We start from the raw sequence: 264,933 nt of genomic DNA, 5'->3' as shown, positions 1-264,933 counted from the left end.
GACGCTGCTGGGCTTTCTTTGCTATGGAGCTGGTGTTGAGGGACCAGGTGAGATTCTCCGCCAGGTGAACACCAAGAAATTTGGTGCTCTTAACCATCTCTACGGAGGAGTTGTCGATGTTCATTGGAGAGTGGTCGCTCCGTGTCTTCCTGAAGTCAACAACCATCTCTTTTGTTTTGTTTACATTCAGAGACATGTTGTTGGCTCTGCACCAGTCCATTAGCTGCTGCACCTCCTCTCTGTATGCTGACTCATCATTTTTGCTGATGAGACCCACCACTGTCATGTCATTGGCGAACTTGATGATGTGGTTCGAGCTGTGTGTTGCAGCACAGTCGTGGGTCAGCAGAGTGAACAGCAGTCGGATCCTTTCCCCATTACTAACCCATTGGGTATAAATGCAGACAGTTCAAAGAGTTAAATTGTACCACAGAGGCCAAATTCAAAAGGTTGAAGATTGTAGGACTGAAGGTGCTGTATTTAAATGCACTTAGTATTCGGAATAAGGTGGATGAACTCATGGCACATTTACAGATCGGTCGGTATGACGTTGTGGGCATCACTGAATTGTGGCAGAAAGAAGGTTATAGTTGGGAGCTTAAAATCAAAGGATATACTTTGTATTGAAAGGACAGGCAGGAAGTCATAGGCAGTGGTGCAGCTCTGTTGGTAAGAGATGGAATTACATCTTTAGGAAGAGATGACAGTGTCAGAGAATGTCGAATCTTTGTGGGTGGAGTTAAGAATCTGCAAGGGTAAAAAAACAATTATGGGAATCATGTATAGGCCTCCAAGCAGTAGCCAGGATGTGGGGTTGAGATTGCAAAGGGAGCTGGAAAGGGCATGTAATAAGGGTAATGTCACAATTGTAATAGGGCACTTCAATATGCAAGAGGATTGGGACAATCAGGTTGGTGTCGGATCACAAGAGACGGAAAATGTTGAATGCCTACAAGATGGCTTTTTAGAGCAGCTTGTGGTGGAGCCTACTCAGCGAAAGGCTGTGTTAGATAAGGTGTTGTGTAATAACTGAGATTTTATTAGGGAGCTGAAGGGAAAGGAACCCTTAGGAAACAGTGATCATAATATGAGTGAATTCTTACCACACTTTGAGAGGGAGAAGCATAAGTCAGAAGTGTCAGTATTACAATGGAATAAAGGGAATTACAGAGACATGAGAGAACTTGCCCGGGTGGATTGGAGGAGGATACTGGTGGGGATGACAACAGAGCAGAGATGGCTGAAGTTTCTGGGAATAGTTCACAAGGCACATGATTGACATGTCCCACAGAAGTTGTTTTCAAATGGCGGGGTAGGCAACCATGGCTGACAAGGGAAGTTAGGCACTGCATAAGAGCCAAGGAAATGACATAAGGTAGCAAGAGTGAGTGGAAAGCTGGATGATTAGGAAGCTTTTAAAATCCAACAAAAGGCAACTAAAATAGCCATAAGCAGGGAAAAGATAAAATATGAGGGCAGACTAGCCAATAATATAAACCAGAATATCTAAAGTTTTTACAAAGGTTCAAAGGTCAAATTTATTGTCAGAGAAATGTATACAATATACATCCTGAAATTCTTTTTCTTCGCAAACATCCATGAAATCAGAGGAATGTCCTAAAGAATGACCAACAGTTAAACATGAGAGCCCCAAAGTCCCTCCCCAGCTCCCCCCTCCCGCGCATAAGTGGCGGCGAGTAACAATCCCCCTCCCCCCACCAGCAAAAAAATGCGATTGGTACCATCACCGAGCACAAGCGTGTGCTAAGCAATAGCAAAGACATAGACCAAAGTTACCTCAAAAGCTTTGCATTTCATCCGAAATTCAACAAACCACAGGTTCTCTCTTTTCCTGACAAGGGAGAGGGAGGTGTCTCCCATTTTCACAGCGAGCGGGAGACATAACCACAACCCGCTGGTTTACGATGTTAAAAGTCCGTTTCATTGCTCTTTTTGAGTTCTGTGTCCGAAGATCACAAAGAGTGAAAGGGAGGTGAGAGTTGATATTGGACCACTGGAAAATGATGCTGGTGAGGTAGTAATGGGGGACAAAGAATTGGCAGATGAACTTAATGGGTACTTTGCATAAGTTTCACTGTGGAAGACACTACCGGTGTGTCAGAGGTCCATGAGTGTCAGGGAGCAGGAGTGAGAACCATTGTTATTACAAAAGAAAAAGTTCTGGGGAATCTCAAAGGTCTTAAGGTGGATAAGTCATCTGGACCAGATGGACTACATCTCAGAGTCCGGAAAGAGGTTGCTGAAGAGATAGCAGATTCACTTGATTCTGGCATGGTCTTGGAGGACTGGAAAATTGCAAATGTTACTCCACTCTTTAAGAAGGGAGGAAGGGAAAAGAAAGGACCTTATAAGCCAGTTTGCCTAATCTCAGTGGTTGGGAAAGTGTTGGAGTCTATTATTAAGGATGAGGTTTTGGGTACTTGGAAACTAATGACAAAATAAGTCAAAGTCAGCATAGGTTCTGTAAAAGGAAATTTTGCCCGACAAATCTGTTAGAGTTCTTCAAAGAATAACAAGCAGGGTGGACAAAGGAGAAGCAGTGGATGCTATTTACTTGGATTTTTCTGATGGCATTTAATAAGGTGCCACACTTGTGGCTGCTTAGCAAGATAAAATCCTTTGGCATTACAGGAAAGATACTGGCATGGATGGTGGAATGGCAGATAGGCAGGAGGCAGTGAGCAGGAAAAAAGGAGGCCTTTTCTAGTTGGCTGCCGGTGACTAGTGGTGTTCCTCAGGCATTGGGACCACAACATTGTTTGTCAACGATTTGGATAATGGAATTGATGGCTCTGTGGCAAAGTTTGCAGATGATATTAAGATAGGTGGAGGGGTAGGTAGTGCTGAGGAAGCAATGCAATTAGAACATTAGAAATAGGAGCAGGAGTAGGCCATCTAGCCCGTCGATTTGCTGCAGGACTTTGACAAATTGGCAAAAAATCAGCAGCTGAAATGCAGCGTTGGGAAATGTATGATAATGCATATAGGTAAAAGAAACAAAAGTGCAAACTATTATCTAAATGAAGAGAAAATTCAAACATCAGAGTTGCAAAGGGACTTCAAAGTCCTCATGCAAGACTCCCAGAATGTTAATTTACAGGTTGAGTCTGTGGTAAAGAAGGCAAATGCAATGTTTGCATTCATTTCAAGTGGAATAAAATATAACCAACAAGGAGATAATGCTAAGGCTTTATAAGACACTAGTCAGGCCGCACTTGGAGTATTGTCAATGGTTCTGGGCTGCATATCTCTGAAAGGATGTATTGTCATTGGAGAGAGCCTAGCGGAGGTTCATGAGGAAGATTCTGGGAATGAAGGGGTTACCATATGAGGAGCATTTGGCAGCTTTGGGACTGTTTTTTGGGACTGGAATTTAGAAGAATGCGTGGGGATCTCATTGAAACCTACAGAATGTTGAAAGGACTAGATAAGGCGGATGTGGAGAGGATGGTTCCTGTGGTGGGGGTATCCAGAACTAGAGGACACAGCTTCAGAATTGAGGGGCAACCCTTGAGAACGGAGGCAAGGAGCAATTGTTTTAGCCAGAGAGCCGTGAGTCTGTGGAATGCTCTGCCACAGACTGCGGTGGAGGCTCAGACCATGAGTATATATAAAGTGAAAATTGATTGTTTCCTGATCGGTCAGGCATCAAAGGATATGCAAGAAGGCAGGTGTGTGAGGTTGAGTGGGATCCAGGATCTGCTATGGTGGAATGGCAGAGCAGACTCGATGGACTCAATGGCCTCATTCTGCTTCTGTGTCTTATGGTCTTACGGTCTTATGTCACTAAGTGCAACTACATCTACATTATCATCCCTAACTGGCTATCTAAAAATTAAGCAGAGGTGGCAATAAAATATTCCAGAAATTTGATCACAAATCTTCTTGGATGCATTTGTCTTCTCCATTTCAACAGTCTTTAAAATGCAGCTTGCAAAGGTTTATTGCTTATGTAGGCTCCTTCTCTTCCTCATCCATGGAACTCAGATATGTAGTGTGCTAACAAATCCGGCCATCTCACAATGCCAGCTGGAAGTAAGCTCCTTGACATTAATCTGCCCCAAGTATTAGTTGTTAGTTAAACACAAAGAGCATACTGTCAACAGTCTGTGAAAAGCCGATGCTGCTGCTGTCCATATCGTGGAAGAGATTGTTCTGTGGATGTTCCACTCAATGTGCAGACAGTAAAGCAAATTCCTCCAAGCCCAACTTCCAGAGTAATTTCTTCCAAAGCAATCGCTTTCCCCGGTGATCATTCCCAGCTGATCGATTACTGAGGAACTTGCAACCTGTTCTCAGGGACAATTTTCCTTCCAGCAGGTCTGGCACTGAGAAACAACATTTAAAAGAAAGCAAACACGAGGAAATCTGCAGATGCTGGAATTTCAAGCAACACACATAAAAAATGCTGGTGGAATGCAGCAGGCCAGGCAGCATCTCTAGGAAGAGGTACAGTTGACGTTTCGGGCCGAGACCCTTCGTCAGGACTAACTGAAAGAAGAGACGAAGGGTCCCAGCCCGAAACGTCGACTGTACCTCTTTCTAGAGATGCTGCCTGGCCTGCTGCGTTCTCCAGCAATTTTTATGTGTGTTATTTAAAAGAGAGGCTGTTTCTGGTGGGTCAGGCCATTTTGAGAGAGGCTGGTGGAAGGGCTGAGCTCAGGGTCAGAATCAGGATTAATATCACTGCCAGATATCATGACATTTGTAGTTTTGCAGTAGCAATACATTGCAAAACATAATAATAAAAACTATAAGTATATATAAAAAAGAAAATTTAATAAATTAAGTAGTGCAAAAAGAGAGGGGAAGGTACTGAGATAGTGTTCATGGATTCATTGTCCATTCAGAATCTAATGGCGGAGGGGAAGAAGTTGTTTCTGAATCATGGAGTGTGTGCCTTCATACTCCTGTACCTCCTCCCTGATGGTAGCAATGAGAAGAGAGCGTGTCCTGGGTGATGGGGGTCCTTAATGATGAATGCTGCTCTTCTGAGGCACGGCCTTTTGAAGGTGTCCTTGATGCTGGGGAGGTTAGTGCTCACAATGGAGCTGCAAAGTTTACAACTTCCTGTAACTTCTTCTAATTCTGTACAGTGGCCCCTTCAAATCAAACAGTGATGCATCCAGTTAGAATGCTCTCCATGGTACATCTGTAGAAATTTATGAGTGTCTTCGCTGACATACAAATTGTCCTCAAACTCTAATGAAAGGATGCTGTCGTGCCTTCTTTGTAATTACATCAATATGTTGGGCCAAAGATAAATCTTCAGGGATGTTGACACACAGGAACTTGAAACTGCTCACCTTTTCTACCTCTGATCCCTCAACTTCCCCTTTCTGAAGTCCACAATCATTTCCTTGGACTTACTGACACTGAATGTAAGCTTGTTGCTGCAACATCACTCAACCAGCTGATCTGCCTCCTCGTCACCATCTGAAATTCTACCAACAATAGTTGTGTCATCCCCAAATTTATAGATGGCATTTGAACTTTGCCTAGCCACACGATAATGGAGGTAGAGATGGTAGAGCAGTGGGCTAAGCACACATTCTTGAGGTGTGCCAATGTTGACAGTCAGTAAGGAGGAGGTGTTATTACTGACCCACACAGACTGTGGTTTCCCAGTGAGGAACTCAAAAGTCCAATTGCAGAGAGAGATACAGAGGCGCAGGTTCTGGAGTTGATTAGAACTGAGGGTATGATAGTGTTGAAAGCTGAACTATAATTAATAAACAGCAGGCTGATGTAGGTGTTACTATTGTACAGATAATCCATGACTGTGTGGAGAACCAGTGAGATTGCATCCATAGTAGATCTATTGTGGCAACAGGCAAATTGTGGTGGGCCCAGATCCTTTCTTAGGCAATAGTTAATTCTAACCATGACCAACCTCCCAAAGCATTTTGTCCCAGTAGGTGTGGGTGTCACAGGGTGACAGTTGCTAAGGCAGCTCTCCCTGCTCTTCTCAGGCACTGGTGTAATTGTTGCCCTTTTGAAGCAGGTGGGAAGCTCTCACTGCAGCAGTGAGAGATTGAAGATGTCCTTGAACATTCCCGCCAGTTGGTTGGCCCAGGTTTTCAGAACCTCACCAGGAACACCATCAGAGCCCAACAGCATCTAAGGTTTCACCCTCTTGAAAGCCATTCTGACAGTGACCTCCTAGACAGAGATCACAGTATCACCAAATGTTGTACGGATATGCACAGGTGTAGTTTTATTCCCCATTTAAAGCTGCATAAAAGGTGATGAGCTCAGCTGGGAGTCTAGCATCACAGGCATTCATGATGTTAGGTTTCACTTTGTTGGAAGTAATGGCCTGGAATTACTGCGGGCGCTAACATACATCTGATTCTGTCTCGAACTTCAACCTGAATTGTTTCTTCACTCCTAAAATAGCTTTCCACGGGTCGTACCTGGACTTCTTGTATAGTTCTGGATCACCGGTCTTGAATGACACAAACCTAGCCCTCAGCCAACTACAAATGTTCTGGTTCATCCATGGCTTTTGGTTTGGGTATGTCTGGTATGTTTTCAAAAGCACAGACTCATTCATACAGGTTTTGATGATGTCGGTGACAATTGTGGCATATTCATTCAGACTCGAAGATGAATTCCTGAATATTGTCCAATCCACTGACTCAAAGCAGTCCTGTATGTGTTCCCCCACCTCCCTTGACCATATCTTCATGGTCCTCATCACTGGCCATGTGGCCTTTACTCTCTGCCTGTACGCTGGGAGTAGAAGTACAGCCAGATGATCGGACTTTCCAAAGTGCGCTGTAGGATGGCACGGTAAGCGTTGTTGATGGTGGCATAACGGTGGTCAAGTCTGCTCGTTCCTCTGGTTCCACAGGTGATACATTGATGGTAGTTGGTCAGAGGCTGCTTCAAGCTGGCCTGGTTGAAAACCCCCACAGTGATAGGGTGGGCATCAGGATGTGCTGTGGCATCAGGATGTGCTGTAGATGTAGGCCAGAGGTGATTTGTACACCACCACCAGAATGACGGTGGAAAACATGCTCATCGCATAAAATGGACAGCAGTCCCTGATGTCCCTCTGGTATTGCAATCTTGCTCTGAGGTCTGGAATTTTATTTTCCAGAGACTATGTTTGCCAGCAGGATAGTCAGGAGTGGGATCTAAGGGCTCTGCTTTTTGGTCATACTTGTAGCCCAGAAAGCCTTCCACACCTCTGATTTCTTAAAGAGGAACTGCACTCATGACCTGGGTCTGTCCTCCAGGGTCTGTCGATTTTGAGGATTGATAGATTTTTTTTGAACATCTTAAAGTGTTGTTGCTTAATGCCGTACCCGTGGCTGCAAATGGATTTCAGCTGTAGTGGTCCTAAACGATGATTCCCATCAGAGCTGCATGCTGAGAGTTGCCACTTTTTGCCACCATCTTGTAACAGCCGTCACCTTGGAGTCAGGTGACAATAAACCCAAACAGGAGCAGCGGTGAGACCCCCTTAGGAAAGCTGTAGTGAAGGTCAGAGGCTTCATGTTTTGTTGAGGTATGTAACGGGCTCTCTGGTGTGCTGAGCCCTTTGTGTTTGTCTCCTATTCACCAGCTTGCCCTGTTTGAGTTAGAGTATCAATAGATTTTGCAAATGTATTAAAATGTGCTCCTTACTGAATTACCCTTGGCTGGAATAGTTGATTTCAGCTGTAATAGCTCTAAACAGAATATTTGATGGATTTCCAGTGGAGAATGGGGAAAGGGGTTAAGGCATGTTTGGTGGTAGGATCCCATTGAAGTTGTGGAGAAGGAGTTGGATGCGGAGGCTCATTGGGTAGTAGGTGAGGACAAGAGGAACATGAGGAGGTATAGTATTTATGAGTATATTCGAAGCAAGAAAGTAGATAGGGAAAGAGTAGGTGCTCTCAGAGACATAGTGGCAATCTATGTGTGGAACCAGGAGACATGTCCAGTATCATAAAAGCCCAGTTCTCATCAGTATTCAACAGAAAGAGGGATGTGAAGGATGAGAGAATAGGGGAGGGGAGGGGATATTCTGGAGTAAGCCTGTGTCAGGAAGGAGGAAACGTTAAAAACATACACACACATTAAGGTGGGTAAATCCCCAAGGCCAGAGAGGATGTACCCCAGATGCAGTGGAAATAATAGAGGAGATTGCCTGAACTCTGATGGAGAGTTTTGCATCATTCTGAACCAAGACTGGAGGATGTGTAATGCTGATAGGGCAACAGGATAAGCCTGTAACCTATAGACCTATAAGCCTTATATCAATTGTAGCAACATTTTTGGAAAAATATTTAAAGTACAGAAATAGAAAGACAAGAAGTGAATAAGGAAGGTCAGGATAAAGTCATGTCTCACTAATCTGAATTTTAAGAGAATCTTAGATAGGTACATGGAGCTTAGAAAAATAGAGGGCTATGCAGTAGGGAAATTCTAGGCAGTTTCTAGAGTAGGTTACATGGTCGGCACAACTTTGTGGGCTAAATGGCCTGTAATGTGCTCTAAGTTTCTTTGTTCTGTGTATGTGAGGTGTGAGGTAATGAATTTTGGTGACAACTAAGAGGATATGTACAGTAAATAGCAGGGATCCCTCAAGGATGTTGACATACAGTACAGATGTAACGCACTGTAAGGTTTCACTGTTAATGTAATGGCTTCTCTGTAGTGTTCACTGCTGAGATAACAGTTTCTCTGCAGCAGCAATGTTTGGGTTATGGCTGGAGATAACAGGATGCATGTTAGCCAATAAGAGATTGTTGCTGTGTCTTGTGAATCTGGAAAGATTTTTTTTGCGGTCTTTTGTGGAGGAGAGATGAAGAGGGAAGACACGCGTGGAGAGGGCTGGTAGGCCACCGGACGGAGTGGACTGGGATCTGAGGGTCCGAAGGCTGGTAACACTCGGAGGGGACCAATGGTGGAAGAATGACTACTGAGTGAGCTCCAACGTGAACTGTTGACTTGAATTGGGCCCTTTTTAAAATTTTCAGTACTAACCCTACATTCAGATTAAGATTCGTAAAGCTCAATCATTTAATTGCATATGGTGTACTGTCTGATATTTTGCGTTGTGGGTTTGTAACCGGGGGTACATTACACAGCATCCACACAAACGTGATTTCCCAGTTTGGTGGGGCCGAAGGCTGATTCTCTAGACGAACACGAGTTGGACGAGCCTGAGGGTTACACAGATATAGGATGCAACTTCATAGATCACTGTCTCAGGTGGTTAGGGTAGTGAAGAAGACATTGTTTTCACTGGTTGGTGGATGCAATGTCATGTTGTAACTGTAAAACAACACTGGCCAGATAACCCTTGGAGTATTGCATAGAGTTGTGGTTGCAACTATACAGAAAGGATGTGGTACTAAACGGGTATGCAGAAGAGATTCATTGGTCTCTTGCTTGGAATGGAGTGTTTACCTATCGGGAGAGATTGGCATAGGCTGAGGTAGATCACAGCATGGCACACGAATGGCATAGCAGTTAACATAACGCCACCGCAGCACCAATGACCCAGGTTCAATTCTGCTGTGGTGTGCAAGGTTTTTATACCTTCTCCCTGTGACTGCTGGCTTTCCTTCGGGCACTCCCACATTCCACAGACATATAGGTTAGTCGGTTAATTGGTCTCATGGGTGAAATTGGGTGGCGGGGACTCGTTGGGCAGGAAGTGCATGTTACTTACTGTGCTCTATCTCTAAATATGGAAATAATGAAATTCCCCACACATCCCAGATATTTTCCCTTCTCCCTTCTCCCATCGGGCAGAAGCTACAGAAGTCTGAAAGCACATACCATTAAGCTGAAGGATGGCTTCTATCCCGCTGTTATCAGACTCTTGTACGATGAGATGGACTCTTGGCCTCACAATCTACTTCGTTATGATCTCGCACATCAGCATTTACCTGCACTGCACTTTTTTTGGAAGCTTTTACACTTTAAGCTACATTGTTATTGTTTTACCTTATTCTAGCTCAAAGTACTGTGTAATGATTTGATCTGTATAAACAATATGCAAGACAAGCTTTTCACTGTAACTTGGTACGTGTGACAATAATAAATTAATACCAATTCTAATGCCTTTTTCCTACTTCACTAACATATATTCCCTTATCCCCACTGCCACTCGAGATACACCACTTTCCAATCGCTGTTCAGTCTGAACAACTTTCATGAAGCCGTGACAGTGGAGGTACTTCCTCAGCACTCATCAGTGGGTGGCACTGGTAGCCCAGAAGCTAGTGGATTTGAAATCCTGTTAATTCATTTCTTTTCATGATTTCCAAGCCCTGCTGTAGAACTGGGCCCCTCTTTCTACCTCTGCCATTGATCCTGATGCTTAGCACCACCTCCGAGCATTTCACATTTCCCCTTCAGGATGTTCTGTAACTGCCCCATGTAAACTCTTATTCTAGTACAAAGAAGAAAATAAACCATCCTGGCATCTAAAATGAGAGTGTGGATACAGAAATGAGTAAACGTCAGCTGGAGAAGCCCCAGGACCACAGAGTCAGGGTTGTATGCTCAGGAACTGGCCCTTCGGCCCATCTTATACATGCCCAACTCTTTGCCCCACCAATCCCATCTGCCTGCATTAGGGCCATATCCTTCTGTGCCTTGCCTATCTGTGTCCATCCAAAGACCTCATAAATGTGGCAAATGCATCTGATTCCACCACGGTCTCTGATAGCATATTCCTGACGTCAGCCACTCTCTGTATACTGTATATATTAAAAATACTTGACCCTATGACCTTCCTTAAATCTATCTCTCACGTTCAAACTATGTCATCTACCATGGGAGAAAGATTCTAGTCATGTATTCTATCTCTTCTTATAATTTTCCACACATACTTCCATCATATCACTTCTTTGCCTCTTTTGTTCCAGGTCTTTCCATGACCAAAGTCGCCCAACCCAGGCAACATCCAGAGCTTCATTGGCTCCAACTGTCCTACCCAGACTATAGGATATTACACTTGAGTCTACGGAGCAGAGTGGTTGATCATTTCTAGAGTATCTGCTCTATCTCCCAGGTTCCCCTTTCCCTCTCACTCCCTCTCAGTCTCTTTGCATGACCTCCACCTTAACCTTGTCATCCACATTGCACCCATTTTGAAAAATATGCCAAGGTTCCTTGAGCCATTTAGCTTGTGTGTTTGTTCAGGACACAATTTCCTAGTTGGCTCAGGATATGCATTCAACAGGCAAACTTCTGGCTTACCCCTAAAATCACTTACAAAATGCTGGAGTGTCTTGGCCCGAAACATAGACTGTACTTTTTTCCACAGATGCTGCCTGGCCTGCTGAGTTCCTCCAGCATTTTGTGTGTGTTGTTTGGATTTCCAGCATCTGCAGATTTTCTCTTGTTTGTACCCCTATTATCAATTGTTCGGCTGTCTGAATGGTATCTAATATTGTTTTACCCATCAACTGGTGTTTGAGTCATTGTTGTGTTTAATAAGTCCTTTACAATGGAACCAAACACTGTGCCTCGCATCATTGATTATGTTCAAGATCAAATGGAGAAGAGGTTTACACATATATTTCCGATTTGTATGTTGTCATTTTTTTATTTCTACAGCACTTCATTAAATAAAGATCAGTTATGTGCTCTGGCAACAAAAGTGACAACAATTCTTTTATCCAAGGATGTATACTATGAAAGAATGAAGTTGGATTATTGCCTTTTAATGCAAATATTTAGTTTTACTGGTTATAAGCACACAGGCAGAACATCTGTAAAGCAAATCCAGAGCTGCACAGTGTTTCAAATTAAATTGCATCCTCCAGGGTAATATTTTGCAGTAAATTGCTACAGCTGAATTATACAATCATATATTTTAGCCAACAGAGTGGGGAGAGTTACCATCAGTGATTGCAATACTTGACTGCATAACTCCAAGAAAGCACAAAGCATATATGTCAGCACATAATATTAGATAATGTAGGTGTCCTTTGGAACATAATTGCTTCCAGTCAAATGTTACTTGTTCTGCTCAGTGATTTGACACATGGATGCAGATTTATATGAGGAGGAATCTATCTAGGGACATATTTATCAGCACCAGGCATTCATGCAACCTGCAGCTTATGGAAACTCATTAAGTGACTGAAGCTGTAAGTCTGCTGTTCAAAACAACCAAAGTCACAAAGGGAATACTGAAAATAGCTGACATAAGTTGGACTAAACATATTTTAAGGGTAATGCATTCTGCTGCTCTGTAATCAGAGATCTGGGTTTTCAAACATGATGCTAAGGTATTTGGCATATTAAGAACCAGCAAATATGATTTATAATTACAATAAACCTCTTGATAATTCTGCTTCAGAGAGACAATTATGTGTTTGCAGTTGTGGGAAACCGAAGACAAAATACAAAATGAAGACATTACAATATTACTTGCTGACAATGCCTCCTACCCCTGTAGTGTTTGCTGAATGAAAAACTTTACTTTGGGTGAGTAAATGGTAGTTTAAAGGCTCCATGATAAATGTTTACCATGCTGTTAATGATGATCTAAACAGCTCTCTCAATATAAAACCTCTAAGGTCAGCACCTACTAAGTTTTCACGTGAAAATGAATCAGGAACATTAACACATCTGTAGTTTATGTGTGTTACAAAAGAAGTTTTATAGCTACATAAGATGACTGCTGGACATTCTGCTAATCCAAGGAGATAAATTATCATAAGAAAAAGCATTGAATTTTCAATCATGGTTTGTTAATGGTCCTAGATTTGATTTCAGTAATACTTAAAGTAATAAGTTAGCAGTGGAACACTCACAATGCGCTGGAGGAACTCAGTAGGTCAGTCAGCATCAATTGAAAAGATTAGTCGATGTTTTGGGCCGAAACCCTTCGTCAGGACTGAAAGAAGAACTTTGGGGAGGGTTTGAAGAATGCTGGTAGTTGAAAAAACAGTAATTTTTAAGACAAAGGGGTGGGGGAGGGGAAGCAGGGAGGTGATTGGCAAGAGAACAATAGTAGAAGGAGGCGGAACTATGAGGGAGGTGATGCGAAATAGGGCTAGAGGAAGGGAGGGGGAGGGAATTACCGGAAGTTGGAGAATTCTATGTTCATTCCAAGGGGCTGGAGACTACCTGGACGGTATGTGAGGTGTTGCTCCTCCAACCTGAGTTTAGCCTCATCATGGCAGTAGAGGAGGCCATGTACGGACATATCTGAATGAGAGTGGGAAGCAGAGTTGAAGTGGGTGGGTACCGGGAGATCCTGTCTGTTGTGGCGGACGGAGCGGAGGTGCTCGACGAAGCGGTCCCCCAATCTGCGTCGGGTTTCACCGATGTACAGGAGGCCGCACCGGGAGCACCGGATGCAATAGATGACCCCAACAGACTCACAAGTGAAGTGTTGCCTCACATGGAAGGACTGTTTGGGGCCCTGAATGGTGGCAAGAGAGGAGGTGTAGGGACAGGTGTAGCACTTATGCTTACAGGGATAAGTGCCGGGTGGGAGATCCGTGGGGATGGATGTGCGGATAAGTGAGTCGCGGAGGGATCAATCCCTGTGGAAGGCGGAGAGGGGTGGAGAGGAAAAGATGTGCTGAGTGGTGGGGTCCTGTTGAAGGTGATGGAAGTTGCGGAGGATAATGTGTTGGATCCGGAGGCTGGTGGGGTGGTAGGTAAGACAAGGGGAACTCTGTCCCTGTTGTGGTGGCGGGAAGATGGGGTGAGGGCCAAAGTGCGGGAAATGGAGGAGATGCGGGTGAGGGCATCATTGATCACCGTAGAAGGGAAAACATGATCCTTAAAGAAAGAGGATATTTGAGATGTCCTGGGACAGAAAGCCTCATCCTGGGAGCAGATGCGGCGGAGACGGAGGAACTGGGAATAGGGAATGGCATTTTTGCATGCGGCGGGGTGGGAAGAGGTAGTTAGCAGTGCAAGGTTTAAAACGAGCTTGGATGCTTTTTGGCTTTTTCGCAATGTGTGGTAATAAGCACAGGAGCTCGTTCATCGATGACGCAGTGAGGTTTAAAAAGAGCTTGGGTAATTTTTGGCTTTACTTTGGTGGGTGACAATCAGCATGGAGCCAATAAAAGGAACGGAGCTGAAACTGATGGAGTGGGGTCATTGTTAGAGTGGTCCAGGTTTGGCTCAACGGGTTTGAGCAAGAGCAGGCTTGGGCAAGCATAGGTGAAGCTTCTAAGTAAGTAAGAAAGTTTCTAGTAAGTTATTCTTTCCCTCTGTACATAGGTAGTGCACTGAGAATGGATCCAGTCTGTTCCTTGTGCGAGGCGTGGCAAATCTGGGAGACCAGCAGTATTCTTGATAGTTATGTTTGCACTAAGTGCATCGAGCTGCAGCTCCTTAGAGAACATGTTAAGGAACTGGAGCTGCAGCTTGATGACCTTCAATGCATGCAGGAAAATGAGGAGGTGATATATGGGAGCTACAGGGGAGCAGTCACCCTAAATTACGGGAACACACACAAAAAATGCTGGTGAACGCAGCAGGCCAAGCAGCATCTATAGGAGGACGTACAGTCCTCTATTATGGGAGGCATGACTGTCAGGAGAGGGAAGGGGAATAGCCAGGAAGTGCAGAGTACCCCTTCAGAGAGTGGCTGTTCCCCTCAATACTAAGCATACCACTTTGGATACTGTTGGGGGTGGGGGGGATGACCTACCAGAGGGAAGCCACAGCGACCAGGTCTCTGGCACTGAGTTGGCATTGTGGCTCAGAAGAGGAGTGCAGAGTGTTAGGGATTCCACTAGAAGTGAGTGTTGTTGCTATTGGTAAGAACCTCCTTGGGAAGCTGAAAGGTCAGAAGGTAGATAAGTCACCTGGACTAGATGGACTACACCCCAGGGTTCTGAAAGAGGCAGCTGAAGAGATTGCGGATGCATTAGTGCTGTGGGGATTGATGTTGGGATCGCTTCTTTTCATGTTGTATGTCAATGATTTGGATGAAAAATTTAATAAGTTTGTGGCTGCAGAAGGACTTAGACAAATTGGGGGAATAAGCAAAGAAGTGGCAGATTGAATATATTGTCTGGACTTTGACAGATGGCATAATGGCATAGACTGGGGTAGAAATTCAAAACCCAGATGTGCAGACGGACTTGGAAGTCTTCGTGCAGGACTTTTGCGGTTTGAATCAGTGGTAAGGAAGGCAAATGCAATGTTAAGATTCATTTTGAGAGGACTAGAATACAAAAGCAAGGATGTAACGCTGAGGCTTTACAAGGCATTGGTCGGACCACACCTGGAGTATTGTGAACAGTTTTAGGTCCCTTATTAAAGAAAGGATGTGCAGTACTGGCACTGGAAAGAGTCCATAAGAGGTTCATTAGAATGATCCCAAGAATGATGGGGTTAACATATGAGAAGTGTTTGATGACTCTGGGTCTGGACTTACTGGAGTTTAGAAGAATGAGGGGGGAATCTCCTTGAAACCTATCAAATATTGAAAGGTCTGGATAAAGTGGATGTGGAGAGGATGTTTGCTATAGTGAGGGAGTCTAGGATCAGAGGGCACAGCCTCAGAATTGAGAAACGTCCATTTTGAACAGAAACGAGGAAGCATTTCTTTAGCCAGAGGGTGGTGAATCTGTGGAATTCATTGCCACAGATAGCTGTGCAGGCCAAGAAATTCTGTATATTTAAGGAAGAGATTGATAGGCTTGTGATTCATCAGGGCATCAAAGGTTACAGGGAGAAGGCAGGAGAACAGGGTTGAGGGGGATATTAAAACAGTCATGATGGAATGGTGGAGAAAACATGATGGGCAGAATGGCCTCATTCTGCTCCCAGGTCTTATGGTTTTATGGTCTAAAATTCCTGCTCAGACTGAATGAGTTTTACTTAGTGATACTTGTTAAAAATGACGAAGTGTTTATTTCAGTAATGTCTTTATAATAAGAGAAATAAAAAGTCAATGTTTCAATTTGCAAAAGCAGTGAAAAACCTGAAAAGGTTCAGTGCATTTGTACCTTCAGTTCCTCTGGTCAGTTTATTGGATTTCTACAATAGTGTTGTATAAAATTGTACCTTCCAGCTCAAAAGATAGAACAAATTGGATAAATTATATCATTTTCCCTGATTAAAAAGCAACTTTTTTATTACCCAAGTGGATCTTTAATTCAATAGATATTGATACATTTCCATCTTGTTAAGTAGCAACGTTTCAGTAAAGTAATATAATAAGATGCCATCAATGAGACTGGTCATCACATGGCTTAACAGCGGTGTCAACAGAGCTTTACCAAGAGGGAATTCTCGCAGGTCGGCAGCGGTTATTTTAAAAGGGAGCTTCGAGAGTGTTTGTCCATTGTAAGTGGCCTATCAGCGGCTATGACTGTGAGTTAAATAGCAGGGAAGGTTTGGGCATAAAAGGGAGACACTGCCTAGTGGAGCAGTCATCAAAAGAGCGGTCATCGATGGAGTGCTCTGAGGCAGAGTGGTAGGGCTTCGGCGATAACGGGTTGAAACGAGGTAAGTTACCTGTGAGGAATAGAAACAGGAAGTATGTCTGAGAGGCTGGTGGTCTGTACTGGGTGTCAGATATGGGAAGTCCGGGAGACTCCCAGCCTCCCGAACGGTCACGTCTGCACCAGGTGCGTCAAGCTGCAGCTCCTTAGGGACCGCGTTAGGGAACTGGAGATGCAGCTCGATGACCTTTGTCTGGTCAGGGAAAATGAGGAGGTGCTAGAGAGGAGCTATAGACAAGTAGTTTTCAAGGAGACTTGGGAGACAGGTAAGTGGGTAACAGTCAGGAGAGGGAAGGACAAGAGTCAGATCCTAGAGAATACCCCTGTTGCTGTCCCCTTATCAATAAGTACTCCTGCTTGAGTACTGTTGGGGGAGATGACCTACCTGGGGGAAGCAACAGTGGCCGTGCCTCTGGCACAGTGTCCGGCCCTGTGGCTCAGAAGGGTAGGGAAAGGAAGAGGATGGCAGCAGTGATAGGGACTCTATAATTAGAGGGTTAGACAGGCGATTCTGTGGACGCAGGAAAGAAATGTGGATGGCAGTTTGTCTCCCAGGTGACAGGGTCTGGGATGTTTCTGATCGCATCCATGATATCCTGAAGTAGGAAGAACAGCCAGAGGTCGTGGTATATATTGGTACCAATGACATAGATAGGAAAAGGGAGGAGGTCCTGAAAACAGGCTACAGAGAGTTAGGAAGGAAGTTGAGAAGCAGGACCTCAAAGGTAATAATCTCGGGATTACTGCCTGCGCCATGCGACAGTGAATATAGGAATAGAATGAGGTGGAGGATAAATGCGTGGCTGAGGGATTGGAGCAGGGGCAGGGATTCAGATTTCTGGATCATTGGGACCTCTTTTGTGACAGGCGTGACCTGTACAAAAAGGACAGGTTGCACTTGAATCCGAGGTGGACCAATATCCTGGCGGATATTGCTGATCAGAGATAGAGCCATGATTGCAGAAAAGGAGGAAGTCATGGAGGGATTGTCTACTGAGTCTCTGTGGGTGGAAGTTAGAAACAGGAAGGGGTCAATAACTCTACTGGGTGTTTTTTATAGACCACCCAATAGCAATAGGGACATTGAGGAGCAGATAGGGAAACAGATTCTGGAAAGGTGTAATAATAACAGGGTTGTTGTGGTGGGAGATTTTAATTTCCCAAATATTGTTTGGCATCTCCCTAGATCAAGGGGTTCAGATGGGTGGAATTTGTTAGGTATGTTCAGGAAAGTTTCCTGAAACAATATGTAGATAAGCCTACAAGAGGAGAGGCTGTACTTGATCTGGTATTGGGAAATGAACCTGGTGAAGCGAAAATATCTTTCAGTGGGAGAGAATTTTGGAGATAGTGATCACAATTCTATCTCCTTTACCATAGCATTGGAGAAGGATAGAACAGATAAGTTAGGAAAGAATTTCATTGGAGTAAGGGGAAATATGAAGCCATCAGGCAGGAACTTGGAAGCATAAATTGGGAACAGATGTTCTCAGGGTAATGTATGGCAGAAATGTGGCAAATGTTCAGGGGATATTTGTGTGGAGTTCTGCATAGGTACGTTCCAATGAGACAGGGAAAGGATGGTAGGTTACAGGAACCGTGGTGTACAAAGTCTGTTGAAAATCTAGTCAAGAAGAAAAGGAAAGCTTATGAAAAGTTCAAAAAACTAGGTAATGATAGAGATCTAGAAGGTTATAAGACTAGCAGGAAGGAGCTTAAGAATGAAATTAGGAGAACCAGAAGGGGCCATGAGAAGGCTTTGGTTAGCAGGATTAAAGAAAACCCCAAGGCATTCTACAAGTATGTGAAGAGCAAGAGGATAAGACATGAGAGAATAGGACCAATCAAGTGTGACAGTGGAAAAGTGTGTATGGAACTAGAGGAGATAGCTGAGGTAGTTAATGAATACTTCGCTTCAGTATTCACTACGGAAAAGGATCTTGGCGATTGTAGGGAGGACTTACAGTGGATTGAAAAGCTTGTGCATATAGACATTAAGAAAGAGGATATGCTGGAGCTTTTGGAAAACATCATATTGGATAAGTCTCCGGGACCGGTCGGGATGTACCCCAGGCTACTGTGGGAGGCAAGGGAGGAGACTACAGAGTCTCTGGCAATGATCTTTCAATCATCAATGGGGACAGGAGAGGTTCTGGAGGATTGGAGGTTTGCAGATGTTGTTCCCTTATTCAGGAAAGGGAGTAGAGATAGCCCAGGAAATTATAGACCAGTGAGTCTTACTTCAGTGGTTGGTAAGTTGATGGAAAAGATCCTGAGGCAGGATTTATGAACATTTGGAGAGGCATAATATTATTAGGAATAGTCATCATGGCTTTGTCAAAGGCAGGTCGTGCCTTACAAGCCTGATTGAATTTTTTGAGGATGTGACTAAACACATTAATGAAGGTAGAGCAGTAGATGTAGTGTATATGGATTTCAGCAAGGCATTTGATAAGGTACCCCATGCAAGGCTTATTGAGAAAGTAAGTAGGCATGGGATCCCAGGGGACCTTGCTTTGTGGATCCAGAATTGCCTTGCCCACAGAAGGCAAAGAGTGGTTGTAGATGGGTCATATTCTGCATGGAGGTCAGTTACCAGTGGTGTGTCTCAGTTATCTGTTCTGGGACCCCTTCTCTTCGTGATTTTTATGAATGACCTGGATGAGGAAGTGGAGGGATGGGTTAGCAAATTTGCTGATGGCACAAAGGTTGGGGGTGTTGTTGAGAGTGTGGAGGGTTGTCTGAGGTTACAGCGGAACATTGATAGGATGCAAAACTGGGCTGAGAAGTTGCAGATGGAGTTCAACCCAGATAAGTGTGAGGTGGTTCATTTTGGGAGGTCAAATATGTTGGCAGAATATAATATTAATGGTAAGACTCTTGGCAGTGTGGAGGATCAGACGGATCTTGGAGTCAGAGTTCATAGGACACTCAAAGTTACTATACAGGTCGACAGTGTGGTTAAGAAAGCATTTGATTCATTGGCCTTCATCAACCGTGGGACTGAGTTTAAGAGCTGAGAGGTAATGTTACAGCTATATAGGACCCCGGTCAGACCCCACTTGGAGTACTGCTCTCAGTTCTGATCTGATCACCTCACTACAGGAAGGATGTGGAAAGTATAGAAAGGGTGCAGAGGAGATTTACAAGGATGTTGCCTGGATTGGGGAGCATGCCTTACAAGAATAAGTTGAGTGACCTCGGCCTTTTCTCCCTGGAGCGACGGAGGATGAGAGGTGACCTGATAGAGGTGTATAAGATGATGGGAGGCATTGATCAAGTGGATAGTCAGAGGCTTTTTACCAGGGCTGAAAAGGGTATCACGAGAGGGCACAGTCCTGAGGTGCTCAGAAGTAGGTACAGAGGAGGCGTCGGGTTAAGTTTTTTCACGCAGAGAGTGGTGAGTGCGTGGAATGGGCTGCCGGTGATGGTGGTGGAGATGGATACAATAGGGTCTTTTAAGAGACTCCTGGACAGGTACATGGAGCTTAGAAAAATAGAGGGCTATGGGTAACCCTCGGTAATTTCTAAAGTAAGTACAGGCCCCGAAGGGCCTGTATTGTGCTGTAGTTTTTCTATGTTCTACATCAAGGTGCTGGCATCACTTTACAGACAGATACCCTCGAAATGTCTATTGTCACTTGTTTAATTTGTCAATTATATGAGGATCGAATACTTTAATGAATGGCTAAAAACTTCATAGAAATCATTCTTCATTCTGTATGTGCACACTTTTCATTTTTCCTCTGCTGCAGACTTACATTGCACTTATGTACTACGTTTTAGTTAGCTCTCTGAGTTTGTACAGATCCCTTTTATCTACGATCCTATTTACTTATAATGGAAGTACTCAAAAGGTAAGGATTTTTATTATTAGGGTTTTTTTGCTATTAAAGAGAATGTCAGGCAAAATGGATGGCTGCATTTAGACTACAGAGAACAAGAGCCTTGTCTAAGATAAGCCAATAAATTGCACGCTAATCACTGTAACTTGTTCCACATTTTTCTCCTTCAAGTAGAGCCGCAGATATTCGATCTAAGTCTCAACCATGAAAACATGAGATTATTTTATCAACAGCAATGCTAAAATACAATCTTAGGGACATGGAAGCAGTTAAAAGGAAAAGCTCTAATAGTGTCCAAATGTTATTTGACTGCTCCCATTGTTAACAAAGTCAATAGATTTTACTTTGAAAAATTACTCAACTTTCTGTTATCACTAATTACTGGCACACAGTTAGAGTAGTATAAATTGATACTACTTAGATTTATTTTGAGAATGTTGCATAAAATGAGTAAGGTATATTTCTGGCAGTTGATAATGTGAATTTATATACCTGCCCTTTAAAATAAGATATATTTACCCCTGTCAAATAATTTTAGACTTTTTATACATATATCAACCTTTAGTTACTAAATCAACATAATGGTCTATTTCTCTGTTGGTCACGTTAATATCAAGCCTCGACATCTGCTGTAGTTAACATTTACAAGTGTTTTCTCAGAGATTTAAATAATAATCACATGGCAATGTATTGAATATATATCTGTATCTCCAACTATGTCCATGAGCCAAATTCAAGCCAGTCTGTGACAGAAGGAGGTTTATTCCCAGTTCTGTCGCACACATACAGCACTTTATCTCCATTTTATTCATTGAGTTGGTGGCTGGCCATGCAATGGAATAGGCAGGAAAATAAGAAAATTCTGGCTCAAGTCTGTAAGGTTTAAGAAATTGCTGAATCCTGACGTATGGAAAAACATCCATTTTGTCAGAAATGTCAGATACTTATGTTTATTAGGTGCTCTTTCCTTCAATTCATTCCAGAGGCTGGGATTTTCTCTGCATAGATCTGTGGCTGTGATTTTGGCAGTTTCTAAGCAGAACAGATGTTAGTTAACGAGGATTCACATGAATCTGAACTAGATTTTTCGTAGTAAATAAGGTAATGGAGTAAACTGTACTCCCAAAATCTTGCTGTAATGATGCACTGTCACACTCCCTTTGAGCAGCATCTTCGTACTAATCTGTAAGCCACCTTCTGCAGCCACAGCTTCTGGACCATTTTCGAGTCTACTCTAGTTTGTTAACTTTCACAAACTAGATCTCCTGTTATAGGGCAAAAATTCCATCTGTGAAATTCCATTCCAATAATGTCAGTACACATGAAAGACAGTGTAAGGGGTTTCTTTTTTTAATGTTACTGCGTAGTCTAATTAAAATGGCTTCTTTGTTATGTTATAATTGAAAGGGCTTCTTTGTTATGTTAACTGCTGAGAAAGTCCTTCCCGCTAGTAGTTTGTTTTGGATTATCTATTGATAAGAGGACAAATGAACCAATTGTGATAGTTGGTATGCTTTGGTCTGTCTGTAAGATATTGTATGCGCGGGATTTTGGGGGAGAAGGTGGCAGAGAGAGAGACAGAGGATGGACCAGGTGCTGTGAGTCCGCTAACGGGGTCGGACCCTGAGCGGGGCGTTCAGCGAGGAGAGGAGACAGAGACGGACTCGTGTGAAGTGTCTGCTCAACCACCGTTGTTGGTCCCAGGTGGCCGGTCGAGGTGGTCCGAGGGGTCGCAGGGTGAAGAAGAAGGGTCTTGAGCTCCAACTGTTTGTGCACGAAGAGATTGAACTTTGATAAGTGTGGCGCCTTTTATTTTCCTTTTATATTTTATTCTCTATTAATTATATAGTTACAGTAATATCTATAAACCGTAAATCATTTAATCGTATCTGGTGTATTGTCTGTTATTTGGGCGGGGTGGGGTACATCACACAGCATCCACACAAGCGTATTACCCAGTTTGGCGGGGCCGAGGCTGTTTCCCTAGATGACAGCGAGCCGAGCGACCCTGAGGCTGGCTGGGGGGCTACAACAGTTATCCACTGAAGCTAAACGTAAACCAAAACAGTGAAAGTCTTTCTTCATGAACTGGATTACTCCCATTCTGAAAAGCATTAAGATATATTTGTTTAAAATGTCATAAATATGTGGTGGTAAGCCATATTATAATTGCTTTTGTTCTTGGTTTCTCAAAATAAATAATCATTCACCCACCATTAATCTTTTGTACAATGTAGCCTAGAAATTCTAACACATCCCTAATATGGTCACAGCTGCCACAGCCAAATCATTCTTGGGTCTGGTCTGCCTCGGAAAATAAGGAAAGTGTGTTGCATCTGTTTTGTGATCAGTAATGATTCATCAGGAATTAAGGCTGGGACTAGTCAAGGTTAAGGCAAAGATGAGACCTTTTGAGGCATAGGCAACCAGATAAGTGATTGTGGGAGGAAAGACCAGCTGCCTCCTAACCCTCTCATCACCTACATCTCTCATTGACTTAGTGTGGACCATCACCTTACAATGTCTTAGCCTCATTGTTGCAGGAGTTTGTTTTTACTTTGGTGCTGAATCCACTTTAGTTCCTCTCCTACCTCCCTATTTATTAATTGTATGTGTAGGCTGGTGTTGGCGTGTGGCCAAGTGGTTAAGTTGTCGGTCTAGTGATCTGAAGGTCGCTAGTTTGAGCCTCAGCTGAGGCAGTGTGTTGTGTCCTTGAGCAAGGCACTTCCACACATTGCTCTGCGATGACTCCGGTGCCAAGCTGTATCGGCCCTAGTGCCCTTCCCTTGGACAACATGGGTGGCATGAAGAGGGGAGATTTGCAGCATGGGCAACTGCCGGTCTTCCATACAACCTTGCCCAGGCCTGCACCCTGGAAACCTTCCAAGGCACAAATCCATGGTCTCACGAGACTAACGGATACCTGCCTATGTGTAGGCTGAGAGCCAACAAGTGGATTAGTGTTTGTATTCAATCTGTTCTCAATATCCTGGCTATTTGCATGTTTTATCAACCTGACACCCAATGCACAGCCTCCTTACCTTCCTCTGCCTTTTCATAGGAATTCTGGATTAGGTTATCCTACCATTTCACAGGAATTCTGGATTAGGTTATCCTATCATTTCACAGGAATTCTGGATTAGGTAATCCTACCATTTCACAGGAATTCTGGGTTAGGTTATCCCACCATTTCTCCTGCAGGGAAGCACTTGGACTGCACCTAAGCCATCTTCCCTGGCACTGTTTCCTAAATCTATCCCCAACTCTACCTGCTCCACTTTACTAACTGCAATACTTCCCACCTTCTCAAGGAAGTAAGGTACTGATTCCGCGATCTGTTGACATCTCTTGCCTCTTCTTTCCCTTTGGCGACTTACCTGACTATCAGGGTTTATTTCCCAGGGTGGAAATATCTCTGAAGGCATAATTTTAATGTGAGAGGACCAAGTTTAAAGGAGATTTACAAAGCAAGCCTTTTATAAAGAGAGTGATAGACTCCTGGAATATGCTATCAGGGGTGGTATTAGGAGCAAATATGATGATGACATTTATGAAGCAATCTGACAGGCACATGAACAGCAGGGAATGAAGGCAAAGAATTGAAAATACACGTGGACTAAGATGTTAACTGTCCTGTACTATCACCAGTGGGATCATCAGTTGATATAGACCATATGCAGGCAGGTATGCAGTTTAACTTGGCATCATGGCCACTAACGTAGTGTAAGGGTCTGAGCCTGTGTTGTACTATTCTATGCTGAAATCCACCACCTCCACTGCTTTTTACACTTCTTACCCCAGTCTCTAGCACAACAATGGAAGTCCCTTCGAATAGACACCCAAGGGTGGGAAACACTGTTCTTTCCCTGCAAACCTACTCACCTTTATCTTTCCCATTAAAGTGTAACCGATGTTGAAATGTAAGTATCACAGAGGCGAGAGAGGTCCAATGTCATTAAGTTAAGTAAGTTTTTTTTTGAAAAGAGAGTTTTTTTTTAAAGAGTTAAATATTCACAAGTTATCAGAAAATTCCCCTGTTGTTTTCTTCAAATAGTCTGGTAAGATTTCTTATAACAACCTGAAGGGTAATGCAAGATCGTCAGTTCTCTTGTTCAAAAAATGATGAATCCCAGCCTAACCCTCACACACCTCTGTTCTAAAGGGAAAACACATCTTTATTGAATGGATTAAATGTGGGGAAAAATGGATTTTGATCTCTACTTGTTGATGTCCATGAATTTAATATTCCACAACAAAAGCATTCATAGCAGATGATTTATGGCTGAAGAATGTCAGAATTTGTCATAAGGGGGTTGTGGACCCAAATGCAAGACACAGATATTGAAGTACTAGGAACAGGACTAGGTTTGAGTTAGGGATGGGACTGGACACAGACTAGGTGCTGGGACAGGAACACAGACTTGGGCTAGGAAAGTGGGACCAGGATGAGGAATTGGGAACTAGGAGCCTGGATTTGGACTCTGAGCCAGAGACTGGAGAAGGACCCAGAACCTGGGTCTTGACTCGGGCTTGGACCCCAGAACTAGGTGCGGTCATGGCGAGGCTAGGGTTCTTCGAAGCTTGGCTACAGGACTAGGCGAGGCTTGGGTTCTTCGAGGCTTAGCTACAGGATTAGGCGAGGCATGGGTTCTTCGAGGCTTAGCTACAGGACTAGGCGATGTGGGAACTCCAGCACCAGACGAGGGAAATCCAGCATAGGGCTGGGCGAAGCATATGAACAGGACGAGACACATGGACAGGATGAGACCACAAAGTCTTGACTTGGTCTTGGGAGACAGGAACCTCGGAGCCTTGGACTTGAAACTCAGGAACATGGAACACAGAGCTGGGACCCCTCCTTGGGAGCAGGACATAGGGCTGGGACTCATACACAGCACACAGAGCCAGGACCCCCTCCTTGGGAACAGGACCAAGGGCCGGAGCTCTTTCTATACACAGTACACTGAACACGAAGAGACAGTTCCCAACACAAGGTAGCGGCAAACAACTGGACCTACCTAGTGAAGGCGAGGACACAAAGAGACAGTTCTCAACACAAGGTAGCAGCAAACGGCCGGACCTACCGAGAAAAAGCTGAGGATAAAGACGGTTCCCAACTCAGGGTAGCGGCAAACGGCCGGACCTACCTAGTGAAGGAAGGGACATAAAGGGACAATTCCAAACGATGACAGACTGTTCCTTATCTTGACACAGCAAGGCCCCAGCGGTTGAACTTGACAGAGTTACAGGGAAGGGGGAAGGGGGAAGGGGGAAGGGGGAAGGGGGAAGGGGGAAGGGGGAAGGGGGAAGGGAACAGTCCAGCAAATGAAGCTGAACCCAAGAGCTATTTATGTAGCCAGCCCAAATGAGAGTCAGGTGCCTCAACTGAGGCACTTAACAGAACAAGGGAGAAAACAGGAAAACCTGGAACAAGGATCGATGGACCAGACCAGACCGTGAACCGGAATGCAGACTTTATGGAGCGGACCATGACAGAATTGGAGGAGAAAACTAGAAAGTTGGGACATAAACCTTGCTGAGAACAAAAGCCATGTCAGAAATTTCTGCCTTGAGAAGATGATGTCCTGCTTTCAACAGGAACATTTGGGGTGTTCATTTAGCTTAACCCCTTTCAAATACCACTGTTGTTGGCCAAATCAAAGGTGGTGACAAATTGTCATAGAGGAGTGAGATTGAAAGGAAAGGGTCAGTAACTTTAAACTCCTTGGTGTTATTGTATCAGAGGGTCTGTCCCGGGTCCAGCATGTAAGTGCCATTTCAGAGAAGGCACAACAGTACCTCTACTTTCTTAGATGTTTCCTCAGCATATACCTCACCAAGGATCTCACGTGGTCTGTACATACTGGCTGCGTGGTGAAAAAGGCACAACAGTGCCTCTTTCACCTCAGACGGCTGAAGAAGTTTGGTGTGTTCCCCCAAATTCTAAGGACTTTCTATAGCAGCACGATTGAGAGCACCCTGACTGGCTGCATCACTGCCTGGTATGGGAACTGTACTTCCCTCAATTGCAGGACTCTGCAGAGAGTGGTGCAGACAGCCCAGCACATCTGTAGTTATGAACTTCCCACTATTCAGGACACTTACAGGAGTGTAAAAAGGGTCCGAAGAATCATTGGAGACCGAGTCACCCCAACTACAAACTGTTCCAGCTGCTACCATCTAGGAAATAGTACTGCAGCATAAAAGCCAGGACTGACAGGCTCCGGACAGCTACTTCCACCAGATCTTCAGACTGTTTAATTCATGCTGACGTAACTGTATTTCAATGTTATATTGACTGTCCTGTTGTACATGATACATAACGTTTATTATAAATTACTATAATTGCACATTGCACTGTCATGTACCCTGTGACGGGAATAAAGAACTAGCAGAGATGGATAACACTTTGGAGTCCAGTATTGCTACAAACTAATAATATTTATTAGTAACTAGGCAATACAGTAATATAAATGTAGATAAATCAAACAGGTTAGCAATGATTATATATATAAGTAAGTATATCAGTAAGAGTGGAGATATATGTATGAAAAACCAAGCTTCTTTAAATCTAGGGGTAAAAAGATACAGTCTTACAATGATGAGTAAAGTTCAACTCAGTTCAGTTCAGTTCGTGGTATTGAGTTGAGTAGTGATGGAGAGAGAGAGGGAGAGATTTGAGTCTTCAGGTGAACTGACGCCATCGATCTTCTCGTTGTCCTTCGAAATCCTTTAAAAGCCACCAGCTGTGACTTTAGCAAAGGGGACCGGTTTTCTGTGGTGGAGCTATCCCCCAGGCAAGGGTGGACACATGGACAACTCCTCACCAGTCAACCCTTTTCCTCTTTCCACTGCAAGAGCGAATGATTAATCCACCTGATCGATCCTCCAAAACTCACTTTTTCTACGGGCACAACAATGCTCATTCAGTGTCCAGAACATGTGTCTGAGGTCTATCATCTGACCTCCTATTTTATCTTTCCGTGCTGAGCATCAACTGTCATTCAAATAACTCCCCCTTCCTCTCTCTGTGAAAGAAATGCAAGCAGGCAAAAGCCCTTGAAGAGGTATCAACAACCTGCTGAAAATCATAAAATTAATTGTCCATTTAATAATGCACTCGGTCACCATAGCAACTTACGAGCTGCTCAGTGCTGTCTCCAACTCAGCAGAAATCCAAAAGTTAACCAGTTCCTTAAAGTGACAGTCCAAACAGTTAGTCTTCCTCTCTCTCTCTCTCTTTTACAAACAAGATATCAGTGGTAAATACCTCTCTCTCTCTTTTCAAAAGCACAGTTAATAGGGGTAAATGAGCACAGTTCATAGGGGTAATTCAGGACCCCGTCACACTCCCCTTCCTCAGAGAAAAAAATTGACGAAGATGATTTTTTTTGTCTAAATGTAAATTACAGAGTTTGCAACAATACAGGTAAAATTATTAGATGACAGAGCAAAAATGTGTATAATTTCCAACTTAACATCTGGATAACTAATCAGCTATAATATGGTCAGTATCTTTCACATGTTTGATTTTTAAGTCACATTCTTGCAATATCAGACTCCAATATCAACAGATTATAACCCATGTAAACCACAAGTGGTCTCTGGGCAACAGAAAGATTTCGAGGCCTCTGCACATAGACCTCAAAATGTTGTAAGATCAGAATAAGTGCTAATAATTCCTGTTCAACAGTTGAATGATTTTTCTGGTGTACATTAAATTTCTTTGAGAAATAAGCTACTGGATGTTCAATGTCATTCATTCCCTTCCTGTGACAGTACTGCCCCAGCAACTTTGCCACTGGCGTCTGTTGCTATAGAAAATGGCTTGGAAAAATCAGGTGCGTTGAGCACAGGGTGATAATCAGGATGGTTTTCAAACGTTCAAATGCCTTCTGGCAAAGGTCATTTCATACAACTCTTTCAGCCTTTCCCAGGAGTTTTGTTAGGGGGACAGTGATGTCAGCAAAGTTCTTACATAACTTATAGTAATACATAACCATTCCTAAAAAACTTCTTAAAGCTTCCTTGCCGGTCAGAACAGGAACTTCAGCAATAGCTTGAACCTTGGCCTGTACAGGAGCCAGGTGGCCCTGGCCTAACACGTAGCCAAGATAAATAATGGTAGCATGACCAAACTCACTTTTAGCGAGGTTCACAGTAAGATTGGCCTTGGAATGTCTGTCAAACCGTTTTCCTACAGCTGCAATCTGCTCTTCCCACGTGTCATTCCAGACCACTAAATCATTGATATTAACCCCTGTGCTTTCTAAACCTCTAATCACAGAATCGATCGTTCTTTGAAATGTCCCTGGTACATCTTTCATCCCGAGGTGTAAAACATTGTACTCATACAGTCTAAACGGTGTCACAAATGCTGATATCTCTTTAGCCCTCTCTGTTAAAGGAACACCCTAGTATCCTTTTAACAAGTCAATCTTTATAAGGTATTTAGCCTTCCCCACTCAATCAATGCAGTCATCCATTCTCTTTCCTTGTTCTTTCCTGTTTCCAATTTCTTCTTCAACCACTTTATTTTCCTCAAAGTTCACCCTATGAAGATGCTGTTTCATAGGCTGGGCTGAATTGATAATGACGTGATGCACTGCACCTGTGCACCATTTCAAAATGCCCTTTACTTGTTTTTGTGGTTTTGGGTCCAACTGATGGACCTTATCAGTAATATTTTTCAAAACAACGGAATTCTGATATTTTGGTGAGACTAGATTCAGTGGGTAAACATGCTTTCCCACTCCATTATCAGATTCCACGACTCCATTTTGTTCCATAACAATTCTCCCAGCTGCAATTCTAGCAAACAAGTGTTTTATTTTGATTCAACCATTTTGTAAACTTTCCTATACAAGGATATAAAGCTTACTAAATCTTTCCCAGAATTTTAAAACATACTTAAACACACTGACACATTTTTCTAAATCATACCATAGTTCTCTGAGTAGGGTCAAGGTCCTTTTGGCCTGTAACTGAATACAGGTTCCAACAAACTACCCTCCAATGCCTTCTGAATCGAATCTCCAACAATAAATAAGAGGAGGGGAACCCCCTCATCCCAATTTTTCCCATTTCTCACACCATATACTTCAATTAAACTGTTCCAAGCCTCCCTTGGACTCTGTGTGATATCTAGATGATACCATGTGCTTAGCTTCCACTTCTCTAACTATCCCCTGGAATGTTCTCAAAGTAAAGTTACTACCCTGGTCAAATTGAATTTCTTTGAGCAGACCTACCAGTGTGTAAAACTTACTGAATGCTGTTACCACAGTCTTGGCCTCGGCGTTTTCAAAAGACACTGCTTCAGGGGACCTAGACACAGCACTCACAATTAATAACACATGCTGCAGTCTTTTGCAATGAGCCTACACAATCCACTATGACCCTAGAAAAAGATTCACTAAAAGCAGATATCGGTTTAAGTAGTGTTACCTGAATAAACTGATTAGATTTCCCCTCAACTTGACAAGTATGGCAAATCCTGTAAAAACTCACAACATCTTTTCTTAAACTAGGCCAGTAAAATTCCTTCATAATCCTATTCACTGCCTTTCTCACTCCACAAGGTCCACCTAAAGTCATAGTGTAAGCCATGTTTAAAATTTCACCCCTGTAAACTTTCAGAACCACCACGTGACTTGCAGACACTGTGGCTGGTCTCCACCTCCTCATCAACATCCCATCTTTAAGGTAATGTCCCACTGACTCTCACTGAACATCCTCTCCTGTGAGAGCTATCTCCCTTAAAGCCACCACTCCAGAATCTCGCTTCTGTTCCTCTATAAATTCCTTCCTCAATAAAGACAAACCTTTCTCATACACCTTATTCTCAACAGCAGTAATACCCTCTAAGTTCTGCTGAAATCTGGAATGTAGAAAAGTCTGTGTCACACCATCATAATTTAAACCTCTGGTTTTACTATCATAGGCCTCAACAGCAGCTCTGCTCATCAGCTGAATTGCTGAAACACTCTTATCTTGGAGAGGTGTCAACATGCCTCCATTGCTTACTAAACTCAGTACCATCATCAGGCTTATGAGAACCATGTATACATTATGGAAGAGACCAAACAATCCACCCATCTGGTTATGACATGCACTTCGACTTGCTTCCATAGCAACTTTCACCCCAAAACTATAACCATTCTTCTTCTTCTCCATAACATTACACTGAATAACATTATGACCTTGCAGATGCTCAAATGTCCAAACAAAATTCAACAGAGTAGCACATCCCTTCTCAGCAGGCCTTTGTCCTGCAAGCAGGTTCAAAGGTTGCGCAACCAATCCAGCCTTTTCCAGCACTTTATCCAAAAGTCCAGGAACAGCACTTTTGCCATTATTTTCATTAACACTGACCTCACCAATTTCCACTTCTTCACCAACCTTTAAAACACGGTCTAACACAAGTGACTGAGAATCCTCACATTCCACTGGTACCAAGGTTAACCCCTTATTCACTGAACCAAGATCATCTGACACACAAAAGCTGCATTCCTTTTCAACCAAGTCAGACACTTCAGACTTTAACTGAGCTTTAACACTAGGTTCAGAATCCTGTGAACTCACAGGTACTTCAACAACCTGAACACTTTCAATCGGAACAGCTGCCTCTTCTGGGCTGTCATCACTTGTCCCAGTTTCAAATTCGAGGTCACCCTGAACCTCCCAGCTATTCTCTGGCAACCTCTTTCCTGGAGTAAACTCAACCTCGTGGGTTAAAACTTCTTCGTCTGATTTCTTATCAGACCCCTGTAGGATAGCGGCATCCTCTGCATCTGGGTATGCCCTTACGTCATCAAGAACACAACTTTTAAATTCATCACACAAAACAAGCCCTTCCGAGCTGCAAAAATCATCAGGGTCTGACACTAAACCTCTTTGTTGCAACCTCTCTATCTTTTCCAGCTCGAACCGCCTCTGCTTGTCTGCCACGTGATCTTCATGTTGCCACTTCTTCCTCTCGAGCTGTCTCTGTCTTTCCGCCTCTTCCATCTGTCTTTCTGCCTCTTCTCTCTGTTTGCTGCCTTTCCAGCCACACGGACCCTCCTCTTTTCTGCTTCAACAGCTTCAAGCTGTTTTAATTTCAATTGCAATTTCAACTGAACCTCAGCCTCAGTAGGTTTCCTTCCAACAAACAACACTAACGCCTCCTCATCAAACGTTCCCTTATCTATGTAACGCTGGGCTATTATCATCTGCATCTGTGCTCTCCTCATTATAGTGGTCACCTTTAGTTTTAACTTTTGAGCAATTCCCAACAGCACAACCCTCGCAGCGTCATCCAACGCTTCCGGGGTTGGGTCCAACATAAACTCCTCAACACTAACATCCATTTCTGCTGTATTTCCACACAACCAAATCAAAAGGAATTTTCCCCAATCAATTCAAACCAGCCACCCGACCAATTTGTTCATATCGCGGATGCAGGCCCCAATTTTGTGAGGGACCTGGGACGGGAATAAAGAACCAGCAGAAATAGAAAACACTTTGGAGTCCAGTATTGCTACAAGCTAATAATATTTATTCGTAACTACGCAATACAGTAATATAAATGTAGATAAATCAAACAGGTTAGCAATGATTATATATGTAAGTAAGTATATCAGTAAGTGAGGAACTATATGTATGAAAAACTAAGCCTCTTTAAGTCTGGGGTAACAAGATACAGTCTTATGATGATGAGTAAAGTTCATCTCTGTTCAGTTCAGTTCATGGAATTGAGTTGAGTAGTGATGCAGAGAGAGAGAGGGAGAGATTTGAGTCTTTAGGTGAGCTGACGCCGTTGATCTTCTCGCTGTCCTTCGAAATCCTTTAAAAGTCACCGACTGTGACTTTAGCAAAGGGAACCGGTTTTCTGTGGTGGAGCTATCCCCCAGGCAAGGGTGTACACATAGACAACTCCTCACCAGTCAACCCTTTTCCTCTTTCCACTGCAAGAGCGACTGATCAATTCACCTGATCGATCCTCCAAAACCCACCTTTTCTGCGGGCACAGCAATGCTCATTCAGTGTCCAGAACATGTGTCTGAGGTCTATCATCTGACCTCCTATTTTATCTTCCCGTGCTGAGCATCAACTGTCATTCAAATAACTCCTCCTTCCTCTCTCTGTGAAAGAAATGCAAGCAGGCAAAAGTCCTTGAAGAAGTATCAACAACCTGCCGAAAATCATAACATCAATTGTCCATTTAATAACACCCTTGGTCACCATAGCAACTTACGAGCTGCTCAGTGCTGTCTCCAACTCAGCAGAAATCCAAAAGTTAACTAGTTCCTTAAAGTGACAGTTCAACAGTTAGTCTTCGTCTTGCTCTCTCTTTTACAAACAAGATATCAGTGTTAAATATCTCTCTCTCTCTCTTTTCAAAAGCACAGTTAATAGGGGTAATTCAGGACCCCGTCACAGAACATTTAGATGGAGACGTAACATAAAGATTTTTACTCCTCATGTATGAGATGTAAGTAATAAAGTCAATTCAATTCAGTTCAATTCAGATTCAACAAGCCATCTAAAACTTTGGCAAACATCTGTAGATGCTGGTCGAGAGAATCCAGACTGTTTGCATTATGGCCTGGAATGAAAACACCAATGCTCAAGAATGGAAAAGCCTACATAAAGTAGTGGATGCTGTCCAGTTCATCACAGGAAAAGCCCTCCCCACCACTGATCACATCTACATGAAGTGCTACCACAAGACAGTAGAATCTATCTTCAAAGACACCCATCATCCAGGCCATGCTCTCTTCTCAGTGCTACCATTGGGAAGAAGGTGCAGGAGCCTTAGGTCCCACACCACCAGGTTCAGAAACAGTTATTGCCCTTCAACCATCAGGCTTCTGAACCGACGTGGATAACTTCATCCACCTCAACACTGAACTGATTACATAACCTATGGATTCACTTTCAAGGAGTCTACAACCCATATTCTCAGTATTATCTATCTTTTTACTTATTTTTGTGCCTATTTATCTATCTGTTTATGTTGTTGGCTTATTTATTTATTGCATTTACACCATTTGCCCACTGGTTGTTTGTCACTCTGTGCTCGTGTGTAGTTCTTCATTGATTCTATAGTATTTCTTTGCTCTACTGTGAATCCCTGCAAGAAAATGAGTCTCAAAGAAGTTTATGGTGATATATATGTACTTCAATATTAAATTTACTTTGAACTTTATTTAATAGAAATTTTAACAATAGCAAAAGCAGGCCCAGAATAACTTATCTGTGCTTAACCATTATTACTTTTTACTATTAATAAGATATCAGAGTTTTTCTTTAACACTAATTTTAATGATATAGATATTGTCATAGGCATGCATGCACAGGGACATGACAAAACTAATGGTGCTAGTGCAAGCTGTGAGAAAGGAAACATAGCCTGAGGTAGTGTTAGGATTTTTCAGGAACCTGAAGGCACTGGCGAAGAAGCTGCTGTTAGACTTTGAGGTGTGGGTCTTCAGGCTGTTGTACCTCCTGCCTGATTGCAACATCAAGGCAAAGGCATGGCCAGGATAGTGGAGGGTTCCTTAATAATGGATTACAACTTCTGAGACATCACCTCATGGTGGGGAGGGTTGATATTATAATCTTGTGATCTGTAGTCTCTTGCATCCCTATGAAATGGAGTTTCCATTCCAACTGTCATGCAACCAGAGTGAGAGATATTTTGCAAAGTCTCTGAAAATGTCTACTTCTGCAGCTTATTTCTAAAACAAAAACTCAATATGAACATTCTCCAGAAACATACTTTCTCCTGACCTTTATTATCAAACTTTGTCATTTAATATTTAGATTTAGATTATGAGGACACTCAGTCCTCGTTTATTGTCATTTAGAAATGCATGCATGCATTAAGAAATGATACAATGTTCCTCCAGAGTGATATCACAAAAAAAACAAGACAAACCAAAGACTAACACTGACAAGACCACATAATTATAACGTATAGTTACAGCAGTGCAAAGCAATACCACAATTTGATAAAGAGCAGACCATGGGAACGGTAAAAAAAAGTCTCAAAGTTCCGATCGACTCCTGATAGTCCCCGATAGCAGGCGGCAGAAGGGAGAAACTCTCTCTGCCATAAACCTCCAGGCACCAACAACTGTCGATGCATTGGAAGCACCCGACCATAGCTGACTCTGAGTCCGTCCAAAAACTTCCAGCCTCCGACCAGCCCTTTAGACACTGAGCACCGAGAACCATCTCTGCCGAGCGCTTTGACCCCACCCTGGCCGCCGAGCAACAAGCAAAGCTGAGGATTCGGGGCCTTCCCCGCCGAAGATCCTGGATCACACAGTAACAGCGGCAGCGAAAAAGGCATTTCAGAAGCTTCTCCAGATGTCCCTCCGTTCTCTCACGTCTGTCTCTATCAAATCAGGATTGTGCGCGGCACCCTACTTGACAGATTACAGATATCATTCACTGGAGTGGCCGAGCAAGCTGTGTTGTGCCGCCATCTTCTCCTCCTTTTTATCCATTCATCACATTAATCATTTAGTATTAATTATTATTTAGTATTAGAGAGAGAAACTAAAGACAGATGTATCAGTATTACAGTGGAATAAAGGGAATTACAGAATCATGAGAGAGGAGCTGGTCAAAGTTGGAAGGGGACACCAGCGGGGATGATAGCAGAACAGCAATGGCTTGAGTTTCTGGGAGCAATTCAGAAGGCATAGGAAAGAAGAAGAAGTATCTAAAGACAGGGTGACACAACCATGACTAAAAAGTGAAATCTAAGTCAACATAAAAACAAAAAAGAGCAAGTATAATAGAGCAAGTATTAGTGGGAATTTAGAGAATTGGGAAACTTTTAAAACCCAACAGAAGGCAACTAGAAAAGCCATGGGGAGTGGGGGAAAGATGAAATATGAAGGTAAGCTAGCCAACAATATCAAAGAAGATGGCAAAAGTTTTTTTTCAGATATAGAAAGAGTAAAATAGAGGCAGAATTAGATATTGGACCACTGGAAATTAGTGCTACAGAGGTAGTAAGGGGGACAAGGAAGTGGCGGATGAACTGAGTAAGTATTTTGCATCAGTCTTCACTGGGGAAAACACCAGCAGTATACCGGAAGTTTGAGAATATCAGATGATAAAAGTGAGTGCAGTTGCTATTACTAGGGATAAGGTACTTGGGAAACTGAAAGATCTGATGGTAAATTAGTCACCTGGACTAGATGGACTACATCCCAGGGTTCTGAAAGAGGTGGCTGAAGAGATTGTGGAGGCAATCTTTCAGGAATCACTAGATTCAGAATGGTTCCAGAGGACTGAAAAATTGCAAATGTCATTCCATTCTTCAAAAAGGGAGGAAGGCAGAAGAAAGGAAATTATAGGCTACTTTGTCAAACCTCAGTGGTTGGGAGGATGTTGGAGTCGATTGTTAAGGATGTAGTTTTAGGGTAGGTGGAGGCACATGATAAAATAGGTCAATGTCAGCATGCTTTCCTTAAGGGAAAATCTTGCCTGACAAATCTGTTAGAATTATTTGAGGAAATTCTTTGAGTGTGATAGAACAAAGGGATCTGGAAATACAGATCCATAATTCATTGAAAGTGGTGTCACAGGTAGATAGGGTCATAAAGAAAGTTTTTGGCACATTGGCCTTTATAAATCAAGTATTGAGTTCAGGAGATGGGATGTTATGTTGAAATTGTATAAGATATTACTGAGGCTTAATTTGGAGTACTGTATGCAGTTTTGGTTACCTGCCTACAGGGAAGATGTAAGTAAGGTTGAAAGAGTACAGAGGAAATTTACAAGGGTGTTGCCGGGTCTGGAGGACCTGAGTTATAAGGAAAGACTGAATAGGTTAGGACTTTATTCCTTGGAATATAGAAGTTTGAGAGGAGATTTGAGAGGAGGTATACAACATTATGAGCGGTATAGATCGGGTAAATGCAAACAGGTGTTTCCATTGAGTTGGTGGGAGTACAGCTAGAGGTCATAGGTTAAGGATGAAAGGTGGTAAGTTTAAGGGGAACAAGAGGTGAAACTTTTTCACTCAGAGTGTCGTGAGAGTGTGGAATGAGATGTCAGCACAAGTGGTACATGCAAGGTGGATTTCAACAGTTAAGAGAAGTTTGGATAGGTACATTGATGTTAGGGATATGGAGGGCTGTGGTCCCATTGCAGTTCAATGGGAATAGGCAGTTAAAATGGTTTAGCATAGACTAGATGGGTCAAAGGACCTGTTTCTGTGCTGTACTTTTCTATGACTCTATAACACTATAAATAACAAGCAGGATAGACATTGGAGAATGGGTGGATGTTGTGTATTTGGATTTTCAGAAGGCCTTTGACAAATTGTTGCTCATGAGGTCACTTAACAAGATAAGAGCCCATGGTACTATAGGTAGGATGCTGGCATAGATAAGCATTAGCTGATTGGCAGCAGGAAAAGAGTGGGAATAAAGGGAGACTTTTCTGATTGGATGCCGGTGACTAGTGGTGTTCCACAGGGTTCAGTGATGGGACCACTCTGTTAATGTTGTATATCAATGATTTGGATCATTCACCCCTCCCCTCTGATTTCCCTCCTGCCAAGAGGAACAAGTGCCTCACCTGCCCTGACACCTCCTCCCTCACTACCATTCAGGCTCCAAACAGTCCTATCAGGTGAAGCGACACTTTACCTGTGAGTCTGTTGGGGTCATGTACTGTGTCCAGTGCTCTTTGTGTGGCCTCCTGTATATTCACCAAGCACCTACACTCCGTCCACCAGAAGATGTGGGATCTCCCAGTGGCCATCCATTTTAATTCCACTTTCCATTCCCATTCCGATTTTCCATGGTCTCCTCTACTGTCGTGATGAGGCCACACTCAGGTTGGAAGAAAAGCAACTTATATTCCATTTGGGCAGCCTCCAACCTGATGGCATGAACATAGATTTCTTGAATTTCTGGTAATGCCCCCTCCCCACCTCATTCACCATTCTCTCATCCTATCTCCTTGCCTGCCATCACCTCCCTCTGGTGCTCCACCCCCTTTTCATTCTTCCATGGCCTTCTGTCCTCTTCTATCAGACTCCCACTTCTCCAGCCTTGTAATCTTTCACCAATCAACTTCCCAGCTCTTTATTTCATCCATTCCCCATCTGGTTTCACCTATCACCTTGTCTTTCTCTCTCCCCTCCTCCCACCTTTTAACTCTACTCCTCAGTCCTGCCAAAGGGTCTTGGCCCGAAATGTCGGCTGTACTTTCTTCCATAGATGCTGCCTGGCTTGCTGAGTTCTTGCAGCATTTTGTGTGTGTTCCTTGGATGATGGAATTGATGCTGTATGGCCCGATTTGTGGATGATATGAACAAATATGGATAGAAGAGCAGGTAGCATTGAGGCAGCTAAGGTACTTGGACAGATGAGGAGAATGGTCAAAGAAGTGGAAGATGGCCGCTCTGGTAAATGCATGGTCATGCACTTTGGCGGAAGGAAGAAAAGCATAGACAATTTTCTAAACAGGGAGAAGATTCAAAAACCCGAGTTGCAAAGGGACTTGGGAGTCCTTGTGCAGGATTCCCTGAAGGTTAATTTGCAGGTTGAGTCTGTGGTGATGAATGCAAATGCAAGGTTAGCATTCATTTCCAGAGGACTAGAATTTCAAAGCATAGCTTCTTGATTAGTCAGGGTGTGAAAGGTTACAGGGAGCGATGGAGTTGAGCTGGAAATGGATCAGCCATGATGAAATGGCAGAGCAGACTCAAATGGCCTAATTCTGCTCCTATGTCTTATGGTCCTATCATCTAATTCTACGCAAACAGTTGAAATCAAACTTGCTTTATGAAGCTGTGTGAATTTGCTCTTGTCACTATTTGATAGATACAGTCTGTGTAAGACCTGAGGGATAAGTTTAAACCAGTGCCTCTCTTTACAGGGACAGTGGAGGAGATTCACTCCTATCTGCAAAATTTCCAAGACACAATGTCAGATTAATGTGATTTTCCTTTTCCAGGGCAGATGGACAGATCTGCTCTGCATTGGCTGGTAGAACCCTAATATCAATCATATGACATCGAGCTCTAATTCCTGCATCTTTTCGCTGTCAGTACTTGGAAACTTGCTGACAAAGCAACACAGCCGCCAGCCATCCCTAACATGGTGCCCTAAAAATTTAGATGAGTAAAACATTTTATTTCAGCACCAATTTTATCTCAACATCAGTGTTTTAGGTGTAAAATGCAACGTTTTATTTCAGCATCAATTTGATCTCAATATCAGTATTTCTTGGTGTAAAACGCAACTGTGAACATTTCTGGGGTGAATAAACCCAGTTGAAAAATGTAACAGGCTGTGATTCACCCTTGTGCACTTGATGAAATTTCCATCATAATTCCCAGTGAAGTACTCCCTTTGGAGTGAACCGGGACCGTGGTTCAGACTCATTCAGATGAGTTTATTGTCAGCTAACGCAGGTTGCAATGAAATGCATTTCCATGTGGAGCTGCCAGAGTAAACATTGTAATAATTAATACAAGAATAAATAGCGATGAGCACAAGCAGAGGTAATAGTGCAATCTAAAATAATGAAAAGAGAAATGCTGAGGTGTCAGTAATGGAACGTCTGAGAGAGGGAGTCCAAGAACGTGGCAGTGCCACTGGGAAGGAGATGTGAAAGAAGTGATCCGTTCAGGAGCCTGATATCCGTGGGGAAGCTTTTCCTCAGTTTTGTTATTTGGATGTTCAAGCTCCTGTATATTCTCCCTGAAGGTAGAAAGATAAGGAAATGGTCATGGATGGCCATGACATACAGATAAGTCACCTGGAATAGAAGGAGGTAGTGCAGCTTGTGGACAAGTGTTGTTACGTACCCCGTAACTGGGTTGCCAAACCAGCAGAAATGGATCACTCAGTTGGAGTCTGGATTACTGGAACTAAGAAAGTTTTATTAAAGAAATAAGCAACACAGTACTCTAATTAAAAGGATAATGAATGCAACAGTTCAGCAATGATAAACACACATGTACACAGAATTAGGATAACAGGATCAATCAAGCTCTATCGTCGTCTAGGGGTAAATGACCAGTTTCAAAGTGACGCAAAGTTCAGTTCAGTTCACAGTAATCACTGCCGTGGCGATGGACGGGGGGTGGGGGGAGGAGGCGAGAGAGAGCACAAGCAAATGAATATTCTTCCACACAGACCTTCGATATTCTTCGCAGTCAGCTTTTGGGCGAGGCCTTTGTAATGTCTTCTGAGGTCACCGACTGTGACCCCTCCGTTTTCAGATACGATCGCTCCTCTGCAGTGAACCTGGCACCCAGGCAAGGGCGGACACACACCAGGTTCCCGCCGATCGTACCTTTCCACCCTATGCGTCTCTGGCTTGGTACCGCGATTAGCCCTCCAAAACTCCCACCGACTTGTGGGAGGCGCACCGCTTCCAGGGTCTCGTTACCTTGTGGTGTTGTGTGTGTCCTGCCTTAGCGAACCTGTCCCTTTTTATTCCCCTGCTGGGGTATCGCCTGTCCATCACTTCAAACAGTTCAGGGTTCAAAGAGGAGCCGATCTTGACAGCTCTCAGACCGTGTCTCCTTCCGTTAAACTCTCCCGTCCCTTCATTAACATCTCCAAATGCTGCTCCATTGTTTTCCTTATCTCTCTTTCTCCTGAAGACAAGTGGCAGACCAACTGCTGATCCCCCTGGTGCCAGCACAGGACAGTTAACATCTTAGTCTATGTGTACTTTCGTCACAGTGTAAACATATTAACCTGTGTCTCAACATGGATCAGACTAAAGAGGTGATTGTGGATCTCAGAAAAGTTCAGGCTGACCACTCCCTACTGCACATCAACAACTTTTCTTTGGAGAGAGTCCGGAGCACCAAGTTTCTAAGTGTGCACATTACTGATGATCTCACCTAGTCCCTCAACACCACCTCTTTTGCCAAGCAAGCTCCACTTCCTGAGGAGACTGAGGCAAGCGTAGCTCTCCACCCCTGCCCCAATTCTCACCACGTTCTGCTGGAGTATCATTGAGAGTGTCCTGACCAGCTGCATCACTGTCTGGTATGGGTATTGCAATGCATCAGATCGCAAGACCCTACAATGGGTAGAGAGGAGTGCTGAAACTAACATCAGGGCCTCTCTCCTCTCCTCTCAAAAGTTAGTGAGGAGTTAGAGGATCGGGGGCTTTTAAAAACCAACAGAAGGCAACTGAAAAGATGAAATATAAAGGGAAGCTAGCCAATAATATCAAAGAGGACGCCAACATTTGTTTCAAACATATAAAGAGTAAAAGAGAGGCAAGAGTAGATATCCGACTGCTGGAGATTTAGTAATGGTTGACAAGGAAATGACGGATCAGCTGAATAAGGACAAACAAAAGAAAATCTGTAGATGCTGGAAATCTTGGAAAGGCTGAGGAACTCAGCAGGCCAAGCAGCATCTATGGAAAAGAGTGAACAGTTGGCGTTCCAAGCTGAGATCCTTCATCAGGACTGGGAAAAAGGATGAGAGGTCAGACCAAGAAGGTTGAGGGAGGCGAGGAAGAAGTACAAGGCGGTAGGTGATAGGTGAAACTGGGAGAGGAGGAGGGGGTGAAGTAAAATAGCCGGGAAGCTGATAGGTGAAAGAGATACAGGGCTGGAGGAGGGGAAATCTGATAGGAGAGGGTAGAAGACCAAGGAAGAAATGGAAGGGGGAGGTGATGTGCAGGTAAGGAGATGAGGTGAGAGAGGGAAACAGAAATGGGAATGGTAAAGGGAGGACAATTACCAGAAGTTCGAGAAATCCATGTTCCTGCCATCAGGTTGGAGGCTACCCTGACAGAATATGGGGTGTTACTCCTCCAGCCTGAGTGTGGCCTCATTGCAGCAGTAGAGGAGGCCGTGGACTGACATGTCAAAATAGGAATGGGAAGCAGAATTGAAGTGGGTGGCCACCAGGCTCTTTCTGGTGGGTGGCGCCTAGGTGCTTAGTGAAGCAATCTCCCAATCTACATTGTGTCTCCGTGAGGCCACATCGGGAGCACCGCATACAATAGATCACCTCCAACAGACTCACTGGGGAAGTGTCGCCTCACCTGTTTTGGGCCCTGAATGATAGTGAGGGTGGAACTGAATAATTATTTTGTGTCAGTCTTCACTGTGGAAGACACTAGCAATATGCCAGAAGTTCAAGAGTGTTAGGCATTGGAAGTGCGTGCAGTTGCTATTACTAGGGAGAAGGTGCCTGGGAGCTGAAAGATCTGAAGGTTGATAAGTCATTTGGACCAGATGAACTACATGCCAGGTCTGAAGAGATTGTTGGAGGCATTAGTAATGATCTTTCAAGAATCAAATGGGTCTGAAATGGTCCCAGAAGACTGGAAAATTGCACATGTCATCCACTCTTCATGAAGAGAGGGTATCACAGGCAAGGTATTAGTATGAATAGAGCATTGGCAGGAGATAAAGTGGGGCAATAAAGGGAGCCTTTTCTGATTGGCTGCCTGTGTTCTGCAGAGGCTGGTGTTGGGACCACTTCTTTTTACATTGTACGTTAATGACTTAGATGATGGAATTGATGGCTTTATGGTCAGGTTTGTGGATGGTTCAAAGAAAGGTGGTGAGCCAGGTAGTGTTGGGGAAACAGGGAGTCTGCAGAAGGACTTAGACAGATTAGGAGAATGGGCAAAGAAGTGGGAGATGGAAGACAGTGTTGGGAAGTGTATAGTCATGCACTTTGATAAAAGGATGAAAAACATAGACTATTTTCTAAACAGGGAGAAATTTTAAAAAGTCCTAGTCATAGAGGGCTTGAGAATCCTCATGCAGGATTCCCTAAAGGTTAACTTGCAGGCTGAGTTGGTGGTGAGGAAGTCAAATGCGATGTTAACATTCATTTCAACAGGACTAGAATATAAAAACAAAGATGTAACGCTGAGACTGTATAAGGCACTGGTGAGGTCTCACTTGGAGTCATGTGAGCAGAATAATTGTTGGTGCCAGATAGGGTGGTTTGTGTATCTTAGAAAAGAATCTCCTGGTATTTTTAGGCACAACAGTCTCTAAAAAACAAAATAAATGCTGTGAACGGCAGTTCCGTGGGCAAAAATGCCTTGTTGAGAGAGATCAGAGGAAAATGGCCCGACTGGTTGAAGCCACCAAGAAGGTGACATTGACTCATAATCACGCGTTAGAACAGTGGTGTGCAGAAGAGTAGCTCTGAATGCACAACACGTTGAACCTTGAAGTGGATGGGTTCTAGCAGCAGAAGACTGGTTTCACTCCTGTACCTAATAAAGTGGCCACTGAGTGTATATTAGGAGCGCTGCATATGCAGTACCTCCTGCATTGTTAAAGACCCCTCGCCATTCTTCCCACAATCGCTTTGACCTCCTGCCATCAATCAGAACTGCCAGGCTGGGTAATAGCTTCTTCTCCCAGGCTGTTAGACTTCTCAATACCCTACTGCCACCCAGCACAGATGTACACCCTGACTGAATGCCCTGCTGCCCGTCCCCACGCCCTAACTCACAGATCCACTCTCATCCTGTGCCGGTCACTTTTTATCTTTTATCGCCACTGTTTCACGTATTTATATGACTGCTAGTTTTATTATAATAGTGCCAGTAACTTTATACTGTCTTACATAAACTTCCACCTCACACTGTATGGCAGCTGGTTAATTTTCAGGCTATGCTACTCAAGAACTTGAGTTGAAACCATAAGTGCTATGTGTGACTATGTTTTACACCTTGACCTCAGCGGAGAGTTGTTTCATTTAGCTGTATACAAGTGTATGGTTGAATGCCAATAAACTCAAATTTGAACTCAAGTACCTTCCAACCTCCATAGTATCAGCTATTCTTATATGTTGATCTCCCCTCCAATCTCCAGCCCACCCCTAAAACTGTCAAGCTCAAATGGAGGCCTCTGACACAATCTCAATGCATGCCCTGCCTCAGACACACCACTGCAGACCTAATCTTCCTCACCTAACCAACCCAGGTTCCGGATTCACAATCAATGACCCCTCCTCTCCCTGTCCAGCTTCAAGCCCAAACAGCCTATCTTTGACCCCAAAAAATTGTCAAAAACCTATCCAAGACTGCAGCCTGGCTCCATTTTTCAGGCATTATTAAACCCTGGCAGCTACCACCACCTGTTACACCAATTAAGGTGCACAAAAACTCTCCCTTGGCATTGGAGCAGAACTATTCATTTCCTGCTGTACGGTTGCTTCCTTCCCTCACCTGTTTTTTATAAAATATGCCATTTTTAGGTAGCTCGGTATCCCATGGAAGGTCATATCACTCTGCAAGTTTGATGAAGTCTATGGCTTGCCTGTTGAAACTCAAAATGCTCCAGATTTCAGCGAGCTGCTGAGGTCAACCTTTCAGTCCTTGTTGCAGCTTCTCCAGCTGTATTTATTGCGTCAGCACATCATCAGAAAAGCAAACCTGCTCCTCAGCAGGTGCTCAGAGGCTCCTGACACCTGAAATCGTTTGCCTGCAGATGGCTTCCACCAATTCTCACTGAGGCTGCTGGAATAAGTGACAGATTTCAGCAGCAGGGAAGCCAGTCTTCACTTAGTGTATTGCTCCTGTTTTTACTCAATGAATTCAGTAATAAATGTTTAAAGTTTATTGCTCTAATTTGATGATAAGAGCAATAGAAAGGTTCAACATTTTCAGAATCAGAAACATTTACGGGTATGGGGAGAAGGTAGGGGAGTGGGGGTGACTGAAGAATTGGATCAGCCCATGATTGAATGGCGGAGCAGACTTGATGGGCCGAATAGTCTACTTCTGCTCCTATACCTTTTAGTCTTATGGATTCATTTTATAAAGTAAACAAGTTCCATTTTCAATCAGTTACACTGATCACTGAGCTAGTGCAAATAATAGTGTTGTCTGCCATTCATTAGCAGTTTGACCAGCCACTCTGATAATTCTGCTGAAATTCTTCGAGGAAGGAACAGACAAGATTGACAAAGGGGAGTGAATTCTTTTTCTGGATTAAGATGCTGGTGGATCTCAGTGACTTCTGGCAGGTGGCCAATGAAACAAGAAAAATATCTAAATACTTTGTTAATCACTCACTTTCTGGTAAATGATCATCACAAGCAATACTCTATAACTTCCCTTTGCACTTGGAGGCAACTCGATGTGGCAGAACTGAGGCTGCAGGCCTGTCGCCAAGAGTGAGGAAGACCTGAGGTAAGCACTGGGCTGAATCAGAAAGGTTGGGTACAGACCAAACTGAGGTGGCGGGCTCTGGGCCCCAGAGCCTATCGAAGTGACAGAACCCAATGTCTGGACGATGATTTAATTGGAAAGGTCAAGTTCAGGCCGATTCATGTTGGCGGGTTCCAGGCCCCAGAGCCTGTGAATATTTAAGCGATGATTTAGATGCCGGGCCAGATTGAAAAGGTCAGGGTGCTGGGGCCCAAGGCGAGGAATGGGCCAGTTCAGCTTGCTGCTCAGCTCTCTGCTGAACTAAGGGTCTGGGGATGGATTCTCTGAGAACTTCAGTTCAGAACGCTACTTGCTTGTGTTTATTGTTGGGTGTTTGACAGTCTTTTTTAATGGTTCCATTGGGTTTCTTTGTTTTGTGGCTGCCTGTAAGGAGACGAATCGCAAGGTTGTATATGGTATGCATACTTTGATAATAAATGTACTTTGAACTTTGAACTTGGATTTTCAGAAGACCTTTGACATGGTACTGCACATGAGGGTAAACAAAGGAATTATAGTATTAGAGGAAAGATACTAGCATGGACAGAAGACTGGCTAACTGGCAGGAGGTAAAGAATGGAAATAAAGGGTCAGCTGCCAGTGACTAGTGGTGTCTCACAGGGGTCGATGGTGGATCTGCTACTTTTCATGTAATGTGTTAATCATCTGGATGGTGGAATTGATGGCTTTGTGGCCATGTTTGTCGACAATACAAATGTAGGTGAAAGTGCAGGGGGTGTTGAGGAATCAATCTGGTGAAGCACCAGGTGCCATGACAGTGTAGCAGTTAGCACGATGCTATTACAGCTCAGGAATTCAGAGTTCAATTCTAGCATCATTCTGTAAGTGGTTTCTATGATCTCCCCGTGGAATGAGTGAGTTTTCCCCAAGTGCTACGGTTTCCTCCCACAGTCCAAAGATGTACTGGTTAGTAGGTTCATTGGTCTTGTCTCATGATTAGCTTAATTGGGTTTGTTGGGGGTTCCTGGGGCAACATGGCTCGAAGGGCCGAAGGGCCTATTCCGTGCTTTATTGCTAAATAAATAAATAATCTTCCCTGTACTGTCTCAATCCAACACATCCTTTCTTAAATTTGGAGATCAGAACTGTACGCAGTACTCCAGGTGTGATGTGGTTTTGAACAGATTAGGAGAATGGACAAAGAGGTGGCAGATGGAATACAACGTCGGGAAGTGTATGGTCATGCATATTGGTAGAAGGAATAGACTATTTTCTAAACAAGAAGTGAATTCAGGAATTGGAGGTGTAAAGGGACTTGGGAGTCCCTAAAGGTTAACTTGCAGGTTGAGTCGGTAGTTGGGAAGGCATGTACTTTTGGTTGGCTTCAGTCATCAAGAGCATTCTCTTGTTTTGGTGAGCCAGCACGAGATTTAAAAAGTGAGAGGGGCATTTCAGTGGGCTTCAGTCATTGTGATTTTTCAGACAATATGCAAAGAGCAATAAAAAAAGTTAGGTTTAAGTGGAGCAGCCATCAGTCAGGGTGGACTAGTGTTAGACTGGAGTTTGAGAGCCTTAGGCTCAAAGAGGTGGAGGCTCCAGGTATGTTTCTATTTCTTTCTTTGTCTATTAGTGTGTAGCTAGTGCAGTGACAATGGGTCCAGGGTTAGTGAAGTGTACTTTATGTCAGATGTGAAGATTCTTGGAGACCTCCAGTCTGTCTGATAACTAGATCTGTCATGGTCCTGACTGAACAGCGGCTGACATCCAAGTTTCCGCGCTCCAGCTCCCCGGAGTCTGGCTAGCTGCTACTGTCCCTTTAAGACTCAAACTGCTACTTATTGCCTGCCACATTCCTTCATGAGAAGTCTGGACTTAAAGGTCTGGTGCTGAGCACTCAGTGCTCAACTGTATGAGTTTTATTGTCTTTGTCTCTGAACTGTGTTGGCCTACCAGGGAGCAAGTTCCTGAAGCATGTTGTCATGTCTAGGCAGACATGATGACATGCTTCAGGAGATCCTCACCACTCTCCAGAAGCTTTCTGACCCTGGTAGGCAGGATGTGAGTTTGACCAAAGCTGCTGCCAGTTCTGGGTGGGTTCAAACTGAAGACTCTGCCAATACTTGTGATGGATCACTGCACGAACTGGCTCTCGAGCAGCATGACAGTAACCCCGAAATAAGCCAAAGATTTCTGGTATAATGCTCCTTGGCCTTCAAGTTACAGCCATCTGTGTTCCTGTTGGAACGTAGTAAGGTAGCCTATATCATTTCACTCCTACTAGAAGAGCCCTTGCCTGGGCCACTGTACTCAGAAGGATTCACCCGTCTGTGTCAGTGCAGACTTTGAGGAGGGTGTTCTGTCACCCTCCCCCCAGAGGACATGGGCCTGTGATGAAGCTCCTCAACTTGCTCCAGGAGAATTGATCTGTGGCCAATTATTCCATGGACTTTTGTACCTTGGCCACAGAGCAGATGGAATATGGAAGCACTAGCTACTCTATTCCATAAGGGATTGAGTGATGAGCCCCTGCAGTCTGAGACTTGGTGGAGAACCTAAAGTGTATTGTGAACCTGGTGATTTGACACTATAACCGATCAATGGAAAGGAGAAGGAGATTATTCTGAAGAGACTCCTCCCCCTGCCTATCTTTTATTCTCTCCTATACCTCGGGCTAGTTCTCCTCCTTGACTGCTGCTGATCCCAGGCTCCGAGGGGCTTCAGCAAATAGGCTGGATCAGGCTCTCTCAAGTTGAAAAGGCAGGAGAGGTGTTGCATTTACTGTGGAGAGGCTGGATGTCAACGAACCTCTTGATCCAAGCTGCCAGGAAATTCCCGGGAGCGTCCAGTGTAGGGATGGCTGTGACAGTTACTAGCCTCCCTCCTGATTCAGCTCCCTCCGGAGTGGTGCTTGCCATGGGGAGACCAAAAACATTCTGAAGACACCTTTATTTACTCGGATGCAGCAGGGAATTTTTGGATCTTGGTCTGGCCAAAAGATTGAAAATCCCCTTTTCCCATCTCAACCACCAGCTTGTTGCCGTAACACTAGATGGGAGACCTTAGGTGCTGGGGCAGGTCAAGCACCAAACCTCTCTGCTTAAGCTCAGATTGGTCACCATATGAAATCAATCCAGCTCCATCTCCTTTGCTCCCCGGAAGTACCACTTATTCTGACTGTCTTCTCTCAACCTGAGAGTCAATTGGACTACTGGCATCATTCTGCACAGGTCAAACTAGAGTCAAAGAAAATGCCTCCAAAAGTGGCCTGAGCTACCTCCTGAATTAGCCTCTGAGACAACCTCTGACATGCCTCCTGAATTACCCGCTGAACCTTCCACCTCCAACCCCAATGCACCTGATTTGTCACAAGTACCTCCAGAATTTTCAGAACTGCTGAAGGTCTTCAGCAAGTAAAAGGCCACCACTCTACCACCTCACCAGGATTATGACTACAACATCAGTCTGCTACCTGGAACTTGTCCTCCAAGTGGACAGCGTTAGTTTCTATCGGCCCCAGAGAGAAAATGTACAACATTGACTTCTGACTGTTGGCATTGGGTTGTGTTCACATTGTCTCAGGAACTTCTGATATTTACCACTTTTAAAATGTTTGCATCCTTTGCCTCAAGTCTCAGCTGTACACAGACCCGGTACAGAGGGCATGAGACATGACGTATGTTAATGTTGGTTCCAAACAGCTTCCTAAAGTACACAAAACATCTAAGGATGCTTCATCTCTGAATGTTTCCTGCCTTCCCATGAAATAATATTGACCTCCATTCCACATCCTCTCAAAAGGCACAGAGATGGTTAAATTCCCATCAACATAGAGGTATCACAGATGTTGACCTGCTTTCCATCTTTTGTTAAGAGAACTTATCTCTGGTAATACATATGCTTCTATATTTTCTATTTAAAATGCAGTATGACTTTTGACTAAGAACAATAAAAAAGCATTACTATTTATTACAAGTTCACTGTTCTTAAATATGCTATACCCTATGAAATAACAGACTCATTATGGCCTACCAAAACAATTTAGCCTCGTTAATAACTCTTAAATCAATCCAGAAGCATACTGGCACCTTTACCATCTCCTAATCATAGGCAAATGGTGCATGTCCTGGTCTCAAAAGATATCTACTCACTTCTGTATTGCAATATTCTCTATAATCACAACAGCCAAACCCCTACATTTCCTTCCCAACCTTTCTTGCACTCCTAGTATTTGGAAATATCCAGTATCTTTCATCAGGCAGAACTGTTTAAGCTTGTTCGCCTTGGCGTGTGTGTGATATATATATTGTACCCACCACATTCAACCATTTGAGAACATCAGGAGATTTTTATTGTACATTTGGCTGGCATTTAAAGTAAGTTGGCAACTATGATTATTTTTGCTTTTGATCCTAATGTTGCTGAGAATTGAACCCTGCGTCAGTTTGACTATGTGTGGTTTTAGCCTTCCTGGTGGCATCTTGTAAGCTACACAATGATGTCACCTTACCTCAGTTGATTTCTGGCTTTGAGAGTTGCGTCACCACCAGTCATCACACTTCTCACTTCTCCTCATTCTGCCACAGATTCTATGGAATGATGTTATACGAGCTCAAGACAGTGAAGTGGTAGACGTCAGAAGGTGCATCTGGGACAGCTGCTTCCTCAGCGCAGAGACCAATAAAGTGCTGACTGTGTGGAGTTTGCAGTCTCTCTGTAGCTGTGTTGTCTTCCTGCAGGTGCTCTAGTTTGTGTGGATTGGTAGGTTAATTGGTTGTCATCAATAACCCCTCGTGTGTTCGAGGGAAACTTGTGGAGAATGTGTGTAAATGGGTGCTTAGTGGTCAGTGCAGACATGATGCGAATATATTCTTGCAGTCATGTATATACTAAGATCTGGGGGTTTGAGAACATGAAACACAAACTGTAATTGTGCAAATGCGGAACAGTTAGTAAGCATGTAATTAGGAGGCCTTTCTTTAACAAAATAAACTTTTATTCACAATAAAAAAATTGCAAGAATAAACTGTTCTATGCCTTTCTAGTCTTTACATACACAGTCAATGCTTTCCATACTGTTCCAGCACGGCTGCCGCTTGTGGGGCACGCTGGGATTTTATATTAAATACTACAATGATGAGGGACTCCTCCCCCCACCTGGCCCCTCCAACTTCTCCAGTAACAGAATAATTCTGTACTGTGGTCCTTCCCCACCGAGCCTTTGCCTGGCTGCACCAAGCTTCAGCGTGTCCTTCAACAGGAACTCCTGCAGCCTGGAATGTGCCAGTCGGCAGCATTCCTCCACAGACATCTCGATGTGCTGGTAGACCGACAGGTTTCAGTCTGACCAAAGAGCAGCTTGATGATCTGCCAGCAGAACTTGATGTTTGTCTCCACGTGTGTTTCTGAGAGCAGCCCATAGATTAGGGTCCTCTGTCACACAGCTGCTCGGGATGGAATGGGACACAGGCCCTTTCATCTTCCTTCACGCCCTCTTTACAAACCCACAGCCTGCAAAGAGGCGAGCTACTGTCTCTTCCCCACTGCAGACATCCTGCAGGCACCACGCTCCTGGAGTGATGCTCTGGGTACACAGGAAGGACCTGACTGAGGTGGCCTGTCTCACTGCCAGCCAGATGAGATCTTGGTGCCTGTTGGTGAGGCATGGCGATGAGGCATGCTCCTAGATAATCTGGACAGTGTGCTCAGGAAACCACTCACTGTGTCTATCGAGTCCTTCGCCTGCAGCGTCTGCTGGATGTCCTATGCTGGCCACTGTCTGACGGCCCAGTGGACATAGCTGTTGAACCACAAGAAATGTTCCATGAAGGACATGTAGTGTGGCACCGTCCAGCTGACTGGGACTTTGCATGGCAATGGGGCCAGACCCATCCTTCACAACACTGGGGACACTAGAACCTTGGCACATGGTGGTACTTGGTACCCATGTACAGCCTGATGCAGCTATACACAAGGGTGGTTATCAGATGATGGCAACATTGGGTACATTATGGTTTTACCCCCATTGTCCAGGGCCTTGTGCAGTGTGACCTGTCTTACCTGCTCCATCTTGGATTCCCAGATGAACCTGAAGACAGTTCGGGTGATCCCCAAGCTGGAGGAGTGGGGATGGGCCACACCTGCACTATGAACAGCGGCCCTGAGAGTACCTCATACTTGGTGACCAGGTTCTTCCCAATTATCAACAGGGAACACCCTCCCCACAGTCCCAATTTCTGTTTTACTTTCCCAGTCAGTTCTTGTTGCATGCCTCAACCCCTATGAACCAGATCCCCAAAACTGTCATGTAATTGGACCTGATGGTGAAGGGGACTCTGAGTTGGTTGGGCTAGTTGCCAAAGAGCATGACCTTGCTCTTCGTGTGGTTAATCCTGGCCCCTGATACCAACTGATGCTGATCAATCTGTGAACTGACCTTGGATCTGAGCAGCAGATGGTGACGTTGTCCATGTACAGGGAAGTTTTCACTTTTCACCAGTATCATCACCCCTCTTATACTCTCAGCCTTCTTGATAGCTTTGGCAAAGGGCTCTATACAGGACACAAACAAGACAGTGGAGAGCGTGCAACCCTGCCTGACTCCAGACCTGATAGGGATGATATCTGTTTCCCCAATCATTTGGATTGCAGTACAGATGCCTGTGTAGAGCAGTTGGATCCAATTCCTGATCCCTTCCCAAAGCCCAAGTTGGAGAAAATGTCCATCACGTACGTGCATGATATCCTGTCGGAGGCTTTCTCCTGGTCCACGCTGACCAGGCAGGTGTCCACACTCCTGTCCTGCACATAGGTGATGGTGTCGTCTCAGCAGCACGAGGCTGTCAAAGACCCTCCTGCCAAGTACGACACAGGTTTGGTGCGGATGGATCACCTGTCCCAGAACAGTCTTGACCCATTTTGCAATGGCCTTGGACAGGACCTTATTGTTTACGTTCAATAGCAAAATGGGTCTTCAACTATGGATGTCATCCGTAGTGGAGAGTTGTCCTTTATGCCAAGGAGAATAGTGTACAAACTTACAGGATGCTGATGACCCTGCACTTGGAATACTCTGTACAGTTCTGGCACCCGCACTTAAGGAAGGATGTGTTGCACTGAGACAGTACAGTGGAGGCACAATAGATGCATTTCATCATGAAAGAGTTGACAAGCTGGGACACTGAAAATGAGGGGAGATTTTATTTAAACATAAGATTTTGAGGGGAATTTACAGGGAAAATATTAAGCCATTGTTTTCTCTGGTGGGCTATCTAGAACAAGGGGCGTTGTTTCAGAAGAAGGATCCTACCATTTCAAATGCAGACAAGGAGGAATTTGTGAATCTTTAGAATTCTTTAGACTGGAGGGATGCAGAGGTGGAGAAAATGATATTCAAGGCAGTTAAACCACAAGGAAGTCAAGCAGCATGGGGAGAGAGTGTGACAGTGTGCAGAGGCCATGATCTCATTGAATAGTGGAAACAGATTCCGTGGGCAATTAGCCTTCCCCGTTCTTGTTGCTCACTTACGGAGTACCAATTATCTGACTCTGCTTCAACCACTAAACCATCACTTCCACAAAGATCACAACATACAAGAGGATCTGAAACGGACATAGTTGTCTCAACCTTAATGTTTATGTAACTGTGACTGGCACAAAGTGATATTTTGCATTTGCACGTTAATGTGGCAACTGCATCAAGTTTCATAGGAGAAAGGGGCACTGCAGCTGTGGGAGAATTTGAATCAGAATCTGATTAAAGATAGTGAGCTTGAAGGGATTTAGGAACAAAAGAAACAAATCATAAAAAACTGTCCAGCTGACAGTGAACAACATTTAGTGTTCAAAAGTGCACAGCTCAACAGAAGCTGACCTTTCACTGTTACAACTCCAGCACGCCCAAAGCACCTTACAGTCAACCATGTTGAAATGAAAAATAACAATGCTGAAACAGTACCGACACACAACTTGACAAAAGCAGTGAACACACTTCATGGCTGGATGGGAGCAGAAGCATGTTTTCATTCTTCCTAATTTGAAATGAATTCTGCTGCACTGAATGCTTCTCTCCACTTTATTGATTTGTATTGTGGCTGTCAGAACTGTGAGCAACTGAGGAAACTTTCAAATCCTCTTTAAATTTTCTAATCAAACTGTTAGAACTGTGGGTCAACATCTCCAGTCCTGAAGGATTTTATCCTGAAGTGGCTAGTGAGAAAATTAACATAAAGGTGGAAAATGCTGGGAATTCTCAGCAAATTAGGGAAAACTGGGAATAAGGTTGCATCTGTGGGAAGAGAAACAGAAACACATTTGTGATATGACCTATTGAGTATTTCCAGAATTTCCTGTTTTTATTTTTGATTTCCAGCATCTGCAGATTTTTACGAGAAAATTAATGTTTTGGTATTAATTTTCCAAAATTACTTCAATTCAGCAGTAATGGTAACCCTTTGAAAGAAGGGAAACTGCAGGAAACTCTAGGTCAGTCTTCTTAATATCTGTTATTGGGAAGATAGTACTCAAATGGTGTAGCAGGGAACTTGGAAAATTCAAGGCAATCTGGCAAAGTTGGTGAGGTTTTGTGAAAGGGAGATCCTGTTTGACCAATTTATTTGATCTCTTTGGAAGGTGACTCATACTGTGCATACAGGGGAAGCAGTGGCTCCATATCTCTTTACCTGTTGGCTTAGCGTCCGCAGACCCCAGTACTCACTAGTTAAGCTTTGGGCCTCTTCTCAATTTTTCCACAGGTTTTGTGTTGAACCAAATTGGTTTGAAACTATGAGGGGTTTAGAAATTATAACCAGCAGCTGTGTAAGCAAAGATCCCTCTCTGTTAACAGAGATTACGTGCAATCTGTGCAAATTTAAAGCGTTCGAGTTCAAATTCAAGCTAATTATCATTCAACCAAAAATGAATACCCATGAATACAGCCAAATGAAACAGTGTTCTTCCAGGGCCATGGTGCAAAACACAGTACAGGCAGTCATACGCAGCACAAGGCACATATAAACTAGCAGTAAACATACAGTCAATTAATCCAGCCGCTGCAACAACCAGATTGCAGGGAACAACAACATCACTGAATCTTTAAATGGCAGCTGTGATTTTTGCAATCCATGGGAAGTCACTCATGGATAAGATCTCACAGCATAGATGATAAGCTGGTAAACAGGAGACAGAACTTACATGTTTGTTTTTGTTCTGAACGCGTATTGTATGGGTGTCCTAAAGGTATGGCTGCTAAACTTGTAAAGGGCACAGAAGGAAGTTACTAAGGGGAATGAGTGACAATATCTGGCAAATGAAGTAAAATGTTGGAACCTGTAAAATTGTCCATTTTGGCAGGAAAAATAATTATGTTATTGAAATGGGGATAGATTTCACATCCCTGCGATCTGGGTACCCTAGCGAATGAGCCATGAAAGACTAGTATACAGATAGAAGTAATTAAGAATGGGAATTAGATATTACTGTTTATTACAAGAAGAGTGGAAGACAAATGTGATGAGGTTTTTGCTTCAGTTATACAATGCATTGGTGAGACCACAAACAAGATGCTAGAAGAACCCAACTGTTGAGGATTAAGTTTCAGATTCAGATCCTTCATCTGAACTGATGAAAGGGTTTAACCAAAATGCTGACTGAAACTCTCCAGTTCCCTCTCAAGATGCCGTCTGACCCACTGAGTTCCTCCAGAATCTTACTTGTTGCTCTAGGTTCCAGCATGTGTGGTCTCCCATGTCTCCATTGGTGAACCCACATCTGGAGTTGATTTCTTTATTTAAGGAAGGTTTTAAACATACTATGAGCAGTTCAGGGAAGGTCCAGTAAACTGATGGATAGGTTGCCTTATGAGGAAATTTGGGTAGGCCAGGCTTGTCCATTCCTTTTTAACCTATCCTGGGATCACTGTGAAAAGCAGCAGATTGCTAATGGCGTGTAAATAATGTGAGGGCTCTCACACATGGAGCCACTCATACTGACAGCAGTGTGCATGAAGACTGACGTGGTTTTCTCCACACACCAATGATGGATTTGCCAGATGAGCTCTACTGTCAAATGTCTGGTGTGTGTATAGCTTATTGTGCAATAGGCATATTTGATTGAGATTGAAAATCTGGCTGAGTGGTGCCACACTCAAACCTCTCACTTAATGTCAGCAAGACCAAGAAGCTGATTATTGACTTCAAGAGGAGGAAACTGGGGGTTCATGAGCCAGTCCTCATCGGGGAATCAGATTCCTTAATGTTATCATTTCAGAGGACCTGTCCTGGGCTAGCGTGTAAGTGCAATTGTGACAAAAACATGGCAACATCTCTACTTCCTCAGAAGCTTGTGAAGATTTGGCATGGCATCTAAAACTTTGACAAACTTCTATAGATGTGTGGTGGGGAGCATATTGACTGGTTGCATCACAGCCTGGTATAGAAACATCAATGCTCTTGAATGGTAAATTCTACACAAAGTACTGGATATAGGCCAGTCCGTCATGGTGAAGTCCACCCCACCACTGAGCAGATCTACATGGAGAGATGTTGTCGGAAAGCAGCATCCATCAGCAATGATCCCCACCCCCCCCCCACCTCCCACTCCACCACCAAGCCTTCTCACTGCTGCAATCAGGAAGAAGGTACAGGAGCCTTAGGACCCTCACCAGCAGGTTCAGGGACAGATACTACCCCTCAACCATCAGGCTCTTGAACCAGCTTGGATAACTTCACTCACCCCATCAGTGAACTGTTTCCACAACCTATGGACTCACTTTCAAGGACTTCACCTCATTTTCTCAATATTTATTGCTTATTTATATGTTTATTATCATTTCTTCTTTTTGTCTTTGCAGTTTGTTGTCTCTTACACGTTGGTTGATTGTCCGTCCTGTTGTGTCTGGTCTTTCACTGATTCCAATAAGTTTCTTGGATTTACTGTGTATGCCTTCAATAAAATCTCAGGGTTGTGACACATATGTACTAACATAGTAAACTAACTTTGAACTTTATGACTTGGAAACCACCAATCAAACGCTGTCTGAGATTGCTGATTGCTGAATGTAGAAAGTATAACTACGGGAATGAGCTGAGACCAGAGCTAGAGAGCACTAGGTAGGAAATATGTTTTACTCACTCTCTGCCCTCCATATGCTGACAGAAGGATGAGGATAAACTAAGTTACGAATAAAGATTGAAATAAAATAACTTCGTATTTGCAATGTGATTGAGATGAGCAGAATTATCTCCAAGTGTAACTAAAACGAACTGACTGAATGATGGAAATGATGAAAACATTTCCGGAAAATATCAAAAGAGATGACAGGAGGAAATTGCCAAGTGGGAGAGGAACATTTCCAGTTTGACCAGGAGAGCAGGAAGACATGGTTAATAGGAAACCAAGCTTTGAATTTGAGCAGTTCTCACAGCCTCAGGGCTATCCAAAACTCGATGCAGTATCTCAGAATGTGGCTCTTGAAAACTGAGTGGGAGACAAAAATATTGTTCAATTCTCTGAGGTTACCTCTCTCACTCTTTGTTAATCCCACCTGAGAGAGAAAAAAAGGAATATTTATTTAGTGTCCAACCAAAAGATAGCACCTATGGTAACATGACCTTGGTACTTCCTAGGAGTCTCACCTTACAATCTTGTGCTCCGGTCTCTGGCTCATGGGTACATGAGCTGCCTGCTGAGATCTGACTGATATTGTCCTTTACTGTCTTTCAAATTAAAGGCATAATTTTTGGTGGAACTTTCTACCTTGTCACTGGATCTGAACCAAAGGTTTTATTGCTGCTGGGGTACTGAAGTTGACCGATAATATTAACACAGGTCTGATCATGCTGAGCTGTCTAGTGATTTCAGTAAGTCATAGAGGAAGTTTTCCAAATTAATAATTCATTATCTTTATAGCAACATTCCCTGGGATCATGTGGACTATGCATATCTCTTCAACTTCTACTTCCATCTCAGGGGAAAGATTAGTGACTCCTCTTCTTCCTTCCCATGCAGCCACAAGATTAGATTAGATTAGATTATGAGGACACTCAGTCCTCGTTTATTGTCATTTAGAAATGCATGCATGCATTAAGAAATAATACAATGTTCCTCCAGAGTGATATCACAAAAAAAAAGACAAACCAAAGACTAACACTGACAAGACCACATAATTATAACATATAGTTACAGCAGTGCAAAGCAATACCATAATTTGATAAAGAGCAGACCATGGGAACGGAAAAAAAAGTTTCAAAGTTCCGATCGACTCCCGATAGTCCCCGATGGCAGGTGGCAGAAGGGAGAAACTCTCTCTGCCATAAACCTCCAGGCACCAACAACTGCCAATGCATTGGAAGCACCCGACCACAGCTGACCCTGAGTCTGTCCGAAAACTTCGAGCCTCCAACCAGCCCTTCGACACCGAGCACCGAGAACCATCTCTGCCAAGCGCTTCGACCCCATCCCGGCCGCCAAGCAACAAGCAAAGCCAAGGACTCGGGGCCTTCTCCTCCGGAGATTCTGGATCACACAGTAGCAGCGGCAGCAAAAAAGGCATTTCAGAAGTTTCTCCAGATGTTCCTCCGTTCTCTCACATCTGTCTCCATCAATCAGGATTGTGCACGGCACCCTACTTGACAGATTACAGATATCATTCACTGGAGTGGCCGAGCAAGCTGCGTTGTGCCGCCATCTTCTCCTCCTCCAGCAAGAGATGCAATATTTATTCTTCTACCTCCTCCAGCAACCCAAACAGCCCATCCAGATAAAGTAGCAATTTCATTGTGCTTTTTCTAGTTTTGTGTACTGCATTTAGTGCTCTAATGTGGTTTCATCTTCACTGGAGAAAGTACCCTCCCTCAGCTGACATCATTCAGTTCCTCTTGGTTTCCATCCTATCATTGGCAATCTCTTTGTTCCGCAGTCCCTCCCCTTCTCTGCAACTTAAACCTTGCTCATTTCCTCACTTTTTCCTAATTCCGATGAAAGTCATTGACCTGGAATATCGACGCTGATTCTCTCTTTATAGATACTGCCTGATCCAAATGATTATGCAGTATGGAATAGAGATGGAAAAGGTCATCTGATCTTATTCTTCCAGAATACTAGTTACCATTATAAAGTTTTGAAAATAAGTCTTTGGGGGCCAGCTGGTGGCGCAATGACATTGGCGCTGGACCCGGGAGCGGAGGTTCCTGAGTTTGAAACTAGTCGGGTCCGCTCCCGAGTACGCTTTCCATCCATGCCAGGTTGAGTGTCGAGATCGCAACTCGACCTCGTAAAATAAAGGGAAAATACTGCGAAAATGTCTGTGTGAGGAGTGGCTCCCCACACAGTCTCCTCTCTCGCTCCGCGTCTTCTAAAAACCATGAAAAATCCATCATCACAGACGCACGCACGGACACACAGATCTGCACACACAGATGTGCACGCACGGACACGCAGACGCACACACAGATGTGCACGCACAGACTCACATGCCAAAACAAAAACAAACAAATGAGTCTTTGGCCCAGCTATCATAGCACCTCTCCCTAAACTTGCATAGAATTACCCTTGAGAGTGTAAGACAAATTTGATTGGAACCACACAAGAGCTGGATTTCTGATGACAGTGGTTTTCATTGATAGCATTTTGTTGTGTAATTGTATCTCCAATAGCTGTTGTTTCTTTAAGTGAAGTATTCCTCCATGAGGGAATCATGCTATAAGAATACATGTAGATGTCTCCAGCAGCTCAAATTCAGCCAAGATATTTCAATCAGCAAGCAATTCTCCCTGATTCAATCATCATTGATCCTTGTACATCATTGCTGGTGACCTGCAAAGTTTTGGCTCTGCAGCAGGGGTTGTGTTGCTTCCTCTATTTACTCCTCATCAACTTTGGTCTCCCAGACCCTTGATGCAGTTTTCAATAGATGAATGTTGCAGTGGGTCATTTACTTCCCTTCCTCAGTCAGCCTATTCCAGCTGGATCTTCACCTGTTATCAGTGTTGTTCTATTCAGTAGATCATCAGCTTCTTCTACATGGGTAGTATTGAACTCTAATATTATCATTGTCTCTACATCAAGATACCAAGTATGCATGTACTTAGGAGTTTGTTTACATTATTCAGTTCTTCATTCTTTACAGTTCCTGCCGAATTCCTGTTTTTGTGACAGCTTCCATACCTTTCCATTGGAATTTGGATACTGTGTGAATCCTGTATTATGAGTTCATTCACATGTGGCTGCATCTTGTTCAAATTTATCTACAACAAATTGTAGCTGTAGTCTACTACAACCCTGACTGGAATGACAAACTGGGCATTCAGCTTGTGAATGATCCAACCTACAGGAAATTAAATGAGGAACTGCCAGGTACTTTATGGCCTCCTGCTTGAAAAGTTCTGCTGCTTCATTTATCCATGACCTCTCAAGCTCTTCATTTTGAGGACCAGCCGTCTCCTGTTGCCATGCATCTATGGATCTCCACTCAGCGCACTATGTGAAGTTTGTCACATCTCCTTTCATTCCAATAAATGTTTTGCGAGGATCCATCAAGGAGCAACTCTCCCAGGTGTTGAGTGTGTGCATCCAGCATTCCTTCCCTCCTTGATTTTGGTTCCACAACTCTTCTGACCAGAAAAATAAGCCTTCAGAAGTGCAGAGTTCATCCCTTCTACAGAGGAAGAAGGTAGACCCATGTGGAAGCTGGCCATCCTTGCATATCAGCTGCATGTAGATTTTTCAGTATCGCACCAAGTGTATTGTTGCAGCTTCCTGTAGGCAGTCCCTTCAGCATATTCATTGTTCCAATTCTGTGTATCCATGCTCTGTCTTTCCTGGGAGCCATGTTGAAATCACAGATCAACATGGCTCTCATGTACTCTTACTGACTGGGTGGCAGACAACTCATGTATCATATGTCTCTAAGTGGGCTTAGTAACGATTCTTCACCACAATCATTTTAAGAGGTTTGCAATCCATAGTCTTTATCAATATGCATCAATACAAGAAAGGTTATTCTGCCATCTTGTGGTCCACATACCGTTTGAAATCTTCAGAGAATTGTTTGAATAATTAACATTCAATTTACCATGATAACAACTCTAAATTATAATGATTAAGTTCTGAAATATTCAATGAAGTTAGTTATTCATTTAAGATTTACAAAGAATTCAAATTCACAGTTTTCGGCCATAAAAGTAACCAACCATTAAAATGAATGGTCCAGCTCCTGGCCTTCATGTGTGGCTTAGCTACTAAGCCTGGTGGAATTCTTTCTACTGACCAGGGGCAAAGGTGGGTTACTGGCGCCTTAAGACCAAACCATTCTTCAGGCAGATGGGGCTGGTCAGGCATGGTTGGCACCCATCTAGGAGAAGGAAAACTCTGATTTCAAATGTCCGTTGACTTGCAGATATGCTGACTCGTGAGGAAGGCTTCAGGAGTAAACCCCAAGGAAAAGTCCGAGGCGGGAGTTCCTGAGTTCAACGTTGACTGGAAACTCCTGCGACACCACGGGTGCCAATCTGCATCGGTCTTTGCTCTTCCTTTGGATTCGTCAGCTGCGTGGAGAGGGGAGATAGTTACATATGTAATGGCTTGCTCTCCATATCATACTGCCCTGGCTTGCGTATCACATAGACAGCTGGGAGGGACACAACATCCATGGTCCACTCCCACCAATGGAGGGCCTCAAAAATAACACAAAGAAATAGCATTATGAACAGCATTTTTGGAGATTCCTTTCATGTTGTGAAAAGTGAATAACTTAATGGAACAAAACTATTTTCAGACAATGCACCAGTCGGAGTTGTAATGCTCAGTGGATTTGCAATATGCAGAAATTATACAATAGAAACCTCAGTCCAGACGTGAAGTAACATCCTTTCAGTTTAGTTGCTAAATATGCTTACACATATACTTCTCACAGTTGGGAGAATAAGGGCTGAAGATCCAGCAGTGAAGAGCATAGTAATAAATCACTCATGACAAGGATAATATTGACCGCAGAAGTAACAGCACTTCTCTGTTGTGGAAAACAAATGAAAGTCCAACAAGGATAGGCAACTAAATCTAAACTTAAAGGCATTTGGTTGAAAAGCAGCTTGCTAGCATTAGCACTATTGTTTGTACAGGGTTAAATGTAGTATTGGGTACACTATTTAAGACATACACTTTTGTGGGAGAAAGGCATTTTGAGATACTGCATCCTTTATGTCAGACTCTGTTGGTAAGTTTCAGTTTGGTCTGCATGGCCAGACTGAACAAGTGACTATAAACTGGTCATTTCTCAGGAGAATAAGCAAAAATAGAGAGATATCACATGATATTTTTCTTACCAACTCCAGAGAGACTGGTCAATGCTCAGGAGTAGTGTCCTTGTATACACTTTTAGCTGAAAAATGATATCAATTAATTTTGAGAAACAGATGAAGACCAATGATGAGCAACCTTAGAGCTCACATTTATTAGTTTGGGCTAATTTCCTGAAGTTTTCCAAGCTCTTTCTAATTATTCAGAATAATATCCATACCCAACATGGCTGCAGGAGGTTGGAGTCTGCAAAGGTAACAGAAGGCATAGGCAAAGCAGTAGGACGTTTGGTTCGGTGGATAAAGGGAGCATTATGACCTTCTGATAGAGTCTTAGATGTTAGCAGGGAATAATAAAATGCCAAGGAGTTACTTCAAGAAGTCCAGTTGCACATGGCCAGATAGGCAAGCCAAGTATGAAAATACAGTGGATTCTAGTTATTCGGAACAACAAATTGGGATCAATACATTTCGGCCAATTAAGCGATTGCCCCAAAGTTTCATGGAAATAGTTAAAAGGTATAAAAATTACAAACTACCATTTAACTGAGTAACAGCTTATGTATTTAAATGAAGTACAGAACAAATTAGAACACAACCAATGCTACTACAGCACTATAAGGCTCTGTTTTATTTCCTAATAGTTATCAATAGAGGAATTCATCTGCCGCTTTCTTATGATTGACTGTAAATGAACTAAATCAGTAACTTTATACAATGCTTTAGCTGATTGCATCCTAGAAAATTTCATTTCCATTGTAACATTCAAGATGACTGTAGATAACTTCAAATTCTTCATAATTTCTAACTTGCTATTATAGTGAAATCTTTCACTTTCACTCCCGGCTGTTTTTGGCATCTCCAAGCCCTAATGCTTGGAATTGCAGCGAGCAAAACTGTCTTAACTGCTTTGTTCTCGTCAACTATCAGTGACAAAAATCACTGCTTTTCAACACAAATATATGCAACTGACACTATTTAAAAACTGCTCTAAGCATGGTATTGCGTCTAATGGCCACACAAGTTCACGTAACTGACGCTTGTTAGAAACTGTTTGGCAGAAGTCTCCAAAGTGGCATTCTGTCTCAAATAAATGAATGGAATCCTGGCAAGTTCACGTAACTGACGCTTGTTAGAAACTGTTTGGCAGAAGTCTCCAAAGTGGCATTCTGTCTCAAATAAATGAATGGAATCCTGGCAAGTTCACGTAACTGACGCTTGTTAGAAACTGTTTGGCAGAAGTCTCCAAAGTGGCATTCTGTCTCAAATAAATGAGTGGAATCCTGGCTATTTTCTCAATTCAGTTTTTGATCTTTAAAAGTGGTCCCAAACTAAACAGCTGATTAACTGATGGATAATTAACTGGAATCCACTGTATTTAAGTTTCCTCTTGCTTCGAAACACATGATTGGGACTGGGTGCTAAAATTAGTTCGTTTATTTAGAGATACTGTACAGAATGCTAACAAACTCTTCCTAAAGCCTTTCAACCTTCAGATGTCCACGCTACAATTGGACAGATCTTACAACACCTACTCCAAGCAAATTATATTAGGACAGTATGGATGGAGTTCCAATAAAACTGTGCATTACATGATGTAATAGAACAATGAGAATTACTCATGTTTAACCTCCTTAAATGTTCACTTCTCATCAAAACTTTTGTTTCTCAAGGAACGATGGTTGGAGGGAATAAAACAATTGGACTCAATGGGCAACACAACCTGCCAATAATATCAAAGAGATTACCAAAAGTTAATTTTTCATAAAGAGTAAAAGAGTGGATATTGGACTGCTGGAAAACAAAGCTGGAGAGGTAGTAATGGGGGACAAGGAAATGGCATATGAGCTGAATAAGAATTGTGCATCAGTCTTCACTGTGGAAGAGACTAGCAATATGCTGCAAGTTTGAGAGTGTCAGGGCCAGAAGTGAGTGTCGTTGTTATTACTAGGGAGCAGGTGCTTGGGAAGCTGCAAGGTCTGAAAGTAGATAGGTCACCTGTATCAGGTGGAACTCACCCCAGGGTTCTGAAAGAGGTAGCTGAAGAGATTGTGGAGACATGAGTAATGCTCTTTCAAGTATCACTAGATTCTGAATGCAAATGTCACTCCACTCTTCAAGAAGGGGGGGAGGCAGAAGAAAAGGAAGATATAGGCCAGTTAGCCTGACCTCAGTGGTTGGGAAAGTATTGGAGTCGATTACTAAGGATGAGGTCTCAGGGTACTTGGAGGCACATAATAAAATAGTCATTGTTTCCTTAAGGGAAAATCTTGCCTGGCAAATCCTTCTTTGAGAAAATAACAAGCAGGATGGATAAAGAAGAATTAGTGGATATTGTGTACCTGAATTTTCAAATAGGCTTTGATAAGTTGCTGCATATGAGACAATGGTATTGGAAGAAGCATGTATAGAGCATTGGCAGGAGGCAAAGAGTGAGAATAAATGCAGCCCTTTCTGGCTGGCTGCCAGTGACTAGTGGTATTCCACAGGGGTCTGTGTTGGGTCTGTTTCTTTTTACGTTATATGTCAATGATATGGATGATGGAATTGAAAGTTTTGTTACAAAGTTTGCACACAAAATGAAGATAGGTGGAGGGGCAGATAGTTTTCAGGAAGCAGGGAAGTTGCAGAAAGACCTAGACAGATTAGGAGAATGGGCAAAGAAGTGGCAGATGGGATACAGTGTCGGGAAGTGTCTGGTCATGCACTTTGGTAGAAGGAATAAAAGCATTGACTATTTTCTAAATGGGAAGAAGATTCAAAAACCTGAGGTGCAAAGGGACTTGGGAGTCCTTGTGCAGGATTCCCTAATGGTTAACTTGCAGGTCGAGTCAGTGGTGAGGAAGGCAAATGCAATGTTGGCATACATTTCAAAAGGACTAGAATATAACAGGAAAGATATAATGCCAAGATTTTATAAGGCACTGGTGAGGCCTCACTTGGAGTATAGTGAGCAGTTTTGGGCCCTTTATCTAAGAAAGGATGTGCTGACATCGGAGAGGGTTCAGAGGAAACTTATGAGAATGATTCTGGAAATGAATGAGTTACCATGTGAAGAGCATTTGATTGCCCTGGGCCTGTACTCACTGGAATTTAGAAGAATGATGGGGGAAATCTCATTGAAACCTATCGAATGTTGAAAGGCCTCGAAAGAGTGGATGTGGAGGAGATGCTTTCTTTAGTGGTGAAGTCTAGGACCAAAGGACACAGCATCAGAACAGAGGGACATTCATTTAGAATGAAGATGAGGAGGAATTTCTTCAGCTGGAGGGTGCTGAATCTGTGGAATTCATTGCCACAGGCAGCTGTACAGGCCAGGTCATTGGATGTATATAAGGCTGAGGTTAATAGGTTCTTGATAAGTCAGGGCATGAAATGATATGGGGAAAAGGCAGGAAAGTGGGGTTGAGAGGGAAAATGGATTGACCATGTTGAAATGGCAGAGCAGACCTGATGGGCCGAACTCCTATCAGGGAGGAGTCTACGTAGTATCCATACCAGCACATTAAAACACAAAACAGTTACTTTAAACAAGCAGTAAGGCTGATCAAAACCTCCACCCACTAACCGCACCCCCCACACCCCCAACCACCACGACTTTAAATGGGGGACACCTCCCTCTTCCTTACTAGGGAGAGAGAGAACCTGTAGTTTGTCGAATGCCGGATGAATTGCGATAGTCTTTGGGGTAACTGCAAGGTCTGTGTCTTTGCTATCGCTTAGCTCATGCTTGTGCTCGGTAATTGGTGCGCTTTTTTTGCTGGGGGGAGGGGGAGGGGGGATTGTTGCTTGCTGCCGCCTACGTGGGGCGGGGGGAGGACTTTGGGGTTCTCATATTTAACTGTCATTCGTTCTTTGGGGCACTTCTCTGTTTTCGCGGATGTTTGCGAAGAAAAAACATTTCAGGATGTATATTGTATACATTTCTCTGACATTGAATTGGACCTTTGAACTGTTGAACCTTTATCATTTCCTGTCAATCACCTCATGTAGACACTCCTGTACCTAGTATCACTTTATGGAGTCCAATTAATCTATGTAAATAAGCTATTTTATGCATTAATATATATTGTGTTTTTCATTATTACAGTATTGTGTTCTTTAGCTGATTGTGTTTTCTTTTGTGCTGTATTGGATCCAGAGTAACAATTATTCATCTTTACAATTGTGTGCGTACTGGAAATTACATTAAACAATCTCAACTCCTGAATTTCAGTCTCTCATCTGCATGCTTCCCAGTCACTACTCTGATCCAATTCTTTATGAAAACTTCATTTGGAGGGAGTGATTTAACTTTTGCTGAACCATAACTTTATGTTTTATTTCTAAAAAATCCCAAAGGACAAAGGAGAGGTGAAGATCATAACACATGTTTGAGTGGCAGCTGATGGAGGGAAAGCAGCTGACCAAAAGCCTAAATCATATAATTCTTTGGTGAGAAGCTGTGATATCCAAACTACCTTGGGGGTGAGTTTAAAGGAAGAGATACTGCAGCATCATGCACTGAAAGTGCCTATAAAAAAAATGTTCTACAGCACTTAGTAAATATTATCAAATAAACTCATTTGAATACCCCACAAAATGCAGGAAACCTGCTCAGACCGCACACATATTTATACACAGTGGATTCCAATTAATTAGAACACATTGGGACCAGTACATTTTGGCCCAACTAAGCGGCTGCCCCAGTTAGCTGAAGTTTCATAGAAATAGTTAAAAAGGTGTAAAAAACACTAACTACAGTTATGTATTTAAATGAAATACAGAACATATTGGAACATTACCCAAACTAATACAGTACTATAAAACTGTGTATTAGTTCCTATCGATGGAGGAGTTCATCCAGCATATGCTGCCATGACTGTAAATGAAAAAAATCTGCCAGACACCAAGTGTAGATTGACTCGTACCAAGTACTTGACCAAGACTCGTACGGCCAGATTTGGGAACAGCTTCTTTCCAACTGTGATAAGACTGCTGAACAGATCCTGACCCAGATCTGGGCCGTACCCTCCAAATATTGGGACCTGCCTCTCGATTTTTTTGCACTATCTTACTTTCCCTTTTCTATTTTCTATTTATGATTTATAATTTAAATTTTTAATATTTACTATCGATTTGTACTCCAGGGAGCACGGAGCAGAATCAAATATCACTGTGATGATTGTAGGCTCTAGTATCAATTGTTTGGTGACAACAAAGCATGAAGTATAGATAATGGACTGTCTTCATAGAATGCTTTTGATGATTGCATCCTCCAAATCTTCATTTTCATTGTAACATTCAAGATGATCATCGATACCTTCAAATTCTTCTAAGTGCCTAACTTGTTGAAGTAGTGAAATCGTTTCACTTTCATTCCCAGCCGTTCCTGGCATCTCCAAGCCTGAATGCCTGTAACTGCAGTGAACAAGACAGTTCTGAAATTTCTTACTGCTTTCTTTCTCACCAAGTATCAGTGACAAAAATCAATGTTCTTTGAACACAAACACATGCAACGGATACTATTTAAAAACTGTTTACGTTAAGCACGGTGTAGTGTCTAATGGCCACACAAGTGCTCACGACTGACACAAGTTAGAAACTGTTTGGCAAGTATGCAGTCCCAATTAAGCAGAAATCTCTACTATTTTCTCAATTAATTTTTTATTTCTTTAAGGTTTGTCCCAAATAAATGGCTGTCTCAATTAACTGACAGACCAATTAACCAGAATCCACTAAATATCCAAACCATTATCCTCATGAATGGCTTGAGATTGTGCGAAAGGGTTCTGAGTACTCCCTGTATTGACTTTTCAAAATTGTACTGGGGAGAGCTGCTCTGCTCTGTAATTCTGCTGGGGGAAGCGATGAAGTTATTTGCCTTGGTGATCAATTCATCAGTCAACTGCTTAATTCACTAGCGAAGTATAGATTTGACTGATATCACTGATACTCCCTATGACAGTTAGCAATGAGCCAGACAAATAAAGGTTTAGAGATGTAGTGACCTTGGCACTGATTGGCTGTACTGATTCTGCAGTGGATGTTTGCTGAAGGCCAGGGTTTGGGAAATGATGCAACTTGCTCCTCTATGAAACTGAATCCACAAATACTGTTACTTCCTGTTTTTGCGAAGCTGATATGCCTCTTGTAAACATGGTATGATAGATATGAGCAGAATGCCATTGATTAAAAAAAACTTTCTTTCATCTCTTTCTTCTTCCTCAAAAAACAAAAAATGTGGCGGTTCTGCATTATTGAACCCAATTTCTAAAGCAGCTACTAGTCAAAATCTTGGTGCCACAGAGTGAGGCAGGCCTAAAGAAAACATCAAATCACTTGAAGTACATCTACATTCAGCAAAAAATCTGAGTAGGATGATCTTTCAATAGGCATTTTTCCTGTTATCCCAAGCTGCATAAAGAGTACAAAAGACAATTTCTGGTGTATTTAATTAACAAATTAAGATGAATAAAATTAACATTAGTTGTGTGCAATCCAAAACTAACATTTTTTCTATTGAAGTATTCACTTATTGTCTTGCTTCACTCTATCTCCCTTATTCATACCAGAATGTAAGAAAAAATCCTTAAAAATGTAGTGCATAATGCCACGTGCTTATTTTTGTATTATATAAACTTTTCAAATGAAAGATATTTTGGGGTATCTTGAGAGAGAAGCCGGCTGGTGGCATAGTGGCATCAGTGCTGGACTTTGGGGCAAGAGGTCCCGAGTTCAATTCCAGCCGGCACCCTTGCACGCTCTCCATCCGTGCTGGGTTAAGAGCTGGTGATCGCTTAAAAAAAACTCACCCGGCAGAAGGCAATGGCAAACCACTGCTGTAACTTGCCTCATACACAATTTCCCAGTACATCAGAGTGGCAAGGAAGGAAACCACCCACTAACTGGAAAATTCTGGATGCAACATACCTTACCTTGAGAGAGAACAGAAATGGTAAAAAAAAGTTGAGAGGATGGGAGAAAATAGCTCATCAAATTGCTTACTAAAAATGAGGTGAGAGAGTGTGGAAAAGAATGTCCTAGAAGGGGAATTACAGGCAGTGAGACCGGAAGACATTAAAAGTAAGAAGGATGAATGTAGGAGAGAAGGTGAGATATGAAGCTGAGGAACATGAGGGGGCATCAAACTGTCATAGGCTTCACACAGAAACAGGTCTTCAGCCCATCACGTCCAGGCCAACCTATTTACCCGTCCACACTAATCAGTAAATATATAGAGCACTACAGCACAGAAACAGGCCCTTTGGCCCATCTAGTTCATGCTGAATTATTAATCTGCCTAATCCCATCGAGCTGCACCCAGACTGTAGCCCTCCATGCCTTTCCCATACATTTACCTATTCAAATTTCTTTTGAATATTGAAATCAAACCTGCATCCACCACTACTTTACAACCCTATCTACATGCGACAGCACTTCCAATGAATTATGGATCTGTCCTACCACACTCCTTAGTACCCTACCACTCTCCATACAAGTTCTGCCCTGGTTGGTCATCCCAAAGTGCAACACCTCACACTTCTCTGCATTAAATTCAATCTGCCATTTGTCCATTTTTCCAGCTGGTCCACATCCTACTACAAGCTTTGATAGTCTTCCTCACTGTCCACTACATCCCCAAGCCTGGTGTCACCACAAATTTGCTGATCCAGTTAACCACATTATCATCCAGATTGTCGATATGGATGACAAACAGAGAGCCTAGCACTGATCCCTGCAGCACACCACCAGTCACAGGCCTCCAGGCAAAGTTCAAAGTAAATTTCTTATCAAAGTACATATTTGTCGCCATATATAACCTTGAGATTTGTGTTCCTGTGGGCAGTCACAGTGAATACAAAACCGTAATAGAATCATCGTAAGGCTGAACCAACTGGCCGTACAACCAGTGGGCAAAAGACAATGAACTGCGCAAACACAAAAAGAAAGAAATAATCATAATAATGAATGAATAGATAAGTACATAAATGAGCAATAAATATTGAGAACATGAGAGGAAGAGTCCTTGAAAGTGAGTCCATAGGTTGTGGGAACATTTCAATGATAGAGTAAGTAAAGTTGAGTAAAGTTATTCCCTTTGGTTCAAGGGCCTGATGATTGAGGGGTAATAATTGTTCCTGAACCTGGTGATGTGAGTCCTGAGGCTCCTGTATCTTCTTCCTGATGGCAGCAATGAGAAAAAGAGCATCACCTGGGTGGTGGGGGTCCCTAATATTGGATGCTGCTTTCCTGCAACAATGTTCTGTGTAGATATGCTCAATGGTGGGAAGGGCTTTACTGGTGATGGACTGAGCCATATCCACTACTTTTTGTATGATTTTCCGATCAAGGGCATTGGCATTTCCATACCAGGCTGTGGTGCAGCCAGTCAATATACTCTCCACCACACATATGATAGAAGTTTATCAAAGTTTGTTAGTCAGAGAGGCAACTATCTACCACTATTCTCTGGCTTCTCCCACAAAGTCAAAGTCTAATCCTATTTACTACCTCATCTTGAACACTAAGCGACTGAACCTAGTCAAAGGCCTTGCTAAGGTCTAGATAGACAACATCTACTGCCTTGCCTTCATCAACTTTCCTGGTAACTTCCTCTAAAAAACTCTATAACATTGGTTAGACATGACCTATCACACACAAAGCCACTTTGACTATTTAATCAGTCCCTGTCTATCCAAATATTATATATCCAGTCCTTTAGAATACCTTCCAATAACTTACCCACTGCTGACATCAGGCTCACAGACTTATAATTTTACAGATCATTCTTAGAGCCTCTCTTAAACGATGGAACAACATTAGCTATTCTCCAGTCCTCTGGCATATCACCCACGCTAAGGATGTTTAAATATCTCTGACAAGACCCCTACAATTTCTGCACTTGCCTTCCAGAGGATCTGAGGGAGTACATTGTCAAGCCCTGGGGATTTATCACTTTAATTTCCCACAAGGCAGCAAGCACCTCCTCCTCTGTAATCTTTATATGGCCCATGACCTCAGTGGTGTTTTGCCTCACTTCTATCGTCTCTGTGTTCATCTCCTGAGTAAATTCAAATGCAAAAAATCCATTTAAGATCTCCTTAATTTCTTTTGGCTCCATGCATAGATTACCACACTGGTCCAGAGGACCAATTTAGGCCCTTGCTATTACTTTGATCTTAACATATCTGTAGAAGCCCTTGAGATTCTCCTTCACCTTGTCTGCTAGAGCAACCTCATGTGTTCTTTTGGCCCTCCTGATTTCCTTAAGTGTTCTCTTGCATTTATTATACCCTTCCAGTACCTTATTAGTTCTCCTTCTTGACTATACTTGCCATGGACCCCCTTTTTCCTTGCTTAACCAGGGCCTCAATATCTCTCGAAAACTAAGTTTCCCTAAATCTGTTATGCTTGCCTTTTTACTCTGACAGGAACATACGAACTCTGTCCTCACAACTTTTTCTTTTGAAGGCCTCCCACTTACCAAGTACACCTTTGCCGGAAACCAATCTGTCCCAATACATTCTTGCCCGATCCTTTCTAATACCAGCAAAATTGGCCTTTTTCCAATTTAGAATCTCATCTCGAAAGCTAAACCTATCCTTCTCCTTAATTACCTTGAAACTAAAGGCATTATGACCACCAGATGCAAAGTGTTCCCTACACAATCTTCTGTCACCTGTCCTGCCTCATTCCCTAAGAGGAGATCCAGCATCGCATTCTCTCTAGCTGGGACCACTAGGTACTGGTTAAGGAAATTTTCCTGAACACATGTCACAAACTATTTAAAACTACCTACTCTCACTACCATGTTTCTTACAATAGTTTGCAAACTCTCTACAGGTTTGCTCCTCGAAGGTTAATATCCTTCAATTTCTTGTCTATTCAAAAGCCTGCCTAAATTTCCGTTAACAATGTGATTATATCTGACAGTGTATTCAAAATTTCAATCTCTCTTTGTGCAAAAACTATTCCCCTCAAATCTCCTTTAAAATCTCTTCCTCTTACCTTAAACACACACACACTTGTTTTTGATGTCACTAACATGACAGACAGATTCTACCTATCTCGCCTTTCTATGCCTCTTATAAAGTTATGTACCCCTGTCAGGTGACTCCTCAGCCCCTTTCAGTGCAGGGAAACCTCTCCCCAAGTCCTCCAATCCAGTCAGCATCCTGGAAATCCCCTCTGCACTCTCTCCAGTACAACCACATCTGACCTGTGGTGTGGTGACCAGAAATGCACGCAAAACTCCAAGAGCAGCTTAGTGAGTGATTTGCAAATTTGCACCATAGCATCCCAGTTTTTATATTCTATGCCCCAGCTTATGAAAGCAAAGATACCACATGCCTTTTTCACCACCTTTACTGCCAATTCCAGGGAACTATGGACTTGAACCCCAAGGTGTTCCTGTTCATCAACGTTCTTTTGTGTCCTATACTCACTGTATATATCCTAGGTCTATTTAACTTCCCAAAACGAATCACCACGCACTGGTTGGGATTAAATTTCACCTACCAACACTCTGCCCAATTTTTCATCTGACCTATATTCTGCAGTAGTTTTAGCCAACCATACTCACTTTCCATAACACCAACTATTTAAGTGTCATTGACTTGCAGTACTGACCTCTGCAGTACCTCACTAGTAACAGGCTTCCAATCAGAAAAACAGTCTTCTGTCACTGCTCCCTACCTCAGATCACCAAGCCAATTAGTCAGCTCACCTTGGATCATCGGTGCCATAATATTCTGGATCAGCCTCCTACTGGGGCCTGCTTAGTTGCCTTCTCAAAAAGTTCAACCAAATTAAGGAGGCAGGCTTTCCCCTGGACAACTCCAATCTGACTATCTCTAATCAGCCAGTGCCATATTGTAAATCATATCCCTTAGGATTTTCTCTTAAAATTTCCCTACCACTGATGTAAATTTCACTGGTGTACAGTTTTCTGGACTATCTCTGCTGCTATTAAATAAAGAAACAACATTAGCTCCAGTCTCCTGGTACTTCACCTGAGGCTAACAAAGATGTAAAAATCTCCATCAAGGCCTTAACAATATCCTCTGTTGCCTACCCCAGCAACCTGGGCTAGATCTCACTTGGTCCTGGGCATTTATCCGCCCTTATACGTCCCATTCCATTGAACAGCTCCTCTTCCTTAATATTGACCTGCACCAGCTTATCCATGAAATCACATCTCCCATGTCCCTCTCCTTGTTGAATCCAAATGAGGTATTATTTAGGCTCTCATCCACATCCTCTTCCCCCACACATAGATTAGCCCTTGGCACTTAGGAAACATATGGCTACCTTCTTGCTCTTGATACACATATACCATGTTTTAGGATTTTCCTTAATTGTATTTGCCAAGGATATTTTATGGCCCAATTTTTTCCTGCATTCTCTCCTACATACTGTTTTCCTCAATTCCAAATACCTATACCTGCTCTATGCCTTTTCTGATCAAACCCCAAAATCCTTTGCCATCCAAGGTTTCCTCATCTTGCCATCCTGGCCTTTTTTCTTACTGAAACATGCTGATCCCGAACTCTTGTTCCTCTTCTGAAAGATTGCCAATTGTCAGCTGTTACTTTACTATAAGCATCTCCTCTCAATCTACTTCCAATAAGTCCTGCCCTCTCTTACACAATTGAAATCAGCCTTCTCTCATTTCAAGAACTTGAACTGAGCGTTAGCCTCGTCCCTTTACCTTGAAACCTCACAAAGTAAACGTCACTTCTGTCACCTGCTTCATTTCACTTCTGAACATAAAAGTGAGTACTCTAGTACGACTCTCTAAAAATTGTCTCAAGAAACTCCATTGGACATAATTAACAAATTCCACTCTATCTTAGACAATACCAGGAAAGTTAAAATCCACCCTCCTGTTCCTGTAATTCCCACTGACTATTGAGAATATAACCCCTCTCTTATTCTTAGCTTCTACTCATATGGGCTGAGAGGATGATCGCTCCAGGATATCCTCTCGAGGAAATGCTATTATGTTCCCCTGACTCCCCCCCCCCGCCCCCCATCTATTGCACCTCCTCTGTCATGTCTGAAACTTCTGTAGTCTGGAACATACAGGGGCCAGTTCTGTACTTCCTTTCTGTGACTGTAATAACATCATAATTCCAAGTACATTGAAATTCAAATGAGCTCTGAAAGCTGGGTTACGAAGAAGTTTTGGATGCTCAGATAAATGGGTACACAGAAATCATCATTGGACAAAATATCATATGTGCTGTTTTAGAAAACGTCAAATTCCTCTAAAGTGGGGTTTTGGAAAGCCAACTGGGAAGATGGTTAACAGATTAAAGTCACAGGTCACAAAAGTGTGAATAAAGTTTTAGGTGGTGCTGGAATCCAAATAGGGATAGGAACAGGGCTACTGTTACCTTGGTGGTGAACGGGATATGGTTTGAAATTTATCTTGTTCAAAAGGGACAAGCACATCAACTAGTTCAGCTGGTGAAGCAGAAAATGATACTGAACTTTTGCCATAACCCAGGTTTGATCTTTCAAATGTGTAACTGAAGAAAAGTTGGCAAAAATTATAATGCATTCCCAATGATAATCTTGGGAAATAACAGCTCTCACAAAAATATAATTGCTAAAATGGAAGTTTGCTTTAAGTTTGGCTAAAAAATTTGCAAGATTGGAACCTGATCTCATAACCTGCAGATTTTTCCATTTTACAATGAGTTGAAATCCTCATCCAGTAATGGCAATTAGAAATTAGATTTTAAGAGCAAGAAAAAAATAAAAGATTTTCACTAATGCCTAGCATTTCTTACCTACTTGGGATATTTTATAATAATATTCTGAAAAATGGGAATCAAAATTTTCAAAATTTAAACAAATTTCTCTTAGTTGCAATATTAATATACAAACTAGAAACACATTTTCTAGATTCCAATTTTTTTGTTGGAATATCTAAAGATATAAATATTACTGTCTACAAAGCACTGCTTTACACTATACTCAGTTCAACTAAGATCATTATCATTAATCAGATATGACAGTTTCTGTTACAAAGATTACAATTATCTACATGCTCTAATGTCATGCTAGACCCACAGTGCTGGAAATACATTCAGCTAATTGCTGTTGTTTACTTTTGTCGCACAGGGTTCTGAAGCCACCAGCAAAAAAATTTTTATTTTCATCTTGTGTTGTGTGCACATGATGTCAATAGAATTGCCAATTTGTGAGTAGAGCAATACTGGAAAATAATTTAACCCATGACACTAGGTATGTGACCTGTGCATCCTTCAGACTTAATTGGATCTTTCTGACATTGCACAGTGATTTATTTCCTGTGTCCCATAGTTCAGCATCTGCAATTGTGAGCTCTGTATTGTTACAATGCTCAAGTTCTGCTGCCATGTCTTAGTTCACACAAATCTTTAGGCATTAGTAAAATGCAATCTTGTCTTTCATTGATATGGCTAGGAAATGTCCATCTATTCTTCTGTTGGACTGAAAATCTGTAATTTTATGTCTTAACTTTGGAGCACATTTGGAAGTATAAATTATGTAATATTGTAAGTATGATTTGCTTTGATTAATAATACTTCCAGTAGATAATTCTTGAAGAATCTTTTCTCAGTGAAACGGACTGCTGAAAAGAAAAATAGACTCCCATGCTGTAAAAAGACTAGATGGGATATAGTTTGTCAAATATGTTCAGGAAAGTTTTCTTCATCAGTATGTAGAAGTCCCAACGAGAGAGTGTGCGATGAGACAGGGCAGGTAACAGAAGTTTACATAGGGGAACACTTTGGATCTAGTGATCATAATGCCATAAGTTTCAAGGTAAATGTGGAAAAAGATAAGTCTGGTCTGTGGGTTGAGATTCTAAATTGGAGAAAGGCCAATTTTGATGGTATCAGGAAGGATCTGGCAAGTATGGATTGGAACAGACTGCTTTCTGGCAAAGGTATACTTGATAAAAGTGAAATTTTGAGAGTACAAAACTTGTATGTGCTTGTCAGAATAAAAGGCATAGATAACAGGTTTAGGGAACCTTGGTTTTCAAGAGATATTTAGGTCCTGGTGAAGGAAAAAAAAGGTGCAAAGTATTTATAGGCAGATAGAAATAAATGATGTGCTCATGGAGTATAAGAAATGCAAGAGAACACTTAAGAAAGAAATCAGGAGGGCTAAAAGATGGCATGAGGTTGCCTTAGCAGACAAGGTAAAATAAAATCCTGAGGGATTCTACAGATATGTTAAGCTTAAGGATTGCAAGGGAAAAAATTGGTCCTCTGGCAGATCAGAATGGTAATCCATGTGTGGAGCCAAAAGAGATGGGGGAGATCTTAAGTGGATTTTTTGAATCTGTATTTACTTGGTAGACTGACACAGTCTATAGAAACAGCAATGAGGTCATAGACCCTATACAGATTACTGAGGAGGAGGAGTTTACTCTCTTTAGGGTGAATAAATCCCCATGATCTGACAAGGTGTTCCCTCGAACACTGTGGGAGGCAAATACAGAAACTGCAGGGGCCCTAGCAGAACCAATTAAATCATCCTTAGTGACAGGAGAAGTACTGGAGGATTACAGGATAGCTAATGTTGTTCTGTTGTTTAAGAAAGGCTCTAAGATTAAATCAGGAAATTATCGGCCTGTGAGCCTGACATCACTTGTGAGAAAGTTATTGGGAAGTATTCTAAGGGACCGGATATATGAATATTTGGATTGACATGGACTGATTAGGGAAAGTCAGGTTATGTCTAACCAATGTTATAGATTTTTCAAGGAAGTTACTAGGAAAGTTGATGAAGTCAAGGCAATGGATGTTGTCTTCATAGACTTTAGTAAGGCATTTGATAAGGTCCTGCATGGGGGGTTGGTCAAGGAGGTTCAGTCACTCAGCATTCAAGATGAAGTTGTAACTTGGATTAGACATTGGATCGACATTGTGGAAGAAGCCAGAGAGTGGTAGTAGATGGTTGCCTCTCTGACTGAAGGCCTATGATTAGTGGAGTGCTGCAGGGGTCAGTGCTGGGTCCATTATTGTTTATCATCTATATCAATGATCTGGATGATAATGTGAATAACTGGATCAGCAAATTTGCAGATGACATCAAGATTGGTAGTGGACAGTGAGGAAGACTATCAGAGATGGCAGTGGGATTAGGATCAACTGGAAAAATGGACTGAAAAATGGCAGATAGAATTTAATGCAGACAAATACAAGGTGATACACCAGTAGGGCTAACTAGGGTAGGTCTTACACAGTGAATAATTGGGCACTGAGAAGTGTGGTGGATCAAAGGGATCTGAGAATACAGCTACATAATTCATTAAAAGTGGCATCACAGGTGGATAGGGTCATAAAGAAAGCTTTTGGCACACTGGCCTTCATAAATCAAAGTATTGAGTACAGGAGAGGGGATTTTTTGTTGAAGTTGTATAACACATTGATAAAGTCTATTTTGCAATATTGTGTGCAGTTTTGGTCACCTCCCTACAGGAAAGATATAAATAAGGTTGAAAGAGAACAGAGCTATTGCAGGGACTGAGGGATCTGAGTTATAAGGAAAGGTTGAATAGGTTAGGAGTGTATTCTTTAGAACATAGAAGGTTGAGAGTAGCTTTGATAGAGGTATACAAAGTTATGAGGGTTATGGAAAGGGTAAATACAAGCAGGCTTTTTCCAGTGAGGTTGGGTGGGGCTACAACTAGAAGTCATAGGTTAAGGGTGAAAGGTGAAATGCTTAAGGGAAACTTCTTCACTCAGAGGGTCGTGAGAGTCTGGAATGAGCAAGCTTGATTTCAATGTTTAAGAGAAGTTTGGTTAGGTACATAGATGGCAGGGGTATGGAGGACTAAGGTGTGGGTGCAGGTCCATGGGAGTAGGCAGTTTAAATGGTTTGGCATGGACTAGATGGGCTGAAGGACCAGTTTCTGAGCTGTACTTTTATATGATTCTATTATTCTGTTGAGAATTAGAAACCATTTCCTGTGCACTCACTGCCTTATCCTATCTAGGAATAAATCTCGGTTCACTTACAGTATATAAAAAGAGCTGGCCTGACCTGATCTAACTCAAGCCTGAGGATTTACAAACTTTCTCACACCAGATTTGAAAAACATGAGTACCCAGTCGCTGATTTACATGGCTAAAATATTGTTGGAAAATTCCTTCCAAGTGGAGCTTTGCGTTGTTCCATTTATGTATATGTTTTGTGAATCAATATCAATTTGCACAATGTGACAAACTGAAGACAAAGAGGCTATAAAATTATGCCAGGCAAGCAGGCCCATGTTCAGGTAACTTTAGAGGTTATAGGTTTAGGGTGAAAGGTGATGTATTGAAGGGGAACCAGAGGGGGAACTTCTTCACTCAGAGGGTGGTGCGAGTGTGGAATGAGCTGCCAGTAGAAGTGGTGGATGTGGGTTTGATTTCCACATTCCAGAGAAGTTTGGATAAGTACATGGGTGGCAGGAGTATGATTGATGCAACTGGGTAAAATCATGGACTGGCACAGATTGGATGGTCTAGAGGTCCTGCTTCTGTGCTGTTGTGCTCTATGACTCTCAGTCAGAGTGAGAGAATTAAAGTAACAAGCAATCTAAGTCATGATGGACTTGCACCTTTTCTGCCTTCATTGCACTTCCTCTGTAACAGTAATATTATTTTAGGAGGAGCAGACTTGATGGGCTGAATGGCCTAATTCTGCTCCTATGCCTATGGTCTTATTTTATTCGTCATTCTGCTTGTTTTCCCTTGTACTACCTCAATGCACTGATGTGATAAAATGGATGGCAAGCAAAAAAGTTCTTCACTGTACCTTGGTACATATGACAATAATAAATCAATTTACCAATCTGGATTTAGCTCTGTTGTTTAGCTCTGAAATCTCACTGTCAGCAGAGAATGGAATAAACTAAACTGGAAAAAAGTACAAATAAATCATTGCTTCATCTGGAAGTAATGTTTAGGGCCCTGGATAACAGTAGGTGTGACAACTGTGGTTGCATGTAAGTGAGTGGACTGGAATAATTAAGATGACCAAATGAGTCTCACTTTCTCTGTCCTATCACAAAACATTTTTTCTCTTGTCCTCTCTGACCTTTCTCTGCACCTTAAAACTGATTTTATTTGTAACTGTTCTCTCCTCTGATCATTGCTGACCAGCTACATATTTCCAGCAGTTTCTACGCCTCTATAGAAAGCTTAAAGGTGCTTTCGTATGAAAAATATAACTTGGATCTTTGGACCTCCTATTTTACCTCTCAATGTGTTTTTTTTAAAATGCAGTACAGTATCCTAACTTAATATGGGAGAAATTTGGAGCCAATTATTGGCAGCAGCGAAGTTTTTTTTAAAATCTGTTTATTGGGACTTTTTGCTGGGAATATTTATCCTGGACGTGGGAATGTTTGATATAGCCTCAAAATTTAAATAAAATATCATTGCAAATTAATGTGCCACAAAAGCTCAGCAGATTGGACATTTCAAATGGATGACTTTTCAACAGTTGAGAGAAGATAGAGAGAAAACATGTTGTGGAGAAGAGGGAATGGTGAGAGGACAAAGGGAATATCTGTGATGAGAACGAAGAGAGACTGAATCGTTACAGTGCAGGCAGACACAAGGCTACTAAGGTCTCTTAAATGCAGGTTATTTATCTGCAAGAAATGTCAATGCTAGGAGATGAATGAAAACAGGAGAGGGAAATAGTGTTGACTCCATAGCTTCCAGTTGTGGGTGGTCACTATCATGTGAAAAATTACAAACGTACATAGCAGCAGGTTCATGATGTTACATTACATCTTGTATGTTCCGTTGTCTGTGGAAAATAACAAGGAAGCATAACCAACACCAAGCATTTGCAACATGCTAAACTGCTTTAGCACTTGGGGCAGATTCATGGATCCTTAAAGATGAGCTCTACACAACCTCTATAAACAGTGGAGCCCAGTAATGATCAAAATTCCTTCACAATGCCTTCATTATACAGAATGTTATTCAGATTACATTTCCTCTATGAACTTCACATTCCTCCGAGTTAGGCCTTTTCTGCCTGCCGAGTTTCTTTCAGCCACCAAGACTTCAGCTGGCACTGGGATTACATACCTAAATATCTCCACATGCTTTTAAGACATTCGCTAAAAATCTCTTTCTTCAAAACTTCTAGCTAGCTATTGTAAAATCTCCTGACATAGCTTGGTGCTAAATTTTCTCTGACCGTTCTCCTGTAAGGGGACTTTATATTAAACAGCAGATTCCATTTAATTGGGACACACTGGGACCAGTACATTTTGGCCTAATGAAGCGATTTCATAGAAACAGTTAAAAAATGTGTAACAAAAGACAAACTACTGTTTAACTGAGTAACAAATTATGTATTTAAATGAAACACAGAACAAATTGGAACACTATCAATACTACTATAATACAAACGTACTATCAAACTACAAGCTCTTAATATTTATTGACAGAGGAATTCGTCCAGGTTATGCTGTAAATGAACAAAATCAGTGCAGACACCTAATGCAAATAATACAATGCTTTTGACAATTGCATCCTTCAAATCTTGATTTTCATTGTAACATTCAAGCTGATTACAACAGGAAATAGAACAGGCGTGTCAAAAGGGCAACATTATGGTAGTCATGGGAGATTTCTACATGCAGGTCGATTGGGAAAATCAGTTGGAAATGGATGTCAAGAGAGTGAGTTTATTAAATGCCTATGAGATGGCTTTTTAGAGCAGTTTGTTGTTGAACCTACTAGGGGATCTGCTATACTGGATTGAGTGTTATGTAATGAACCAGAGGTGACTGGGGAGCTTAAGGTAAAAGAATCCTTGGGAGGAAGTGACAACAATGATTGCGTTCAACTTGAAATTTGATAGGGAGAAAGTCTGACATAGCAGTATTTCAGTGGAGTAAAGGAAATTACAGTGGTATGAAAGAGGAGTTGGCCAAAGTAAATCAGAAGGAGATGCTGGCAGGGATGATAGTAGAGCAGCAATGGTGTGAGTTTCTCAGAAAAATGAAGAAGGTGCAGGATAGATGTATTCCAAAACCAAAGTAATATTCAAATGGCAAAATAGTACAACCATGGTTGACGAGGAAAGTCAAAGCTAATGTAAAAGCAAAAGAGAGGGCATGCAACAAAGCAAAAATTAGTGGGAAGACAGAGGATTGGAAAGCTTTTAAAAACCTACAGAGAGCAACTGAAAGAATCATTCAGAGGAAAAAGATGAAACAAGCAAACAATATCAAAGTAGATAAAAGGTTTTTCAAGTATGTAAAAAATAAAAAAGATGAGAGTGGATATAGGACCGCTATAAAATTGGGCCAGAGAAATAATAACAGGCAACACAGAGATGGCAGATAAACTAAATAGGTATTTTGCCTCAGTCTTCACTGTGGAAGACACTAGCAGTGTGCCAGGTGTTGAAGGGTGTGAGGGAAGAGAAGTGAGTGCAGTTACTATTACAAGGGAGAAGGTGCTCAAAAAGCTGAAAGACCTAAGGGTACACAAGTCACCCAGACCAGATGAACTGTATCCTAGGTTTCTGAAAAAGGTAGTGGTAGAGATTATGGATCTTTTATTAATCATTAGACTCGGACTTAGTGCCAGAGGACTGGAAAATTCCAAATGTTATTCCACTCTTTAAGAAAGGAGGCAGGCAGCAGAAAGTAAATTATAGACCAGTTAGCCTGACCTCAGTGGTTGAGAAGATGCTGGAGCCAATTGTTAAGGATGAGGTTATGGAGTACTTAGTGACACAGGACAAGATAGGACAAAGGCAGCATGGGAAGATCTTGCCTGATAAACCTGTTGGAATTCTTTGAGGGGGTTCCACGTAGGAAAGGTAAAGGGGATGCAGTGATATTGTACATTTGGATTTTCAGAAGGCCTTTGACAATGTGCCACACAAGAAGCTGAATTACCAAGTTAAGAGCCCATGTATTACAGGAAAGTTACTAACATAGTTAGAGCATTGACTGATTGGTAGGAGGCAGCCAGTGGGAATAAAAAGATCCTTTTCTGGTTGGTTGCTAGTGACTAGTCGTGTTCTGCAGGGGTCGGTGTTGGGACCACTTCTTTTTATGCTGTATATAAATGATTTAGATGATGGAATAGATGGCTTTGTTGCCAGGTTTGCAGATGATACAAAGATTGGTGGAGGGGCAGGTAGTGTTGAGGAAACAGGCAGGATACAGAAGGATTTAGACAGATTAGGAGAATGGGCAAGAGAGTGGCAAATGAAGTACAATGTTGGAAAATGCATGGTCATGCACTTTGGTAGTAGAAATACATGTGCAGACTATTTTCTACACAGGAAAAATTCCAAAAGTCTGAGATGCAAAGGGACTTGGGAGTCCTTGTGCAGAACAGGCTAAAGGTTAACATGTAGGTAGAGTCAATGTTAACTAGGGGCCATGCACAATCCTGTTTTGATGGAGACGGATGGGAGAAGCACGGAGGAACACCTGGAGAAACTTCTGAAATGCCCGCTTCGCTGCCGTTGCTACTGTGCGATCGAGAATCTCCGGAGGGGAAGGCCCCAAATCCTCGGCTTTGCCTATTGCCTGTTGCCAGGGCCGGGGTCGAAGCGCTTGGAAGAGATGGTGCTTGGTGCTCGGTGTTGGAGAGCTGGTCGGAGGCTTGGAGTTTTCAGATGTACTCGGAGTCGGACTGTGGTCGGATGCTTCCGGGATGCTGCATCGGCAAGTTTGCAGTGCTGGAGGTTCACCGTCTGCGTGAGATGATGGGACTTTCGAGAGACTTTGAGACTCTTTACTGTGCCCATGGTCTGTTCTTTATCAAATTACGGTATTGCTTTGCACTGTTGTAACTATATGTTATAATTATGTGGTTTTTGTCAGTTTTTCAGTCGGTTTGTCTTGAGTTTCTGTGATATCATTCTGGAGAAACATTGTACCATTTCTTAATGCATGCATTACTAAATGACAATAAAAGAGGACTGCGTGTCTTCATAATCTAATCTAATCTAATCTAATGGTGAGGAAGGCAAACGCAATACTAGCGCTCATTTCAAGAGGTCTAGAATACAAGAGCAGGGATGTGATGCTGAGACTTTATTACTCACTGGAGAGGCCTCACCTTGAGTATTGTGAACAGTTTTTGGGCTCCTTATCTAAAAGTTGTGTTGGCGTTGGAGAGGGTCCAGAGGTGGTTCACAATGGTGATTCCAGGAATGAAAGGGTTACTATACAAGGAACGTTTGGTGGCTCTGGGTCTGTACTCCCTGGAATTTAGAAGGATGACGGGGAATCTCATTGAAACCTTTTGAATGTTGAAGGGTCTAGACAGAACAGATGTGGAAAGGATGTTTCCCATGGTGGGGAAGTCAAGGACAAGAGGGCACAGCCTCAGGATAGAGGGGTGTCCATTTAAAACAGAGATGCGAAGATATTTCTTTAGCCAGAGGGTGGTGAATTTGTGGAATTTATTACCACAGGCAGCTGTGGAGGCCAGGTTGTTGGGTATATTTAAGGCCTGTGTTCTTGAGTAGACACGGCATCAGAAGTTTCAGGGAGAAAGCTGGGGAGTTGGGCTGAGCACAGCAGAAAGGGGATAAAAGGATCAACCATGATGGAATGGCAGAGCTGACTCGGGCCAAATTGCCTAATTCTGCTCCTACTTCTTATGGTCTTACGATTGTTGATACTCTCAAATTGTTTGTAGTTCCTAACTTGTTGCAGTAGTGAAATCAGCAGGTCAAGCAGCATCTATGGAAGTGAATAAACAGTTGACATTTCAGGATGGGTCCTTCAACATTGTTGAGGATCACTACCACCCATCCCACAATCTTGTTGACCCACAAACATCAGGCAGGTGGTACAGGAGCATCAGGACTAGGACTGCCAGACTGGGTCACAGTTTATTCCCTCAGGTTGTGAGACTAATGAATACCCTGTCATCACTGAGACCTGTTTACTGTACTGCTAACCTGTTCAAAATGAAGTGAAAATGGAGCCAGGTTCAAAATGAAGTGAAAATGGAGCCACAATGGTAGAGCTTGAAGAGCAACAGAGAGAACATTGAAATGAGTTAATAGTGTCCAGTAATGTATCAACTACAAAAGTATAAGTGAAAGTAACGCAGGAGTTGAGAAGGAGTTTATTGTTTGATGGTTTCAGATAGCTGCAGGAACATAGTCATCAAGAAAGTGTGATATGATGTATTGATGAATATATTATTATATATTGCAGTAACTATTGCAAGACAGGATGAGTGAAAGCTGAAGTGTAAAAAATCTACCTGATCAAGTGATCCACTGAACTTTCAGTGTATACTTCAAAGATGCATTGCAGTTGGTATTAAAGATATTGAGTGAATGCAGAGATCAATGGCTTTACAGCTGACTGAATTTACAAATTATCTGACTAGGTGATACTGTATTTTTCCCCTCTCTCTCCCCCTCCTTCTCTATTGAAGAAACAGTGTATAGTACACATACATTTAGAACTCTGTATCATGTGGTATGACTTGATACAGTATTGCACCATACATTACAATTAGTGGAGAGTTTACCACCTTCAATAAAGTGTACTCTGTTAATAGCTCTGTCTTCATTATTTGCTTTATAAAGGCTATGGATAATGTTGTACTTAAGTTGTCAAAGGCACAATGTAATTGCTTAGCTCTGCTTTTTTTTTCTAAAGTAGCAGGGCATGGTTTCAAAATTTCACTCCATTCTGTTAATAAAGAATTATTTATACATGGTAACCAAGGAATTACATTAATCATAAACCATATAAAAGTGGTATGAAGTCACACATTGGTCACATTTTATGCATGATGTATGCTTGTGTATTTCTTTTACAAAGTAATAGGCATTTTTAGACACTTTTGAGGCTTCTAAAGATTATTCATTTGTGACAACATTTTATATGCAATTTGTTTCATTCAATACAAGGCTGTCTACAGTTCCCTTTTTTAAAATGTGTGCTACATATATGTTTGCAAGTTCCCCATGACAGGGTGCTACATTTTTCTGCTCTGCACCTGCATATGCAAGTACATTCATAAACAAAACAAAATTAAATCTTATGCAGAGCAGTAAAAAAGCCAACCAACCATGAACCACAGGGGAACACAATGACAAGTGTTTAGCTGTAAACAAGCATTAAAGGGATTTAATTCTTTTGACAAGTGCTGGTGATGGCATCTCACACAGAGTTGGCATATGCAGAGATCTGAGAACACACAACACAGAGGTATATATTTTCAAATGTTGAAGCAAATGAGCTTCAACATTTTACAAAAGAACAAAACCTGCACATGATTACCTTCTTTCTCAAGATTTCTGACCCTAAATCCTACTGGTGCTGATAATGCATATCTAAGCATGATATTGATATAATGAAAATGGAGGTCACACCTTAGGATAAATGTTACAAAATTAATCATATATCAAATAAACATTACAAGCTACGGGGATGTAACATTACTCTGGTGTCTGAGATAAAATATAACATTTTAAACAAACTATTTTCCCAAAAAAGAAATAAAAGAAACATGTTCTTTGTTCAGTTGGGAAAAAAATGGAGCTCACTTTGGAGGATTTATACAGCATAATTGTAAATATTTTCCTAACAAATATCAAAGGAATTCATCTTAATTAATCTTAACATTTAAGCAGTAGCAAGCAGAAATAAATTGATGGTTCCTATCCCCCCAAAAAAGAGATTTACCTTTGCTTTTATTAAAACTGAAAGGAAGCTGACACCAGTTGAGCACCTCTTATCCGAAAAGCTGCAAATGTTTCAGATTTTGGATTTTTTAATATTTGCATCTATATAATGAAATACCCTGGGAATGGGACACAAATCTAAACAGGAAGTCCACTTAGATCACATATACAACTTATACACATTCCCTGAAGATAGTTCTATATAATACTTCTAATAACTTTGTGCATGAAACAATAATGTGTACATTGAACCACTGGAAAGGTAAGCTGTCACTACCTCAGTCACCCACTTGGACGTTGGGATTGCCACCATTCCCGGCCATGAATTCATGTGCTACCCGTAGGCAGTCTTTGTCTTACACTTGTTCATCACAAGCATGCATTCATGCAGCTGTTCAGCATGTTAGATTTTCATCAGCAACAACCTTGGCAAACTTACCAATAAATTTCTTTGCTGCTTTGTGATCAGCAGTCGCTTTATCACTACTACTTTTAAAAATTCAATGCCATTCCTTTACTTAAGTTTCTGAAACCAGCCTGCTGAATGTTCACAATTACCTTCAATTTTCAGTTCATTGTGATAGATCTTTACTTGTTTTATGATCAGCATACCGTTAAGCAACATACATTCACTCTGACGGTGATAAATCCATTCCTTCAATACACAACCGAAATCTTCATTTTTCACCTTATGCAGTATTTTTCTATTTTTCATTAATTTCTGTTCATTGCATACATGAGGTCACTTCTCAGAACTGTCTGTGGTGCACAGGGACTTGTGCATCGCTCGGGAACCTTCCCAGTGCCTTGTGTAATTTTCCATTTGTGACATGTCAGCGTTCAAAAACATTTTGGATTTTGAAACTTCAGATAAGGGGTGCTCCTCAACCTGTACTAATCAAATTGAACACAATCATCAGAAGAAAAATACATTAAGTCTAAAATAATATCAGCAGAATTTTTACCTCCATTCATTCATTTTAATGCTTTGTAGAACATTTAACTTTTCTCTGCCTTGTAGATTTAATCTATGAGATTTCCTTCTCCCTTTCTCAAATGGATATTTAAGGCTGACAGCTAGTGAAATCCTCAAAGTGTAGATGCACTTCATTTCTCAAACACTGTAATATATTTCTTCCTCTTTTACCTATGGCTTCCAGAGCTTATTTCAGAATGATTTACATGTCAATCCATAAAGGAAATGAATGAATGATTACTGCATCCTTATTCTTTTGTGGTTGTTATAAGTCATTTTTCTATTGGACACTGTCTTTAACACTGCCCAACTATTATCTTTCCCTATCAATTCCATCAGTCAATTGTTTAGCTCAGCTTGTATGCTTAACCACCAGAAGTAACTGTATACCAAATGGTGCACAACTCAAATCATGAAGAATATCTATTTCCTTCTTTACACATCCTTTAAAAATACATAAAATGGCCTGATTTTCAGAATCTAACATATGAACAGAAATGGGGCTGTCATCCTTTAGTCTTCCACAGACATAGGCAGGAAAAGGGATGAGGCCCTGAGGTGTGAATATAGGGAGCTAGGTCCGAAGCTGAAAAACAGAACCCCAAAGGCAGTAATCTCTGGATTGCTGCCTGTGCCAAGTGCCTGTGCCAGTCGTTACTCCTGTAGCCATTCCCCTTAATAACAAGTATACCACTTTGTAAACTGCTGGGGAGGATGACCGACCAAGGAGAGTCACAATGACCAGGTCTCTTGCACTGAGTGTGGCTCTGTGAGAAGAGAGGGATAAGGAGTGTGGTAGTAATAAGGGATCCAATAGTTAGAGGAGCTGTCAGGAGGTCCTGTGGATGTGAAATCATGTGAAAATAGTACGTTGCCTCCCGGGTGCCAAGTCTGGGATGTCCCACATCCAGTTGACAACATTTTCAGGGTGAGGGCAAGTAGTCAGAAATCATGGTACATGTTGGTACCAATGGCATAGGTAGGGAAAGGGATGGGGTCCTGAAAGAGAGAATATAGGGAGCTAGGGTAGTAGTCGCTGGATTGCTGCCTGTGCCAAGTGCCAGTGAGGGTAAGAATAGGATGATTAACTAGATACACAGTATGTGTGGCTGAGGAATTGGTTCAGGGGGCAGGATTTCAGCTTTGTCGATCATTGGAATCTCTTCTGGGAAAGGTATAACCTGTACAGAAAGGGCTTGTTACACCCAAACTTGAGGGGACCAAAGTCCCTGCAAGCAGATTTGCTAGAGCTGTTGGAGAGTGTTGAATCTTGTTTGGCAGAGTGATAGGTCAGAGGATCGGGCAGCTGGTGTATACTTATACTTTCTACTTTATACTGTACAGGGAGATGTTGCATATTGAGAGTCTGTGCGTGTCATGGTCCGGATCGGGGTCCCTTTAAAGTTAGCTTGTTTATGTTACGATCCGGACCGTTGATTCCCTGTTTTCCCGTGTCCCTCGACTTTGGTGATTAGAGGCAATTAACACTCGGCTGAATCGGTAGTTTGTAGTCTCCAGCTTTCAGCCATTTGGTGCGGGAGCGTCTGCAAAGTCTCGGCGTGCCAATGTCATCTGGCTGGAGCAAGCCTTGTCTCTGCCCAAAGCGAGTGCCGGTAATTTGCCTTTCCTCACCAGAGCAACCCTGTCCAGTTACCTCGCCAAAGTGAGCCTGCAAAGTTTCCTCATCAAGGTGGGTCAGTCAGTTAACCCGCTGGAGGGAATCAAGAACCACTGTCTTCTGTTCCCAGGCCGAGTCGAGAGCTCGGCACTACCCAGAGGTTCCAAGCACCACGTCCTGGCTCCGGCGGCATCCAAGTACCACGTCCACGTCCTGGCTCCGGTGGCGTTCATGTACCATGTCAAGTCCTGGCCCTGGCGGCTTCCAGTTCTGAGTCTAGTCCTGGCCCTGGCGGTCTGTGATTCCTGTCCTACCCCCTTGTCTGAATCCCTTCTCTGCCCCTCTCGCCTCTAGCCCTCGTCTGCAGCCCCCGCCTGCACTTCCGTCTAGTTCCATCACCGGAGCTAGATAGGTACTGTCTGGTGTTCATTCGTGTTGGTCTTATCTTGTCCCCGCCTCTGTGGGGTAAGTCTGGCCGCCTTGCCATTGCCCCGCGGGGAGTCATGTCTTGTCCTGTCCTCGCCTCCGTGGGGTAAGTCAGGCCACCTTGCCGTTGCCCCGCGGGGAGTCATGTCTTGTCTTGTCCTGTCCTCACCTCCGTGGGGTAAGTCAGGCTGTCTTGCCATTGCACCACGGGGAGTCGTGTCTTGTCTTGTCTTGTCCTTGCCTCTGTGGGGTAAGTCAGACCATCTTGCCATTGCCCCGCGGGGAGTCATGTCTTGTCCTGTCCTCACCTCCATGGGGTAAGTCAGGCTGTCTTGCCGTTGCACCGCGGGGAGTCGTGCCTTGTCTTGTCTTGTCCTTGCTTCTGTGGGGTAAGTCAGGCCGTCTTGCCGTTGCCCCGCGGGGGGTCATGAGTCCTGGCCCTATGTCCGGTTCCCAAGGAGGGGTCCCGACTCTCTGTTCTGTGTGCTAGTCCCGGCCCTATGTCCTGTACCCAAGGAGGGGCCCCGACTTTGTGTTCTGTGTATGTGTCCATGGTTCCATGTACCTGCCCTGTGTTCCCATGTTCCTCCTCTCCCTAGCCCATGTCATGTCCTTGCCTGGTTCTGCGGTCCGAGCCCGAGGCAAGACCCAGGTACTGGGTCCTTACCCAGTCTCTGGCTCGGAGTCCATACCCTAGCCTCTTATGTCTCCTCTAGTTCTGGGAGCCGATTCCGAGTCCTAGCCCAGACCCCTAGTCCCAGCCTAGTCGTAGTCCTGAGTCTTTGTCCAGTTCGCTATTCCTGCTCCTGCCTTGTTGTCCTGGTATCAAACAATAAACTCAATCTAAGTAACCTCACAAGATGTGTCTTGCATTTGGGTCCACCCTTGCTCCCAATGCCCCCCCATTGTGACAGTGCGGAAGGATTGGAAGTTGATAGGGCAAACTTTTGGTCAGTGGGATGGGTTGAAGTGTCTATTTTAATGCAAGAAGTATCAGGAACAAGAGTGATGAGCTTGGAGTATGGATCAGTATATGGAACTGCCATGTTGTGGCCATTACAGAAGGCAGACTGACACAATGGCAGGAATGGCTGCTGGATATTCTGGGGTTTATTAGTTCAAAAGGAACATCGAAGGATGTGGAACAGACAGGAGATTCTGTGGATGTGCATGGGACACCGGAATGGTATGTTGACTCCAGGTGCCAGGGTTAGGGATATCTCAGACCGTGTCCACAGCATTTTAGAGGGGGAAGGACAGCAGGTAGATGATTTGGTACATACTGGGACCAATGACAAAGGAAGGAAAAGCAAAGAGGTCCTGAAAAGAGAATTTCAAGAGCTAGGCAGAAAACTGAAAAGCAGGATCTCCCAGGTAATAATTTCTGGATTGCTGCCCGTGTCATGTGCCAGTGAGGGTAGAAACAGGATGATCTGGCAGATAAATGTGTGGCTGAGAAGCTGGTGCAGGGGGTAGGGCTTCAGGCTCTTGGATCATTGGGATCTGCTGTACTCACTGTACACCCATGATTGTGTAGCCAAGTTTCCATCAAACTCAATATATAAGTTTGCTGGTGACACAACAATTGTAGGCCGTATCTTGTGTAATGATGACTTTGACTACAGAGAGGAAATTAAGAACCTGGTGGCATGGTGCAAAGACAATAACTTATCCCTCAACGTCAGCAAGACGAAGGAATTGGTTGTTGACTTCAGAAGGAGTAGCAGACCGCACGACTCAATTTACATCGGTGGTGCGCAAGTGAAGCAGGTCAAAAGCTTTAAGTTCCTCGGGGTCAATATCACAAATGACCTGACATGGTCCAACCAAGCAGAGTTCACTGCCAAGAAGGCCCAACAGCGCCTTTACTTCCTGAGAAAACTAAAGAAATTTGGCCTGTCCCCTAAAACCTTCACTAATTTTTATAGATGCACCGTAGAAAGCATTCTTCTAGGGTGCATCACAACCTGGTATGGACGTTGTCCTGTCCAAGACCAAAAGAAGCTGCAGAAGATCGTGAACATGGCGCAGCACATCACACAAACCAATCTTCTGTCCGTGGACTCACTTTACACTGCACACTGTCGGAGCAGTGCTGTCAGGATAATCAAGGACTCGACCCACCCAGCCAACGCACTTTTCGTCCCTCTTCCCTCCGGGAGAAGGCTCAGGAGTTTGAAGACTCATATGGCCAGATTTGGTTCCCTCCGGGAGAAGGCTCAGGAGTTTGAAGACTCATACGGCCAGATTTGGGAACAGCTTCTTTCCAACTGTGATAAGACTGCTGAACAGAACCTGACCTGGATTTGGGCCGTACCCTCCAAATATCCGGACCTGCCTCTCGGTTTTTTGCACTACCTTACTTTCCATTTTTCTATTTTCTATTTATGATTTATAATTTAAATTTTTAATATTTACTAATTTTTACTATTTTTAATATTTAATATTTGTAATCCAGGGAGTGGGAAGCGCAGAATCAAATATTGCTGTGATGATTGTATGTTCTAGTACCAATTGTTTGGCGACAATAAAGTATAAAGTATCTCTTCTGGGGAAGGTATGACCTGTACAAAAGTGACAGGTTGCACCTGAACCAGAGGAGGACCAATATTCTTGCAGGCATGTTTGTTAGAGCTGTTGGGGAGGGTTTAAATTAATTTGGCAGGAGGGTGGGAACCGGAGTGGAGTGACTCAGAATAGGATAGATGGTAAAAGAGCAAAGATAGCATGCAGTCAGACTGTCAGGAAGGGCAGGCAGATGATAGGTCAAAATAGTAGCTGGCAGGGTGAGTATCAGTGCACTTGGGATGCAGAATCAAAAAGGGTAGCAAATAGAGCACTCAAAGGGTTATATCTCAATAAGAAATAAGGTAGATGAATTTGTTGCTCTATTACAGATTGTCGGATATGATGTTGTGGCCATCACTGAATCGTGGCTGAAGGATGGCTGTAGTTGGGAGCTGAATGTCCAAAGTTGCACATTGTATTGGAGGGATAGGAGGGTGGGCAGAGGGGGTGGGGTGGCTCTGCTGGTAAAGAATGGCATCAAATAAGTAGAAAGATGTGACATAGGATTGGAAGATTTTGAATCCTTTTGGGTTGAGTTAAAAGCAACGGTAAAAGGACCCTGATAGCAGTTATATACAGGCCTCCCAATAGTAATGGGAAGTAGAAAAGGCGTCTCAAAGGGCAATGTTGTGATAGCCATGGGAGATTTCTACATGCAGGTCGATTGGGAAAATTAGGTTGGTAATGGATCTTAAGAGAGTGAGTTTGTTGAATGTCTATGAGATGGCTTTTTAGAGCAGTTTGTCATTGAGCCTACTAGGGAATCAGCTATACTGGATTGGGTGTTATGCAATGAACTGGGGCTGATTAGGGTGCTTAACATAAAAGAACCCTTAGAAACCAGTGATCAAAATGATTGAGTTCAACTTGAAATTTGGTGGGAGAAAGTAAAGTCTGACATAGCAGTTTTTCAGTGGGGTAAAGAAAATTGCAGTGGTATGAAAGATGAGTTGGCCAAAGTAAATTGGAAGGAGAAGCTGGTCAGGATGTCAGCAGAACGGCAATGACGTGAGCTTCTGGGGAAAAAATGAGGGAAGTACTGGATAGATGCATTCCAAAATTTAAAAAATACTCAATTGGCAAAAGGACATGGGAAGTCAAAGCTAATGTAAAAGCAAAAGAGAGGGCATACAACAAAGCAAAAATTAACAGGAAGATAGAGGATTGGAAGCTTTAAAAAACCTTCGGAGAGCAACTAAAAGAATCATTAGGGAGGAAAAAATGAAATATGAAAGTAAGCTAGCAAACGTTATCAAAGTGGATAGTAAAAGCTTTTTCAAGTATATACTGTATGTAAAAAATAAAAGAGAGATGAGGGTGGATATAGGACTGCTGTAAGTGAGGTCGGAGAAATCAAAGTGGGAGATAAGGAGATGGCAGATGAACTCAATGAATATTTTGCATCAGTCTTCACCGTGGAAGACACTAGCAGTGTGCCAGATGTGAAGTGAGAAGAGAAGTGAGTGCAGTTACCATTACAAGAGAGAAGGTGCTCAAAAAGCTGAAAGACCTAAGGGTACATAAGTCACCCGGTCCAGATGACCTGCACCCTAGGATTCTGAAAGAGGTAGCAGTAGAGATTGTGGAGGTATTAGTAATGATCTTTCAAATATCATTGGATGCTGGCATGGTGCCAGAGGACTGGAAAACTGCAAATGTCACTTCACTCTTTACGAAAGGAGGAAGGCAGCAGAAAAGAAATTATAGGCTGGTTAGTCTGACCTCAGTGTCTGGGAAGATGTTGGAGTCAATTATTAAGGATGAGGTTATGGAATTCTTGGTGAAATAGGGCAAGATAGGACAAAGGCAGCAAAGTTTCCTTAAGGAAAAATCTCGCCTGATGAACCCGTTGGAGTTCTTTGAGAAGATTACAAGCAGGATAGATAAAGGAGATGCAGTGGAAGTTGTACAGTTGAAGTCAGAAGTTTACATACACCTTAGCCAAATACATTTAAACTCAGTTTTTCACAATTCCTTACATTTAATCCCAGAAAACATTCCCTGTCTTAGGTCAGTTAGGATCACTACTTTAAGAATGTGAAATGTCAGAATAATAGTAGACAGAATGATTTATTTCAGCTTTTATTTCTTTTATCACTTTCCCAGTGGGTCAGAAGTTTATATACACTTTGTTAGCATTTGGTAGCATTGCCTTTAACTTGTTTAACTTGGGTCAAACGTTTTGGGTTGCCTTCCACAAGCTTCTCACAGTAAGTTGCTGGAATTTTGTTCCATTCCTCCAGACAGAACTGGTGTAACTGAATCAGGTTTGTAGGCCTCCTTGCTCGCACACACCTTTTCAGTTCTGCCCACAAATTTTCTATCAGATTGAGGTCAGGGCTGTGTGATGGCCACTCCAATACCTTGACTTTGTTGTCCTTAAGCAATTTTTCCACAACTTTGGAGGTATGCTTGGGGTCATTGTCCATTTGGAAGACCTATTTGCAACCGAGCTTTAACTTCCTGGCTGATGTCTTGAGATTTTGCTTCAATATATCCACATAATTTTCCTTCCTCATGATGTCATCTATTTTGTGAAGTGCACCAGTCCCTCCTGCAGCAAAGCACCCCCACAACATGACACTGCCACCCCCATGCTTCACTGTTGGGATGGTGTTCTTCAGCTTGCAAGCCTCACCCTTTTCCCTCCAAACATAACGATGGTCATTATGGCGAAACAGTTCAATTTTTGTTTCATCAGACCGGAGAACATTTCTCCAAAAAGTAAGATCTTTGTCCCCATGTGCACTTGCAAACTGTAGTCTGGCTTTTTATGGCAGTTTTGGAGCAGTGGCTTCTTCCTTGCTGAGCAGCCTTTCGGGTTATGTTGATATAGGACTCGTTTTACTGTGGATATAGATACTTGTCTACCTGTTTCCTCCAGCATCTTCACAAGGTCCTTTGCTGTTGTTCTGGGATGGATTTGCATTTTTCGTGCCAAAGTACATTCATCTCTAGGAGACAGAATGCGTCTCCTTCCTAAGCGGTATGATGGCTACGTGGTCCCATGGTGTTTATACTTGCGTACTACCGTTTGTACAGATGAAAGTGGTATCTTTAGGTGTTTGGAAATTGCTCCCAAGGATGAACCAGACTTGACATCATTTTCTGACCACAATCCGATAGAAAATTTGTGGGCAGAACTGCAAAAGCGTGTGCGAGTAAGGAGGCCTACAAACCTGACTCAGTTACATCACTTCTGTCTGAAGGAATGGAACAAAATTCCAGCAACTTACTGTGAGAAGCTTGTGGAAGGCTACCCAAAATGTTTGACCCAAGATAAACAAGTTAAAGGCAATGCTACCAAATACTAACAAAGTGTATGTAAACTTCTGACCCACTGGGAAAGTGATGAAAGAAATAAAAGCTGAAATAAAACATTCTCTCTACTATTATTCTGACATTTCACATTCTTAAAATAGAGTAGTGATCCTAACTGACCTAAGACAGGGAATATTTTCTAGGATTAGATGTCAGGAATTGTGAAAAACTGAGCTTAAATGTATTTGGCTAAGGTGTATGTAAGCTTTCTGACTTCAACTGTATACTTGGACTTTCAGAAGGCCTTTGACAAGGTACCACACATAAGGCTGCTTACCAAGTTAAGAGCCCATGGTATTACAGGAAAATTACTAGCATGGTTAGAGCATTGGCTGATTGGTAGGAGGCAGTGAATGGGAATAAAAGGTACCTTTTCTGGTTGACTGCCAGTGATTAGTGGTGTTCTGTGAGGGTTGGTGTTGGGGTCACTTCTTTTTATGCTGTATATCAGTGATTTAGATGATGGAATAAATGGCTTTGTTGCCATATTTGCAGATGATATGTGGATCGGTGGAGGGGCAGGTAGTGTTGAGGTAATAGGTAGGATACAGAAAGACAGATTAGGAGAATGAGCAGGAAAGTGGCAAATGAAATACAATGTTGGAAAATGCATGGCCGTGCACTTTGATAGCAGAAATAAATGTGTAGACTATTTTCTAAATGGAGAGAAAATCCAAAAATCTGAGATGCAAAGGGACTTAGGACTCCTTGTGCAGAAAACCCTAAAGGTTAACTTTGAGGTTCAGTTGGTAGTGAGGAAGGCAAATACAATGTTGGTATTCATTTCAAGAGGTCTCGAATAAAAGAGCAGGGATGTGATGCTGAGACTTTATAAGACACTGACGAGGCCTCACCTTGTGTATTGTGAACAGGTTTGGGCTCCTCATCTAAGAAAAGATGTGCTGTTATTGGAGAAGATTCACAAGGATGATTCCGGGAATGAAAGGATGATCTTTCGAGGATCATTTGATAGCTCTGGGAATGTACTCGCTGGAATTTAGAAGGATTAAGTGGGGCGGGGGGGGAGGGAAGAGAATCTCATAATCTCATTGAAGCTTTTCGAATGTTGAAAGGCCTAGACAGAGTAGATTTGGAAAGGATGTTTCTAATGGTGGGGGAAGTCTAGGACAAGAGGGCACAGCCTCAGTGCAGAGGGGCGTTGTCCTTTCAAAACAGAGATGCAGAGAAATTTCCTTCTCCAGAGGGTGGTGAATTAGTGGAATTTGCTGCAGTAGTTGGCTGTGGAAGCCAGGTCATTGTGTCTATTTAAGGCAGATATTGATAGGTACTTGATTGGACACAACATCAAAGGTTATGGGGAGAAGGCCAGGAAGTGGGGCTGATGAGGTGAAAAAATGATTGGCCAGGATTGAATGGCAGAGCAGACCCAATGGGCCAAATGGCGTAATTCTGCTCCTATGTCTTTTTTTCTTATGGACTTTAACTTACTCCATATTGATTGGCACCTCCTGAGTGCAAAATGTTTAGGTGGGGCAGAATTTTTTAAGATGTATCCAGGAAGGATTATTGATACAATCTGTAGATAGGCCAACTAGAGGAGAGGCCATATTGGATCAGGTGCTAGGCATGAACCAGTCAGATCTCCTTGGTGGGTGAGCATTTCAGAGACAGTGACCACAACTACCTGACTCTTACTCCAGCTTGGAGAGGAATAGGAGCAGATGATATGGGAAAGCATTTAATTGGGGGAGGGGGAATTATGGCATATTAGGCAGGAACTTGGTAGCATAAATAGAGAACAGATGTACACAGAGAAATGTAAAATGGAAAAGTAGAGGTTGCTTAGGGAGAACTTCCATGGGGTTCTGGATAGGTTTGTTCCATCAGGGCAGCGAAAGAATGCTAGCATGAAGGAACCAAAGTTGACAAGAAATGTGGAACATCTAGTCAAGATGAAGAAAGAAGCTTACTTATGGTTGAAGAAGCAAAGGCCATACAGGGCTTTAGAGAGTTACAAGGTAGTCAGGAAGGAGCCCAAGGATGAACTTAGGAGAGCTTAGAAGGGGGCATGAGAAGGTCTTGGTGAGTTGATTAAGAAAAAACCCCAGCATTCTACATGTATGTGAAGAAGAGTTGGATAACTAGAGTGAGAGTAGGGCCAATCAGGTATAGAAGGGGAAAGATGTGTCTGAAGTCTGAGGCAGTTCTTAATGGATACTTTGCTTCAGTATTCACTAGTAGAGGAACCTTGGCCTTTGAGAGAATAACGTAATGCAGGCTGATATGTTAGAATATGTCAACATTAAGAAAGACAATGTGCTGTAATTTTAGAAAAACATTAGGATAGATAAATTTCAGGGCCAGACAGGATACATCCCAGGTTACTCTGGGAAGCGAGGGAAAAGTTTGCTGTGTCTTTGGCAGTGATAGTACCTGAAGACTGGGGGGGGGGGGGGGCACGGGAGGCGGGTGGAAAATGTTGTATCTTTGTTCAAGAGAGAGAATAGGGCTACCCTGGGAATGATAGAATAATAAGTCTAACTTCAATGGTGGGCTAATGGTGGAGAAGATTCTTAGTGACAGTATTTACGAGCATTTGGTAGAATCATTGTCTGATTAGGGACAGTCAGCATGCTTTTGTGATGGGTAGATCATGTCTCATGAGCCTGATTGAATTCTCTGAGGATGTCATGGAGCACATTGATGAAGGTAGAACAGTAGATGTTTTGTACATGGATCTTGGTAGGGTGTTTTATAAGGTTCCCCATGATAGTCATATTCAGAAAGTCCGGAGTCATGGAATCCAGATTGTGTGGATTAAGAATGTGACTACCACGTGTGGATTCAAAATGTGACTTCAATCAGATTTGTGTGTTTTCTGCCTGGTGGTCGGTGATCAGTGGTGCCCTGCAGGGGCACATGCTATTTTTGATTTTTATAAATGACTTGGATGTGGAAGTGAAAGTGTGGGTTAGTAAGTTTTCTGATGACACGAAAGTTGATGAAGTTATGGATAATGTAGAAGGTTGCCATAAGTTAGAACCAGATATTGACAGAGGCAGAGCTGGGCTGAGAAGTGGCAGATAGAGTTCAGTCTGGAAAAGGGTGAAGTGATTCACTTTGGATGTTCTACTTTGAAAGCAGAGTACAAGTTAATGGCAGGATCCTTAGCAGTGTGGAGGAATAGAGGAATCTTGGACTTCACATCCATAGATGTCTAAAGGTTGCTATGCAAGTTGGTAGGGTGGTTAGGAAGGCTTATGGTGTGCTGGCCTCCATTTGATGGGAGGTTGTGTTTAAGAGCCATGAGGTAATGTTGTAGCTCTATAAAACCCTGGTTAAACCACATTTGGAATATTGTGTTCAGTCTGGTCACCTCATTATGGGAAGGACGCAGAAGCTTTAGAGAGAATGCCTGGATTAGACAGCTGGTTATATGAGGACCACCAGCCCCTTGTGTCCATTTTCAATTCTCAGGAAGGGAATTCCAGAGATGACTACTACCTGGTTGCAATGTTGGGCATTTTTCCTAGGAGCCCACTCTTATGACATAGAGATCAAGTGTACCAAACAACACAGCAATGCTGATGACTTGTCTCGTCTTCCAATGTTGGCAACTGAAGAAGAAAAGTCTTTATAGTGTGACCCAGCAGAAGAGTTTCACACAGCATTGGTGGACCAGTTGCTGGTAACAAATTCTGAAATAAAAAGAGAAACAAGGAATGACCTGGACCTTCCCTTCATCATGGAGGTGCACACCTCAGACATTGGAGTGGGTGCTGTCTTGTCTCAACAATCACCTTTGGACGGTAAACTGCACCTGTGTGCATTTTTCTCCAGGCAACTATCCCCGGTAGAGAGGAGCTATGACATTGGGAATTGGGAGCTTCTTGTGGTTTAGTTAGCTTTGTCAGAATGCGTCACTGGCTAGAGGGGGCTAAAAACCCTTTTATCGTCTGGACTGATCACAAGAACCTGGCTTATATTCAGGAGGCCAAGAAGCTGAATTCCAGACAGGCCTGGTGGTCTTTATTCTTTAACTGCTTTAAATTCATCCTGACCTATCAACAAGGGTCAAAGAACCAGAAGCCAGGTTCCCTGTCCTGTCAGTTTGATGAAATGGAATGACAGGAGCAACCTACCACCATTTTGCCACAATCCAGGCTGGTAGGACCAATTTGCTGGGGAATCGACGCTCTTGTTCATAAGGCCCAGGTACAAGGGCAGATACCCAGGAATGGTCCTCCAGGTCGGCTGTTTGTCCTGAGCTCTGACCAGTTCCAGGTACTCTAATGGGGACATTGGCCCAGAACGACCGCACACCCAGGGATTGCCAAGACCCTCGAGTTTATCAAGAGGAGGTACTGGTGGCCTGGAATGACGAAAGAGGTTTGGTAGTAAGTGCAGGCATGTGAGGTGTACGCCCGGAACAAGGAGCCCTGTACCTGACCTCAAGGGCTCCTCCACCCCCTGCCCAGTTCCGGAACGACCTTGGGCACACATCTCCGTAGACTTTGTCCAGGGCCTCCCCGGTCATCATAGTAATTGTTGATCAGATTTCGAAAGCTTAAGTTCATCGCCTTGGAGAAACTACCATCTGCGAAAGAGCGACCGAAGTTGTCCTGGACCAGGTCTTCAAGATCCATGAATTCCCAGCGGACAATATCTCTGATTGTGGTCCACAATTCACATCACATTTCTGAGGGCATTCTGTAAACTGACTCCTGACAGCCCAGGCTGCTCGGAAAGGCGATGATGGTAATTGTCGCCTTTCCTCCAAGTTTCACCCACAATCCAATGGCAAGACCAAGCGGTCAACTGTGATTTAGAATGGACCCTAAGATGCCTGGCCCTGGAAAGACCTAATCTGTGGTGTGAATATTTGATGTTGGCTGAGGTCGCTCTGAGCACCTTATTGCATCGGGCGCACAGGATGTCACTGCTTGAGTGCCAGTTTGGTTATCATCTACCTCTCTTTCAGAACTAGAGACAGAGGTTGGGGCCCCTGCAGCAAAAATCTCATTAAATACTGCAAGCAAAGAAGTATTAGGGCACGAGAAAGTTTGCTGACCTCTACCCGGAAAGCAGAGACCAAGACAAACTGAAGGGGAAGACGCCCAAGTTCATTGAACCCTTCAAAATCCTGAATCTCCCCAAGACCCTGAAGATCAATCCCACCTTCCACATCTCTAAATTAAAACCTGTCTGCACAAGCCCCTTAGCCCCACCACCACCCAGGTTTATTAATGGGGAACATCTTCACGGTGAGAAGACCTTTGGACTCACGTACTGTTTGAGGTGTTTGGCAATACCTCGTGGACTGGGAAGGATTCCGACCGGAAGAAAAGTGCTGGGTGCCTGAAAGAGACATCTTGGATCAGGCTTTCATCTGCAATTACCATCACTACTTCTCCCAGCAGCCAGGGCCATCAGAAGTCAATCTTGGGGAGGGAGTCCTCTTATGAGACACCTCCAACTGCACCAGCTTCTGGGATTCAGATGGTCTAACTCCCCAGAGTATGGATAAGATGGTGTGGCCCCTTTAAGGGTCAGGATGCTCCTGCTAATTGGTAATGATGTTTTGGGCACCAATAATCAAGTATTTAACAAACACTTGAACTGAGGTTCGGCGCTCATTTGTAAGCTACTAGTGATATCGTCTAGCATTTGTTTTGAGCTCAGATCCAGTTTGATACCTTGTCTTGAATGCTTCAGGTACCCAGCATTTGGGTCCAAGCCATCCTCATCAAGGACTCTCATCCACAATGTCCTGGTGAAACCTTTCACCATGCTCGTCACTGACAGCGCAAAGAATTGCAGGGAAGAAGTCTAAATGGGAATGCAGAAAATGAATCTGTAGTGACATGTGGCACTTCATGGCTTGAAGCATGTTGTCAACCAGTTGCATGTAGTTTGGTGCTCTGTTGGTGCCAAGAAAATCTTCAACAACATCCTTGAATTGCCTTCTATGCGATTTTCTCCAGTCCCACTAGAAGTTCTTCGAATTGCCTGTCACTGGTGATCTGTTTGATTTGTGGACCAACAAAAATGTTTTCCTTCATCTTGGCATCAGTTATTGTGACTTGAATTATGAACTGAAATAACAAATATAGGTGATTTCAAAAGAATGGTGATTGAATTTCATGATCAGCAGCCCAAAATCCATAAGATACACCCAAAAGTATTCAGGATGCAAAATCTTTGTTGTCCAGTGTTATTGGCCAGAACCACTAATGCCAGCCATCTATACTATAGGAGTATGGTGTCTCCATCAGTGATATCTGGAGTTATTCATTCAGTGCACAGGTGCAGGCATCAGAATGTGAAATATATTTGATATTGACATTGAGTTGACAACTTCATCAATAATTCCAACTAAATCTAGGCATAATCAGTTATGGAGAAAAAGGGTAAAGCACATCCATTATTGGGTGCATGGATATTGTAATCTTCCCTTGCCGCTCCTAGAGGCAAATATGTAGTAAACAAGCAGGATGATCACTAACAACTTCTGATATCAGAGTTAAAAAATACACGTGGACTAAGATGTTAACTGTCCTGTGCTATCACCAGTGGGATCATCAGTTGATCTGCCACCTGTCTTCAGGAGTTTCGGCCCGCTTATGATCAAGACTCCCTCGAGGTGGTGGGCCAGCAGTGCTAAAGCACCACCTCCCTCTGGTGAGCTTAAAAACTTGGCATCTGCCTCTATCAGAGTTGTTGGTCACTTCCATCCAACAGATAGTCTGCTCTTCAGGTGTCCATGCAACTACTGAAGGGTTTGCAAGATACGTATACACTATCCGACTATCTGCCCCTCTGGGCATACTTGGTCCACATCCATGCTGGTCCTTTCTCTGCCGCCTCAGCTACAGCCCTGCTGGTTGACTTGATCTCTCTTCTAATGAAGCCAAGGTCACGCAGCCACTTCTGGAAAGTGAACGCAAATAAACCCACGGCAGCCTACTTCGAATGGATAGCATGAGACCTTCCACCCTCTGTCTCTGCACTCTGATCTTAATTCTGCATACTTCGTTAACTTGCGCTCATGGGCTTCATCGATGTTGTCTTCCCAGGGGACTGTGAGTTCACCAATAACCACTTCTCTACTGGTGTCAGACCATACAATTATATCTGGACGCAATGTGGTGAAAGCTATTTGCTGCGGGAAACTGCCTTTCCCATCCAGCTCAGCCTTGACACACCAATTATTGGCTGAAGAAAATATGCTTGATCGTGAGCCTGCACTGTACACCCTTGACTTGGAGCCTTCTTTCACAAATGATATGCGATGTTCTGTGCAGCATGGGGCATGAGATGAGTTGTGCTGCAGTACTCTCTGCTCAACAGCTTCTGTTACAACTTAGAGAACGTTGTTATGTCTCCAAGTGTACATGCCGCTGGAAAGATTGACTCTGCATGCACTCAAAATATGTTGAAGTGTTCCCTTCTCGCCACAAGCAGCACACCTGTCTGTCTTATCTTCATACCAGGTGCTGAGGTTGGCAGGTGTCGGGCGGATCGTACGCTGCTCTGCATAGAAAAGAAATGCGGAGTGGTTCCATCTGCCACAGAACATTCCAAGATAGATGTCGTTGTTCAACACTTTCCCACCAGGTCCAAGCCCCTTGTTTGGCCAGGCCAGCTGTTTTAGCTAACCTCTTCTCCTCTTCTACCTCTCGTATTTCTTGTGTTACAAGCTCATGGCGCTCCTTACCTTTAGAAGGAGACCACCACTATCAGAAATTTCTTGTTGTACTGCTGCTTATAGATTCTCCCCTCACATTTTTAGCTCTTTTTCCTCAAAGTATATGAAGGTACTAGCTTGTACCACAGTAGAATTCCATGCATGACAGTAATGTTCCAGACAACGCCAAGTGCAAGATTAGTGAGTAAGTGTCAGTCAGAATTTCAGTTGCAGGGATCATCACACTCAATCCTTTCCATGCCATAATACATTCAAAAACCACATAATAATTAAGTTCATCATCTTCCAGTTCGCTGCACAGGTGCACTGTGGACAATTCAGTGTAATATCTGTACTCAAATGAAGGAATCATGTGGATTAGAGACATTTTGGCCTCAGTGACAATCAAAATAGGCTACTCATCTGTTAAATCAATTCAGTGCCCCTTTTAAATATTGTCTCATGTTTGATGTGCAGACTTGAACGCAAACTGAATGCAAAATTGCCCCATCTCACTCACACATTGCTTGTTTAGAAATCTTTGAGACGTATTGATCAGTGTGGAGCTATTTTTCCACAGTAGAATGGCTTTGTTGGTTCAGTTTTTCTGATACTTGCTCAACTATTATGGCTGACCATAATGTGGTGACACCGTTAATGTTTGTGCTACTTTTCTGTGACAAAGGTTTCTGCCAACATGACTCTTATTTTCAGCTATTTGACACAATAAAAGATTCAAATGGCAAATAATTCTACAACTTACACTGTTTGCATTCATGGGAAGAGGATGGGGAAATGGTAATTTTTGTGTCAACTGTATTCTGTACATTTCTGTACAGTATTTTGTACATTTGGTGATTTCAACCAGTTTGCCTCATTAAAAAAGTTTGTGCTTTTCAACTGAAATTCTAAAATATTCAATAGGGTTTAATGCACACCTTTTCCAATAGTGGAATTCCACAAGATGTGAAAAAATTAAAAACTATTTTTAAAACATGCATTCACCACCGAAGTTACTTTTTTAATAAAAATTCATGGAAGAATGCCGATGAACCTAATACAGTTGGTTGAGCAGAACTTCTCTTAATCCAGTGAGCATGGGAAAGAATTACATAGTTGGACATTCAGAAGATCCAATATGAACAGTAAATGGTGAAGGATACAAGTGAATATAATATTTGCTCTCAAAATGCTTTAGCCTCTACATCACAACTGGAGGCTGTGGAACTGCCTTGCCAACCAGCCCATATCGCCACCTGGTGGGCAATTTATACAAAACAATGGCATTTGAAATCATTTTGTAACCAGTCCCTTGCTCAAGGCAGAAAGAAATATGTAAAAAAGAGCTATTTGTGGGAAAAATAGTAAAAACAGTCAACTTAAATTCAAAATAGGATCTTGCTCAGGAACCACTTTTGTAAATGATAAATAAACATTTGGAGGTAACATTTTATTATCTGCAAGAGCTTTGCTTAGAAAAAGTGTTTTTAGAAAAATGGAAAAGAAGTTAATTTGTACTTGCTGAAAAATGAATTATGCAATCAAACAAAATTAATCTGGTTATAGAAAGCATTTTATTATAAAGTAACACATAAATCAGAGGAGCAGCAGGTTTAATTCCACCCCCCCACCCCCCGGACTGTGCTGAAATATAGCCAATCACTGTAAAGCAATAGCTAAATGCATTCATAAAGCAAAGACAGGCATCAGCTGCACAGTCTGGCTCCAATTTTCTAGAGGAAGGTGAAGTAAAAACTTGTCAGCCCACTATGCAACCTCTTAATCTCACTGTTTATTCCAGGCTTCATTAAAATCAATCTCTACTGGTTGGGCTGTCACTCAGTGTCCTGCTGTCTACTTTCCCCTGAGAACATCCTTCATTCTGATAAATGGTCTGTTACTTGTACTGAGGCTGAGAGGAGACTGGTCTTGCAACTGAGGAGATGGAAGGGGACAGCTTTCCTTAAAAGTCCCTGAGTAGAATACAATAATAGTTTGTAGAAAGAGGTCTGTCAGGCAGAAATATGTTTGGTAGCAACAGGAAAATCAAATAATTGAGTCCTTCATGGCTGCAATAATGACACAGTGAAGCAGAACAAGAATCACAAACGGCAAGTTCCCTGGCTGAATGCCAACTTTGGTCTTGGTTTGACAATACAGATGCTGATGATGAGATATTTTAATAAGAAAATAAACAAACTCAAACCATAATACTAAACATATCCTTCTTTAAGAGATGCAAGCTACGATCTAAAAATTGTTTGAAAGGTACAATTTAAGATATTGGATCAATACTTCATTTGCAGACAACAATCAATGTCGCAGACAGGAACAGAATTAATTAGTTTTCATTCGAACTGGAAAGCTACAGATATACAAATTTTAATCAAATGCAAAGGGAGTGGAAATAAGGAAGGAGGATAGAATAAAAAATAGGGTGAAGACAGAATATGACTTAATGACTAAAAGAATAATAATTCAGAGCATCATCCCTTGGGTTTATTTGGATTTCCAATGTGTATTGAAGTATTAATGGTATTACTATTCAATTCTTTACAGAAGATATGATATCAAATCTAGCACTTTTACCAAAATGCTATTTAACAATGCAGTGATTGTGCCTCATCAGATTTGCTGTGTACCTCTGGGCAAACATATGAAACCCGTTAAATACTTTATGCACCCATCATTAAGGACCCCCATTACCCAGGACATGCCCTCTTCTTCTCAAGGTGGTGGTACAGGAGGCTGAAGACACACGTGAAATGTTTTAGGAGCAGCTTCTTTTCCTCCATCATCAAATTTCTGAATGGACAATATATAGATCTCTCATTGTACTTTAAATTTTTTAATATATGTACTGTAGTGCTGCCACAAAACAACAAACTGCACAGCATACGCCAGTGATATTAAACCTGATTATGAATCTGCTGAGAATAACAAAAATAAAAATGTAAATCCAAAATAAAATAATGAACAACACCTGGAAAGAGAAAAAGACATTTAATAATCTCATATCCAGCCCACACCTGAAAACTCGCAAAAATAGTTAAATATATGTGATCATTACAACAATACAATCAAACAATAGTGAATCTTCTTGTAACAATCAGCGTCAATAAATATTATAATCTCAAAGTAAGGCGGGGGTGGAAGATCAGAGGACACTAACTTAATTGGTGAGCAACAATAATTCTAGTGAGCACTTGATTAATGGAAAAGTAATAAAATTATTGACATCACAGTGTCTACCATTATTACCAATTGTCCTTGCACAATTGTGTGTTATATTTAATGTGGCAGGTTGCTTAAACTTGGAGTGATTATAGAATAGCAGCAAAGCGAACAGGGAAGAATCCCCTTAACAAATAAGGCAGAGAAATATGAAATTAAGAGTAGGAAATAGTGAGGTGCTGGAATCATACTTATACCGGGAATGCTGAAAGCTATATATCATAATATCAACTTCATTTGACAGCAACAATTGTTTCCTAGCTACACACAAAAAACGCTGGAGGAACTCAGCAGGCCAGGCAGCATCCACAGAAAAGAGCACAGTTGATGTCTTGGGCCGAAACCCTTCGAGGGTCATGGCCCAAAACATTGACTGTGTTCTTTTTCGTGGGTTGAAGGGTTTCAGCCTGAAACGTTGACTGTGCTCTTTTTCCATGGATGTTGTCTGGCCTGCTCAGCTCCTCCAGCGCTGTGTGTATGCTGCTTGGATTTCTAGCATCTGCAGATTTTTTCTTGTTTGTAACAATTGTTTCCTTCCTGGAGTTGTTGCGGCACCTGCTACTTCCCTAGTCTTCATAAGCTTGGAAGTAAAACCTCTCTGCCAAGCTATAGATAGATTGATCGATCTAAAATATATATATATCTCTAAAAAAAATTTTGGTGCTCATCTCTCACACTGAATTTGGGAGAAACCATTTGCTTCAGAACACAATATTGTTTGAAAGAACTTCTGCCACTTGGTTTGTAATTAATGAGCCTTTGGCTGACTTTAAAACTGGAACAATTTTGCCATCAAATGTTCTTCATTTTCTAATAAACTCTGACCTTAAAATTTAAAAAAATGGATAATCATGACAGAATATATCATTTGGACTGCTTATAAATGTCAGACCTTGCCTCCAGCCTTCAAACTGATCTCTGCTTCTGAAGACCTTGTTCTCTGGCTAATTTAGTCTATAACAAGACTATTGATGAAGCCCTGCTCAAAATTGAGGAATAACATTACAGCCTGGTCAATTTTACTAGACCATCCAGGAGAATACTCAAAAGGCAGTAATAGCAAGTACACATTTGCTCAGGGCTGAAAAAGAAGTTTGGCCATTATCGAATTTACTGTATTAATATTTTGCTCTGGAGTACTCTGAAATATTTAGTAACCTATGATATCTCCTATACTGGGACTAGCCACAGAAACTACAACTCCTTTTTGGTCTGGCAATACCAAAATGTTCTTCCTTTACATTCAACAGTAAAACTGAATTTCAATAGGAATGCAATTGTTTAATCTTATTCATCATCTCACATTTGTCAGCTCTTCAAACAAAGAGTAAAGATGCAAACATGTAATTTTCTGGTGCTATCATCCAATTCCTCTAAGGAAGATGAGCCAAAATTTTCCTTTAAAAATATACTTGCAGAGCTGAGTTAATAGGCCAAATGGTCTAACTGTGCTCCTATGTTTGAAGCTCTATAACCGGAATTATTTTGTATTAATTGTAATTCAAGTTAAAATCCATCCTTTTATATTAAGAAAAGGAAAATAAAATAGGATTTAATTAAATACACAATTTGAATATTTATTTAGTTAGTAAGTTAATTAAGAAAAATTGTTCGATTATAATAAAGATCTAATAAAGGTCAGAATTCTGTTTGCTGTAATGTCTTCAAAGTTGAGGAAAATTGGCCTTCTAATTTCATAAATGATCAAAGTTAAGATCCAATAACTTCTCAGTAAAAACTAAATGTCAAGCCACTCTACATCTGCTACTTTCCAGGCTTGAATACAAATTTTTGTAATATTCTTGCCTGACTCAGTTGTCTTGGACTGTAACCTCATAATTGCTCTTCCACGTCTTGTCTGTCTTTCCAGAGCCTCAGTCATCAGGCTGACCCCAGCTTGTCTAATACATGATGAAACGCCATTAGAGTTGAATGCAGCCTGACCATGGGTCCATTTTTTTTCTCTGCCATTTTAAATATAGGAACTAATTTTAGCCATGTTGTTCTTTTAATCTCTCCTAAAGCTAAAGCAAAAGCACTCATCAAGTAAGGATGTTAGTAATTTTTCAATATTTTTAACTTGTCTCTATTGGCCGTCCTCCTTGATTTATTTGGGATGTTTTATATTTCTTCAGGTACCCTTTATACTCCTTCATTGCTAACCATCAATATTCAATATTGGTAATACATATCTCTAACCTATTTAAATAGATCAAAAGCAAGAGGACCTAGCCCTAATTTAGGAACACTCTTGGTTTATCTCAACACTTCCTAATTTGTACTTTGCTCTATTTGATTTTTAAAAAATTTACTTCCACTATGTCATAGGGTTTTTTTCATGCTCAATGGAATTATGTGTCCTCATAAAAGTCAAGGAGATTTTTTTGGACAAGATTTATTCTCCCTTAGATTGTTTTCCCCATCACATAGTAGATATGCTTCACATGGATATTATGACTAATAAATGTCATTTTTGCAGTTACTAATTTAAGATTGTGTTTTGTATAGTCTCTCATGAAGAATATTGGATTTTTTTCAATCCAGTTAGATTGTGTATTCATTGACTGCTACAAGGTGACTCTTTAGTGAATGTCAAGATGTATTCAGGTTAAAACTATGGTTTTAAGTTTGCTTGCCAAGGCTGTAGTCAGATTTTGGAAATGGAAAGTTGATAACATTATAGTTGCTTATTTCCTTGTGGAAAATTTTTTAAGAGTTTTAGCATTAATGAGGTTAAAATAAAATGTTCTACCTCTGTGGATGTTAAGTGCAGTTTCTTTGATAGCTACTAAAAACTGCTTGTACCTTGCTGAATATTGTATGCCATTGTAAGAACAGCACAAAATTCCATGAGGACAAAATAAAGTACACAGCCATCAGTGCAGATTTAATAATGGTCTGCTTCTGACATATTGATCAATACTCTAGAGTGTTTAATCCTTTTGTTATTATTTGAAATTGCTTGGTTTCTCTAATTGCACAATGTCCAATTAGTACCTGTTTCTTTTGTTTCCACTACAACTTTAATAATTAACCACTTTCTGCAACAGTAAGTTATATCTTTTGCTATGATTGCACAAAGGCACATTTGCTCCTCCATTTTCAATGAAGTTACAAGACTGGTGATAATTTTGCATAACATCCTTATTAATAGCTGAAACATATTATAAACTACTTAAATAAAGGGACATTTTACAGCTGCCAGTTTTCTACTTCTCACAGACTTGTAACAAAATGTTACATCTCATTTTGACCTGCTGAACTTTGCAAACTAGAAAGGCATTGAAAAGGAAACTATGCCAATTGTGCATAATTGGGTTAAAGGTTTTATGATAGCACAAAAATATTCAGTCTCTTTGTACTATCCTTATCTCATCTGTCATGATGTAGTAGAAGTATAGAAGTAAATATTGTAGATGATGGAAATATAAAATTTAAAATAGAAGATGCTAGTAGTAATGCTTGGACCTCTGCAGTGGCATCCTTGCAAAGAAACAAAGTTTGAGAGGGATGTCCTTTCATTAGATCAAATGTACCTGACTGAGCATACTTTGGAGAGTTACATGGCAGTACAGTGGATTCCAGCTAATTAGGCTAATCAGGCAGCCACTTATTTCGGACACCTCTTACAGAACAAAAACAAATCAAGAAAATAGTCAAAATTCCCTTTGTTTATTTGAGACACTATGTCACTTAATTGGGTAGGAGATGGTCAGTCACATGCACTTGTGTGGCCATTAGACACTACACTGTGCTTAGAGTGAACAGTTGCATCAGTTGCGTGTGTTTGAGTTATGTTGTCTATTTGGGCTGACTGACACTGATTCAAAAATCACCAATTTTTGATTATAATGTTTTTATAAATTTTGACTTTAAATCGTGCAAAATAGCAAAAAAGAGTAACCAGAATCCAGAAACACATATAACATGAACTGCAGAGTCCTCCAAAAATGAATCCACAGCCATGAGTTGCTCTGATCAAACCTCGCAGTATGGGATCACCTGGACAATAGTGATACCTATGTCAGCCTGCTGTTTATTGACTATAGTTCAGCGCTGAACACAATCATACCCTTATTTCTAATCTACACACTCCAAAACCTGGGCCTCTGCAAGCGGATCCTTGATTCCTCACTGGGAGACTATAGTCTGTCCGGATCTGAAATAACATCTCCTCCTTACTGACAAGCAACACTGGTGCCCCTCAAGAATCAGTGCTAAGCCCACTACTCTACTCTCTCTACACCCACATTTTTGTGGCTAGGCACAGCTTAAAAGCCATCTATAAATTTGTCGATGACACAACTATTGTTGGCAGAATTTCAGATGGTAGGAGGCATAGAGGAGTGAGGTAGATCAGCTGACTGAGCAGCGTCACAACAATGACCTTACACTCAGCATTAGTAAGACCAAGAAATTGACTGTGGACTTCAGGAAGGAGAAGTCGAGAGAACACACACCAGTCCTCATCACGGGATCAGAAGTGGAAAATGTGATCAGCTTCAAGTTCCTGGGTGTTAACATCTCTGAAGATGTTATCCTAGGCCCAACATATTGATGCAATTACAAAGAAATCATGACCGAGGCTATATTTTATTGGGAGCTTGAGGAGAATTGGTACTGTTACGAGAATACACATAAAATTAAGATGTTTGCTGGCCTGGGCTAGCATCAGTGGCATCAGCAGTTGGTCTGCCACCTGCCCTCAGGGGAAGGAGAGATAAGGAACAATGGAGCAGCGTCTGGAGATGTGTAATGAAGGGATGTGGGAGGAAGAGCTGTCTGGAGCGGCTCCCCCCTTTGAACCCTGAACTGTTTGAAGTGATGGACAGGCGATATCCCAGCAGGGGGATAAAAAGGGACAGGTTCGCTAAGACAGACACACACGCCACCCGAGGTAACGAGACCCTGGAAGCGGTGCGCCTCTCACGAGTGGGTGAGAAGTGCCAGACAACGACAAGGGTGGAAAGGTACGATCAGCGGGAACCCGGTGTGTGTCCGCCCTTGCCTGGGTGCCGGGTTCACTGCAGAGGATCGACCGCATCTGGAGGAGGGGTCACAGTCGGTGACCTCAGGTGACATCACCAAGGACCCGCCCAAATGCTGTTTGTGAGCCATCTTGCTGGTCTGTGAGTGAAGCCGTTCTGAATGATGAGTTGTTCCTATTCTATCTCTCTCTTCCCCCACGTTGTCCACCGCCATGGCAACGATTACTGCGAACTGAACTACTAAACTGGACTGAACTTTGAGTCATTTTGAAATTGGTCATTTACCCCTAGACAACGATAGAGCTTGATTGATGCTGTTATCTTAATTCTGTGCACATGTGCGTTTATCATCGCTGAACTGTTGCATTTATTATCCTTTCGATTAATGTGTTGCTTGTTTCTTTAATAAAACTTTCTTAGTTCTAGTACTCCAGACTCCAACGGAGTGATCCATTTCTGCTGGTTTGGCAACCCAGTTACGGGGTACGTAACAGTACGTTACCAAAGACACTTGCAAGTTTCTACAGATGTACCATGGAGAGCATTCTGACTGGTTATATCACCATCTGGAAGGATCATAAAAAGCTGCAGAAAGTTGTTAATGCAGCAGCTCCATCATGGACACTAGCCTCCCAGCATCCTGGACACCTTCAAAAGGTGATGCCCATCATTAAGGTCCTCCTATCAGGAAGAACATTCCCTCATTTCATCACTACCATCAAGGAGGAGATACAGGAGTCTGAAGACATACACTCAATGTTTCAGGAACAGCTTGTTCCCCTCCACCATCAGATTTCTAAATGGACAATGAACTCAGAATTTATTTTTCCCTCTCTCTTTGCACTACTTATTTAATTTTTATATATATTTTTGTTATTGTAATTCAGTTTTATTATTATTATGCCACAAAACACAAATTTTATGACATATGCCATTCATATTAAACTTGATTCTGAAAAGATTTGACACTAGCCAGAAAAATTGTCCAACTGGACCAAATTAAAAGCCATCCGCCTAACACCACTCATTGTCAGCTGGCAGAGTAACTGCAGTGCCAAAATCTACAATTGCACACTTAATACAGTACAGTACTGTGGAAAAGTTTTATATATGTATGGCTAGGGTGCCCATGGCTTTTGCATCGTACTGTATTTGTTAAGATGGTGCAGAGAACAAATTCGTAAATACAGGTACATGGGAGCAAAAGCTATTGGGAATACTGTGGGTGGAGTGCAGCAGGAGGGGTGTGGGACAGGCGGCAGACAACAAGTGCCCGAGGCAGAGGGTGGTGCATGTGCAGACATGCCCAGCCCTAAGACACCAGGCAAAGTCATTTGATTCTAAACAATAGGATCAATTTATTGATCATTACAGAATATCTCTCTGGTGTTTCTGCTCCCTCCCCTCTCCCTTCCCCTTCCTCTTTCCCCCAATCATGTTTCCCCTCTCCCTGTCCCTTTCCCACTCTCAATCCACAATAGAGACCCATATCAGAATCAGGTTCATCATCACTCACATATGTGATGAAAGTTGTTGTGTTTTTGCAGCAGCTGCAGTTACAGTGCAGTACATAAAATTACTATAGTACTGTGCAAACTTCTTCAGCACCCTAGCTATACACATGTGCCTAAGAATTTTGCACATTACTGTACACCAGCAAGATAAACTGAAGAATGGGCATTATGCGAGGGACAACAGGGAACATCCCAAAAATGAAAGCGTGTAGGTACAGATCCAGATGATGAAGAGGCTGTCAATCAATGGTTTTCCATTGTAACTGGATGAGGTATACCTGTCAGTAAATCAATGTTAAAAACAAGCTTAAGCAGGCTGAGAAGCTGGGTCATGAAGATTAGCAACAGATGCTTGTCTCAATGGAAATGTAAGCACATTAAATTCAAGAAAACACAAGGTGAAAGGTAGTGCTGATGCTGTAAGAGCAGAAACATAAAAACCTACTTAATTCCTCGACTTGCTTCAAAAATTTTGTGCAGATTATATCTACAGTGCCGATGAAACAGGTTTTAAAAAAACCATGCCATGCCGGACAGTTCCCTTCGCTACAAACGCAACACTATTAGGTTCAAAAAAAGCAATGGATCGCATGATTGTGTGTTGCTCAAATATGTCAGGAACTGATTAAAAGAAATTGTTGGTTATTAAAAAAGCAATAAACCTTGATGCTTTAAGGAACTAAGAATGGATACTTTACCATACGAGTACTATGTCAACATACACTCGATGAATTCCTCCATCAGTAACCATTACAAACTAATAAACAGTTTCATAGTACTGTAGTAATATTGTAGCATTCTTATTTGTTCTGTATTTCATTTAAATACAAAATTTGTTAATTGGCAGTGTCTTTTATATACCTTTTTAATTATTTCCATTTAGCTTCACATAATAGGGCATCTGCTTAATTGGGCCAAAACTTACTGGTCCCAAAGTGTCCCAATTAACTGGAATCCTCTGTGTTTATAAATGTGGATTCTTATTCCACATATTTTTAAAAATGATGAGTTTTTAAAGTAATTGTCACTTTTACAGCTCTCTCTTGATTCTCTCTAAAACTCTAGATCATTTATTTCATCTATTGTTTCATTTTAATTCATTTTCTCTGTATTATCTATGATGAATTAAATGCCCAAACTTACATTTCCTGATATAGGCTCTGCATATCTCAGTAAGGATAAGCCTTCTGAGCTTCTCATGAGCAAAGAATTTCTTCTGATACTGGTGTCTATGACAAACTAATTTGAATCAGAATCTGACAGTGTTGAAGACACATACTCAGCTTTCTCTGCTCACACGTGTCCCAGATGTCTTATCAGAACAGCATTCACAACTAGTTGTTACTCAAAACCCACAAAATGTCTGCAGCCAGCCACAAGCATAATAAACGGCTCCAGCATTTTTGAATGCTTTTATTTACTTCCACAGCCCCACAGCTTAGTTACATCACATTACCCAACAACCTCAAGATATGGAGAGGGAATTCTCTGGTGAACTAACATCCAAATGCTACAAGGAAAGATGTTGCTTGATATATAAATACACATAGCATATTTTTACATGGTTAAGAACTCAGTGGTTGAGGGGATCAAAACTGCATGCCATCGCACAATGTTGAACCTGGTGAGTACCTGGTTAAACCTCATTTGAGTACTGAATTCTGTGTAGTATCATTATCTCAAAGTCTGATATTATCTAAATTTATTTCAACTTAAATTACAAGTAAACTCATGTTAAAAAAGATATTTGACAAAAACAATGGCATCATATTATTGGACAAAAAAATCATTTGACAATTAAACTTGATTTAGAAGACCAGATAGTTACTTTTAAATGTTACAATTTTTGGAATCGTGGAGTTATGTAGAAAATATTTTCTTAATATTTAAAATAAGCCACTGTCCATTCTACATGTTACAGTTCAGCATAGTAGTCACAAACCAATAAGATTAATTGACTTTAATTTGTTTAGTGTTGTTTTATGATAATAATGCTCCTTTAAGCATCAATCAGTTTAAATCAAAAGAATGATGTTATGTGATCGTTCATTTGCTAGAAACATTAGTGTAACCATGCCCCACGGGGTTAGATGTAACACGCGAAAAATTACCATTATTAATGTTCAAAGAGTAAAGTTTATTGTAATGATACAGCTTATTCTGAAAGCTTTATTGTTTTTTGGATTGTAAAATGAGTCAGTGTACTACATGTGACTAATTGCTTGGAGAGTTTTATCTATTTTACACTCTGCATACTGATATTTAAATATTACAGAAGGGAAACCTACCCACTACAATTATCATTGCTGTACTGTATATATTTATACTAATACAGTATTATGTTACTTGGAATCTCTTCGCGACTCAAAGCAATTCACCCTCAGATTATTATAGAGACATAACTCATCAAGTCATCACCATGAGAAAATGCTTGCAGGTCTCAAGTGATACAACAGCATAATATTAATAGACTTAACTGTTAACTAGATATTAACAACCATTAAATTCCAGTATCCGCGAACATCAAGTACATGTCAAGGAAAAGGAACTCTGGATTGTTTACTTGGAAAAAAATCTACTACATTCTACTTAGGTCATTTTTGTTTCCTCAGTTCACTCAGTTCCTCCAGCATTTTGTTTTTTTAACTCCAGATTCCAGCATCTGCAGTCTCCTTTGTTTTCATTTAAAAAGTGACAGCTGATAGCAGAAGTAGCTCAGCATTCTTGGATTTAGAATAGAAGAAATGGTAAAAAAAAATATTAAAATCTATCACAATTTGATGCCTTGAGCATGTTGAAATAAAAATAGAAAATGCCAGAAGTACTCAGCAGGTTAGGTCACATCTGTGAGAAGAGAAACAGATAGTGTTTCAGGCCAGAGACTCTTATCTCAGAACTAAAAAGGAGGCAAACAAGGCTTGTAAAGCTGTGTGTTGGGATAGGGAGATATCTCTCCTTGGGTAAAACAAGGTTGATCATGGAAACAGGATGGTCAACTGGGCGGTCAGGGATTGAATGCAAGCAGGAAGACCTACACACTAGTTCAGCCTGGGCACACCCTCCACTCCTGGGGAGAAAATTGGATGTTAGTTCACCACAGAATTCCCTCTCCATGTCTTAAGATTGTTGGGTAATACAAAAATAGTGAAATAGGTTGTTTTGTTCTGGATAACATTTGGTTTCATGACCATTACTGCAGCTACACTATTCCAGCCATGAATATTCCATCATGCTCCTGTAAATGGTGGAAAGAATTTGGGATTCTGTGGTGGTCACTTGCTATAGAATATCCAGCCTCTGACCTGCACTTACAGCTACTGGCCCAGATGAATTTCTGGTTTATGGTGATCTACTCAGAACTTTAATGGCGGCATAGTTGGTGACAGTAAGGACATTGAATGCAAAAGGTAAACGGCTCAGTGTCACAAACATGAAATAATAATTTAAATCCCACATCAGACTTGAACTTGTGTCTCTAGATTGCTAGTCTAAACCTGCACATTATTACCTTTGTAGAAAGGCATCTTAATCACTGCACTTATCTCACTTACGTGTATTAACAAAGTCATCGAGTACTACAACAGGCCCTTCAGCCCAACTCTTCCATGCTGACCACAGCGCCAACTAACACAAGTTTCATTTGCCCACATTTGGGCTATATTTTTCTGCACCCCTCTTATCCATGTATTTACCCAAATGTTTCTGATTGTTATTTTTGTACCTGGCTCAATCACTTTCTCTGGTAGCTCATTCGACATACACAACACCCACTGAGTGAAGACATTGTCCCTCAGGTCCCTTTGAAGTCTTTTCCCTCTAATTTTTAGTTCTCATTCTCCAAGGAAAAGTCTGTGTGTGTCCACCTTCTCTATGATTTCATACACCTTATTCATGTCACACCTCATGCACCAAGGAATAAAGTCTTAGTTCATCCAACCGCTCTCTATAATTCAGGCCCTCGAGTCCTTGTAAATTTTCTCTGTACTCTTTCTAGTTTAATGACATCTTTCCTATAACTGCATCTCAAATCTACACCGCAACATAATGTCCCAACTCCTATTGTCAATGTCCTAACTGCTGAAGGCCAGCATTGCCACCGCCTCTGCTAACCATGTACTTGTACTCCTATGTCTGTCTGCTCCACAATACTCCTTGGAGCCTGACCATTCATTGTACAAGTTTTTCCTTGGTTTGAATTCCCAAAATGCAATACCTGACACGTCTGAATTGAAAGCCATTTGCCAATCATCAACCCGCTTACTGAGCCGATCACAATGCCCCTGTAATTTTTGATAACCTTCTTCAATGTCTACGATACTGGTAGGGTATTTTCAGAGTTAGCACATATAGCAAATAACTTCAGCAACCAACCAGCCATTAATCTTCAAATCTGATCATAGACTGTAGATTACATTTAAAATGCAGCTCTGAATACTGGGTTCCTACGAGCCATGAATCACAGTTAATGAAAAGATCAGACAATGCTGATTAAAATTCATTTAGGTGTCTGTACAAAACGGGAGGTGCAAGTTTGTGTGTACTTCAAAGGAAGCATTGTGGATGCATTGTATATTGTCCTTTGACCTTTAGCACATAAAGTGCCATGTAGTGTTGAGTCGAGCAGGCCTCTTCCTCCAAAAGGGATCTTATTATGACGCCTGTTGTTTCTCATTTCGTCGAATAAAGAGACTACTTCATATCTACCAGTAGTTCTCTCCAGTGACTTTGTTCACGCGACTATAGATACCACCTACTTTAGAATCATCTGCATATTTACTAACCATGCTTTGTACATTCACATCCAAATCATTGATAGTCAACACAAGTCCCAGCACTGACTCCTGTAGCACATCATAGTCACAGGCTGATAATTCTCTGTTTCCTACTATCAAGCCAATTATGAATCCAATTAGCTATCTCAAACTGGACCTTATGTATCTTTTGCACACCATCCATATGTGATTTGCTTGCTAAACGACGCTTTCAAAGGCCAAGTTTCCAAATATCACTCCACTTTTTCCTACTTGCAAATTCTCCTGTAACTTTTGCATTGCAACATTGCACATAAATATTTATTATAGCTGCACATTCCTGACCTCATGAGCTTTTGGCATAGCAGTTTCTACTGTTTCATTACCCTGTTCCACTTAAAACGAAGTACCAGTTCTTTTGCACTTCATGTCCTTTGCTTCTTTGAAATTCAACATAGGGAATCCATAATTGTTTAAAATGAAAACAGTATAAATAAGGCAGTTCCAAAATTTACAGAGAAATCATCGCAAATTCCACGTTATCAGCACTGTCTGCATCAGAAATCAGAAAAGGTTGTGTATGATCATGAAATATACTGAACGTGCCAAGGTAGAGGGTGACAACCTTTTGTGCACAGTTTAAATTCCTTTGTATACTAGTAGCAAAAGATGTGCGTGCATACACACAGGCACATCTTAGAGGGAACATTGGCTTTTAGTAACTTAACCACTGCTGATCTCAAACTCACTGGCCAGTAATTTTCTGAGTAGTACATGTTATGAATTCTCTTGTTAAACTCTACTTTCTATTAAAACTGGACACAATAAAAATTGTTTCAAATTTGTCCACTTTGTGCCACCAATTTCTGATTTCACAGGTCAATCCACTGTATTATTTGTTTTGTTTTTAAGATCTGTGCATTGTTGGGAATGCCAGCATTCAGTGCCCTTGAGAAGATAGTGGTGGCTGTTTTCTTGAATCACTACAGACCTTCTTGTGAGGTACTCCCCCAATACTGTAAGGTAGGGTGTTCCAGGATTTACACCCAGCAACATGAAGGAACAGCAGAAACAGAATCATGCTTAATATCACTATCCTGTATGACATGAAATTTGTTTTACAGCAGCAGTAAAGTGCAAAGCATAAAATTGCTATAAATTACAAAATAAATAAATAGTGCAAAAAAGGGGCACTCAGATGGTGTTCAATGTATTTGCAGATCAGGACCCTGAAAACCAGCAAGTAGTGACAGTCCCATGCATTCCTGGTCTTGAAACCACAGGTTAACCGCAGTGCATTTTCCAAGTGGCAAACACTGCAGCCACCATGTGCTGGTGTAGAGGGAATTGATTCTTAGGGTGATTGACTTTCTGCCAGTCAAGCATCTTAACAGTTGTTGGAGCTGCACTCATCCAGGCAAATGAGAATATTCCATCAAACTCTTGACTTTCACCTTGTAGATCGTGGAAAAGCTTTGGGGTACATGAAGGTGAGTCACTTGCTACAATATACCCTGCCTCTTACCTGCTCTCGTACTATAGCATGGCTATAGTTATGTTAAGTTGCTGGTCAATGGTGACCTCAATGATTGAAGGTCATTCAGCATGGTTAATATCACTGAATTATAAAGTTAAGTACTGAGGTTGTCTCTTGTTGCAGATGATTATTGCCTAGAACAGTTAACACATAAGTTACTTTTAACACATATGTTACTTGCCACCAATCAATCCATATCCAAACATTGGATCAGTGTACTTCTGCAAATGTTTCTTGTGACGGCTGATAGGGTGATGAATAATGATCACCTGTGAAGAGGCATGGGATAATTTAGTGGGGGTTAGATTAAACAAAGAAAGGAAATCTTGATGAAGTCTCAAATCTTAACGCCCACAAAAATTACTTGATTTATGAGACTGAATCCATGACCTGCTGGTTTAAAGGACAAAGCAGTAAAACCAGTAGGTCATGAATTCAGTGTCTATTTCAAGGCTCAAGTACTTCTGGAGCCTCGTTGCATACTAATAATACTTATTTTCCATCTCATTCATTTAGGTTACACTCATACTTCAGACTACTCAAGTCCTGGGTTGGAAATTGAAGTCATGACCTACTGATTTAGAGGGCAGAGTAATGCTAAATTAGATAAACTGACAACATTTGTTTGCAACACACATCAAAGTTGCTGGTGAATGCAGCAGGCCAGGCAGCATCTCTAGGAAGAGGTACAGTCGACATTTCGGGCCAAGACCCTTCGTCAGGACACTGACGTAGGGTTTCAGCCCGAAACGTCGACTGTACCTCTTCCTAGAGATGCTGCCTGGCCTGCTGCGTTCACCAGCAACTTTGATGTGTGTTGCTTAAGTTTCCAGCATCTGCAGAGTTCCTCGTGTTAACATTTGTTTGCACCGTTTATGGGATTTCAGTAATACAACATTAATTTCATACTTTGTTATCGATAAGGCATTTTGGAAGCAGTTAAAAACTGCTCCTTTTTCAAGCATATGGAAAAGGCAGTTTTTCAAAATGTCCTAATACCCCATTCACATCTCTAACTCTTTAAACAACTATATCGCCAGTTGTACCTCTGTTGTTTATGGGGTACTATCGTTTCCCATAAACCCATGGTAGTTTGCCTCCCGGGTGCCAGGGTCCGGGATGTTTCTGATCGCGTCCAAGAAGTGGGAAGGGGAACAACCAGAGGTTGTGGTACATATTGGTACCAACGACATAGGCAGGAAAAGGGAGGAGGTCCTGAAAGCAGACTACAGGGAGTTAGGAAGGAAGTTGAAAAGCAGGACCACAAAGGTAGTCATCTCAGGATTACTGCCTGTGCCCCGCGACAGTGAGTATAGGAATAGAGTGAGGTGAAGGATAAAATACATGGCTGAGGGATTGGAGCAGGGGGCAAGGATTCAAATTTCTGGATTATTGGGACCTCTTTTGAGGCAGGAGTGACCTGTACAAAAAGGATGGGTTGCACTTGAATCCCAGGGGGAAACAATATCCTGGCGGGGAGGTTTGCTAAGGCTATTGGGGAGAATTTAAACTAGGACTGCTGGGAGGTGGGAACCAAACTGAAGAGACGGAGGAAGAGATTGAATTTTTTGAGGATGTGACTGAACACATTGATAATGGTAGAGCGGTAGGTATAGCGTATAAGGATTTCAGCAAAGCATTGACAAGGTACCCCATGCAAGGCTTATTGAGAAAGTAAGGAGGCATAGGATCCAAGGGGACATTGCTTTGTGGATTCAGAACTGGCTTGCCCACAGAAGGCGAAGAGTGGTTGTAGACGGGACATATTCTGCATGGAGGTTGGTCACCAGTGGTGTGCCTCAGGGATCTGTTCTGGGATCCCTACTCTTTGTGATTTTTATAAATGACCTGGATGAAGAAGTGGAAGGATGGGTTAGTAAATCTGCTGATGACACAGCGGTTGGAGGTGTTGTGGATAGTGTGGAGGGCTGTCAGAGGTTACAGCGGGACATTGATAGGATGCAAAACTGGGCTGAGAAGTGGCAGATGGAGTTCAACCCAGACAAGAGTGAGGTGTTCATTTTGGTAGGTCAAATATGATGACAGAATATAGTATTAATGGTAAGACTCTTGGCAGTGTGGAGGATTGGAGGGATCTTGGGGTCAGAGTCCATAGGACGCTCAAAGCTGCTGCGCAGGTTGACTCTGTAGTTAAGAAAGCATAACAGTGCATTGGCATTCATCAATGGTGGGATTGAATTTAGGAGCCCAGAGGTAAGATTGCAGCTATATAGGATCCTGGTCTGACCCCACTTGGAGTACTGTGCTCAGTTCTGGTCGCCTCACTATAGGAAGGTTGTGGAAACCATAGAAAGGGTGCAAAGGAGATTTACAAGGATGTTGCCTGGATTGGGGAGCATGTCTTATGAGAATAGGTTGAGTGAACTTGGCCTTTTTTTCTTGGAGGGGTGGAGGGTGAGAGGTGACCCGATAAAGGTGTATAAGATGATGAGAGGCATTGATCATGTGGATAGTCAGAGGCTTTTTCCCAGGGCTGGAATGGCTATCACGAGAGGGCACAGTTTTAAAGTGCTTGGAAGTAGGTACAGAGGAGATGTCAGGGGTACGTTTTTTACACAGAGTGGAGAGTGCGTGGAACGGGCTGCCGCCAACAGTGATGGAGGTGAACATAGAATATAGAATAGTACAGCACAGTACAGGCCCTTCGGCCCACAATGTTGTGCCGACCCTCAAACCCTGCCTCCCATATAAGCCCCCACCTTAAATTCCTCCATATACCTGTCTAGTAGTCTCTTAAGCTTCACTAGTGTATCTGCCTCCACCATCGACTCAGGCAGTGCATTCTACGCACCAACAACTCTCTGAGTAAAAAACCTTCCTCTAATATCCCCCTTGAACTTCCCACCCCTTACCTTAAAGCCATGTCCTCTTGTATTGAGCAGTGGTGCCCTGGGGAAGAGGCGCTGGCTATCCACTCTATCTATTCCTCTTATTATCTTGTACACCTCTATCATGTCTCCTCTCATCCTCCTTCTCTCCAAAGCGTAAAGCCCTAGCTCCCTTAATCTCTGATCATAATGCATATTCCCTGAACCAGGCAGCATCCTGGTAAATCTCCTCTGTACCCTTTCCAATGCTTCCACATCCTTCCTATAGTGAGGCGACCAGAACTGGACACAGTACTCCAAGTGTGGCCTAACCAGAGTTTTATAGAGCTGCATCATTACCTCGCGACTCTTAAACTCTATCCCTTGACTTATGAAAGCTAACACCCCATAAACTTTCTTAACTACCCTATCTACCTGTGAGGCAACTTTCTGTGGACATGTACCCCCAGATCCCTCTCTCCTCTACACTACCAAGTATCCTGCCATTTACTTTGTACTCTGCCTTGGAGTTTGTCCTTCCAAAGTGTACCACCTCACACTTCTCCGGGTTGAACTCCATCTGCCACTTCTCAGCCCACTTCTGCATCCTATCAATGTCTCTCTGCCATCTTCGACAATCCTCTACACTATCCACAGCACCACCAACCTTTGTGTTGTCTGCAAACTTGCCAACCCACCCTTCTACCCCCACATCCAGGTTGTTAATAAAAATCACGAAAAGTAGAGGTCCCAGAACAGATCCTTGTGGGACACCACTAGTCACAATCCTCCAAACTGAATGTACTCCCTCCACCATGACCCTCTGCCTTCTGCAGGCAAGCCAATTCTGAATCCACCTGGCCAAACTTACCCGGATCACATGCCTTCTGACTTTCTGAATAAGCCTACCGTGTGGAACCTTGTCAAATGCCTTACTAAAATCCATATAGATCACATCCACTGCACTACCCTCATCTATATGCCTGGTCACCTCCTCAAAGAACTCTATCAGGCTTGTTAGACATGATCTGCCCTTCACAAAGCCATGCTGACTGTCCCCGACCAGACCATGATTCTCTAAATGCCCGTAGATCCTATCTCTAAGAATCTTTTCCAACAGCTTTCCCACCACAGACGTAAGGCTCACTGGTCTATAATTACTCGGACTATCCCTACTACCTTTTTTGAACAAGGGGACAACATTCGCCTCCCTCCAATCCTCGGTACCATTCCTGTGGACAACGAGGACATAAAGATCCTAGCCAGAGGCTCAGCAATCTCTTCCCTCGCCTCGTGGAGTAGCCTGGGGAATATTCCGTCAGGCTCTGGGGAATTATCCGTCCTAATGTATTTTAACAACTCCAACACCTCCTCTCCCTTAATATCAACATGCTCCAGAACATCAACCTCACTCATATTGTCCTCACCATCATCAAGTTCCCTCTCATTGGGGAATACCAAAGAGAAGTATTCATTGAGGACCTCGCTCACTTCACAGCCTCCAGGCACATCTTCCCACCTTTATCTCTAATCGGTCCTACCTTCACTCCTGTTATCCTTTTCTTCTTCACATAATTGAAGAATGCCTTGGGGTTTTCCTTTACCCTACTCGCCAAGGCCTTCTCATGCCCCTTCTTGCTCTTCTCAGCCCCTTCTTAAGCTCCTTTCTTGCTTCCCTATTTTCCTCAATAGACCCAACTGATTATTGCTTCCTAAACCTCTTGTATGCTGCCTTCTTCCACCTGCCTAGATTTTCCACCTCATTTGTCACCCATGGTTCCTTCACCCTACCATTCTTTATCTTCCTCACCGGGACAAATTTATCCCTAACATCCTGCAAGAGATCTCTAAACATCGACCACATGTCCATAGTACATTTCCTTGCAAAAACATCATCCCAATTCACACCCGCAAGTCCTAGCCTTATCGTGAATACGATAGGATCTTTTAAGAGACTCCTGGACAGGTTCATGGAGCTTAAAAAAATAGAGGGCTATGGATAACCATAGGTAATTTTTAAGGTAGGGACATGTTCGGCACAGCTTTGTGGGCCGAAGGGACCGTATTGTGCTGTCGGTTTTCTATGTTTCTATTTCCAAACTGATTGCCGCTCAGGTTACAACATCGACTGCAGTCCATATAGTCTTCGCAATCCATTACGAAAAGTGCACATAAAGTTCTTTAAAGTTGTCCTTGAGGTAATTTAGATATTTAGATTGTAAGTAATATACCGACCATTCACACTCACCGCACTCACTCACTCGCCCGTTACCAGACAGCGCCGAAAACATCGCCCGCCAGCCAATCAGAGCAATTGTTATTAAACGGTATGAAGAATGCGCCCTGCGTTTCTAGGGTAACGGCTGCAGTTTGGGAACTGTTCGGTCACCACCACAGAAATCTGAGATTTACAAAACATTGTTCATATTATCGTGGTACAAGATGGTAAGTGTGCTCTCGAGCCCGGTGTGTCGAAGCTTGGTGTGGTGGCTGTTCCAGATTCACTTGGCTTCCTTCTGTGTCATGGTTGAATTAGTTAGAGGGACGCAGGATAAAGGTGGCACAGAAGCAATGGATCGCCTTCCCCACGGATTACAGCCCCGCATAGTACAGCTATTTGTCCATACCACGGGGATCTGTCCATCACGTGAGAGTTAACTTGAGAAGCAGAGAGGACGATGGTGGGACATGGGAAATGAGATGTGGGCAGTGGAAGGTGGGACGTGGTCAAGGCTCTGACCCAGTACTTGCATATTCCCAAAGTTTGACGTTTGGCTTTCAGAACTGGTAATCCCGAGATCAGACTGAATTACAATTGAGCCGATCATCCAACTATCAATTTAAGGTTCTCCATATTGGATAAACCTTCATTCATCAAAGGGTTAACAAATATTTTGGGCATTTCAATTAAGGGCTTAGTGTAGCAGAGTTTTATATCATAATCCATTCTTAAATTTGCCAAGACTTATAAACAAAAATAATGGTATCATACAAATGGAAAAAGGTAATCAAGCTTGGTCAAACTGTGGAATTGGATTAATATGGCCCTTGTGGCTACGGGGGTCAGGGGGTATGGAGGGAAGGCTGGGGCGGGGTTCTGAGTTGGATGATCAGCCATGATCATAATAAATGGCGGTGCAGGCTCGAAGGGCCGAATGGCCTACTCCTGCACCTATTTTCTATGTTTCTATTAAAGTAAGATATGAGGGATTTGGGAACTAATTTAGAATAAATGGGCTTATATGGCTAAAAACAAAGGTAGGGTGAAAATTGACAAGGATACTGCACATAATGTCAAAATTTAGAATAAACTTTGAAGATAAGAGTTGAAGAGCTGGGGGAGTTATAGAGGGGGAACGTTGAACTTTGGAGGGATTTAAATCTCCAATAGTGTAAGGATTGCTTGAGCTGATAGCTAAAGTAAGATAATGAGGTCTTAGTTAAATTTGGTTAGATGGCAACATTTTTAAATTGAATTAAAATAGTCACAATTATATTGTTTTGCTTGTGTCTGACATTAATACTTTATCTCAAAGGAATCCTGTCCTAGAGTTCTACAGCAGCTGCCAGAATTTAACTTGGATTAGACTGAACTAAATGTATCTAATTAGAATCATTGCCTGCTGAGTTATTAACATCACATCATTTTAGGTTAGCTAGACTTTCTCTGACAAGTATGTCAGTAAGAACAGAAATGGGAATGTGTGATAGATATGGCCAATGCCTTTTGGGGGGAAAACTCAGATGAAGAGATTAGCAAGCCCAGAAATATGAATGAAGATTTTAGCATCATTTATGGAAAAGACATCCAATTACTATTTATACAGTTGTCCAATTCTAATTTTCCCCAAAATTAGTCTTTCTATCATCCACTTGTTCTTTCTTTTTAAATCTTTTTATTAAATAAGTATACAAAAGGTAAACTATATAAGCACTAATACACTGTTAGAAATTACAGGAGATATTAATACCGAAAAAAATTGATACAAACAGTGCAATTTAAACATAAAATAATAAGGTAAAATAATAGTATACTAATTTTATATATATATCAATAGAGAAAAGGAAAAAAAAACCCCAAAAAAACCACCGTGCAACTAAACTAAAAGCAAAGCAAAGCAATGGGCTAACTTGGAAACAGGTAGAGCTAAAAAACTTAAAATCACGTCCTCAAACCTAACTTTCATTAAAAACAGTTAAAAAATAGCAAGAAGGGAATATAAATATGAAACAAAAGAGAAAAAAAAATTACATTAAATGAAAATATTGAATAAAAGATCTCCAGGTCTGTTCAAACTTAAATGAGGAATCATAAAGATTACTTCTAATTTTCTCCAAATTTAAGCATAATATCGTCTGGGAGAACCAAAAAAAGGTAGTTGGAGCATTAGGCTCTTTCCAATGTTGTAAGATACATCTTTTCGCCATTAGAGTAAGAAATGCAATCATTCTACGGGCTGAAGGGGAAAGATTACTGGAAATTTTAGGTAATCCAAAGATAGCAGTAATAGGATGAGGAGAGATATCTATATTCAATACCTTTGAGATAATATTAAAAATGTCTCTCCAAAAAGTTTCCAGAGTAGGACAAGACCAAAACATATGAGTTAAGGAAGCTATCTGCCCTGGACATCTATCACAAAAAGGATTAATATGAGAATAAAAATGAGCTAATTTATCTTTGGACATATGTGCTCTATGAACAACTTTAAATTGAATTAGGGAATGTTTAGCACAGATAGAGGAAGTATTGACTAATTGTAAAATCTGCCCCCAGTCATCCACGGAAATAATAGAACCCAATTCTTGTTCCCAATCTGACCTAATCTTATCAAATGGAGCTTTCCTAAGTTTCATAATAATATTATAAATAATAGCCGTTGCACCTTTCTGACATGGATTAAGATTAATTATAGTATCTAAAATATATGTAGGAGGAAGCATTGGAAAGGAAGAAAGTATAGTACTTAGGAAATTTCTAACTTGAAGATATCTAAAAAAATGTATTCTTGGTAAATTATATTTATTAGATAATTGTTAAAAAGACATAAGGTAACCATCTAAAAATAAATCCAAAAACCGTGAAATACCCTTAGTCTTCCAAATTTGAAACGCACGATCCGTGAAAGAGGGAGGAAAAAATATGTTACCTAAAATAGGGATCGCTAGCCCAAATTGGTTAAGATCGAAAAATTTTCTGAATTGAAACCAAATACGTAAGGTATATTTAACTATCGGGTTAGAAACCAGTTTGAGGCGTTTCAAATCGAAAGGAAGAGAGGAACCTAAAATAGAGCCAAGTGCAGATTAAAATAGAGCCCTGAGCAGATTGTAATTCCAATACTACCCATTTAGGGATGGATAGTGTAACTTGGTCAGGTAACCAAAATTTCATATGTCGAATATTAATTGCCCAATAATAGAATCTAAAGTTAGGTAATGCTAAACCTCCATCTCTCTTAGCTTTCTGTAAATGTATTTTACCCAGTCTCGGGTTTTTATTTTGCCAAATAAATGAAGAAATTTTAGAGTCAACTTTATCAAAAAAAGATTTTGGAACAAAAATCGGTAATGCCTGAAATATATATAAAAATTTTGGCAGAATAAACATCTTAACTGCATTAATACAACCAATCAAAGTTAAATATAATGGAAACCATTTAGATGAAAGTTGAGTAATATGATCAATTAAGGGTAAAAAGTTAGTCTTAAATAAATCTTTGTGTTTATAAGTAATTTTAATCCCAAGATATGAGAAATAATTATTAATCAATTTAAACGGAAAGTTACAATACAAGGGAAGTTGTTTATTAATCGGAAAAAGTTCACTCTTACTAAGATTTAATTTATAACCTGAAAAAAGACTGAATTGTGCTAATAAATCTAAAGCAGCAGAGATAGATTTTTGAGGATTAGAAATATATAAAAGTAAGTCATCAGCATAGAGTGATATTTTATGGGACTTTAAGCCCTGAGTTATTGCAATAATATTTGGAGATTCTCGAATGGCAATTGCTAGAGGTTCTAATGCAATATCAAATAATAAAGGACTAAGAGGACAACCTTGTCGAGTACCTCGAAAGAGAGGAAAAAAAGATGAGCTTAAAGAGTTAGTACGGACCGAGGCCATAGGAGAATGATACAACAGTTTGATCCAAGATATAAATTTCAAGCTAAAATTAAACATTTCAAGCACCTTAAATAAGTAAGGCCATTCTACTCTATCAAAGGCTTTTTCAGTACCTAAAGAGATAACACACTCAGGAACATTTTGTGAGGGGGTATAAACAATATTTAACAGTGTGCGAATGTTATAGAAAGAGTAACTACCTTTAATAAAACCCGTTTGGTCTTCTGAAATAATAAAAGGGAGAACTTTTTCTAATCTGTTTGCTAATAATTTAGAAAAAATTTTAGAATCAACATTTAATAAAGATATTGGTCTATAAGATGCACAGTGAGCAGGATCTTTATCCTTCTTTAATATTAGAGAGATTGACGCTCTATAAAAGGATTCGGGAAGTTTACCAAGTTTTAATGAAGCCTTGAAAACCCTACCGAACCAAGGGATTAATGAAGGTGCAAAAAACCTATAAAATTCCACGGTAAACCCATCAGGGCCAGGAGCTTTCCTCAGGTTCATACAGGAAATAACATTCTTAATCTCATCAGTGGTAATGGGAGTATCTAGCATAGAAGACATATCCTATCTAAAAAGTCATTCATATATTTAGAGTCTCGTAAAGACTCAGATTGATATAAGGAAGAATAAAAATCAAAGAAGGTTTGATTAATCTCCGCATGATCAAATATCAATCGATCATTTTGATTATAAATCTGATTAATTTGAGATTTAGAATAATTAGACTTCAATTGGTTAGCCAACAATTTGCCAACTTTTTCACTGTGTACATAAAATTCACTTCTTGTTTTCTTTAATTGGTTTACAATCGAAGACGAAAGTAATAAACTATGTTCCATTTGAAGTTCAGTTCTTTGTTTATACAACTCCTCAGAGGGAGCTGTAACATATTTCTTATCAATTTCCTTAATCTTGTCCACAACGACCAGCTCGTCCTGCTTCAGCTTCTTCCTCAAAGCAGCAGAATACGAGATAATCTGACCACGAATATAAGCTTTAAAAGTATCCCAAAGAATGTTCACAGAAATATCCTCTGTATAGTTGATTGTTAAAAAAAGATCAATCTGTTCATTCATAAAGTTAACAAAATCCGAGTCCTGAAGCAACAACGAATTAAAATGCCATTGTCTATTATTTTGTGCGTTGACCTGAATTTTAATAGAAAGCTTAAGTGGAGCATGATCCAAAATGGTCATAGAGTCGTAATCACATTTAATCGCTGAAGAGATAAACCGAGAGTCAATAAAGAAGTAATCAATTCTTGAATAGGAATGGTGAACATGTGAAAAAAAAGAAAAATCTTTTTCCATCCACTTGTTCTTGTAAAGTTTTTCTTGTCCATTAGATTTTTGAAAGGGATTTGCCTTCATCTAACTCCTGTTCACTGCAACCTTACAAAGATAATTCCTCAAAGGCTTGCTCTACAGCTGGATTATGAGTTTTTTCCCAACTTGCTTTATTTGAACCCCTGACATAAATGGTGAAAACACTTACAAGGTCTCGGATCACACCTCATCTTCATTTTAAAATATTTTTTATTAATTATTATTGAAAATCAACAAAAAATACATTAAAGTAATCAAGTCAACATGTCAATATGTACAATAAGAATTAAATTATCAAATAACTGATTAACAAAGCTAAACAATATATCAATAATAATAAGAAAAAACAAAAGGTTAGAACTTTTTTCTTGTAAAAAAGAAAGAAGGAAAAAAGAACCCCTACTAACTAAAACAAAAAAACCCGAAAAAAAACCCATTGGGAGCACAACCCCGGAGCTATACACCATACAAGCTTCCATAAAAGAAAAACATCAATCTGCCAACCAAATCCATTTAAACAAGAATCAGAAGGGGACCATCTTAATTAACTCAAATCAAATGATAGTAGTGGGCAAAACAACCCCACCTTTTCTCAAAGTCAAATCGAGGATCAAAAGTTCGACTTCTGATTTTCTCCAAACTAAGACATAACATCACCTGAGAGAACCATTGTATTAAAGTGGGAGCAGAGGCATCTTTCCATTTCAATAAAATAGCCCTTCTGGCTAATAATGTGACAAATGCAATTACATGTTGGTCTGATATAGAAATACCATGAATATATTGAGGGATTATACCGAACAAAACTGTCAATTTATTAGGTTGTAAATTAATTTTTAAAGCTTTAGAAATTGTAGAGAAAATAGATTTCCAAAACTGTTTCAATACAGAGCACAACCAAAACACATGTATCAATGTAGCTGTCTCAGTTTTACATCTATCACACTGACAATCAACATTAGGAAATATTTTAGACAATCTCTCCTTTGTCAAATAGTAACGATGTACAGTTTTAAATTGAATTAGAGAGTGACTGGCACAAATCGAAGAAGAGTTAACCAACTTCAAAATTCGCAACTCTGTTATCAAGGCTCTCTTTCCCAATCTTGCTTAATCTTAAGTAAAGGATAATTGTACTGTTGTTTCCCAATAAAACCTTTCACTAAAGAATTCATTTTTAAAATAATGTCTAACAGGTCAGAATCTTGTATATATGGAAAATTACTTAAATATTCTTGTAAGAAATGTCTGACCTGAAGATATTGCAAGAAATGTGAGTACGAAAGAGAATATTTAGTTACTAATTTCTCAAAAGACATTAATCGGCCTTCTTAGAACAGATCCATGAAGGAATAAACTCCTTTATTCCTCCAAAGAGAAAAGGTAGGATCACTAAGTGAAGGTTTAAATAAATAGTTTTGATAAATTAAACTAAGAAGGCTAAATTTTTTAAGATTAAAAAAATTACGAAACTGGTACCAAATTCGTAATGACTGCTTAATCATAGGATATAAATTTAGAATAGAAATTTTGGCTAGTTGTACAGGTAAAGAAACTCCTAACAACGAAGTTAGGTAAAATTGTTTCGACAGCTTTCAATTCCAAATCAACCCAAGGTGGTCGTTCATTTTTATCAGTACAATATAACCAAGAACACACATAATGTATATTAACAGCCCAATAATACATTCTTAAATCAGGCAGAGCAAGACCTCCATCCTTTTTTAATTTTTGTAATTCTTGGTCTTTTATTATTCCAAACAAAAGATGAAATAATAGAATCAACCTGATCAAAAAACTTCTTAGTTAAAAAAATAGGAATATTTTGAAATACATATAAAAATTTTGGTAAAATCAACATTTTAACTGCATGAATTCGGCCAGCTAACAAAAGTGTAAGTGGATTCCATCTACAAAGTAATTGCTTCATAAAATCCACTAAGGGAACCAAATTAGCTCTATAAAGGTCTCCATAATTTTTAGTGATGATAATACCTAAATATTTAAAAGAGTCCGTAACTTTAAAAGGAATGCCATCATATATAGAAGCAGCATCATTTAGAGGAAATATTTCACTTTTATAAAGGTTTAGTTTATATCCCAAAAACTTTCCAAATTCATTTAATAATTTCAATAAACTAGGAATGGATTCTTCAGAATTTGAAACATAAACTAAGAGATCATAAGCATAAAGGGAGATCTTATGAATAGTCCCATTTATGGCAATTCCTTGAATATCTTTAGCTTCACTAAGTGCAATGGCCAAAGGTTCCAACACCAAATTAAATAACAGGGGACTTAATGGACATCCTTGTCTCGTACCCTGCGAAGGTCAAAAAAAAAAGGAGATCTGCAATTATTATTAATAACAGTAGCAATAGGGCTTTTATATATCATTCTAATCCACCTATTAAAATTAGTACCAAAGTTGAATTTCTCTAAAACGTTAAATAAGTATTTCCATTCAACGCTATCAAATGCCTTTTCAGCATCAAGAGAAACAACACATTGGGAAGTCTTAGAAAGGGATGAGTATATACCATTTAACAGTCTCCGAGTATTAGAATAGGAATAACGGCCTTTTATAAAACCTGTTTGGTCCTGAGAAATAATTTTAGCTGGAATATTCTCTAGTCGATTAGCCATTATTTTTGAAAGGATTTTAACATCCACATTTAACAGTGAAATAGGTCTATATGAAGCGCAGTCAGTAGGGTCTTTAACTTTCTTAAGAATTAAAGAAATAGAAGCTTCATAAAATGTGGGCGGTAACTCTCCTAACATAAAAGAATCTTTAAGCGTTTCCAACTGAGAAAGTAATTTTTCAAATTTTTTTATAAAATCCTACAGAAAAACCATCCAATCCAGGAACTTTAACAGATTGCATTGAAAGAATAGCTTTCTGAATTTCTTTTTCAGTAATAGAAGTATCAAGAGTTTGTTGATCTTCAACAGATATTCTAGGAAAATCAATCTTTTGTAAAAAGGCATTCATTTTAGAAGGATCAGCTGGAAACTGAGACTTATAAAGTTCACTGGAAAAGTCTTGAAAAATTTTATTAATGTCTTCATAATTACAAGCTAAACTACCGTCTCCCTTATGAATTTTTAAAATTTGTCTTTTAGCTCCAGCTACCTTTAATTGGGATGTTAATAACTTATTATTTTTATCTCCAAACACATAAAATTGACTTTTCAATTTAAGCAAATTTCTTTCAATAGGATAAGTTAATAGTAAATTATATTGTGATTGAAGTTCAACAGTTTGTTTAAATAAATCAATGTTAAAGGAGAGACTGCATAAGTATTATCCAAGTCTTTAATTTGTTTTGAAATCTTATCTAACTCTATTTTTGTCTGTTTCTTAAGCTTAGCCAAATAGGAGATTATCTGACCTCGCAAATATGCTTTAAATGTATCCCATATAATCAATTTCGACACATCTCCCGTATTGTTAAAAAGAAAAAAATCTTTTATCTGAGTCTCAATAAATTTGACAAAGTCCGAACTTTGTAATAAATTTTCTGGAAAGCGCTAAGGCAAGTTTACAATACCGACATCATTCAATTCAAAAGTTAAACTTAAAGATGCATGATCCAAAACAACGATAGCGTAATGTTCACATTTCTGGACTTTGGACAAAAATCGGAAATCAGCTATAAAATAATCAATTCTTGAATTTTTTTATGAACATGTGAATAAAAGGAATAATCTCTGTCATTAGGATGTAGATTTCTCCAGATTTCGATCAAACCATAATCAATTAAAAAAGAGTTAATAAGTGATGCTGAACAACTCGGAAGCCGCTGATTGGTTGAACTCTTGTCAATCAAAGGATTTAAACAACAGTTAAAATCAACACCCATTAACAACATATATTCATTTAAATCTGGCAATAAACCAAATACGTTTTTAAAAAAAGAAGGATCATCTACATTAGGTCCATATAGATTAACTAGGACAATTTTTCTATTACAAATTGTTTCTTTGACAATTAAAAATCTACCATTAATATTTGACACAATGTCTTCTTGGATAAATAAAATACTAGATTTAATAAAAATAGATACTCCCTTTGTTTTATTTTGACAAGTGGCATGATATTGAAGGCCCTTCCATGTTTTAAAAAATTTATTTTGATCGCCTGTTCTGATATGCGTTTCTTGAGCAAAAATTATATCAGGCTGGAATCGGATCACACCTCATTTCTATAATTTGTTACTCTAAAATGTATACCTGGTGCAAAGCAGTATGGTTTTCATTGTTCAAGACCAAACACGTGGGTTCAGCCATATTATGAACTGACTCTATGAACGTTGCATGATGACCTCACTCAGTGAAGTAGTGTGTGCCTGCCTATAGCAACAGTGCTGTTTAGCAGTTGAGTCACCTGATCGCCAATCCTGAGAACTGAATTAATAATGCAGAGATTCTGAGTTCATATCTCATCGTGATGGCTGTGGAATTTTGGGGGAAGGGGGAGGAAATCTGCCATCCTTACTTGGTTTGGCCTTTTGTACAATTCCAGACCCAGCAATATGGTAAGCTGATATGACCTACCAATGCACTAGGTTGTGCTAATATTCCCATTTTAAACCAGAGAAAGTCTGATTATCTGACACCAACCTAGTTTCATGCTTTGCAAAGGCCCTCATACTAACTTCTGGGAGCTGGCATCTAAGTTAGAAGGACTGTCCCATGGTCTGGTCAAGAAGCAGCAGTCTGATACAGATGGACTATGTTACAAAAAAGATCCCTGTACTGTCCCATCGGAGATGGCTGCTTGTTGGAACACAAGCAGGACAGTGTAGCTCTGGGAGTCCTCTATCACCACAGACCATATAAAATCATGGTTCATAAATCAGTAAGGCAACTTCTCCTGACAACCACTTACTGATGAAACAGTGCTCTTCCTTTCTTAACAAAATGTCCATCACTATGAGAGGGACTGCAGATCAAGCTGGCTGAGTCCTGAAGAATATAGCTACACACCTGAAGGATTGGGGCTGTGGCAGAATTAGTGTAGCAAAATGTTTAGCATGGACATTCTGTGATGTACAGCTCCATGAACCTCCACTGCCTGAAAGGACAAGGTTAACAGACACATGGGGACACCGTTTCCTCCTTGTTCCTCCTCTATATCATGTGTTCCTAATACGGAAATGTTTTATTTCCCTTCACTCATCAAAAACCTGTAGCTCCTACCGAGCTGCACTGTTGGAGTACCTTGATTACAAGACAACAGCAGTATGGATTAAGATTAGCTTTGTCACATGTACAAACTTACATCAAACCATACAGTGAAATTCATTGTTTGCAGGCAGTGATCAGCACAGTCTGAGGATGCAACACACAAAATGCTGGAGGAACTCTGTGGCCCAGGCAGTATCTATGGAAAAGAGTAAACGTTTTGGGTTGAAACCCTTCATCGGCCCAAAATATTGACTCTTTCGTCTTTTTCATGGATGCTGCCTGGCATGTTGAGATCCTCCAACATTTTGTGTGGGTTGCTTGGATTCCTAGCATCTGCAGATTTTTCGTGTTTACAGTGTAAGGATGTGCAGCGACAGCCTGCAAGTCTTGCCCTGCTTGCAGTGCCAATATACTGTGCCCACAATTTAATAATCTTAATCTGCACATCCTTAGAATGTCGCCTTTTGGTATTAAGTGCTGGCCTTTTTTGTGATGCATGTATCATTTCCATGATTCAGAAAGTTATTCCATAAGTAGCCACAAATTGAGGATTTGCCTGGTTTTTAACGGCAAGCTGGCCTGGTAGTGGCATCTGGAAAGTGGAAATCAACTTCCCAGCCCTTTACTTCACCCCTTCCCCCCCTTTCCCAGTTTCACCAATCATCTTGTGCTTCTTCCTCCCCTCCCCACAACTTCTAACTCTAACTCCTCATCTTTTTTTCTTCAGTCCTTATGAAGGGTCTTGGCCTGAAACATCAACTATACTCTTTTCCATAGGTACTGTCTGGCCTACTGGGTTCCTCCAGCATTTAGTGTGTTGTTGTTTGTGATTGGACACTTTTAAAGGGTAGGCCTTGAACTGGCTGTTTCCTGATCAAAGCAAGCCAGAAATACAAGTGATTTCGTAAGCCATTCAGTGCCTTGAACCTATTTTGTCACTCCGAGATCCTGACTGATATGTGTTCCAGATCCATTCACCTGCTGACGATCTCTGTCACTTGTGGTCCTTCAATAGCAAAAATCTATCAATCTTAACTTTAAAATTATTGAGCTGACATTTATTATCCCTACCTTCTTATGTAAGAGATGTGGAACAATTTACAATGACCAGTTAACCTACTCAGTATGTCTTTGGACTGTGGGAGGAAACTGGAGCACATGGGAAAATCCACGCCTTAAAGAACAGTGCCAGAATTGAACTTCGTACTCTGGAATGCCCCAAGCTATAATAGTGCCATTTTAGCCACTACACTACCATAATGATTCATTATTAGGGTCAGATGCAAAATAAATGAGCCTTGGATTGGACGGACTCCTGTTAGGCTCCAGAGGTGGCCGGGGTTCAGCAAAAAATGGAGATTAGAGACCCTAGAAGCAGGAAGAAGTGTTTGATGTTTTAGCCCACTGTGGTACAGGTCAGTGAAATCTGTAGTTTAATGCAATTTTGGTAGGATCTTTCTCAACTCTACTAATTAATTCCTATTAAAATGCTTTGTCAAATCATTTGTTTACAAGTATCCAAAACTACACAGTGTACTCAGATGTAGTTTAACCATGACTTTGAGTAGGTTATCAAAACTTCTCTTTACACAGGCAGTCCCCAGGTTCTGGAACGGTGCTCTTCCTGGGTACTGATCGTAGTACGAACTGCATGTAAGTCCAAAACGAAATAAATCTACTGTGATGGGAGAGTGAGTAGGTGCAGGAAATTTGGCTGCTAGCCAGCCTCACTTGACTCATCTCTGCTTGACTCAACCCTACCCCTTATTGTTGGGGGTTTGATGGTGGCAGGGAGCTGCTGAAGAGAGAAGGCAAGTAGAAATGCCCCCATCTCACCTGACAGAAGATGCTTACAGCTCCTGCAACAACTGGCATATTCATCTCCATTCATCTTGTCACTCTTGTATCTTTGGACTGTTCTTAAATTAGGCATACATAATCTGGAGAGCACCTGTACTTCCTATGATCCGAGAAGTCACTGCTCAGCAGTGAAAATCAAGGAACAGAAGACACTTGAGCTAGATTGGTGGTCTCTCAAGAAGTATCTACTTTAGGAGAAATCCCAGGCAGAGGAGATTGGGATTTTATCCAGGCACTGGAGAAGCACTCATACCATGTATCTTGTTCTAAAACAAAATGCTAAACCTTCGTGGTTGAGGATTATCATGTTGGCTGTAAATTAGCCACACTGAAGGTGAGGAAAAAAAGTGGACAAGCTATTTCAAAAACTCTCCTGCCTAGTTTCTACTTGGTTTTCTGTTTTGAATAAAGTTAAAATTACCTACTGTTCCCACCATCGGTGCAATTACAAGAGCTAAAATGTAGTTGAATTGAACACAAAATTGATAATTCACTTTAATTTTTTTTACGTCAAATTAAAGCTTTCATGCCATTTATTCTCTTCTTTTGCGTAATCTAGTTAGAGGTTTATGAATTGTTTTGTGCTCCAGTGTACAAACTCATTCGTGTAAAGTATAAACTTCTGAAACAACGGCTTTTTGAATACAGTAGTTGCATTATTACCTAAGATATATCATAGATGACTGATTGAAATAAAGCTGAATTGGCAGCAATTTAATGTATTTAGCTGTTGTTTTGATTAAAGATAGCATTTTTCTTTATGGTTACAGTTGCTGGTGCATATTAAAACATAGTTACACTGCCTTGTAAAATTACTGTAAAAATGCATGAATTTTCATAATTAAGCTGAATGGTATGTGTTCTAAAATGTTCATTTTTTTACATTTACAGGCTTCTATTTGTCCAACTAAATTATCAGCTAGTCAGCAAAATAGAATGATAAACAATATTACTCAAAAGGAAATGATTTATAAAGAATTTTTGGAGAAGTTGAGTAAGGAAAAGTCTGTATTGGACAAAGTAAAAGCTGATGAAGTGGCAGCAAAGAAGCGTCTCCGAAGAGTATTACAGGAGATGGAACAGGAAAAACTGATGGAAGAAGCAATTATAATGGTGAGAAAAATGCTGTTTATATTGCTGTGTAAATATAACCGTTGTATTTTACCGTAATGGCCCATATCACACAAGATTTGGACCTGCATACAACAGGTAGAAAAATGCTATTACAACAGTACTACTACTACTACTACTATATTGACTCAGGCCTAGGGGGCCGGCATCAGGCACAAAGGCATTACAACAATAGTTGTATTAAATATTACTAATTTTATCAAATTTTTCTCTTAAGTACGTATTACAATCCTGGCTAGATTATCTATTTGAATTAATTTCATTTTCCTCCTCTGGTTTGATGGTTTCAACTGCATTGTTACTTTGTGTTGATCCTATTCAATATAGTTAATGACACAGAGTCATAGTCGTAGAGTACTACAGATCAGAAACAGGCGTGTAAGTCCATCTAGTCTTTGCTAAACTATTATTCAGCATGATCCTATAAACCTGCACCTGGACCATAGTCCTCCACATGCCCCCATCCATGTTCTTACCTAAGCTTGTCTTAAGTGTTGATATCAAACCTACATCCACCACTTTCTCTAGCACAACCTCACCACCCTCTGAGTGAAGAAATTCCCCCTCATGTTTCCATTAAATTTTTCACCTTTCACCCTTAACCTATGACCTCTAGTTCTTGTCTCACCCAACATCATTGGGAAAAGCCTGTTTGCATTTACCCTAACTATACCCTTCATAATTTTATATGCTTATCAAATCTTCCCTCATTCCCTCATTCCCTCATTCTCCTGCGCTCCAGGGAATAAAGTCCGAATCTATTCAGCCTTTCCCTGTAACTCAGGCCCTCAAATTGTGGCAACATGCTTGTAAATTTCCTCTGTACTCTTTCAAATGATTGATATTTTTCTTGCAGAATTGCACACAATGCTCCAAATTAGACCTCACCAACTTGTTGTACAACTTCGACATACCATCCCCAACTCCAGTGCTGATTACTCTGATTTATGATTATCAATATGCCAAAACCTTTCCTTATGACTCTACCTACCTACGTTGCCATTTTCAAGGAATTGTAGATCTGCATATCCAGATCTCTATGTTCTACCACACTCCTCGGTGCCCTACCGTTCACTGTGTAAGTCATACCCAGGTTGATCCTCCCAAAGTGCATCACTTCACACTTGTCTGTATTAGATTCCATTTGCCATTTTTCCAGCTGGTCCATATCCCTCTGCAAGCTTTGATAGTTTTCCTTGCTGTCCACTACACCCCCAGTCTTAGTGTGATCTGCAAATTTTCTGATCCAGTAAACTGCATTATCATCCAGTTCATTGCTATAGATGACAAACAATAACAGACTCAGCACTGATCCCTGTGACACACCACTAGTCACAGGCCTTCAGTTATAGAGGCACCCATCTACTACCACTCTCTGGCTTCTCCCGCAAAGCCAATGTCAAATCCAATTTTATACCTCATCCTGAAAACTAAGTGACTGGATCTTCTTGACCATCTCCCTCATCCTGAGTGCCAAGCAACTGGATATTCTTGACCAACCTCGATGTGGGACTTCGTCAAATGCCTTGCTAAAGTACTTTGTAGACCTCACTCGTGGCTAAGGGCATTTTAAATACCACAAGGACTGAAGTCAGGTTCTGGGGATTTATCCACTCTAATTTGCCTCAGACGGGAAGCACCTCCTCCTCTATGATCTATATGTAACCCCCCCAGCCACCCTCAGGGTCACTCGGCTCACTGTCGTCTAGGGAAACAGCCTCGGCCCCGCCAAACTGGGTAATTAGTTTGTGTGGATGTTGTGTGATGCACCCCACCCCGCCCAAATAACAGACAATACACCAGATACGATTAAATGATTTACAGTTTATAGATATTACTGGAACTATGTAATTAAGAGAGAATAAAATATAAAAGGAAAATAAAAGGCACCACACTTATCAAAGTTCAATCTCTTCGTGCACAAAACAGTTGGAGCTCAAGGACCTTCCTCTTCACCCTGTGACCCCTCGGACCACCTCGGATCATAATGGTCTATGATCTTACTGTTGTTTTGCCTCAGTTCTATAGACTCTGTGTCCATCTCCTGAGTAAATATAGGTGCAAAAAATTCATTTAAGATATCCCAGTTCTCTTTCGGCTCCATGCATAGGTGACCATGCTCATCTTCAGGAGGACCAGTTTTGTCCCTTACTATCCTTTTTCTCTTAGTATATTTGTAGAAGCCCTTGGGATTCTTTATCACCTTGTCTGCTGGAGCAACCTCATACATTCTTTTAACCCTCCTTACATTTCTCTTGTATATCCTATACTCCTCAAGTACCTAATTTATTCCTTGTTGCCTAGAATTTATATGCACCTCCTTCTTCTTGACCAGAGCAGCAATACGTCTCAAAAACCAAGGCTTCCTAGACCTTTGCCTTTTATTCTGACAGGAACGTTTAAACTTTGTACTCTTAAAATTTCACTTTTGAAGACCTCCCTCTTACCAAGCACACCTTTGCCAGAAAACAACCTAATCCTATCCACACTTGCTAGATCCTTTTTTGATTCCATCAAAATTGGCTTTTCTCCAATGTAGAATCTCAATTCGCGGACCAGACCTATCTTTTTGCATAATTATTTTGAAACTAATGGTCTTGTGATCACTAGTTCCAAAGTGTTCCCAATGCATCTGCCCTATCTTGTTCCATAATAAGAGATCCATTATTGCACCTTCTCCAGTTGAGACCTCTATATATTGATTAAGGAAACCTTCCTGAACACTTTGACAAACTCTATCCCATCTGGCACTTTTACAGTAAGGGAGTCCAATATGTGGAAAGTTAAAATCACAACCTTATGTTTCTTGCAACTAGTCTGCAGTATCGCTACAAATTTTCTCCTCTAAATCCCACTTACTATTGAGTGGGCTATTCCATAATCTCATTAATGTGGTCATTCCTTTCTTATTCCTCAGTTCCACTCATATAGACTCCATAGATGAGTTCTGCAGTCTGTCCTGTCTGAGCACTACCTTGACATTTTCCCTGACTAGTAATGCCACCCCGCCCCCTTTAAACCCTCCTGCTCTATAATGTCTAAAACAAAGGAACCCTGGAACACTGAGCTGCCACTCCTGCCCCTCCTGTAACCAAGTCTTACCAATGACTGCAATGTCATAATTCCATATACTGATCTATGTTCTCAGGCCATGTGCCTTACCAAAATACCCCTTGCATTGAAATAAACACAACTCAGAACATTATTCCCTCCATGTTCACCCTTTAGATTCCTGTGTTTGTAACAACATCTTTTCTCACAACCACTCCATTATCTGCCCTACTCTCTAGACCTCTGCACCTACTCTCTAGACCATGCACCTCTAGACCTCTGAGGAGAGTTAATATTTACCTCGTCTTGAGAATTTTTATTTAGTTCTGATAAAAAAAGGGTTTTGCAGGTTTGCTTTTAAATGTGTTTTGGGGTTTAAGTCTGTAATGATTCTGTGCTTCTTTTAAATTTTTTTATGTAGAAGGACTTTAATTTTACTGTCACCAAATTGAGAAGGACTTAGTTGGAGCAGTGATGGTTAGTTCTTCCAGTCTGTATCTAAAGAGCATCCCAGACAGGACTGAGCAGTGATTGGTGGAGCAATTAACAGTTACATTTTTCAGCAGCCCACAGCTTTGTATGGTAGTTTGAAATAGTGGACCTCCACTGAAGTGGGAAAACAAACTTTATTTGTACTCAAATTATGTAACTGATTGGTATGCAACTAAATTCAATGAACACTTCTTTTGGGTTGTTTCACTGAAAACCTATCAGCATTATTCTTTGGCATTATGAGACAGTGACTAATCTCTTGATGGTTAGCTAATAAAGATTATCTTTACTTGGCAATCTCTATTTAAGATTGTTTGAATACAGAACATGTCCTCAAAAGACTTTAGTCTTGTAGGTAAGATGCAAATATTGCTAACATGGAAAACAAGGTAATTATTACAAATTAGTACTGCTGCCACAAAGAAAATCAAATTTCATGATGTATGTGAGTGATGATAAACCTGACACTGATATGGTCTCTGTTGTGGACTGAGTGGGAAGGGGGCAGGAAGAGGGGAGGGAGCATCAGAAAGACATTTTGTAATGATCAATAAACCAATTGTTTAGAATCAAATAAGCTGGCCTGGTGTCTCAGGGCTGGGTGTGTCTTCATTCACGCCACTCACCGCCCGGCACTAGTTGTCTGCCACCTGTCCCAAATCCCTCCTGCGGCTCTCTATCCTTATTATTCCCAACATCCTTTGCTCCCACCAGATTTACAAAGTCACTCTCCGCTCTACATTGACATATATAATCATGTGCAAAAGTCGTAGATGCCCTAACCTTGTATGTTCCTAAGACATTATAGATGTGGTGTTTAGTTATATTCTTCAGGGGAAAAAATGGTATTATGCAGTGAGATGTTGCTTGTTCCAAACTTTGTACTGAGAAAACTCAATCAAATAATTAGGAAGATTTTGATAATTAAAATGCTAATTAAGGGTTTAAATTCCATAATATTGTGTTTCAATTGTATTCAAGTTTTCAGACTCTAATGCTGACTTGAATTGATTGCTCAAGATGTTCTTTAGATGACCCTGCTTTACATTGATTGTGATTCTTATCTTTTACATTCCTGGTCTATTGCTGTCTATAATAGACAGAAAAGAGAAAAATACTGAAGGCCAAGCAGTTGGAGCAAGAGGAAAGGATAGCCAAGGAGCTAGAAAGAATAAAATATGAAAATCTAAAAGATGAAAAAATGAGGCAGCATGTCCGAGAAAACAGGCAAGTAGAAAAAGATGTTATGTTACTACATTACTTCATTACATTCTCAATACTGCTCTGTAAGGAACACCAAGGCAGAAATATATGTATCTTACAATGAATGACCGTTATTTTGTTAATAATGCCGAATAAACATTGAAATCCTAGATCCCTAGATAAGCTGTGATTAGTATTGCCTTAGCCATCTGAAAGTTACAATTTTCAGATGGCCAAGAGGATAGTTACATAGAAACATAGAAAATAGGTGCAGGAGTAGGCCATTCGGCCCTTCGAGCCTGCACCGCCATTTATTATGATCATGGCTGATCATCCAACTCAGAACCCAGCCTTCCCTCCATACCCCCTGACCCCTGTAGCCACAAGGGCCATATCTAACTTCCTTTTAAACATAGCTAATGAACTGGCCTCAACAGTTTGCTGTGGCAGAGAATTCCACAGATTCACCACTCTCTGTGTGAAGAAGTTTTTCCTAACCTCGGTCCTAAAAGGCTTCCCCTCTATCCTCAAACTGTGACCCCTCGTTCTAGACCTCCCCAACATCGGGAACAATCTTCCTGCATCTAGCCTGTCCAATCCCTTTAGGATCTTATACGTTTCAATCAGATCCCCCCTCAATCTTCTAAATTCCAACGAGTACAAGCCCAGTTCATCCAGTCTTTCTTCATATGAAAGACCTGCCATCCCAGGAATCAATCTGGTGAACCTTCTTTGTACTCCCTCTATGGCAAAGATGTCTTTCCTCAGATTAGGGGACCAAAACTGCACACAATACTCCAGGTGTGGTCTCACCAAGGCCTTGTACAACTGCAGTAGTACCTCCCTGCTCCTGTACTCGAATCCTCTCGCTATAAATGCCAGCATACCGTTCGCCTTTTTCACCGCCTGCTGTACCTGCATGCCCACTTTCAATGACTGGTGTATAATGACACCCAGGTCTCGTTGCACCTCCCCTTTTCCTAATCGGCCACCATTCAGATAATAATCTGTTTTCCTATTTTTGCCACCAAAGTGGATAACTTCACATTTATCCACATTAAATTGCATCTGCCATGAGTTTGCCCACTCACCCAACCTATCCAAGTCACCCTGCATCCTCTTAGCATCCTCCTCACTGCTAACACTGCCACCCAGCTTCGTGTCATCCGCAAACTTGGAGATGCTGCATTTAATTCCCTCATCCAAGTCATTAATATATATTGTAAACAACTGGGGTCCCAGCACTGAGCCTTGCGGTACCCCACTAGTCACCGCCTGCCATTCTGAAAAGGTCCCGTTTATTCCCACTCTTTGCTTCCTGTCTGCTAACCAATTCTCCACCCACACCAATACCTTACCCCCAATACCGTGTGCTTTAAGTTTGCACACTAATCTCCTATGTGGGACCTTGTCAAAAGCCTTTTGAAAATCCAAATATACCACATCCACTGGTTCTCCCCTATCCACTCTGCTAGTTACATCCTCAAAAAATTCTATGAGATTCGTCAGACATGATTTTCCTTTCACAAATCCATGCTGACTTTGTCCGATCATTTCACCGCTTTCCAAATGTGCTGTTATCACATCCTTGATAACTGACTCCAGCAGTTTCCCCACCACCGACGTTAGGCTAACCGGCCTATAATTCCCCGGTTTCTCTCTCCCTCCTTTTTTAAAAAGTGGGGTTACATTAGCCACCCTCCAATCCTCAGGAACTAGTCCAGAATCTAACGAGTTTGAAAAATTATCACTAATGCATCCACTATTTCTTGGGCCACTTCCTTAAGCACTCTGGGATGCAGACCATCTGGCCCTGGGGATTTATCTGCCTTCAATCCCTTCAATTTACCTAACACCACTTCCCTACTAACATGTATTTCGCTCAGTTCCTCCATCTCACTGGACCCTCTGTCCCTTACTATTTCTGGAAGATTATTTATGTCCTCCTTAGTGAAGACAGAACCAAAGTAATTATTCAATTGGTCTGCCATGTCCTTGCTCCCCATAATCAATTCACCTGTTTCTGTTTGCAGGGGACCTACATTTGTCTTTATCAGTCTTTTCCTTTTTACATATCTATAAAAGCTTTTACAGTCCGTTTTTATGTTCTCTGCCAGTTTTCTCTCATAATATTTTTTCCCCTTCCTAATTAAGCCCTTTGTCCTCCTCTGCTGAACTCTGAATTTCTCCCAGTCCTCAGGTGAGCCACTTTCTCTGGCTAATTTGTATGCTACTTCTTTGGAATTGATACTATCCCTAATTTCTCTTGTCAGCCACGGGTGCACTACCTTCCTTGATTTATTCTTTTGCCAAACTGGGATGAACAATTGTTGTAGTTCATCCATGCAACCTTTAAATGCCTGCCATTGCATATCCACCGTCAATCCTTGAAGTGTCATTTGCCAGTCTATCTTAGCTAATTCATGTCTCATACCTTCAAAGTTACCCCTCTTTAAGTTCAGAACCTTTGTTTCTGAATTAACTACGTCACTCTCCATGTTAATGAAGAATTCCACCATATTATGGTCACTCTTACCCAAGGGGCCTCTCACGACAAGATCGCTAATTAACCCTTCCTCATTGCTCAAAACCCAGTCCAGAATAGCCTGCTCTCTAGTCGGTTCCTCGACATGTTGGTTCAAAAAACCATCCCGCATACATTCCAAGAAATCCTCTTCCTCAGCACCTTTACCAATTTGGTTCACCCAGTCTACATGTAGATTGAAGTCACCCATTATAACTGCTGTTCCTTTATTGCACACATTTCTAATTTCCTGTTTAATACCATCTCCGACCTCACTACTACTGTTAGGTGGCCTGTACACAACTCCCACCAGCGTCTTCTGCCCCTTAGTGTTACGCAGCTCTACCCATATCGATTCCACATCTTCCCGGCTTATGTCCTTCCTTTCTATTGCGTTAATCTCTTTTTTAACCAGCAACGCCACCCCACCTCCCCTTCCTTCGTGTCTATCCCTCCTGAATATTGAATATCCCTGAACGTTGAGCTCCCATCCCTGGTCACCCTGGAGCCATGTCTCTGTGATCCCAACTATATCATAATCATTAATAACAATCTGCACTTTCAATTCATCCACCTTATTACGAATGCTCCTTGCATTGACACATAAAGCCTTCAGGCACTCTTTTACAACTCTCTTAACCCTTTTTAATGCTTGCCCTGGATTTGTCGGCCTGCCACTTTTACTTTTCCCCTTTGTACTTTTTGCTTCTACGCTCACTTTACACCCCTCTGTCTCTCTGCACTGGTTCCCATCCCTCTGTTGTGAACTAACCTCCTCACACCTAGCCGCTTTAATTTGATTCCCACCCCCCAACCATTCTAGTTTAAAGTCACCTCAGTAGCCCCCGCTAATCTCCCTGCCAGGATATTGGTCCCCCGAGGATTTAAGTGTAACCCGTCCTTTTTGTACAGGTCACACCTGCGCCAAAAGAGGTCCCAATGATCCAAAAACTTGAATCCCTGCCCCCTGCTCCAATCCCTCAGCCACGCATTTATCCTCCACCTCATCGCATTCCTACTCTCACTGTCGCGTGGCACAGGCAGTAATCCCGAGATTACTACCTTTGCGGTCCTTTTTCTCAACTCCCTTCCTAGCTCCCTATATTCTTCTTTCAGGACCTCATCCCTTTTCCTACCTATGTCATTGGTACCTATATGTACCAGGACCTCTGGCTCTTCACCCTCCCACTTCAGGATATCTTGGACACGATCAGAAATATCCCGGACCCTGGCACCAGGGAGGCAAACTACCATCCGAGTCTCTGGACTGCGTCCACAGAATCGCCTATCTGACCCCCTTACTATCGAGTCCCCTATCACAACTGCCCTCCTCTTCCTTGCCCTACCCTTCTGAGCTACAGGGCCAGACTCTGTGCCGGAGGCAGGGCCACTGTCGCTTCCCCCGGGTAAGCTGTCCCCCCCAACAGTACTCAAACAGGAGTACCTGTTGTTAAGGGGCACAGCCGCCGGGGTACTCCCCATCACCTTCCTTTTCCCCTTCCCCCTCCTAACCGTGACCCACTTGTCTGCCTCCCGTGGCCCCGGCGTGACCACCTGCCTTCCACTCCTCTCTATCACCTCCTCACTCTCCCTGACCAGACGAAGGTCATCGAGCTGCAGCTCCAGTTCCGTAACGCGGTCCCTTAGGAGCTGCATCTCGATGCACTTGGCGCAGATGTAGACGTCCGGGAGGCTTGGAGACTCCAGGGCCTCCCACATCCGACACCGAGAACAGCAAACTGCCCTCACAGTCATAATGCCCCTCTCCTCAAATAGCAACAGAAAATGAATGTCAAACCTTCCTCGCCTCACCCGCTTCCGCCTAAGCCCGGTGAGCCGAAGCCCTTAAGTCTTCACTCTGCTCCCGGCTCACTCCGCCGCCCGCAAACTACGCTGCCCGCTCTATGAGGCTCTGTTCCTTTTAAATCTGCCGCGCTGCACTGCCCTACGTCACACGCCTGCGCAGTCCCGCCTCTCAGAAAGCCGTTGGAGAAAAAAAATAACGAAAATTTCAAAAATCTCTTTTTCGGCACTCCCACTCAGACTCTCAGACTCCTTCTTCGAATCAAATCCGAAGCAGGATGTCTGCCCTTTTAAATCTGCCGCGCTGCACTGCCCGACGTCACACGCCTGCGCAGTCCCGCCTCTCAGAAAGCCGTTGGAGAAAAAAAAATAACGAAAATTTCAAAAATCTCTTTTTCGGCACTCCCACTCAGACTCTCAGACTCCTTCTTCGAATCAAATCCGAAGCAGGATGTCTGCCCTTTTAAATCTGCCGCGCTGCACTGCCCGACGTCACACGCCTGCGCAGTCCCGCCTCTCAGAAAGCCGTTGGAGAAAAAAAAATAACGAAAATTTCAAAAATCTCTTTTTCGGCACTCCCACTCAGACTCTCAGACTCCTTCTTCGAATCAAATCCGAAGCAGGATGTCTGCCCTTTTAAATCTGCCGCGCTGCACTGCCCGACGTCACACGCCTGCGCAGTCCCGCCTCTCAGAAAGCCGTTGGAGAAAAAAAAATAACGAAAATTTCAAAAATCTCTTTTTCGGCACTCCCACTCAGACTCTCAGACTCCTTCTTCGAATAGTTCTTTCATATTTACAACTCCTGTATACCTATCTTTTGTTCCTTGTTCCATTACTGTCTATTGTAGCCTCATCGTGTGTGCTATTTAATCACTCCTGCTTCAGACCTGATCAAAGACCGATCATAATGTTCCTTCAACTTCCTCATTGATTTTCCTTGTCTCATGCTTACTACTGTTGCATTGTATTATTAGAAATCATGTGTTTCATGATAGACTCTTAGCAGTCTTGTCGTAATCTTGTTCTCCCGACCTGAGCATCCAGTGATTAAATGCCAACTGCTCTACTTACTAAGAGAGTTCTCTGCTGTGATCCTGACTGCAGTTTACATACCATCAAAGGCAGATGTTAAGCAAGCACTTGATATATTGAATGCCATGATTATCAAACAAGAAAGAGCCTACCCTGATACCCTTCTTTAGTCTTGCTGGGGACTTCAATCAGGCTAGCTTCAGGAAATCTCTGCCCAGTTACCGTCAGTACATCACCTACAGCACCAGGGATCCCAACACATTTGACCACTGCTATACTACCATCAAAAATGCCTACCATTCCATCCCAAGGGCACCTTTCGGGAAATCTGATCATCTGGCTGTCCTCCTCCTACCTGTGTACAGGCGGGGGCTGAAGAGCAAGGTACTAGAGGTATGGACAACAATGAGGTGTTGTGGAAGGCAGAGGAGTGGCTACACAATTGCTTCAAGTTAGTAGACTGAGCCATGTTCAAGGACTCATCAGAGGACCTGAATGAATATGCCATGGTTGTCATGGACTTTATAAAGATGCTAATGGATGAGTGTGTCCCCACAAAGTCATTCAGATCCACAATCTGTTGAGGGTTAGATCAGTGACATTCTAGTCTGTCATCCAAGGAAAATAAAAGAGGTCCAGGTGTGACAACTGTGGCAGGGCTTGAATGCTTTCGCCTCCTACAAAGCAAAACCCAGCAACAGAAATGGCAACAAGGTTTTGCTTCCAGATGAGCTCAAAGCCTTTTATTCTTGCTTTGACTGATGGAACATGGAGGCACCTTCATGAGCTCCCACAGCTTCCGATGACCCTGTGATTTCAGCCCTCTGAAGCCGAGGTGAGAACTTCCACCCACAGAAAGCATCAGTCCTAAACGGTTTACTTGCCCGAGTACTGAAGACTTGTAACTGGCTGGAATGTTTACTGATACCTTCAACTTCACGGTTTGACAGTGAGATACCCACCTGCTACCCTTCCTTAATGATTATCATCCAGTAACACTACATCAGCTGTAATGAAGTGCTTTGAGAGGTCAGTCCTGAAGAGTGACTTGGATCCACTCCAGTTTGCCTACCATCACAATGGGTCAACAACAGCAGATACTATTTCATTTGCTCTTCATTCAGCCTTGGAACAGTAAGATGTATATATCAGGATGCTCTTCATTGACTGCAGCTGGGCATTCAATACTGCCATCTCCTCAAAACTAATCAATAAGCTTCAAGACCTTGGCCTCAATACCTTTTTGTGCAACTGGATTCTCCATTTCCTCACTTGCAGACCCCAGTCAGTTTGGATTGGCAGTAACACCTCCTCCACAATCATCATCAGCACAGGTGCACCACAAGACTGTGTGCTTAGCCCTCTTCTCTACTTGCTTTATTCTTAAGACTGTGAGATTAAGTACAGCTCCAATGCCATATTTAAGTTTTCTGACAACACCACTGCTGTTGTTTGAATCAAAGGTGGTGACAAATGGGCATATAGAAGGGAGATTGAAAATCTTGTTGAATGGTGCTACAACAATCTCTCATTCAATGGCAGCAAAACCAAACAGTAATTATTGACTACATGAGGAAGAAACTGGAGATCCATGAGCCAGTTCTCATTAGGGGATTGGAAGTCGAGAGGGTCAGTATTTTTAAATTCCTTGGTGTTGTCATTTCAGAGGGTCAGTCCTGGAACCAGCATGTAAGTGCACAACTGCGTCTCTACTTTCTTAGAAGTTTGTGCAGATCTGGCATGACATCTAAAACTTTGACAAACTTCTATAGATGCACAGTGTAGAGTATTCTAACTGATTGCATCACGGTCTGGTATGGAAACACCATTGCCCAAGAATGGAAAACCCTACAAAAAATAGTGAATACAGTCCAGTCCACCACAGGAAAAGCCCTCCTCACCATTGAGCACAACTAAAGGATTAGAATATTCTTACATCAAATACATGCTAACCAGTTTGGGTCTGTATTCCTAAGAATTTAGAAGAATGAAGGGTGACCTTTTTGAGAGATGCTGAAGGAGCATGAGAAGCTAGATGTTGAGATGCTTTCACTAGTCAGAGAGTCTTAAATGAGGGAATATAATTAAAACATATGGGTCCAGTCATTTAAAATGATCTTTAGAAATCTTTTTGCAGAGGTTTTTTGGAATTCTTTACCTCAGAGAGCTGTGTTTCTCTGGGGTAAAGAAGTAAATAGATAAAGTTTTGAAAGATCAGGGAATTAGAGGTTTTGGGGACTAGGACAAAAGAAGAGATGAGGCTGGTGTAAATCAGCCATGATCATATTGAGCTAAGAAACCAACCAGCCTACTCTTGTCTTCTGTTTGAATTACCATTAGTTAATATGTTATGAATTGTTCTTTGTGTTTCTACATATTCAAATTAGTCTTGAGCTTCGTGAATTGGAAGCCAAGTTAAAGGCTGCTTATGTGAGTAGAGAAAGAGCTGCCCAGATAGCTGAAAAAGAAGCAAGTCGATTTGAGAAGATTGTAAGTACTGTTGAATATTAACATGTGAAACCCAGTAGTGCACAGTTCTAAAGGTTGCAAGTCTATAATTTTCTTTAATTCTGTACAGACTGATTTCAGTGTATGTGATAAAGTTAAATTATTTACTTTTAATGAACCTTTTATACTGCTATTTTGAGAAGGTATTCATCTTTCGCTAGCTGCTATTTTTTAAAATATTAGTTCAAATTATTCTACATAATAATTTTTAGCAATAATTGTCCTTAATCTGACTTCTATGCCTTCTTAATAGTTTAACTTACATTTTAAAATAAAAACTTCATTTCTAACAAATATTTCTCACCTGTACCACCTGACTGCTTCTATGCAGGTCTGAAATACTTTTTATTCTACATAATACTGTATATTTTGGAAATTTCTCTTTTTCTTATACATTAGCCTGCTTGAATGCAAACTGATTTAAAAGGCTAACTAGGAACAGAAGTTTTCATTTCGCTTGTGTCTGATTTTTAAAGTACCAATAAAGTTTGTATAAGATAATGCTTGGCTTTGTTTGCAAAATATACCTCTTAAAATGTATTATAGATTCAAAATATGTATTAGAAATACAAGGAACTGAAGTGCGGTGAACACAAAAAGAATGCAGAACCTCTGGGGAAATGAGATACTTATTTTTTTGAACTAGAAACAAGAGGCTGAGCTTGCTAAATTAATGAAGAAAGAACATGAAAGGGCCACAGCAGAGGAAGCTAAGGAAGAACAGAAGCGCCATGAACAGGCCTTAAAATATCAGAAGGAGCTTGAAATGCAAGTTGATGAAAATGAACAAAGGAGACAGGAAGCATATGATGAATTCTTAAAAGATAAACTAAGGGTAGATGAAATTGTAAGGAAGATCTATGATGAAGATCAGAGGTAAACTTTATTTCAAGCATTTGCTGTTTTTTGAGTTTTGTCCGAAGAATGTTGTGCAATGTAAAGATATATTTCTGAGCTTAAGTAATTACTACTTTCAGAAATGTTTTTCAAGGTGAACTTTTGTTTAAGTAAAATGTAGCATTGTCAAGTTGTCTCCTGGAGGTCAGCGAGCACGATCTGTGTATTTGGTAAGAGCAGTTGGATATAATGGCCTCTGTGAGGTGTCATGAATTGATATCAAAGCTTCACATTTCTATTCAATATTTTTTCAGTTATGTTTAAACTGAGCTCATATGACCAATTTGTCAAAAGTGCTAACTAATCGTGAGTTGAGAATTAAAGGGCAAACTTCTTTACTCAGAGAGTGGTAGCTGTGTGCAACGAGCTTCGAGCAGAAGTGGTTGAGGCAGGTTCGATGTTGTTGTTTAAAGTTAAATTGGATAGATATATGGACAGGAAAGGAATGGAGGGTTATGGGCTGAGTGCAGGTCGGTGGGACTAGATGGGAGTAAGAGTTCGGCACGGACTAGAAGGGCCGAGATGGCCTGTTTCCGTGTTGTAATTGTTATATGGTTATATGGTAAACAATATTATTTGGGAGAGCAATTGATATGCTTCAGTTGAACTTGGTAATTCCCAGATAGTAAGCAGAAAGATCAGTCAAAACAGAAGTCCCATGAGGTACAATCTATGCAATTCGAGAGATATAGTACTTAAAAGCCATGATGCCCCATGAATGTCATTGTTTGAGACACTGCTTCTAGAAGAAAATGATTTGAATAGTTCAGCAAACAATATTTAAAAGTATTTGTATTGGACAAGTTGATCACGTAGCCCATCTGTATTGGATAAGTTGAATCACATAGTGTACATTTAAATTTTTAATTTGTGTTCCAAACTTTCATAAATGAAGGCTTAAGGGAATTCTAAATAGCTGTTGATTACTCAGTCATCAGACAGTAGAAAGCTGGATTTTAAAATTATCTTTCTGCCCTATCTTGAAAGTAATATTCAAGTATGAAGTGATCATCATACAAAGGCAGCTTCTATAAAACAAATCATCATTTATCACTGCATAAACATTAAATTTTCATCACTTTTCACATGAATATCCCTAATTCTTGTGCTTGTGATATTAAAAACACTAACCACTACTTTTATTTTAATCCATTCTTTTTGCACAGTGAAAGGGAGCAGAAGATGCAGAAGATGAAGGAAACTCAGAGGTACATTGAGGAATTCCAGAAAAAAAGAGCCGAATGGAAACAAATGGAACGGGAAAAAATGGAAGCAGAGAACAGAAAGATATTGGAGTTTGCAAATGCACAAAAGAACAGAGAAGATGAACGAATGGCTAGAGTCCGAGAACAAGATCAGCGTAAAGAAATGTTGTACCAAAAGGTAAGATAAATCTGTTTGCAACACACATAACATGCTGGAGGAAGAAGTTCTGACGAAGGGTCTCGGCCCAAAACATCGACTATTTATTTATTTCTATAGATGCTGCCTGGCCTGCTGAGGTCCTCCAGCATTTTGTGTGTGTTGCTTTGAACTGCCAGCATCTGCAGATTTTCTCATGTTTGTGATAAATTTGTTTGCTCAGTCTGTCATGATTTTCACATTGTATTTACCCAGTATTTACTCAGGAGACAGACATGGAGTCTATGGAAGTGAGACAAAGTAGCATCATTTTCATGGACTCTATACCAGATCACAGAGCAGATGTTTGCAGTCCTGAGGCAAATTAGGGTGGATAAGTTCCCAGGGCCTGACAAGGGGTTCTCCTTTACCCTGTGGGAGGGATGTGCCGAAATTGCCGGGGCTCTAGCGGAGATATTTAAATCAACCTTAGTGACAGGTGAGGTCCCAGAGGACTGGAGGATAGCTAATGTTGTTCCGCTGTTTAAGAAGGGCTCTAAAAATAAACCAGGAAATTATAGGCCAGTGAGCCTGACATCAGTAATGGCAAAGGTATTCTGAGGGACTGGCTATTTAAGTATTTGGGTAGACATGATTAGGAATAGTCAGCATGGTTTCGTGCATGGTAGGTCATGTCTAACCAATCTTATAGAATAAAGTTGATGAAGGCAGGGTGGTGGATGTTGTCTACATGGACATTAATAAGGTGCTTGACAAGGTCTCGCATGGGAGGTTGGTCAAGAAGGTTCAGTCGCTCTGCATTCGAGATGAGGTAGTAAATTGGATTAGACATTGGTTTTGTGGGAGAAGCCAGAGAGTGGTTGCCTTTCTGACTGGAGGCCTATGCTAGTGGAGCGCCACATGGATCGGTGCCAGGTCTGTTGTTGTTTGTTATCTATATCAACAATCTGGATGATAATGTGGTTAACTGGATCAGCAGTTTTCTGGATGACACCAAGATTGGTGATGTAGTGGACAACAAGGAAGGCTGTCATGCCTTGCAGCTGAATCTGGACTAGCTGGAAAAGTGGGTTTAAAAATGGCAGATAGAATTTAATGCAGGCAGGTGCGAGGTGTTGCACTTTGGTAGGACCAACCAGGATGGGTCTTATACAGTGAACGGTAAGGCACTGAAGAGGGGGCAGAACAAAGGGATCTGGGAGTACAGGTCCACAATTCGTTGAAAGTGGCATCACAGGTAGATAGAGTTGTAAGGGAAGCATTTTGATACATTTCCGCCTTAAGTCAAAGTATTGAGTACAGGAGGTGGGATGTAATTTTGAAGTTGTATAAGATATTGGTAGGGCCTGATTTGGAGTACTGTGTGCCGTTTTGGTCACCTGTCTAGGGGAGAGATGTAAAAAAGGTTGAAAGAGTACCGAGAAAATATACAAAGATGTTGCCAGGACTGGACGACCTGAGTTATAATGAAAGGTTGAATAGGTTAGGACTTTATTCCTTGGAACATAGCAGATTGAGAGGAGATTTGATAGAGATATACAAAATTGAGGGGTCTCGATAGGGTAAATGCAAGCAGGCTTTTTCAGCTGAGGTTAAGTGGGACTACAACCAAGTGTTATGGGTTAAGAGTGAAAGGTGAAAAGTTGAAGGGAAACTTCTTCATTTAGAGGGTTGTGAGAGTGTGGAACGAGTTGCCAGCACAAGTGGTACATGCATGGTCAGTTTCAATTTTAAGAGAAGCTTGGATAGGAACTTGGATGTTAGGGGTATGGAGGGCTATGGTCCCAATGCAGATAGATGGGAGTAGGCAGTTCAAATGGTTTGGCATGGACTAGATGGGCCAAAGGGCCTGTTACTGTGATGTACTTTTCTATGACTATTCTATATTACTGAGATTTTTTAAAAATTCCAACAAATAAATGACTTTTTCTTCAATGTAGCTTGCTGCAGATATTGAAAAGGAACGCTGTGATCGTGAGGAATTGGAAAATGTCAGACAAGAATTGTACCTAGAAAAAGTAGAAGAGGCTCGAAGACAACAAGAAATCGTTAGTATTGGAAAGATCTTTTGCCAGTTTATTACGAAGTGTTGCATTATTTTTGGCACTGTATGTTGAGACAATTCGATTAAAAGGTGCAGAAATTGTACCTTTGCTGAAAGATGCCTATCAAATTGAGTCTGTACACATCTATTCATTCATTATGGAAAGATACTGATCTGAGAATGTAATTGGGAATTGGTATGTATTGTCACTTTTCATGGTACAGCAAAGTTCAAATTATCCACTAAAACAATTCAATGATGTAAGACTTAAATTTTTATTTTTACAGGCAGATTTGGAAAAACAAATTTGTCAACGCCTTGAATTACAGCAGACATACCAAGAACAAATGGCTTTCAAACAGAAGCGCCTGCAGGCAGAGAAGGAGGAAGAAGATGAGTTACGGAGAAAGATGATGGCCAAACTTGCAGAAGATGACCGTATTGAGCAGATGAATGCACAGAAGCGACGTATGAAACAGCTTGAACATAAGAGGGCTGTGGAGGAAATCATTGAAGATCGACGCAGACAATTTGAAGCAGACAGAGTATGTTGTGAATTTTTATTTGAAATTCAATTATTATTTACAACTTCTCATTTTCTATAATCATTAATATTCCATGTAACATTTCATACTATAATATTTTAGCAAGTTTTAAAAATTTCATTTAACAGAAAATGTGTGTGCAATGTATATGTACAGATATTCATACTAGAGGAAAAGTTTTATATAGATTTTATTTCAACTGTATAACGTGCCCAAATTCAGTTAGGATTTAGTGTTTAGTGTATGGGTATCGAGTTATGAGAAGGCAAGAGTCTTTATTTCTCTGCAAATGGATTCCAGTAAATTCTAATGAATGTCTTCTAACTAGAAACGAGAACTTGAAGAACGCCAAGAAGAAGAGAAGAAGGCAGCAGCTCTTAAGGCTATAATCGAGGAAGAAAGACAGAAACTTCTCAAACAGCATGCCAGTAAACTACTTGGTTACCTTCCAAAGGTATGTTATGAGAGAAATATTACCAATTTGAAATTGATTTGAATTTCAGAGCTTTTATTATTTACTAAAGATATTACAGAAAGAAGCAGTGAAACGTGAAGTAGCATTTGATTCTCGAACTGTTCACTATACAAGATCGATTGCAGAGATAATCCTGGTATGGCTGGTTTTATGTCTGCAAGCTGCAATCTAACAATTGATGTTGATATAGGTGTCTTCAAATACAAACTGTTATGGTACGCGCCCAACCGCACCAGCCTCTGGGGTTTAGATGCTTCAGTTCTCTAGAGTATGGATAGCTGGTATGGTCCCTTTAAAGATTCTAGAGCACTTTGCTAATTGGCAGCCATGTTTTGGAGCCAAGATTTGGATATTTATTGAGCATCTGAACTTGGGTTCAGCACACAATCGTCAGCTCAACATTGGTTCAGTTTGCAATTGTGTTTAGGATTTCTGTCTCGTTTGGATTCTTGACTAGTCTCGTCAGTTTCACATTTATCATCTAGTCAAGAACCCTGTATTCATCTCAGTTTTGAAATTGTGTCTTGATTCTTTTCTTGGATACACCAGCACTTGTGTCCTTAACATCATTGTTTAGGTCTCTCGTCACACAAACCTATTGTTTTTCCACCATGTACCCGAATGATGAAGCAGTAAGCAGGTAGTTTATACTGAAATGTTCCTATAGCTTCCTATTTCTATTGCATCAGATTGCGTGGGAAAGGAATTATTTCCTGGCCGTTTTACTGAATTTTTATTTTAAGCAAATCTTTAAAGAGTAGGACAAAAACAATGAAGAAAACTAATCTACTTGTTGCTGCTTCCTCAAATTTCAGATGAATATTGAGTTGAAGATGCATGCCTACAGTTATCATAAAAAGCATTTGGTATCAAGTTTTTAATGATTTTAAGTTTCATTGAGACTAAAGAACAACTTAAGACTCCCAAACATTAAAATATATTCCATATCTTTTGTGGGATAATTAATAAACAATGGAATTACAAAGGTTAGGTCCATAAATTGTTGAAGTAAAGGAAGAATCAGTTAATGTTGAAACTGGAGCCTTTTCTTGCATAAAAGGAGAGCTAGCCTGAGAGGAAAAATTTGAAGGTGTACAGGTATTGTATTCAGGGTGTGATTATTAATTTATGAATCATAGAAGTTGGAGGGTTAATGCTTTGGCAGGTGATGTAGTTCAGGGAGAATAATTTTGAAAATTTTAACACAAAGTAGTCAGGCTTGTAGTTAAGCAAAATGTAAATGTTCTTCACCTCTGACTGAAAAGGTACATTGACAGGGAGGTGGAATTTAGGATGAGATAGTTTGGAAGAGTTTTGAAAACATCAACCATATTCTAGTTTCTCCTTTTTGAGATATTTATTGTTGAGATGTCAAAATAATTTACAGAGAACTAGAGAGGTATCCGCAGTTAATTTTGTGTTTCAAATAATGTTACAAGACAAGAAGATGATGATAGTGGCCATTAGGGATACATTAAAGTGAATTCTAAGAGGATCCGTTTGAGGAAATACACTGCCAACCTGTGTGAGGTGGAATGAAGGAAAACTGGTAAAAATGCTGAAATCAGTGGTGGGGTAAAAGGCACAGGGAGGAGTTGGTGAAGAAGGCAATGATAGTCAAAATCAAGCATTTTGCTAGTGACCTCTAGTGTAGAGGACTGCTTGCTTTTCGCAGACAGAAAAAGTAGAATTATAATTGTTATGTTGGTGGGACTTGGTCCAGTGGGTCTCAGTGAGACTTGCAAAATCCTTGGAGGAAATGAGTGTTTCTGGAAGAGAGGTAACAAAGTAACTAAAATTAAAATGACAGGAAACCTATTGATGTGAACTAATTGTATTTCCAAATGATATTTATTATATAAATCTTAAGCTAAAGAAAAAACAACCATTAAGTTAATTGTTCTGTGTCTTTAATAGGGAATTTTTAAAGATGAACAAGAGCTTGAGCTGTTCGATGATGCCTTCAAAGAGAATTTCAAGAAAAGAAATGCCAACTTGTTTTCAGATGAAGGATGGAATTGTTCAACCTCAAACTAATTGTTGTATTTCATTTCATATAGCAAATTTATCTGACATAGCTACATAGGCTAGCGTCCATTACTCTTGGACATAAATTTGTATTGATTCCCTTTTAATAGGAGAGTTGAAAATGTACCTGATATGAATGCTGAGGGTTTACTTCATAAATATCAAAAATAAAATTTAATTACAGGTGTCCCCCGCTTTTCGAACGTTTGCTTTATGAAACCTCACTGTTATGAAAGACCTACATTAGTACCCTGTTTTCACTTTCAGAAGGTGTTTTCACTGTTACGAAAAAAACGCGCGATAAAAAATCAGCGCACAATAAAAGGCAGTGCGCACCCCGAGCAGCCGCTCTCCCCGGATTCGGAACTGTATTCTCGCCGGTATTGCTTAAACGCATGCCTGTGAGCAGTCGTTTGCAAGATGAGTTCTATGGTATCGGAAAAGCCTGAAAGAGCTCGTAAGGGTGTTACACTTAGCATAAAACTAGACATAATTAAGCTTTTCGATCATGGTGAACGAAGTAAGGACAAAGTGACTTTGGCTTGTGGAAGCTGATGAACATGATGTTGAAGAGGTTTTGGCATCCCATGACCAAGATCTGATAGATGAAGAGCTGATGCAATTGGAAGAAAAAAGGATAACAATCGAAACCGAATGAGTAATGATAAAGTACGACTTTAATTTTGAAAAGGTACGTCAGTTTCGGGGATATTTGCAGGATGGTTTGAGTCCTTACAAAGAACTGTGCGATAGAAAAATGCGCGAGGCTCAGCAGTCAAGCAAGCCTTCCACATCAGCCACAGCAGACGATGAACCTCGATCTTCGACATTGAAGCGGGCAGAGATAGAAAATGACCTGCCTGCCCTAATGGAAACAGACGATGACGAGATGACACCCCAGTGTCCCACCACCCCAGGCCACGGACAGATGCCGATTCGCGGAGAACGCAGCGGTAGCCAGGAGGCACACAGCACATCTTTAAGAAAAAAGCCGAAATAAACATGCTAATTAATTAGGTGCCGCCCGACACATAATTGTCAGCCCAGATCAGAGACGATGCAATCGGAAATCGGCATCAGATTCTGTGGAGAATCTTTAATGAAAAATCAAGGAAGAGGCAGCATAGCCAATGACTGCATGCCCACATGGGCTTTATTTTCTCTTTTGAATAATCTAAATCCTCTTCCATATTTTAGGTATTAGACCTTAGAATAACTGGTTCCACATGTGCATCTGATCCAAAAACTGTTGACATTACAAAAAGGTAGTGAGTGCCCTATATATTCTCCTGGTGATACATCACAAATTGTTTCAGGAGTTCAATCTGGGGGAACCACAAACTCATTAAACAATTGCAGGTGAGAAGTCACGTCACAACATACTGCAGATGCTTTAATGTAAAGATTGGTATAAACTGCACAAAGTAGGCAATCTACATTTATTTTTTTCTCTAATATCTTGAATATACTTTACAAAATGACAGAATTAAGAGAGGATGTTTACAGATCTTCCTGAGCAATTGGGCAGATCTGCTGCCTCAGTTCTAGGAATCCAGATTCAAGCCTGATCTTGGCTGCTGTACAGATCTTGCATGTTCTCACTGTGATTATGTGTGTTTCAGAATCAGGTTTAATAGCAGCGACATATGTCGAGATATTTGTTAACTTAGCAGCAGCAATACAATGCAATAAATATAGAAAAATAAATAAATAACTGTGTGTGAGATAATATATAAAGCAGTGTAAAAACAGAAATAAGAAAATGGTAGGATAGTGTTCATGAGTTTCAATGTCCATTTAGAAATCGGATGGTAGAGGGGAAGAAGCTGTTCCTGAATTGTTGAGGGTCTGCCTTCAGACTTCTGTACCTCCTTCCTGATGGTAACAATGAGAAGAGGGCAAGCCCTGGGTGATGGGGGTCCTTAATGATGGAAGTTGTCTTTCTGAGGCACCACTCATTGAAGATGTCTTAGATACTACAGAGGCTAGTACCCAGGATGGAGTTGTCTAATTTTACAACTTTCTGTAGCGTCTTCTGATCCTGTGCAGTAAACCCTTCTATACCAGATGGTGATGCAGCCTGTCGGAATGCTCTCTACGGTACATCTGTAGAAGTTTACGATTAGGTAACAAACCAAATTTCCTCAAACTCCTGATGAAATATATTGTCTTGTTTTCTTTATATCTGCATTGATCATTGGGGCCAGTTTAGATCCTCAGGGATACTGACACCCAGGAACTTAATTGCTCACTCTCTCCACTTCTGATTCCTCTGTGAGGATTGGTTTGTGTTCCCTCATCTCACCCTTTCTTTGATCTTACTGACGTTGAGTGCAAGGTTGTTACCGTGACACCACTCAACTAGCTAAAATATCTTGCTCCTGTACACCCTCTCGTCTCTATCTGATAGTCTGCCAACAATAGTTGTATCATCAGCATAATGGGTTTTACTGAGTTCTCCAGTTTCCTCCCACATCGCCAGGACATATTAGTAAGTTTGTTTTTGCCAATTAGCCCAAATTATAGGTAAATGGAAGGAAAGGGGATGGGAGTGAAGGAGATGATTTGAGTGAAGGAAAATAGGTGGAGAATCGAACTAATGCAAACACAACGACAGTCAGCTTGGACTCAATAACTAAATTGCCTTATGTGATGTAAAGAAATTGAGGAAATCGATGTAGTTGCCTTGAAAGCTTAAAAATTGGCAGCCAGGCTGCCCTGACCTTCAACCTCAACCTGCGCTCAGCCATCTCATCCACTCAGGCCTTGTTTTCCTTCTGATTTATCTTGAATTACCCATCCCCATGGGTTAAAAATTCTAAGGAGTCACAAGTTCTTTTAGGAAATGTCTTGACACTCCATTCTAATTGGCTGACTGTACTCTGTGACTGACTTCTGATTTTAAGCTTGACAGTCATACAGTGAAAAAATGTTGAATAAGCACTGGATTTTGTTAAAGGAGGATTTGCAGTTGTGGCCATTCCAACGTTAAATCCTGTTAGGAAAAGTCTCATTCTTATGATCCTATCTGGAAGACAGTAAGAGGACTGGAACCACATGGGTACTCAAGAGTGAGCACTCCAGGACAACTGGGTTAACTACTACTCCCAGTCCTTCCAGCATTCACTTGACTCCCTGATCTCACCCATCCCTCCTACAAGCTATTGTGATTTTGCCCTTCCCTCACTATGTATGTCTCTGAATTTGTTTTCTTCACTTACCAAAATGGCTAACTGCCAGGCCTTGGAGAAGAGAAACAGAGAGCTCACTAGGGTGGGGGAAAAAAAACATGTAATACATTGAGAACTCATAGAATTGAATTTTGATATGGTGGAACAACTAAAATGGTCAGTATTTTTCAGCATCACTCTAGGGTAAACTGTTAGTTCTAGCTTTCACTTTCAACAAATAACTTAAGTAATGTAGGCATGACTAGACAATCTGTCATCTTAGAATATTTGCCATCATTGCCCACCTAGTGTGCTAGTCTGTAGATAGTAAAAAATTAGTTTAGTTCTTCAGTGAGTACATGAATGAATGTCAAATATGAAACAGGATCCATCACATGAACAGTTAATGACCTAGAAATTCTACTGTTTATTTTAGTGTTGTGCAATAAGAAAATGTTCTTTGAATAAAGTGAAGTGCAGTAAAACTAGTTCTGGATCATCTTGGGTCACTCTAGAAATTTAACCACCTCACAAACTATCTGCTCAGCTGATACCTTTTGTCCTATCTGTGGGGGGAGTCTACATCTCCTACAGACCCAGTGTGAAAGCAAGTCATCCTTGATAGCAAGGGACTGCCTAAAAAGACTATTGTGGGACACATAATTTCTCTAAAATTCATCCTGTGACGATAAATTGGCATAAGTTAAAGAGATTTTTTGTTTGGAAACCTGAGCCATCCCTTTCAGCATCATCATCTTTCAGAATATTCAGAAGTTGAGTTTCTCCAGTCAAAAGATAGTTAGCTTTTGGGGATGTAGCCATGTCTAGATAATTTGCAAAGAGGGGCACAATGAAGGGCTGATGGAGACATTTTAGTTTTGAAATATGTATACTAGTTGAGGACCAACATGTCAGCAAATGATAGGTATGCCAAGCTTTGACAAATTTCAACTGGTCATAAGAGAAAATCCTGGTAGCAGTTATACTGTAAGAAATCAAAACCTAGCTGGTACAACATTAATTTTTCTTAAGCATAGCTCTGTGAGTGATGCTTACCGGCCAAAAATGTGCCACAGGATAGAAAAAATGGTAAATAGTGATCAAGAAGTGGCAATACTAAACTGTAAATCTTCTGTAGCTGGTCAAAAAATGGAATAGAGATGAAGGATCTTGGCCCAAAACATCGACTGTTTACTGTCTTCCATAGATAACTGCCTGGCCTGCTGAGTACCTCCAATATTTTGTGTGTGCTGCTTGGATTTCCAGCATCTGCAGATATTATCGTGTTTGAGGTTAATTCTCACCAAGTCAACTAAGTTTCCATCCAATCATAACAATTGTTCACTGTGTTTGGTTGCAAAAGAAAATGACTAGAAATATGGCACTGGATTAGAATGCTTGATAGTCTAGTTAAATTTGCTATTTTGTAGTTGTCTTTATTAATTGATGATATTTAAAAAGAAATAATTATTTTAACAATAACATTAAGTGTTCAGGCCATAAAACAAAATTAGGCCATTCAGCCCATCAAGTCTGCTCCACTATTCCATCATGGCTGATCCCAGATCCCACTCAACCCAATACACCTGCCTTCTCGCCAAATCCTTTGATGCCCTGACCAATGAGGAAACTATCCACTTCCGCTTTAAACATCCCCACGGACTTAGCCTCCACCACCGTCTGTGGCAAAGCATTCCACAGATTCACTACTCTCTGGCTAAAAAAAAAAAAATCCTCTTTACCTCTATTCCAAAAAGTCACTCCTCAATTTTGAGGCTGTGCCCTCTAGTTCTGGATACCCCCACCACAGGAAATGTCCTCTCGACATCTACCTTTAGTCCTTTCAACATAATCGGTAGGTTTCAATCAGATCCCCCTGCATTCTTCTATGTTCCAGTGAGTACAGGCCCAACACTCCTCGTGTATTAAACCCTACATTCCCAGAATCATCTTTGTGAACCTTCTCTGGACTCTCCAATGACAACACATCCTTTCTGAGATATGGGGCCCAAAACCATTGACAATACTCTAAGTGTGGCCTGACTAGTGTCTTATAAAGCCTCAGCATTTATCTCCTTGCTTTTATATTCTATTCCCCTTAAAATAAATGCCAACATTGCATTTGCTTTCTTTACCACAGTCTAAACATGTAAATTAACCTTCTGGGAATCTTGCACGAGGATTGCTAAGTCCCTCTGAACCTGTGATGTTTGAATTTTCTCCCCGTTTAGTTAACAGTCAGCACTACTGTTCCTTCTACTAAAACGCATGATCATACATTTCCGAACACTATGCAATCTACCACCTTTTTTTTTACCCATTCTTCCAATTTGTCTAAGTCCTTCTGCAATCACATCGCTTCCTCAGCACTACCTACCCCTTCACCTATCTTCCATATGTTAGTTTGTTCACATAATCCACAAACTTTGCCAGACAGCCATCAATTCCATTATCTAAATCCTTGACAAACAATGTGAAAAGTAGTGATTCCAATACTGACCCCTGAGGAACATTCCTAGTCACTGGCAGCCAACCAGAAAAGGTCCCCTTTATTCCCACTCATTGCCTCCTGCCTATCAGCCATTCCGCTATCCATGCCAGTATCTTTCCTATAATGCTACAAGACTTTATCTGGTTAAACAGTGTCATCTGTGGCACCTTATCGATGCTTTTTGAAAATCCAAGTAAATGACATCCACTGCCTCCCCTTTGTCCACCAAGCTGGTTGCTTCCTCAAAGAACTCTAACAGATCGAACAGGCAAGATTTCCCTTAACAGAAACCATGCTGACTTTGACTTATTTTATCATTAATCTCCAAGTACCCCAAAACCTCATCCTTAATAATAGACTCCAACACTTTCCCAACCACTGAGGTTAGCCAAACTCGGCCTAAATTCTGGTGATCTCTAAGGAAAATGAACAAAAATGTCCAAAAAAAAGTCAACAAGTACTTTCTACTGCCAATTTGGATAACTTAAAGCTCTTTGAAATTAGAAGCTAAGAATGAAAAAGCATCTCTGTAGTTGAGATTTAAGAACAGAGAATATGTGCAATCAGATTTACAACAGTAACCATTCTATATTTAATTGACCATGAGGATAAACAGTAAAAAAAAACTAAATGAAGATAAAATAGCTTTATTTCTTTAAAATAATTACATAATATTAAACAATTAACAGACTTGGCATTCAAATATGTTTTACCATATTAACCTATTACTCTGTTGTTTTTCCTTCCAATCAGTTTCCCCATTCCAACGCTTTAATAAATTCTTCCTCTGTGAAGGAGAGCATCTTAGCAGCTTCCATGTGCATCTTGACAATAAAACATAAGTATCATCTGTTAGTGGTATTATAAATTACCATCCAAGCACCAGGTTACTTTGATACTACTAATTTTTCAAAAAAGTTAAGGTTACAAAATACCACTTCTTTCATTTTCATACCTTCTTACCTTTTGCCTTTTTAGGATGTCTATCAGCTTCATCTGTTTCTTAAAGCCAGTCATAAGTTCAGTTTTCTGCTTTTCCAACTTCTTGTTTTCAGTCTTCAGCTGATCAATCATTAGTTTTTCTTGATTAGTTATGTCCTGATAATAAATATTAGCATGTTTTACAATTATACATTGAGTTTATCTTGGGTTTGTTCAGTCAAGCGTCTTCCCATTTGAAATAACAGAAAGACGTGGAGTTCTTTCAGTAGCCATAAACCTGAATGCAGTGAATAATACAATTAAGTATCATGTTCTCAGGGTATTCTTTAAGACCTGGTATTGAATAGTGTTAGTACTTACCATTGGTAGAATTAACAAGTAATGAATTACTATGGGGTGAGGTTACCAGATGACACACAACCAAATCAGCAATTAGGAAACAGAGGAAATATGAAGAACAAAATCAATGGCATGGTAGTGTAGTGATTAGCACAATGCTTTACGGTACCAGCGACCCAGTTCGATTCCCACTACTGTCTGTAAGGAGTTTGTACGTTCTCCCATGATCACATGGTCTTCCTCCAGATGCTCCGGTTTCCTTCCACAGTCCAAAGAAGGTTTGTAGGTTAATTGGTCATTGTAAATTGTCCTGTGATTAGGCTAGGTTTAATTTGGGAGATTGCTGGGTGGTGCGGCTCGAAGGACTGCAAGGGCTATTCCGCATAAATAAATAAAAGCAAAGTTAGCAAAGATGCTGGAACTAAGCAGAGAGGCATCATTCATAAAGATAGAAATGAACCAAAAAGGCCAATGATCTTTAAGCTAAAGATTGCATTTCTTTTCTAGAGTAGAGGTTGAAGGGAATATCTGATATATATTGCAGTCGCAAAGTTAAGTACAGACTCTTGACAAAATGTTCAGTTCCAAAAGAACGTAAGGAATAGGGGTAGGAGTAGGCTATCCGAACCATCGAGCCTGCCTGCCATTCAATAAGATCATGACTGATCTGTCCGTAAACTCAGCTCAATCTACTTGCCTTGTCCCCCATTACCCTTAATTCCACTACTATCTAAAAACCTATCTAACTGTATCTGAAATATGTTTAGTGAAGAAGCCCCAACTGCTTCCCTGGGCAGAGAATTCCACAGATTCACCACTCTGGGGGAAAGTTTCTCTTCATCTCCATCCTAAGTATTCTCCCCTGAAAATCTTGAAGCAATGTCCCCTAGTTCTAGTCTCACCTACCAATGGAAACAACTTTCCTACTATCTTATCTATACCTTTCAAAATTTTGTGTTTCTATAAGATCCCCTCTCATTTTTCTGGATTCCAGACAGTATAGACCCAGACAACTCAATCTCCCCTCATAAGTTAACCCCTTCATCTCTGGAATCAACCTGGTGAACCCCCTCTTCATTGCCTCCAAAGCCAGTATATCCTTCCTCAAGTATGGAGATCAGAACTGCACACAGTACTCCAGGTGCGGCCTCACCAGTACCCTGTACAGTTGCAGCATGACCTCCCCGCTCTTGAATTCAATCCCTCTAGCAATGAAGGCCAACATTCCATTTGCCTTCTTAATAACCTGTTGTACCTGCAAGCCCACTTTTTGTGATTCATGTACAAGCACTCCCAAGTCCCTCTGCGCAACAGCATGCTGCAATTTTTCACCATTTAGGTAATAATCTGCTCTTCTATTATTCCCTCCAAAGTGAATGATCTTGCATTTACCAACGTTGTATTCCATCTGCCAGACCTTGGCCCACTCACTTAACCTATCTATATCCCTCTGCAGACTCTCCACATCCTCTGTACAATTTGCTTTTCCACTCAGTTTAGTGTCATCAGCAAATTTTGCTACACTACACTCAGTCCCTTCTTCCAAATCATCAATGTAAATGGTAAACGGCTGTGGGCCCAGCACTGACCCCTGTGGCACCCCACTCACCACTGACTGCCAACCGGAGAAACACCCATTTATACCAGCTCTCTGCCTTCTATTGGTTAACCTATCTACTATCCATGCCAATACACTTCCTCCGACTCCATGCACCATATCTTATTTATAAGTCTCTTGTGCAGCACCTTATCAAATGCCTTCTGGAAATTCAAGTATACGACAGCCACCTGTTCCCCTCGAGCCACTGCATTCATTATGTCCTCAAAGAACTCCAGTAAGTTTGTCAAAGAAGACCTGCCCTTTCTGAACCCATGCTGTGTCTGTTCTAATGGAACCACTCCTTTCTAAATGTTTTGCTATTTGTTCCTTAAAACAGCTTCAAGCATTTTCCCGACTACAGATGTGAAGCTAACTGGCCTATAGTTGCCCGTCTTTTGCCTATATCCTTTTTTAAAAAGTGGCGTGACATTTGCTGTCTTCCAATCCGCTGGGACCTACCCAGAGTCTATAGAGTTTTGGTAAATAATTACCAACGCGTCTACAATATACCTCCGCCAATTCCCTCAGCACCCTGGGCTGTTGATATGTTCTTCACTGCTGGAGAACTGTTCCATGCACACCTAACTATGTTAGAGTTTTGCTATACATTTGTCAATGCTGCTGGGCAGAAACATCACCTGAAATTGCAACACAAGTGTCAACACTTGACAAAAACAATTGATGGACAAGTAAATTTATGCAGACATTTGTCAAAATCAGTTTGTTATAAAGGAAAAATATTCTGTGGAATTAACAAATAGCAGTATTGTGTGTATATTTTCTCTACACTGTAAATCTAATACCTTGGCACACTTGGGAATTTGGTGGTGCTGGCTGAGAAGATTTTCTGCAGTATTAGATATTACTCCCATTAATACACCAACACATTTTAATACATCTTGTAGATGATACATAAGATAATAAATTTTCCTGTGAACCAGTTTCAGTTGAAAAGGAATAAGAAACAGGCACTGATGAATTAAGAGGGAGCTCAGGAAATGAATCCTATTGAATTTAAAGGAAGTAGATCTGAAGTGACCATGGTAAAGTTAAAAGGAGTGCAGGAAAAAGGGCCCCAGAGAGTTTAAAGAGAACATGAGAAACAGAAATTGGTGAACTAGCTGCTGAAATATTGAGATTTGTAAACAATGCTATAGTGAATGATCAGATTTTACTGTCCATTTAAGAGATAATAAAATTGTAAAATCTTGGAATTGGTTAAGATTCCCTACCTGGGCTGCAGTGAAAACTGTCCATTCTCTTGCTACTTTTGAATTTTAGAATGAGCAATAATCTCTGAACAACGATCTTGGTCTTTGTTTTTCAAATGTGAGAGAAAGAGGTTTCAAAGGCAGTGTGGGGAACTATTTTTTAAACTGTGGATGAGCGCTGCCACAGGAGGTGGTGGAGTCAGATGCAATTACTACATTTAAGAGGCAGACAATTAAAAATGTAGGGCATAGATGTGATCCTAGTGTAGATGGGCTAAAATGTCTATTATTTTGCTGTACAATTTGCTGTGACACATTAAAATGGTCAATGGCTTGGGCAGATGAGTTTTCAACTAAAGGGCACAGGTTTACGATGAAAGAGGAGAAAATAAAGGGTATCTGAGGGGTAAATATTTTCATACAGAGGGAGATGTGTACATGGAATGAGCTGCCAAGGGCAGGTTTGATTATAATATTTAAAAGGCATCTGGACAGGTACTTAAATTGGAAAGGCATAGGGGGATATAGCCCTAATGCAAGAAAACAGAACATTGATAGGCATCACAATCAGCATGGTTGAAGTGGGCCAAAAGCACATTTCTGTGCTACATGAACTTTATGATTGTCTATGATTCCAAGAATATTTAATTATTGTTAATTGAGTATGTTTCCCCAAAATCCCATTGTTCACAATTAACACACATTGAAGTTGCTGGTGAACGCAGCAGGCCAGGCAGCATCTCTAGGAAGAGTACAGTCGACGTTTCAGGCCGAGACCTTTCGTCAGGACTAACTGAAGGAAGAGTTAGTAAGAGATTTGAAAGTGGGAGGGGGAGGGGGAGATCCAAAATGATAGGAGAAAACAGGAGGGGGAGGGATGGAGGAAACAGCTGTACAGGTGATTGGCAAAGGGGATATGAGAGTATCATGGGACAGGAGGCCCAGGGAGAAAGACGGGGAGGAGGGGGGAACCCAGAGGATGGGCAAGGGGTATAGTCAGAGGGACAGACCTTCTTCTCCTTTTTCTCCCTCTGTCCCTCTGACTATACCCCTTGCCCATCCTCTGGGTTCCCCCCCCCTTGTCTTTCTCCCTGGGCCTCCTGTCCCATGATCCTCTCATATTCCCTTTGCCAATCACCTGTTCAGCTCTTGGCTCCATCCCTCCCCCTACTGTCTTATCATTTCGGATCTTCCCCTCCCCCTTTCAAATCTCTTACTAACTCTTCCTTCAGTTAGTTCTGATGAAGGGTCTCGGCTTGAAACGTCGACTGTACCTCTTCCTAGAGATGCTGCCTGGCCTGCTGCGCTCACCAGCAACTTTGATGTGTGTTGCTTGAATTTCCAGCACCTGCAGAATTCCTATTATTCACAATTAGTAGCATTGAAACGAGCTGTTGGAAGGAACCAAGAACACTCCTACGGAATGATGAGATCTTTCCCTTTCATTCTTTTACTGATCAACAGGGATAGGATACGTATACTGATGACTGAAGGAGGGAATAGTAGAGGGACCCAGAGCTATGAAATATAATTAACTGGATTAATGATTAACAAAACATCTTTTAATTTTTAACACTGATCCTCTCCATCCTCTTTAGTCTTGTCATTTCAATATGGCCATAATGTATGAATGTTTACAGCATCAGTAGAACTCAATCCAACAGGTACCATGTACTTCTGACCAACAACCTAAACTTTGAACTGGATGAATATTTCTGCAGGAATCTCTAGAATAGAGATTCTATAGAGAATCTCTATTATTTTTTAACTCTGCATTTCCAACTATAAATTTAAGTTTAAAAGTCAAAAGAATACAAGCTTCTTCATTAGGAGCACAGAAAAATCCAATGAAACCAGTTGAAGTGCACATCTCCTGTGGCCTATTGAGCTCCTGCTGCCACACGTGAAGAAAGGGAATATCAAATAGAGAATTCAAATAGAGAATTCCAATGAGAAAAATAACATCTGTCTATAAAAACTTATACAAATATGTAAAAAAGAAGTGATTATTTAAAATTAATATGGTAGCTCTCATCCTCCTTTGTTCCAAAGAGAAAAGCCCTAGCTCACTCAACCTATCCTCATAAAACATGCTTTCTAATCCAGGCATCACCTTGGTAAATCTCCTCTGCACTCTTCCAAAGCTTCCATGTCCTTCATATAATGAAGCGATCAGAAATAAACACAATAAGGAGAGATTGAAAGGATGATGTTTTTTCTATAATTGTATGTTTGAGGGTTGTGCAGGATTAATTGCTGAATTCATTTAAGAAAGGAATTAATGAAATTTTAGATAATAAGAGATAAGTGGCTATTGAAGGAAAGTGGCCCTTAGGTAAAGGATCAGTCATGAATGATCATAATGAATGGTACAGGAGGTACAAGGTACCAAATATCCCTATTTCTGCTTTCCTGTTTCTTGTTCTCATATCAGTCTCTTCAGTCGCCTGAAGAAACTAAGGAATGGAGTGGAAACAAGTCATGCTGAATCCTGAAGGGCATGCAACTGAAGAAGCTTAAAACTCAATCAAAAAATTGCAATGACTGCAGGCTTATAATGGAGTACACTCAGTGACCTTGGGTTGAAAATCAGGATTCATTGCTTTAGTGACACTTGGCTAACTTGCTCTGCTTTCAAGTATTGTTCAGTGTGGAATTGGTAAAGTTTTCTGTAGGCTTACCTTATTACTCTGCTTCAATTTATTAAGTTCTGCTTTGTATTTTTCAGTTTCTTCTAATGCCCTGTTCAGGCGAACCTCTGTAGCACTATGGTTTGTAGCAAATTGCTTCTGGGCTCTTTTCTGGCTGTCTAATTCCTAGGTTAACAATTCCATACAAATGTTATAGAATGTTCACTTACAACATGTCAAAATATTAGAAAATATTTATTTATATTGTATTGAATAGGTATTTATTTATAATAGGCTTTACTTTAACACAAAAAAAAACTCAGGCTCTGCATATATAAACAAATATAAAGCATTTCTCAAAAACTGAACCTATTTGTTGACTCAGTTTTATGCTGATTATCCAGTGGAAGAAAAATAGAAATGTTGATATTTAGTTATTTAATAATATAGCCCTTTCATTAACTTTCATAGATAACAGTGGTAAATATTTATCATTAAATGACCCAAACCTCCCTCCCCAAATTAGCAATCCATTGGGAGTGATTTAGAAAGACAGCATTTTTGAGAATTCAAACCCTTCTATTGGACCAGGTTACGTTTACTGCTACCTTTCTTAGAGAAGACTTTGTACAGGATATATGTGTACAGGATATTTATATATTTTTATTGGCTGTGTAAGTATTTGAGACATTAATGACATGAAGGGTGTTGTACAAAATGTATACAATTTCCTTACATAGTACATATCCAAAAATCTATATATGTTACATGTTCTTTGCAACTGGATTAAACTCCAATTTGAATGTTGTTTCTAAAAAAAATTGACAAGATATTAAAGTCAATGCTTACTGGCTCTTTTATAGGACACTGCAAGTACTTTTAGAACTTCAAAATGTCACCTGTAGTGCACACGTATTTGTTAGGCAAATCACACTGAAGGCTGTAATAGTGAGGACTTGCGTGCATTCATAGGTTAAAGAAAGTTTGCAGATTTTGATCTAAAGCAGCACATGGAAGACCTCAAAAGTCTAGCCAACAGGGATTCGTGGCTGAACGTGCTTTTAAAAGCCAGAATGTTTCCTTCCAGAGCATTGTTTTAAACAGATAATCCAACATTCACTAGGTGGAAACTCATTGATTTCTTCGGGCTGTTTGTACACATTCATAGCAGGCCAAGCAGCATCTATAGGAAGAGGCGCAGTCGACGTTTCAGGCCGAGACCCTTCGTCAGGACTAACTGAAGGAAGAGTGAGTAAGGGATTTGAAAGCTGGAGGGGGAGGGGGAGATCCAAAATGATAGGAGAAGACAGGAGGGGGAGGGATAGAGCCGAGAGCTGGACAGGTGATAGGCAAAAGGGGATACGAGAGGATCATGGGACAGGAGGTCCGGGAAGAAGGACAAGGGGGGGGGGTGACCCAGAGGATGGGCAAGAGGTATATTCAGAGGGACAGAGGGAGAAAAAGGAGAGTGAGAGAAAGAATGTGTGCATAAAAATGAGTAACAGATGGGGTACGAGGGGGAGGTGGGGCCTTAGCGGAAGTTAGAGAAGTCGATGTTCATGCCATCAGGTTGGAGGCTACCCAGACGGAATATAAGGTGTTGTTCCTCCAACCTGAGTGTGGCTTCATCTTTACAGTAGAGGAGGCCGTGGATAGACATGTCAGAATGGGAATGGGATGCATGAACATCGACTTCTCTAACTTCCGCTAAGGCCCCACCTCCCCCTCGTACCCCATCTGTTACTCATTTTTATGCATACATTCTTTCTCTCACTCTCCTTTTTCTCCCTCTGTCCCTCTGAATATACCTCTTGCCCATCCTCTGGGTCACCCCCCCCCGTCTTTCTTCCCGGACCTCCTGTCCCATGATCCTCTCGTATCCCCTTTTGCCTATCACCTGTCCAGCTCTCGGCTCTATCCCTCCCCCTCCTGTCTTCTCCTATCATTTTGCATCTCCCCCTCCCCCTCCAGCTTTCAAATCCCTTACTCACTCTTCCTTCAGTTAGTCCTGACGAAGGGTCTCGGCCTGAAACGTCGACTGCACCTCTTCCTATAGATGCTGCTTGGCCTGCTGCGTTCACCAGCAACTTTGATGTATGTTGCTTGAATTTCCAGCATCTGCAGAATTCCTGTTGTACACATTCATAAGTGTTTTAATAATTGTATCAAGTTGCAAGTATTAAAGGGGGTGGTAACAATCACTGAAAGAAGTTGTGTTGGACTTCAGAGCTTTTGCATAAAGCAGTTTTACCAGACCTCTGGTTGACATCAAGGTTTACTCAAAAAACAGTTGTTTTCACACATTTGTATTACCTTCAGTGTCCCTGAAATACAGCACTCCCACTAATGTGAGAAAACTAAACACTATTACTGAAGAAAGAACACCAAGGGAAAGTTTGCATATTGTTATCATGTTTCCCCACAGCATTCTTCTTTAATAATTCCAGATTGGGATCTGTGGCTTCCAATGTGTTTTTCTCCCTTAGTTCATGTCATTTGTTACTAAGTTGTATATGTTCGTGGCACATGATACATGATGCACAGTGAGTGATGAAGTGCAACATTTTCAAAATAATAACATTATGTCTAATAACGTAATTCTTTGCTCAATCTTAAATGGGGCAGGATACAGTTCACTGTTTGTGCACCATATGATAGCTGAGAGAGAATCTATTGCCCTCATTTTCTTGCTACAGTGTGACTATATGCACAGAATTCATACAGGTTATAGTGGGTCATGACACCTTACAGAACTTATAGCAAGCAAGGGATTGGCTGATGGAGAATGATAACAAACATTCTTGTGCTCAACAGGCATGTGTAAGATGCATACAATAAAAGCCATATTACCAGAGCAAATCTAATACTGCAGACCATCAGCACAATGTCTCCACTGCCCGGAGAGCTCTGCGGCATCATTGCAATACTCATCAGAGCAGGTTTCAAGATTGGTAGTGTCCTCCCACATATTGCACTACTGGCTCATCGTAACATGATAGCCTTTATCACCAGCAATGATTGAGGACAAGTCCTAAATCTTTCTTAACTGCCTAGGTTGTTCAATGCAAACAATTCATCTTTGTGTACAGTAACTAGAATCTCAGCTTCCTATCTATCAAGTTTTCCTCCATCATCAGTCAACATCGCATCTACTTGGACATAATTAATATTTTCTGCTCTTTTAATATTTGCAAAGTATATTTATAAATTAAGTCATGCCATTTATTGGTCAACTAATCACAAACGTGCATTCCTTTAGTTCCAATCTGCCTTTAGCTTTTACATGCCTTGTTGCTTCTGCGTAGTGTACCTCACTGACCCATTGATCCTATCCAGCCTGCCTGCATGTCACGCCAAATTCCACACCAATGTCATTCAGCCTTCACTGCTGTTGAGGGGATCTGGCAATCCCCTCAGCTGCAAACCACAGTGTCATGCATAATCTTAAATTCAAGAAAATACATAATTACTGTTTCCAATATATTAGAAACAAACACATTCTCATTTTTAGATCGTAAGATGTAGAGAAAAAATAGGCCATTTGGCCCATTGAGTCTGCTCCACTATTCCATCATGGCTGATTTATTATCCTTTTCAACTCCATTCCCTTCTGCATTCTGCCCATAACCTTTGACCACCTTACTAACCAAGAACATATCAACTTCCTTTTTAAATACACCCAATGACTTGGCCTACAAAGCTGCCTGTGGCAATAAATTCTACAGATTCTCCATCCTCTGGCCAAAGAAATTCCTCCTCATGTCTGTTCTAAGGGGACGTCCTTCTACACTGAGACTGTGTCCTCTGGTCCAAGGCTCTTTCATGATAGGAAATATTCTCTCCACATCCATTCTTTCTGGGCCTTTCAATATTCAATAGGTTTCAATGAGATCTCCACCCCCTCCTACCCCACTCCCACATTTTTCTGAACTCTAGGAAGTGCACACCCAGAGCCTTCAAACACTCCTCATACATTTAACCCTTTCATTCCTGGGATCATTCATGTGAACCTCCTCTGGACCCTCTCCAATGCCAGCACATCCTTTTTTAGGTAAGGAGTCCAAAACTGCTCACTATATGCCAAGTGCAGTCCAGTCAATGCCTATAATGCCTCAGCATTACATTCTTGCTTTCATATTCTAGTCCTCTCAAAATGAATACTAACTTTGCATTTGACTTCCTTACTACTAGCTCAACCTGCAAGTTAACTTTTGGGTTAATCCTGCACAAAGACTCCCAAGTCTCTTTGCACCTCTGATTCCTGAATTTGCTTTCCATTTAGAAAACAGTCCACACCATTATTCCTTCTACCAAAGTGCATGACCATATGCTTTCCATCTGCTATTTCTTTGCCCATTATCCTAATCTGTCCAAGTCCTTCTACAGACTCCCTGCTTCCTCAACACTACCTGCCCCTCTACCTATCTTTGTAACATCTGCAAACTTGGCCATAAAACCATCAATTCCATTATCCAAAACATTGACATTTAAAGTGAAAAGAAGCTGTCCTAACATCAACTCCTGTGGACACCACCCATCACTGGCAGCCAACGAGGAAAGGCCCCCTTTATTCCCACTTTGCCTCCTTCCAGTCAGTCAACCTTCTAACCATACTAGTATCTTTCCTGCAACCTATGGGCTCTTACCTTGCTTAGCAGCCCCATGTGCAATATCTTGTCAAAGACCTTCTGAAAATCCAAATAAACAACACCCACTGACTCACCTTTATTTATCCTGCTGTATTTTCCTCAAAGAATTCCAACAAATCTCCCCTTAATAAAACGATGCTAACTTTGGCCTATTTTATCAAGTGCCTCCAAGTACATCAAAACCTAATCCTTAACCATCTTAATATCTTCCAAACCACTGAGGTCTGACTAATTGGCCTATAATTCTCTTTCCTCTGCCTCTCTTCCTTCTTGAAGAGTGGCATGACATTTGCAAGTACCCCAAATAATCCTTAATTATGAAGTCCAACATCTTCCCAACCACTGAAGTCAGGCTAATTTCCTGTCTTTAGAGTAGCGTTTGTAATTTTGCAGTCCTCTGGAACTATTCCACAATCTAGTGATTTTTGAAAGATAACTACTAATGCCCCAACAATCTCTTCAGATATCTTTTTTAGAACCCTGGGATAAAATCCATCTGGTCCACATGACTTATGTACCCTCAGACATTTCAGCTTCCAAAGCACCTCCTCCTTAGTAATAGTGACTTCTGTTCCAACACTCTCGAATTTCTGGCATACCGTTGGTGTTTTCCCACAGTGAAGAGTAACACAAAACTCTAACTCTCCATTAATCTCATCAGCCCAGTGTACTTTCCAGTGTAATTTTCCAGTGGTCTGATATCCACTCTTCCCCCTCTTTTACTTTGTGAAAGAGTATGTATGTGGAAAAACTCCTGATATACTGTTTTACATTATTAGCTAGTTTATCTTCATATTTCATCTTTTCTTAATACTTTTTTTAGTTGCTTTTTGTTGGTTTTTAAAAGCTTCCCAATCTAACTTCTCCCCAACTTCCAATATTATATACCCTCTCTTTTGCTTTTATGCTGTCTTTGACTTCCCTTTTCAGCCACAGTTGCCTCATCCCTTTAGAGTACTGCTTCTTTGGGATGAAGCTGTGCTGTCCCTTCTGAATTGCTCCCTGAAACACCAGCCATTGCTGCTCTGCTGCTATCCCTGCTAGTGTCCCCTTCCAATTAACTCTGGCCAGCTCCTGTCATGCCTCTGAAATTCCCTTTACTTTACTGTAATACTGATACATTTTAGCTTCCCCTTCTCAAACTGCAGGGTGAATTCTATCACATATCACTCTCCTAAGGGTTCCTTCACCTTAAGCTCCCAAATCAAATCTTGTTCATTACACAACACCCTATTCAAAATTACTTTTTCCTTACCGGGCTCAACCACAAGCTGCTCTACAAAGCCATCTCATAGGCATTCTAAATTCCTTCCCTTGGGGTACAGCATCAACCTGATTTTCCCAATCTAACTGCATACTGAAATACCACATGACCATCATAACATTGACCTTGTTAATGCTCTATGTAATGATAGTAAATGTAGAATCACTTTTTTATAACTGGAAAAGTACAGAAAATCACAAACAGATGGTAAACTCTTCATTCCAAACCAGCAGATGGCAGCAATAAGTAATATTAGTAATCTAGCATCATATTTTACTGCCTACAACTGGATTAGTAACTACTGATATCCAATCTTTCTCGTCAATTCCAAAACAATTTTAGATTTTTAACAATTCAGTTTATTTGATTGAAAAGATTATTGTCTGCAGTGCATCCAAATAAATAAATCTCAACGAGAGAACTAATGCCCGCAGACCTGAAGGTTCCAACTTTGATTCCTGATTCATACTCAGTGAGGTGCTGTCAGCTGCAGAAACAGATAGGGACCTTTCCTGATGTCAGTGCCCCTGGACGTACATGAAAAATCTGCTTGAGCATTTTGTTCCTTACAGTATCCAGTGCCTTTATTGAAAGTTTACAGGTATTTACTGGATAAGATCGGGAAAGGACTATGCAGTCAAATCCTAATTATGGTTCCTTCTATTATCAGACACTGACACTTACTTAGTAATCTTGATACATGAAGAGCAATCAGAAACATGCTGGTATCAATACTTCAAGAGTGTCATGAGATCAGAAGGAAAAACTTGGAAAAATTTCCTGAGTATGTGCAATATAGTCCACATCCATATCAGATTAAAACTTCTATTTTTTTGAAATTTCAAATGAAGATCATACAAATGAGCAGAACAAAGAACAAAACTGCATTATAAAATCACTTAAATACACACTAACATACAAATTACAATCAGGATTATGCCTTACAATATCTCAATCCTATTCAACAGTTCAACAGAGCCATGTGGCTGTACTGGTTGGAAACTCACCTACCTATCCCGTGCAACCTTTCAGCCCTTTACTTATCAAGCACCTTTCTACCACCTGCTTTATAATATACAAAGACTCTGATTTTAGTAAGATAATTCTGAAGACTCTCAATATTCTGAGAAAAAATCCCATCTTTTAAAAAACATATTTCCATCCTTTGTCTAATGTCTGCCTAATGTATGTCCAGTTTCCCAAACAAAAATTGCTGTTCAAAGATGAAACATAAGAAAAAAAATGCCTGATAGCTCAGCAGATCTGGGAGCATCTACGGAAAGGGAAAGAGTCAATGTTTTGCGGACTCAAAACATTAACTATTCTCTTTCTATAGATGCATCCTAACCTGTTGAGTTTTTCCAAGTATTTTCTATTTCCATTTCAAATGTTCAATATCAGTTGTTTTCTGATCTCCAAAGATACAAACTTGTCTTTATTGTCTAAGCACAAATAGATGCAGACATCCCACCCTGCAAAAACTCATTTCAGGGAGGTAGCACCATCAATTTGCAGGAGACTCCCGGAACTTCCGGGAGAGGTGGGATGTCTGCAATAGAGTAGCTCCTTAGCAGCTAGCCAGCTAGTTTAAATAACGTTAGCTATGCTAATGAACAAATGACACCTGTTAAACTCACCTCAACATGTCTTTTACAGTCCTAACCCACCATGGGCAATAGAAAAGTCACTGTTGCAAACAGTGCAGCAAGCAAGACTGTCATTATTTTTGACCCCTATTAGGCAGGAGTACACTTCAGTGTAGTCTGGGGTGACGTACGTTTTATATTTTCTTTTTTTGGAACACTCTGTCACTCTGACCTTTTTTTTGGAACTCCCTCGCTCTTGCTCTCGCTCTCTATCATGCGTGCTCTCTCGCTCGCTTTCTCGCTCTCTCTCTCTTGTGTGTTCTCGCTCTCACTCGCGCTCGCTCTCTCGCACTTGCTTTCTTGCTCTTGCGCTCACTCTTGCGCATTCTCTCATGCTCTCTCACGCTCGCTCTCAAAAAAATCAATTTCTGTGATATTGTATATAATTTGCGGGCATCAGGGAGCCATTATTAATTTGCAGGAGATTCCCGGAACTTCCGGGAGAGGTGGGATGTCTGTAGATGTATTATTCTATTTTAATTGATCTTTTACAGGCATAAAAGTTTCCTGTTTTAAAATAAAGCACAATGCTTGAAACACTCAGCAGACCAAGCAAGTCCGCAGAAAAAGAAACTCAACATTTCAGGTCTAAGACCTTCATCAGAGCTGAGAAAACGCAAATATCAGTTCTGGGAACCTCTGATGTAAAAAAAAATCCATTCCAATCAAATAAACTGTTAGAAAAAAATTATGAGAAGTGTCTACAAATTCTAGGAAAATAGCCACAATTTATTGCATAGGGACCAACAACATAAAAGTCTAAAAAGACAGTAAAACACAGTGTGTAATTTATATGCCCCATTTAATTTGCCAAGTTGACAGTGTTCTTCAACTACAAGTTCACATCTTTGTGTAGTGTCTGATTTTCTCAGCAGGGACAATATGACCAAGTCACTGGAGCCTTGGAAGCCGATCAATTGCTGCCTTATGTAGACAACCAATGCCTAGGAATGGTAAGGGAATAAGTGAAACTTGTCTGTGATTTTAGGAGAAATGCAATTTAAACGGATCAGGTACAAGGTTACTTAGATGTTATTACGTAAATATACCTTTCGCAAAGAAAACACTTGTTGTTGTAAACCATCACTTTTTCTTTGTGCCTCATCCGCCAAACTTTTATATTTCTCAATCTGAGTCTGCTGGATGCTTGTTGTCTTCTGTAATCTGTTGCGTTCTTCCTCTGCTTCCCTGACACGACTAGACAAGGTGTTATTTTCATCATCCTATTAAGTAAAGCCAGAGATTGCGAAAAATAACTAAAAAAAGTTAATTTAATCTAAAATCTAACAATTGAAAAGGTTGCTCAATCCACAATCAACACTAAATTCAGTAATTAAAAACAGAACATACTGGTAAAACTCATCAAGTCAGGCAGCTTCTCTGGTGGGAGACACAGTTAACATTTTGCATTGATGACCTTTCCTTAAATTTCTGATCAAATCATAAATATCATACTCAGATTTGATGAAATTAATCCTTTGAATAATGATAATCTGCAGCTGCAGCATGAATACAAGTTTTGTTAGGGGTGAAGTTCTGGCATCTTTGCAATAACTTCAGCCATTTCCCTTTGTAAATGCAAGTTCAGGATTTATGCAGATACAGTACAAGTGTTGACTAATTCTGGGCACAATTAATACTGCTGTGGCCAATTGGAAGTGGAAATTATGATTATCAAGTAACTTATAAAGTAGAGCAATGATTCAGGAGGTTGGAGATGGAGAACATTTATTTTTGTTAAAACCAGAGCTTGCAGCTTTTCTGAAATTGATCAGAAGGCAAAATTTAAGTGTTGAGTAGGGACAAGATATCTTCAACAAGATAAACCATTCCATTGAAACTGATATAAACTCTGTTAAAAATAAAACTGTCTGTTGGAAAATGTGTAAAAAATTGGTCTTCATCCAGATAACATCTACCAGATGTGGGATATTTTCAGAATTCTCAATGTGTTTGATATCAAAATATTAAAAAAATGGCCCTCTTAGCAAGGCCTTTAAATTACAAACAAAATAGGAAATTAAAGAAAATTTCAATGAATATCTTGGTTGATATGTATCTGAGAGAGACAGATGCTAATAATGCCCACTTTCTATGTATTTTGTATCAGCAATCATCTTGAATGTTACAATAAAAATGAATATTTGTGAGGCCGCAATCATCAAAAGCATTGTATGAAGGCAGTCCATATTCTACACTGTGTGTATTCATTTTGTTCATTTATAATCAATAAAAAGAACATGGCAGCATTCTGGTTGTCCATCACATCTTTTTAAGCCCATGTGGGAAAGATTTTATAGCAGAAAAACCATTGCTCTAAAATAGTTCCACTCTCTCGACCAAGGAAGTCCTGATCCAGTAATATAAGTGGTCATCTCAAACTTGGTTGTAATGGATGACCAGGGCTTCTTCTGTGACTTATCATGCCATTTTCTCTACATGAAGCAGTCCTGAACCACCTTCTTAGCCTTTGGACCTCACTGTTGATTCAGCCACCCAGTGCACTGGAGCTGACTTCACTTGCTAGGACAGGCATGTACCTATTTCACCAGGGTATGAGGCCTGCCAGATACCCTCACCTGGTTTACCCCTCCTGTTGAAGTAGAGTAGCAGGGTGTGGCCACTGTCACATACAAACTGCTACTTGAAGCCACAGGTGACAGTTAGGTGTTCAATGGGGACCAAAGGTGAGTGAGCTACGCCAGAATGAACATAATGAGCCTCTTCACCAGAGGTGCTACCCCTCTCTGGACAGCCCATGCATGGAAGAGTACTCTGGATGAATTCCTTAGTCGATAACTATTAGGATCTAATACAGTTTTATAGTACTGTAATACATCGGTAGTGTTCTAATTTGCTCTGTATTTCATTTTAATACATAGTATGTCACTCAATTAAATGGTAGTTTGTCTTTTTTTTAAATACCTTTTTAACTAATTCAATGAAACCAGTTAATTCATGCTGGAGAGGAGTAATGGGGTCAAGGAAACGGCAGACAAACTGAATAAGTATTTTGAATCAGTCTTCACTGTGGAAGACACAAACAGTATGCCAGAAGTTTGAGTGTGTCAGGGGGCAGAAGTATGTGAAGTGTGTAAAAGGGTCCTTGGAAAACTGAAAGGTCTGAAGGTAGATCAGTCACCAAGACCAGATGGTATAAATCCCAGGGTTCTGAAAGAGGTGGTGGCATTAGTAATGATCTTTCAAGAATCGCTAGATTCCAGCATCTTTCCAGAGGACTGGAAAATTGCAAAAGAATGATAAGTGACTAGAATATACTTCCAAGAGAGGTGGTAGAGGCAGGTATATTAGGAATATTTAAGAGGCTCTTAGATCGGCATATGGATGAAAGAAAAAGTAGAAGGTTGTAGGCTATTAAGGAGGGAAGGATTAGATTGATCGTGTAGTAGGTTAAAAGGATGGTACAACATCATAAACCGAAGTGCATGTTCTATGTTGTACTGTTCTTTGTTCTAATTTCTAAGTCATCTTGCAGCTACATAAAACTTTGGTTAGGGCACATGTGGAGTATTGTGAGCAATTCTAGTCATATTACAGGAAGGATGCTGATGCTTTCGAGAGGGTGAAAAAAGAGGTTTACCAGGATGCTGTCTGAATAAGAAGGTATTAGCTATAGGAGAGGGTTGACAAATTTGGATTGTTTTCTCTGAAGATTTGAATGCTGAGTGATCATTTCATTTCAGTTTATAAAAATTAGAGCAGAGGTATAGATAGAACAGACAGTTATGATCTTTTTCCACAGAGTAGAAAAGCCAATTACTATAAGGCGTACCTTTAAGCCAAAAGGGAAAAGTTTAAGGGCGATTATCTATTTATTTATTTATGTTTACACATAGTGTAGGGTATCTGGAATGTGCTACCAAGCATGTTGGTGGAAGCAGACATATTGTGTTTAAGAAACTTTCAGATAGGCACATGGACATGCAGGGAATGGAGGGCAATGGACCACATGTAGGCAGAAAGGCCTAGTTTAATTTGACATTGTGTTTGGCGCAGACACTGGATTGAAAAGCCTATTCCTGTTTTATCTTCTATAAAGTGAAGACTAATGTAGTCCTCAATGAGGTAATGACCCTGGAGCACATCCTCAGCAGCTGTCCAAAATCCTTGGGAGAAGGCTGCTACTACTGGCACCATAACCAGCTGCTGAAGACAGTGGCAGACAACATCTCCTTGGCCATTAACAACAGTAAGCACTTTTGCCAACCCAGAAAGCCCACAGCCTTTGTCAAAGCTGGAGACCAACCACAGCCTCAACCCAGATCACCAGCAGGCTTGCTTACCATGGCATCTGATTGGGAACTGAATGTCGATCTTGGCAAGCAATTAAAGTTCCCTGACTTCATGACATCACCACTGAGGTCTGACATGGTCATTCTGTCAGAAACCCCAAAGCAGGTGGTCAAGGTAGAACTGACAGTGCATTAGGAAGACTGGATTGTGGAGGTGTTTAAACTTAAGAAAGCCGAAGACCAGGAGCTGATAGTACAATGCCAGGGACATGATGCAAGCCTATAGGGTTGGGATGTAGAGGTTTAGAGGATAACCAGCATCTGTTAGGAAGCTACAGGGCATACAAACATAAGAGAATTCCTTTAATCAAAGTCAGAGCAGGAAAGAGAGATACAATGACAAAATTGAAGGGTCTTTATCTAAACGTACATAGTATGATGACACATTTGGTGAATTACTGGCAGTAATAGTAGAAAACTTTTAATGACCACATTTTACACATTCCAACCACGTTACCAAAATGTGGTTGTATTGTGAAAAGCATGGTAACCAAAGTCAGGTTACTTAACTCATAAGAGAGAGACATAATATTAAAAGAGTTGGATCTGTCTTATTGGGAATTAAGATCCTTCTTCTCAAGTTGGATTTATGTCAGAAAATCAAGAAGTAGAATCAGTTTGGGTAGAAATACAAATGGATAAGAACCATTGGATGGAAATATATACAATTCCTTAAATGCCAATGGCAACGTAAAAATCAGGAGACTGGAGATACATACAAGTTTAATACAACATTCACGAAGGACTTCAATTTACATTAAACGTGGCAACTAAGGCACAAGAAATTCTGTAGACGATGACTTTATGGAGTGTAGAAAAGATGTTTTTTTTAAATCAGTATGTTGAGGTAGTCAAATCAATCAGTCGAGTACGATGTTGCCTTCAGGGATTGTCTATTGGTGGATCCTCAGGTGGCTATAGAGGCTGATACAGGATCCACATTTTCTGTTGTAATGTGGGCAAGAGTAAGTGCTGGCCGTGGTTCGTGGTTGGGTCTTTTGGTTGTAGGTCTCTCCTTTCGCAGCTATTGCTTGTTCTCTGTGCACAGTGAAGGTCACTCTCATATAGCATGCCTCTCTTGAACAGCTTTCCTCCAGGTGCCTCTATTGTGCAATGTGTTCATAGTTTTTAGATGTAATGTTGAATTGCTTCAGCTGATTTTGATGTTATCTTTGAAACATTTCCTTTGCCCTCCAGAGGCTTGCTGACCTTCCTTCAACTGTGAGTAGAGGATTTGTTTGAGGAGATGTGCGGTAGGCTTTCGGATGACATCAGAGTTGGTGTTGCTTTATTATGATGGAGATGCTGTTCATGTTGGCCTCCTCCAGTACACTGGTGTTACTGTGATCCTCAAAATCTTTCATAAGGATTTTTGATGGTATTGTTCCATGGCTTCTAGATGCCTTCTGTCTATGGTCCATGATTAAGCTCCATACAGTAATGTAGGAAGGACAACTGCTCTATAGATCTAAAGTTTTGTTTGGACCTGTAGGTTGTGGTCTCCAAAGACTCTTTTCATTAGTCTTGCATAGGCTCCACTAGCACTATTCAGGTGGTGGTTGATCTCTGAATCAATGTCTGCTTTTGAGGAGCAATGGTAGGAAATGTGGTTCCCATTTTCAAAGTGATGTCATAAACTTTCATGGAAGGCTGGATAAGTGGTCAGTTGGGCAGTGAAATTGAAATCCACACACTGAAGCACCATGACCTTGTTTCTTGGCCTTGAACCAGGTGAGGACGAAAAGCCTGCTGTCCATTCTGTACACTATTGGGATTCTCAGAGGCAGGTTTGGGCCAATAAGAAGGTTGGCAAATAGATAGGGTGCAATGATGTAGTTGGGTGGAATCCTCTTTGACTCCTGTCTTAATAATGAAGGGTTCTGATTCAGTGCTGGTATTGCTAAGTACTGTGGCTGACGTGCCATCGTGCAGTAACCTCCATATTCATGTACTTGTCAGAAGAGCCATGTTTTGATAGTATACGCTAGAGGGCTTGGCAGTCTACTGAACCAAGTGCCTTTGTCAAATCTATAAAAGCCAAGTACAAGGGTTGCCTTTGTTCACAAAGTAGGGACTCCTTAATTTCATTAGGCAGAATTCACCAAGACTGTTAAGGGTTAAGTTCACCGTGTATGTTACGTTGTAAGTTATTACGTTTTGAGGGCAGGGTTTTTTCTTATATATGATGTCGCTATTTGTTTGCTCTGGTAATAAAGTGTATGTTAGAAGTAATTACACTCGTGTTGATTTGTGTCAACACTCCTATACTGGTAACCCCCAACACTCCTCTGGACGATTCCAGAGTGATTTCACTCGTTTTACGATCATGACTACAAACACTGTTGCTCTCAAGCTCCCTGAATTCTGGCTGGAACATGCCACCATTTGGTTCACTCAGGCAGAGGCTCAGTTTACAGTGTGGAGAATCTCGCAAGACAACACGAAATATTACTTTGTCATCACAGCGTTAGACAGCCCTACGGTGACCAGGGTGATAAGCGTCTTACAGAACCCACCCCCAGAAGTTGACAGGTATGAGACTCTTAAGCAACTCCAAGAGACTTTAGAACTTTCCAAGTTTGAGTGCACCCACTGGCTGCTCTTAACTGCCTAGTTTGGGCAACTCCAAGGCATTGGAGTTGAAGAACCACATGTTGTTCCTCTGCGGCAGACATCAACCGTGTTCTATCATCAGAAAGCTTATCCTGCAACAACTATCAGGCAAGATGTGGTCGGCTCTGGTTGGCTCTCCCCTCACAGACCTCTGGGATCTAGCAAGAGAGGCTGAAAAGGTGTTTTCCATCACCAAGAGGACCTGTGCGACCATGTGACTGGACAATTTCGCTGCCACCTGAACATGAAACAATTGAAGAGGCTCATCGATGGTTTCCTACCCTGTGTTTCTACCACACAAGGTTTGGGCAAGAGCTAAGGAGTGCTGCCCACCCTGTGAGTTCAAGGAGTCAGGAAATGGAACGATGCTATGGGCATCGTTAGATCAGGCAGTTTGTTGTTCATTACAGACTCTGTTTTCGGGCGCCATTTCCTGTGTGACACAGGCACTCAGGTGAGCTTCCTGCCCGCGTCTAAATAGGACACATGAACTGGGGAGTCTCTCGAGGCTGCAAATGGCAGTGCCATCCGGACTTTTGAAAAGCGTGAGATGATTTTGTGCTTCGGTGAGAAATTCTGCTGGCGGTGATGTCTACACCTCTGCTGAGGGCCGGCTTCCTCTGTGCCAACAGCCCTCTCGTTGATATCCAGAACTGGTGCCTCATCAACGCACAGACTTTCTACTCCTCCTCTGGCACACTCAGCACCACCGGCACTTCAAAGTTGTCCAACATACTTTCTGCCTCCAACAACTTTCTCCGCCTCCTTGAGTTCCTGGACCCAACTTCTCCTCCTCCACCGCTAAACATGCGGTGGAGGACCACATCCTCACCACCAGACCGCCCATTCACGCCCACTCCAGGTGCCTCGACCTGGAGAAGCTAGCCGTTACCAAAGCTGAGTTTGACACCATGGAGCGCTTGGGCAACATCTGGCAGTCCAGCAGTCCAGGGGCTTCCCCTCTCCACATCGTGCGAAAACTGGGGGTGGGTGGCGTCTATGTAGTGATTTCCTCCACCTCAACAACTGGTTCTCGGTTATCACCAGGTCCCTGTCCACCTGAGTGACATTCCTAAAACCACTGTTATTACACCGTATGATTTGTTTGAGTTCCTTTGAATGCCATTTGGGCTGAAGAACGCAGTTCAGACCTTTCAGCATCTCATGGACAGTGTTCTCAGGGATTTGCCATTCCTGTTTATTTACTTAGATGACATTTTGGAAGCCAGTTCTAGGGACGAACATCTCTTACATTTGAGAACCCTTTTCAAACGCCTTAGTCAGCATGGTCTTATCATCAACCTGGTGAAGTGCCAGTTTGGACTGTCCGTGGTCAATTTCCTTGGACACCGCATCAATGCAGCAGGGGCAGTTCCCCCGCTGGCTAAAGTTGAGACCATTAAGCACTTCCCTTGGCCAGTCACCATTAAGGACCTGCAGGAGTGTTTGGGCATAGTGAACTTTTATCACCTTTTTGTCCCCCTAAAGCAGCTCAGCTCATGCGCCCCCTCTACAAGGCCCTTAATGGCAAAGCAGCCAAGCATGTCGTGGACTGGACAGAAGAAAGGTCCAAGGCATTCTCAGACACTAAGGCATTGTCTAATGCAACGCTGCTGGCACACCCCTTCCCAGATGCGCCAATTGCTCTCACCACGGACGCGTCACGTTACGCGGTCGGGGTGGTGCATGAGCAGTGGGTCAAAGGCATTTGGCAGCCTCTTGCCTTTTTAGCCATCAGCTTCACCCCTGCGAGTGCAAGTACAGCATGTTTGACTGTGAGCTTCTTGGCCTGTACTTGGCAGTACAGCATTTTTGTTTTCTCCTAGAGGGCCATCCACTTACAGCTTTTGTGGATCATAAGCCCCTACTGTTTGCCACAGCTAAGGTCTCCGAACTTTGGTCTGCTCGACAGCAGCACCATCTTTTTTTACTTCAGAGTTCACCATGGACATCCAGCATGTTGCAGGGAGGCATAACCTTGTGGCTGACTGTCTTCCCTGGTCCTTCACTGGTGCTGTCCATTTGGGATGGACTATACTCAGATGGCGGCAGACCAGGATTTGGACCCAAGTGTGCAGGCAGCCACAGGGTTGAAATTGGTGGATGTTGCTTTCAGTGACAGCGGCATTTCACTATTGTGTAATGTGTCAATGGGTGACCCAGCTGATTGTGCCAGCGAGCTGACAGCGGCGCATTTTCAACGCGGTCCACGGGCTTTCTCACACGTGCCGAAGGGCATCACATAAACTGGTGAGAGAAAAGTCGGTGTAGCACAGACTTAACGAGGATGTCAGGGACTGGGCTAGTGCTTGTTTGGTGTGTCAACGCGTGAATGTACATTGACACGCCAAGGCTCCTTTAACTCCTTTCATGGTCCCCAAGTAGCATTTTGACCATGTGAATGTGGATTTGGTTGGTCCGTTGCCCCCATCCCATGGGTTTACTCACCTCTTCACCATCACTGATAGGACCATACGTTGGTCGGAGGCAGTGCCACTGTCATCCATTTCAGATGGGGAGATGGAACGAGCGTTCATCAACTCGTGGATCATTTGGTTTGGCATCCCATTGGATATCTCTTAAGACCAAGGGATGCCGTTTATGTCCGAGCTTTGGTGTGCGGTTGCTCGTGATCTGGGGGTCAAACTGTACCGGGCCACGGCTCATCACCCTCAGACCCCAGACTGTGCGAGTGGTTCCACTATTCAATGAAAGCTGCTGTCCGTGCATGCCTCAGTGACTGTTGTTGGGTGGACAGATTGCTGTGGGTCATGTTGGACCTGAGGACAGCCCCTAAGGCGGGTCTTCAGTCCTCTTCTGCGGAGCTCGTTTTCGGGTGACCCCTGCGTCCCTGCGGGTGCCGGGAGAGTTTCTCCTAACATCCACAGTCCCATGGTCTGCTCGCAGCAGTGGTCACCTTTTATGGACAGTGCCAAAACGCTTGCTCTGGTGCCCATGACACAGCACGGCCTGCCATGGTCGCACCTTTGCCAGGTCTGGAGGAGGTGAAATACATGTTTGTGTGTCATTTTGGACATTGGGGTTCCCTGCGGCCACTTGATGACGGCTTGTTCCACGTGCTGAAAGCAGGAGATAAGTTTTTATTTATGCTGGACTTTGGAGGTATCCTGAACAGTGTTTCCGTGGATCGTCTCAAGCCTGCCCATTTGGACCTGGAGTCTCCAGTTGAAGTGGCACAGCTCCTGTCTCCAGACTTTCTGACATTGACTGTCCAGCACATCTCCAGCACCCGCCTGTGAAGGCAGGAATAGGTTCAGCCAAATTTTGCAGGCCCCTGCTCATTTGATTTTGTCTGCTAGGGTGAATTCTGGGGGGGGGGGGGAGAAGCAGGGGTGCTTGCGGAGAGATTCCTTAATTTTATTACATAGAATTCACCTAGACTGTTAAGGATTAAGTTTGCCGTGTATGTTGCGTGTTACGTTGTATGCTATTACATTTTAGGGGTGAGAATTTTTCTTTTTTTTTAACATATATACATGTCATTCGGTCCAAAACATCAACTGTATTCTTTTCCTAGATGCCACCTGGCCTGCCAAGTTCCTCCAGCATTTTGTGTGTGTTGCTCAGATTTCCAGCATCTGCAGATTTTCCCTTGTTTGAAACTTTTTTTAGATCTGGTATTGTGCAAGGAGAAAGGGTAAGTATAAGGATCTGGGATCTTATATAAAGATTGGAAGTGATTTAGTTCAATATAAATTAAATCAAACTCCCAAGGCATGAAATGCGAGCCATCTACAGTAGATTATGAACATTAAAAATATAACCAACAACCAATGGCTAAGTATAATAAAGAAAGAGGTTACAACTAATTTATATTACTTTAAGTCATATTACTAAAATATGAATGAGTAAAGTAGTTTGTATGCACAGTGTCTCGCTGACAGATCCTGGTAATCACTGCCTTGCGCTATAGCTGTTTATTACGATGTGGCTATCAAAAGAAGTTGAAGATTGTATTCAGTCAAAGGAAAATATTGCCAAATAAAAATAACAGAAAACTTGAGGATTCAGATAACATCAGAATTAAGCAAAGAAGGAAGAAGGCATTGATTCGGAAAAGTAAAGTCAAAAGTAAGGGCAAGTTTAAAAACTGACTGCAAGAACTTCTCCAGGTAAGTAAAAAGGATATATATTTTTAAATACAAATTTACAATGGGTTTTTCACAGAATGGGTTGGGGAAATATACAGCAAAATAAATGTTTTGCGTCTGATTCAAAGCAGAAAACATAGCTATAGCTATTTATTCTTTCTTTCTTGTCAAATCTTTTTACTGTATATATAGGACTATAGCTATTTATTATTTACATTTGTTTTAAAAAACTGGTATTTGGGAGTGATGTGACAAAAAGACATTAAATCCATCTGACCTTACAAGCTGTATTCATAGTTTTTAATGAACCTGAGTAGGGAGACAGAGAATGCACTAAAAGTTATCTTCCAAAATTCCATGGATACTAGAACAGTTCTCAATAGTGAATGGTTGCAAGTGAACACTCATTATTTAAGAAGGAAGAATGGAAGAAGAAAATACAGATAGACCAACATGCCTGGCATACAGTAAGTAGGAAGGAATATGCAAGGAAGTAGTAACAAATTACATGGATAATAATAATAGATTAGACAGAGTCAATGTAGATTGATAAAAATAAGTTAATGCATGATAACTTTTTGAAGGTGTTAGCAACAGAACAGAAAAGGGGTGTTGTAAGGGAAGAATAGCAACTACTAAATAAGGATGTAGATTGCGCTAATATGGTAACAGGGAGCCACAGACAAAGCCCAGAAGTAGAGATATGGAATACAGCAGTGATGATGCCCAAGGTTCAGAAATTTTGTTAGTTATGTAATAGTGTGCACCGATTGTTGAAATAGAAAAGTGGATTTACTGTTGACATGTGGACACTCATTTTACTCTGTAATCAGAACTTAGTCCATTACTTAAGTCTTCCTGTAGCCACCATTCTGTTACCAAAATGTAGTTTTACTGGTAATCTCATTAACAGAGACTGTAAAAACTACCAAATTAATGCTCAGCTAGATCAGCTTTGACTGGTCTCCTGGTGCACACCAGTTTTAAATGAATTGCACATTATTTTGAACACCGACTTCGTGTGATCTTTCAGTTTGCTCCTACAACGGGAAATAATTGAAAAGATGTATGCAGACTTTTGAAAAGGTGTCACCCAGAAAGATATTTAACAAACTTAGAATACAATGTTTGGGAAATAGTAAACCATCATGGATTAAGGATTTGGTTAGCACACAGAAAGCAGTAGGAATAAGTGAATCATTTTCATTTGGGAGGCTGTCATCAGATGGGTGTTGCATGGATTAACAATGAGGTGATCAAGTTTACTTAAGACATGAACATAGGAGGCAGTTTGGGCTGGTCAAGAAAGTGCAGAGAGACTACAGAGCATATAAATAGATCAAGTGACTGGGCGAAATAGGTCATTCACTTCAGTAAAAAGATAAAATGGGAGAGTAGTTTTTAAATGGTTCAAGATTTTGAAGACTTACGGTTCAGAGAGATCTGGGTGTCCTTGTACATTAATCAGTGAAAATTAACATGAAGGTTTAGCATATTGCCTATTGAAGGCCATTATGAAAGTGAAAGGGGAATTCTGTGTGAAGCTAGAGACAGGGTCAGATGCATGACAGCTATGGTAGGGTTTGCATGCCATTACTTCCTAAAAGGTGAAACCTAACAGTATAAATAGCAGTGATGAACTCAATGCCTTTTATGCATGCTTTGAAAGAGAAAACAACACTACACCCTTTGCGAATACCCCCAGCATCAGGTGACTCTGATCTCTGCCTCAGAGAATAATATCCAAATATCCTCAAAAAGGGTAAATTCTTGCAAGGCTTCAGGCCCCAATAGTGTATGGCCCTGGGTACTGAAAACCTTTGCTGACCAACTGAGTTGAGTACTTAAGGACAACTTCTCACTGCTGTGGTCTGAGGTTCCCACCTGCTTCAAAAGGACAGCAATCATTCCAGTGCCCAAGCAATCATTCCAAGCTGGTTGTGGACAACAGGAGGAATGGAGACAGGCAAACCCCTATTGACATCAACGGATCTCGAGTTGAGAGGGTGAACAGCTTTAAATTTCTCGGCATACACATCACCGAGGATCTCATGTGGTCTGTACACACCGGCTGGATGGTGGAGAAAGAATAACAGCATCTTTTTCATCTCACACAATTGAAGTTTGGCATGAGTCCCCAGATCCTAAGGACTTTCCACAGGGGCACAATTGAGAGCATCCTAACTGGCTGCATCACTGCCTGGTATGGGAACTGTCATTCAATCGCAGGACTCTGCAAAGAGTGGTGCAGACAGCCCAGTGCATCTGTAGATGTTAACTTCCCACTGTTCAGGACGTTTACAAAGACCGGTGTGTAAAAAGGGCCTGAAGGATCAGTGGGGATCCGAGTTGCCCCAACTACAAACTGTTCCAGCTGCTACCACCTGGGAAACAGTATCATAGTGTTAAAGCCAGGAGCAACAGGTTCCGGGACAGCTTCTTCCACCAGGCCACCAGACTGATTAATTCACGCTGATACAATTGTATTTCTATGCTATACACTATTGTATGTACATACTACTATAAATTGTACTTTGCACATTTAGACAGACGTAACGTAAAGATTTTTGCTCCTCATGTATGTGAAGGATGCAAGAAATAAAGTCAATTCACTTCAAGTGCAGGGTGAGCTGCCTCAATGACTATCACCCAGTAGCACTCATATCTACTGCAATTGAAGTGCTTTGAGAGGTTGGTATGGCTAGAGTTAACTCCTGACCTGAACCCATTACAGTTTGCCTACCACCACAATAGGTCTACATTGGATGCAATCTCACTGACTACCACTCAGCAAAGCAAACACAAGGCATGCATCAAGCTACTTTTTCTCTATTACACCTCAGCATTTAACACCATCATTCCCCCGGTATTAATCACCGAGCTTCTAAACCTAAATCTCTATACCTCCCACTGCAACTGAATCCTCAACTTTCTCATTGGGAAACCACAATCAGTATTGATTGGTGATAACATTTCCTACACAAAATGCTGGGGGAACTCAACAGGTCAGCCAGCATCTATGGAAAAGAGTACAGTTGACATTTTTGGCCAAGATGCTTCAGCAGGACCCTCCTAAGTTCCTCCAACATTTCATGTGTTGCTTGGATTTCCGGCATCTGCAGATTTTCTCTTGTTTGTGATAACATTTCCTTCTTGCTGACAATCAACAAAAGTGCATTTCAAGGATGTGTGCTTAGCCCATTGCTCTATTCTCTACACTCATGACTGTGTGGCTAAGCACATGTAATGCCCTGGTTCACATAGTTCAAATTTTTTCTCTGTTAAGCTTTTCTGTTCTCTGTGTAAGCTGCATGTTTGGGTTACTGTTGAATTTAAGAGATAGGAGAAATGTATGCCATCCAATTGGAATGAACGGATTCGGCGGAGGTCTCTCTGGTGAGGGACACAAAGGTTGGGCTTGGGGCTTTTGAGAGGGGAGAAGAGAGAAAATGCTGGAGAGAAGAGGCTGGAGTAGTCGACCCAGAGTGGGGCTGTGATTCGATGAAGCCCGGGGAGATCGAAGGAAGATCGGCGAAGGGGAAACCATGAGCTCCAACTTGTGCACATTAGACTGTTTCATTTAAAATGGGCCCTTTTTCTGCTTCTTCCTTTTCTAACACTTTAGTCAAATTAAGAATTATAAAGCTAAATCTTTAATGCGGTGTACTATCTGTCATTTTGTGGTACTTATTTGTAACATCCACAGAAACAGGGTGTTTCTGGGTGGGCTTGCACCTCAATCTCACACGTTAGATCGTCTTCCCTAGACTTGCACAGCCGATGGAACCAGAGTGTTACAGACAACTCAAGCACTGTTTATAAATTCCTAGGTTACATCATTGTTGTTAGAAACATCTCAGATGGCAATAGGGAGGCATACAAGATTGAGGTAGATCGGCTGTTTGGGTGGTGTTGCAACAACAAACTTGCACTTAGCATCAGCAAGACCAAGAAAGTGGTTGTGGACTTCAGGAAGGGGAATTCAGGAGAACACACACCAGTCCTCCTGGGGGGTGGGGGGCAGTCAGCAGTGGAAAGAGTGAGCAGCTTCAAATTCCTGGACATTAATATCTCACAGGATCTATCCTGGGCCTAACACATTGATGCAGTCATGAAGAATGCACACTCGTGGTTCTACTTCAATCCAAGTTTGAGAAGATTTGGTAGATCAACCATAGAGCATTCTGACTGGTTGCATTGCAGCCTGGCACGGAGCCTCCAATGCACAGGATCACAAGAGGCTGCAGAGGGTTGCAGACTCAGCCTGCTCCCTCCTGACCAGCAAGGCCACCTTCAAGAGGTGGTGCATCATTGTGGATCCTCACCATCCAGCACATGCCCTCTTCCACCATCAAGGAAGTGGTACAGGAGCTTGAAGACCCATACTCAATGACTTAGTAACAGCTTCTTCCTCCTCGCTATCAGATTTCTGCACGGTCCATGAACATTACCTTACTATTCCTTTTTGTACTACTTACTTTATTGATAATTTGTAATTTTTTATGTCTTTGTACTGTACTGCTGCCACAAAATAACAGATTTCATGTCATATGCCAGTCATAATAAAGATGATCCCAATTCTAAAACTGTTGAAAGGTAAAAAGTATATTGATCATGAATGTAATATGATTTCACTACAAGAGTAGAAATGTACTGATGCTACTACATAGATCCCTCGTGACACTGCATCTGAAATAGTGTGCACAGGTCTGGTCTCCCTGGCTAGGGAAGGTGGTGCAAGGCTAAGGAAGCTGGTTCACCAGACTGATTTCTGGAACAACAGATTAAACAAACCAGACCTGTATTTTCTGGAGTTAAGAAAAGTAGTGAACGATCTTAGTGAAATGTACAATTTATACAGTTGGAATTTTCTCTGGTTGCAGTGTCTAGAACCCGGGATGACATTAAGGGGTCAGATATTCAATACAGAGATGGGAAGAAATTTCTTAAACCAAATGATAATGAAACTCTGTAAATATGTACCTTAGAAAACTGTGCAGGCACAGATGCTGAGTGCATTCAAGACAGAGGTTTTTAGTATCGTACTAATCAACCTGGAGGATATTTGCAGGCAGCATTGATGACACTTTTCCAGTGCACTGAAGCACACAGTTCAAGGTGCCCATGTTCCTGATGTGCACTGGAGGACAAGGACCGTAAGATATAGGAGCAGAAACAGGTCATTCGGCCCATTAAGTCTGCTCCGCCATTCAATCATGGGCTGATCCAATTCTTGCTGTCATTCCCACTCCCCTGCCTTCTCCCCATACCCTTTAATACCCTGGCTAATCAAGAACTTATCTATCTCTGCCTTAAATGCACCCAGTGACTTGGCCTTCACAGCTGCTTGTGGCAACAAATTCCACAGATTTTAATATCTTCTTTGATATTAGTTGTCAGCTTCCTTTCATAATTCATCTTTTCCTTCCTGATGACCTTCTTAATCTCCTTCTGAAAATTTTTAAAAGCTTCCCAATCCTCTATCTTCCTACTAGCTATGGCTTCCCTGTATACCCACCCTTTTGGTTTTACTTTGGCACTAACTTCACTTGTCAGCCACAATAGTGTCATTCTTTCATTCGAAAATTTCTTCTTTTTTGGAATATGTCTGTCTTGCACTTCCCTCAGTTTTCGCAGAAACTCCAGCCATTGCTTCTCTGCTGTCCTTCCTGCTAATGTCCCTTTCCAGTCCCCCTCTCATGCCATTGTAATTTCCTTTATTCCACTGAAATACTGACACATTGGAATTTAGTTTCTCCTTCTCAAATTTCAAAGTGAACTCAATCATATTGTGATCACTGTTCTCTAAGGGTTCTTTAACCTTAAGCTCTCTTATCACCACCGGATCATTGCACAACACCCAATCCAGCACAGCCAGTGCCCTAGTGGGCTCAACAACAAACTGTTCTAAAAAGCCATCCCTTAGGCATTCTACAAATTCTCTCTCTTGAGGTCCAGTTCTGGCCTGGTTTTCCCAATCCACTTTCATGTTAAAATCCTCGACGATTATCATGACATTGCCCTTCTGACATGCCTTTTCTATCTCCTACCGTAATCTGTATTCCACATCCCGGCTGCTGTTTGGAGTCCTGTATACAACTGCCATTAGGTTCCTTTTACCATTGCCATTTCTTAACACCACCCATAAAGACTCTACACTTTTCAAACCTATGTCATCCCTTTCTAATGATTTAATATTATTTCTTATACACAGGGCCACACCACCCCTTCTGCCTACTAACCCATCTTTCTAATACACCGTATATCCTTGGATGTTCAGCTCCCAATGGCAGCCATCCTTTAGCCAAGTTTCAGAGATGGCCACAATGTCATACTTGCCAATCTGTAGCTGAATTTCAAGATCGTCCATTTTATTTCTTATGCTGCATGCATTCAAATATAACACTTTCGGTCCAGTATTTGTTGCTTTTTGTTGTAAATCATTCCACTGGCTATGATTATGCCTCATCTCCTGCCTGTCCTTCCTCTCATCTCTGTTGCACACTAACTTAGATTTTTTTCTGTATTCCCCTTCTTCAACCCGGTTCCCATCCCCCTGCCAAATTAGTTTAAACCTCCCTAACAGCTCTATTAAACCTGCCTGCTAGGATATTGGACCCCTTTGGGTTCAGGTGTACCTTTTTGTATAGGTCATACTTCCCCCAGAAGAAGCCCTAATGATCCAGGAACCTGAAGCCCTGCTCCCTACACCAGTCTCTCAGCCACGCATTAATATGCCTGATCATGCTATTCTTGCGCTCGTTAGCATGTGGCACAGGCAGCAATCCTGCGATTACTATCCTGGAGGTCTTGCTTTTCACTTTCCCACCCAACTCCCTGAATTCGCTCTTCAGAACCTCTTCCCTTTTTCTACCTATATCATTGGAACCAATGTGTACCAAGATTTCTGGCTGTTCACCCTCTCCCTTCAGAATACTCTGCACCCGATCCGAGACATTCCATACCCTGGAACCTGGGAGGCAACACACCCCGTGAATATCTCTATCGGGCTGACAGAACCTAATGTCTGTTCCCCTCACTATGGTTCCCCTATGACTGCTGCATTCCTCATCTACTTTTCTCCCTTCTGCACCACGGAACCAGGCTTAGTGCCAGAGACCCAATCGCTGTGGTCATCCTCTGTCAGGTTGCCCCCCTCAACAGCATCCAAAACAAGATAACGATTACTGAGGGGGATGGCCACAGGGGTGCTCTTTACTATCTGAGCTCTTCCTTTCCCTAACAGTCACCCATTCGTCTAACTCCTGCAGCCTCAGGTGACTAACTCCCTGTAGCTCCTATCTATCTCCTACTCACTTTCCCTAACATAGGTCATCAAGCCACAGCTCCAGATCCCTAACATGGTCTCTCAGGAGTTGCATCTCGGTGCACCTGGCGCAGATGTGGCCATCTGGGAGACTGGAAGATTCACAACTGCTTATTACACCGTGAGTTTAATACTGGGAATGATCTTCGATCACTCTTCCACAGTCAGCCAGAATGTGCCCTGACACACTAAAAAGGTGGTGGTGATCATCATTAATGTCTGTCCCTGCTGAGAGGTGGCTCCTAAAATATGGGAAGTGATCCACATCAGCAAGGGTCTTATCATGGATGCTGAATGTTGGGCTCAGTGTTGTGCAGCAGATTCAGGTAAATAAATGACCTTGATACCTGAATAAGTGAAATATGCAGCAGTTAATTTTGAGAAAATTCAAGATTAGTGGACTTCTGTAAATGCCAGAAAAAAAGCCAGGAAACCTAACAACGAGGAGGAACCCGTCACTACCACCTGTCTTCCCTATATTTCCACGATTTCTGAAAGGATCACCAGGATCCTGAAGTAGTACTGGATTCATACCATCCACAAACCCATAAGGAAGCTCAAATCACAGCTTATGCAGGTCAAAGATGACCTGGGACTCAGGATTCCCTGTGAATGTAGAACAGTGTATATCAGCCAGACAGGACACACATGGAAACACACATCAAGGAGCACAGGAGGTGTATCCATTTGGGTTACCTGAAGAAATTGGGTAGCAGAACATTGCATTTGCAATGGCCATTGGACTGACTTCGACAGCACAAAACTACTGTACCGTGCCGATGGTTTTTGGGACCACGATGCCATTGAAAATAAAGCTAGAGGAAAAGAATTTAAATAAAGTCGAAGGTCTCGCTGAAAATACCATTGTAAACAAGGTGGGAGAGCGGACATCAGTTGGATGAGGACTAACCAATCAGAAGGTTATAAGTACCACTGGACCAGACAAGCTCAAGCATCATCCCTGATGAAGATAGCAGAGTTTGTCATCAAAATGTCAGTTATAATCGATACCTGTACCTGGCTGGAAGTCAAAGAAGAGTTTATTTGTCATATACACCAGGAAAGTACCAGATCCTTTTTCAAAATCAAACATAGTTTGGAGCTCAGACTCCAATCGTGCACAATAGTCTTCTGTATATTACAACTTTGATTAAAGATGGTGCAATCTTAGCTCTCAAGTAGAAATGACAAAAGATGAATGATTTCCCCACATGTTATGGAGATCAATTCCACTCCAGCAGAGAACTTGCTTGAGGTGAGGTACAACCATATTATAGAAAGAAAGACTGAGGTTGAGCTGCAGTTTTGGATAACATTAGTCTGCATTGGGATTGGTCTGTGGCAAATATGTTGCTGAGGATCGTGGCTTGCACGTCATCAGGGATAAAATTCCTCTGCCTTGATTCATATTCCCTCCCTTGGCTGGTATGTGCACTTCATCACCTTCTGGCTCCTAAACCTCCAACCTATTTCACAGTCACACAACCATAATTTGGGGTTTAATCCACTAGGATTATTTCAAGGTTTTGAGTGAGATTCCCCGCCAATATGACAACAATCAATCCAAATCAAATCATTCTTCAGTGTATCATAAAATAGGTTGTTCATTATTAATTAACTAATCAGTTACTTTTCATATGCATTGTACTGACTTTGATATTATTGGTATTTGAATCTTACATTGAAAAAATCTGAATAGAAATCCATTTAATTATAAACATATACTCCAGGTAACCGTACACTTGATCCTTACCTTCTTGTTGTATTCATGAGCTAGTCTATCCAATTCCTCCTGCATTACTCTTAGTTTTGCTTTCAGAAATCGTATCTGAGCCTCTAAGTTCAGAATAAGGAACAGAATTTTAAAAATTAATTCTATAGTTAATTTAACACAATTTATCAAATAGCCTTTCAAAATAATTATCCAATGCAATATACTTATCACTAATACATTAAAAAGATACTTTACAAAAGGCAGCTATCCTGAAGCATAGTTCAAAGCCACAAATTCACAATCAAATATCAAATTAAGAATGAGGCTCCTTCTTTCTCCTTCCACTCAGTTTTACAAGTAGGATGAGATCAAAATCTAGAAAAGTGAGGGATATTTATTCACATTAGCTTGCTTTTCTGCTCCACTCTTGCATCAGTTCTATTTTTATGCCCTGCAGGCCCTGAACTAATAGTGGATTTCAAGAAACAAAAAAATATTAGCACTAGTGCAAAAGCAAAAAGGGTTTTTCAGAATAACTTATAGGTGAAAGGTTTTAACAATCAATAGCAATTGAAAATGTGGTTCTTTTCCTAGGAAAATGGGGACAAGGGGAGGATGTGTTTTTTTTAATTATTCATGAATTTGAATAACTAGACATCGTGAGAATGTTTCCACCAGAAATGAAGGCCATAATGTAAGATATTTATTCAGTCAGTGGATGGAATGGAGAACTTGCTGCTGAAGACAGTATTGAGATAATTCATAAGGTTTAAGTAAGTCAAAGGAGAAAGAAGACAAAAGAATTTGTTGATAAATTAAAGGCAAAGGAAAGGGAGGAGGCTTGTGCAGAGAATAAATATAAGCAATGATCTATCTAATTATCCAACATTTATAACACAAAAAGATGTTGCAATTCATTAAAGAAACAACCAGGGAAGAGTTGCACATCTACATCGGCTCTCAATCTGTTCACATTGTAATGCTGAATACTAATACATGATCGTCTCAAACTAATTTGAGCATCTGGTATATGTAAATACAGGTTGAGTACCCCTTATCCAAAAAAATGAAATCTGGAAACCTCCGAAATCTGAGATTTTTTTGAGCGCTCATATAACATCACAAATGGAAAATTCCAGAAAGTGCAAGAAAGGTTCTCAAGTGATGTGTGGGACTCTGTGCACCACAGACAGTTCTGAGAAACGAAAAATAGAAAAAACCTGCATAAAGTGAAAAATGAAGATCTTGAGTTTTAATTGAAACAGTGAATCAGTAGAGTGAACCTGTTGCTTAACGGTGTGCTAATCATGAAGCAAGCAAAGATCTATCACCGTGAATTGAAAATTGAAGGTAATTGTGAATATTCGGCAGGCTGGTTGCAGAAATTTAAGAAAAGGCATGACATTAAATTCTTAAAGTGTCAGCTGGTCATGAAGCACTAGAGAAATTCATTGATGAATCTGTCAAGATTGTTGCTGATGAAAATCTAACACCGGAACAAATCAACAATACTGATTGTTTATATACCTTACATAAAAACTGAAAAAAATAAATACAGTGTTCTATAACCTTTTAATCAAAACAAGACACCATAAGTGAAGACTGAAAACCTGCTGTTTGTTGTTTCTCAACAAGTGATTCAGATATTCTCCCTAAGCTGTTGTGCTGCTTTTGTTACCCTGCACTCATTATATTTTCATTATATTAACAGTGTGCCATAATTTTTACTGTTAAGTATATATGCGTGATGAACAAGTGCAAGACAAAGTCTGCTTACTGGTAGCACATAAATTCAGAGTCATAAGCAATGGCAATCCCAAGTTATCTCATTACAGTCTATATTCCAAAATCTGAAACACTTCCAGCCCCAAGCATTTCGGATAAGGGGTACTCAACCTGTAATAACTTCTGCAAAATCCAAAGGAGGAGATGCAACACAATGTCCAAATGGAGCAAGATTGGAACTAAACAGAAGAAAGCCGAATCCAAACAGGATATTGCTTAAGAGAATAAGCTAAGTCTTAGATTTTCATATAACTATTTCTTCATTTCACCCAAGACAGCAGAGGACTCCAGACAATTGAATGGTTAATATCTAAATGGAAATTCAACTGTTGACCCAAGTTCTAAATGAAAGTTCTGTATTAGCTCATCCTAATAGATTGTAGCTCTCCACAGCCTGAATGTGGGAGCTTCCCTAAAACAACATCTTGTTCAGGTCAATGGGGAGAGCAGCTCCGCTGAAACTACTGAAGTTCCACAATCAAAACCTTTGTCAGCAGTTATATTTCTAAATAGACATCTCTATGATGCACTTCTAAACCACAGAATAACAAATAATGCAGTTCCTGGATTGTCAAGTATACCACTAATCTACCTGTGAGTTGAGTCATGGAGAGGGGGAGGTGCAGGATAAAGTCCTGAATAACCCAGACATTAGTGGAGCTGCTCAGCAGAATTCAAAGGGGAAAAGTTAAATGAAGAAAGGTAATGGAAGGCTGAGTGAACAGTTTGGACCAAAGGACTAGCATCTGTGCTGCATATGCAACTTAATCTTGTGACATATTGAATACTGAAGAAAACAGTACGGATTATGCTCCCAGAATACAACATTACACTGCACTGTATAGACTTCAAGGATGACAATCAAGTTAAATTAGAATCAGGTTTATTATCACTGGCATGAGTCGTGAAATTTGTTAATTTAGCAGCAGCAGTTCAATGCAATACATAATATAGAAGAAAAAATAAATAAATTACAGTATACGTACATTGAATAGATTAAAAATCATGCAAAAACAGAAATAATATATATTAAACAAGTGAGGTAGTGCTCATGGGTTCAATGTACACTTAGAAATTAGATGGCAGAGGGGAAGAAGCTTCTGTACCTCCTAACTGATGGCACAAATGAGAAAAGTCCATGTCCTGGGTGCCTTTCTGAGACCCCGCAACCTGAAGATGTCCTGGGTAGTACCTAAGATGGAGCCAGCTCAATTTACAGCCTTCTGCAGCTTCTTTTGGTCCTGTGCAGTAGCTCTCCCCATACCAGACAGTGATGCAGCCTGTCAGAATGCTCTCCATGGTACATCTATAGAAGTTTTTGAGTATATTTGTTGACATACCAAACTCCTAATGAAGTTTAGTCACTGTCTTGCCTTCTTTATAGCTGCATCGATATGATGGAACCATGTTAGGTCCTCAGAGATCTTGAATAAGGAAGCAGGGAACATGGTGCATTAACAAGCCAAACAGAAACCCTATTTGGGTAGATGCCGCTTAGAGCACCATCAGCATTTCATTTGCCAATTACAGCCCAGATTATGCTCACTTTGGAAACAATTAACCTATCATCCGAAGTTTCTGCCTAAATAACTTACTTTTTACCAAATGCAGTATCTTCCATGAATCAGCTCAGTTGGGTAGAGCTTTAAAAGACAGTTTAAAAAATACTTCCTTCTTTGATCTGTTAATAGTGATAACTTGGTAGTATTTGGTTAATATGGCTGAACGTGGATTCACAAAGATTTAGTAGCATAAAATGTTCAATCATTAGCTGTGCCAATGTGCTTCCAAACTGGCATCTCAAATTTGTCCTGAATGAACAGAGCATTAGTGTGTACATACAGCCAGTGCTTGTTAGGAGTATAAAATATAGACAGATGGAGGCATTAATGCTACTTTGAAACTGAACTGTTGAGATGATAGTTTCTTTTACTCACAAATAACTGACACATCCAACAACAAGAAGGACCTATTATAGGGGAGAGAGGGAACGTCGACTCAGACCATGAGAGGCCTGTTATAAATACCATTAAAAATGATCACCGTCAACTTTCAGATGAGTCAGTAATTTCCAGTGGCTTTTGCTTTCATTGTGCAAATTTTTGACACTTCCTATCTTCTTCAAAGGTGCTCAAGTATGCATGATGTGGCACAAATTATGAAGAACCTAATCAAGGTGCCAGCATAAACTGATTGCTCCTAGGCATGGATATGCAGGTTGGCATTTCTGTCAGAATAGAGCAGAACTGGGAAAACAATCTAAGACACAAAGAACATGGCGAGCTGCTGAAACAGAGTTGCACCAATTATATCACTTTCTTTTGCACCGGTGCCTAAGAGAGCAGAGCATCTGCTTCAACCATTACGGTCCACTTACACCCCACTACAATGCAGTACTTTGAGAGACTGGTTATGGCTCAAATCAACTCCTGCCATAGCGAGGACATGAACCCACTACAATTTGCCCATTGCCACAATAGGCCTACTGCAGTATCTCACTACTTCACTCTACTTTGGACCACCTGGTCAACCTAAATGAATACTATCAGGTGTTGTTCACTGACTACTGCTCAGTATTCAACACTGACATACACTAAAACTCATCAAGTTCCAAGACTTGGGCTACTGTACCTCCCTCTGCAATTGGATTCATGACTTCCTCACTGACAGAGCACATCATCTCCTCCTCAATGACTATCAACACAGGCCCCCACTCTAATCACTCTACACATCATATTGCATGGCTAAGCATAGCTCCAAAGCCATCTATAAATTTGCTAATGGCACCACTGCTGTTGGCAGAATCATGGAAGGTGATGAAGTGGTGTACACGAGTAAGACAGGCTAGCTGGAAGAGGGCCATAACAACCTTTCACTCAACATGAACAAAACCATGGAATTGATTGTGGACCTTAGAAGTGGAAAGTCAGGCAAATACACACTGGTTCTCACTGAAGAATCTGTGGTGAGAAGGGTGAGCAGTATCAAGTTCCTGGATGTTAACATCCCAGCCCAACACACAGATGCAACCATGAAAAAGGTATGCCAATGTCTCTAATTTCTTAGAAGGTTATGGTGATTCAGTACGTCAGTGAAGACTCTTGATAAATTCGTACAGATGTACATTGAAAAGCATTCTGCCTGGTTGCATCACAGCCTCGTTTGGAAACTCGAATGTACAGGAATGCAAGAAGCCACAGAGAGTGGTGGATTCAGCTATCTACATGTCTACAGCTGTCCTCACCATCAAGGACACCCACAACAGACAATGTCTCAAGAAAGTGGCATCATTAATCAGGGATCCCCTCCCCCCCCCACCGATCCTTTCCTTGACAGTGCCATCAAGAAGGAGGTACAGACGCCCCCCACTTCGAAGATCAACAACAAACAGCTTCTTCCCCACTGCATTCGGGCTCTTAACTGCTTTGTTGAGCACCTCTGCACCAACTGCCACAAGAGGGACTTCCCGGTGGCCAAACGTTTTAATTCTGACACTAATACTACCTTGGACTATACATCTTTTTCTCTCTCAACTTGCTGAGTGCTGTAATGTTTAATTTGTTGTTTAATTTTTGCACGTGTAAGTTATGTGTAATTTATATTAGTTTATGTTAATTTGTGTTCATCATGTTTGCAATGCACTGTGTTGCAAAAAGGTTAATTTTCATGGCATTTATACCGTGTTGCCTATGACCGCCATATCCAGCGGAGTGAGAGGTAGCAGAGTGATAGGGCATTGGTTCAACGGGCTGAGGCGGTAACAAGGCGAGGTAGGTTTACCTGTGTTAATTGAGGAAAGCAAGTAGTATGTGTGAGAGGCCGGTTTTCTGGGCTCGGCATCAGATGGGGGAGGTCCTGGAGTCTCCCAGCCTCCCTGATGGCCATATCTACACCAGGTGTGTCGAGCTGCAGCTCCTAAGGGACCAAGTTAGGGAACTAGAGATGCAGCCGATGACTTTCGTCTGGTCAGGGAGAGTGAGGAGATGATAGAAAGGAGTTAAAGGTAGGTGGTCACACTGGGGCCACAGGAGACAGACAAGTGGGTAACAGTCAGGAGAGGGTAAAGGGGAAGAGTCAGGTACTAGAGAGTACCCCTGTGGCTTTACCCCTTGACAATAAGTACTTCTGTTTGAGTACTGTTGGGGGGGTACAACCTACCTGGGAGAAGCAACCGTGGCCGCGCCTCTGGCACAGAGTCTGGCTCTGTGGCTCAGAATGGTAGGGAAAGGAAGAGGAAGGCAGTAGTGATAGGGGACTCTATAGTTAGGGGTCAGACAGGCGATTCTGTGGACACAGGAAAGAAACTCGGATGGTAGTTTGCCTCCCAGGTGCCAGGGTCTGGGATGTTTCAGATCATGTCCAAAATACCCTGCAGTGGAAGGGAGAACAGCCAGAGGTCGTGGTACATATTGGTACCAATGATATAGGTAGGAAAAGGGAAGAGGTCCTGAAAAAAGACTACAGGGAGTTAGGAAGGAAGTTGAGAAGCAGGACCGCAAAGGTAGTAATCTCGGGATTACTGCCTTTGCCACGCGACAGTGAGAATAGGAATAGAATGAGGTGGAGGATAAATGCGTGGCTGAGGGATTGGAGCAGGGGGCAGGGATTCAGATTTCTGGATCGTTGGGACCTCTTTTGGGGCAGGTGTGACCTGTACAAAAAGGATGGGTTGCACTTGAATCCCATGGGGACCAATATCCTAGTGGGGAGGTTTGCTAAGGCTACTGGGGAGAGTTTAAACTAGAATTGCTGGGGGGTGGGAACCAAACTGAAGAGACTGGAGAAGAGGCGGTTGGCTCACAAACAGAGAAAGCTTGGAGACAGTGTGTGAGGGTGGATAGGCAGGTGATAGAGAAGGGACGCGCTCAGGTGGACAGTTTGAGATGTATCTATTTTAACACAAGGAGTGTTGTGAACAAAGTGGATGAGCTTACAGCATGGATCAGTACTTGGAGCTATGATGTGGTGGCCAGTACAGCGACTTGGATAGCTCAGGGACAGGAATGGTTACTTCAAGTGCCGGGTTTTAGATGTTTCAGAAAGGACAGGGAAGGAGGCAAAAGAGGTGGGGCGTGGCACTGTTGATCAGAGGTAGTGTTATGGCTGCAGGAAAGGTGGATGTCATGGAGGGATTGTCTACGGAGTCTCTGTGGGTGGAGGTTAGGAACAGGAAGGGGTCAATAATTTTGTGTTTTTTATAGGCCACCCAATAGTAACAGGGATATCGAGGAGCAGATAGGGAAACAGATCCTGGAAAGGTGTAATAATAACAGAGTTGTCTTGATGGGAGATTTTAATTTCCCAAATATCAGTTGGCATCTCCCTACAGCAAGGGGCTAGATGGGGTGGAGTTTGTTAGGTATGTTCAGGAAGGTTTCCTAACACAAGATGTAGATAAGCCTACAAGAGGAGAGACTGTACTTGATTTGGTATTGGGAAATGAACCTGGTCAGGTGTCACATCTCACAGTGGGAGAGCAGTTTGGAGATAGTGATCATAATTCTATCTCCTTTACAATAGCATTGGGGAGAGATAGGACCAGACAAGTTAGAAAAGCATTTAATTGGAATAAGGGGAATTATGAGGCTATCAGGCAGGAAACTGGAAGCTTAAATTGGGAACAGATGTTCTCAGGGAAAAGTACGGAAGAAATGTGGCAAATGTTCAGGGGAGTTCTGCACAGGTATGTTCCAATGAGACAGGGAAGTTATGGTAGGGTACAGGAACCGTGGTGTACAAAGGCTGTAATAAATCTAGTAAAGAAGAAAAGCTTACAAAAGGTTCAGAGAGTTAGGTAACGTTAGGGATCTAGAAGATTATAAGGCTAACAGAAAGGTGCTTAAAAAGGAAATTAGGAGAGCCAGAAGGGGCCATGAGAAGGCCTTGGTGGGCAGAATTAAGGAAAACCCCAAGGCATTCTGCAAGTATGTGAAGAGCAAGAGGATAAGATTTGAAAGAATAGGACCTATCAAGTGTGACAGTGGGAAGTGTGTATGGAACTGGAGGAAATAGCAATATTCACTATGGAAAAGGATCTTGGTGATTGTAGTGCTGACTTGCAACAGAATGAAAAGCTTGAGCATGTAGATATTAAGAAAGAGGATGTGCTGGAGCTTTTGGAAAGCATCAAGTTGGATAAGTCGCCAGGACCGGATGAGATGTACCCCAGGTACTGTGGGAGGCGAGGGAGGAGAACTCAGCCTTTTCTCCTTGGAGTGACGGAGGATGAGAGGTGACCTGATAGAGGTGTATAGGAGGAGAAGATGGCGGCGCGACGCAGCTTGCAATGGCCACTCCGGTGATGATGATATCTGTTATCTGTCAAGTAGGGAGCCGTGCACAATCCTGATTTGATGGAAACAGACGCGAGAGCACAGAGGAACATCTGGTGAAGCTTCTGAAATGCCTGCTTCACTGCCGCTGCTATTGTGTGATCCAGAATCTCTGGAGGGAAAGGCCCTGAATCCTCAGTTTTGCTTGTTGCTCAGCGGCTGGGGCGGGGTCGAAGCGCTCGGCAGAGGATGGCGCTCTGTGCTCGGTGGCTCGAAGTTTTCGGACAGACTCAGAGTCGGCTGTGGTCGGGTGCTTCCAATGCATCGGCAAGTTTGTGGTGCTTGGAAGTTCATGGCAGGGAGAGTTTCTCCCTTCTACCGTCTGCGTGAGATGATGGGGCTATTGGGACCTGAGACTTTTTTTTACCGTGCCCATGGTCTACTCTTTATCAAATTACGGTATTGCGTTGCACTGTTGTAACTATGTTATAATTATATGGTTTTGTCAGTTTTAGTCTTGGTTTGTCCTGTGTTTCTGTGATCTCTCTCTGGAGGAACATTGTATCATTTTTTAATGCATGCATTTCTAAATGACAATAAACGAGGACTGAGTGTCCTCATAATCTAATCTAATAAAATGAGAGGCGTTGATCATGTGGATAGTCAGAGGCTTTTTCCCAGGGCTGAAATAGTTGCCACAAGAGGACACAGGTTTAAGGTGCTTGGGAGTAGGTACACAGGAGATGTCAGGGGTAAACTTTTTACTCAGAGAGTGGTGAGTGAGTTGAAAGGGCTGCCAGCAACTGTGGTGGAGGCAGATAGGGTCTTTTAAGAGACTTTTAGATAGGTACATGGAGCTTAGAAAAATAGAGGGCTATAGGGAAATCTAGCAATTTCTAAGGGACATGTTCGGCACAACTTTGTGGACCGAAGAGCCTGTATTGTGCTGTAGGTTTTCTATGTTTCTATATTTCTATAACAATAACCTATGAGAAGAAAGTGGAAGAGTAGGTTCAAGCAAGAGCCCTTTTCTAACCAAGGTGCAAAAGGAGCGGTTCTTCCACTAGAACATTAAGGATTTCCTCACTAAAATCTAGGGGCAGATCTTGCAGGCATCTCAGAATCAGACAAAGACTGCTTTGGTAGTGGCTGTCAAGATAATTACAGCCATTAATATTTGTGCATTACAGCCTTCCAGACTGGAACAAAAGATGGTTGCTACATCTCAGTTTGCTGTCAATGGTTGAATAAAGGATATCACTGATTTCTCCTTTCAAAGGGGCTGGTTATATTTTATTCTCTCTCTGAGGTTAGTGGGTTACTGATATTTGAAGAATTTAATGTATTACAAATGTGCAGATAAGAAAGTGAGCTCAGTAGACAGTTGAAACAAAGACTGTATTGATTGAATTCTAATCAATCCCTTGAGACAGCCATTGAAATTCAGGATAAGGAGTAGGATACAATAGATGAGTATACAGAAGAAAGTGTGAAGTGCATTCAACCATTCAAAGCCATTCAACAGAAACAGACAAGAAATAAATGGGTCAAGCATTAGAGTCTCTGTACATTTTAGGGTAAAGAACTTGGCACTTTCAAAACACAAATACCAAGAGGATACTTCACTCAAAATGCATAGGTCTATGGGAAATTGATGACTAGATTGAATCTAGTATTGGTGCTGCTTCCTGCATCTATGCTGACCTCTTCAACTTTGCCTCCAACTTCCACCATGCCCTCAGATTTACTTACAATATCTCTGACACCTCTCTCCTCTTTCTGGATCTCTTTGTTTCCATCTCTGGGGACAAACTATCTATTGGCATATTTTACAAATCCACTGACTCTCAGTTATCTTGATCATACTTCTTCCCACCCTGTCACTTGTAAAAAAGCTAATCCATTCTCTCGGTTCCTCTGTCTCTGTGTGTAGCTTTCCATTATAGAATACCTGAGATATCCCTTTTTTTTCAAAACACTGGGTTGCGTTTCCAGCACTATTGATGCTGCCCTCACCTATATCTCCTCCATTTCCTGCACATCTATTCTCACCCTATCTCTCGTCATTGTAACACAGATAGGGCTCCTCTTGTCCTTAGCTACCACCTTATGAGCTTCTGTAACCAGCACATCATTCTCCGCGACTTCTACCACTAAGGATATCTTTCCCTCCCCCCCTCACCCACCCCTTCTCTGCTTTCCATAGGTGTCTCCCTTGTCTACTCTTCCCTCACTACTGATCTCCATCCTGACATTTACCTCTGCAAGTGGAGCAAGTGCTGTACCTGCTCCTTCATCTCTTTTCTCGCCATCATTCAGGGCTCCAAACAATCCTTCTAGGTGAGATGACACTTCATCTGTGAGACTCAATTGTTCCTGGTGCTCCTTGTGTGGCCTCCTCTACATTGGTAAAACCCAATACAGATTCGGGGGAGGAGGTGCTTAGTCAAGCACTTTTGCTCTGTTCCTCTCAAAAGGCAGGATTTCAGGGTTGCTATCTATTTCAATTTGACATCCAATTTCTAGTCCACGATGAGGCCACACCAGGGTTTAGAAGCAACCCTGTCGGTCTGACAGAAGCAACCCTGTCTATCTGGGTGGCCACCAATCTGTTGGCATGAACATCAATTTCTCAACCTTCCAGTAATTACTTCCCATATCCTGCAACCGTCCCTCACTTTTTTCCCATTCCCCATTCTGGTTATCCTTTCATCCCTTTTCTTCTCCTAACTTTCCCAGCACTTTACTCTGGATCCCCTTCTCCTCTTTGTTCTATAGTCCACCATCCTCCCCTATAACCTAATAAGAATCTAACAACAAATTTCATAACATATAACATGCGTGATTCTGATCTACCACTTCTTTGCCATTCACCTAATCTTTCCTTCTATAGACTCCCTGCTATCTCAGCACTACCTGTCCCTACCTCTATCTTTGTTTCATCCGCAAACTTGGCCACAAAGCCTTCAATTCTGTCATCCAGATCATCTAACGTGAAAGGTGGCAGACCTAACACTAATTCTTGCAGAACACCACTAGTCATCGGCAGCCAAACAGAAATGGTCTCCTTTATCCCCACTGTTTGCCTCCTGCCAGTAAGCCAATCTTTCCAGTAATACCATGGGCTCTTACCTTGTCTATTTGCCTTCCGAAAATCCAAGTAAACAGCACCCACTGACTCTCCTTTGTCTATCCTGCCTGTTATTTCCTCTTATTTTCCAGGCACAATTTCCTCTTAAGGAAACCGTGCTGACTTCAGCCTATTTCATCATGTGCCTCCACGTATTCTGAAATCTCATCCTTAATAATGGACTCTAACAGCTTGCCAATCACCGAAATCAGTACTGTTGAATTAACAATTAATCCAGAAGTTACACTGTTTAATTAAACCCATGAAGTCAGTTTACAGGTTTTCAATCCAGAAATGATGAGCCAAATTTTACATTCTACAAAATTTAAATTTATGGCACAATATTTGCATTTTTTTCTAAATGCTTCCAGTCAAGTGTTAATAACTGAAATCGTTATCGGTCAACATACTTCACGAAAAACACTTCCTTTTCCTCTAATAATGATGCAGTTTTAAACAACTTAATTATGCAACATAAAGAGCAAAACACTGAGTTCAGTCCCACCTGTGCTCATTTCATTGCCAGTGCTGGGCATCACATTTTCTATATCAGCAGGAGCTCCATCCTCTAGCTGACCTTCAATTTTGCTAATTGTCTTTGCAAGGGAGAAATTGGAAAAGTCCTCTAAAACCGCAACATCATCAGCCATGTGCAATTCAACAGTTTTATGTTTAGCACTGAAATTTTAAAAACACAGGCACTTATTTTTTTCTTTTCAGTTCAGTAAAGAAATTTCTCTGCTGAAACTGGTTAATGATTTATGGTTAATTGGGACACATTGGGACCAGTGCATATTGGCTCAATTAGTTAGCTGCCCCAATAAGCCGAAATTTCAAGGAAATAGTTAAATAGATATAAAGATAAAAATACTTTTTAACTGAGTAACAAATAATGTATTTAAGTGAAATACAGAACAAATTAGAACACTACCAAAACTAATACCGCACCATAAAATTGTGTTATTTCCTAAAAGTCATTGATAAAGGAATTAATGTAGTATATGCTGCCGTGTTCTTTTGATTGACTAAGTGAACAAAATCAGTGCAGACACCTAGTGCAGATAATGGACTGCCTTCAAACAATGTTATTGGCAATTGCATCATCCAATTCTTCATTTTTATTATAACATTATTGATTTCTTCAATTTCTTCATAATTCCTAACTTATTGAAGTAGTGAAGTTGTTTAATTTTCACTCCTGACCATTTCTGGCATCTAAGTCTGAAACCACAGTAAACAAAACAGTTCCGAAATGTCATACTGCTTATTTCTCACCAACTATCAGTGACAAAAATCACTGCTTTCTAACACAAACATACTCAAGTGATACCATTTAAAAACTGTTCTAAATCCGGTGTAGTATCTAATGGCTACACAACATGCAAGTGACTGACGTTAGTTAGAAACTGTTTGGCAATGTAGTGTTCTGAATAAACAAGGGAATCCCAGCTATTTTCTCAATTTGTTTTGTTTTTTTAAGAGATGTCCTAAATAAGCAACTGCTCCAATTAAATGATGGCCCAATTAACCAGAATCTACTGTATATAATATTAAAACACACCAAAAAAAACCAAATTTTAATCAATAACTAACATTCAAAAATAATAAATTAATGCTCACTTGGATACATTTAATGTACCTCTGTTGGTTTAATCATTAAATTATTTAAAGTGACAAAGCATGCATGAAAACATCTAAGAACATACAAAGTGTAAATGATAATCCCATTTGTAAGCAATCTCATTCAAATTTACAGAATGAAAACTGATGTGCCACAGCAATCATTTTCACTTATTCATCATACTTGGCTAGTCAGTAACAATTTGACAGATTAACCTATAGTCATTTCATATTTCCCAAATCTGAAGCACTCTTTCCAAAAAAAGATTTGTCTTACAAGGGTTGTAGGACAAAATAAAGTCATAAATAAATTGAAGTTGCTGGTGAACGCAGCAGGCCAAGCAGCATCTATAGGAAGAGGCGCAGTCGACGTTTCAGGCCGAGACCCTTCGTCAGGACTAACTGAAGGAAGTTCAGTTTGTCCTGACGAAGGGTCTCGGCCTGAAACGTCGACTGCGCCTCTTCCTATAGATGCTGCTTGGCCTGCTGCGTTCACCAGCAACTTTGATGTGTGTTGCTTGAATTTCCAGCATCTGCAGAATTCCTGTTGTTTGCTCATAAATAAATTGCTTAATTTTGAATATGCTTGTAGCAGATTTCAATGAATCTTGCTACAACATATACTATTGTTACTGACTTCTTACAAGCCAAAGGTGTTCAATAAAGAGCAACAAACTTCAGAATCAGATTACAATAGTAATACTGAAACTTAAAGACATAAATAACTTTAACAAAGTTAGGGTTGTCAGAGCTTACAGTGGGACATCAATCGGATGCAGAACTAGGCTGAGAAGTGGCTTCAACCCAAATAAGTGAAGTGGTTCATTTTGGTAAGTCAAATTTGAAGACAGAATATAATATTAATGTCACTGTGGAGGATCTGAGAGGTCTTGGGGTCCGTGTCAAAGCTGCTGCACAGGTTGACAATGCTGTCAAGAAGGCATATGGTGTGTTGGCATTCATCAACCATGGGATTGAGTTCAAGAGCCGTGAGGTAACGTTACAGCTATACAATACCTTGGTCAGACCCCACTTGGAATACTGTGTTCAGTTCTGATCACCTCACTACAGGAAGGATGTGGATACTATTGAGAGAATGCAGAGGAGATTTACAAGGATGTTGCCTGGATTGGAGGGCGTAACTTATGAGAATAGGTTGAGTGAACTTGGCCTTTTCTCCTTGGAGCGATAAAGGATGAGAGGTGACCTGATAAAAGTGTTTAAGATGATGAGGGGCAGTGATCTTGTGGATAGCCAGAGGCTGTTTCCCAGGGCTGAAATGGCTCACACGAGAGGGCATGGTTTTAAGGCGCTTGCAAATAGATACCGAGGGGAAATCACAGGGAAGTTTTTCACACATGGAATGCACTGTTGGCAGTGGTGGTGAAAGTGGATACAATAGGGTCTTTTAAGAGCCTCTTGGATTGGTACATGGTGTTTAGAAAAATAGAGGGCTCTGCGCTAGGGAAGTTCTAAGTAGTTTCTAGAGTAGGTTACATGGTTGTCACAACATTGTGGGCCGAAGGGCTTGTAATGTGTTGTAGATTTCTATGTTCTAAAGTTAAAGAAGTTTTCCCGTGCCAAGTTATCAATGCTGGGCTGGCACCTGCTTTAAATAGAACTATTGCAGAGGACACAGTGCAAAGAAAATACTGTTGTTCCACAGTTACTTAGACTGGCATGGCTTAAAACAACAAACTACCTTATGGGCAACACTCCAAATGTTGAGGAATGATGCCATCTCAGTACAAAAGTGAATTTAAATGAATTTTAAGAGTATGTAAGTCAACTCAGAAATGGTAAAAAATTTTACTTCACTCCAGAAATAAATGAGCATTAGACATGTGGTGATGAAAAAAAAACAATTCCTAAGCAGCATGCTTTCAGGTATTAAAAGTTTTCTGAGATACTAAGAGCAACAGCATTAGGAAACCAATGATGGGAGGGTGTAGTATTTATATTAGAGCCAGGCCATTTAGAAAGGAAATTAGGAAACTACTATTTGCAGGAGGTAATAGAAATTGGGATTTTTTTTTGCAACAACAATTGATAATAGATAGATTAATAGAAGTATGAAAGGGTAGAGGGAAAATATGGTATGTGAAGCTAAATCACGGATCAGCAAAGATCTTAATGATTGGCAAAACAGGCTTAAAGGGCAAAATAAGCCTAAATAATTTGCAACCATTCCAGTTTCTGGCATCTCAAATTTGGTTTGTACAGGCTATAAGGATGCTTAATAAAAACAGACAATATTTAGTACCACATGGTTATGATCTATGTTCTATATGTATAAGCCTCAATAGATGTTGCTCATATAATGCCTTGCTTGTAGGAATTCTTTTGAACACCAGTTTATGGCACAAAATGTGCAGAAGACTTTACCTAGTAATTTTCTTCCCTTTGTTTGCAGAACATGATCTGCTTTGCTCCAAGTTCCTCAATCCAATCTTACTTCTGTTCTGCAGCACATAATTTGGAACAAAAATTATTACAAAACATTATCAGTTGTCCATCTAGCTGCATACAATACCAAATACATTCACAAAGCACAAAAATAACATATAGGCAAGTCATCGTGAGGAAAATTATGGAAAGTATGCGGTGCAAATTAATGCAGTTAAATAATTTTGTTTTGGAGTTTCAAGTACTTTGGGGAGGGGGCCACTGCATTATTGATTAAGAGTTCATCACTACAGTAATAAGGGTGGCCCAGAAGCTCTACAAATGATACTGTAGAGTAAAGTAGAGTAAGAAAGGAAATAGACAATCACTTTGCTGGTATCATACGACTGGTCTCTCAGCAGGAGATGGACGATAGGCATGTCAGAGAGAGGAGTAGAACGAACAGGATTATGGTAGCAGAGAGGTTCCATTCCCCACAATTAACTGGGATCGCTTTAGTATGAAAGGATTAGAAGAAATGACATTTTTTAAATGCATCTAGGAGACCTTTTTACACCAGTACTTAGACCACCTACAGTGTATATGTATACACACACACAGACACACATTTGTGTATACACGCACATACATACACACGTGTGTGTGTATATAAACATAAATTCCTCTTTGACTCTTTTTCCACTCATTTACACTAATTTTATTGATGCCAGTTAACCATCTAGCATGTTTTGACAAGTGGAAGGAAATGTAGAAACCTGCATAATCATTTGGAAATTCCGTACAGACAGATCCCAGGGTCAGAAAATGAACCAGGCTGTTTGAGTTGTGAAGGGGAGTTTTAGCCACTATACCACTATGCTGCCCTATATGATTGATGCATAATTGTAATTAACATATTTAGATCTACAAATGGATACTGTAATTACAATTATTTTCATAAGTTGTTTTAATATTAGATATTTTCTACACTCGTCCTTTGCAAAAAACCTTTATATGTAAAAAAAACCCTATTTACACAATATACAATGTAACACAAAAATAATATATTTCCTAAATTAACCAAAATGCTTTCCACATGTAATGTATTCAGTGAGCAAGTGCATTTTTATTTATGTAACTGTAATGTAAAGTAACATAGAACACACACCAGTATTTTAAAAGAGCTATTGAAAGCATGTTGACTTAGAGTTTTAAATGCTTGGCTGTCTAGTCTGTTCATGGAGTACTTTATACATCTAAAGAGCAGCAGGTACTGTAATCCTGTTTGGATTCCCTAACTAGTGGCCTTAGCCTAACCACTCAGATTTTCACATCCACCATTTAGTAGTTAATGTAAAAATTATAGTCATAATGTCAAATAGGCATAAGTGCAAGTTTTAGACTTACAGCTGAGCAAACAATGTGATATACTGATCACCAAGTATCCATTTTTATAAATAGCTCATTTACTTGGACTACTTCATAGGAGCTATTTTGTCATTAAATTGCATGAACCATATGAATTTAGGAAAACTTGCAACACAAGATGGAATTTATAAATATGACAAATCGAAAATTTGCTTACTTTTATAACATGTACAGATCTGAAATGGTATGTGTAATAGACATCTACGCTTACTGGTAGAACTAATATAAATAATCTGAATTATTATATACTATCTATACATTTTTATGTATTGTCTGCTCAACACACAAAATATTATGCCATTTGGTACAGAATTAGGACTTCTTATATTTCAAGTTCTATGATATTATTTTTGTTTGTGAACTCAAACTTGGAAAGTGCAAATTTATTTTATAAACACTGCATTATTTGGAGGACTATTAACATTTTATGAAATACAGAGATTCACATATTGCAATGCATTTATCATTATTCTCACAGTAGTGAACCTTTCTTACTTTTAATATATTAAATTCTAAATACTAATTAATTTTAAAATCACAAATACCCTGACTTTCCTTGGAATTTAGTCATGCGAAGAACCAAATAAATTGGTTAAGGCACGAGGTTAACAACACCTTTATCCCCAGAAGTAATATAATAAAATTTACAATTAGTAACCCTGTTTCATCTCAGGTGAAAAGTTACAGGATCAACTTCCACTCCAGGGTCTTAGTGAGACATCCATTATAGTACTCAGGAAGTCCTGCACTGTTACATCCTTTGAAGAAGTAATAAAATATTACAGTGAGGCTTCATATATTCCCTCAAATTATTAATAAGGGTAGGAAGGTCTCAGCCACTATTTATCCTTCAATTGTTACTACTAAAGTAAAGTATTGCATTATTTGGTTTTGGTGGTAACAGAATCTTGCTAACATAAACTGGATACATTACAGCTATGTACAGGTGTCCCCCGCTTTTCGAACGTTCGCTTTACGAAACCTCACTGTTATGAAAGCCCTACATTAGTTACCTGTTTTCGCTAACAGAAGGTGTTTTCACTGTTACGAAAAAAGCAGCACGCGAAAAAAATCAGTGCGTGATAAAAGGCAGCACACACCCCGAGCAGCCGCTCTCCCCCCGATTCGGAACAGCATTCTCGCCAGTATTGCTTAAACACGTGCCTGTGAGCAGCCGTTAGCAAGATGAGTTCTAAAGTATCGGAAAAGCCTAAAAGAGCTCGTAAGGGTGTTACACTTAGCGTAAAACTAGACATAATTAAGCATTTCAATTGTGGTGAACGAAGTAAGGACAAAGTGAGTTTGGCTTGTAGAAGCTAACGAAGATGATGTTGAAGAGCTTTTGGCATCCCATGACCAAGAACTGATAGATGAAGAGCTGATGCAATTGGAAGAGGAAAGGATAACAATCAAAACTGAATGAGTAATGATAAAGTACGACTTTAATCTTGAAAGGGTACGTCGGTTTAGGGCATATTTGCAAGATGGTTTGAGTCCTTACAAAGAACTGTATGACAGAAAAATGTGCGAGGCTCAGCAGTCAAGCATACTGTCATTTTTCAAGACTTCCACATCAGCCACAGCAGACGACGAACCTCGACCTTCGACATCGAGGCAAGCAGAGATAGAAGAAGATGAGCTGCCTGCCCTAATGGAAACAGACGATGATGAGATGACACCCCAGTGTCCCACCACCTCAACCCCCAGGCCGCGGACAAATACCGATTAGTGGAGAATGCATCGCCTCTGATCTGGGCCGACATTTACGTGCCGGGTGGCACCTAATTAATTAGCTTATTTATTTTGGCTTTTTTCTTAAAGATGTGCTGTGTGCCTCCCGGCTACCGCTGTACCCCTGCATGCTTCGCGGATCGGTATCGGTTCGCTGCCCGAAGGGTGGGAGCCACTGCACCACCCCAACCTGCGATGACTCAGCCGAACAAACCATTATCAGTGTCTTCCCGATTCCCGTAAGTGATACTACACTGTACATACATTATCTCTACTTTAGGCTGTGTATTTTTACGTGTTATTTGGTATGATTTGGCAGCTTCATAGCTTAAAGGTTACTGGAGAGAGTGTTTCTGCTGAGAGCGCTTGCGTGAGATTTTCGCTACGGAGAACAGTTCAGGCAATGATTGCGGAAAAGTATTTCTACTTTATATAGGTTGTGGTTTTATCATATCATTCCTGCTTTTACTATATGTTACTATTATTTTAGGTTTTATGCGTTATTTGGCATGATTTAGTAGGTTATTTTTGGGTCTGCGAATGCTCACAAAATTTTCCCATATAAATAAATGGTAATTGCTTCTTTGCTTTACAACATTCCGGCTTACGAACCGTTTCATAGGGATGCTCTACCTTCTGAGGGCTATATGAATGCAAAATTTCATCCATGTTCTTGGGCTAAAATAGTAAAAAAAATGGTGACTTAAGTTCTTATTAATAGCAAATGTTGTTGCAATGTATAAAATGATCCCAAGTTCACAGTAACATACAAATTTAGGCAATTAAATCAAAACCAGAGGGCTGCTCCTATGTTTATATCCTTCAGGAAGTAGTGAACAAACTATCTTGTGTTTGTTAAGGATTTAAGACATCATTCCTTGGAATTGTGACAAAGTGATTTATACACAACAAATACTTTGGCAGTGAAGGGAAGGCAAGAAGAACAAAATCAATAGTTCTGTTTAACAATTTCATATATACACTCATTTTTAGAAATTCAGTAATGCGATCCTGATAACTTTTCTGAGGCAGATGGGAAATTTTATGTATAAAAATATAAATCTGAAATTATATTTTTCATCATTGTGGCACTGCTTTCTCAATAAGAAAGATTTAAATTGAATATTAATTGAGTGAATTAGTTTGTATGTGCTACTCGTATTTCAGCTAAAAATATAGCAACACATTGGCACTCATTAGAAGGCTTGTACAGCTTTTTTTATGCTTCCTATTCTTATAAATTATTTTCTCCTATTTTGGTAAGTCAACGGCTTCCTTTCCTCCATATGTCTGCCAAAGCTGGCCGAAATTAGAAAATGTCCATTTAGAAAACTCACATTTATTCAGAGCCTTTTACAGCACTAATTGGACACACAGAGAAAAGAGATAGGATGGCTGCATATTGACACAGTAAGTAAAGCTGCTGCATCATAGCTCAAGTGACCTAAATTCAACACTGACAGTGAGTATCGGAATAGAGTGAGGTGGAGGATAAATGCGTGGCTGAGGGATTGGAGCAGGGGACAGGGATTTAGATTTCTGGATCACTGGGACCTCTTTTGGAGCAGGTGTGACCTGTACAAAAAGGAAAGGTTGCACTTGAATCCGAGAGGGACCAATATCTTGGCAGAGGGGTTTGCTAAGGCTATTGGGGAGAGTTTAAACTAAAATTGCTGGGGGGTGGGAACTGAACTGAAGAGACAGAGGAAGGGGCAGTTGGCTCACAAATAGAGAAAGATTGAAGACAGTGTGAGAGGGAACATAGGCAGGTGAAAGAGAAGCGCTGATGGTTTGAGATGTGTCTATTTTAATGCAAGAAGCATCATGATCAAAGCGGATGAGCTTAGAGCATGGACCAGTACTTAGAGCTATGATGTTATGTCCATTTCAGAGACTTGGATGGCTCATGGGCAGGAATGGCTACTGAGAGTGCCAGGCTCTAGATATTTCAGAAAGGCAATAGAGGTGGGGGCGTGGCACTGCTGACCAGAGATAGTTGTCACGGCTGCAGAAAAGGAGGAAGTCATGGAGAGATTGTCCACTGAGTCTCTGGGGAAGTTAGAAACAGGAAGGGGTCAATAACTCTACTGGGTGTTTTTATAGACCACCCAATAGTAACAGGGACATCTAGGAGCAGATAGGGAGACAGATTCTATCTAGAATGGTGCAGTAATAACAGGGTTGTCGTGATGGGGAATTTTAATTTCCCCAATATTGATTGGCATCTCCCTAGAGCAAGGGGTTCAGATGGGGTGGAGTTTGTTAGGTGTGTTCAGGAGGGTTTCTTGACACAATATGTAGATAAGCCTACAAGAGGAGAGGCTGTACTTGATCTGGTATTGGGAAATGAACCTGGTCAGGTGTCAGGTCTCTTAGTGGGAGAGCATACGGAGATAGTGATCATAATTCTATCATAGCATTGGAGAAAATGTTTAACTGGAGTAAGGGGAAATATGAAGCTATCAGGCAGGAACTTGGAAGCATAAATTGGGAACAGATGTTCTCAGGGAAATGTACAACAGAAATGTGGCAAATGCTCAGGGGATGTTTGCATGGCATTCTGCACAGGTATGTTCCAATGAGACAGGGAAAGGATGGTATGGTACAGGAACCGTGGTGTACAAAGGCTGTTGAAAATCTAGTCAAGAAGTAAAGAAAGGCTTACGAAAGGTTCAAAAAATTAGGTAATGATAGGGACCTAGAAGATTATAAGGCTAGGAGGAGGAGCTTAAGAATGACATTAGGAGAGCCAGAAGGAGACATGAGAAGACCTTGGCGAGCAGGATTAAGGAAAATCCCAAGGCACTCTACGAGTATGTGAAGAGCAAGAGGACAATGACAGGAGAAAAGTGTGTATGGAACCAGAAGAGGTAGCAGAGGTAATTAATGAATACTTTGCTTCAGTATTCACTAAGGAAAAAGGACCTTTGGCGATTGTAGGGATGACTTACAGTGGACTGAAAAGCTTGAACATTTAGACATTAAGAAGAAGGATGTGCTGGAGCTTTTGGAAAGCAACAAATTGGGTAAGTCACTGGGAGCGGACAAGATATACTCCAGGGTACTGTGGGAAGCGAGGGATGAGATTGCTGAACCTCTGGCAATGATCTTTGCATCATCAACAGGGACAGGAGAGATTCCAGAGGATTGGAGGGTTGCAGATTTTGTTCCCTTATTCAATAAAGGGAGTAGAAATAGCCCAGGAAATTTTAGACCAGTGAGTCTTACTTCAGTGGTCGGTAAGTTGATAGAGAAGATCCTGAGAGGCAGGATTTATAAACATTTGGAGAGGTATAATTTAATTAGGAATAGTTAGCATGGCTTTGTCAAAGGCAAGTCATGCCTTATGAGCCTAATTGAATTCTTTGAGGATGTGACTAAACATATTGATAAAGGTAGAGCAGTAGCTATAGTGTATATGGATTTCAGCAAGGCATTTGATAAGGTACCCCATGCAAGGCTTATTGAGAAAGTAAGGAGGCATGGAATCCAAGGGGACATTGCTTTGTGGATCCAGAACTGGCTTGCCCACAGAAGGCAAAGGGTGGTTGTAGACGGGTCATATTCTGCATGGAGGCCGGTGAACAGTGGTGTGCCTCAGGGATCTGTTCTGGGACCCCTTCTCTTCATGATTTTTATAAATGACCTGGATGAGGAAGTGGAGTGATGGGTTAATAAATTTGCTGATGACACAAATGTTGGGGGTGTTGTGGATAGTGTGGAGGGCTGTCAGAGGTTACAGTGGGACATTGATAGGATGCAAAACTGGGCTGAGAAGTGGCAGATGGCATTCAACCCAGATAAGTGTGAGGTGGTTCATTTTGGTAGGTCAAATATCGTATTAATGGAAAGACTCTTGGCAGTGTGGAGGATCAGAGGGATCTTGGGGTCCGAGTTCACAGGACACTCAAAGCTGCTGTGCAGGTTGACTGTGTGGTTAAGAAGGCATATGGTGTATTAGCCTTCATCAACCGTGTGATTGAGTTCAACAGCCAAGAGGTAATGTTACAGCTATACAGGACTCTGGTCAGACCCCACTTGGAGTACTGTACTCAGTTCTGGTCACCTCACTACAGGAAGGATGTAGAAACTATAGAAAGAGTGCAGAGGAAATTTTCAAGGATGTTGCCTGGATTGGCAAGCATGCCTTACAAGAATAGGTTGAGTGAACTTGGCTTTTTCTTCTTGGACCAATGTAGAATGAGAGGTGACCTGACAGAGGTGTATAAGATGATGAGAGGCATTGATGGTGTGGATAATCAGAGGCTTTTTCTCAGGCTGAAATGGCTAACATGAGAGGACACAGTTTTAAGGTGCTTAGAAGAAGATACAGAGATGTCAGGGGTAAGTTATTGTTTGTTTTTTTGTTTTACGCAGAGAGTTATGAGTGCGTGGAATGTGCTGCCAGCGACAATGGTGGAGGTGGATACAATAGGGTCTTTTAAAAGACTCCTGGATAGTGTTGGCACGTGGCCAATTGGTTAAGGCATCAGTCTAGTGATCTGAAGGTCGCTAGTTCGAGCCTCAGCTGAGGCAGCATATTGTGTCCTTGAGCAAGGCACTTAACCACACATTGCTCTGCGACGACACCCGTGTCAAGCTGTATTGGTCCTAGTGCCCTTCCCTTGGACAACAAGGGTGGTGTGGAGAGGGGAGACTTGCAGCATGGGCAACTGCCAGTCTTCCATACAATCTTGCCCAGGCCCACGCCCCGAAAACCTTCCAAGGCGCAAATCCATGGTCTCACGAGACTAACAGATGCCTATTCCATTCAAATTCAATTCAGGATAGGTACATGGTGCTTAGAAAAATAGAGGGCTATGAGTAACCCGAGGTAATTTCTAAAGTAGGTACATGTTCAGGACGGCATTGTGGGCCGAAGGGCCTGTATTGCGCTGTAGGATTTCTGTTTCTATTGCTGTCTGTGTGGAGCTTGTATAATCTCCCTATGAATGTTTCAGTTTCTTCCAAATACTCTTGTTCCCATCCACATTCCAAAGACCTATAACTTGTAGATTAACTGCCCAGTGCAAATTACCTCTGGTGTATATCTGGGGAGGAAGAGGATGCTGTTCATCAGAATATAGTAAGAACAGATTACAGGAAATTCCATGGGGAATGGGATTACTTTCTGAGCCAAATCAGTCTTGACGGAATGAAGTAGCCTCCTCCATTGCCACTTCAGGTTCAACAGCTTCAAAAAGTATATATAAAATAAAAGGAAATGGGGACTAGAGGGAGGAGACTGAAAGTCTTCAGAATATAAGGTAATACAAAAAAATTTAGAAAGGGATAAGAATTTAACTTCAGGCCACATGACTTCAGACAAAATTAGAAGAAGGGTGGTAAATACAGGACTAAAGGTGTTATATGCAGTATAGGAAATACAGTAGATGGTAAGTCAGAATTTGGCAGGTATGACATTGTGAGCATCACCAAATCATGTCTGAAAGAAGATCAGAGCTGGGAGCTTAACATCCAAGGATACACATCATACTGAATAGACAGACAGATGGGCAGAGGGGGTGGGTTGTCATTGTTGGTTAAAAAAAAATGAAAATCAAATCCTTTGAAAGAAGTAATGTGGAATCTTGTTGGTAGAGTTAGGAAACTGCAAGGATAAAAAGACTCTGATGGAGGTTATATACAGGTCTCTAAACATTAGCCAGGATGAAGAGTATAAATTACAATGATAGATAGAAAAGGAATGTAAACAAAAAGGCAACATTACGATGGTCATGGAGGATTTTAATAAGCAGGTAGAATGGGAAAATCAGGTTGGCGCTGGATCACAAGAGAAGGAATCTACAAGACGATTTTTGAGCAGTTTGTGGTTGAGCCCACTAGGGAAAAGGCTATTCTGAATTGGGTGTCGTTTAATAAACTAGATTTATAGCCAACTTTGCAGGCAATACAAAGATAGTGTTGAGGAAGCAAGGAGCCTGCAGAAGGACTTAAGATTAAGAGAATGGGCAAATAATTGGTAGATGGGAAGTGTACGGTTATGCACGTTGATAGAAGTAGATATATCACTTCTATCAAAGTGCATAATCGTACACTTCCCATAAAAGCATAGACTATTTCCTATACAGGGAGAAGATTAAAAAATCAGAGGTACAAAGGGACTTCTAAGTCCTTTTGCAGGATTCCCTAAAGGTTAACTTGCAAGCTGAATGTGTCATAAGAAAGGCAAATGCAATCTTAAAAGGACTAGAGTAAAAATATAATCCTGAGGCTTTATAAGGCATTGGTCAGACCACTCTTGGTGTATTATTAGCAGTTTTGAGCCCCTTATCTAAGAAAGGAGGTGCTGGCATTGAAGAGTGTCCACAGGAGGTTTGAGGGAATGATCCCAAGAATGAAAGGGTTAATGTTTGAGGAGCATTTGATGGCTCCTGTACTTCTGGAGTTTAGAAGATTTCGGGGGGGGGGGGAGGGGTGAATATCATTGAAACCTACCAAAAATTGAAAGGTCCACATCGAGTGAATGTTGAGAGAATGTTTCAGATAAGGAGAGTTGAGGACCAGAGGGTACAGCCTCAGAATAGAAGGATGTCCTGTTGGAACAGAGCTGAAGTGGAAATTTTTAGTCAAAAGGTGGTGTATCTGTAGAATTCATTGCCACAGACTACTGTGGAGGCCAAGTCATTGGGTATATTTAAAGCAGAAATTGATTAGCTCTTGAATAGTAAAGGCATCAAAGGTTACAGGGAGAAGGCGAGAGAATGAGGGTAAAACAGAAAATAAATCAGCCATGGTAAAATGGTGGAGCAGACATGATGGGCTGAATGGCCTAATTCTGCTCCTATGTCTTACTGTCTTATGGTCTTTGGTGTATGTGGTGAGCCAAAAGGTTTGTCTGTGCTGTATTCTGACTTTATTTCTAATGTCTAGTGAAATTCAGTAGTCTCAGACAAGGTTGGTCAATATAGTTGCAAAGAAATATGGAAACATGAAAATAGATTTGGAAGAGTAAACAAAGCCTTGATTGAGGAGATGCATTTCAGAGAAGCAATTTGAAGGAGATATAAATAGTGACGTAAGCAGATGTAACTAGGGTAAAGAGATTTAAGTAAGTAGATGTAAATAGTATAGAAAAGAAATATCAATAAGCTGGTCAAGAAATGAAGTATCACAGGAAGAACTGAGGATTTCAAAAAAAAAAGGAGTTTATGGAAGTACAGAGTGGCTAAGCAAGGAGGGATTCCATGACAAGAGGAAATTTAATAAACTTCAGGCATTGATGCTGCACGTTTTGATATGTAATAATGTACTATTTTCAATGCTACATCCAGAGTTAAGTTGTCAGTTGTTGGAATGGTAATTAGAAATAGTCAGCTGTAATCAATAATACAATTAACTATAAGAGACATTATAGTTAGAAAATTATGAATATACAGTAGTGGATACTTTATTAGGTACACCTGCTCATTAATACAAATTAGCCAATCAAGAGGCAGCAACTCAATAAATAAAAGCATGCAGACAAGAGGTTCAGTTGTTCAGACCATACATCAGATTAGGGAAGAAATAACTAAGTGACTTTGACCATGGAATGATTGTTGATGACTCACGGGGTGGTTTGAGTATCTCAGAAACTGCTATTCTCCTGGGATTTTCACGCACACCGGTCTATAGAGTTTTATAAAGAATGACGCTAAAAACAAAAATCAACATACACTGAGTGGTAGTTCTGTGGGTGAAAATGCCTTGTTAATAAAAGAGGACCAAGTAGAATGACCAGACTGGTTCAAACTGACAGGAAGGTGACAGTAACTCAAATAACCATGCATTACAACTGTAGTGCGTGTGAAGAGCATCTCTGAATGCACAACACATCGAACCGTGAAGTGGATGCACCACAGTAGCAGAAGACCGCGAACATACATTCAGTGGCCACTTTATTAGGTACGGGAGGTAACTTATAGAGTGGCCACTGAGTGTCATTGCACCAAATATAAATGTCTAAATAGTCTTTTCCTATTATTTAACATGGCTAATTTTGTAAAAGCACCAGAAAAAAAAAGATTTTCAGTTACTCTTAGCAAAAAGTTTGTTTCTCTAAACCTTTAATCATATTTAATGCAGTTAATTGTCAGTTGGTTTTATGGTTCTACCTAAGACAGCTCTAGGGTTAAATTACATTTGTTTCCAAGCATTTTAAATATGAATGATAAATGCAAGCTTAATTTTTACAATCATCTTGATACCTTTGTTACTTCATTTTCAATAAACAATCCATCAGAAGAAAATAATTCCCTGGGAAGGAAAAATACAATATATTAATACATATTTATTTATTTACCTTTTCAACAATATTAAATATATAGGGCAAATTATCTCATCTAGATGATAATGAACATCATTGGTGGCACATTCTTTTAGCTTCAAACCTCCACTAGAGGAACACCGTTACATGCAAGTCGCCCAATACAGTTATCTACCGTACATATTACTCTTCTAAATTACTTAATTTTAAACTTTAAGGCCACTGATTATTTTTGGGTTTATGTTTCTATTTGATCTAGAATCAAATGTTTTGCATAATTATATATCATAACTGGACTCTATTATGATCACGTAGAAATAAACTCCAGTATCTCAGGAGGTGGAAAATATAACCACAATGTGGTTTTCTACATTCAAATGTCAACTCCTATTAATTAAACATAAACCAGCACTTTTCTTACAGTGGTCATGATGAACTCTTACAGGTTATAATCTGTGTCGATAAGCAGTGTCAAAATGAAGACAATGGAGGGGGATGGGGAGAAAAACAAACAAATGGACAAGAATTGATAAAAAGTCTACTAAATACATTTCCTTTGAAGGCGTGGATGCTTTTTCAACAGTTCATTTATTATCAAAGTATGTACCCATACACAAATCTGATATTTGTATTTCTCCAGATAGCCACTAAACAAAAAAACATGAAAATCGTTCAGACAGAAACATCAAATCCACTCCCAAGACAAAAGAGAACATCATCCCAATCATCACCCTTCCCCTAAAACCCTTTCCCCACACAAAATGGAACAGGAACAGTGACCCTCCCCCCCCCCAAAAAACTGCACTTCCCCCACACAAAAAACTAACATTACATCAATGCCCAAACACCCTACCCTCACACAACAAAACAGAAAAGGAACTCAAGATAAAAAAACACAGAATATAAAAACGCAAGTCTGAAAAATGTCCACAGTCCATAAATGTAATAGTCCAATCTATGAACGCAGAACCACAATATCATCCACCAATATCACCAACATTCATCGAAAGAGAGGGACATCACACGAGGCAGAGAGGCGCCCGCCTGCCACAGCAAGTCACACAGCAACAGGCCACTCACAGACTCTTTTTTTATAGGTATTACCTTTCAGTTCCTTCTCTGGACTGCCAAATACATCAAATTGTTATCCACTGCATCCAAACAGTTCTCCTTTGAGACCGGTTGTGAACATGATTGCTGTTGCCTTTTAACTACCCTCCCTCACCATGCATTGATCCTTTATCAACAGCTGCACAATTGTGGTATCAATATATGAATGGCAGGAAAAATATAAGCATAAATACCTTTGTTTCAACACCTTATATCTTGTGATTGCTTTCATTAAAAGCATTACATTTTCCAGATTACCAAATGATAGGGCAGCACAGTAGTACAGTGGTTAGCACAATCGCTTTACTGTGCTTGGATCACCAATTGTGAATCGATTCCTGCCACTGTCTGTGTGAGTTTGTACGATCTCTTGGTGACTCCATGGATTTAGTTTCCTCCCACACTCCAAAGATGTACAGGTTAGGGTTAGTATTATGTGTGCGTATACCATGTAACTGCCACAAGTGTGGCAATGCTTGCAGGCTGCCTCCAGCAAAATGCTAGCTGTTTTGATTTGACACAAATGAAGCATTTCTCTGTATGCTTCGATATACGTATGACAAATAGAGCTAATCTTTGATCTTTAAATCTTTAGATTTGTTTAGACAAAAGATAGCAGTACAATCCCATATGTTTAATTGCTACATTGAAATAATTATAAAGAACTTCTTAATTTGTCAAATGGTCTTATTCTATTAGTTCCTCCTATCCATTTATCTTTGTTTTAAAATATTACAACTCACTGATTAACATAGACAAAGTCTTGCTATAAATATACATATTTTTAAACTGGGAAAATATCTTCAGAATCAGAATCAGGTTTATTTTCACTGGCATGTGTCATGAAATTTGTTAACTTAGCAGCAGTTCAATGCAATACATAATATGAAGAAAATAATAATAATAAATAGGTAAATCAATCACAGCATACATATATTGAATAGATTAAAAATTGTGCAAAAACAGAAATAATATATATTTTAAAAAGTGAGGTACTGTTCACAGGTTCAATGTCCATTTAGGAATTGGATGGCAGCCTGTCATAATGCTCTTCATGGTACATCTATAGAAGTTTTTGTTGACATACTAAATCTCTTCAAACTCCTAATGAAGTATAGTCACTGTCTTGCCTTCTTTATAGCTGCATCGATATATTGAGACCAGGTTAGGTCCTCGGAGATTTTGACACTCAGGAACTTGAAACTGCTCACTCTCTCTACTTCTGATCCCTCTATGAGGATTGGTACGTGTTCCTTCGTCTAACCCTTCCTGAAGTCCACAATCAGCTCTTTCGTCTTACTAACATTCAGTGCAAGGGTGTTGCCGTGACACCACTCCAATAGTTGACATATTTTGCTCCTGTATGCCCTCTCGCCTCAATCTGAGATTCTACCAACAATGGTTGTATCATCAGCAAACTTAAAGATGGTACTTGAGCTATGCCTAACTACACAGTCATTGGTATAAAGTAGAGCAGTGCGCTAAGCACACCCCCCACCCCCGAGGTGCACCACTATTGATTGGATATTATCACCAATATCAGCACAGATAGTGGTCTTCCGGTTAGGAAGTCGAGGATCCAATTGCAGAGGGAGATATAGGGGCCCAGGTTCTGTAACTTCTCAATCAGGATTGTGGGAATGATGGTGCTAAATACTGAGCTATAGTCGATGAACTATACTGACATAGGTGTTTGTATTATCCAGGTAGTCGAAGAGCCATTGAGATTGTGTCCGCCGCTGACTTATTGTGGTGACAGGCAAATTGCAGTGAGTCCAGGTCCTTGCTGAGGCAGGAGTTCAGTCTAGCCATAACCAACCTCTCAAATGTTAGTCATTATCTGTAAAAACATCCTAGCAATCTTATTCAGAATTAAGTAAATTTTTGAATATATAATTGATACATCACAGCTGTAGAAAAAAATTTACACATAATAAGTTCACACTAGACAACAGGGTGACCCATTGGGGCACCCTTTGAGAGAAGGGTAGTGCAGTCTGATGTGACTAGAATGAACATTAACTTTTCCTGAATGCTATTGGTATCGCTTTGCTTTGGAAACTGAAGTAGAAAAATTCAGTTTATTAAAGAAGAACGATGCATAGCAAAGCAAATATAGCTTCTCCTCGTTTAACGAAGGACACTTTTGATGGCATCATTTCTGGTCTATCTGCCACCCTTGTGCCTCTCGTTGTCATTCTGGAGACGTGCAGTCCTTTCATCCCCCATCTCTTCTGCTATTTGTTCTTTGTCTCTGATCCTGGAGACTTGCATTTCTTAGCTCTTTTGTCTCTTCCTTTCTCCTCCTTCTCTGCCTGTTTTTGTCATTCTGGAGACGTGCAGCCCTTTCATCCCCCACCTCTTCAGCTGTTTGTTGTCTGTCTCTGATCCTGGAGATGTGCATGCCTCTCCTCCTCTGTCTCTTCTTCTCTCATCTTTTTTTGTCCTGACTCTTTGATCCTGGAGTCATGCGGCCCTGCCCTCATCCGATTCAGTTCTTTCCCTCTCCTTGCCACTTCCCGATGACGTTTGGCGTCATCTCTTGGCCATAATGTTCCCCTTCCCTTTCCACACAGCATAATTAGGCTGACCATTTTATTTTACCTGAATGCTGGATAGAAGATATGAAACAGTAACACCAAAGGATGCTGATTATTCTCGATGATGTGGTTGGCGCTCTCCTAGATGGATGTGATATAGTCACCGCTGTCCTTTGGCTGCAGCAAAGAGTTTTAATGGGTTGTCTCGAAGTACATCATTGCAATAAGATTTAATTATCTCTTATTGATGGGTGGCAGTTAGATCTGTCCTAATCCTGCACATGCTGATATAGAACATAGAACAGTACAGCATATTACAGGCCCTTCAGCCTACAATGTTGTGCCGACCCTCAAACCCTGCCTCCCATATAACCCCCCAACCTTAAATTCCTCCATATTCCTGTCTAGTAGCCCCTTAAACTTCACTAGTGTATCTGCCTCCACCACTGACTCAGGCAGTGCATTCCACGCACCAACCACTCTCTGAGTAAAAAACCTTCCTCTAATATCCCCCTTGAACTTCCCACCCCTTACTTTAAAGCCATGTCCTCTTCTATTGAGCAGTGGTGCCCTGGGGAAGAGGCGCTGGCTATCCACTCTATCTATTCCTCTTATTATCTTGTACACCTCTATCATATCTCCTCTCATCCTCCTTCTCTCCAAAGGGTAAAGCCCTGGCTCCCTTAATCTCTGATCATAATCCATATTCTCTAAACCAGGCAGCATCCTGGTAAATCTCCTCTGTACCCTTTCCAATGCTTCCACATCCTTTCTATAGTGAGGCGAGCAGAACTGGACACAGTACTCCGAGTGTGGCCAAACCAGAGTTTTATAGAGCTGCATCATTACATCGTGACTCTTAAACTCTATCCCTCGACTTATGAAAGCTAACACCCCATAAGCTTTCTTAACTACCCTATCTACTTGCGAGGCAACTTTCAGGGATCTGTGGACATGTACCCCCAGATCCCTCTGCTCCTCCACACTATCAAGTATTCTGCCATTTACTTTGTACTCTGCCTTGGAGTTTGTCCTTCCAAAGTGTCCCACCTCACACTTCTCCGGGTTGAATTCCATCTGCCACTTCTCTGCCCACTTCTGCATCCTATCAATGTCTCTCTGCAATCTTTGACAATCCTCTACACTATCTACAACACCACCAACCTTTGTGTCGTCTGCAAACTTGCCAACCCACCCTTCTACCCCCACATCCAGGTCGTTAATAAAAATCACGAAATGTAGAGGTCCCAGAACAGATCCTTGTGAGACACCACTAGTCACAATCCTCCAATCTGAATGTACTCCCTCCACCACGACCCTCTGCCTTTTGCAGGCAAGCCAATTCTGAATCCACCTGGCCAAACTTCCCTGGATCCCATGCCTTCTGACTTTCTGAATAAGCCTACCATGTGGAACCTTGTCAAATGCATTACTAAAATCCATATAGATTACATCCACTGCACTACCCTCATCTATATGCCTGGTCACCTCCTCAAAGAACTCTATCAGGCTTGTCAGACACGATCTGCCCTTCACAAAGCCATGCTGACTGTCCCTGATCAGACCATGATTCTCTAAATACCCATAGATCCTATCTCTAAGAATCTTTTCCAACAGCTTTCCCACCACAGACGTAAGGCTCACTGATCTATAATTACCCGGACTATCCCTACTACCTTTTTGAACAAGCCTCCGGTACCATTCCCGTGAACAACGAGGACATAAAGGTCCTAGCCAGAGGCTCAGCAATCTCTTCCCTCACCTCATGGAGCAACCTGGGAAATATTCCGTCAGGCCCCAGGGACTTATCCATCCGAATGTATTTTAACAACTCCAACACCTCCTCTCCCTTAATATCAACATGCTCCAGAACATCAACCTCACTCATATTGTCCTCACCATCAAGTTCCCTCTCATTGATGAATATCAAAGAGAAGTATTCATTGAGGACCTCGCTCACTTCCACAGCCTCCAGGCACATCTTCCCACCTTTATCTCTAATCGGTCCTACCTTCACTCCTGTCATCCTTTTGTTCTTCACATAATTGAAGAATGCCTTGGAGTTTTCCTTTACCCTACTCGCTAAGGCTTTCTCATGCCCCCTTCTTGCTCTTCTCAGCCCCTTCTTAAGCTCCTTTCTTGCTTCCCTATATTCCTCAATAGACCCATCTGATCCTTGCTTCCTAAACCTCATGTATGCTGCCTTCTTCCACCTGCCTAGATTTTCCACCTCACTTGTCACCCATGGTTCTTTCACCCTACCATTCTTTATCTTCCTTACTGGGACAAATTTATCCCTAACATCCTGCAAGAGATCTCTAAACATCGATCACATGTCCATAGTACATTTCCCTGCAAAAACACCATCCCAATTCACACCTGAAAGTTCTAGCCTTATAGCCTCATAATTTGCCCTTCCCCAATTAAAAATTTTCCTGTCCTCTCTGATTCTATCCTTTTCCATGATAATGCTAAAGGCTGGGGAGCGGTGGTCACTGTCCCCCAGATACTCACCTACTGAGAGATCTGTGACCTGACCCGGTTCATTACCTAGTACTAGATCTAGTATGGCAATCCCCCGGTCGGCCTGTCCACATACTGTGACAGGAATCCGTCCTAGACACACTTAATGAACTCTGCCCCATCTAAACCCTTGGAACTAATCAGGTGCCAATCAATATTAGGGAAGTTAAAGTCACCCATGATAATAACCCTGTTATTTTTGCACCTTTCCAAACTCTGCCTCCCAATCTGCTCCTCTGTATCTCTGCTGCTACCAGGGGGCCTATAGAATACCCCCAGTAGAGTAACTGCTCCCTTCGTGTTCCCGACTTCCACCCATACTAACTCAAAAGAGGATCCTGCTACATTTACTCACCCTTTCTGTAGCTGTAATAGTATCCCTGACCAGTAATGCCACCCCTCCTCCCCTCCCCCCATCCCTTTTAAAGCACTGAAATTCAGGAATATTGAGAATCCATTCCTGCCCTGGCGCCAACCAAGTCTCTGTAATGGCCACTACATCATAATTCCATGTATGCATCCAAGCTCTCGGTTCAACACCTTTGTTCCTGATGCTTCTTGCATTGAGGTACACACACTTCAGCCCTTCTACCTTAATATCGTTACACCGTTTATTTTCTGCTTCTTTCCTCAAAGCCTCTCTATATGTTAGATCTGGCTTTACTCCATGCACTTCTTTCACTGCTCCAAGTCCCATCCCCCTTGCAAATTAGTTTAAACCATCCCAAACCATGCTAGCAAACCTACCTGCAAGGATATTGCTCCCCCTCGAGTTCAGGTGCAACCCATCCAATCTGTACAGGTCCCACCTTCCCCAATGATCCAAAAATCTAACCGTGCCCCCTGCACCAACTCCTCAGCCACGCATTCAACTGCCATCTCCTCCAATTCTTACCATCACTGTCACGTAGCACTGGCAGCAATCCTGAGAACGCCACCCTTGAGGTCCTGTTCTTCAGCCTTCTGCCTAGTTCCCGAAACTCACACTTCAGGACCTCATCCCTCTTCCTGCCTATGTCGTTGGTACCAACATGTATCACGACTTCTGATTGCTTTCCCTATCGTACCAGGATGTCGTGCACCCGGTCAGAGACATCCCGGACCTTGGCACCCGGGAGGCAACAAACCATGTGGGTGTCAATCTCATGTACTCAAAATCTCCTGTCTGCTCCCCTGACTATAGAGTCTCCAATGACGACAGCTCTCCTCTTCTCCGTCCCACCCTTCTGCACCACCGGGTCACACTCAGCGCTGGAGGCCCTGCCACCGTGGCTCACACCTGGTCAGTTGTCCCGACCAATAGTATCCAGGACAGTGATGGTGATCAGCAGAATGTGACCCCTTGAAATAGAGCTGCCCTGCCCTTTTGCTCCGGTAGGCGTCGCTGCTGAGGTTGCCCGTGCCCATGCGTCGGGTTGTCGCGTCCCGATTTCCATGATGGTAGATCGGCTCTCGGGTGAAAGTGAGCCTGTTGATTTTGGCGAATGAGCAATTTTATACGAATATATAACCCTGAACTTTGCCTGCATTCTGTAAGTTAGCATATTTTAATTCGATTTAGCTGAAAAAAGTGCCGCTCTAATGCACCGTTTGCGCTAATTGGAAGTCACAAACAGAGCATGAGTGTTTTAGTAGTATATAGATAAATATACTGCGAGAACATAAGAATGTGTGACGCAGACAGCGCAACAAAATAACAAACAAGACATACTGTTTTATAGCACCAGGTGAGTCAGACAGAAATGGAGGACAGCTTCTAATAGAAAATATCAAAATGGCAGAAAAACAATGCAAGTGGAAAGCTGCGAAGAGAATGTAGAGCAGTTTGTGGAGGCTGTTGCTAACAAAAGTAAAATGAAAGAAAGGATACAAACTTAACGTAAAGAAATTACCAGTGGCTAAATGTATACAAACAAGATCCTGCAAGAAACTAAGAAAAAAATGCTGGCGATCCAGACCAACACACACAAAATGCTGGAGGAACTCAGTCGGTCAGGCAACCTCTATGAAAAGGAGTAACACCACCAGGTTCAGGATCATTTATTACCCCTCAATCAACAGGCTCTTGAACCAGTGGGGATAACTTCACTTGCCCCATCACTGAATTGTTCCCACAGCCTATGAACTCACTTTCAAGGACTCTTCATTGCCTGTTCTCGATAAGGTTCATTTATTATCAAAGCACTCTGAAATTTGTATTCTCTAGATAGCCACGAAACAAAGAAAGAACATGGAAGTTGTTCAGAGCGAAACATCAAAACCCACTCCCTGTGCAAAAAAGAACGGCATCCCAATCAAAACCCCCCCCAAACCCTCTCTCCCCTGCATAAAGTGGAACAGGAACATTGCTCCCCCCAAAAAACAACTCCTCCCCCACACAAAAAACTGACAGAATATCAACCCCAAACACCCTCCCCTCACACAACAAAACAGAAAGTATACGGGCGATTAAAAAAAACAGAATATAAAACCATAAGTCTGAAAAAGTCCACAGTTCATAAACAAAATAGTCCAATCCATAAACACAGAACCATGATACCATCCTACAAATATTACTGATGTTCATTGAAAGAGAGGGACACCACATGAGGCAGAGAGGCCTACCAGCCCACCACAGCGAGGCACACAGTGATAGGCTGCTCACAGATTCCTTCTCCAGCAGCTATCATCCGGCAGGTAGTAGGTGCTGAAACTCTTACTCATTGCTTATTTATTATTATTATTTCTTTTATCTTTTGTATTTGCACAGTTTTTTGCCTATTGCACATTGGTTGCTGATACACCCAGTTGGGTGCGGTCTTTCATTGATTCTATTGTGGTTCTTGGATTTACTGATTATGTCTGCAAGACAATAAAACTTAGGGTTATAATGGTAACATTCTTTGTAAATATTTGCACTTTGATAATAAATTTACTTTGAACAGTCAACATTTTGGGTTGAGACCCTTCATCAAGACTGGAAAGGAAGGGGGAAGATACCAGAATAAGGTTGGGGGAAGGAAAGGAGTACAAGCTACAAAGTGATGCGTGAAGCCAGGTGGGTGGGAAAGGGTAGGGGTGAGGGGAAAAGCTTCACTTTGAGAATATACCAGACGTACCCAAACTAAAAGTTGCGGGTGATTCAGTCTGCTGAGGGCTAGGTCTGTGTCAGTAAAGATCGGTGATCCAGAACTATACAGTAAATCCCAGTATGACCCACAGAAGGCTATTTTAAGAGTGAAAAAACAATTCCAATTGAGGTTAAAGACAGAATTGGATGCGCGTTAGCTCTGGCAGGGTTCGTTGGCCAATACTTCCTACAAAGCAAAACTTATAGCCGTGATGCATCATTCCCTGATGAACTCAATGCCTTTTACGCACGCTTTGAAAGGGAGAATAAAACTAAACCTGTGCAAATGCCTGAGTCACCTGGTGACCCTGTGATCTCCATCTCAGAGGCCGACATCAAGACATCTTTCAAGAACGTGAACCCGCGCAAGGCATCAGGCTGAAAACCTGTGAAAATCAACTAGCGGGAGTGTTCAAGGATACCCTCAAACTCTCATTGCTGCAGTTGGAGGTTCCCACCTGCTTTAAAAGGACAACAATCATACCAGTGATGAACAGCAGTGTGAACTACTTCAACAACTATCGCCCAATGACACTCACATCTACTGTGACGAATTGTTTTGATAAGTTGGTCATGGCTTGGATCAACTCTTGCCTAAGCAAGGACCTGGACCCGCTGCAATTTGCCTAATGTCACAATAGGTCTACAGTGGATACAATCTCACTGGCTCACCAATGGGCCTTGGATCACCTGGACAATATTTAGTACCTACATCAGGCTGCTGTTTATTGATTACAAATCAGAGTTCAACACAATCATACCCTCAGTTCTAATTAACAAGCTCCAAAACCTGATGCTCTGCAACTGGATGCTTGATTTCCCCACCGGGATGAATTCTGATCTGTGTGGATCAGAATTAACAAGGATGAGTGCTTAGCCCACTGCTCTACTCTCTCTACACCGACTGTGTAGCTAGGCACAGCTCAAATATCATTAATAAATTGGCTGATGACACAATTATTGTTGGGAGAATTTCCGATGGTGACGAAAAGGCATACAGGAACCTGATAGATCAGCTGGTTGAGTGGTGTCACAACAACAACCTTGTACTCAACATCAGTACGACAAGGGAATTGATTGCAGACTTCAGGAAGGGGAAGTTGAGGGAACACGTACAAGTCAATTATAAAAGCTGAAATTATGACACATCTGGATAGCAGTAGCAGGATAGGTCTGAGTCAGCATGGATTTACGAAGGGGAAATCATGCTTGACCAATCTTCTGGAATTTTTTGAGGATGTAACTATGAAAATGGACATGGGAAAGCCAGTGGATGTAGTGTACCTGGACTTTCAGAAAGCCTTTGATAAGGTCCCACATAGGAGGCTAGTGGGTGAAATTAGAGCACATGGTATTGGGGGTAGGGTACTGACATGGATAGAAAATTGGTTGGCAGACAGGAAACAAAGAGTAAGGATTAACGGTCTTTTTCAGAATGGCAGGCAGTGACTAGTAGGGTACCGCAAGGCTCAGCGCTGGGACCGCGGCTATTTACAATATACATTAATGATTTAGATGAAGGGATTAAAAGTAACATTAGCAAATTTGCAGATGACACAAAGCTGGGTGACAGTGTGAAATGTGAGGAGGATGTTATGAGAATGCAGGGTGACTTGGACAGGTTGGGTGAGTGGGCAGATGCAGTTTAATGTGGATAAATGTGAGGTTATCCACTTTGATGGCAAGAACAGCAAGGCAGATTACTATCTGAATGGTGTCAAGTTAGGAAAAGGGGAAGTACAACAAGATCTGGGTGTCCTTGTTCATCAGTCACTGAAAGTAAGCATACAGGTACAGCAGGCAGTGAAGAAAGCTAATGGCATGTTGGCCTTCATTACAAGGGGAGTTGAGTACAGGAACAAAGAGGTCCTTCTGCAGTTGTACAAGACCCTGGTGAGACCCCACCTGGAGTATTATGTGCAGTTTTGGTCTCCAAATTTGAGGAAGGACATTCTTGCTATGGAGGGAGTGCAGCGTAGGTTCACTGGGTTAATTCCAGGGATGGCAGGAATGTCATATGTTGAAAGATTGAAGTGACTGGGCTTGTATACACTGGAATTTAGAAGGATGAGAGGGGATCTGATTGAAACATAAGATTATTAAGGAATTAGACATGCTAGAGGCAGGAAACATGTTCCCGATGTTGGAGGAGTCCAGAACCGGAGGCCACAGTTTAAGAATAAGGGTAGACCATTTAGAACGGAGTTGAGGAAAAACTTTTTCCACACAGAGGGTTGTGGATCTCTGGAATGCTCTGCCTCAGAAGGCAGTGGAGGCCAATTCTCTGGATTCTTTCAAGAAAGAGTTAGATAGAGCTCTTAAAGATAGCGGAGTCAAGGGATATGGGGAGAAGGCAGGAACAGGGTACTGATTGTGGATGATCAGCCATGATCACAGTGAATGGTGGTGCTGGCTCGAAGGGCCGAATGGCCTACTCCTGCACCTATTGTCTATTGTCTTCATTGAGGGATCTGCAGTGGAAAAGGTGCGCAGTTTCAAATTCCTGGGTGTCAAAATCTCTGAAGATTTATCCAGAGCCGAACATACTGATGTAATTACAAAGAAGGCACAATGGCAACTATATTTCATTAGAAGTTTGAGGAGATTTAGCATGTCACCAAAGATACTCATAAATTTCTACAGATGTACCATGGAGAGCATTCCAATTGGTTGCATCACTGTCTGGTATGGAAGGGCCACTGCACAGGATTGGAAAAAATGCAGAAGGTTGTAAACTCAACCAGTTCCATCATGGGTACTAGCCTCCCCAGCATTAAAGATGTCTTCAAAAGGTAATGCCTCAGAAAGGCAGCATCTGTCATTGAGGACCCCCATCACCCAAGACATGCCCTCTTCTCATTGCTACCAACGAGTACAGGAACCTGAACACACACTCGATGTTTTAGGAACAGCTTCTTCCCTACTGCCATTCAGATTTCTGAATAGACAATGAATCCATGAACACTAAACACTACCTCACTATTAATTTCCTCTCTTTTTGCACTACTTATGTAATTTTATTTTTTATATATACCTCTTACTGTAATTTATAGTTTTTTCCATTACGTATTACAATGTACTGCTGCAGAAAATAACAAATTTCACAACATATGCCAGTGATATTAATCCTAATACTGATTCTGAAACTAGGAGGTGATAGGTGGAAAAGGTAAAGGGTTGAAGAAAGCGGAATCTGATAGGACAGGAGATTTGATGATGGAGAAAGGGAAAGAGGAGGGGGACCAGGAGAGGGAGAGGTGATAGGCAGGTGAGTAGAAGAGAACAGGTAAGAGGGGAGCCTGAGTGAAGAACTGAAGAGAAGAAAATGTGGAGGGGGAAATATTATTGGAAGATAGAGAAATTGATGTTTATGCCATCAGGTTGGAGGCTACCCAGATGGAATACAGGTGTCCCCCGTTTTCCGAATGTTTACTTTACAACACCTCACTGTTACGAAAGTCCTACATTAGTTACCTGTTTTCGCTAACAGAAGGTGTTTTCACTGTTACGAAAAAAGGCAGCGCGCGCCTGAACAGCCAAGCTCCTCCCCCGGAACTGCATTCTAGCCGGCATTGCTTAAACACGTGCTTTATCTCGATTTATTTTGTGCATCTGTTAGCAAGATGAGTTATAAGGTATCCGAAAAGCCTAAAAGAGCTCATAAGGGTGTTACACTTAGCATAAAACTAGACATAATCAAGCGTTTCAATTGTGGTGAATGAAGTAAGGACATTGTCCGCGCATTGAACTTGCCTGCGTCCACCATTCGCACTATTCATACGCAGAGAGAAAGAATTTTGAAAGCTGCCGATGTTACTGTTGGTTCTACTCATAGCAAAGTGGTCTCTCTTAGTCGGCATCCAATAATGGATAAAATGGAAAGTCTATTACTTGAGTGGGTTGATGGGTGTACAAAGCGTGGTGTTCTGTTAAGTTTTCTTATACTTAAGGAGAAATCAGTCAGTCTTTTTAATAAGCTGAAACAGAAAGCACTGGACGATGGTGATGAAAGTGTTGCGAAAGTGGAATTTAAAGATAGTTATGAGTGGTTTGATCGGTTTCTGATGCGAGGACAGCTTCATAGTTTAAGTAGTGGTCCCCAACCTCCAGGCCGCAGACCGATATATTGCCACGAAGAATGCAGTGGTACAGCGGTGGCCGGAACGCACCCAGCACATCTTTAAGAAAAAAGCCGAAATAAACAAGCTAATTAATTAGGTGCCGCCCGGCATGTAAATGTCGGCCCAGATCAGAGGCAATAGCCAATTGTGTCAGGTGGTTATTCGTATAAGTGTTTAACTGTGACGAAACTGCAATTTATTGGAGTCTTCCCGATTCCGGTAAGTGAAACTACACTGTACATATATTATTTCTACTTTATATAGGCTTTGTATTTTTAAGTGTTATTTGGTATGATTTGGCAGCTTCATAGGTTAAAAGTTACTGGAGAGAGTGTTTCTGCCGAAAGCGCTTCCGCGAGATTTTCGCTGCGCTAGACAGTGCTGCAGAAAAGTATTTCTACTTTATTTAGGCCATGTATTTATCATACCATTCATGCTTTTACTACATGTTACTGTTATTTTAGGTTTTATGTTTTATTTGGCATGATTTTGTAGGTAATTTTTTGGGTCTGGGAATGCTGAAAAATTTTTCCCATATTGGTAAACGGTAATTGCTTATTTCACTTTCCGGCTTACGAACTGTTTCATAGGAACGCTGTAGCTTCGGATAGTGGGGGAAACCTGGATAAGCTTTTGCTCCTCCAACCTGAGAGTGGCCTCATCATGGCAGTGACGGTGGCCTTGGACCCACATGTCAGAATGGGAATGCAGATTGGAATTAAAATGATTGGCCACTCGGAAATCCTGCTTGCTGAGGATAGAGTGAAGGTGCATGACAAAGCAATCCCCCGATCTATGTCTGGTCTCACTGATGTAGAAGAAGCCACAGCAGGAGCATTGGACACATTTAGAAATTCCTACAGGCTTACAGGTGAAGCTAAGATAGACTGGCAAATGACACTTAAAGGGTTGATGGTGGATATACAATGGCAAGCAATTAAAGATCGCATGGATGAACTACAACAATTGTTCATCCCAGTTTGGCAAAAGAATAAACCAGGGAAGGTAGTGCACCCATGGCTGACAAGGGAATTAGGGATAGTATCAATTCCAAAGAAGAAACATACAAATTAGCCAGAAAAAGCGGCACACCTGAGGACTGGGAGAAATTCAGAGTCCAGCAGAGGAGGACAAAGGGCTTAATTAGGAAAGGAAAAAAGAGTATGAGAGAAGGCTGGCAGGGAACATAAAATCTGACTGTAAAAGCTTTTATAGATAGGTGAAAAGAAAAAGATTGCTTAAACAAATGTAGGTCCCTTACAGTCAGAAACAGGTGGATTGATCAAGGACATGGCAGACCAATTGAATAACTACTTTGGTTCTGTCTTCACTAAGCAGGACATAAATAATCTTCCGGAAATTGTAGGGGACCGAGGGTCTAGTGAGATGGAGGAACTGAAGAAAATACATATTAGTAGGGAAGTGGTGTTAGGTAAATTGAAGAGATTAAAGGCAGATAAATCCCCAGGGCCAGATGGTCTGCATCCCAGAGTGCTTAAGGAAGTAGCCCAAGAAATAGTGGATGCATTAGTGATAATTTTTCAAAACTCTTTCGATTCTGGATTAGTTCCTGAGGATTGGAGGGTGGCTAATGTAACCCCACTTTTTAAAAAAGAAGGGAGAGAGAAACCGGGGAATTATAGACTGGTTAGCCTGACATCGGTGGTGGGGAAAATGCTAGAGTCAGTTATCAAAGATGTGATAACAGCACATTTGGAAAGCGGTAAAATCATCGGACAAAGTCAGCATGGATTTGTGAAAGGAAAATCATGTCTGACGAACCTCATTGAATTTTTTGAGGATGTAACTAGTAGAGTGGATAGGGGAGAACCAGTGGATGTGGTATATTTGGATTTTCAAAAGGCTTTTGACAAGGTCCCACACGGGAGATTAGTGTGCAAACTTAAAGCACATGGTATTGGGGGTATGGTATTGATGTAGATAGAGAATTGGTTGGCAGACAGGAAGCAAAGAGTGGGAATAAACGGGACCTTTTCAGAATGGCAGGCAGTGACTAGTGGGGTACCGCAAGGCTCAGTGCTGGGACCCCAGTTGTTTACAATATATATTAATGACTTAGACGAGGGAATTAAATGCAGCATCTCCAAGTTTGCGGATGACATGAAGCTGAGTGGCAGTGCTAGCTGTGAGGAGGATGATAAGAGGATGCAGGGTGACTTGGATAGGTTAGGTCAGTGGGCAAATTCATGGCAGATGCAATTTAATGTGGATAAATGTGAGGTTATCCACTTTGGTGGCAAGAACAGGAAAATAGGTTATTATCTGAATGGTGGTCGATTAGGAAAAGGGGAGGCGCAACGAAACATTGTACACCAGTCATTGAAAGTGGGCATGCAGGTACAGCAGGCGGTGAAAAAGGCGAATGGTATGCTGGCACTCACAGCAAGAGGATTCGAGTACAGGAGCAGGGAGGTACTACTGCAGTTGTACAAGGCCTTGGTGAAACTGCACCTGGAGTATTGTGTGCAGTTTTGGTCCCCTAATCTGAGGAAAGACATTCTTGCTATAGAGGAAGTACAAAGAAGGTTCACCAGATTGATTCCTGGGATGGCAGGACTTTCATATGATGAAAGACTGGATCGACTAGGCTTATACTCGCTGGAATTTAGAAGATTGAGGGGAGATCTTATTGAAATGTATAAAATTCTAAAGGGATTGGACAGGCTAGATGCAGGAAGATTGTTCCCGATGTTGGGGAAGTCCAGAATGAGGGGTCACAGTTTAAGGATAAAGGGGAAGCCTTTTAGGACCGAGGTGAGGAAAAACTTCTTCACACAGAGAGTGGTGAATCTGTGGAATTCTCTGCCACAGGAAACAGTTGAGGCCAGTTCATTGGCTATATTTAAGAGGGAGTTAGATATGGCCCTTGTGGCTGAAGGGATCAGGGGCTATGGAGAGAAGGCAAGTACAGGGTTCTGAGTTGGATGATCAGCCATGATCATATTGAATGGCGGTGCAGGCTCGAAGGGCTGAATGGCCTACTCCTGCACCTATTTTCTATGTTTCTATGTTTCTAGGTCTTGCCTCACCTGGAAGGACTGTTTGGGGCCCTGAATACAGATGAAGGTGGGAGTGAATGCACAGATGTAGCACTTCCTCTGTTTGCAATAAGTGCCAGGAGGGAGATTAGTGGGCAGGGACGAAGAGACGAGGGAATTAGGGTGAGTGTGATCCCTGTGGAAAGCAGAGTTGAGGGAAGGTATCCTATCACCTATCACCTTCTAGCCTGTATTCCTCCCCACTTCCCCACTTTCTTCTTCTAGCTTCTTCCTCCTTCCCTTCCGAAACATAGATGCTGGAAAAATAAATCTCTGACTTGAGTGTGATAAACAAGATAACTCTTTTAAAAAATTAATATGAATAATTGAGGAATCAGAAGCAAATATTGTCCAATTATGAAGCACTGGGGAATTACGAAAACAGTCAGTACAATTTTTTTTAAATGGCAAGTCAAAGATTGAAGAATCTTGTAAATTTACCCTACAAATTGATTTTAAAAAAGTATAAGTAACATGAATTTTCAAAAATGATTCAATTAAAATCATCAAAGAATCATTGTAATGGTAATGACCCATGAAATTAAGAGGATTGCAGTTACATGAATAAAGTAGTACCTGGAGGCCAGAAAGCAAAAGGACAGGAATAGACATAATGGTGCAGTGTTCTATAATGGTTTGTGGTGAAGCTGTACTTATTTGCTGTTCATATAAATTACTTGAAACTAAGAATTAAAAGTTATTATAATAACATTTTCTAAGAACACCCAATCACTGCCTATTTGTGGCCACGAGTATGAAATGCTACAGAAGGACATGCAGATTGACCCAGAAGGGCGGCTGCAATTCAATACTAAAGCTTATCAAGAATAAGAACATAGAACAGTATAGCACTGAACAGGACATTTGGTTCATGACGATGTACCAATCTTGATGCCAATTTATACTAAATATCTTTCAGTGTCTCATCCATATCCCTCCATTCCCTTCACATCATGTGTCTATCTTAAACCTCTTAAACTTCATCAGACTGTCTTCTTCCTCTACCCCAGTAATGCATTCTATCACTGGAGGCAACTACCATTGTCTGCATAAAAAACCTGACTCTCAAGAGTCAGAAAAAAAACAAGTTTAAATAGTATGAAATTAATAATCATCATTATGTGCCATGTTGTAGAACATGGTATTATCTACGTTCATGATTGTTCTTGGCAATTTTTCTTCTACAGAAGTGGTTTGCCATTTCCTTCTTCTGGGCAGTATGTTTACTGGACAGGTGACCCCAGCCATTACCAATACTCTTCAGAGATTGTCTGTCTGGCATCAGTAGTTGCATAATCAGGACTTGTGATATGCACCAGCTGCTCCCATGGTTTCACATGACCCTGATCGGGGGTCTAAGCAGGTGCTACACCTTGTCCAAGGTTGACCTGTAGGCTAATAGAGAGAAAGAGCACCTTACACCTCCTTTGTTACAGATGTATCTCCACCCCACCACCCAAATGATATTAATAGGACTTAGAAATGTAGTGCACTGGTTTGGGACTGACATTCAGGACCTGCATCTGACAGGCATTTTCTTTGGTCTGTGATGAGTGCTGAAGCCTGTGACTGTTGGGGCACTAGGAGATTGAGGCCTGTCCCTGTTGGGGAAAATGGGAATGGTTGGGGTAGGGTGTGCTGTGAGATCAGTAAATGAAGAGAACTTCTGGATTTATACTGAAGGGCTTTAGGATAGAAATAGGGAGGGGATAAACTAATGCTGCCTCAGTCAAGCCTGCAATATGAAAACTGTGATTTCTCAGGGACTGACTGACGATGGTTATTCCCAAAACTATGCAAGTATACTTATTTTTCCTGGAACCATTCTAAAAATGACATTGATATTAGCAATGCTATACAAATGAATTTCTAGGACAAGGCATCTTCCTATATAAATACAAAGAACATTGACAGAAGCAAACAGATCCTTTTTTTATTTATAGGCAAATAAAATTTCAAGAAAACAATATTGAACTAATGCAATACCAAAATCAGCTTAAAATCAGAATACTGTGCACATTACAAACATGGACCAGTATATTACAGCCAGAATTCCTTACGAGGCAAAGATAGGTGGGAATGCAAGTTTAAGGGAAATAGGGAGCCTGTAAAGTATATAGAAAGGTTATGTGAATAGGTGCACATTAGAAAGAAAAGACATATGATAGGGAATTACAAGGTTATTGACTTGGGTAGAGAAACTAAACAGAATACATGAATTAAGAGGTAACAAAATGTACTCTGACAAAGGATTCTAGGTATCCTCATGTACAAATATATATTATATAGCGTAATATTCCTTCACAACAGTGCATTTGTTCATAAGTTAATTATGTACCTCAGATTTGCTTTGTCTATTGGTTCAGTTGTTTCATACTGTGGTCTTGATTGAGACAGTATTTCCTCTTGTCCCTTCTAAACACACAGATTCAACTGGTGAGAGCTACTTAGAAAACTGTGTTCATCATAACAGAAAAAAAACCATAGAAACCCAATTCTAAACTTGAATGTTGAAAAACTAGACAATAGATGAGATAATAAAATTCAAGCTAAATCAAAATGGTTTAAGTAAAAGAGAAAGGAAAGTAGAACAGACAAGTTTTTTAAAAATTCATTCAAAGAATGTGGCTAAGCAGACTGAACCCATCCCTAATTGCCCTTGAGAAGGTGGTGGTTAGCTGCCTTCTTGAACCACGGCATTATTTGAGGTATGGGCATGCACACAACGGCCTTGAGCAGGGAATTTCTGGATGTCGACCCAATGATAGTGAAGGAAGAACAATCCAAGTCAGTAATATGCTTAGAGGGCAACTTCCAGGGAGGGTGGTGTTCCCATGCTTTTGCTGCCCTTGTCCTACCAGCTTTTGGGTTTGGAACATGCTGTTTAAGGAGTCTTGGTGAGCTGATGCAGTGCATCCTGTAGATGGTACAAATTGCTGCCACTAAGCAATTAGGTGGAGTGACTAAGTAGTTGTGGATGGGGTTGTCTGTCAGGTAGGCTGCCATGTCCTAGATAGTGTTGAGCTTATGGATTATTGCTAAAGCAGTACCTATCTAGTCAAGTGGAGAATATTCCACACATGGTGGATAGGCTTTGGGGAGATGCTCATCACAGTGCTCCTGCACTCTGACCTATACTTGTCATTTCAGATCAATGGCAACTCCAAGGAGAATGAGAGAGTGGAATTCAGTGATGGTAATCTCATTGAGTGTCAGGAGGTGGAGGTAAAGCATAACAAGTTTCAATTGAATAGGTTTTGAAGATAATATATTTCTCCTAGTCTTGCCTTGTAAAACACTAATTGCATTGATAGTGCTCTTCTGAAAATTTGCTCTGATCTTCTGGCAGAATGATGCTTGTGAACACTTAGTCAAAATTCTGTGCTAACAACTTGGACCTTGCTGCCTTATTGGATAAGTTGAGGCCTTCCAGAACATTATTTACAAGGAATCTAATGTAAACTGCTGTCTTTACTTGAAGAACTGCTCTTTTGTTTTCTCCTCTCATCAGCCCCTACTAACCTCCTTCCACTATAAACTGAAAATGCATTGCTTTATTTGTGGAGCTAAGATGCTGCCAGAGGATGGCTTGTTCAGGCTCATCTGTGAAACAGCTTAATTACTTTCCTTTAACATCTCTATTTTTCCTTTTCAAGGTGGATGGGGTTCTGTTGGAGTCCGTGATCTACAGCTGCACCCAAACTGCAGTTCTTTATGGCAGTTCCTGTTCCCGGAGCTTACCGACTGGCGTTTTTCAATATCCCCAGGATGTGCAGCTTTAGGGTAAGGCCCTGCGGATGAACCGGTCCCATGCCAGTGTCATCGACTGAGGCGTCACAGGAGAAATGGAACATCGCATTACAACAGATCTGTGGTGGGAGGCCTCTGTATTCATATTGAGAGTGACAGAGCTTGAGAGAGCGATATGCCAATTCTTGAGTCAGAAAACTCATAATCAGCGAGCTGTTGTGCTTTGTTGATCTCCCCTCTCACTGTGGAAAAGAGGAGACACCTCCCTGTCCATTGTTAGGGAGAGGGAGAGCCTGTGGCATGTTGAATTGTTGGGTGAACAATTAGTTTTTGTTGGATTACAGATCAAGATCTCTCTTGGGGGGTTTTGCTATTACTTGCATGGTGGGTGCTGATGCTTTCAGCTGAAATAAGTGGAGGAGGGGAGGGAGGTTGATGCTTTGTTGCTGCTTGTACACGGGGGGGGGGGCTTTGTGGTTCTAACATCTTACTGTCATTCATCTTTGGGGTTCTCCTATTTTCATGGATGTCTGTGAAGAGCAAGATTTCAGATTGTACACTGTATGCATTCTCTAATATTAAATGGAACTATTGAAACATTTATTTGTGCTCTCTACCCAGTCGCTAACCACCAGCTGCTGCATAACTAACAGACCCCTCCCCACCTCCCACATTTTCCTCTCTTCAGCTGACTCAATCCCCTCTTGGTTCAGCACCTCTATCCTTTGCAATGGCAGAACTGGAGGTGGAAAGGCCTTTGTGCATACAAAGCGTGAAAGACTTGATTTCTTACAGGTGATACTTCAAATTTTGAGCACAGTGGAATCTTGATACTGGAAACTTTGGACAAAGCTAGCATAGGTCTCCCTTGTAGTGCTCCTTTGAAGCACTATCTTAGGTACATTAAAGTTCCTAGCCCGGAATGTTTAAATTTGGATTGTTCTCTCTGAAGCGTGAGAGGCTGAGGATCAACTTGATAGAAGTATATGAAATTATGACTGGCGTAGGTAGAGTAGGTAATATATCTTTTTCCAAGAGCAGAAATCTCAAATACTAAAAGGCACAGATTGAAGTGAAATGTGAAAAGTTTAAAATAAATCTAACATTGCTGTACTGTTTAATGGTTGCAGTAAAGAAGAGGTAGTAACGGCCAGGGAATTGAAAGTTGTTAAAATAGTGGAGAGCATGGAAGGTACCCTTGTAGTAGGTGGTAAGTGACTGGACAAAGTTCCATGTTCAAAGTCCTAAAATCTACAACACTGCTGAAATGATGCTACTATAAAAATCTATAGAGAGCTAATACTTATGGTGATTCAATTAATAAGCAAATGTGATCACTTGCCTTTCCTGGCTGAGAATGGTTTTAAGGGCAGTGAGGGGGAAAAGATCATGAATAAACTTGGCATTGCAGAAAACATTCAAAGCAGTAGACTTGCTTAAGTGGTCAGAAAACACTCAGGTTCCTCCACCGCTTACAAGTGCCAATAAGCTGCACAAATTCTGCACTCTCATAGCCATTGTCTACATTTAGTTGACAGGTATGTCAAACTTTGGTAAACCCCTCTTGACATTTCAATCCCAAATTAACAAATGATTTAAATATATTTAATAACCCTGGCTCTCAAGCATGAGACAGATTAAGACATCCAAACCATCACCAAAAAATTGTTAGAAGATTTGCTGAAAGGGATTAGAATAAAATAATGTAAAAGTTTCATTCCCCAAGGATTAAAATTACCTCACCTTGCCACCATCTGATGTCTTAAAGTATAGGTAATATAATGCACAGTTAAAAAGGCAAAAAGCAAACTGTGTGAGAGATAAATCGGTATCTGGAGGCACTATTTTACTAGTACATTTTAAAGCATGACTCATGTCCAATTGTATGAATATTAATTAGATATTAAGCAATTATTCCACACTCCAAACACACAATGCTGCTAATTAAAATTATCCTAATTAAAAATTTGCACTTCAATGAACTTCGAAGTCAGACAGATCAGAAATTGACAGCACTTTTCCATACTGCTCATTGTACATATTATTGAATCAACCAAAGACAGCATTAAGGCAATATCTAAATTCTGCATTTGTTCATTCCCACTAAAACAGGAAGAAATTTCTGACAAAGAAGCAAGAAAAAAATCCCTATAATTACAGAACAGCAATTTTGAAATATTATCCTTCACTTGTCAGCTAAACTCACCATAACTTCTTCAGCTTGCCGAACCAGTTCAGCTGTTTTTGCTTCCAGCTCTGCATTTAATTTCCTAATTGCATATGAAATGTTACATTAAAATAATTTCATTTCTTACATAACACTGATTGCATATTCAAACTAAAGCAAAATTCAGACAATGAATTACTACATATAGCAGATAAATTAATGTGGAAAAATATTCGTACTTGTACTCTTCTTCTTTAGCAAGTAAATCTGGAGGAGCTTTCTCTCCTGAAGCTGATGGAAGGGAGCCAGATCTACTGGAAAGAGCTTTCTTTGCCTGGATTTAAAAGGACCCAAAACCAATACAAAAAAAATATTGAACTTCCTTTTGTATCAGTGGCAAAAAAAAGAAATAAACTGATGAAACACAAACAAGAGAACCTAAACAAGTAGTTATGAAACATGTTGTTAGGTTCAATCTATTACAACAAACTGTAACCTGGATATGTGAAACATAACACTTACATACATTTCATGTTCATTCTACAGTGAAAGTCTGGTTAATCTGGCAGGCTCAGGATTTTGGTGGTGCTGAACAAGCTGATATTCCGGACTACCGCATAGTTTTTTGGCACTCCAACACACCTTTAACTCATTTTTTAAAAAACAAAGATGTTACGCAGTAACATTTCAGTGAACCCGTTAACAGAAAATGTAAAAAGGAACCAAGTATGTTTCAAGGGTGTGGGGGACCTGGGTCTGCAGCAGGTGGCCGGAGAATGAGCGTATACATCCTCAAAATGTGCATAGGAACGGCAAGATCTTGGACCTTTGTGAGGATGTGTTTCATGGGAACCTAGGACCCAGAAAGTGGACAAGAATTGTGCCAAACATCACCTGGTGAGTCAGATGACAAGCCATTGGAATTTTCAAGTGGTCAAATGGATTATCAGAGTGTTGTCTATTGTATCCAGTGCTCCAGACATGGCCTCCTCTACACTGGTGAGACTTGAGGTAAATTGGAAGATCGCTTTGTCGAGCACCTCTGTTCCATCTGCCAAAAACAGAATTTCCCCAGTGTCCAACTATTTTAACACCTATCATTCCGGTTCCAACAGAGTCTCCTCTTCTGCGACCATGAGGAGGAGCAACATCACATATTCCATCCAGATAGCCTCCAACCTGATGATATGAACATCAATTTTCTCCTTCCAGCAATTTTTCTCCCTCCCCTTCCCACTCTGGCTTCTTACCTCTTCTTGTCACCTACCTATCATATCTCCTTGGTACCCCTCCTTCTTCTCTTTCGCCCATGGTCCATTCTACTCTTCTATCAGGTTCTTTCTTCTCCAACCCCTTACCTCTTTCCCCTACCCCTACCTTTTTATTCCACTGGCTTCCCCATTGCTTTCCAGTCCTGATGAAGGGTCTCAGCCCTAAACATCAACTTTCCAGAAGTACTTTTCCTATTTGTTCACATAGATGCTGCCCGCAGCATTTTGTGTGCATTTATCACGAGTTTTACCATATTCAATAAAAGTATATATATCGCCCCTGCATTCAGAGAGTGGTGCACTGTTGGAGGTGCAATCTTTCAAATAGGGTGTTTTGAAAATGATTAAGTAGGCTCCTTGCAGAGTCCCACCAATATTCTTTCTCAACTAAATTATCTTTGCCGCCACTACCTTTCACCATCGGTTTTCCTGTAACAGTGACTACATCATCAGTGCTAACTTCCATTCGTGCAATGCCTTTTCGGAACAAAGCATTCCACAAATGTTAACTTTTAAAAAAACACTAGATTAGATGATATTACAGCAAATGAAAATAGAACTTGGTCAAAGGTGGGTTTTAGGGAGTGACATAAAAAAGAACGGGGAAAAAAATGAGAGGCAGAAGCACTTTGGAGAGAATTCCAGAGTACAAGGCCTTGACAACTCATGGCACAGCTTTCAGCAATGAAGTGATTAAATTGAAGCTTGATAAAGAGGATAAGTTATTAGGAATGGAGTAGCTGAAGATAATAAGGGTGTAGCCAACAAAGTAATAACTTTATGTGACATTCATTTATTGGGAGCAAAGTAGACCACAAAGTGCAGGAGTGATGGAAGAACCTGAAATAGGAGCAGAAGTAGGCCATTCAGCAAGGTGACTCATCTACCTTGATACAACTTTCTTGCCTATCAACATATCTTCTGTATTTATGTATCTCAATTTTGAATGCAATTATTCGGTAATCATTCAACAATCCAGGATACAGAATTTCAGAGATTCACCATGGTCTGAGTGAAGAAATCGCTCCCCATTTCACTCTTAAATGGCCAACCTCTTCATCCTGAGATAGTAAAGCCCAGTTCAAGACTCCACAGGAAGAAAAAATATTCTCTCTGTAGTCACACTGTCTGGCCCCCTAAGAATTTTGTATGTTTCAACCCCTCATTGTTCTAAATTGTGCAGAGGGCTCATAGAACATAGAGCAATACAGTAGAACATAGAGCAATACAGTAGAACATAGAGCAAAACAGCAGAACATAGAGCAATACAGCAACATAGAACATAGAGCAAAACAGCACATAGAACATAGAATACAGCACATAGAACATAGAGTAACATAGAACATAGAGCAACACAGTAGAACATAGAGTAACATAGAGCATAGAGCAATACAGCACATAGAACATAGAGTAACATAGAGCAATACAGCACATATAACATAGAGTAACATAGAACATAGAGCAATACAGCACACAGAACATAGAGCAACATAGAGCAATACAGCACATAGAACATACAGCAACATAGAACATAGAGTAACATAGAGCAATACAGTAGAACAGAGTAACATAGAACATAGAGCAATACAGCACATAGAACATAGAGTAATATAGAACATAGAGCAATACAGCACGTAGAACATAGAGTAACATAGAACATAGAGCAATACAGCACATAGAACATAGAGTACATAGAACATAGAGCAATACAGTACATAGAACATAGAGCAACACAGTAGAACATAGAGCAATACAGCACACAGTACAGCAACATAGAACATAGAGCAAAACAGCACATAGAACAATACAGCACATAGAACATAGAGTAACATAGAGCAATACAGCACATAGAACATAGAGTAACATAGAACATAGAGCAATACAGTACATAGAACATAGAGCAACACAGTAGAACATAGAGCAATACAGCACATAGAACATAGAGCAACACAGTAGAACATAGAGCAATACAGCACATAGAACATACAGCAACATAGAACATAGAGCAATACAGTACATAGAACATAGAGCAACACAGTAGAACATAGTGTAACATAGAACATAGAGCAATACAGCACATAGAACATAGAGCAACTTAGAGCAATACAGCACATAGAACATACAGCAACATAGAACATAGAGCAATACAGCATATAGAACATAGAGTAACATAGAACAATACAGTACATAGAACATAGAGCAACACAGTAGAACAGAGTAACATAGAACATAGAGCAATACAGCACATAGAACATAGAGCAATACAGCACATAGAACAGAGTAACATAGAACAGAGCAATACAGTACATAGAACATAGAGCAACACAGTAGAACACAGTGTAACATAGAACATAGAGCAATACAGCACATAGAACATACAGCAACATAGAACAAAGCGATACAGCACATAGAACATAGAGCAATACAGCACATGGAACATAGAGCAATACAGCACATGGAACATAGAGCAATACAGCACGTGGAACGTAGAGCAATACAGCACGTGGAACGTAGAGCAATACAGCACGTGGAACGTAGAGCAATACAGCACGTGGAACGTAGAGCAATACAGCACGTGGAACGTAGAGCAATACAGCACGTGGAACGTAGAGCAATACAGCACGTGGAACGTAGAGCAATACAGCACATGGAACGTAGAGCAATACAGCACATGGAACATAGAGCAATACAGCACATGGAACATAGAGCAATACAGCACATGGAACATAGAGCAACATAGAACATAGAGCAATACAGTACATAGAACATAGAGCAATACAGCACATAGAACATAGAGCAATACAGCACATAGAACATAGAGCAACATAGAACATAGAGCAATACAGTACATAGAACATACAGCAACATAGAACATAGAGCAATACAGCACATGGAACATAGAGCAACATAGAACATAGAGCAATACAGTACATGGAACATAGAGCAATACAGCACATAGAACATAGAGCAATACAGCACATAGAACATAGAGCAATACAGTACATAGAACATACAGCAACATAGAACATAGAGCAATACAGCACATAGAACATAGAGTAACATAGAACATAGAGTAACATAGAACATAGAGCAATACTGCAGAACATAGAGCGATACAGCACATAGAACATAGAGCAATACAGCACATGGAACATAGAGTAACATAGAACATAGAGCAATACAGTACATAGAACATAGAGCAACACAGTAGAACACAGTGTAACATAGAACATAGAGCAATACAGCACACAGAACATAGAGCAACATAGAGCAATACAGCACATAGAACATACAGCAACATAGAACATAGAGCAATACAGCACATAGAACATACAGCAACATAGAACATAGAGCAATACAGTACATAGAACATACAGCAACATAGAACATAGAGCAATACAGCACATAGAACATAGAGCAACATAGAACAATACAGCCCATAGAACATAGAGCAACATAGAACATAGAGCAATACAGCACATAGAACATAGAGCAACATAGAACATAGAGCAATACAGCACATAGAACATAGAGCAATACAGCACATAGAACAGAGTAACATAGAACATAGAGCAATACAGTACATAGAACATAGAGCAATACAGCACATAGAACATAGAGCAACATAGAACATAGAGCAATACAGTACATAGAACATACAGCAACATAGAACATAGAGCAACATAGAACAATACAGTACATAGAACATAGAGCAATACAGCCCATAGAACACAGAGCAACATAGAACATAGAGCAATACAGCACATAGAACATAGAGCAACATAGAACATAGAGCAATACAGCACATAGAACATACAGCAACATAGAACATAGAGTAACATAGAACATAGAGCAATACAGCACATAGAACAGAGTAACATAGAACATAGAGCAATACAGTACATAGAACATAGAGCAACATAGTAGAACATAGAGCAACATAGGACATAGAGCAATACAGCACGTAGAACATAGAGTAACATAGAACAGAGCAATACAGCACATAGAACATAGAGCAACATAGTAGAACATAGAGCAATACAGCACATAGAACATAGAGCAATACAGCCCATAGAACAGAGCAACATAGAACATAGAGCAATACAGCACATAGAACATACAGCAACATAGAACATAGAGTAACATAGAACATAGAGCAATACAGCACATAGAACATAGAGCAACATAGAACATAGAGCAATACAGCACATAGAACACACAGCAACATAGAACATAGAGCAATACAGCCCATAGAACATAGAGCAATACAGCCCATAGAACATAGAGCAACATAGAACATAGAGCAATACAGCACATAGAACATAGAGTAACATAGAACAGAGCAATACAGCACATAGAACATAGAGCAATACAGCACATAGAACATAAAGCAATACAGCACATAGAACATAGAGCAACATAGTAGAACATAGAGCATTACAGCACATAGAACATAGAGCAATACAGCCCATAGAACATAGTGCAATACAGCACATAGAACATAGAGCAATACAGTACATAGAACATACAGCAACATAGAACATAGAGCAATACAGCACATAGAACATAGAGCAATACAGCACATAGAACATAAAGCAATACAGCACATAGAACATACAGCAACATAGAACAGAGCAATACAGCACATAGAACATAGAGCAACATAGTAGAACATAGAGCATTACAGCACATAGAACATAGAGCAATACTGCAGAACATAGAGCGATACAGCACATAGAACATAGAGCAATACAGCACATGGAACATAGAGTAACATAGAACATAGAGCAATACAGTACATAGAACATAGAGCAACACAGTAGAACACAGTGTAACATAGAACATAGAGCAATACAGCACACAGAACATAGAGCAACATAGAGCAATACAGCACATAGAACATACAGCAACATAGAACATAGAGCAATACAGCACATAGAACATACAGCAACATAGAACATAGAGCAATACAGTACATAGAACATAGAGCAATACAGCACATAGAACATAGAGCAATACAGTACATAGAACATACAGCAACATAGAACATAGAGCAATACAGCACATAGAACATAGAGCAACATAGAACAATACAGCCCATAGAACATAGAGCAACATAGAACATAGAGCAATACAGCACATAGAACATAGAGCAACATAGAACATAGAGCAATACAGCACATAGAACATAGAGCAATACAGCACATAGAACAGAGTAACATAGAACATAGAGCAATACAGTACATAGAACATAGAGCAATACAGCACATAGAACATAGAGCAACATAGAACATAGAGCAATACTGTACATAGAACATACAGCAACATAGAACATAGAGCAACATAGAACAATACAGTACATAGAACATAGAGCAATACAGCCCATAGAACACAGAGCAACATAGAACATAGAGCAATACAGCACATAGAACATAGAGCAACATAGAACATAGAGCAATACAGCACATAAAACATAGAGCAATACAGCACATAGAACAGAGTAACATAGAACATAGAGCAATACAGTACATAGAACATAGAGCAACATAGTAGAACATAGAGCAACATAGGACATAGAGCAATACAGCACGTAGAACATAGAGTAACATAGAACAGAGCAATACAGCACATAGAACATAGAGCAACATAGTAGAACATAGAGCAATACAGCACATAGAACATAGAGCAATACAGCCCATAGAACAGAGCAACATAGAACATAGAGCAATACAGCACATAGAACATACAGCAACATAGAACATAGAGTAACATAGAACATAGAGCAATACAGCACATAGAACATAGAGCAACATAGAACATAGAGCAATACAGCACATAGAACACACAGCAACATAGAACATAGAGCAATACAGCCCATAGAACATAGAGCAATACAGCCCATAGAACATAGAGCAACATAGAACATAGAGCAATACAGCACATAGAACATAGAGTAACATAGAACAGAGCAATACAGCACATAGAACATAGAGCAATACAGCACATAGAACATAAAGCAATACAGCACATAGAACATAGAGCAACATAGTAGAACATAGAGCATTACAGCACATAGAACATAGAGCAATACAGCCCATAGAACATAGTGCAATACAGCACATAGAACATAGAGCAATACAGTACATAGAACATACAGCAACATAGAACATAGAGCAATACAGCACATAGAACATAGAGCAATACAGCACATAGAACATAAAGCAATACAGCACATAGAACATACAGCAACATAGAACAGAGCAATACAGCACATAGAACATAGAGCAACATAGTAGAACATAGAGCATTACAGCACATAGAACATAGAGCAATACTGCAGAACATAGAGCGATACAGCACATAGAACATAGAGCAATACAGCACATGGAACATAGAGTAACATAGAACATAGAGCAATACAGTACATAGAACATAGAGCAACACAGTAGAACACAGTGTAACATAGAACATAGAGCAATACAGCACACAGAACATAGAGCAACATAGAGCAATACAGCACATAGAACATACAGCAACATAGAACATAGAGCAATACAGCACATAGAACATACAGCAACATAGAACATAGAGCAATACAGTACATAGAACATAGAGCAATACAGCACATAGAACATAGAGCAATACAGTACATAGAACATACAGCAACATAGAACATAGAGCAATACAGCACATAGAACATAGAGCAACATAGAACAATACAGCCCATAGAACATAGAGCAACATAGAACATAGAGCAATACAGCACATAGAACATAGAGCAACATAGAACATAGAGCAATACAGCACATAGAACATAGAGCAATACAGCACATAGAACAGAGTAACATAGAACATAGAGCAATACAGTACATAGAACATAGAGCAATACAGCACATAGAACATAGAGCAACATAGAACATAGAGCAATACTGTACATAGAACATACAGCAACATAGAACATAGAGCAACATAGAACAATACAGTACATAGAACATAGAGCAATACAGCCCATAGAACACAGAGCAACATAGAACATAGAGCAATACAGCACATAGAACATAGAGCAACATAGAACATAGAGCAATACAGCACATAAAACATAGAGCAATACAGCACATAGAACAGAGTAACATAGAACATAGAGCAATACAGTACATAGAACATAGAGCAACATAGTAGAACATAGAGCAACATAGGACATAGAGCAATACAGCACGTAGAACATAGAGTAACATAGAACAGAGCAATACAGCACATAGAACATAGAGCAACATAGTAGAACATAGAGCAATACAGCACATAGAACATAGAGCAATACAGCCCATAGAACAGAGCAACATAGAACATAGAGCAATACAGCACATAGAACATACAGCAACATAGAACATAGAGTAACATAGAACATAGAGCAATACAGCACATAGAACATAGAGCAACATAGAACATAGAGCAATACAGCACATAGAACACACAGCAACATAGAACATAGAGCAATACAGCCCATAGAACATAGAGCAATACAGCCCATAGAACATAGAGCAACATAGAACATAGAGCAATACAGCACATAGAACATAGAGTAACATAGAACAGAGCAATACAGCACATAGAACATAGAGCAATACAGCACATAGAACATAAAGCAATACAGCACATAGAACATAGAGCAACATAGTAGAACATAGAGCATTACAGCACATAGAACATAGAGCAATACAGCCCATAGAACATAGTGCAATACAGCACATAGAACATAGAGCAATACAGTACATAGAACATACAGCAACATAGAACATAGAGCAATACAGCACATAGAACATAGAGCAATACAGCACATAGAACATAAAGCAATACAGCACATAGAACATACAGCAACATAGAACAGAGCAATACAGCACATAGAACATAGAGCAACATAGTAGAACATAGAGCATTACAGCACATAGAACATAGAGCAATACAGCCCATAGAACATAGTGCAATACAGCACATAGAACATAGAGCAATACAGTACATAGAACATACAGCAACATAGAACATAGAGCAATACAGCACATAGAACATAGAGCAATACAGCACATAGAACATAGAGCAATACAGCCCATAGAACATAGAGCAATACAGTACATAGAACATACAGCCCATAGAACATAGAGCAATACAGTACATAGAACATACAGCTAAACATAGAACATAGAGCAATACAGAGGGCTGTTAGAACATAGAGCAATACAGCATGTGGGCAGGCCCTTCAGCCCACAATGTTGCAGTGAACTAATATTCTAGTCCACTTAATACAATACACCCACTATTCATGAATCTTTGCTGCGCTTCCTCCAAAATTAGAAAACAAGCATCTTTTTTAGAAACCAAAACAAAGAGTGTACACATTATCTTAGGTGACTTTCATCAAAGTCCTATATAATTATTAGAAAACTTTTTTTTGTATTCAAGCCTCTTCCATTGCCTGCTGCATCTATAATTAAGTGAAAATTAGGAGGCAGACAGCAGAGTTTTGGATTACCTTTACTGGAAAAAAAAAGAGGCTATCCAAAACTGCAATAAGTATTGAGGTAACAAAAGCATGAATGAGACCTTCAGCAAAAGAGCTGAGGCACAACAAAAAAATCAGATAGAAATGAACTGTCTGTCTTTGTGATGGCATATATATAATGAACTGAAGCTCATCTTAGGTGAAGTATGATGCTACTGTTGCAAACAATCTGATTGAACTTTCTTACAATTGCTAGGAAGATGAATGGGGTCAATAGCTGGAGACTGAAGTTTGTGTCAGGTTTAAGTTTCAAGAGTGTTTCAATGAATGCAAACCACTTTAGAACATTAAACATATTTTATGAAATTTAAGTCATTTGTTCTTTCTTTCAAAGTTCAAAGTATATTTATTATCAAAATACGTATACAAGCATGTACACTATGTACAACCTTCAGATTTGTCTCCTTACAGGCAGCCTCAAAACAAAGAAACTCAATAGAAAGAACCCTTAAAAAAAGACCATCAAACACTCAATGTGCAGAAGAAAAAAAAACAAATCATGCAAATAATAAAAATAAGCAAATGACATTCAGGATTGAAATTCACGAAAGTGAATCCACAGCCATGAAGCCAGTTGCAGCCCATTAGTTACAGGCCAAAGACTGATTCAAGAGAGTACAATAAATATTTTTTATATTGTCTTGCTTAATGACCCAACATTATGACATAAGTGTGACTATTCACTAAAAATAAGTGCCATTATTATGGAAGAAAATAACCTCAATATTTTCTGGTCTTTATCAGCCTGTGTTTGTCTTTATTTTGTTGAAATTTAATCTGCATAAGTCCCAGCTTTTGTGGTAACAAATCTACATTGATCAAATGACAGTGAATAAAAAACCTTATAAACATTAAACCATAAACACAAGAGATTTTGCAAATGCTCAAAATCCAGAGCAACACACATAAAATGCTAGAGGAACTCAGCAGGTCAAGTAGCATCTATGGTAATGAATAAACAGTTGATGTTTCAGACCGAGACCCCTCATCGGGCCTGGAAAAGAAGGGGGAAGATGCCAGAATAAGAACTTGGGGGATTGGAAGGAGTACAAACTAGAATGTTAATAGGTGAAGTCAGCTAGCTGTGGGAGGGGGATGGAAGTAAGAAGCTGGGAGGTAATCGGTGGAAAAGGAAAAGGGCTAGAAAAGAAGGAATCTGATAGGAGATGGGAGTGGACCATTGGAAAAAGGAAAGGTGTACGGGCACCGCGGGGGAAGGGGTGATAGGCAGGTGTGGAGAAGAGAAGCAAGAGGGGGCCAGAGGGGGAAAATTAAAGAAGAGGGAAGAGGAAGGTGAAATTACTAGAGGATGGAGAAATTGATGTTCATGCCATCAGGTCAGGAAACAACCAAGACAGAATACGAGATGCTGCTCCTCCAGTCTGAAAGTAGCCTCATTCTGGCAGTAGAGAAGGGCATAGACTGACATATCAGAATGAGAATGGGGATTGGAATGAAAGTGCTTGGCCACCAGGAAATCCTGATTTTTGAAAATGGAGCAAAGGTGTTCAACAAAGGGCCCTGAATGGAGGCGAGGGAGAAGGAGAATGGGCAGGTGTGGCGATTCTTCTGCTTGCAGGGCTAAGTGCCAAGAGGGAGATTAGTGGGAAGGGATGAATGGACAAGGGAATCACGGAGGGAGTGATCCCTGTGGAAATTGGAAAGCACAAAGGAGGTAAAGAGGTGCTTGGAGATGGCAGAAGTTGCGGAGAATGACGTGCTGGATGTGAAGGCTCATGGAGTGATGGGTGATGACAAGATGAATCCTGTTATGCCTATCAAGGGTCCCTGTTATCCCTGTCCCTCTATCCCAGTTAAGGTGGCAGGAAAATGAGGTGAGGGCGGATGTTCAGATGGTGGAAGGGAACTGGTAGGGTCTGATGTTGAAAAAGAAGTGGAGAGCTTTAAGGTCTTATCGATGGGAAATAGAACTATAAAGGGACTCATACAGAGCATATCAACGGCATCAACAGAGCTCTACGAAGAGGTGTTTCTCGCAGTGATTATTTAAAACGAGAGCTTCGCAGGTGTTTATCCATTGTACGGGGCCTATCAGTACAGAAGAGGTAAGCAGAGTGGCCATTGTCAGGAATAGGCCAGTGGCGAGAGTAGAAGCGACAGGCTTTGGATCAAAAGAAGCTTCGGCTCTGTGTAAGTCATCTGTTAAGGTTTCCTTTTTGGTCTTTTTTCCCTCTCTTACTGTACCATTTAAATGGCTGTGGTATATTCTTTGTGCCGGATGTTGGAGAAGTGGGAGACCCAGAGTCTCCCAAGGAACTACATCTGTGTGAACTACATTGGCTGCAGCTCCTTGAAGACCATATTAGGGGTCTGGAGCAGCAACTGGATGACCTCCGGCTTGTACAGGAGAGTGAGGAGATAACTGATCAGAGTTACAGGAGAGTAGTCACCCCGAAGTTGCAGGAGGCGAGTAGCTGGGTGACGGTCAGGAGAAATGGAAGTCGGCAGTTAGAGCAGAGCGCATCTGTGGTCATTTCCCTCCATAATAAGTTACCACTTCAGATACTTTTGTGGGGGATGACGTCCCGGGAGAATGTCACAGCGACCGGATTACAGGCACTAAGCATTTGTCCACAATGTAGAAGGGAAAGAGAGAGAAGGGAGCGGTAGCGATAGGGAACTCAATAGTGAGTGAACAGACAGGAGATTCTATGGACATGAACGGGACACCGGGATGGTATGTTGCCTCCCAGGTGCCAGCGTCAGGGATGTCTCAGATCGCGTCCACGACATTTTGGAGAGGGAGGGAGAGCAGCCGGATGTCTTGATACATATTGGTACCAATGATATAGGAAGGAAAAGCAAAGAGGTCCTGAAAAGTGAATTTAGAGAGCTAAGTAGAAAGCTGAGAAGCAGGGCCTCCCGGGTAGTAATTTCTGGATTGCTGCCTGTGTCATGTGCCAGTGAGGGTAGAAACAGGATGATCTGGCAGATAAATGCGTGGCTGAGAAGCTGGTGCAAGGCACAGGGCTTCAGGCTCTTGGATCATTGGGATCTCTTCTGGGGAAGGTATGACCTGTACAGAAGTGACAGGTTGCACCTGAACCCCAGGGGGACCAATATTCTCATGGGCAGGTTTGTTAGAGCTGTTAGGGAGGGTTTAAACTAATTTGGCGAGGGGGGAATGGGGGAGTAGGAACCAGACTGAAAGGACTAAGGATAAGACGGATGGGGTAAAAAAGTCAAGATAGCGTGCTGTCAGACTGTCAGGAAGGGCAGGCAGGTGATGGGACTTAGATGCAGACAACAGGCTGAGTATCAAAACATTAGGGATGCAAAATCAGAAAGGATAGCAAATATAATACTCAAGGTGTTGTACCTAAATGCATATAGCACAAGAAATAAGGTGGATGATCTTGTTGCACTATTACAGATTGCCAAGTATGATGTTGTAGCCATCACTGAATCGTGGCTGAAGGATGGTTGTAGTTGGGAGCTGAATGTGCAAGCTTACACATTATATCAGAGGGATAGGAAGGTAGGCAGAGGTGGTGGTGTGGCTCTACTGGCAAAGAATGGCATCAAATCAGTAGAAAGATGTGACAAAGAATCGGAAGATGTTGTGAGTTGAGTTAAGAAACTGCAAGGGTAAAAGGACACTGATGGCAGTTAAATACAGGCCTCCCAACAATGGCTGGGAGACGGACCACAGATTACAACAGGAAATAGAAAAGGCGTGTCAAAAGGGCAATGTTATGGTAGTCATGGGAGATTTTAACATGCATTTTGATTGGGAAAATCAGGTTGGTAATGGATCTCAAAAGAGTAAGGTTGTTGAATGCCTAAGAGATGGCTTTTTAGAGCAGTTTGTCATTGAGCAAACTAGGGGATCAGCTACACTGGATTGGGTGTAATGTAATGAACCAGAGGTGAATAGGGAGCTTAAGGTAAAAGAACCCTTAGAAATCAGTGATCACAATATGATTGTGTTCAACTTGAAATTTGATAGGCAGAAAGTAAGGTCTGATGTAGCAGTATTTCAGTGGAGTAAGGGAAATTACAGTGGTATGAGAGAGGAGTTGGCCAAAATAAACTGGAAGGAGCTGCTGGCAGGAATGTCAACAGAGCAGCAATGGTGTGTGTTTCTGGGAAAAATGAGGAAGGTGCAGGACGTATGCATTCCAAAAATGAAGGAATACTTAGATGGTAAAATAGAACAACCATGGCTGACAAGGGAGGTCAAAGCTATTGTAAAAGCAAAAGAAAGGGCATACAACAAAGCAAAAACTAGTGGGAAGATAGAGGATTGGGAAGTTTTTAAAAAACCTACAGAGAGCAACTAAAAAACTCATTGGAAGGGAAAAGATGAAACATGAAAGCAAGCTAGCAAACAATATCAAAGTGGATAGTAACAATATTTTCAAATAATTTAAAAATAAAAGAGAAATGGGAGTGGATATAGGACCACTAGAAAATGAGACAGGAGAAATAATAATAGGGTCAAGGAGATGGCTGATGAACTAAATGAGTATCTTGTAACAGTCTTCACTGTAGAAGACACTAGTGGTTTGCCTGATGTTGTAGTGTGTGAAGGAAGAGAAGTGGGTGCAGTTACTATTACAACAGAGAACCCAGACAATGTCTTGATGGCTCTGAATGAGGTCCTTAGGATGTGGAGTGAGTGAAAGGCAGTGCGTTGGGAGGAGGTAAGGTTTGAAGAGCGGTGAGGAGTATTGGTCGAGGTCTTGAGGTCTTGAGGTCTCGTCGGCAACTAGAGATGAGAAGACACAGGGTAGGCAGAAAACCAGAGCGGGGTGTCCAAGCCGAGGAGCAGTGTTGGAGATGCAAGAGGAGGGCATCGGTGTAGGGTGGGGAAATAAGTGGGCTCGGAGTCGGAACCGAGGGAGGAAGAAGGCGCGGCAATGGGGGGAGGGATGGAAAGTGTTGGTGTCGTCGGGAAGAGGGGAGAGTTGAGGTGTTCAGGGAAGGTGGGGTGGGAGGAAGAACGAGGCTCCGACGACCCAAGAGGTGACGAGGGAACCTGGGAGTCCCGCGGTTGGGGAGTAGTGGAGGAGCCAATATTAACCCATGTGTAGTCGGTGCTCAGATGGCAAACCTTAGCCCCAGAAGGTTGAAGTCCACGAATTTAATTCACGGAAGGGGACGCTGATAGGGAAGGTTATATATCTCATCAGCATCAAAGGGCCATCTGAAGCCCACGTCTCCTCAGGCCTGAGGTTGGGCTCCTGTGCAGCTCCTTCCTTCGGACAGCTCCCACTCCCTCTGCTCCAGTAAAAGGCAGGGCACACCAGCGAGCGAACTAGTTCTGCAAAGTGACTCCCGGCGAAGACCCCACTGTCCCCACCCAGCTCCTCACCGAGCCCACCGGCCGCCGCTGATACTCCATGGCGTCTCCGTTGTCTGGTTTCCAGGGTGACGCGCTGCAGAAACGTCGCGAGGTTTGCAGCAGGCGGGAGGATCGCTCGCTGACCAATGAGATGTGGCGGAGACCTGACGTCATGGATGGCGGAGGGATATAAGAACAAAACCAGTCGGGCTTTTGGAGCAGAAGGGATGTTGGCGGTAATGCACCATTAAGTTGGATGTCAACCGCCGTAAAACAAGATACAGACAGCAGAGGGGTGACAGGGAATCGGCGTGTTAGTTTCTGTGTGCGCATTCCAGTGGGACCATGGCTGATCCCCATCCCTATCGAAATGTTATCTTTCTGCTTTGGCTTTATTCAAAAAACAAACATCTGTCGTCTGCTTAAAGAGAGAATTCTGATAAAGAAATATTTCCCTCTCTCTGCTATCTTTCAAACCGTGGTTCTCAGTGTTGCCGGAGTAAACATCAGGCTTGTCCATTCCTCAGAGTGATGCTTTAAATCATGAATATTATGAGCCGTTCCCTTTGGCGCAGGGTTCAGAATCGGGGGTGGGGACACGACGAACATCTGTGCGGTTGAATTGTAGAATGCATTACCCGTAAGGGTAGTGGAAGCAGCATTAATCACGTCTTTCAAAAGGGCTTTGCGCCTAGTAACCCACCCCATCCACCACCATCTACACGTCAGCCACTCGTCTCTCCAACCCCTCCGCACCCTTCATAATCCCCGTACTACCACTTCACGCTTACTGTCCACACCTCCAAACTACACTGGCAAAGTCACTTTTTAAAAACGCAAACACGAGGAAATCTGCAGATGCTGGAATTTCAAGCAACACACATCAAAATTGCTGGTGAACGCAGCAGACCAGGCAGCATCTCCAAGAAGAGGTACAGTCGACGTTTTGGGCCGAGACCCTTGTCAGGACGAAGTTGTGTGTTGCAGTCACTGTTTTATTGTGTTTTCATAGGCACAGCTGCTAGCTAGAAGAGTTCCTCTTGCCAAGAGTCACTTTGTCACTATCATTTTCAAAACAGACAATGCTGACGAAGTTGCTTAGTTCAAGGTAGCTCACAGACCAGAAGGATAGTATCATTTAGCGTATCAATAACTGATCTGTTAGTGTTGGAAGTTTTATGTACTCAGAGAAGTTAGCTTTGCAGCATTAATTGTGGGTAGCTGAGAACTGTATCTTCAAAAAGCTTTCAGACTGTGTAAAGAGAGTATCTGAGGAAACATCATATACATGCAAAGTCACCCAAGTGGCAGAAAAATGGTTTAAATGTTGACAACAATTCGGACTAATTAGGAATGGGATAAGGAACATCAAGAGGCTTGAGAATAAACAGGGGAGATAACTAGTCTCTGAAGATTGGGTAGTTGCAGTATAATGTCCCTTCAGTGAGAGCACTCATGCTTTTTATATCTGACAGGACAAAGTCTTTCTTTCAATTTAGAGCTTAGCAGTCAGCAAACCCAATATCATCGCACAGCTTGAAGTTTTTTTATATCTTCATGTAAATTTTCTGATTCCACCAGAGGAAGATGAGATTCAATTCTAATAAATAAAAAGGGTGTACTTGATGCCTTAGAAGGCTTATAGATAAATCAATTGTCAGGGCCTGGTGGGATCTATTCCAGTGTTCCGTGGGAGGCAGGAGAAGAGATTGCTGGGACTCTAAGTTAGATTTTTAAAGCCTCACTGGACACAAGTGAGTTAATGCTGACTGGAGAACAGTAAATGTCAAAGGTTCAAAGCTCTATACATACCAGCTGTGTGGTGAAGAAAGCACAGCAGAGCTTCTTTCACTTCAGATGTTTGAGTCCCCAAATCCTAATGACTTTCTACAGGGCACAACTGAGAGCATCTTGACTGGCTGCATCATTGCCTGGTATGGGAACTGTAATTCAATTGCAGGACTCTGCAGAGAGTGATGCGGACAGCCCAGTGCATCTGTAGATGTGAACTTCCCCCTATTCAGGACGTTTACAAAGGCAGGTGTGTAAAAAGGGCCTGAAGGATCAGTGGGGACCTGAGTCGACCCAGCTACAAACTGTTTCAGCTGCTACCATCCAGGAAACAGTACCACAACATAAAAGCCAGGACCAACAGGTTCTGGGACAGCTTCTTCCACCAGGCCATCAGACTGATTAGTTCAAGCTGTCACAATTGTATTTCTTGTTATATTGACTGTCCTGTTGTACATACGATTTATTACAAATTACACATTGCACATTTAGACAGAGACGTAATCTAAAGATTTTTACTCCTCATGTATGTGAAGGATGTAAGAAATAAAGTCAATTCAATCATTCATTTTATTATCAAAGTATGTATGCAGAATACGACTCAGAAATTTGTCTTCTCCAGCTAGCCACAGAATACAGAAAAACATGTAAGTAGTTAAAAGAAAGCCATCAGTCCCCCTCATGAAAAGAAAAAGCAACAGAAATTTGCAAACACCAAACACCCCCACAACCCCTCCCTCACACAAAAACTAACAGTTCACTCAAACCTCTAGCCTGCCAATCCACAACAAGAAAGAATGAGCAAGAACATAAAAAATCATGGAACAGGAAGAGGCCAATATGAACTACAGTTAACTTGAACTGCAGTCCAATCCATAAATCTCAGAATTTCAATAACATCTCCGAGAGCAACAGGCCCCTCCAATGACCACAACTCGAACCAGCAGCAACTCAATTTGGCAGCCCCTCTGATGGCAGCGATTCAAACCAGCAGCCCCTCCACAGGAAGCAACACCAACCAGCGGCCTCTCCAAGGGAAAAGACACCAACCAGCGGCCTCTCCACAGGAAAAGACATGAACCAGTGGCCTCTCCCCCTTTCAAAGAAGGGCAGCAGAGAAAAGCCTGGTAATTTGAAACCTGTGAGCATTATATCAACAGTAAGGAAGTTATTGGAGAAAATGCTGTGGGACAGGATTATTTATTACATAGGATGACAGGGTCAACATGTCTTTGACAAGGGCAGACCCTGTCTGACCAATCCGATTTAATTTTTGAACTGTATAGATGAAGGGGGAAACAGTGGATGTGTTTTACATGGTCCTAAATAAGGTCTTTCACAAGGGCCACATGGGAGTCTGGTCCAAAGGTAATGGTCCATGTGATTCTGGGCAATTTGACAAGCCAATTCCACAATGGCTTCAGCAATAGGACATAGAGTGTGATGGCTTTGGTGATTGAATGCCTGTTAGTAGTGGTATCCCAAAGGGATCAGTGCCGGGACCCTTGCTGCTACTAATATATTGTATGTGAACGATTTGGATGTGGACAAGGGAAGTATGATCATAAGTTCACAGATGACACAAAGATTACATAGTCATGGATAGGTAGTCTCAGGCTACAGAGAGAAATTGATGTTAGTGAAATGGGCTGAGGAACACCAGGTAGCATTCAATGCAGAGGGATGGCAGGTGAAACATTCCGGGGGTACTATGACATGTATCATAACTGAATGGGCCTTAGTGAGCATTGACGAACAGAGGGACTTGGAAAGATATGATAATGTTAGAAGAAGAGATTCGCCAGGGTGTTGAGGGGAGACTGGAGAAGCTAGATCTCTTCTTCTTGGAGCAGAGGAGGTAAAAAAAAATGAACATAAAATGGTATATTAAATTATGAGGGGTATTAATGGGGTAGTCTGCAGGAAATCTTCTTCCATGTCGGAGGACAACAAATAAAAGATCTCAGGTAAGGGGATATGAGGAGAACCTTTTGAATCCAGAGTGTGGAGGGTGCCTGGAATGCACTGCCCAAGAGAGTAGTGGAAGTGGGGTTGCTGACTGCATTTAAATCTGTAGATGAGAACTTGGTGATTTAAGGTATTGAGGGGCATGGACCAAGTTCTCAGCGATAGGATTAGTGCAGATGAATGCCCATCGGTCGGCATGGATGTGATGATCAGACTGACCCGTTCTCAGGTTGTACATCCCTAGGACTTTAATTGGATCTCCCAAGCCAAATCAGGAGGTTGACAAAAAAGTAGATTAATCACAGAAATGTGATGGTTTACCACTTGAATCAAACTGAGACTGTATAATTCCATACTGAATTGGATACAGCTTCCAACAATTTTCTGCCATCTATCTGAGAGGAGCATCTAGCCTTAAAGTTAATTTTAGCAGATACAAGCTGGTTGCTTTCCATTACTCACCTCAACCACACATAGCATGGGCTCTCACAAAGGGAATGGTTGCAAGGAGCAGGACAGATGCCCAGGATCTTGTGAAAGCCTCGGGTTCTTATCAGTGAGATAAGCAGCAGAAGGGAGATGTCCTGAAGACGCCTGGGTCTGCTGTAGGAGGAATGCAGGGGGTGACTCGTTGTCTCCTTCAAATGTGGAAATCTCCACTCATTTGAGCAATGAAAAACAAGTCGTATCTTTACATGATATGTCAGGACAAACTAAGAATGGCCCACATGTCCATGGGGTCCTCCACATCCACGACAGTGTGTCTCTGCTGGTTGGAGAATTATCACTATTTTTGGAATGGGTCAGTGATACAGTATATTTATTGATATATTATGGTGCAAAGGACAATATGTTATCAGGACTTCTTTTTTAGTTACTGACAGTCTGTGCTGGTGTTAGGTAGAGAGGCTAACATGGAACTTTTGATATCACATGCAAATGCATCTATCAGGGAATCTGGGAGTCGCCTCCAACTCCAACCTCTGTTCTGGGGCCCTGCAGGCTACAGGCTGTGCCACCCCCAGCTCCGGATCCAGCTCGGATCGAGGTCCTGACCCTCTCCAGACCAGGACCGCTCTTACTGCCGCTGGGTCCTACCACTCGTCTTATTCCTCCACTACCCTCTTTCCTCCCCGTGACTCCCAACCTTCCCTCTACCCCTCATCGCCCCTCCATTCCTCTGATCCCTCATCCACCCCTAACTCTGCTCTCCCTGAATATTCCAAACCCACTCTCCCTCCTGAGACCTCCCACTCTTTACCCTCCACTGACCCCAGCCCCAAACCTTGCCATGTCTTCACCATCCCCTCTGACCTTCCCCTCTGAGGCAGAATGCTCTGTTCTTAGCAAGGGCCTCACTTTTGTCCCCCTCCGTCCACACCTCAGTGAGTTCCGTACCCGCCGTGTTGCTGAAACCTTCTTCCGTCGCCTACATCTCCGAGCCTACTTCATTGGCAAGGATTCCCCTCCCCCTACTGATGACCTCTTCTCCTGTCTTCAACCCTCCTCCTCCTCCTGGACACCCCACCTGGGCCTTCTACCTGCACTCGATCTCGTCATCTCCAACTGTCGCCGAGACAT

The 264,933-nt window shown here is 41.4% G+C and overlaps 2 protein-coding genes across 4 annotated transcripts; one reads left to right on the top strand and one right to left on the bottom strand.

Annotated features, from left to right (window-relative positions):
• Positions 1–44,427: 44,427 nt before the first annotated feature.
• mns1 (meiosis-specific nuclear structural 1) lies at positions 44,428–155,958 on the top strand. Of its 3 annotated transcripts, none has more exons than XM_063066513.1 (10): positions 44,428–44,467; positions 135,235–135,456; positions 140,117–140,244; positions 147,969–148,071; positions 148,736–148,965; positions 150,153–150,369; positions 152,289–152,396; positions 152,680–152,937; positions 153,266–153,391; positions 155,330–155,958. In XM_063066513.1, the coding sequence occupies exons 2-10, from the start codon at positions 135,280–135,282 to the stop codon at positions 155,447–155,449; spliced, it is 1,467 nt and encodes a 488-aa protein (XP_062922583.1). In that variant the 5' UTR covers positions 44,428–44,467; positions 135,235–135,279; the 3' UTR covers positions 155,450–155,958. The 3 variants fall into 3 exon arrangements, with proteins under 3 accessions (XP_062922583.1, XP_062922582.1, XP_062922584.1); XM_063066512.1 differs by lacking the exon at positions 44,428–44,467 and adding an exon at positions 122,198–122,268; XM_063066514.1 differs by lacking the exon at positions 44,428–44,467 and adding an exon at positions 134,540–134,677.
• Positions 155,959–161,762: 5,804 nt separating this feature from the next.
• Positions 161,763–259,678, bottom strand: tex9 (testis expressed 9). The gene is made up of 12 exons (XM_063066511.1): positions 259,624–259,678; positions 244,700–244,794; positions 244,500–244,563; positions 240,882–240,958; positions 222,023–222,071; positions 210,654–210,730; positions 207,154–207,326; positions 195,501–195,583; positions 176,432–176,605; positions 167,875–168,009; positions 162,065–162,199; positions 161,763–161,925 (listed from the first exon to the last, which is right to left on the bottom strand). Exons 1-12 carry the CDS (start codon positions 259,651–259,653, stop codon positions 161,851–161,853), a joined length of 1,167 nt encoding a protein of 388 aa, XP_062922581.1. The 5' UTR covers positions 259,654–259,678; the 3' UTR covers positions 161,763–161,850.
• Positions 259,679–264,933: the final 5,255 nt, after the last annotated feature.

The sequence above is a fragment of the Mobula hypostoma genome, chromosome 13 (genome assembly GCF_963921235.1).
Source record: "Mobula hypostoma chromosome 13, sMobHyp1.1, whole genome shotgun sequence".
Lineage (NCBI taxonomy): Eukaryota > Metazoa > Chordata > Chondrichthyes > Myliobatiformes > Myliobatidae > Mobula > Mobula hypostoma.
The sequence above is the reverse complement of the archived record's forward strand: the minus strand, read 5'-3'. Positions and strand labels throughout refer to the sequence as shown.

Coding starts and splice junctions, on each gene's coding strand:
- mns1 (XM_063066512.1), top strand. Junction 148,072..148,735: donor CAAGTCGATTTGAGAAGATT/GTAAGTACTGTT, acceptor TTTTTGAACTAG/AAACAAGAGGCTGAGCTTGC. Junction 152,938..153,265: donor GACAATTTGAAGCAGACAGA/GTATGTTGTGAA, acceptor TCTTCTAACTAG/AAACGAGAACTTGAAGAACG.
- tex9 (XM_063066511.1), bottom strand. CDS start 259,653: ATGGAGTATCAGCGGCGGCCGGTGGGCTCG. Junction 210,731..222,022: donor TTGAAAATGAAGTAACAAAG/GTATCAAGATGA, acceptor TATGTGCTGCAG/AACAGAAGTAAGATTGGATT. Junction 207,327..210,653: donor AAAGGGAAGAAAATTACTAG/GTAAAGTCTTCT, acceptor TTAAAATTTCAG/TGCTAAACATAAAACTGTTG.